At 42.4% G+C, this 288,358-nt stretch overlaps 1 protein-coding gene and 1 long non-coding RNA gene across 5 annotated transcripts; both read left to right on the top strand.

Annotated features, from left to right (window-relative positions):
• Window positions 1-146,782: 146,782 nt before the first annotated feature.
• IL18R1 (interleukin 18 receptor 1) lies at window positions 146,783-251,893 on the top strand. 4 transcript variants are annotated; one of them, XR_012688689.1, is made up of 11 exons: window positions 202,263-202,648; window positions 212,577-212,793; window positions 213,714-213,879; window positions 225,712-225,859; window positions 228,050-228,118; window positions 233,687-233,846; window positions 236,744-236,877; window positions 238,680-238,841; window positions 245,137-245,292; window positions 248,896-248,972; window positions 251,083-251,137. XR_012688689.1 is itself a non-coding variant. In XM_075200205.1 (10 exons), exons 1-10 carry the CDS (start codon window positions 146,872-146,874, stop codon window positions 251,430-251,432), a joined length of 1,596 nt encoding a protein of 531 aa, XP_075056306.1. In that variant the 5' UTR covers window positions 146,783-146,871; the 3' UTR covers window positions 251,433-251,893. The 4 variants fall into 4 exon arrangements, 3 of the variants coding, with proteins under 3 accessions (XP_075056306.1, XP_075056307.1, XP_075056305.1); XM_075200205.1 differs by lacking the exons at window positions 202,263-202,648; window positions 248,896-248,972 and adding an exon at window positions 146,783-146,905 and having other exon boundaries at window positions 251,083-251,893; XM_075200206.1 differs by lacking the exon at window positions 251,083-251,137 and having other exon boundaries at window positions 248,896-249,857.
• A 3,437-nt stretch (window positions 251,894-255,330) lies between these two features.
• On the top strand, window positions 255,331-256,218 carry LOC142140230 (uncharacterized). Its single transcript, XR_012688346.1, has 3 exons — window positions 255,331-255,489; window positions 255,744-255,839; window positions 256,163-256,218. It is a non-coding gene; the product is annotated as an uncharacterized LOC142140230 (long non-coding RNA).
• The last annotated feature ends 32,140 nt before the right edge of the window (window positions 256,219-288,358 follow it).

Below are 288,358 nucleotides of genomic sequence, written 5' to 3'. Positions count from 1 at the left end.
TCGGCCTGTCTGGGGCCTCCCAAACATGTGTGAGATTTCATTGACTTGCAAGAGATCTCCTCAAAGGCATTCACATTTGCCATCCTGCCATAAATGGTATAAGGTGCTATCCTTATCTACCAGCCCCCCTGGGTGGTTTAACATCCACAAAACCCATTGATCTAACAGCTTCTAAGAGCACCAGGTCACACTATTTCTAGGAAGTAATACACAAACATATATTTGCAGATTTATGCCTAAACATTAGCTTGCACATGACACCTCCCCGTTCTAGAGGGTGGCAGGGAAATTGTTACCTACAAGACGATTTTCCCTGCTCACCTGACACAAGGCTTTCGTTCTGACGGGATAATCCATCTGCATTACCATGGTGGCTCCCTTTTCGGTGCTGAACAGTGAAAGTGTATTGCTGGAGGGTCAAACTCCACCGGAGCAACTTCCCATTGTCCCCAGCCACCCTGTGCAACCAGCTGAGAGGGTTGTGATCTGTGATTACCGTAAAGTCCCGTCCATACAGGTAGGACTGCAACTTTTGCAAGGCCCACACTATAGCTAAACACTCTTTTTCCACAACTGCGTAGGCCACCTCCCTGGGAAGCAGCTTCCGACTAAGGTATAGGATGGGGTGCTCTTCCCCTTGTTGATTCACTTGGCTGAGTACAGCTCCCAGCCCATAGTTGGAGGCATCCGTTTGCACTGTAAACCTCCGGTCAAAATCAGGAGCCTGCAATACTGGGGATTGGGTAAGTGCAGACTTCAATGCAGTGAATGCCTCTTCACAGTCTGGGGTCCAAGTCACCACTTGGGGCAACCTCTTTTTTGTAAGGTCAGTTAGGGGCTTAGCTAAGGAGCTATATTGGGGCACGAATTTTCGGTAATATCCAGCGGTCCCCAAAAAGGACATAACCTGTTTCTTGGTCTTAGGGGTGGGCCATGCAGCAATAGCATCTACCTTAGTTGGCTCAGGACGCAGGGTACCTCCTCCTACTCGGTGCCCCAAGTACTGCACCTCATTCATACCAATCTGACATTTCTCAGGTTTTATTGTTAAACCCGCCCCCGCTATTTTAGCTAGCACACTGCTCAAGTGGATCAAATGTTCTTCCCAGGTCTGGCTAAACACAGCAATGTCATCTAGGTAGGCTACAGCATACCTCTCTTGGCCCTCTAGCAGGCTATCAACAAGTCGCTGGAAGGAGGCAGGGGCATTTTTCATCCCAAAGGGCATGACCAGGAACTCATACAGACCAAACGGGGTGATAAATGCGGACCGCTCCTGAGCCTCAGGCGTCAGAGGGATCTGCCAATAACCCCTACTCAGATCCATAATGGTTATATAGCGAGCATGGGCTAACCGTTCTAGCAATTCATCTATCCTGGGCATGGGATAGGCATCAAACACAGTAGCCTCATTTAACCTTCTATAATCCACACAGAACCGGGTTCCACCACATTTTTTGGGGATCAGCACTACTGGTGCAGCCCAGGAGCTGTGGGACTTTCTAATTACCCCTAACTCCAACATTTCTTCAATCTCCCTTTTCATATCTGTCTGCACTTCCAGGGAAACTCGATAAGCTGTCTGTCTGAGGGGAGGCTGATCGCCTGTGTTTACATGATGAACAACTAGATGTGTTTGTCCTGGCTTCCCTGTAAAATGATTCTGATAGGGCTTCAATGTCACAAACAGCTGATCTATCTGTACTTCTGTCAAGCTCTCACTATGCTGGGTGGTCTCTAATGATCTCCCACTCTTGGCAGAGGCTACTAAGTCTAACAAGGGGTCTGGCTCCTGGTCCTCTTCGGGTAAGCTACATACAGCTAATACAGAGACCCCCCTTTCGTGGTAGGCCTTGATCATGTTCACATGATATACCTTGTGCCTCTTCCGTCCCTCATCCCTGGCTACCACATAATTGACATCATTGATGCGTTGAACTATCAAGAAGGGGCCCTCCCAAGCAGCCTGTAACTTATTCTGCCGCATAGGAACCAATACCAGAACTTTCTGACCCACTTCAAAGATACGCTCCCTAGCACTGCGGTCATACCATTGCTTCTGCTTAGTCTGGGCAGCCTTCAGATTACTATGCACCATCCCCATTAGGGATTGCATCCTCTCCCTGAACTGCACCACATAGTGGACCACGGAGGTTTCGGGGGTGATTAATTTCCCTTCCCAATCCTCTTTGATCAGATCTAAGGGACCGCGCACCCTGCGCCCATACAGGAGTTCAAAGGGGGAGAAGCCAGTGGATTCCTGCGGCACCTCCCTGTATGCAAACAGGAGGTGCGGCAGAAACCTCTCCCAGTCTCTCCCCTGGGACTCCACAAAGGTTCTGAGCATCTGTTTGAGAGTACCATTAAAACGCTCACACAGGCCATTAGTTTGTGGGTGGTAGGGGCTGGCTATGAGGTGTTCCACGTGCATCTTTTTGCAAAGGCTTTGCATTAAATTAGACATAAACTGTGTGCCCTGATCAGTTAACATTTCCTTGGGGAATCCTACCCTGGAGAAAATGGATATGAGGGCATCGGCCACCTTGTCAGCCCGTATGGAGGAGAGGGCCACCGCTTCGGGGTACCGTGTGGCATAGTCCACCACAGTGAGAATAAATTGTTTTCCAGAGCTGCTGGGAATGGCAAGGGGTCCTATAATGTCCACAGCTACCCGCTCAAAGGGTTCTGCTATTATTGGCAGGGGCACTAGAGGGGCGTGTCCCACATCACCAGGCTTCCCCACCATCTGACAGGCATGACAAGATCGACAATAATTGGCAATATCTTTGCCCATTTCTGGCCAGTAAAACTTTTGCTTTAAGCGAGACTTAGTTTTCTTTATGCCTAAATGCCCTGCCAGCGGGACCTCATGAGCTACCCTGAGTAACCCTTCCCGATACATAAGGGGTACCACTAGCCGTTTCTCCATCACCCCCGCCTCAGGTACATCTCTGGCTACACTTTCCTTATACAACTTTCCCTGTTCCCAAAACACTCTTTCTTTATCAGACTCAGTGGGAGGACTGCCTGCTAGGCACCTCAGTGTTTCCAGTGTAGTGTCAGTCTGCTGTGCTTGTTGAAAAGCCTGGCTTCTTACTTGCTGCTCAGTGTCTGGTGATAAAGGTAAGGCGTCTGTAACTGCAGGTGCTGGAGGGAGGGGGGTTAGAGGGGGAGTTTCTGGGTCAGAGGGACTTTCTACCTCTCTCTCAGGAGTTAATTGTGAGGACCTATCCTTCTCTGCTTGCCTACGTGTGACCACTGACACTGAGGAAATAGTTACATCCCCTACCTCCTTGGATACAATTGAGCAATCATTTTCCTTCTCACATCCTAGTTTACAGACTTCAGATACAACTGAACAAACATTTTCCCTGTCACATCCTGATACCTGGGAAAAAACATGGTTAGGTTCAGAGTCCACAACATCACTACTAGCAACATAACGAGATAACATCCTGCCTAAATCAGTTCCAAGCAAAACATTTGTAGGAATATTGTCCGATACCCCGACTTCCCTTAGACCTCTTCCAGCACCCCAGTCCAGATAGACCCGGGCCATAGGCACAGCAGGGTGTATTCCTCCCACCCCGCGCACAGCAATAGTTTTCCCTGGAATTATATCCGATGACCCCACCAACTCTGAACGCACCAGGGTAACATCAGCACCCGTGTCTCTTAACCCCACAGTTACCTTGTCACCGACAGTGACTGTTTGCAGATTGTCATTCCGGCTCACTTGGGATCCCGCAACACACAGGACAGCTGGAGCAGACCGGGGAGGAGGTGGCCCCACAGTGGAGGCTGTAGATGTCTTTCGGTCTGGACAGGCGGCACTGAGGTGCCCTGTCCTGTTGCAAATAAAACAACGGCGGGTATCTCCCTGAACAGGCTTGGCCCCCACCCTCCCAAAAGATGAAGAAACAACAGCAGGTGAAGGTGCTCCTCCGGGCCGCTCCCCTTTCCAGGCAGACTGTCCTGGCACAAAAGTTCCTCTTTTAGCTGCAGGGGCCCGGGTGACAGTGTACTTGTCAGCCAGTCTAGCTGCATCCGCAGATGATGCAGGGTCACGATCCACTACCCATTCCTTCACTTCAGCTGGGCACAAAGTCAGAAACTGCTCCTGGATCATCAAATCTTGCAGAGCATCAAAGGTGGTGATCTGTAGCCCTCCAACCCACTGTTTGAATGAAGCACACAGCTGGGCCACAAGTCCTGAATATGTGTCAGAGGCACTGCGTTTTAAATCTCTGAATTTCTGCCTATGCGCCTCTGGGGTGATGTTAAAGCGTTGCAACAGGGCACTTTTGATTGCCTCATAATTTCCGTCCATCTCAGGTGGAAGATCTGCAAAGGCTTCTAATGCTTTACCTCGCAAACCAGGGGTTAAATATTGTGCCCACTGATCTTTGGCCAGTCCATACTGTCTGCATGTCTTTTCAAAACCTCGCAAAAAAGTATCCAAATCCCCATCTTTTTCCAATACAGGGAAATTCTCAGGACGGGGTCTGCTAATACCAGCATCTCTGGTCTCTGGCTGGCGTTTGAGCTTCGCAAGCTCCAGCTCATATCTCCTCTCTGCCTCTCGCTCGGCAGATTCTCTTTCTGCCTGTCGCTCTGCTTGGCGCTCCGCTGCCTCCATAGCAGCGCGCCTCTCTGCTGCCTCCATAGCAGCGTGCCTCTCTGCTGCCTCCATAGCAGCATGCCTCTCTGCTGCCTCCATAGCAGCACGCCTCTCCTGACGGTCAGCAGCTTCCTTCTCCTGGAACTGCTGTATGAGTTGCATTTTAGTTGTAATGTCCGCTGGGCCCAAATATTTTAGGGCAGTTTGCAAATAAACATCCATAGCAGTGTCCACACATGAACCATTAGAATCATCCGAAAATAACAGTCCCTGGTTTTGAGGAATACCCACAGTCAGGTCCACTTCTGAGTTCTGGCTATTCTCTTCCTCGGACACAGCTGTGAGTTGCTGATCCCTCTGCACAAGAGCTTCAATCAATTGCTCCTTGCTTTTGCCACTGGTGGGAATTCCTCCATCCTCACAGTCTGAAATCAGCGCCTCCTTTGTCAAGCGTTTATATGCAGCCGCCATCTCCTCCGCTTAATGCCAAATAAAAAAAGATAAGAAAAAAAAGAGAAGGGGAGGGAAAGAAACAATTGCTGTATATCTTATAATGTTTTAAGCATTGAGTTCAGTCTCTGGTGAATTAGTCGGTATTTCCTCTCTCAGGGCTCACACAACCCTAATTCACTTAAGTTCTTAAAAAAAAATAAAAAAATATATCCCACAAGCTTGCCACCAATTTGTCACGAACAGCACTCACCTGAGTCTGTGTGACGCTTACGTGACACAGGGTTAACCACACAACAACCACTTGGTCTGTCTAAAATGATTAAATACTTCCCTATCTATGCCACACACTAGCTTTGCGATACTAATTACCACCACCAAGGTTTTTTCGGATAAGAGCTGACACTCTTATTTAGGAAGCCTTCGGTTCTCCCTAGCATTAATCCAACACAATTTACTTTAATCAGAGTTCACTTAAATCACAAGGTTTGCACAGTTTCAATTAGGTAGCGTCTGGACCAAACTGTCGCGTGAATTCATAAGAACACAGAGACTAGAACTTATTAAGTGTAATTTAATATGGAAAATACATCCACAATGCTTAAGATAAAAAGATAATAAAATGACATACAAATAGAGTGCAATTGTTTCTTATAAAATAAAAAGGATAAAACACAGAATTGATACCTCACTTAGAATCAAGTTTGTGGTGCCGGGAGGAGCAGGAAAAAATGGAACCTCTTCAATTAAACTCCCTCAGAAGAAGAACCCAGGGTTACATTTTCAATACAGTTTTAAAGTCAAGCTACAGGGCCCCCCAGCCCCCTTCCCTGTGAGGTCAGAACCAACAGGATGGGAGAATGCAAATTAGGGTCTTATGACTTTGCTGTTTGAATACCTCTAAGTCAAGTTTTCTTTACACCGTCCTAACTTTTCAACAGTATGGTTTACGAACATGATTTTACCTTCACACAACAGGTCCTAAGTTTCCCTTCATCTGCATACCACACATGCCTCTGGTATGTATGATATTGGAGAAAATGATATGATCTTTTCCTGTGCCCTTATTCAGCTTGAATCTGTCATTAACATACAACCCAGTCTCTGCAGTCGGCCTGTCTGGGGCCTCCCAAACATGTGTGAGATTTCATTGTCTTGCAAGAGATCTCCTCAAAGGCATTCACATTTGCCATCCTGCCATAAATGGTATAAGGTGCTATCCTTATCTACCAGCCCCCCTGGGTGGTTTAACATCCACAAAACCCATTGATCTAACAGCTTCTAAGAGCACCAGGTCACACTATTTCTAGGAAGTAATACACAAACATATATTTGCAGATTTATGCCTAAACATTAGCTTGCACATGACAGTTCTGATTTAGGGTTTTGGGTTCTGATTTTTTTTTTAAAAAAAGCATAAAAAGTGCTAAAAACCAGTTTTCTTGTTTTTTTTTCACTCCTACGCTATTATTAACCTCAATAACATTCAATAACAATCATTTCCACTAATTTCCAGTCTATTCTGAACACCTCACACCTCACAATATTGTTTTTAGGCCAAAAGGTTGCACCAAGGTAGCTGGATGTCTAAGCTAAGCGACAAAAGTGGGCGGCACAAACACGTGGCCCTTCTAGGAGTGGCACTGCAGTGGCAGACAGGATGGCAGTTTGAAAAACTAGGCCCCAAAGAGCAAAGAGCACATAATGCCAAAAAAAGAGGTGCAAGATGGAATTGTCCTTGGGCCCTCCCACCCACCCTTATGTTGTTGAAATAGGACATGCGCACTTTAACAAACCAATCATTTCAGCGACAGGGCCTACAAAACTGTGGCTGAAATGATTGGTTTGTTTGGTCCCCCACAAAACGAGCTGGCAAAGAAAAAAAAGAGGTGCAAGATGGAATTGTCCTTGGGCCCTCCCACCCACCCTTATGTTGTTGAAAAAGGACATGCACACTTTAACAAACCAATCATTTCAGCGACAGGGCCTACCAAACTACTGTGGCTGAAATGATTGGTTTGTTTGGGCCCCCACACAAAAAAAGCTATTCATCTCTTCCTGTACAAACTAAACTGGCTCTACTGAGGCAAGATGTCGTCCTCATCCTCTTATTCCTCGCCTCCTTCAGTGTGTACTTCCTCATCCTCACACATTATCAATTCGTCCCCGCTGGACTCCACAATCACAGGTCCCTCTGTAGTCTCTGGAGGCCATTGCTGGTCTTGATTGAAGAATTGATAATTCATTTTTATGAACATCATCTTCTCAACATTTTGCGGAAGCAACCTCCTTCGCCGCTCACTGACCAGGTTCCCCGCTGCACTAAAAACTTTTTCGGAGTACACACTGGAGGGGGGACAACTCAGGTAAAATAGAGCCAGTTTGTACAGGGGCTTCCAAACTGCCTTTTTTCCTGCCAGTAAGAATAAGGACTGTCTGACATGTCTACTTGGATGTCTACTTGGATCTTTGCCTACTTTATCCTCCAATTTTTTGTACTCCATTATATGCAGCACAAGAGAGTGTACCCCTAAACCACACACACCCGGCAAAGGCTTTAAAAATTATATGCGGCACAGGACAGTACCACTGGACTGGAGTTATACAGCAGTACAAATTCCTTTATACTGCAAGAACAGTGAACGTAGTTTAATCTCTGGTACCAATATTTCTGGACTGCAGGAACAGTGAACCTAGTTTAATCTCTGGTACTAATATTTCTGGACTGCAGGAACAGTGAACGTAGTTTAATCTTTGGTACTAATATTTCTGGACTGCAGGAACAGTGAACGTGTTTATATATTGCAGTACTAATATTTCTGGGCTGCAGGAACAGTGAACGTATTTATATATTGCAGTACTAATATTTCTGGACTGCAGGAACAGTGAATGTATTTATATATTGCAGTACTAATATTTCTGGACTGCAGGAACAGTGAACGTATTTATATATTGCAGTACTAATATTTCTGGACTGCAGGAACAGTGAACGTATTTATATATTGCAGTACTAATATTTCTGGACTGCAGGAACAGTGAACGTATTTATATATTGCAGTACTAATATTTCTGGACTGCAGGAACAGTGAACGTATTTATATATTGCAGTACTAATATTTCTGGACTGCAGGAACAGTGAACGTATTTATATATTCCAGTACTAATATTTCTGGACTGCAGGAACAGTGAACGTATTTATATATTGCAGTACTAATATTTCTGGACTGCAGGAACAGTGAACGTATTTATTTATATATTGCAGTACTAATATTTCTGGACTGCAGGAACAGTGAACGTATTTATATATTGCAGTACTAATATTTCTGGACTGCAGGAACAGTGAACGTATTTATATATTGCAGTAGAAATTTTTTTAGAGTTTTTTTGTAATTTTTTTTAAAGTTTTTTTAAAATTATTTTTGTATAATTTTTTAATAATTTTTTTATACATTTTTAATAACAATGGACTTGGCAGGACAAAGCACAGGACACAGCACCACTGGACTCAGCAGGACAGAGCACTGGACAAAGCACCACTGGACTCAGCAGGACAGAGCACAGGACAAAGCACCACTGGACTCAGCAGGACAGAGCACAGGACAAGGCACCACTGGACTCAGCAGGACAGAGTGACAGGACACAGCAGCAGTAAAAATACCAACCTCCCTCTTCCCTGAACTTAGCCCGACTGAGGATGGCGGCGGCAAGCGAGGAATTTATAGAATCCGAGTCTCGTGAGATCCGACGGCGGGATTGGAGTCAGAGCCTCGCTTTCAGGGTTTCTCCCCGCCGGAAATACCCGCACAGTGCACAGATCACCGTCGGATCCGCACTGTTCGGGTGGGCTCGGATTATCGCAATCCGAGCCCGCTCATCTCTAGTCCTATAAGGTGCTTTTTCTGTTTGTGTATGAGCATGTCTATTCTATGTGCCAGAGGCCTCTTGGTACTGTATTTTTTTATTTTTCTGAGTATGTCATTGCACAACTTCTATTGTTCTGTAGGCTAAAGGTAATACTCATTACCTGTTCTTATTTTGTATGAATACTACTTTATTGCATTGGATGTCATTTCTTTCAGGGCTGGCTACTATAATAATTGTGGTGAGAAAGAAAAACAACACTATTCGAGAGTGATTTTATAGGAGTCATCCTGAAAACATTACATACCATTTGTTTATATATTGTAGATTTTTATAAACATTAAAACTGATTATGTAAGAAAAGTTCCCTGTACTTGTAGATAATAATCACTGTCAAAATACTGGTAAAATCAAAGATTCTATTGAATGCAAATCAGCCTTTAAATCACCAGTGTAGAATAGTAGGATATGGAAAATTGATTTAGTAAATTACCAAAAATATCTAGACACTCAAGATCAGTTACAAAAACATTAATAAGAAAAAAACACATACATCTTTTGTGCATGTTACAAACACTGAAATAAATGGGCCATCATTCATTTCAATGATGTTTCCATTGGTGCACTCTTAACCACACTGAAATTAAAGAAATGTTTTGAAATCCATGGGAAAAGCTAATTTTTCATTACTGCCCCAAAACACTTATTTAATTATATTGTGCAATGATGCATATCTACATGTAAGGAAATGGGTGATAGGTTTATGAACCAGAAAAAATGCCTGTCTGCAGCCAGAAGTGGGCCTGTAATGAGGATACCATGCGTTACTGTCTCAGGCACCAATTTCTGTTTGGGGGGAAATGAATGAAATCCATTAAAATTGTTGATGTACCTGATTCCAAACTCTAGTGATAAATACCATATTGATAGATCAAATAATGCCTAAAAATTATAATAGTTGTCTTTTGATGTGCACCATATTAATGGCATCTTGCATAAGTGTAACCCCTAGGATTTACAAGTTCCCGGGTTGGAGATTTATGTTTGTGAATGAAGTCTCACCTGGATCTCTGGCTCAAGGCTTCCACCTAAATCTTGCTCGGAGTCCTCAGTGTTGTAGTATTATCAGATTCTACCAGGGATTAACTTGGGAATCCTCTACCCAAACATATCCATTAATGCATTCATTAAAACATGCCAAAAATTAAAGAAAAAAGTATGGCTCTGAAAAGGGATACCTTTTTCTTGCTATGGAGACTGGTAGCTGTATTGCTTTAGCAGACCAATAAGTAGATTGCTAAGCAGCACACAATATGTATCAACAATGAATTAGATTACAGAAATTAATGATTTTTCCAGTAGTAACAATCATTACAAATAAACCATTTCAAGCAGTATATTGCAGATTTTCAACGAAGAAATTAAATTGAGTTCGGCTAAACTCCACAAATTTGAACACAAGGCTCACTACACTCATCAAGTCTATCCTCACACTCGCGCCATGCAGACTCTTACTGGCATTCCTCCCCCTAAATTTTTTAAGCAAGCAGGAGTAAAGTAACATATGTAACATCTGGTCACAGTGGAAACAGTAATAAGCTCAGACAATATGGTGCTGTTTGCGTGCTTGATGACTGTGAACTGGGCCACTTGTTAAGGAATGATGGAGTACAATGTCCGCTTTAAATATGATAAAAGTGTCGATAAAGGAAGACACCTAGTCAAGGCAGTCTCTATCAGCAACCCAGTGTTTAGTAATAGTAGTTCATAGGGTTATTTACAGTGGAGATCTGACAATTCCAGACTCCTGGGATGTTCCTGGCTGAGCTTAGTGACTCGGGTAATAGTCTCCAATTCCCTGAGTTGATGGACACTCCTTCTAGACCTTGGGTGCTCTGGACTTTAGACCACCTGGATGCCCTCCAGACACACACAGAACAACTTCCTTTCACTTTTTCTCCTCATTCTTCTGCTCCCAGACACAGCTTGGGGGCAGGTTTCCCTTCCTCCTATTAGTGGACAGGTAAATGCTCCCAATTAAGACATGGTCACAGATATAATATATAAAATATTTATATATATTAGAGCTGTTTACTGAACCCCGTGTTTTGGTTTTGGATCTGGATTACCTTCGTGTTTTGGTTTTGGCATTGGCAAAACCACCCTTGTGTGTTTTGCTTTTGGTTTTAGATCCCTATTTTTTTCTAAAATCCCCATTTTGTTTGTAAAATCACATAATTTGGCTCTTTTTTTTTTGTTCGTATATTGTTATTAACCTCAATAACATTAATTTCCAGTCATTTCCAGTCAATTTTTGTCAAGTGACAAGAACACTGCTACCCTTCCTGTTTCTGTATGAGCAATGGCACTGGAGACTGGAGAGTGACAAGAACACTGCTATCCATGTTTCTGTGTGAGCAATGGCACTGAGCAATGTCACTGAAGAATGGAGAGTGACAAGAACACTGCTACCCCTGTTTCTGTGTGAGCAATGGCGCTGGATCTCCTGGGGAGGGAGGTACTTATGGAATCCAAAACCTGCGAGATTCGACAATGCAACAATGACGTTTTGCCTCGATTCAGATCCGAGGATGCACAAAAGTACCGAGCCGGCTCGCGAGTCTACTTGAATCCCTTAAAGTAGGGTGGGCTCGGTTTTCAGAAATACGAGTTTGAGCATCTCTACTATATATATATATATATGTATGTGTATATATATGTATATGTATAAATATATATATATATATATATATATATGTGTATATATATGTATATGTATAAATATATATATATATATATATATATATATATATATATATATATATGTGTATATATATGTGTATATACATATATACCAATGCATTAATGAGGACAAAAAAGGCATGTTGGTGTCAGTAGCTGAGGGGGAGTGCTGACATTGGATTGCTATTTGGAGGCTTCTGGGGTACCTCATTGATGCATTGGTAAAGAAAGCATCTTCCGAGCCAATTCGAAGTGGTGCTATTATTCTGGGAGAAGACCCTGTTGGAGTCAGGACGTTACATTACAGCGGTCCGTTACAGACCATATTCATGTGAAGGTCTATGAGCACTTATTCAAGGCTATTTGAATTTGAATTTCTGGTACGGGAATTGCACATTTGTGGACTATCCCAAAGATGTTATACATTTAATGCAACTATGTTGGCGCCCCTTTCTCTTTTTGTATATATATATATATGTGTATATATATATATGTGTATATATATATATATATATATATGTATGTATATGTATGTATATATGTGTTTTGAACTTACCTTATCCCAGCTCCGCTGCGCTGTCAGCGTTGTCTGGCAGCTGTATCCGCTCTGCTGTTCGGCGCTTCTCCCGATGGCGCCCCCGCACTTCCGGGTTCTCCCTGCATCTAGTCATGTGACTCCTGGGCAGGGAATTCAAATCTCTATATCTACTCTGCTCTGACACGCTGCCTGTGTCAGAGCAATGTGTTTCCTGTTCCTGGCTACCTGTTCCTGTGTACCTGACTCCTGTGATCCTGCTCCCTGTGTACTCCAATTTTCCTTCTACTCCTGTGTACCAACCTGGCTGTGACCTGACTATTCTTTGGCTTAATCCCTGGCACCGTGAATTGGACTGACCATCCCGTGTACCGACCCGGCTGTGTTATCGACTACTCTCTGGATTTCCCTCTGGCACCGTATACTTGATACCTCCTATGTACTGACCCGGCTGTGTCTCGACTCCTCTCACTCCATCTCCTGCTACACACTCAACCGACTCAGTGCATTTACCGGTGACTGCTCCAGACCTCCAAACCCTGGATTTCACGGTTAGTGCCTGTATTTGCATCACTTTGTCATATTGCCTGTTTGACTACCCATCACTTAGAGCCTTCTCCCTTACGTCAGTAGGCTAACCTGGGGGCCGCGACCTGCGGTTCTTCGGCAGCAAAGTCCACCCTACCTTGCGGTGGTTCTTGGTGAAGACCGGAAGGCCATTAGACTCCGCGCCCTAGGTAAGCCTGTGCAAATACTGACTAAGGCATTAGAACCGTAACAGTTTGCTCTGACCCACTTATCTAACTGATGGAAGCGTCAGGAAATCCCTCCGCTAGGGAATTACTGGATCACTTAGCGGTTCGGGTTGAAGACCAGGGGAAGAATCAATAACAGTTATTACAGATTCTGCAGACTCTGTCTAACAGGTTGGACACACTCCAAGGTACGGTCTCAGCTCAAGCAGCTCAGATGGCAGCTCCTACTCCTCCGCCTGTTCCGGCTCCACCACCTGCTCCCTCTCAGAGCAGCCCTGCCGTTATTGCTCCAGCCATCTCTCAACTCCGCATACCTAACCCACCTAAGTTCAATGGGGATCCTAAGGAATGCCGAGGGTTCTTGAACCAGTGTGCTATTCAATTTGAACTACAGCCTGGAAACTTTCCTACAGAGAAAACTAAAGTCGCTTATATAATCTCATTATTATCTGGTCAAGCGCTTGCCTGGGCTTCTCCTCTTTGGGAACATGATGACCCTATCCTTCATAATTGTGCCACTTTTCTGGAAACCTTCAGACGCATCTTTGATGAACCCGGACGGGTCTCCAGTGCTGCTTCAGGACTCCTCCGTCTACGCCAAGGTACCCTTACTTTGGGCCAGTACGCTCTCCAATTTCGCACTATGGCGGCTGAGCTACGTTGGAACAATGAAGCTTTGGTGTCCACGTTCTGGCAAGGCTTGTCAGATCGTATTAAGGATGAGTTAGCGGCCCGAGAGTTACCCACTACTCTGGACGAATTTATTTCTCTCTGTAACCAGTTTGATATCCGGTTCCGTGAACGCACTCAAGAGAGAGAAAGTTCCCGTCGATCCACATTCCGCTTGGCACCTCGATTTCAGAGTCCAGTTACTCCTGAGGAAGAGCCTATGCAGTTGGGAAGGGCACGTTTATCCCAGGAGGAAAGAGAGAGGCGATTCAAGAACCGTTTGTGCCTCTATTGCGGGGAACCCGGTCATGTTTTGAGCCAGTGTGGGAGGCGTCCAGGAAACGACTGGAACTAACTGACGTTGGAGAGGCTAAGTTAGGTAGGTCTATTCCCTCTCCTGTGGATTCTAGTTTTTCTATCCAAGTCCTTCTGCGATATATATTGATAAACAACTGTCTTTTCCAGCACTTATTGACTCCGGAGCAGCGGGGAATTTTCTACGAGCTGACATCGTAGAGAGGTTGTCCTTACCCATGCAACCATTGGATCCACCTGTCGCTATCACAGCTATAGACGGCAGCCGTATTATTGGAGGATCCATTAAGAACAGAACTGTCAACCTTTCTCTACGCATCGGAGCCTTACACACTGAGGAAATCTCCTTTTTAGTCATCCCAGAGGCTATCAACCCTGTGATTTTAGGCCTACCTTGGCTCAGACTTCACTCCCCCACTCTAGATTGGCAGAAGCCTGAAGTTCTTGCATGGGGTCCAGGATGTCATTCCAGATGTCTTCCCAGGATTCATAGGCCCGCTATAGCCGGTCCTCCCACACCCTCCGGTATTCCTCCTCAATATCATTCATTTTCTGACGTCTTTTGTGAAAAAGAGGCTTCCAAGTTACCCCCACACAGACCTTGGGATTGCGCCATTGAATTGTTGCCGGACAAGATACCACCCAGAGGATGTGTATTTCCATTATCTTTACCCGAATCAGATGCTATGTCCCTATATATCAAGGAGAATTTGAACAGAGGTTTTATCCGGAAATCTTCGTCACCAGCAGGAGCCGGTTTCTTTTTTGTAAAAAAGAAGGACGGCGGACTGCGCCCTTGTATCGACTATCGTGGTCTCAATGCCATGACTAAGAAGAACAGGTACCCCTTGCCATTGATTTCTGAACTCTTTGATAGGGTCAAAGGAGCTTCTAGATTTTCTAAACTTGATTTGAAAGGGGCCTACAACCTAATCCGTATCAAACAGGGGGATGAATGGAAAACAGCGTTCAATACGCACAATGGGCAATTCGAATACCTAGTTATGCCATTTGGACTTTGTAACGCCCCTGCTGTTTTCCAAAATTTCATTAATGAGATTTTTCAAGACTTCCTGTATCGAATTGTTGTGATTTATCTGGATGATATCCTGATTTTTTCTCCTGATATGGTTACTCACCGCCATCATGTCTCCTTAGTTCTTCAACGCCTTCGCTCACATCATCTATATTGTAATTTGGACAAGTGTGTCTTTGAAAAAGCGCATCTTCCTTTTCTTGGTCATGTGGTTTCTGGCTTCGGATTACGTATGGACCCCGAGAAGTTAAAGGCAATTTCTGATTGGCCCCAACCAGTAGGCCTCAAGGCCATCCAGCGTTTCGTTGGATTTTCTAATTATTACCGCCACTTTATCAAAGGGTTTTCTTCCGTGATTGCACCCATCACCTCCTTGACCAAGAAGTCCGCCAACACTAAAACTTGGCCACCAGAGGCCGTGGAAGCCTTCAAGTACCTTAAAGAAGCCTTCATCTCGGCTCCTATTCTTCAGCAACCTGATCCTTCTTTTCCTTTTTTCCTTGAGGTAGATGCATCCTCTACTGGAGTGGGAGCTATCTTGTCTCAGAAGAATTCTACTGGAAAATTTTCTCCCTGTGGCTTCTTTTTTCGCAAATTTTCGTCTACTGAAAAAAACTATGGCATTGGAGATAGAGAACTCCTCGCTATCAAATTGGCCTTGGAAGCTTGGAGACACCATTTGGAAGGAGCCAGATTTCCTGTTACTATTTTTACAGATCACAAAAACTTGCTGTATTTACAAACTGCATCTTGCCTCAATCCTCGTCAGGCCAGATGGTCCCTATTTTTCTCCCGCTTCGATATGATCATTACCTTCAGACCAGGCTCCAAGAACAAGAAGGCTGACACTCTCTCTCGTTCCTTCGACTCCATGGATACAGAAGAAGAGGGTTCTAGACCCATCCTAGATCCAGAATGTATTCTGGCTACCACTCCCACTCACTTTATTACTCCTCACGGGAAAACTTTGGTTCCTCCACATCTCCAATCAAAACTCCTTAAATGGGCTCATGCCTCCCGTTTTTCTGGTCATGCTGGTATAAAATAAAACTTTGGAATTTATCTCCCGTGGTTATTGGTGGCCGTCTATCCACTCAGACGTTCGACAGTTTGTGACGGCATGTTCCACTTGTGCTCAGAACAAAGTCCCTCGTCAAGCTCCATACGGTCTGCTGCAACCTCTACCAATTCCAGATCGACCTTGGAGTCATCTTTCCATGGATTTTATCACAGATTTACCCTCCTCCAGAGGTTTCTCAGTAGTATGGGTGGTCACTGATCGCCTTTCCCGGGCTGCTCATTTTGTGCCATTAAAAGGTCTCCCTTCTGCTCCTGTTCTGGCTCAACTCTTCATCAAAGAGATTTTTCGCCTACATGGCTGTCCAGATGTTATCGTTTCTGATCGGGGAACTCAGTTCGTGGCAAGATTTTGGAGGCCTTTTTCTCGTCTCTGTGGAATTAAGTTGAATTTCTCTTCTGCATATCATCCTCAAAGTAATGGTCTCACTGAAAGGACGAATCAAGAATTGGAGAAATTTCTCAGATGTTTCATTTCAGCTAAACATGATGATTGGGTCGATTTATTACCTTGGGCAGAATTCGCTCACAATAATAATTCGCATGATTCCACCTCCACTTCTCCCTTTTTTGCTCTTCAGGGATTTCATCCTAAAGTTCCACCCTTCAAGGATCTACCCGCTTCTGGAGTTCCTGCAGTTGATTCCCTTCTATCGGACTTCTCAGCTAGGTGGGATCTTATTAAACGCAAATTGCTTCACACCTTTGCCATCAGTAAAAGAGCATTTGACAAAAGAAGAAGACCATCTCCATTACTTGCTCCTGGTGACAAAGTATGGTTGTCTACGAAGAATCTTCGCTTGCTGGTTCCCTCTAGGAAATTCGCTCCCCGATTTATTGGCCCCTTCAAGATCATAGAGGTCGTTAATCCGGTGGCCTTTAGATTAAAGTTACCTCCTACCTTTAGGATTCCCAATGTGTTCCACATTTCCCTTCTCAAGCCACTTGTTATTAACAAATTTTTCTCTTCTAAAAAACCTCCTGCTGCTATTTCTGCGCTAGATCAGGAATTTGAGGTTAAGGAGATTCTAGATTCTTGGATTTCCAGAGGTTCCTTGCAGTTCCTGGTTGATTGGAAAGGCTACGGTCTTGAAGAGTGTTCTTGGATTCCTGCACGAGATCTTCATGTTCCTTGTTTGTTGAAGAGTTTCCATACCAAGTTCCCTCAAAAGCCTTAAAGGTTGTCCGGAGGCAGCTCCTGAAGTGGGGGTACTGTTATGAACTTACCTTATCCCCGCTCCGCTGCGCTGTCAGCGTTGTCTGGCAGCTGTATCCGCTCTGCTGTTCGGCGTTTCTCCCAATGGCGCCCCCGCACTTCCGGGTTCTCCCTGCATCTAGTCATGTGACTCCTGGGCGGAGAATTCAAATCTCTATATCTACTCTGCTCTGACACGCTGCCTGTGTCAGAGCAATGTGTTTCCTGTTCCTGGCTACCTGTTCCTGTGTACCTGACTCCTGTGATCCTGCTCCCTGTGTACTCCCATTTTCCTTCTACTCCTGTGTACCAACCTGGCTGTGACCTGACTATTCTTTGGCTTAATCCCTGGCACCGGGAATTGGACTGACCATCCCGTGTACCGACCCGGCTGTGTTATCGACTACTCTCTGGATTTCCCTCTGGCACCGTATATTTGATACCTCCTGTGTACCGACCCGGCTGTGTCTCGACTCCTCTGGCTCCATCTCCTGCTACGCACTCAACCGACTCAGTGCATCTACCGGTGACTGCTCCAGACCTCCAAACCCTGGATTTCACGGTTAGTGCTTGTATTTGCATCACTTTGTCATATTACCTGTTTGACTACCCATCACTTAGAGCCTTCTCCCTTACGTCAGTAGGCTAACCTGGGGGCCGAGAGCTGCAGTTCTTCGGCAGCAAAGTCCACCCTACCTTGCGGTGGTTCTTGGTGAAGACCGGAAGGCCGTTAGACTCCGCGCCCTAGGTAAGCCTGTGCAAATACTGACTAAGGCATTAGAACCGTAACAGTTTGCTCTGACCCACTTATCTAACTGATGGAAGCGTCAGGAAATCCCTCCGCTAGGGAATTACTGGATCACTTAGCGGTTCGGGTTGAAGACCAGGGGAAGAATCAATAACAGTTATTACAGATTCTGCAGACTCTGTCTAACAGGTTGGACACGCTCCAAGGTACGGTCTCAGCTCAAGCAGCTCAGATGGCAGCTCCTACTCCTCCGCCTGTTCCGGCTCCACCACCTGCTTCCTCTCAGAGCAGCCCTGCCGTTATTGCTCCAGCCATCTCTCAACTCCGTTAAAACCGTAACAATATGTATGTATATGTATGTATGTATATATATATATATATATATATATATATATATATATATGTATGTATATGTATATATATATATGTATGTATATGTATATATATATATATATATATATATGTATATATATATATATATATATATATATATATATGTATGTATATATATATATATATATATATGTATGTATATATATATATATATGTATGTATGTATATATATATATATGTATGTATATATATATATATGTATGTATGTATATATATATGTATGTATATATATATATGTATGTATGTATATATATATATATATGTATGTATATATATATATATGTATGTATATATATATATATATATATATATGTATGTATGTATATATATATATATATGTATGTATATATATATATATATGCATGTATATATATATATATATATATGTATGTATATGTATATATATATGTGTGTGTATATATATGTATGTATATGTATATATATATATATACATGTATGTATATATATGTATGTATGTATATATATATGTATATATATGTATATATATAAATATATATGTATGTATGTGTGTATATGTATGTGTATATATGTATGTATGTGTGTATATGTATGTGTATATATGTATGTATGCGTGTATATGTATGTGTATATATATGTATGTATATTATTATTATTATTAATTTTTATTTATAGGGCGCCACAAGGTGTCCGTAGCGCCGTACAGGGACAAATGAGTTACAGTACAAGGTGAGACAGTACAGTACAGTAAACAGTAAGCACAGTAACTCAGTAAGCTCAATGCACAGCTAGAGAGGGCGGGGGAAGGGCGAGGGAGGATCCGCAAACAACGGAGCCCAAGAAGGAGGGCAAGGAAGACATGGAGACCCCCAGAGGGGACGGGGGATGGAGGGTCCTCGAGGAGGAGAACTAAGTAGCTGGAGAGCAGAGTTAGGAGTGGTGGAAACAGGAGGAGAGATGGCCCTGCTCAGAGGAGCGTACAATCTAAGGGATTGTATATGTATATATATATGTATGTATATATGTATGTATATATGTATGTATATATGTATATATATATTAGAGATGGGCGGGCTCGGTTCCTCGAGCTCCGAATCCTACCGGATTTAGGGTATCCGAGTACCGAGCCGAACACTCTCGGTACTCTCCCGCCCGTTCGGTTTTGAAATCGAGGCAAAACGTCATTGTGACATATTCGTTTTTCCGAGCTCGGATCTCGCGTGATTTGAAAAGCATAAATACCAGCCTCCACAGCAATCCATCACCATTTGACAGAGGGAGAAAGCAGGGTTAGGTCACACTGGCTATATCAGCGCAGGGACAGTGATTGATTGTATTCAATACCATTGAAAGTTTAATACCAGTTGCTACAGCAGTAAGAGGAGACGAGAGGAGGGTATTTGTTCAGTTTCTGGCACTCCAAGTGCTGTTGGGGTGTCCCCTATTCTTTTGCAGAAATGTATCTGGCTGTGAAAAAAGTACTATTTTGCAGCAGTGTCAAAAACAATTTGTAGCACTACAAGTGCTTTGAGCTCAGAATGGATTCAAAGCAGTCCACATATGAGCAAAAGGAGCAACCAGGTTCTGTCACCAGTCCTGATGGTAGTGTTCCCAGTACGTCATCTGGGAAAGGCGATTTCAAACTACACCGTCTTTTGAAATCGGCCAAAAAAACACACACAACAAAAAGAAATTTACTGTGTTGAAGCGAAAAAGAAGTGTAACTGAGGAAAAGTTAAGTGCCGATGAAAAAAAATTGCCAAGATGCCATTCTACACACGCAGTGGCAAAGAGAGAATGAGGCCTTAGCCTTTCTCTATTAGTTGCATTTCCAAAAATGTTACGGAGCCTACAAGTGGTGCACAACTACTGTTACGCTTCAAAGCCGAGCTGCAAGATAACAGTAAGGCATTAGAGGATAATGTTTGCTCTGAATCAGAAATGACACCAATCCCTGTGGAGAGTCCATCCAACAGTGGGATGTCTAATCGTGAGCATACTGTTAGTGTACCCATAAAGAGGGTCCCTTTCAGCAGTTCTGCTGATGTGTGCCTGAACAGCCCGAGTGTAGCCGGTGATACACAAATTGAGGATGCCACTTTGGAAATAGAAGAGGATGAGGGGGAGATTTGTGTAGGTGATGAGGGCGCTAATGAGGATGTTAATGAGGATGAGGTTGTTTGTGTAAGTCCTGCACCAGTGGCAGCAGTTCTGGCACGTGACAAGAAAAAGGGCATTGTCATGCCTTGCCATAAGACAAAAAAATCCACTTCTTATGTGTGGAATTATTTCTATCCAAATCCAGACAACAATTGTATAGCCATTTGTAGTGTATGTCAAGCCAGAGTCAGTCGAGGAAGGGACCTTAACCATCATGGAACCTCGTCTATGTTACGCCATTTAACTAGAGTTCATGGCAAAGTGTTGGGAAAAGCTGAAAGTTCTTCCAGAAAAAATACCAGCACTCCATCATCAGCTAAGACCCTCCGGTCACCGACATCCTGACGGCTACAAAATACACTCACCACACCATCCTCATCAATATCCTCAGTAGCGCTCGGAGTTTGCCCTGCATCCCACTTATTAAGGCTGGATGACTCCTGCACTCTAATTGATTCCTCTGAAGAAAGCTTTAGTCCCACTGCTGCTGCTGTTGCTGCTGCTAGGGGTGAATCGTCAGCCCAGAGGCAGGTCAAGAAAATGAGCAGTCCTACATTTCAGCAAATTAACTGTGAAACAATCATTTGCTAGGGGAAGCAAATATGACAGCAGTCACCCAGTCGCCAAGCGAATCACAGACGCAATGGCTGCCATGTTAGTGCTAGATATGCGTCCAATCTCCACAATAAACGCAGCTGGTTTATCACAGTTAATTGAGGTTTTGTGTCCGCGTTACAGAATTCCATCGCGACACCATTTTTCCTGTAAAGCAATTCCACAACTATACCAAAAAGTGTGTAAAAATGTAGAGATTGCGCTGAAAAATGCCATTCTGCCCACTGTCCACAGATATGTGGACAAGTGGAAGTGGCCAAACCAAAGACTATATGACTGTGACAGCCCACTGGGTTGGTCATTCACCTTCACCAGCAGCAGCAGCATGTACACCACTACGTAACATTTGTCACAGGCAGGCCACTCTTTGTATCACCGGCTTCACTAACAGGCATACAGCTGACAATTTGTTACACAAACTAAGAGATGTGATTGATACATGGCTTCTATCACTTGGACTCCCCAGGATATGTCATTTCTGATAACGCCAACAATATAGTGCGAGCATTACAGCTGGGTGATTTCCAGCACATTCCCTGTTTTGCTCACACCATCAACTTGGTGGTCCAGAGCTTCCTACAAAATAACCGAGAGGTGCATGAGATGCTTTTGGTGGCCCGTAAAATTTCAGGCCATTTCAGGCATTCATATTGCTTTTCGCCACGCCTACTTCCGCTGTGCACTCGCTGCTCTGCCACGTGTTGCCTTCCATTTGCCACAATTTTAAACAGTCATTATGTTTATTTCTCACTTTTGTTAACTTAATCAACCACACTTTATCTTTTACGTTATTTAGTACCTCTGCATTAAAACTCCCTATTGTTGGGAAAGGCCTAACACACTCTTTGGTCATCTTGACCCACGTGTCACAATACGCAGTTGCGTAAGCACCATATTTCTTGCACATAAGAAACCGTGCTGGACCAATAGGCCCTTCCTTAGGCAGTACACTGGCCATCTCTAGCGTATGCTTAGCACCCATGTTGAACAGTACCAGTCTATGCAGACCACACTTCCAAAAACACTTTCAACCCTTTGCTACAAACACTCTACCGCTAGAGATCTCTTACTGGCCGTGGACATATTTGCTCAAGCCGCGTCCACTCGCTTCCTCTCGTACCAAACGTGGACCCCTAACACAGAAAATATTACTGTGGGACCCAAGGGCTATCAGCTCCTCGATACCCTGGCTAAACCACAAAAATCTGTTGAGTTTATTACCACTGGTAGCACAAAGTCGATGCAATCAACCAGCCTTTCCAATGTAATTCCTCCCCGCTGCCTTCCCAAGTTACAATCACGGCTTTCCTTGCCATGCGGTCCGATTGCAACGCTTACAAATACTAACTATGAATAAACATTGCGATTACTCTTGGGAGCGTGCGTGAAAACTTCCTTTGTTTTCGCTCCCGGTATACCTGCCCCGTATACTGTCCTTCAGTTGGGCAACCTGCCTCGCCAGACAGCAACTGAGCACCTCAACAATAAACAGTGTATCTACGTTACAAAATCACACACTATACACCTTTTCTGTGCAGAAAATCAAAAGTTACCAACAATAATAATAATGTCTCAGAGGCTTTCACAAGTAATTATACTATGCACATATAATAACTATCAAAACGATTGTTTAACCACGTGGCAAATCTACCAGAAGTTCACATACGCTAAGCAGGAAGTACACATACGCTATGCAATACAATGTATCAAAACGCAATATGACAGAAAAAGAAACAGTTTTCTCTTTTGTCCCTTGATTCTAGTTAGCGCACCTTCAGATTATGCAAAACAGACATTCGGTTTCACAACACAGAGTAAAATTCAGGTTTTGAACACATTGCGTTCTTACCCGTATATGACGCGTCTCCAACCTTTGTTGAGGAACCGAAATCCGTTGGTCTTGCGTATCGTCCGGCAATGAAACCTCCAAACTCACGAGCCCCCAAATTGTTATGAGCGTTTTGTCGCTATCCATTGTTTTTCATCAATTTTTATATTATTTTATATGTTGGATCTGTTTTTATTACCTACCTTATTGTACTTTACTGCATATATTTGCACACCACTGTGGATAGCCTATGGTCCCATATGGTCTTTTATCATTATATAATCTGTTTATATGCCTTATGTACCCCATAGATATATGTACATTTTATGTGTTCTATCAGGGTAGTTATTACATATGTCTATATTTTATTTCACTGATATAATTCATTGTTTAACCATAGAGGTTCACCATTACCTAATTGATCACTATGATATACCTACTATGGACCATTATTTATTTGTCTACAAAACGTTTTTGCACTAGCACTCCCTCATTGTTATTATTCTCACTGTTAAATAACTATATCCTGCACCAAGATGGCCGATATGGAAGCCTTATTACTGAATGTTCCTACACCAAGATGGCCACAGCCAACATCACGTGACCTATTATAAATTTGGTGCTTAGTGATAATGCAATACCAATCTTACTAATCCACCCCTCACTTAACTCATGTTCACTATATCATAATCCACCAAATACTGCCTGCTTTTACTAGAAATCGCGGCAGTATAGTAGTCGCGCAAGCCCCCTTATTCTCACTGTTAAATAACTATATCCTGCACAAAGATGGCCGATATTGAATCCTTATTACTGAGTGTTCGTACACCAAGATGGCCACCGCCAACATCACGTGACCTATTATAAATTTGGTGCTTTGTGATAATGCCATACCAATCTTACTGTTCTACCCCTCACTTAACTCATGTTCACTAGATCATAATCCACCAAATACTGCCTGCTTTTACAAGAAATCGCGGCAGTACAGTAGCCGCGCATGCGCAGTAAGTCCGTTGGGACGCGCATGCGCAGTAGGTTCTATGCTATGCGCATGCGCGAAATGGCGATGCGCATCGCTATAAAAGACCCCTTTAGCTAAGACCACTTATACTACCTCCTGAGGAAGACCTTCTGAGGACGAAACGCGTAGAGGCTAAATCTATTCACTCCTGGGTTATATTTTACTACCATACCATTAGTAATTCCTGTGCGGAGACTGTGGGAGGTTCCTGTTGTACCCGAGGATATGGTAAATCTGTTACCTGAATTACAGATAAGCCTATGTTTTAATTACTCAATGTGAGTGTGCATTTTATATGTTACTTCTTATTAAATGCTGGTTTCTTTGAAATACTACACCATATAGTGCATTATCCTTTTTTCCCTATCCACTGTGTAGAGGAGAGTTTTGGTGTTTACAGTATGCTGCTGATGTATGGCTGGAGAGCAGGCATGCAGTTTTGCTGATTTACTACCTCCTTGGAGAGAATGCTGATTGTATCTCATTGAGAGAACAGCCGTTAATTAGCTGTGTTCCAGTCTCTGGACAAGATATATGCAGATAAGCAACCTTTAATCCTTGTGGTGTGTATTCATTAGGGTGATGGGCTATCACTAACACACTGATCTCATACCTGTTTTTCTGTCTTTTAATGCTTACATACTGGACTAATACCTATGGTCCTTAAGGATCGTCCAGAATATCGAAGTATTTGAACTATTTTGAACTTTACTACTTTCCACTGAACTTAGGTTAATACCCCCTGTAACGCACCATATTGCGCCATATCCTGAACCTATTTACTCTATTATCTTGGACTTACCAACCATTTCTAAGGAAGGCTGCCTCCATATGTGGAAGAGGTGTTTATGTGGACTTTTTATATATACTCATACAATACTGTTGTGAGCGCCATTGTTTATTACTTCTTTTGTACACTATTATCCTCCTGGTTTTGTTTTAACAAGGCTGCACTATCAGATTGTAAATCTTCACGTAAATATGTGGAGAAACACAGACAGAATCTCTCAGAGAACTAATCGATGTCAGAGAATATTTAATGAAAATGTTGACCCATTTCACTGTACATCTGATCTAGATAGTCTATTTTGGGATGTAGAAAAACTTCTAGTGAGAGAAACACGTATTTGGTGGGATGTGAAGGGTCTAGAACACTATATAGCAGTAGACCGCATCCCTAGGGGCTTACGCATTAATAAATCCCCTACAGAAAGCCCTGTAGAAAGCTACAGGGCTCATGTACATTTAACATCCTCTACCTTGTGGCCCCCTGCACTAGTTTCCTTGGTACACACAGGCCCTCTCTTTCCCCTGCCACTCCTTGTGCCGCTGCCTTATCATACTGACTCACCCTGACTCCTGACCCCCTGGTCCCTCCACCTTGTCCCACCGAACTCACCTGGACTCCGGACCCACTAGGCCCACCTGCTCTCGCCGGGTCTGAACTGAACTGTTTGGCTTGACCCTCTGGATCTCTGATCCCTCTGGATTGCTCGACCCCTTGGACCATTCCAGCTCCTGCACCTACCTCCGGATCGCCAGACCCCTTATTCTACTCCGGCTCCGGTGACCACCTACCTCGGCCTCAGTAACTACCTAATTCCTCCGTTCTCCTCCCACATCTCCTGGTAAGGGCTCTCCGTAGCCCCATCACTGCCTTTGTGTTTTAAATTTTTAAATTTATTTGCTTAGTTATTTATTTATTTTATTGAACCACACTTATTCATCCCACCTTTATGTTATTGTTCCCCACCACACATTGTTTTCATTGTTTGGATTGTTGTTTTATTTATTGTTATTTTATTCTCCTCTACTCTTCATTGTCTACAGTGCTTTGTCTACAGTGCTTTGCCCCTGCTCCTCCCCACTTTGCATCGTCCATACTGTTTTGCCTCTCACTCCTGTCCCCGTCTCTCACTATGCCACCCAGTTCCTTTCCTATACCTACTCTCTGCGCCCCCCGTCACCAGTCCTTCTCTCACAGTCCCATCTCTCCCCCTCGCCCCATCAACCTCTCACCCAGCCCCCTTCACTGGTCCAACTGTAGCTCCACCACTCGCTCCATTAACCCTAACAATCTTATCCACATCTCTCCTCATCCTTCCCTCCCTTTCTCCTGCGCCCTCTGGAACTCAAGATCCATCCGTAACAAAATTACCTCCATCCACGACCTCTTCATCTCCAACTCTCTTAACCTTCTTGCCATCACTGAAACCTGGCTCACTCCTTCTAATACCACCTCACCTGCCGCTCTCTCCTATGGTGGCCTCTCCTTCACCCACTCCACCAGACCAGATGATCATCCAGGAGGTGGAGTGGGCCTCCTCTTGTCCCCCTGCTGTACATTTCGGGTCATCCCCACCCTACCTTCTCTCTCGTTCTCCTCCTTTGAAGTTCACTCCATCCGTCTCTTCTCTCCCATCCACGTCCGTGTCTCTGTCATCTATCGTCCCCCTGGCCCCACCTCCCTCTTCCTTGATAACTTCGCTGCCTGGCTCCCTCACTACCTTTCCTCTGACCATCCCTCCATCATACTTGGCGACTTCAACATCCCCATCGATAATTGCTCCGACCCTGCCACCATCAAACTTCTCTCCCTCACCTCCTCCTTAGGCCTCTCCCAGTGGACCTCCACCCCCACCCACCGTCTCGGTCACTCACTTGACCTTGTCTTCTCTCATCTCTGCGACCTCTCTGATTTCTCCAACTCTCCCTTCCCACTCTCTGACCATCATCTGCTCTCTTTCACTCTGTCCTCCTCCCCTGCTCCTCCCCTTGAAGCGATCGACCCCATCTCCTTCTCCTCCTCTCTTGATTCTCTCCTTTCCCCCATTCCCTCCCTGGCCTGCCCTGACCAAGCGTCCTGTCTCTACAACCACTCCCTAACTACTGCCCTGGATGCTGTCGCCCCAGCCTCTCCCATTCGCCGATGCCGCCTCATTCCCCAAGCTTGGCACTCCAAACTCACCCGCTTCCTCCAAAAATGCTCTCGCACTGCAGAACGCCTCTGGAGGAAATCTCGCTCGCTGGCCGACTTCCTCCACTTTAAATTTATTCTCTCCTCATTCTGCTCCGCCCTCTCCCTCGCCAAACAAACCTTCTTCAAGTCCCTCATCTCCTCTCAGTCCTCTAATCCCCGTCGCCTTTTTGCCACCTTCAACTCCCTCCTCTCTCCCCCTCCCCCTCCGGTCCCTCTGTCCCTCTCTGCTGCTGACTTCGCCACTTTTTTCTCTTCTAAAATTGAAGCCATCTGACTTAACATCTCCGCTTCTAAACCCTCACCAGCTGTCCTCATCGCTCCACCCCCATCCAACAATCAACTCTGGTGCTCCTTCTGCCCCACATCAGGCGAAGAAGTCCGCTCCCTTATTCTTTCCTCTCCACCCTCCACCTGTCCTTTCGACCCCATCCCCTCCAACCTCCTTCGCTCTCTCTCTCCCACTGCCTGCTCCTACCTTAGCTCACCTTTTTAACCTATCACTCTCCTCCGGTGTAGTACCCTCTTCATTTAAACACGCTCTTATCTCTCCGATCCTCAAAAAACCCAATCTTGACCCCACCTCTGTCGCCAACTACCGCCCCATCTCACTTCTCCCCAACGCCTCCAAACTTCTTGAGCGGATAGTCTGCTGTCGCCTCACCAGATATCTCTCGGACGATTCCCTCCTTGACCCTCTCCAATCTGGATACCGTTCCCTCCACTCCACTGAAACTGCCCTGGCCAAAGTTACCAACGACCTCCTTTCAGCCAAATCTAAGGGTCACTTCTCCTTACTCATCCTCCTTGACCTCTCCGCGGCCTTTGACACTGTGGACCATCCCCTCCTTCTGCAAATTCTTCTCTCTCTCGGCCTCTCCGGTTCCGTCCATGCCTGGTTCTGCTCTTACCTCGCTAACCGCACCTTCTCTGTCTCCATGTCTGGCTCTTCCTCCACCCCCTTCCCACTCCCAGTAGGCCCCCAGGGCTCTGTCCTCGGCCCTTTAATCTTTTCGCTATACACTTCCTCCCTTGGTGCGCTCATCTCCTCCTTTGGTCTTCAGTATCACCTGTATGCTGACGACATTTAACTCTACATCTCTTCTCCTGATCTCTCTTCCTCCCTTATCTCTCGCGTATCTGACTGCCTCTCTGCCATCTCCTCCTGGATGTCCTCCCGCTTTCTCAAAATTAACATCTCCAAAACTGAATTCATTGTCTTTCCTCCCCCCAAACTCCCCTCCCACCACAACCTCTCTACCGTTGTTAACAACACCACCATCTCCTCTGTTACCCAACTCCGTTGCCTGGGTGTCATCCTTGACTCCTCTCTCTCTTTTGTCCCCCATGTCCAATCCCTTGCCCAAGCCTGTAAACTCCAACTTCGCAACCTAGCCTGTATCCGACCCTTCCTCTCACAAGACGCCACCAAAACCATCATCCATGCACTCATCATCTCCCGCCTCGACTACTGCAACCTTCTCCTCACTGGCCTCCCCCTCTCTCATCTCGCCCCCCTCCGCTCTGTACTCAATGCGGCTGCGCGACTCATCTTTCTCTCACGCCGCTCCTCCTCTGCTTCCCCTCTCTGCCTTGCCCTACACTGGCTCCCCATCCCCTACAGAATCCTCTTCAAACTCCTTACCACCACTTACAAAGCTCTCTCCCAGTCTACTGCCCCCTACATCTCCGACCTCCTCACCATTCACACTCCTGCCCGATCCCTGCGCTCTGCCACTGACCGTCGCCTCTCTTCCACTCTCATTGCCACTTCCCACTCCAGAATCCAAGACTTCTCCCGAGCTGCCCCTACACTGGAATGACCTCCCTCGCTCCATCCGTCTCGCTCCCAAGCTGTGCTCCTTCAAACGAGCACTTAAAACTCACCTGTTCCTTAAAGCCTACCAATCATCCACCTAACCCCTCACCTACTCTGCTCGCTCTTCCCTCTCTCCCCTGGTTTCACCGCTCCCTCTTGTGTCTGTTTCGTCCACCCTCCCTTAGGATGTAAGCTCGTTTGAGCAGGGCACGTCTTCCCTCGTGTCTCCACACCTGTTCTTCTGCTCCGTCCTTACTCCATTTGTCTGTCCCGGAATTTCTGAAGCACTGGTACTTTGTGTTTACTGTTCTGTACTGTTTAACCCTGTATGGTTTACTGCTTGTACTATGTACGGTGCTGCGGACACCTTGTGGCGCCTAACAAATAAATAATAATAATAATAATAATAATAATAATAATAATAATAATACCTTTGGTACTGACAATACTGAATTTATGAAAGAATGGGATCAAGCCCTACATAATTGTTCAGTCAATTTAATGAAACTCATTATCCATGAAAAAAGAAAGTTGTTTCATCAGGTAGAGGAAGAAATCAAAATTAAAGACTCCCTGTTAGAACCATTCAAAGAAAAAAAGGATTATCGTATTAACGAACAGGTACTTAACAAAAAACTAGAAAGAGTGGAGACAGAAGTGATCAGAACAAAAGAGAAAAAATTTATGAGGGATAAACACGACTACGATAATAAAAACATTAAACAATGGAAAAGACACACCATACAACACAATAACAAGAACACCCCCTTTCCCGACAGTGCCCCCAAAACAGATACTAATTGGCAAACAGTTCAACATGGAAGAAAAAGATCATGTCACGGGCACTAGGAGTCTTTACCCAGTATTACCAGCTGATGGTCTTATCAGAGCAGTAGAGTTGGTATATGATACTCTGATGGCAGGGTGATAATGGAACTGGAAACAGCAGATGGTTAGAGAATGTTCAGAAAGTCTATGACTAGCAGCACTGGTAAACAATAGGTAACTGAACACGAGGATCTGGATGGACAAGGACACGTGAGGGTAGTCAGTGGTCTGCGCACGGCAAGTTGTACCACTGCTATAGTGAGAAGAATGTCCAGGAGTAATAAGGAGGTGGAAGTCAGCGGTCTGCGTATAGCAAGTTGTACCGCTGTCTGTAGTGAAGGAATGGAATCCAGGTGAAGGTAACGGGGAAGTCAGTGGTCTGCGTGTAGCAAGTTGTACCACTGCTATGTGAGAGGATATATGCAACTGGTGACACAGGGAAACAGGAATCAGTGGTTTGCCTCTAGCAAGTTGTACAACTGAATATATATGTGAGGAAGGACACGAGGAGATAAATGCAATGCAGAATCTACATGGGTACACTGAACTTGATCCCACGTTGAACTGCACACAATAATAATAATGAATGAACAGCACTGCACAGATAAACAAAGTCACTAGAATAGTCCAGCAAAAGGAAACACAGTCAATAATAGCAATAGTCTCAGAGGATGGAAACTCCGGAGGAGAACAACTCAGTCCAGATGGATATGCAATACACCAGCACAGTCAATGAGAAGTATGCATACCGTGGTTCAGATGAGCAGGCTGTTAGAGATAGCTGCAGGGATACCTGAGCGGCAGAGAACAGACGAGATGAGAAGTCCTTGCAGAATGGAAGCGGCAGGTAGGTGCAGCGCACTGTAGGTAGGCCAGCAGGGACGACAAATACTCAGGAAGCAGTAGTATATCGAATAGAACAGCAGGAGACCACGGGAGAGTTGAAGCGATGTAGCACAGCTGGAAGCCGAGGAGCGTAGACTCGATGCTAACAGGCAAGTTGACACAAATGGACACACTGTAGAAGCAGTAGGCAGCGGGTCAGCTGACGGCAGGTGGAATGCAGACTGGAGCGCTGAGACGAGCAGGACTCTGTAGACACGCTGAAGTAGCTAACAAGAATCAGCTGGAACAGTAGCGATGTAACACAGGGGAGTTGGAGAGATCTGTAACTTGTTAGACACACGGAGGCAGCGGATAGGAATCAGCTGCCGGAGTCACGATGAAACACAGGAGAGTTTGCAGTAATCTGTAACTGTAGATATACGGAGGCAGCGGATAGGAATCAGCTGCTGGAGTCACGATGAAACACAGGAGAGTTTGCAGTAATCTGTAACTGTAGATATACGGAGGCAGCGGATAGGAATCAGCTGCTGAAGTCACTAGGAACACAAGGAGTAGAAGTGGTCTGGAAACCACAAACGGCAAACAGGAATCAGCATAAGCTGAACACACGAGGAGGCACTGGAACACCTTCAGAGACTCATGAGGAATGAGACTCCAAGATCAGGCCACGTGGTATTGACCACAGGTGCTTAATATAGGGAGTGTTGCCTGATCAGCCAATTAAGTTAAAGGAACAGAACTGAAGGTTAAAAGGGACTGCACATGCGCAGTACCTCATTATAATGGACGGACACGGTTCCTAGCTACCTTAGAAGTAGCACTCACAGTCCGGTGAGTGACAGATCACGATCTAGTCCACAGTACAATAAACGTCGGCCCACAGAATATCTGCCCCTTAGGAACAGATTTGTCACATTAGATAGGGTGGATGCAAGTGACAGTGAAGATTTTTTGTGCTCCTGTCCGAATGCTACACGAGAGAGGGGGAAACAGGAGACATGTAAGAGAGAGTATAAATGTAGCCTCGCCACCAAAACGCAGGCACACGGAAGAAGGGGAAAACGAGGGGGCATCCAGAAAGACAAAGAGAAAGTACAATACATCGATAATGGAATGCTAAAAAACAATGGTATCTTTAATCTGTCCAAACAACAATTGAGTACATCAGAATTTTCATTACTCAGCAAAGGTCTCTCCTTTGCCCCCACCACGAAACCTAACAAGTTCCAAATGTTTATAGATATCAATAAATTCACAAGGAAACTCACGTTGAAAAGATATTTCGCTAGGAAAGAATCTGCTCTAATCTCAAACTATGAAAATACGTCCAAATCAGGCATGAAACCTGTCTCAAAATTTTATCCACTTGAGTCCAGAAGCAGCCATATTGATCTGTTTCAAGAACTTGTAGTGAAAGATCTATGCCAGACAAATTATAAGAACCCGTATAATCCCAATCTATCTAAACAAGAAACCATAGTCATTGAAACCCTTATGAATAACAAATAACTAATTATTAAACAAGCAGATAAAGGGGGCGGAGTGGTGCTGCTAGATAGATCAGCTTATATTGAGGAAGCCGAGAGACTCCTGAATGACGAAATATCATATATGAGATTACAAAAAGACCCAACGGCCGATTTTGTATCTACTTTGAGAGAAACCCTCCTGAAAGGATTACGGCAACACATTCTAACCAAAGAAGAATATCAGTATCTCCTGGTTCAGAACCCTATTATTCCTATATTTTATTATCTCCCAAAAATACACAAAACTCTCAACAAACACCCAGGAAGACCTATAGTCGCTGGTATAGACTCCTTAACATCCCATTCGTCTGAATACGTGAATATCTTCCTTAGCAAATACGTAAACAAATTAGAATCCTACCTGAAAGACACAACTAGCGTACTCAATATTTTTGAAAACTTTAAATGGTGCTCTGGATACACATGGCTTACTATAGATGTACAATCTCTCTATACAGCGATAGAACATAACAAGGGCATAAGCGCATGCAGGGAGTTCTTAAACCCTGACCCCGATCTATCGGAAGAACATAAAGATTTTATATGTGAGCTAATTCGTTTCATTTTAACTCTTTAATTATTCATAATTATTTTAAATTTTTAGAGACCTTTTACCTTCAGGTGTGCGGAACCGCAATGGGGACGATTTTTGCCCCGAGTTTTGCTAATCTTTTAATGGGGAGTTGGGAACAGACATATATCTACAATCCAAACCCCTTTTCTAAGAATATCAAAATCTATAAGAGATATATAGATGATATGATGAATCCATTGATTCTTTTTTAACATACATTGGAAATAATGATTACAACCTTAGATTTACTGCAAACCGTAACAAACATCATATCGAGTTTTTAGACCTGGTCCTGACGGGTACGGACAATAAAGTCGAATCCCGAAATTTTATAAAAACAGTTGATACGAACAGCTATCTACATTTCAAAAGCGGCCACGTCAATAAATGGAAAACAAACAATCCCCTTTCACAGTTTTCTAGAATTAAGCGCAATTGCAGCAACAATTCTGAATGTAAAACTCAAGTTTCCCTTTATGCACAACGCTTCCAAGATAGAGGATACCCAGATAAACTATTATCAGAAGCCCTGATGAAAATAGAAGAGTCAACTAGGTCTGACCTAATGCAATATAAAAACAAAGAAACAAGAATAGGTTATGTCCCGTTCATCACAAACTATAACATGTGTGAACGCAGAATAAGATCAACATTGAATAAACACTGGGAGGTTCTGAGAATGGACTTTATTCTAGCCAACATTCTACCTCTCAGACCTGATATTGTCTTCCATAAGAGCAGAAACCTTAAAGATTCCCTAGCCCCCAGTATGATACCTGAATACAACCCCAGTACCAGGAAAACATTCCTTGAAACAAATGGATTCAATAAATGCAACCATTGTAACGTGTGCAAATACACAAACTTGAATAAGAAAGTGTTTTACAACTATGATAATAGCATGAAATATAATATTAAACAATTTATGAACTGCCAGACACCATCTGTCATCTACTTGTTAGAGTGCTCATGTGGTCTGAAATACGTGGGCAAGACTAAAAGACCATTAAAACTACGAATACAAGAACACATCTGAAATATAAAGAACAGGATAGAGTCGCATTCAGTGTCCAAACATTTTATTAGCACACACAATTCAGACCCGAGTTTCCTTACATTCAAAGGTATTGAAAATGTCCGTCTAGGGAGTAGAGGGGGAGATATCCAGACCAAGCTATCTAGACGAGAAATGTTCTGGATGTCCAACTTGGCACTCTGGCCCCCGATGGTTTTAATGAGGGTTATGAGATTGCACCGTTTTTATGAATTTATTGTTTTTCATCATTGTTTTTCATCATTTTTTATATTATTTTATATGTTGTATCTGTTTTTATTACCTACCTTATTGTACTTTATTGCATATATGTCACGGGCACTAGGAGTCTTTACCCAGGGATCACCAGGTGGTAGGCTTACCAGAGCAATGTAGGTGGTAATAGGGTACTCTGGTAGCAGGGTGATCACGGAACAGTAAATAGCAGATGACGAGATGCTCAGGAAAGTCTATGACTAGCAACACTGGTAATATGGAGGTAATAGTACACGAGGAACTGTATGGACAAGGACACGTGAAGGTAGTCAGTGGTCTGCGATAGCAAGTTGTACCACTGCTATAGTGAGGAGGAATGTCCAACAGAAACGAGGAGGTGATGAGAGTCAGCGGTCTGCGGATAGCAAGTTGTACCGCTGTCTGAGTGAAGGAATGGAATCCAAGTGGAGGTATCCGGGGAGTCAGTGGTCTGCGATAGCAAGTTGTACCACTGCTATGTGAGAGGATACTGGAACAGGTGAAACTGGAAACAGGGATCAGTGGTCTGCTACTAGCAAGTTGTACCACTGAATATATATGTGAGGAGGTGCACGGGGAGAGACTGCAACACAGGGTAAACACGGCACCTTAACACAATCCACAGTAATATGCACAATATAGATATATGAATGACTGAACAACACCGCAAATATGGAAAGTCTCTTGAAGTAATCCGGAACAAGATAGTACAGTCAATGATGGCAACAGACTCAGCGGATAGCAGACTCCAGAGGAGAACCAACACAGTCCAGCAAGATATGCAATACACCAGCACAGTCAATGAGAAGTATGCATACCGTGGTTCAGAAGCAGGCAGTCAGACAGGAGTGCAGCGATACCTGAGCGGCAGGAGGCCGGCAGGATGAGAAGTCCCTGGATGGATGAAGCAGAGGTCTAGTAGGTGCAGCGCACAGGTAAGTAAACCAACAGGGACACGAATCCACAGGAATCGGTAGAACGCGGAACTGGACTCTTGGAGGACCCAGAGGAATGGTGATGATCTAGCAGCAGGATAGCGGATGAGACACGAATCCAATGTGGACAGGCGGGTAGAGACCAGCGGAACACAGGAAGGCGTGGAGAGCGGATCAGCAGTAGATGGACGACTAGCGCTGGCAGCAGCAGCAGGACTCTGCGGACACACGGAGGTAACCAGTAGCAACCAGCAGGTGCAAATAGCGATGGAACACGCGTGAGCAGAGTAGACCAGGGACTGTTGATCACGGAGAGTAGCGGATGGCAATAATAGCAGCAGTCTCGAGGAAACACGGGAGAGATGAGATGAAGACTGCAGTGCACAGAGGCAGCGGATAGGAATCAGCTAACAGTCACGATGATGAAACACAGACGAGTTGCAAGCTGGAGTCTGTAGTGCACGGAGGCAGCGGATAGGAATCAGCTAACAGTCACGATGAGGAAACACAGACGAGTTGCAAGCTGGAGACTGTAGTGCACGGAGGCAGCGGATAGGAATCAGCTCACAGTCTTGATGATGAACAGGTGAGTAGATGTGGAGAGTGGCTGAAGTGCACGGAGGCAGCGGATAGGAATCAGCTCACAGTCTTGATGATGAACAGGTGAGTAGATGTGGAGAGTGGCTGAAGTGCACGGAGGCAGCGGATAGGAATCAGCAAACAGTCACAATGATATGAGATAGAGTTGAAGTGGCTTAGAAGACTGTAGTGCACGGAGGCAGCGGATAGGAATCAGCTAACAGTCACGATGATACACTTGATGGTAGAAGTGGTATGGGAACCACAGGAGTAGAAGTGGTTTGGAAACCACAGAGGTAGAAGTGGTTTGGAAACCACAGGAATCAGCAGCGCTGAATACACGAGGAAACACAGGAACACCTTCAGAGACTCATGGGGAATGAGACTCCAAGATCAGGCAACGTGGTGTTGACCACAGGTGCTTAATATAGGGAGTGTTGCCTGATCTGCCAATTAAGTTAAAGGGACATACACTGAAGGGTAGAAAAGGGCTGCGCATGCGCAGACCCTCAGGATGGAGGACAGCCACGGTTCCTAAATGTCCGGGAAGAGGCACTCACGGTCCGGTGAGTGACAGTACCCCCCCTTTTAAAGGTGGGCACAGAACGCCTGGAACCGGGCTTGTCCGGATTTTTGGAATAAAACTTCTTCAAAAGGGCAGGAGCATTAAGATCTTCAGCTTTGATCCAAGAGCGCTCCTCAGGACCAAAGCCCTTCCAATGAACGAGGAAACGGAGGACTCCTCGCGAAATTTTTGCATCCAATACCTCAGTAATCTCGAAATCCTCCTCCTGGTGAACTTGAACTGGCTGCGGAGCTGAGGGAGGAGTTGAGAAACGGTTGATGATAAGAGGTTTGAGTAAAGACACATGAAAGGCATTGGAAATCTGAAGATTCTTAGGAAGAAGAAGTTTAACACATACTGGATTGATTATTTGAATGATCCTATATGGACCAATAAAACGAGGGGCGAATTTCATAGATGGGACCTTCAAACGAATATTTTTGGTAGATAACCAGACACGATCTCCAATTTTTAGTGGTGGAATAGCCCGCCTCTTCTTATCTGCAAAAGACTTATATTTGTTAGATGTCTTCTTTAAACAGGTTTTGACCTGAGACCAGATATTTTTGAAGGTCTGACAAACAGTCACCACAGCAGGAACTTGGGTGGGCGGGAGGGCAGGAAATTCCGGAAAAGACGGATGGTGACCGTAGACCACAAAAAATGGAGTTTTGGATGATGACTCATGGTACATGTTGTTATGGGCGAATTCAGCCCAGGGAAGCAATTCTACCCAGTTGTCTTGATTGGCTGAAGAGAACATCCTTATAAAAGTCTCAAGATCTTGATTGACTCGTTCCGTTTGTCCGTTAGATTGCGGATGGTAAGAAGAAGAGAGTGCTAATCGTATGCCCAAGGTTTTACAAAGGGCTCGCCAGAATCGGGAAACGAATTGTACTCCTCTATCAGACACAATCTCCGACGGACATCCATGGATACGGAAGATCTCTTTAATGAAATGTTCAGCCAGAATAGACGAGGAAGGCAAACCAGACAGAGGGACGAAATGAGCCATCTTCGAAAATCTGTCCACCACCACCCAAATAGTATTATGATTCTTACTAGGTGGTAAATCAGTAACGAAATCCATACTAATATGGGTCCATGGTTTGGACGGAATGGGTAGTGGTCGCAGCAACCCTGCTGGAGTTCTGCGGGAGGATTTGAACTGGGAACATAACTCACAGGAAGCAATGAACTCTTTGACGTCTCTCCTCATTGAAGGCCACCAGTAATTTCGAGAGAGAATCTCAAAGGTCTTGTGTTCACCGGCGTGTCCAGAAAAACGGGAGGCATGGAACCACGAAAGGATTTTCCTCCTTAGAGTAGGAGGCACAAGGGTCTTCCCAAATGGTAGCATTTTGGTGGAGGAGGCAGCCAGTGAGATACATTTGGGGTCTAGAATAGTATGGTTGGAACCCTCTTCTACATCAGAGGACGTCACAAAAGCTCTAGATAGAGCGTCAGCTTTTTTGTTCTTGGCAGCTGGTTTGAAGGTTATAATTAATTCAAAACGGGAAAAGAAAAGAGACCATCTTGCTTGACGAGGGTTCAAGCATTGGGCAGACTGGAGATATGACAAGTTCTTATGATCCGTGAAGATCGTCACCGGATGGCGAGCTCCTTCCAATAAGTATCTCCATTCCTCTAATGCAGCTTTGATAGCCAGTAACTCCTTGTCCCCGATAGTATAATTCCTCTCTGCGGGCAGAAGACCCCGAGAATAGAAGGCACAAGGATGGAATTTTTGCTGTTCCGAGCGTTGGGAGAGGATGGCTCCCAAGCCCACATTAGAGGCATCTACTTCTAGGAAGAAGGGAAGTGTCACATCAGGCTGTCGAAGAATTGGAGCAGAGGAGAAGGACTCTTTGAGAATTTGAAAGGCTTGGAGAGCCTCAGATGACCATTGCTTAGGATTAGCCCCTTTCCGAGTCAGGGCCACAATAGGGGATGCAATGGAAGAAAAGTCTTGAATGAAGCGTCTATAGTAATTGGCAAAACCTAAAAAACGCTGGATAGCACGAAGAGTAGTTGGCTGGGGCCAATGTAGTACAGCATTCACCTTGTCTGGATCCATCTTCAGGCCAACTCCGGAAACTATATACCCCAAGAATGGAATCTGGGGCAATTCGAATGAACATTTTTCTAATTTACAGAACAATGAGTTTTTCCGTAGCCTGGAGAGGACTTCTGCCACATGTTGGTGATGAGAAGGCAGGTCCTGTGAAAAGATCAATATGTCGTCCAGGTAGACGACGACACATACGTATAATAAGTCCCGAAAGATCTCATTGATGAAGCCTTGGAAAACAGCGGGGGCATTACACAGCCCGAAAGGCATTACCAGATATTCGTAATGCCCGTCTCTGGTGTTGAACGCTGTCTTCCATTCGTCACCGGAACGAATTCTAATTAAATTGTAGGCACCACGAAGATCCAACTTAGTAAAGATACGGGCTCCCTTGATGCGATCGAACAACTCAGTGATCAGCAGAATGGGATACCGATTCTTGACAGTAATGGCATTGAGTCCACGAAAATCTATGCAAGGGCGTAATGATCCATCCTTCTTTTTGACGAAGAAGAACCCAGCTCCAGCGGGAGAGGTGGAAGGTCGAATAAACCCACGCTGGAGGTTCTCCTGTATGTACTCAGATGTGGCTTGAGTTTCAGGTAACGAGAGTGGATAGACCCGGCCCCTGGGAGGAGTCTTGCCAGGTAGAAGGTCGATCGGACAATCCCAAGAACGATGAGGAGGAAGACGTTCAGACTGAGCTTTATCAAACACATCAGTAAATGAAGCATACTGAGGAGGAAGTCCCGGTGAGGAAGATGAGATGGAAGATTGCTGTACTTTGAGAGGAATAACTTGGGAAAGGCACCGATGGTAACATTCAGACCCCCAAGACGTAACTTGAGGAGTGCGCCAGTCAATCTGGGGAGAGTGACACTGAAGCCATGGAAGGCCTAAGACAATCGGACTTGTCGTAACTGGAAGGATTAAAAACGATATTTCTTCATGGTGCAGGGCACCAATCTGAAGTGTTACTGGAGACGTACTCTGGGTGATGAGACCGTTGATGAGACGTGATCCATCTATAGCCGTCACAGTAATGGGTGTTCTTAACGTAATTACTGGTAGAGACCATTGATGCACTAATGATTTGGAAATAAAATTTCCTGCTGCTCCGGAATCAATCAATGCCTGTGACTCAAAGGTTTTGGTAGCAAAGGAAATCGTAACATCAAAAGCGCAGACTTTAGATTTCATAGAAGATGGAGAGGACTCCAGGGACCCTAACTTCACCTCTCCAGAACTAGTTAGGGCCTGGCATTTCCCGATCTCTTAGGGCAAGAGCTGAGCATATAAGTGGAATCAGCACAATAGATACAGAGTCTATTCTTGACTCTTCGTTTCCTCTCCTCTGAAGATAATTTGGAACGTCCTATCTCCATGGGAATCACAGAGGGTGAAACTGGACGAAATTGAGGGTTTGAACGAAGAGGTGCTTTAGCAGAAGTTGTTTTTTCAGCCTCTCTTTCACGAAATCTCATATCAACACGATGGCAAAGAGAGATCAGATCTTCAAGTGACGAAGGAAGCTCCTGGGTAGTCAGTGCATCTTTAATTTTATCGGAGAGCCCCTGCCAGAAGGCGGCAACTAGGGCTTCAGTGTTCCACTGAAGTTCAGAGGCTAAGATCCTAAATTGAATGACGTACTGGCCTACTGTATGAGATCCTTGTCGCAAACGGAGGATGCTGGAAGCAGCGGAGGTCACACGACCTGGTTCATCGAACACACTTCGGAATGTAGAAATGAATTTGGCACTATCTTGCAATATTGGGTCGTTTCTCTCCCACAGAGGGGAGGCCCAAGCCAGGGCTTGTCCAGAAAACAAAGAGATAAGATAGGCCACTCTGGAACGATGGGTAGAAAAATTTTGAGGTTGGAGCTCAAAATGGACTGAACATTGGTTAAGGAAACCCCTACAAGTTTTGGGGTCCCCATCGTACTTTGACGGAGTAGGCAGGTGAAGCGTGGAAGCTGTAGACACCTGGGATGGCACTGGGGAAACGGAGGAAAGCACAGGAGCCTCAGTAGTGGCTGTCACAGTCTGTCCGGATGTTCCTTGGGAGGTTAATGATTGATAACACTGAAGTAACAGCTGTTGGCGGGCATCCTGTTGCTCCACACGGCTGACCAGATGCTGCAGCATCTCTCTGGCGGTAGGTTCCGTATCTGGGTCTGTCATGGCCTGATCTTACTGTCACGGGCACTAGGAGTCTTTACCCAGGGATCACCAGGTGGTAGGCTTACCAGAGCAATGTAGGTGGTAATAGGGTACTCTGGTAGCAGGGTGATCACGGAACAGTAAATAGCAGATGACGAGATGCTCAGGAAAGTCTATGACTAGCAACATTGGTAATATGGAGGTAATAGTACACGAGGAACTGTATGGACAAGGACACGTGAAGGTAGTCAGTGGTCTGCGATAGCAAGTTGTACCACTGCTATAGTGAGGAGGAATGTCCAACAGAAACGAGGAGGTGATGAGAGTCAGCGGTCTGCGGATAGCAAGTTGTACCGCTGTCTGAGTGAAGGAATGGAATCCAAGTGGAGGTATCCGGGGAGTCAGTGGTCTGCGATAGCAAGTTGTACCACTGCTATGTGAGAGGATACTGGAACAGGTGAAACTGGAAACAGGGATCAGTGGTCTGCTACTAGCAAGTTGTACCACTGAATATATATGTGAGGAGGTGCACGGGGAGTGACTGCAACACAGGGTAAACACGGCACCTTAACACGATCCACAGTAATATGCACAATATAGATATATGAATGACTGAACAACACTGCAAATATGGAAAGTCTCTTGAAGTAATCCGGAACAAGATAGTACAGTCAATGATGGCAACAGACTCAGCGGATAGCAGACTCCAGAGGAGAACCAACACAGTCCAGCAAGATATGCAATACACCAGCACAGTCAATGAGAAGTATGCATACCGTGGTTCAGAAGCAGGCAGTCAGACAGGAGTGCAGCGATACCTGAGCGGCAGGAGGCCGGCAGGATGAGAAGTCCCTGGATGGATGAAGCAGAGGTCTAGTAGGTGCAGCGCACAGGTAAGTAAACCAACAGGGACACGAATCCACAGGAATCGGTAGAATGCGGAACTGGACTCTTGGAGGACCCAGAGGAATGGTGATGATCTAGCAGCAGGATAGCGGATGAGACACGAATCCAATGTGGACAGGCGGGTAGAGACCAGCGGAACACAGGAAGGCGTGGAGAGCGGATCAGCAGTAGATGGACGACTAGCGCTGGCAGCAGCAGCAGGACTCTGCGGACACACGGAGGTAACCAGTAGCAACCAGCAGGTGCAAATAGCGATGGAACACGGGTGAGCAGAGTAGACCAGGGACTGTTGATCACGGAGAGTAGCGGATGGCAATAATAGCAGCAGTCTCGAGGAAACACGGGAGAGATGAGATGAAGACTGCAGTGCACAGAGGCAGCGGATAGGAATCAGCTAACAGTCACGATGATGAAACACAGACGAGTTGCAAGCTGGAGTCTGTAGTGCACGGAGGCAGCGGATAGGAATCAGCTAACAGTCACGATGAGGAAACACAGACGAGTTGCAAGCTGGAGACTGTAGTGCACGGAGGCAGCGGATAGGAATCAGCTCACAGTCTTGATGATGAACAGGTGAGTAGATGTGGAGAGTGGCTGAAGTGCACGGAGGCAGCGGATAGGAATCAGCTCACAGTCTTGATGATGAACAGGTGAGTAGATGTGGAGAGTGGCTGAAGTGCACGGAGGCAGCGGATAGGAATCAGCAAACAGTCACAATGATATGAGATAGAGTTGAAGTGGCTTAGAAGACTGTAGTGCACGGAGGCAGCGGATAGGAATCAGCTAACAGTCACGATGATACACTTGATGGTAGAAGTGGTATGGGAACCACAGGAGTAGAAGTGGTTTGGAAACCACAGAGGTAGAAGTGGTTTGGAAACCACAGGAATCAGCAGCGCTGAATACACGAGGAAACACAGGAACACCTTCAGAGACTCATGGGGAATGAGACTCCAAGATCAGGCAACGTGGTGTTGACCACAGGTGCTTAATATAGGGAGTGTTGCCTGATCTGCCAATTAAGTTAAAGGGACATACACTGAAGGGTAGAAAAGGGCTGCGCATACGCAGACCCTCAGGATGGAGGACGGCCACGGTTCCTAAATTTCCGGGAAGAGGCACTCACGGTCCGGTGAGTGACAATATATTTGCACACCACTGTGGATAGCCTATGGTCCCATATGGTCTTTTATCTATATATAATCTGTTTATATGCCTTATGTACCCCATAGATATATGTACATTTTATGTACATAACATTTTTGCACTAGCACCCCCTCATTGTTATTATTCTTACGGTTAAATAACTATATCCTGCACCAAAATGGCCGATATTGAAGCCTTATTACTGAATGTTCCTACACCAAGATGGCCACCACTAACATCACGTGACCTATTATAAATTTGGTGCTTAGTGATAATGCATTACCAATCTTACTAATCCACCCCTCACTTACATAGTTACATAGTTACATAGTTGATGAGGTTGAAAAAAGACACCAGTCCATCAAGTTCAACCTATTTTGGATCTCCTGCGATCCTGCACTTATATTTGTAATTAATCCAGAGTAGGCAACCGCCCATCTGTTTCAATTTTGAAAATCCCCCCCAGACTCAATATTGCAATCCAATTTTTACCCTATATCCACTACTATCCTTTATTTTAAATTAACGGTCGTATCCCTGGATACACCTTTCCGCTAAAAATTTGTAAAACATATCTATTGAATCTGCCATCACATCCTTCCCTGGCAATGAATTCCATATCTTGACTGCCCTTACTTTAAAGAACCCCTTCCTTTGCTGGTTGTGAAATTTCCTCTCCTCTAACCTTAGGGGATGACCACGTGTCCTGTGTATGGTCCTTGGGGTAAAAAGTTCCCATGAAAGCTCTCTGTATTGACCCCTAATGTATTTGTACATAGTAATCATATCTCCCCTTAGACGCCTCTTTTCTAAAGTAAACATGCCTAAACTGGCTAACCTTTCCTCATAACTTAATGACTCCATACCCTTTATCAATTTTGTCGCCCTTCTCTGAACCCTTTCTAGTTCCAAATTATCTTTTTTATAGAGTGGTGCCCAGAACTGTACTGCATATTCAAGATGAGGTCTTACCAATGATTTATACAGTGGCAAAATTACACTATCTTCCCTTGCATCTATGCCCCTTTTTATGCATGCCAATACTTTGTTTGCCCTTGCAGCTGCTGCTTGACATTGAGCACTATTGCTAAGTCTACTGTCTACGAGCACTCCCAAATCCTTTTCCATTATAGATTCTCCCAAATTAATTCCATTTAATTTATAGATTGCGTTCTTGTTTTTGATCCCTGAATGCATAACCTTACATTTATCTGTGTTAAACCTCATATTCCATTTAGCCGCCCAATCCTCCAGTTTATTTAAGTCTCTCTGTAGAGAAGCTACATCTTGCTCTGATTTTATTACCTTACAGAGTTTAGTGTCATCTGCAAAAATAGAAACTTTACTCTCTAAACCATCACCAAGGTCATTAATAAATATATTAAAAAGGAGTGGTCCCAGCACGGAACCTTGAGGAACTCCACTTAAGACCTTTGACCAATTAGAAAATGTTCCATTTATCACAACTCTCTGTTCCCTATTCTCTAACCAGTTTTCGATCCAAGTACAAATTTTGATTTCTAGACCCAGTTCCCTTATTTTGTAAACCAACCTCTTGTGTGGCACTGTATCAAAGGCCTTTGCAAAATCTAAGTAGACCACATCTACTGTCCTGCCCTGGTCTAAGTTCCCACTAACTTCCTCGTAGAAACTAATTAGATTAGTTTGACATGACCTATCCCTCACAAATCCATGTTGATTCCCACTAATAATTTTATTGCGTACCAAGTAATCCTGAATACTGTCCCTTAAAATACCTTCCAGTAGTTTCCCCACTATTGATGTCAGGCTTACAGGTCTATAATTCTCTGGTTGTGATCTCGTCCCCTTTTTAAACAACGGCACCACATCTGCTATTCGCCAATCCCTTGGTACTGAGCCTGATGAGATTGAATCTCTGAAAATTAAGAATAGCGGTCTAGCTATTTCCGAGTTTAATTCCATAAGGACCCTTGGGTGTATGCCATCTGGACCTGGAGCTTTATTTATCTTAATATTCTTCAGTCGCCTTTGGACTTCTTCCTCTGACAACCAAGTATTAATTAATGGCATGGTTTCATTTCCATTTTTATGTATTACTCCTGCCATTTGTTCCTCTCTGGTAAATACTGAAGAAAAGAACGTGTTTAATATCTCTGCTTTTTCCTTAGTATCATTTATCAATTCACCCATCTCACTTCTTAGTGGTCCTATATTATCTTTTTTAATCCTTTTGCCATTTATATACTTAAAAAACTTTTTGGGGTTTGTCTTACTTTCTTTTGCAACGTGCCTTTCATTTTCTAATTTAGCCAATCTAATTTCCTTTTTGCATGTTTTATTACATTCCTTGTACCTATGGAAGGACTCCTCTGACCCTTCAGACTTAAACAATTTAAATGCACGCTTCTTCCTTTGCATTTCTTCCCTTACCTTTTTATTTAGCCACATTGGTTTAGACTTAATTCTTTTACATTTATTTCCTATAGGAATGAACTTATACGTGTATGTTTCCAACAACATTTTAAAGACAGCCCACATTTCTTCCGTATTTTTTCCTTCAAAGGCTTTGTCCCAGTCTATGCTCTTTATAGACTCCTTTAGCATATTAAAATTTGCCTTTTTAAAGTTTAAAGTCCTAGTTGATCCCTTATACTGTTGTTTCTGGAAACTAATTTCAAATGAGACCATATTATGATCACTGTTTCCCAAGTGCTCCTTTACTTGAATATTTGATATTACGTCTACATTGTTTGTTATTACTAGGTCCAGTATAGTCCGGTTCCTAGTTGGTTCCTCAACTAATTGGGACATGTAATGGTCTTTTAGCGTGCTCAGAAACCTATTTCCCCTAGCTGTACCGCAGGTCTCAGTACTCCAATCAATGTCCGGATAATTAAAATCCCCCATAATTAAAATTTGACCTAGTTGTGTAGCCTTTTCAATTTGCTGTAGAAGTTGGGCTTCCTCAATCGTACTAATATCTGGCGGTTTATAGCATATCCCTATCAGAAACTTCTCTGAACTTTTTCCTCCGCTGGATATTTCCACCCACAATGCCTCTATATTATCACCAATATTCTCGTATATAACTTCCTGAATACTTGGTTTTAATTCTGGCTTAATATAAAGACATACTCCTCCTCCCCTTTTATTTACCCTATCCCTCCTGAAGAGAGAATAGCCTTCCAAGTTGACTGCCCAGTCATATGTATCATCCCACCAGGTCTCAGTAATACCTATAATTTCATACTGCTCATTCATTGCTACTAGTTCTAACTCCCCCATTTTACCTGTCAGGCTTCTTGCATGTTCACTATATCATAATCCACCAAATACTGCCTGCTTTTACTAGAAATCGCGGCAGTACAGTAGCCACGCAAGCCCCCTCATTCTCACTGTTTAATAACTATATCCTGCACAAAGATGGCCGATATTGAAGCCTTATTACTGAGTGTTCGTACACCAAGATGGCCACCGCCAACATCACGTGACCTATTATAAATTTGGTGCTTTGTGAAAATGCCATACCAATCTTACTGTTCTACCCCTCACTTAACTCATGTTCACTAGATCATAATCCACCAAATACTGCCTGCTTTTACAAGAAATCGCGGCAGTACAGTAGCCGCGCATGCACAGTAAGTCCGTTGGGACGCGCATGCGCAGTAGGTTCTATGCTATGCGCATGCGCAAAATGGCAATGTGCATCGCTATAAAAGACCCCTTTAGCTAAGACCACATATACTACCTCCTGAGGAAGTCCTTCTGAGGACGAAACGCGTAGAGGCTAAATCTATTCACTCCTGGGTTATATATTTGGACTACCATACCATTAGTAATTCCTGTGCGGAGACTGTGGGAGGTTCCTGTTGTACCCGAGGATATGGTAAATCTGTTACCTGAATTACAGATAAGCTTATGTTTTAATTACTCAATGTGAGTGTGCATTTTATATGTTACTTCTTATTAAATGCTGGTTTCTTTGAAATACTACACCATATAGTGCATTATCCTTTTTTCCCTATCCACTGTGTGGAGGAGAGTTTTGGTGTTTACAGTATGCTGCTGATGTATGGCTGGAGAGCAGGCATGCAGTTTTGCTGATTTACTACCTCCTTGGAGAGAATGTTAATTATATCTCATTGAAAGAACAGCCGTTAATAAGCTGTGTTCCAGTCTCTGGACAAGATATATGCAGATAAGCAACCTTTAATCCTTGTGGTGTGTATTCATTAGGGTGATGGGCTATCACTAACACACTGATCTCATACCTGTTTTTCTGTCTTTTAATGCTTACATACTGGACTAATACCTATGGTCCTTAAGGATTGTCCAGAATATAGAAGTATTTGAACTATTTTGAACTTTACTACTTTCCACTGAACTTGGGTTAATACCCCCTGTAACGCACCATATTGCGCCGTATCCTGAACCTATTTACTCTATAATCTTGGACCTACCAACCATTTCTAAGGAAGGCTGCCTCCATATGTGGAAGAGGTGTTTATGTGGACTTTTTATATATACTCATACAATACTGTTGTGAGCGCCATTGTTTATTACTTCTATTGTACAATATATACATATATATATATATATATATATATATATATTTTTATTGCTGATAATTGTCCACTTACTTTTCTATGCAATGTGATGATACTTATGTAAATCACAGAACATTTTTATTTTCCCAGCTAGCTTGCACTGCAGACTGCCAGTCTGAGTCAGGCAAACAAATGTGTAACATTACTGTAGAAGGCAAATGGGTTGAGCAGACTGCTGGATTCTGGTTGTATGATTTCTTTTGTTAGGACCGAGTTGGTCAACCCCTAAAATGTAAGGGGAAAACAGTTGGGATAGCCTATGTATACATGGGGATACTCGATATTATGTTACCGCTGAGGTGAACAGAGAAAAACAGTGTTGTCATGTGGTAGTCACTATTTCTTTTTTGGAAGCTATGGGACACCCAGTTGATTGTAAAAATAAATAACCCAGAACCTCTTGATAATGTTACTAATACAGAGGCAGTGGGAGTGTTCTTCTAGTTTGAAGGGTTAATTTTTTTCAAGCACGATTGGAGAGTCAGAAAATGACAAGGGCAGCAGTGGAGTGCTTAATAATGTACCTCCTTGTCACGGATCCTATGGATATTTAGTGGATCCCTTGTAGCTGCCAGGTGATATTGCTCATTCAGGGGCGTGGAGTCTAATGGGTAGGTGGTGTTCGCCAGTGACCCCCGCAAGGGGGTATGGACTTTGCTGCCCCTATTCTGCAGGTCGCGGTCCTCTGGATGAGTGTTAGCAGAGAAGTAGGCGGAGCCCGACACGGAGGAGAGATGACGGCAACTTAGAGGAGTACTGTAGTAGTAGCACTGAAGCTGGCCCAATAGTAGTGCAGAGCAGCAGCAGGAGAGTGTCTGGGACAGCGGCAAATTAATGATAGAATGGTGGCTGAGGCGATGATAGCCAGTACACAGCAATTGCGGGAGACTTATTGGTACTGTGGTGGTAGTATCATAAAGGCAATAGAGGAGAGGCACTATAGTGATCAATAACTCAGCGCAACAGCAGATGAGTCAGTGATACAACGGCAGTTCAACAGAGGCAATAGTGGGGCAGAACTAGCTGATCCAAGGATGTTAACTCAGAGCAACAGCAGGTGAGTCACTGGTACAGTGACAGTTCAAATGGAGACAGAAGTGGAGTAGAACTTAGCTGATCTGGAGATGGTAACTCAGAGCAACTGCAAGTGAGTCACTGGTGCAGTGGCAGTTCAAATAGAGACAGAAGTGGAGTAGAACTTAGCTGATCCGAAGATGGTAACTCAGAGCAATAGAAGGTGAGTGACTGGTACAGCGGCAGTTCAAATAGAAGCAGTAGTGGCTTAGAAGTTAGCTGATCCGAAGATAACTGTTAAGAGCCGCGGCGGGGCTCAGCCGCCGTGACTCTCTCACCTGCGTCCTGGCCGTCGCTATGGCAACCGGGACGTCACTTCCGGGTATTGTCCCGGCCGTTGCCGAGGTAACGGCCGAGACGCTGTTGTAGTTAGCACCGCGTCCCGGCATTAGGGTCAGCCGGGCGTGTGCGCAAATCAGGCCAGGGGACATTAATTAACAGCCTCCTGTGGCTGATCCCCACTGCCTCTCTTCATTGGCCTGCACCAGTATATAAGGCAGGGAGGGCTTAGCCTCCCTGCCGGTTATAGTTCAGTCTTTCTGTGCCTAGCCTGCTCCTGAGCTATTGTGTGTGTTAACCTTGGATTTGACTACCTGTGTATTTCCTATTGCCTGTCCCTGGATTCTGAGTCTTTGCCTGTGCCCTTAACCTATTGCCTGTCTCCTGATTCTGATCCATGGCCTGTGACCTTGACATATTGCCTGTACCCGGACTCTGACCATTGCCTGTGATCCTGATCCATTCCCTGTCCTTGGATTCTGAACAGTTGCCTGTGACCCTGACCGTGCTGATACCTGACATCCCCTCCGGTGCTCCGTCCAGTCTGCAGATCGCTGGCCCGCCTCTGTTCTGTGTGTCACCTCCTGTACCTGTGCGCAGCTATGTGAGTATAAACTTATACTACTTTGAGTTTAAGACCTGGGGGCATCTGAGTACCTGTGGGCATAACCAGTCTCTACGGAAAGGCGGCTGCTAAACTTCTACCAGTTCTATAAGTTTATGCCGCACTGGTTGTCGTAACAGTAACTCAGAGCACAGCAAGTGAGTCACTGGTACAGTGGAAGTTCAGCAGAGGCAGTAGCGGAGTAGAACTAGCTGGTCTGTGGATGGTAACTCAAAGCACGGCAGGAGAGTCACTGGTACAGCGGAAGTTCAACAGAGGCAGTAGCGGAGTAGAACTAGCTGGTCCATAGAAGGTAACTTGAAGCACGGCAGGAGAGTCAGACCGAAGGGAGCCAGGTCCTTACAGAGAGTGAATGAACTCGAAGAACAGGCATCGGAGGAAGTGGGAGATTTAAATAGTGCTCCAAAATGCCAGGACCAATGGGGAACAAATAGATGTTTATGAGAGAGGGGAGTAGACTTGCGCATGTGCAAAACAGATGGTAGTTGCATTCAAAGGTGTGATCAGGATACCGGAATCACTGCTTACAGGAGGAAGGTAACAGCACTGGTGCCCATCCGCGGGGCCGGCGTGTGACACTCCTACTGAAATAGGATATGTTGTTGAACCTGCTGACTGGGTATCCGTGCTTGGGGCACCTAGTAAGAAAAGATAATTTTGCCTCAGTGAAGTTAAAAGACCCAACTCTAGTGAAGACTATGAAGAGATTTTAAAAGTGGTTAATGGAAACCCAATAGAGTTTAATAGTAATTTGCCGTACCCTTACATGGCAATAAGTTAAAAGTAGTTATATCAAATGTACAAAAAAGGAAAAGATATTTTGGAATGGTTGATAGTTCTTAAACTGTGTAGAAGTGTTAGACCTGGCTCATGGTTACATAATGGCAAAGCATCTAGGGGTAGAAAAACCTCAGAATGAATCTTGCAGTTGTTTTTCTGGCCAGGGGTGTGTCCAACTCAGAATCAGGTACCTAGACGGAAAGACACACCTCTGCAAATTAGAAGTGCACATAGGTGTGCAGGAAGATGGAAAAATTAGAGGTGCGCTGTGCATTGGTCAGTTCAACCTAATTTACGGCTTAAATGAAAAAGAACCACACATTTGTGTGTTTGAGGGTTTCTTTTCTAACATTGCTGGAAGTGCACCTAGAAATTTGTTTCTCTACTGAAGTGGAGAAACAAACTATCAGATGACACTCTGGGGTCTATTTATCAAGCCTAAAACTTATGCATGGTTTACCGAGTTGATGCAACATACAAATGTTTTGAGGCGTACCCACTATCTTATTTCAATGATCTTGCTCTGCAACATGAAATCACATTTTTGCACTGTTCAGCAAAACTAGACTCACCCCTGTCCTTACTCTGAGATCTACAATAATCACTCCTACTATTGGCAAGAGCAAACTTGTGTTCCTCTATAAATGCCACCATCTAGTGTGATTTGATAATGGTAGGACTCGTTTGTAGGTGTAATAGCAATCACTGGACAGAAAGTTCAGGGTCACGGCTGTATTAGACTACCACTGGGCATTCCCCAGAAGTCAAATGTGAGTGTACTTCCATTTCCCAGTGATGTAGAGCCATAGTAACATACAATACTATTATTTATTAACGACTGTCTCTACCACACTTGCACAATAAGGTTAATTTAGTCAGAACAGTATATCTTTGTAGTGTGGGAGTAAAGTGGAGCACCTGGGGGAAACCCATGCAAAAACGGCTGCTTTGCATATAGTTATGACACAAAGAGAAAAGCAAGTTGGATATATGAACTTCATTTCATACAGAGGTGCACTTGACACCCTACTATAATCTTTCTGCATGACTGGAGCCTAACCACTACTCTATGCTATTGCTAAATGGGTTTCTTTCACTGTTTAATTCTCTGTGGCTTCCTGCTAGCCCCCGTTCACCTGCTGACTTGATGACACTGAACCTTGCACTTGCAGCTGTCATTATTATTAACTGATATTTATAATGCTTCAGTGTACTCTGCAATTGGATACAAACACAATGATAAAACAAAACTGGGTATTTAAAGACAAAAAGCTTGCAATCCATAGGTAAATTTCTACATAAGGTTAAGTGCCACATCGTTCATATTGGCCCAGAAGTAATTCGGTTGAACAGGTTTAGATAGGGGTTGGAAATTTGATGATCTTGCACAAAGACAGGAGTTTATAGCAGGGCCACATGAGCATGGAGCTGAAAATTATTAAGGGCGTATTGTGAGCAGCAATGTGCCAGTGGGTGGGGGTGTGGCCAGCATCATTGAGGACATTAGTAGCGTTTCCCTCCAACCACCTCCATCTCCCTCTCCTCTTCCCTTACATAATGATCTCACTACTAAATGGATAGTGGTGAGTGCAAATAAATCATATACGTCAATATAGGCAGGAGATTACATTTTAAAATAGTATCAATCAATATAAACAGCAGACTACATATAATAATGTATCAATTGAAAAAGTGAGGAGAATATTATGCTAATATAGACAGGAGACTGCACATCTTCAAGGAGTAAGAAAAGGGATGCAGTTGTGACAGATTCGGATTAACACCCCATGGGGCTCTAAGCAATATGTAGTACCCCTTTCTAGTCACTCTAGGAAAGGATGGTAATAACACTGAATATTTGTGGGGTCTCACCCCTTGTCTTCGACACACTGCCTTTACCTGAGTTTTTGTTACACTAGGATGGAATGTGGAATACTAGTTGTTCCTCTAGGGATCGACTCTGGAAGCCCCTTGTTCCCGACCACAAAATCTCTGGCAATAATTTGGCACACAACAGGAATATACATATAGATTAGGGATTTTTATTACAAGGGAAAGTAAGTAGATGTGATCAAAGAGTTTTAAATCAGCAATGGGTACATAGGATATGGTGAGGTAAATTCAACATGAACAATACAATGACAGGTCACTCACTCCCACTTTTGACACACACTCTGGCTAACAAATGATTGTAAATTAGTTAAATGTTTGTATATGCATATATATATATATTGTGACAAAGCGATTGGTTTTCCACAGGCCTCTGAGAGGAGTTAGGTATTCAGTTGACAGTCTGTAGGGCAAGACTGCAAACAGGGTTATACATTTGTACAGCAGTACACCGAGTTTAAAGATATAAAGGTGGAGGACATATGTGTGACAAAATAATAGTATAGAGTGTAATTTATCGTAAAAATGTTGAAGTGGTTAGGGGTATCTTTTTCCATAGCTAACAGTTTACAGAGTGTGTTTACAGTGAGACTAATGAAGCAGAAAACCTGAAGAGAACTCCTCTATAAAGTCCAGGTAGGAGTGTCACCTGTCCATCCAGCTAGGGCTGTGGGAGAAGTGTAAACTATCTAAGCCTGAGTTGTTCATTATGTAGTGTAACCAATGCTGAACAAGTTGGCCGGTGACTAGGGAGTTGGTCTCTGTTTAACTTAGTATCAGGGTTACAAGAAAGGGTGTAGAATTTTGGGTATTAGCTACTTTACCATACTGACAATAAAAGCAGAGTACAAGCAAGATATTTTCGTGTATATCATCAGAAGGGTGCTCATATCACAAAGGGTTTCAGAAGTACGCATGTTTAGGGAGCAAATTTCCGCTTCCCAACTCAAGTAGACATCAACATGGAAGAAGTTTAGAAGCAGTGGTGAATGTGACCACTGCACAGCAAGGACAGCAGGCTCAGTTGCTATGAGTTGCAGAGCCACAGGAGGAAAACACCAGGCTCTTACAGTAAGAGTTAGCCCAGGTGAGCTGTTACAGAAATGTACCACCTGGTCCGGCTCTGCAGAAAATGTCACCAGTTGATGACATTTCTGTTGTCTTTTGAGAGAGTTGTATAAAGGGCAAATTGGCCTCCTAAAGTTTAGGCTGAGAGGCTGGCACCATATTTAACTGGTCAATGTGTCCCTGAGGACCGAGCCTCTGACAAGGCATGCAAAACAATCACCTGTAACACTTTCTTCCACAGAAGCAGAATATGTTGCAGTAGTGAGTGCAAGTCAAGAGATGATATGGTTGAGACAATTGTTAGTTGATTTGGGAAAGCAACAGGTAGAGCCTACAGAAATCTTTGAGGATAAACAAGGATGTCTGGCATTGGCACAAACAGAACCTGTCAACACAAAAACACATCAATGTGAATGTCACAAATCCCGTGGATATTTAGTGGATCCCTTGTAACTGCCAGGTGATATTGCTCATTCAGGGGCACAGAATCAAACGGGTAGGTGGTGTTCGCCAGTGACCCTCGCAAGGTGGTATGGACTTTGCTGCCCCTATTACGCAGGTCGCGGTCCCCTGGTTGAGTGTTGGCAGAGTAGTAGGCGGAGCTTGACACAGAGGAAAGATGACGGCAACTAAGAGGAGTACTGGAGAAGTAGCACTGGAGCTTGCCCAATAGTAATGCCGAGCAGAAGCCAGAGAGTGTCTGGGACAGATGCAATGCAATAATAGAATGATGCCTGAGGCAATGATAGCGAGTCCAGAGCAATGGCAGGAGAGTAATAGGTACTGCGGTTGTAGTTCAATGAAGGCAAAAGAGGAGTGGAACTATAGCGATTTGGAGATGGTAACTCAGCGCAATAGCAGGTGAGTCAGTGGTACAGCGGCAGTTCAAATAGAGGCAGTAGTGGAGTAGAGCTTAGCTGATCTGAAGATGGCAACTCAGAGCAACAGCAGGTGAGTCACTGGTACAGCGGCAGATCAAATAGAGGTAGTAGCGGAGTAGAAGTAGCTGATCTGTAGATGGTAACTCAGAGCACAGCAGGAGAGTCAGACTGAAAGGAGCCGGGTCCTTACAGAGAGTGAATAAAACTCGAAGAATAGGCATCAGAGAGGAGGAATTGGGAGGTTTAAATAGTGCTCCAAAATGCCAGGACCAATGGGGAACAATCAGACAGTTATGAAAGAGGGGAGTAGGCTTGCACATGCGCAGAGCAGATGGTAGATGCCTCCAAAGGTGTCATCAAGATACCGGAATCACCGATTACAGGATAAAGCTAACAACACCGGTGCCTGTCCGCGGGGCCGGCATGTGACTGTACCCCCCTTTTTAGAAGTGGCCACTGGACACTTAGCGGTGATCTTACATGGAGATCTGGCGTGGAGTTTCCATAGCAGCGCAGGTGAGTTGATATCGGAAGCATTAACCCAGGAGCGCTCCTCAGGACTGAAACCTCTTCAATCCACTAAATATTTCATTTCTCCTCTGGAGACTTTGGAGTCCAAAATTTGAGTCATCTCAAACTCTTCTTGTTGAGACCATTTGGGTTCTACAGAGGATGGGGCAGGTGAAGAGAACCTATTGATGATCAGAGGTTTCAGGAGGGATATGTGGAACGAGTTAGAGATGTGGAGCGAGGAAAGAACTTCAATTTGAAGGAGACTGGGTTGATAACCCGTAGGATCTTATATAAGCCAATGAACCGAGGAGCAAACTTCATAGAAGGCACTTTAAGGCGGATGTTCCTGGTGGATAACCACACTTTGTCTTCTTCCTTGAGAACAGGTACGGCCCGACTTTTTTTGTCTGCTGCGGTCTTGTAACGAATGGATGTCTTTTTGAGCTGGGAAACAACCCGAGCCCAGGTAGAGGAGAAAATCCGTAGAAGTTCGGCAGCAGCAGGAACATGGGTGGGCGGGAGGTCTGAAAACCTGGGAAGGATGGGATGTAGACTGTAGACAATAAAGAATGGAGTCTAGACGGTAGACTTGTGGAACAAATTGTTATGAGCAAATTCCGCCTATGATAAGAGGTCAATCCAGTTGTCTTGATTGGAGGAAGAAAATAAAGGTCTCAAGGTCTGGTATTATGCCCTTTGCTGGTAGGAAGGTCGGTAACAATGTCCATGCTGATGTGAGTCCAGGGTTTGGATGGCACAGAAAGTGGCATCAAAGAACCCATGAGAGCAAAGTGGGAAGACTTGTGCTGAGCACAGTTATTACATGCAGCAACCAAGTATTTAATATTAGTACGGAGAGAAGGCCACCAGTAGGAACGTGATACCAATTCGTAAGTTTTGAGGAACGCAGCATGGCCGGAGAATCTGGAGGCGTGGTGCCAGCGCAGTAACTTCTTACGAAGCGCCTTGGGAACAAACGTTTTTACAGGAGATGGAGAAGTAGAGGTAGCCATGAGACATTTGGGATCCAGAATGGGATGAGCAGATGGTGGCTCAGAATCCAAGGTGCAATCAAAAGTTCGGGGGAGTGCATCTGCCCTCTTGTTGAAATGACCTGGTTTGAAAGTCACACAGAGATTAAAACGAGAGAAAAAGAGCAACCACCGGGCCTGCCGAGGATTGAGACATTGTGCAGTATGTAGATACAAAAGTTTTTTATGGTCCGTACATATGGTGACCACATGTTGAGCTCCCTCCAGGAGATAAAGCCATTCAGACAGTGCCAGTCTCATAGTCAATAATTCTTTGTTGCCTTTGGTGTAATTCTGCTCGGCAGGTAAGAATTTCCGAGAGAAAAAGCCACAAGGCAGCAATCGGCTGGACGAGGACCATTGAGAGAGGACAGCTCCAACGCCAATTGCTGAGGCGTCTACTTCTAAGAAGAAGGGTTGGGAGAGATCCAGCTGCCGGCGAATGGGAGCTGAGGAGAAGGCTTTTTTGAGAAACAAGAATGCCTCCAAGGCCCCTGCTGTCCAGGTTCTAGGATTGGCACCCTTCTTGGTGAGTGCAGTGATGGGAATGACAATGCTGGAATAATTTAATATAAATTGTAGGTAGTAATTAGGAAATCATAAAAAACGCTGGACAGCCTTGAGTGTAGACGGAAGTGGTCAATTTAGGCTAGCCTGGACCTTTTCTGGGTCCATTCAGAGTCCAGATCCCAAGATGATGTATCCTAAGAAGAGCATGGAAGCGACTTCGAAGAAGCATTTCTCCAGTTTGCAATAAAAGCGATTCTTGCGGAACCTGGAAAGTACCTCAGCCACATGTCTCCTATGAGTGTCAACAGTTTGGGAAAAGATGAGAATATTGTCAAGATAAACGACCAAGTAGAAGAGGTCCCTAAAAATCTCATTGATGAAGCTTTGAAATACTGCCGGGACATTACAGAGGCCGAAGGATATTGTCACTCACTGGACTTCTAGATCTAGAGCTGGGCCAGTTGTCCCTCTGCCGGCACCTGTGTTGCGCCGCAGTCGTCCACCATCTTGACTAGGCTTCATGCGCATGTGCAGATCAGGAGGTCTCTTTATAACCTTTCCTTTATTGGTATTGGCTATCCATTAGCCTTGTCTCTATTTAGGCACTCCTGACCCCTCCTTAATTGTCTGATCTTGACTCTCACCTCCTCGTGTCACCTGTGTACCTTGTTTCTGTGGCTGCTGGTAAACCTGCCTCCTGTTGTGTGCTGTAGTGACCGCTGCTTCTCACCTGTTGGCCAGATACACTTAGCCACATCCGTGGTAAACCTGCCTCCTCTTGTATGCTGTAGTGACCGCTGCTTCTCACCTGTTGGCCGGATACTCTTAGCCACATCCGTGGTAAATCTGCCTCCTGTTGTATGCTGTAGTGACCGCTGCTTCTCACCTGTTGGCCGGATACTCTTAACCACATCCGTGGTAAACCTGCATCCTGCTGTATGCTGTAGTGATCGCTGCTTCTCATCTGTTCGCCGGATACTCTTAGCCACATACGTGGTAATCCTGCCTCTTGTTGTATGCTGTAGTGACTGCTGCTTCTCACCTGTTGGCCGGATACTCTTAGCCACATCCGTGGTAAACCTGCCTCCTGTTGTATGCTGTAGTGACCACTGCTTCTCACCTGTTGGCTGGATACTCTTAGCCACATCCGTGGTAAACCTGCCTCCTGTTGTATGCTGTAGTGACCGCTGCTTCTCACCTGTTGGCCGGATACTTTTAGCCACATCCGTGGTAAACCTGCCTCCTGTTGTATGCTGCAGTGACCGCTGCTTCCCACCTGTTGGCTGGATACTTCTTAGCCACAACTGTGGTCAACTAGCCTCCTGCTGTAGGCTGAAGTGACTATTACTTATTACCTGTTGGCCACACTTTATTCTATCAGCATTCATCATTTCTAGCCAATTGTCACTATCGTGTTATATCTTTCTCATTGGACTTATTTGCTTTAGTGTTATTGGGATAACATTACCTCTGTTTGTTTATCCTATAGTTTGTTTCATGATCTCTCCTGCCAGACAAGTGTTGTTACCATCATCGTATATATCTATGTTCACCTGAGTACCTTCACATGGTTTCTATTTATCAACGTTATAGTTAGATGTACTCCGTTGCTCTGCTGCACTCTCTTGAGGACCGCGACCTGCGCTGTGATGCCGCAAAACCCAAAGCCTCTTGCGGGGTACCCTGGAGAAGAGCAGTCACTGTGTTAGACTCCGCGCCTCGAGAGTAGTGATAACAACTAGCAGAGCATTGGGTCAAGAACTCTAGTGACCGTGACAGATAGATACTCATAATGTCCATCGCGGGTATTAAAGGTGGTTTTCCACTCATCTCCGGACCGGATGCGAATTAGGTTATATGCACCTCGAAGATCTAACTTAGTGAAGATCTTGGCTCCATTGATACAGTCGAACAATTCCGTGATGAGGGGAATAGGATAAAGTTTTTTGATGGTGACCGTATTAAGCCTGCGATAGTCAATACAGTCCTGTAATGAACCATCCTTCTTCTTCATGAAAAAGAAGCCTGCCCCGGCAGGAGAGACTGAGGGTCTAATAAAGCCCTTTGGAGATTTTCCTTTACATAGTCTGACATCGCCTGGGTTTCAGACTGAGAGAGAGGATAGACCTCTAGGTGGAGTCTTCCCCGGGAGTAGTTCTATCGGACAATCCCATGGGCAGTGTGGTGAAAGCACTTCAGGCCAGCCTTTGTCGAAGACATCATCGAATGCCCGGTAATGAGAAGGCAGTGTAGAAGGGCTGAAAGGTGTTGAGATGGATAATGAGTGAAGTGGTCTCACTTTCGTTAGACAACTAGAGCGGCAGTTGGAACCCCAGGCTAGAATCTCGGAGGTGTTCCAGTCTAGTTGAAGGGAATGCAACTGGAGCCATGGGAGACCTAGAATGATCGGGGTAGTGGTGCAGGGTAACACTAGGAATGAAATACGTTTGGAATGTAGTGCTCCAATGCGGAGAGTAAGTGGTTTAGTTTGATGATGAATCACGCCCCTTGGGAGTTGGGAACCATCAATGGCTGTGATGATGACTAGAAACTATAAGGAAAGTGTAGGAATAGACCAGCGAGTAATTAGAGTTTGTGATATAAAATTCCCAGCGGCACCAGAGTCTAGTAGGGTTTGAGACTGATATACAGAGGAGTTATATTGCAAGGAGACAGAAATGATGCAAACGGTAGAAGAGGAGGTTTTGCTGGACCCCACCCTGACTTCCCAGTAACATATCAGGGTTTGGTGTTTCCCAGTCTCTTGTGGCAAGAGCTCAGAAAGTGACCGGAATCGCCACAATAAATGCACAGCTTGTCTCGTCATCTCCTGTCAGGCTCCTCAGAAGTCCAACGGGTCTTTCCAATTTCCATAGGCTCATCAGCAACAGAGGGATGCAGCACAGGGCGCGGGGCTGGTCTAAGGGTAGAGCATCAGGACTGATCCTTTTCTGCTGACCTTTCCCGGAACCGCAGATCTACTCTGTTACAGAGGGAGATAAGGGCATCCAAGGTGGTGGGTAGCTCATGCGATCCCAACACATCCTTAATGCAATTTCACAAGCCTTGCCAGAAGGCGGCTACTAAGGCGTCATTGTTCCAAAATAGCTCAGAAGATAATGTGCGAAACTCAATAACATATTGTGCTACAGAGTGGTTCCCTTGGCGAAGTCTGAGGATGCCAGTGGAAGCAGAGGAGACTCGACCGGGCTAATCGAAAATCCGGTGAAAGGTTACCAGGAAGGAGGCATAGTTGCTAAGAAGAGGATCATCCCTCTCCCAGAGTGGGGAAGCCCAAGCCAGTGCTTAACCTGTTAACAAAGAGACAATATATGCCAATTTTTCCTGTCAGTGGGATAATTTTGGGATTGCAGCTCAAATTGAATTGAACACTGATTTAGAAAGCCACAACAAACTTTTGGGTCACCGTCGAATTTAGCTGGAGTAGGTAGCCTGAGCGTGGAGGTAGTTGCAGGGGAAGCCAGGTGACCAAGAGGTTGCTCAGATGGAGGAACAGTGACAACAGATTGGGTTGCTTGAAGCGTATCCAGACAACCACTCAGGGTTTGGAAATACTGTAGGAGCTGACGTTGACTATTGTCTTGCTGTTCGACCCGTGCTATAAGCTGTTGTAACATATCTTTAGCAGAAGGCTCCACCGGGGGATCAGACATTCAGGCTTGTTCTTACTGTCACGAATCCCATGGATATTTAGTGGATCCCTTGTAACTGCCAGGTGATATTGCTCATTCAGGGGTGCGGAATCTAACGGGTAGGTGGTGTTCGCCAGTGACCCCCGCAAGGGTGTATGGACTTTGCTGCCCCTATTCCACAGGTCACGGTCCCCTGGATGAGTGTTGGGCAGAGTAGTAGGCGGAGCCTGACACAGAGAGAAGATGACGGCAACTAAGAGGAGTACTGGAGAAGTAGCACTGGAGCTTGCCCAATAGTAATGCCGAGCAGAAACCGGAGAGTGTCTGGGACAGCGGCAATACAATAATAGAATGGTGGCTGAGGTGATGATAGCGAGTCCAGAGCAACGGCAGGAGAGTAATAGGTACTGCAGTGGTAGTTCAATGAAGGCAATAGAGGAGTAGAACTATAACGATCTGGAGATGGTAACCCAGCACAATAGCAGGTGAGTCAGTGGTACAGCGGCAGTTCAAAAGAGACAGTAGTGGAGTAGAACTTAGCTGATCCAAAGATGGTAACTCAGAGCAACAGCAGGTGAATCACTGGTTCAGCGGCAGTTCAACAGAGACAGTAGTGGAGTAGAACTTAGTTGATCCGGAGATGGTAATTCAGAGCAACAGCAGGTGAGTCACTGGTACAGCGGCAGTTCAAATAGAGGCAGAAGTGGAGTAGAACTTAGCTGATCCGAAGATAGCAACTCAGAGCAACAGTAAGTGAGTACAGCGGCAGTTCAACAGAGGCGGTAGTGGGGTAGAACTTAGCTTATCCGAAGATGGTAACTCAGCGCAACTGCAGGTGAGTCACTGGTACAGCGGCAGTTCAGCAGAGACAGTAGTGGAGTAGACCTAGCAGATCCGTAGATGGCAACTCAGAGCACGGCAGGTGAGTCACTGGTACAGTGGAAGTTCAACAGAGGTAGTAGCGGAGTAGAACTAGCTGATCCGTAGATGGTAACTCAGAGCACAGCAGGAGAGTTAGACCGAAAGGAGCCGGGTCCTTACAGAGAGTGAATAAAACTTGAAGAACAGGCATCAGAGAGGAGGAAGTGGGAGGTTAAAATAGTGCTCCAAAATTCCAGGACCAATTGGGAACAAGTAGACGGTTATCAGATAGGAGAGTAGGCTTGCACATGCGCAGAGCAGATGGTAGATGCATCCAAAGGTGTGATCAGGATACCAGAATCACTGCTTACAGGAGGAAGGTAACAACAAAGAACAAACACAAACTTTCACCTCAAACCTCTCCACCCTAATACTGCCAGCAGGCTCGTAAATAAATAAATACATTTAAAAAATAGCGTGGACCCCCCTCCTTCCCAAACAGATTAACCCTAGTGCTACCAGCTTAGGCTGGTATTAGCAAAATCAGGGGGGCAAAAGCGTGGGGTCTCCATGATTTTACTAGAACGAGAGGCTGGTGGCACTATAGCAGGGGAACCCACAGCTTGGGATTCTCCTGCCACAGCGACAACCAGCCCCAGGCTGGTCAGCATGGGGCTGAATTCCCTGGGCAGATGGGGTCTGCAAAAAAACAGTGAAACCCCCCCCCTTAGTGGCATCCAGCCCTGGCCTCTTCCCACACCCCAGGGCCCGATGTGACCTGTAGTACACCAAGACAAAATTTAAATAAACCACACACCTCATTTCCCAAGTAATTTTATTGAATCCCCCCTTCAGTAATACTCCTAGTTATTCATCTGCAATTATTGATTGTTGTCCCAATAAATTCAGTTCTTCAAGTTTGGTAATCCAAAATAATCTACTGGAACATGCTTGGCAAAATAAAAAACCATTGCAAATAATACACATTAGCTCCCATTGCAGAATGAAAATATGACAGCCACTTGCTCTATTTATAACTTGGGACTTTCCCATGCAGTCAGAGCTGAAAGCCCCAGGTATAAATAAATCTAGTGGCTATCATTTTTTCATTATGCGACGGGAGCTTCTGAAGTCAGGAGCTAGTGTGCATCATTTGTAATGTTTTTTTATTGTAACTGTCGACATCACTACCTTCAGACCAGGTTCAGGTAGTTTTATTCACTAGCTTGGAAACAAAACAAAACATAAACAAAATAGTTGCAGTCTGGCTACTAACTAATACAGAGATATTTCCTCTCTAGAGTGAGGGACTTAGTATCCCTCACTTAAACCAAACAGTGGAATTTACAGATCAAAATTGCAGTCTTCTTACCTCCCCCAGACAATGAGAGACTCATTGAACTGCCCAGCAGCCTTTTAACAGCACTTTGCAGGTACAACTTCTGATTAGTCTGCTGTGAGACAGAAGACCCGGACTGGGCCTTATGTATGGAGCCCAAACTTCTCTGTCCATATGTAACACTAGGGACCCCTACCATATTTTCTTACAACTGAGAAACACTTTGAGAAGCTTTTCCTTAGGCACAAACAATCTCCCTGGTGTTTTAAAATACAAATGATTTATATACCTGCCATTCACTTCGTTCCCAATGCTTCTGTCATAGTATGTATAATTTATATTTACAGGCTATATAGATATGTCATTCCAAAACATTTTTGTGTGCATGTGCAGTACGGAAATGAGCATATTGTGCTACAAATAAAACTAGAGATGAGCGCACTCGGATTTATGAAATCCGAGCCCACCCGAACGTTGCCGATCCGAGTCGGATCCGAGACAGATCCGGGTATTGGCGCCAAATTCAAATCTGAAACTGAGGCTCTGACTCATAATTCCGTTGTCGGATCTCGCGATACTCGGATCCTATAAATTCCCCGCTAGTCGCCGCCATCTTCACTCGGGCATTGATCAGGGTAGAGGGAGGGTGTGTTAGGTGGTCCTCTGTCCTGCTATATCTCGTGCTGTTCAGTTAAGTTCTGTGCTGTTCAGTTAAGTTCTGTGCTGTGCTGTGCTCAGTCCAGTGGTGCTGTGTCCTGTGCTTTGTCCTTCTGAGGTCAGTGGTGCTGCTGGGTCCTGTGCTGTGTCCTGTTCAGTCCAGTGGTGCTGTGTCCTGTGCTCTGTGCTTCTAAGGGCATAGTTATTTCCCCAATATTCCCAAGTTTTTAAAAAATAAAAAAAAAGTTATAAAAAATATTAAAATAAAAAATTTAAAAAAAAAAGTAATTATAACCAAATTTGCAAAACCAATCCAGCAGTATAAGTCCTTTGGTACTGCAATATTACCAAGTTCACACATTCTGCAGTATCTTGTGCTACATATAATGGAGACCAAAAATTTGGAGGATAAAGTAGGGAAAGATCAAGACCCACTTCCTCCTAATGCTGAAGCTGCTGCCACTAGTCATGACATAGACGATGAAATGCCATCAACGTCGTCTTCCAAGCCCGATGCCCAATCTCGTAGTACCGGGCATGTAAAATCCAAAAAGCCAAAATTAAGAAAAAGTAGTAAAAAGAGAAACTTAAAATCATCTGAGGAGAAACGTAAAGTTGCCAATATGCCATTTACGACACGGAGTGGCAAGGAACGGCTTAGGCCCTGGCCCGTGTTCATGACTAGTGGTTCAGCTGCACCCACGGATCTTATCCCTCCTCCTCCTCCCCCCCTACAAAAAATTGAAGAGAGTTATGCTGTCAGCAACAAAACAGCAAACAACTCTGCCTTCTAAAGAGAAATTATCACAAATCCTCAAGGTGAGTCCAAGGGTGTTGGTGATTGTCAAGCCTGACCTTCCCATCACTGTACAGGAAGAGGTGGCTCGGGAGGAGCCTATTGATGATGTAGCTGGCGCTGTGGAGGAACTTGATGATGAGGATGGTGATGTGGTTATTGTAAATGAGGCACCAGGGGGGGAAACAGCTGATGTCCATGGGATGAAAAAGCCCATCGTCATGCCTGGTCAGAAGACCAAAAAATGCACCTCTTCGGTCTGGAGTTATTTTTATCCAAATCCAGACAACCAATGTATGGCCATATGTAGCTTATGTAAAGCTCAAATAAGCAGGGGTAAGGATCTTGCCCACCTAGGAACATCCTCCCTTAAACGTCACCTGAATAACCTTCATAGTTCAGTGGTTAGTTCAGGAACTGGGGCTAGGACCCTCATCGGTACAGGGACACCTAAATCCCGTGGTCCAGTTGGATACACACCAGCAACACCCTCCTCGTCAACTTCCTCCACAATCTCCATCAGATTCAGTCCTGCAGCCCAAGTCAGCAGCCAGACTGAGTCCTCCTCAATACGGGATTCATCCGAGGAATCTTGCAGCGGTACGCCTACTACTGCCACTGCTGCTGTTGCTGCTGTTAGTAGGTCATCTTCCCAGAGGGGAAGTCGTAAGACCGCTAAGTCTTTCACAAAACAATTGACCGTCCAACAGTCGTTTGCCATGACCACAAAATACGATAGTAGTCACCCTATTGCAAAGCGTATAACTGCGGCTGTAACTGCAATGTTGGTGTTAGACGTGCGCCCGGTGTCCGCCATCAGTGGAGTGGGATTTAGAGGGTTGATGGAGGTATTGTGTCCCCGGTACCAAATCCCGTTGAGATTCCACTTCACTAGGCAGGCGATACCAAAAATGTACAGAGAAGTACGATCAAGTGTCCTCAGTGCTCTAAAAAATGCGGTTGTACCCACTGTCCACTTAACCACGGACATGTGCACAAGTGGTTCTGGGCAAACGAAGGACTATATGACTGTGACAGCCCACTGGGTAGATGCATCCCCTTCCGCAGCAACAACAACAGCTGCATCAGTAGCAGCATCTACAAAATGGCTGCTCGTGCAAAGGCAGGCAACATTGTGTATTACAGGCTTTAATAAGAGGCACAACGCTGACAACATATTAGAGAAACTGAGGGAAATTATCTCCCAGTGGCTTACCCCACTTAGACTCTCATGGGGATTTGTGGTGTCAGACAATGCCAGTAACATTGTGCGGGCATTAAATATGGGCAATTTCCAGCACGTCCCATGTTTTGCCCACACCATTAATTTGGTGGTGCAGCATTACCTCAAGAGTGACAGGGGTGTGCAGGAGATGCTTGCGGTGGCGCGCAAAATTGCTGGACACTTTCGGCATTCAGCCAGTGCCTACCGCAGACTAGAGGCACATCAAAAAAGCATGAACCTGCCCTGCCATCACCTCAAACAAGAGGTTGTGACGCGCTGGAACTCCACCCTCTATATGCGGCAGAGGATGGATGAGCAGCAAAAGGCCATTCAGGCCTACACAGCCACCTACGACATAGGCAAAGGAGTGGGGATGCGCCTCAGTCAAGCGCAGTGGAGACTGATTTCCGTGTTGTGCAAGGTTCTGCAGCCATTTGAACTTGCAACACGAGAAGTCAGTTCCAACACTGCCAGCTTGAGTCAGGTCATTCCCCTGATCAGGCTGTTGCAGAAGCAGCTGGAGAAAGTGAGGGAGGAGCTGGTAAGCCATTGCGATTACACCAAACATGTAGCTCTTGTGGATGTAGCCCTTCGTACGCTTTGCCAGGATCCAAGGGTGGTCACTCTTTTAAAGTCAGAGGAATACATTCTGGCCACCGTGCTCGATCCTCGGTTTAAAGCGTATGTTGTGTCTCTGTTTCCGGCGGACACAAGTCTACAGCGGTGCAAAGACCTGCTGGTCAGGAGATTGTCCTCTGAAGAGGACCGTGACATGCCAACAGCTCCACCCTCATTTTCTTCCACATCTATGGCTGCGAGGAAAAAGCTCAGTTTTCCCAAAAGAGGCGCTGGCGGGGATGCTGATAACATCTGCTCCGGACTGAAGGACCTGCCAACCATTGCAGACATGTCTACTCTCGCTGCATTGGATGCTGTCACAATAGAAAAAATTGTGGATGATTACTTTGCTGACACCATCCAAGTAGACATGTCAGACAGTCCATATTGTTACTGGCAGGAAAAAAAGGCAGTTTGGAAGCCCCTGTACAAACTGGCTATATTTTACCTGAGTTGTTCCCCCTCCAGTGTGTACTCGGAAAGAGTTTTTAGTGCAGAGGGGAACCTGGTCAGTGAGCGGCGAAGGAGGTTGCTTCCTCAGAACGTTGAAAAAATGATGTTTATAAAAATTAATAATAAATTCCTCAATGAAGTACAGCACTGCCCTCCAGATAGTACAGAGGGACCTGTGGTTGTGGAGTCCAGCGGGGACGAATTGATAATGTGTGATGAGGAGGAAGTACACACTGTAGGGGGAGAGGAATCAGAGGTTGAGGATGAGGACGACATCTTGCCTCAGTAGAGCCTGTTTAGTCTGTACAGGGAAAGATGAATAGCTTTTTTGGTGTGGGGGCCCGAACAAACCAATCATTTCAGCCAAAGTTGTTTGGTAGGCCCTGTCGCTGAAATGATTGGTTTGTTAAAGTGTGCATGTCCTATTTCAACAACATAAGGGTGGGTGTGAGGGCCCAAGGACATTTCCATCTTGGAACTTTTTTTTTTGCATTATATGACCAATCAACAGTCGTTTGCCATGTTCAAAAAGTAAAACCAAATTTAAACAAATTCAAGAAATTAAACCAAAAGTAAAATGCCCTGTCATAATTTAAAACACGAGGTATTGACGTGCTCTAAAACTACTGTATTGTTGTTTATATTTTATAAACACTACACTTGAAAGCTTGAGTCTTTCAATTAAAAAGTAACTGTCCATTGCACGAATATTTGCAACAGGGACAATTTTAGGGTTAAGAAAGTCAACTAATAACACTTCGACACTGTCTGTCTTTATAAACACTACACTTGGAAGTTGGAGGAGGTATTGTGGCCCCGGCACCAAATTTACTACCGGGGCCACTCCACTGTGCAGTCCATATTTAGGTGTATCAGATATTAAACAACGGTGACAGTTGATGCCCAATTTTTTAATTATATTGTTGGCACTGTAAAAAATTGTGTTCCGGGCACACCACACTACGCAGTCCATACCCTTTATTGGTGGAATTCTGACCCGTGGAGGGTTTTTTAATTATATTGTGGCCTCTGTACCAAATTGTGTACCGGGGCCACCACACTACGCAGTCAAGATAGATAGATGCGTATCATAGATAAAGTACATTCAGTGGTGTGGGGCAAATTGAAAAATATTCAAAATGCACTGACATTATCAAAAACAAGAGGTTTTCACACGCTGAAACTCCAACATGTATATGATGGAGAGGATGGAGGAGCAGCCGTATGTGCAGTGTAATGCAGACCTGTTGAAGGTTTTTTATATATTTTATTGTGGTGCCCAGTGCCCACTACTCTACGCAGTCCAGATACTATTTTTGGGTGTAATTCAGACCTGTTGAAAGTTTTCTATATATTTTATTGTGGTGCCCAGTGCCCACTACTCTACGCAGTCCAGATACTATTTTTGGGTGTAATGCAGACCTGTTGAAGGTTTTCTATATATTATATTGTGGTGGCCAGTGGCCAGTCCTCTATGCAGTCCAGATACTATTTTTGGGTGTAATGCAGACCTGTTGAAGGTTTTCTATATATTTTTTATTGTGGTGCCCAGTGCCCACTACTCTACGCAGTCCAGATACTATTTTTGGGTGTAATTCTGACCTGTTGAAGGTTTTCTATATATTATATTGTGGTGGCCAGTGGCCAGTCCTCTATGCAGTCCAGATACTATTTTTGGGTGTAATGCAGACCTGTTGAAGGTTTTCTATATATTATATTGTGGTGGCCAGTGGCCAGTCCTCTACGCAGTCCAGATACTATTTTTGGGTGTAATTCTGACCTGTTGAAGGTTTTCTATATATTATATTGTGGTGGCCAGTGGCCAGTCCTCTATGCAGTCCAGATACTATTTTTGGGTGTAATGCAGACCTGTTGAAGGTTTTCTATATATTTTTTTTTGCGGTGCCCAGTGCCCACTACTCTACGCAGTCCAGATACTATTTTTTGGTGTAATTCTGACCTGTTGAAGGTTTTCTATATATTATATTTTGGTGGCCAGTGGCCAGTCCTCTATGCAGTCCAGATACTATTTTTGGGTGTAATGCAGACCTGTTGAAGGTTTTCTATATATTTTTTATTGTGGTGCCCAGTGCCCACTACTCTACGCAGTCCAGATACTATTTTTGGGTGTAATTCTGACCTGTTGAAGGTTTTCTATATATTATATTGTGGTGGCCAGTGGCCAGTCCTCTATGCAGTCCAGATACTATTTTTGGGTGTAATGCAGACCTGTTGAAGGTTTTCTATATATTTTTTATTGTGGTGCCCAGTGCCCACTACTCTACGCAGTCCAGATACTATTTTTTGGTGTAATTCTGACCTGTTGAAGGTTTTCTATATATTATATTTTGGTGGCCAGTGGCCAGTCCTCTACGCAGTCCAGATACTATTTTTGGGTGTAATTCAGACCTGTTGAAGGTTTTCTATATATTTTTTTTTGTGGTGCCCAGTGCCCACTACTCTACGCAGTCCAGATACTATTTTTGGGTGTAATTCTGACCTGTTGAAGGTTTTCTATATATTATATTGTGGTGCCCAGTGCCCACTACTCTACGCAGTCCAGATACTATTTTTGGGTGTAATTCTGACCTGTTGAAGGTTTTCTATATATTATATTGTGGTGGCCAGTGGCCAGTCCTCTATGCAGTCCAGATACTATTTTTGGGTGTAATGCAGACCTGTTAAAGGTTTTCTATATATTTTTTATTGTGGTGCCCAGTGCCCACTACTCTACGCAGTCCAGATACTATTTTTTGGTGTAATTCTGACCTGTTGAAGGTTTTCTATATATTATATTGTGGTGCCCAGTGCCCACTACTCTACGCAGTCCAGATACTATTTTTGGGTGTAATTCTGACCTGTTGAAGGTTTTCTATATATTATATTGTGGTGGCCAGTGGCCAGTCTTCTACGCAGTCCAGATACTATTTTTGGGTGTAATGCAGACCTGTTGAAGGTTTTCTATATATTTTTTATTGTGGTGCCCAGTGCCCACTACTCTACGCAGTCCAGATACTATTTTTGGGTGTAATTCTGACCTGTTGAATGTTTTCTATATATTATATTGTGGTGGCCAGTGGCCAGTCCTCTATGCAGTCCAGATACTATTTTTGGGTGTAATGCAGACCTGTTGAAGGTTTTCTATATATTTTTTATTGTGGTGCCCAGTGCCCACTACTCTACGCAGTCCAGATACTATTTTTGGGTGTAATTCTGACCTGTTGAAGGTTTTCTATATATTATATTGTGGTGCCCAGTGCCCACTACTCTACGCAGTCCAGATACTATTTTTGGGTGTAATTCTGACCTGTTGAAGGTTTTCTATATATTATATTGTGGTAGTCAGTGGCCAGTCCTCTACGCAGTCCAGATACTATTTTTGGGTGTAATTCAGACCTGTTGAAGGTTTTCTATATATTTTTTTTTGTGGTGCCCAGTGCCCACTACTCTACGCAGTCCAGATACTATTTTTGGGTGTAATGCAGACCTGTTGAATGTTTTCTATATATTATATTGTGGTGGCTAGTGGCCAGTCCTCTACGCAGTCCAGATACTATTTTTGGGTGTAATGCAGACCTGTTGAAGGTTTTCTATATATTATATTGTGGTGGCCAGTGGCCAGTCCTCTATGCAGTCCAGATACTATTTTTGGGTGTAATGCAGACCTGTTGAAGGTTTTCTATATATTTTTTATTGTGGTGCCCAGTGCCCACTACTCTACGCAGTCCAGATACTATTTTTGGGTGTAATTCTGACCTGTTGAAGGTTTTCTATATATTATATTGTGGTGGCCAGTGGCCAGTCCTCTATGCAGTCCAGATACTATTTTTGGGTGTAATGCAGACCTGTTGAAGGTTTTCTATATATTTTTTATTGTGGTGCCCAGTGCCCACTACTCTACGCAGTCCAGATACTATTTTTGGGTGTAATTCTGACCTGTTAAAGGTTTTCTATATATTATATTGTGGTGCCCAGTGCCCACTACTCTACGCAGTCCAGATACTATTTTTGGGTGTAATTCTGACCTGTTGAAGGTTTTCTATATATTATATTGTGGTGGCCAGTGGCCAGTCCTCTACGCAGTCCAGATACTATTTTTGGGTGTAATTCAGACCTGTTGAAGGTTTTCTATATATTTTTTTTTGTGGTGCCCAGTGCCCACTACTCTACGCAGTCCAGATACTATTTTTGGGTGTAATGCAGACCTGTTGAATGTTTTCTATATATTATATTGTGGTGGCTAGTGGCCAGTCCTCTACGCAGTCCAGATACTATTTTTGGGTGTAATGCAGACCTGTTGAAGGTTTTCTATATATTATATTGTGGTGGCCAGTGGCCAGTCCTCTATGCAGTCCAGATACTATTTTTGGGTGTAATTCTGACCTGTTAAAGGTTTTCTATATATTATATTGTGGTGCCCAGTGCCCACTACTCTACGCAGTCCAGATACTATTTTTGGGTGTAATTCTGACCTGTTGAAGGTTTTCTATATATTATATTGTGGTGGCCAGTGGCCAGTCCTCTACGCAGTCCAGATACTATTTTTGGGTGTAATTCAGACCTGTTGAAGGTTTTCTATATATTTTTTTTTGTGGTGCCCAGTGCCCACTACTCTACGCAGTCCAGATACTATTTTTGGGTGTAATGCAGACCTGTTGAATGTTTTCTATATATTATATTGTGGTGGCTAGTGGCCAGTCCTCTACGCAGTCCAGATACTATTTTTGGGTGTAATGCAGACCTGTTGAAGGTTTTCTATATATTATATTGTGGTGGCCAGTGGCCAGTCCTCTATGCAGTCCAGATACTATTTTTGGGTGTAATGCAGACCTGTTGAAGGTTTTCTATATATTTTTTATTGTGGTGCCCAGTGCCCACTACTCTACGCAGTCCAGATACTATTTTTGGGTGTAATTCTGACCTGTTGAAGGTTTTCTTTATATTATATTGTGGTGGCCAGTGGCCAGTCCTCTATGCAGTCCAGATACTATTTTTGGGTGTAATGCAGACCTGTTGAAGGTTTTCTATATATTTTTTATTGTGGTGCCCAGTGCCCACTACTCTACGCAGTCCAGATACTATTTTTGGGTGTAATTCTGACCTGTTGAAGGTTTTCTATATATTATATTGTGGTGCCCAGTGCCCACTACTCTACGCAGTCCAGATACTATTTTTGGGTGTAATTCTGACCTGTTGAAGGTTTTCTATATATTATATTGTGGTGGCCAGTGGCCAGTCCTCTACGCAGTCCAGATACTATTTTTGGGTGTAATTCAGACCTGTTGAAGGTTTTCTATATATTTTTTTTTGTGGTGCCCAGTGCCCACTACTCTACGCAGTCCAGATACTATTTTTGGGTGTAATGCAGACCTGTTGAATGTTTTCTATATATTATATTGTGGTGGCTAGTGGCCAGTCCTCTACGCAGTCCAGATACTATTTTTGGGTGTAATTCAGACCTGTTGAAGGTTTTCTATATATTATATTGTGGTGGCCAGTGGCCAGTCCTCTATGCAGTCCAGATACTATTTTTGGGTGTAATGCAGACCTGTTGAAGGTTTTCTATATATTTTTTATTGCGGTGCCCAGTGCCCACTACTCTACGCAGTCCAGATACTATTTTTTGGTGTAATTCTGACCTGTTGAAGGTTTTCTATATATTATATTGTGGTGCCCAGTGCCCACTACTCTACGCAGTCCAGATACTATTTTTGGGTGTAATTCTGACCTGTTGAAGGTTTACTATATATTATATTGTGGTGGCCAGTGGCCAGTCCTCTACGCAGTCCAGATACTATTTTTGGGTGTAATTCAGACCTGTTGAAGGTTTTCTATATATTTTTTTTTGTGGTGCCCAGTGCCCACTACTCTACGCAGTCCAGATACTATTTTTGGGTGTAATGCAGACCTGTTGAATGTTTTCTATATATTATATTGTGGTGGCTAGTGGCCAGTCCTCTACGCAGTCCAGATACTATTTTTGGGTGTAATGCAGACCTGTTGAAGGTTTTCTATATATTATATTGTGGTGGCCAGTGGCCAGTCCTCTATGCAGTCCAGATACTATTTTTGGGTGTAATGCAGACCTGTTGAAGGTTTTCTATATATTTTTTATTGTGGTGCCCAGTGCCCACTACTCTACGCAGTCCAGATACTATTTTTGGGTGTAATTCTGACCTGTTGAAGGTTTTCTATATATTATATTGTGGTGGCCAGTGGCCAGTCCTCTATGCAGTCCAGATACTATTTTTGGGTGTAATGCAGACCTGTTGAAGGTTTTCTATATATTTTTTATTGTGGTGCCCAGTGCCCACTACTCTACGCAGTCCAGATACTATTTTTGGGTGTAATTCTGACCTGTTGAAGGTTTTCTATATATTATATTGTGGTGCCCAGTGCCCACTACTCTACGCAGTCCAGATACTATTTTTGGGTGTAATTCTGACCTGTTGAAGGTTTTCTATATATTATATTGTGGTGGCCAGTGGCCAGTCCTCTACGCAGTCCAGATACTATTTTTGGGTGTAATTCAGACCTGTTGAAGGTTTTCTATATATTTTTTTTTGTGGTGCCCAGTGCCCACTACTCTACGCAGTCCAGATACTATTTTTGGGTGTAATGCAGACCTGTTGAATGTTTTCTATATATTATATTGTGGTGGCTAGTGGCCAGTCCTCTACGCAGTCCAGATACTATTTTTGGGTGTAATTCAGACCTGTTGAAGGTTTTCTATATATTATATTGTGGTGGCCAGTGGCCAGTCCTCTATGCAGTCCAGATACTATTTTTGGGTGTAATGCAGACCTGTTGAAGGTTTTCTATATATTTTTTATTGCGGTGCCCAGTGCCCACTACTCTACGCAGTCCAGATACTATTTTTTGGTGTAATTCTGACCTGTTGAAGGTTTTCTATATATTATATTGTGGTGCCCAGTGCCCACTACTCTACGCAGTCCAGATACTATTTTTGGGTGTAATTCTGACCTGTTGAAGGTTTTCTATATATTATATTGTGGTGGCCAGTGGCCAGTCCTCTACGCAGTCCAGATACTATTTTCGGGTGTAATTCAGACCTGTTGAAGGTTTTCTATATATTTTTTATTGTGGTGCCCAGTGCCCACTACTCTACGCAGTCCAGATACTATTTTGGGGTGTAATTCTGACCTGTTGAAGGTTTTCTATATATTATATTGTGGTGGCCAGTGGCCAGTCCTCTACGCAGTCCAGATACTATTTTTGGGTGTAATTCAGACCTGTTGAAGGTTTTCTATATATTTTTTTTTGTGGTGCCCAGTGCCCACTACTCTACGCAGTCCAGATACTATTTTTGGGTGTAATGCAGACCTGTTGAATGTTTTCTATATATTATATTGTGGTGGCTAGTGGCCAGTCCTCTACGCAGTCCAGATACTATTTTTGGGTGTAATTCAGACCTGTTGAAGGTTTTCTATATATTATATTGTGGTGGCCAGTGGCCAGTCCTCTATGCAGTCCAGATACTATTTTTGGGTGTAATGCAGACCTGTTGAAGGTTTTCTATATATTTTTTATTGCGGTGCCCAGTGCCCACTACTCTACGCAGTCCAGATACTATTTTTTGGTGTAATTCTGACCTGTTGAAGGTTTTCTATATATTATATTGTGGTGCCCAGTGCCCACTACTCTACGCAGTCCAGATACTATTTTTGGGTGTAATTCTGACCTGTTGAAGGTTTACTATATATTATATTGTGGTGGCCAGTGGCCAGTCCTCTACGCAGTCCAGATACTATTTTTGGGTGTAATTCAGACCTGTTGAAGGTTTTCTATATATTTTTTTTTGTGGTGCCCAGTGCCCACTACTCTACGCAGTCCAGATACTATTTTTGGGTGTAATGCAGACCTGTTGAATGTTTTCTATATATTATATTGTGGTGGCTAGTGGCCAGTCCTCTACGCAGTCCAGATACTATTTTTGGGTGTAATGCAGACCTGTTGAAGGTTTTCTATATATTATATTGTGGTGGCCAGTGGCCAGTCCTCTATGCAGTCCAGATACTATTTTTGGGTGTAATGCAGACCTGTTGAAGGTTTTCTATATATTTTTTATTGTGGTGCCCAGTGCCCACTACTCTACGCAGTCCAGATACTATTTTTGGGTGTAATTCTGACCTGTTGAAGGTTTTCTATATATTATATTGTGGTGGCCAGTGGCCAGTCCTCTATGCAGTCCAGATACTATTTTTGGGTGTAATGCAGACCTGTTGAAGGTTTTCTATATATTTTTTATTGTGGTGCCCAGTGCCCACTACTCTACGCAGTCCAGATACTATTTTTGGGTGTAATTCTGACCTGTTGAAGGTTTTCTATATATTATATTGTGGTGCCCAGTGCCCACTACTCTACGCAGTCCAGATACTATTTTTGGGTGTAATTCTGACCTGTTGAAGGTTTTCTATATATTATATTGTGGTGGCCAGTGGCCAGTCCTCTACGCAGTCCAGATACTATTTTTGGGTGTAATTCAGACCTGTTGAAGGTTTTCTATATATTTTTTTTTGTGGTGCCCAGTGCCCACTACTCTACGCAGTCCAGATACTATTTTTGGGTGTAATGCAGACCTGTTGAATGTTTTCTATATATTATATTGTGGTGGCTAGTGGCCAGTCCTCTACGCAGTCCAGATACTATTTTTGGGTGTAATTCAGACCTGTTGAAGGTTTTCTATATATTATATTGTGGTGGCCAGTGGCCAGTCCTCTATGCAGTCCAGATACTATTTTTGGGTGTAATGCAGACCTGTTGAAGGTTTTCTATATATTTTTTATTGCGGTGCCCAGTGCCCACTACTCTACGCAGTCCAGATACTATTTTTTGGTGTAATTCTGACCTGTTGAAGGTTTTCTATATATTATATTGTGGTGCCCAGTGCCCACTACTCTACGCAGTCCAGATACTATTTTTGGGTGTAATTCTGACCTGTTGAAGGTTTTCTATATATTATATTGTGGTGGCCAGTGGCCAGTCCTCTACGCAGTCCAGATACTATTTTTGGGTGTAATTCAGACCTGTTGAAGGTTTTCTATATATTTTTTTTTGTGGTGCCCAGTGCCCACTACTCTACGCAGTCCAGATACCATTTTTGGGTGTAATGCAGACCTGTTGAATGTTTTCTATATATTATATTGTGGTGGCTAGTGGCCAGTCCTCTACGCAGTCCAGATACTATTTTTGGGTGTAATGCAGACCTGTTGAAGGTTTTCTATATATTATATTGTGGTGGCCAGTGGCCAGTCCTCTATGCAGTCCAGATACTATTTTTGGGTGTAATGCAGACCTGTTGAAGGTTTTCTATATATTTTTTATTGTGGTGCCCAGTGCCCACTACTCTACGCAGTCCAGATACTATTTTTGGGTGTAATTCTGACCTGTTGAAGGTTTTCTATATATTATATTGTGGTGGCCAGTGGCCAGTCCTCTATGCAGTCCAGATACTATTTTTGGGTGTAATGCAGACCTGTTGAAGGTTTTCTATATATTTTTTATTGTGGTGCCCAGTGCCCACTACTCTACGCAGTCCAGATACTATTTTTGGGTGTAATTCTGACCTGTTGAAGGTTTTCTATATATTATATTGTGGTGCCCAGTGCCCACTACTCTACGCAGTCCAGATACTATTTTTGGGTGTAATTCTGACCTGTTGAAGGTTTTCTATATATTATATTGTGGTGGCCAGTGGCCAGTCCTCTACGCAGTCCAGATACTATTTTTGGGTGTAATTCAGACCTGTTGAAGGTTTTCTATATATTTTTTTTTGTGGTGCCCAGTGCCCACTACTCTACGCAGTCCAGATACTATTTTTGGGTGTAATGCAGACCTGTTGAATGTTTTCTATATATTATATTGTGGTGGCTAGTGGCCAGTCCTCTACGCAGTCCAGATACTATTTTTGGGTGTAATTCAGACCTGTTGAAGGTTTTCTATATATTATATTGTGGTGGCCAGTGGCCAGTCCTCTATGCAGTCCAGATACTATTTTTGGGTGTAATGCAGACCTGTTGAAGGTTTTCTATATATTTTTTATTGCGGTGCCCAGTGCCCACTACTCTACGCAGTCCAGATACTATTTTTTGGTGTAATTCTGACCTGTTGAAGGTTTTCTATATATTATATTGTGGTGCCCAGTGCCCACTACTCTACGCAGTCCAGATACTATTTTTGGGTGTAATTCTGACCTGTTGAAGGTTTTCTATATATTATATTGTGGTGGCCAGTGGCCAGTCCTCTACGCAGTCCAGATACTATTTTCGGGTGTAATTCAGACCTGTTGAAGGTTTTCTATATATTTTTTATTGTGGTGCCCAGTGCCCACTACTCTACGCAGTCCAGATACTATTTTGGGGTGTAATTCTGACCTGTTGAAGGTTTTCTATATATTATATTGTGGTGGCCAGTGGCCAGTCCTCTATGCAGTCCAGATACTATTTTTGGGTGTAATGCAGACCTGTTGAAGGTTTTCTATATATTTTTTATTGTGGTGCCCAGTGCCCACTACTCTACGCAGTCCAGATACTATTTTTGGGTGTAATTCTGACCTGTTGAAGGTTTTCTATATATTATATTGTGGTGGCCAGTGGCCAGTCCTCTATGCAGTCCAGATACTATTTTTGGGTGTAATGCAGACCTGTTGAAGGTTTTCTATATATTTTTTATTGTGGTGCCCAGTGCCCACTACTCTACGCAGTCCAGATACTATTTTTGGGTGTAATGCAGACCTGTTGAATGTTTTCTATATATTATATTGTGGTGGCTAGTGGCCAGTCCTCTACGCAGTCCAGATACTATTTTTGGGTGTAATTCAGACCTGTTGAAGGTTTTCTATATATTATATTGTGGTGGCCAGTGGCCAGTCTTCTACGCAGTCCAGATACTATTTTTGGGTGTAATTCAGACCTGTTGAAAGTTTTCTATATATTTTATTGTGGTGCCCACTACTCTACGCAATCCAGATACTATTTTTGGGTGTAATTCTGACCTGTTGAAGGTTTTCTATATATTATATTGTGGTGGCCAGTGGCCAGTCCTCTACACAGTCCAGATACTATTTTTGGGTGTAATTCAGACCAGTTGATGGGTTTTTAATTGTATTGTGGGGAACACTCCTCTACGCAGTCCACAAAGATACCTCGTTGCAAGGTTTTGTACTAAAAAAAAAAAAATATTGTGAGGTGTTAGGTGTTCAGAATAGTCTTTAGATTAGTGGAAATTATTGTTATTGGATGTTATTGAGGTTAATAATAGCGTAGGAGTGAAAATAAGCCCAAAAACTTGATTTTTTAACTTTTTATGCTTTTTTCAAAAAAAATCCGAATCCAAAACCTTAAATCCGAACCAAAACCTTTCGGCAGGTGTTTTGCGAAACAAATCCGAACCCAAAACATCGAGAAAATCCGGATCCAAAACACAAAACACGAGACCTCAAAAGTCGCCGGTGCACATCCCTAAATAAAACATATGTACATCCATGTCTCCATGATCCCCATTGTGTACTTCTTGAACTCTTATGAACAAGCATGCACACAGAATGTAACCAGTCTGGACATATGGCCTGATTTAGAGTAGGCTGCAATTTTGCAGCCCAAATGTAGGTACACAATTACGGTTGCAAAATTGCATGCATCTTAAGCAATAAATAAGTTGTAACAAAATTGCACACAGAACACACACCCAGTACACTTCCATTACCTTTTGACATGCTCTCTGGACATACATAATAATTTACACTTAGGACTCAGTCATACAACATGTATACAGGTGTGCTCACACACTTACAAAAGTTATAGTCCGCCTTTGCACCTACACACCCTTACTATACTCTGCCTAAGACAGAATGTAAGTGGCAGAATCAAGCAAAACTGCATGGGTGCATATACTGTCTTAGTCAGCCAATTAGTCCTGACCACAACTGTCTAACAGACCCACACAGAGGGGCATATTCCTACCTGCCTCCCAGGTCTGGCCTGCATCTGAATAGAAGATACCTTGACGATTGTCCAGATGCTCGTACAGCCCCTGTTACCGGTGACAATAAACCAATTCACATCTCAAGCGTTGTCTATTACAGAAGTGGATGTGTCAGGGGCTGCAAATACTTCCCATGCAGTAACATCCGACAGACAGCTTAGGCAGTGCTAGTCTGATTGTAGGTGTTCCATTAGCTGTAGCACCCAGTCGCTGTAAACACATTGCAGCATCACATTTATTCTTTTGTCTCCTTCCAAGTATTTTTTTAGTCCCAGGCAAACATCAAATGTACAGGCTCCAATACTTGAGGTTAGTTATGTAAGTAGTCCAGGGCCCTGCCCACAGTTTTCTGTGTCTTGATAGTATTTCATAAACTTGTAAAAAATTGTATAGTTTCAGAAACGACTTAAAATTCAAATCTCATTTTATAAATGTAATGTCTCTGTTAAAGAAAACAGTTCATATGTCTTTCTATGTACCCATAAAGTTATAGCTTTGAAATTCATAAATCCACAGTAAATATATATATATATATATATATATATATATATATATTTACTGTGTATATATATATATATATATATATATATATATATATATATATATATATATATATAAATATAAAAACAGATGGCTCCTCACACAGGTTTTCTGAAACACTTTGACGTTTATTTTACTTGCCGGGATGGATAAACAGTCTTGGCAGTGTCTCCAGCAAGCAAAATTAAACTTTCACAGCAACAATAAACATAATCCAATAGCCCTAAACACTGGCTGCAACAATTAGGTCCCTAACTAGTCACTGGCCATTTTTTTGCATCAGTCTCCCACCTGTGTGTGTGTGTGAGTGCGCGCAGATTTAACTCTCTCTGCACCTTTAGGCTGTGGTTTCCCAGGGAAACCACCACTATTTCCTTTATTAGAAGGTGGCAATGTGTCCCAATTTCCACATGTCCCTCCCCTTAGCTTCATCCAGCTACACGAAGCGGACTCCGCGAGGAGCGCAAAACTGCTCTCTTTGTCATACACCCGTCCCTTTGGCTTCATCAACCCCAGTCCCAGTGAAGTAGATACTATGGTAGGTTCATTTTTATGGAAGTGAGCATCTGCAGTTTTTAAGTTTAGGTCCTAGTCTATGCCCTCTCAGTGGGGTCTCCTCATGCCAGGTTTTCAGAATAGCAACATGTTTAACTTGTCGTTCTTGCCTTTTATTCAACTGGCGGATTCTATCTCTCTTCTTCTTATACAAGAATGGGGCCCTGTAGTCAGGTATTTTTACAATTTGGGCAGGATAAGCAATAGCTTTTACAGCCCTATGTATTCCTGGCCAATAACAGCGTAGTAAAACTTTTTCCCGAGACTTATCGTCTCCTAAATGACCCCCACAAAGATGTGTGTGTGTTTTTTCTAATATTAAAGGCACGTGTACCTGCGGTATTAGCAGATTATTCAATTTTCCTTCCCTGAACAACGCCTGCCCCATACATTAAATCCCCTTTAATAAAGAAATACGGTACTCATTCTGCCAGCCTGGTAGCTTTCACCACATCATTTATTTTTACTACAGATCTAAATGCAGTTTCTAGGTTAGCATCATTATGTTGATCCCTAGCAAAGTCCTGCAATGAAATAAGTCTTGGAACTGGGAACCAGTTGTCAGCTTCCTCTGCTGACCCCAAAGTCTCCATGACAGTGTCACTGGTAAATGATTCGCTCAAGTTCCCCTTTTGTTTCCTTGGGTAAGACTAGGGACGAGTATTGGTCATGGACCTGTATTCAGCATCCATAGGCGACAGTTCTGTTATCTCTTTTCCCGGGCCTACTAAGAGTTGGACAGGTTCCTTTAAGATTGGACTTTCGGCCGGTGTGTCAGTTGCCGATATGTCCAACCGAATCTGGTCACTAAGAACCTCTTGGAGCATGGAAAGGTCTCGCCCCTGGATAAGGGGGTAATGTAGTTTTGGGGATATAGTAGCCACAACCTCAACTGTTTGGCCTTTTAGGGTAATTGGTAGTAGAGTCTGCTTGTACTTCGCAGTAGCTCCATGAATGCACATCACCTTCACTGTAGGCAACCTTGTAGACACCTCTTTTGGATCCAAAGAACTGGAGACTAATGTCAACTCACTTCCCAAATCCACCAGGGCCGAAACAGCACGCCTATTCACCAGGACAGGCACTCAGAATGATGAAAGACTCCCCATGGAGGAAGACATAGCACAGCAACTAGGAAAGGCTGACCTCCGCCGAGCCATAGTACAGTCCATTGGTTCCTTTTGCTTTGGACATTCGGAAGTGCCCAGGTTCATACATCCAAAACAAACAGGTGGAGAAACTTTTCTGACTGGCTATGTCAGACGCGGTGTCCACTTTGGCTTGAGCAATAGCTTTGAACACTCCTTCTGGAGCCTTAGACATGCGTTGCAGTGCTGAGTAATGGTCTATCGCCATTGCAAATTCCTCATAAGACTGTGGATCCGCTTGTAGCACCCATCTCTGTAAGCTCCTTTCCAGCCCACACAATGGTCAATTGCCAGTATCCACCATGCATCCAGGTGTATTGGTATTTGGTTGCAACCTACTCTTTATCACTTTAGATAGATCAGCCACCTGCCAGGGAACCAATTTTCCTGGGAGATAACGCCAGTCATGGTAATGCTGAGCTCTCCCCGCTCCAGTTACATCTATCTGGGCCAAGATTTCAGCTTTTACTTCCTGATAGTCAGCAGCCTGCTCATCAGATAAATCAACATAAGCGCGCTGAGCTTCAACGCTCAAATATGGTACCAGTTTCTCCGCTCAGGTTCCTGGTGGCCATTTTAGTCTTGTGTGGACATTCTCAAAGGCTAAGAGATATGCCTCCACATCATCTGAGGTGGTCATTTTATGCAAGGCAGGCACCACAGACACATCATGCACCTGCCTCACTTGTGCTAGCTCTTTGCTCAAGAGCTTGGTATTCTCTATCTGGGCCTCTGCAACCTGTTGCATTTGATCTGGCTGTGCTTGTTGTGTAGCAGCTACAGCTAGTAATGCCTCCTGCTGTTCCTGCTGCCTAGTGGTCACATTCACCAGAGCCCTCAAAAGTTCCTCCATATTGTTATTTTGGTGTGAAGGAAAATGAATCTTTGCTTCCCTAAGCATAGATTAAATAGACTTGTTTGTGGGAAAGGCAATGTCACTTGTAGTTCACAACAAACAACCATCAATCAATGTTATATACCTGCTTTGTGTTTAAGGGTTTTAGGTCCCCAACTAGTCACTGGCCACTTATTAGCACCAGTCTCCCAACCACAACACAAGATATCTATTTATGCCTCCTCCCCAGCACTACTCTAGCTGATTCCTTGATTGTTTAGACCCAGTTGCTCCACCTGGTCTCCGTGTGGAATTGGGTGGCTTTTCATTCTTGTGTCATTCCCTCCAATATAGAATCATTTGCCTTGGTGTTTATATAGTTTCTATCTCCCTTTGGTGACTGTGTTTGGTGAATTTTATTGTCAATCATTTGCATGAGGCTGTTGTGAAGACACTGATGCATTTCATGTGAATGACAGAAGAGTTTGTGTAAGTGCTTACTGGCAATGCAAAAACAAATTCTCTAGCTGATGTAATAAAAAAATTTTTTTAAAAAAAATCCCCAATTATATACTTATAGTTTGGATTAAACATAGTTGCAATAAAATAATCATCAGTAATTCAGTTTGAATTCATGTCAGCATATGGTATACCATGACTGCTTATTCTTGACCTACTATGTAATCATCTATCTGTGTTTTATCCTCATCAATCAACAATTATTGACTCCCATCAATACTTGTCAGATCAGCACCACTTTCATCAGTTTGCCAGTTCACTATATCTTGTTTGTTAGATTGTAGCAATGGTAGATGTACACTTAAAATGTTAATTTGTACTTTTGCAAATGCCATTTTGTTTGTCAAGTGTTATGTGTTTCTTTTAAAGGGGACAATCATGCATTTCCATATGTTGGACCAACATTCCAAATGCAAACTGACTTTATGGCTAGCAATAATAATGACTGTTCTTTTTCATTTTCTTTCTTGGGGCTTGATTGTAATATTGTAAATGATTGAGAACTAGCATCTAAATAAATACCAGTGGTGCTAGGATTGCTTCTTTTCTTGTGGAATGTACTTAGCAATGTGGGGTTGTCTGACAACATTTTTTTTACCATTCAAGATTTAGGCTTATTGCTTGGTGGTACTGTTTCATCCTTATCGTAGCACCTTTGAACATGTACTGAGAGTAAATCCACAAATTGCTGTGAATTATAACTGGTACTTTATTGTAATTTCAATTCCTCATCTCTCACTCCTTGGGCATGGTTAAATTTCCAAGGCAGTGTTGGAAGGTCCCGATCTACCAGTGTCTTCTCCTCCCCTTTCTCGCTTCTACCAAGTCAAAGCCTCGCTATAGGTCCAAGGGTTGCACAAGCATGTATATTCTAAATATGCAATATGTAGGAATGAACACAAATGAACTCATATACAATGATGACCTGGGTCACTAGAGGAGGAAATAACAATTAATGATGAAGAATAAAATCACTGGCCTTCAAGCCTTTGGATCACTGGACCAGAATCGCTCTGGACCAGACACCCTCAGACCCTCTATACCAGACTCCCCCTGGGGACGTGGACCAGATTTGGAATCCTCTCTGGACACCTGGACACTACTGGATCTCTGCAATGGTAAGTAGTCCCCTACTTGAAAGCACTGCCACTTCTCCATCTCTTTGCACCACCACTCTTTTCCCTGTTCCTGAGCTGCTTCTTCTTTTTCGCACCATTCCACACGGGGTGGGCACTGACATTACTTCCCTTCTCCAGCATCAGATATGCTGGGAGATGTAAGCTCCAGTGCCTGTTCTTCTCCTGTCTCACTCAGCCCCCAAGTCTGACCTCATAACTCAGGTGAGTGGCAGGAGTGGGTGTTTAAATTTAATTTTCCACATCCTTAAATGTGGTAGAGATCAATTCAGTTTGAATTCATGTCAGCATATTGTATACCATGACTGCTTATTCTTGACCTACTATGTAATCATCTATCTGTGTTTCATCCTCATCAATCAACAATTATTGACTCCCATCATCAATACTTGTCAGATCAGCACCACTTTCATCAGTTTGCCAGTTCACTATATCTTGTTTGTTAGATTGTAGAGCTCAGCATTTTGTTGCTGTGATCATACTCATTATGCTGCATGCAGCTTAACAACTGCTTTAACAAAAATGTCACTAATGCTACAATCATCCCTGTTAACAAATAGGTTAAGCACATGAGCAAAACAAGGGATGTGTGATATTTGTCCTGGTCACAAACAATGATATTCAAGCCACTGTCAGGCATAACATTTACAAGCTTTAGTTGTTTGGAGGACAACCAGTGCTCAGTATTGCTATTTATGCAAGCAAGAATTTTGATAGCAGTATTTAATTATCATAAGACATGAAAAACTTCTCTTGTTCTTTATTTAAAAGCATTGAAGACAATAGTGATGAGGCTAAAGACAACAACAATGGTGACAATGATGATGATGGTGTTGGTGATGATGCAGAATCTGTGGCTTTGAGTGTCCAAAAAAAATTTGGACACTCAAAAATCACAAAGTAGGCCGTGAAACGTAATTTGACCCTGGCCATACTGGCTCAGCATATTTTCTGTGGTTGAAAGCTTAGTAGAAACAGGTATAGAGAGTTCTAGTAAAAATATTGGCATATAAAGCTGGAACATCTTAACTTGAAAATTAAAAGTAACTAGGCATTAACCATATTGGTTCTGCACAAGCTATCAATTCCCGAAATGATGCAGATGTAACAAACTTGAAAGGCATAATATGTAAAACTATTATTTTTGCCAAGTGCATGTTCTGTGAGAGTGTTCTAGGATGTGTCTTGCTGTACTTTTTCCATTTGTATAATACTTCCAGCAGTGATGGTTTGTGTCTGAGGCAGATATGGAGTTTCCATGTGAAATTTATTGCAAACATTAATCGACCTTGATTTTCAAAGTGCAATGGTGAATTAAATTTTTGCATAATGCCTGACTTTTATGTCTTGACTTTCAGAACTTTCTTGGAGCTTGTTCGTAATAGCGTAGAACTAGCAGCCATGGCACTCTCTAATATTAAGTTATCACTTAGCCTATTATAACTTGCACTTTTATTCACAGTATAATGTTTTTACTGGTGACAGGATGAGGTTAGCTGTGCTCATCAGAAGTGGTTGGTTGGAGATTTTTATTTTCTGCATATCCTGTGTTTGTGGAATGAGAGCTGCATTTAGTTGCAAGACTGTTTCCTCTTCATCATCATTGCTTGAACCAATTTCTCAAGCAGTTTATGAAATAGGATGTCTAATATAATTTATTAGGCTAATATTAACACACCCGCTGCAAATTGCAAAATACGTTGATTTTGCAATGGTATGCATCAATGGTCCATTCAGTGTGCAAAAAACAAATGACACATCAAAACCCAACCTTCTACAACTTTAGTACCAAAATTTTAATTGAATACAATTTCCCTTTTTACTCCTATAACAATGTTCAGCTAAGCCTTTATGATGCAAGGAAACATCACGACTTTAACAGGAAGACTACCACCGCTGACGGGGACTACAGTGGCAGCATGTCCGTCTCCGATCGGGACAGGGCAAGCCTCTTCCTATGGCTTGCTCGCCGCTACCAATATTCAGCCTTCGCCTGTCTTGCCCAGGCTCTCCTGCGTCGGAAGTCAAGTCCTGTTTCCTGTAAATAATTGACAGCAGTGCTGCGCATGTATAGAATTTTCCTTTCATTCATTCATTCCTTCAATTATTCTTAAAGTTACCTGCTGAGGTCATCAAGAAGCGCCTACAAGTACTATAAAAAGGATCCTCTGTCATGCAGGCATTGCTAGGTAATTGAGATAATATCCTGCTAATGTATCTGATACTTATATGTAACACCCCCTTGTGTATTAAGCGTTGTGAGGGTATATATATATATATATATTGAACCCCGCAGATGCTTCTCACCTTGGTACTTGGTTTTCAGTGCCTCCACCCGAATCTCTGCTTTCTCTTCTGGGGGGTGTTCAAAAGATACACCAGGGGGAGATTCGGGAAACCCCCTGCCCAGTATTAACACTCTGTGACAAAATGTGTGCTGCAAAAGCCAGCCAGGCACATTTATTTAAATGGAAATCCTAAATGCAGCTTTGTAATTTTATAGAAAAATATACTTTGGTATAATTTGAAATAATAGTGCAAACAATACAATACAGTAATAAAACAAGTGTGGATGAAAGTGGCGCACCACTTCTTACTATGCACACCAAGTTAACACAAAAACTCGCAATAAATCAATAACAGCATACAATATAATATAATATATAACAATATAACCATTAACTGTCACAGCTTTATACACATGAAAAAATATATCAGATATCTTACTTGCTCCTGATACTGTGAATATCTTGCAGGGTGAATTTATATATTTTCCCTTATAGCCCTACAATGTACTGCCAAACACACACAGCAGTATTCAAACACACCACACAAATAGAGCAGTGCACTGCAAGTTGGGGCCCTTCTGTATGTATGCAGCATGGCATGGAAACATCATGTGTCCAGTTTGCAGATTTTGGAGATCTTTAAATCACTTGCAGTGAGGTACAGCAGTCACAGTATGCAGACCCTCCTCTAGCAACAACTGTAAAATCCTTTCTAATTTGTATCCTGGGACTTGTAGTTCCACAAGTGCTGATTAGACACACACTTGGTGCATATTTACCTGCCCACCCATCTATCCCTAACTCTTCAGCCCTTGTGGCCAGATATAGTCCAAACCCCACTTGAACAACAACAGATAGATAAAAATAACCAGTAACTTATCTGCACCAGTGTGTCACAGGTCTGAACTTGATTATCTCCAAAATGGCTGACTTGTAAAATGTCCTTCTTCAGAGATGCATGCAAACCTCCTCCTACAGCTTCAAACTGTGGCTTCCAGCAGGTTCTGTTCAGAACTGCACCGAGCTTTGATATCTCTGCAGACTGCTCTCTCTGCTCAGATCACTCATCCAGTGCCCTTCTGCCTAGGGTCACCTATCTGAACTGGTCACACAGCTCAGTCTCTCCCAGGATGCTCCTCTCTCCCTCTCTCTCTCCGCCCTCTGGTTTCTCAGTCTTCTTAGGCTCCGCCCCCTCTTCATAACAGCTTTCTGGGAGATGTAGTTCCTTCTCCTTGACTGGTAAATAGCTATATGCATCTCTTTTCTTACTGATGCAATTGTGATTATTAGCCCCTGGGTGCTCAAGTCCAACTGCAGCATCCCCAGGGGTTACATATATATTATGGACCTTGTTTTTGGCTTTCTTGGACCGGCTATTGTTTAACCCCTTTGAACCTTGTTTACTGACTTTGCAATACCATGTACCGACCTGGCTCTGAACAATTGGACTCGCTACAGCTTAACGCCTGGAAGTCTGCTGACTGACCTTCGACTATATTATGTTCAGACTGCACAGACACTTGGGAGGTATGTCCCTCTTCATGCTTTTTACCTCATGAAGTGAAAAATGCGTGCACACAAGATTGGTGCATGCAGTATTCCCAGCATATTTGCAGCAGGAGAAAAATGGTTGGAAGTTGACTTAGCACTTTCTAACATGATAACCATGCCCACTCCAGTGGTGGTGGCGCATATATTGCCCTGCCTCCTAACAATTTGTCCCCTGCCTACAACTTGAAAGCCATCATTTGTAAAGCTATAGCTTTTGTTAAGTGATGTGTGCAGGAACACTTATAAATAACTTATGCTATAAATTTAATAAAGGATATAGCGCAGGGCACTTATTTATATCATTGCAATGTACTGATTTTGCTATATCATGTGGCATTTTGTATAGGAAATTTGTTTCTGAAGTATATGTCTGATGCAGTAAACATTTGTTTGAGGAGTCTGTTGTGTAACTTCAAGAGGAAGTCCTTATTAAAGCTAATTAAGTCTATTCATGTGAGTGACCAACATGTCCTTTTTAGTCTAAATGCACCAGAGGAGGTCGTCACTGGTGTTCCTGAGTGGCCTTTTGTCCAGAGTGTTAGAACTTGTCTGAACATTGTAAACAGCACGTGATGTAGGATATCCCAGATAAGTGTACATTTTGTTAAGTATAAATTGCATTTAAATCCATGTTTGGAGAAACATATTGCATCCTGATACTAAAAATAACTCATACATCCAGGCCCGGCGCTCCCATTAGGCAACCTTAGGCAGTTGCCTAGGGCGCCGGGACCTGCAGGGCGCCGCTGACTAGATTTTCTAATCTAGTCAGCGGTTCAGCGGCACGAGAGAGATGCACAGCAGCGGCGGCGGGGCGGCCGCCGCTGTTTTTTAATGTCCGCATGATCACTGACGTCAGTCAGTGATCATGTGATAGTCTGTCCGGCGCCTCTGAGGTATCACACTGTCTGTCACTGACAGACAGTGTGAATAAAGTTATTCCCCCCTCCTCTTCCCTCTCAGCATGCATCGCGAGGAGCAGCTAGAGGAAGAAAAGGTAAGTGAAATCTAATTTTTTTTTTATTTAGTGTGTTCGGGGGGCGCGGGCGGGGGCGGCTTGCCTAGGGCGCCGAGAACCCTTGCACCGCCCCTGCATACATCTTCGGGCCAGCAAAGCGTACAGGGGGCTGGCTTTCCCCCTGCTAGGCTGTGCCCAAAACTGTATAAAATAGCACTGGTTTGTACTGAAATGTATCATTATTGTTCCATCTGACTTTCTGATCACTGGTACCTTCAACAAGTGTGAACTGTCCTTATCAGGACACTGAAGCTAATAAACATCACTTTCTTCAAGATCCTGCTTTGACAACTTCTTCCCTGCTGTATTTCTTGTGACCTACAGATTAGACCCAAATCTAATCCGTTTCCGACTGTTTTGAGGTTTGGACCCAGCTTTCCAGTACTAACTCTTTGCCGCTACCAGCAGCTCTGGCCAGTGTGATAGGCCAGGGGGGATCCATCCACAGCAACCTGAAGGCAAGAGCTCAGGAGTTCCAGCCCAGGTATACCAGCAAGGGGGTACACTAGCAGTGACAGTTACCCAAAAGGATGGGGTTCTGGATGCCATTAAGGAGTCCAGTGGTGGCAGCATTGTAAGCTCCTCCTACTACGGCGAGGGCACAAATAGGATAAAGAAAGGGAACGGTGGCAAAGTAAATCCAGCCGGTTACCAGCAGCAACAGACAAGGTGGCATAGGCGATCCATCCTGTCACATGCTGGTTCAAGGAGAATGCTCTAGGATGTTTCTTACTGTGCTTTCTATATCTGTCTTTCCAGCAGTGATAGTTGGCGGCCTTTGCTGTGGCTTGTCTGGAATTTTCCCTGTGGAATTATTACAAGCATTAAATGACAATGGCAAAGAACTTAAAGTTTGCTTTTCACAGTTGTCTTTAGATGCAGCTTTAGTTGCACAACGATCAACATATATATCATACTCACCCTCCTCACCATCAGCAAGGACAACAATGGTAGATGTACAATTAAAATGTTAATTTGTACTTTTGCAAATGCCATTTTCTTTGTCAAGTGTTATGTGTTTCTTTCAAAGGGGACAATCATGCATTTCCATATGTTGGACCAACATTCCAAATGCAAACTGACTTTATGGCTAGCAATAATAATGACTATTCTTTTTCATTTTCTTTCCTGGGGCTTGATTGTAATATTATAAGTTATTGAGAACTAGCATCTAGCGCATCTGCCGTTGCATTAGTTTCACTCAGCTTCTAATAAATTACACTATCATTAAAAGTATAAGAGTACATGCTAATGGGATGGGAGAGTAGTCGGAGGGACAATTATTGCACTTATCATGTGCTGTCTAAATGGCAGCAGCATCTAGTTGCACGGCTGTTTCCTCTTCATCCGTATTACTTGAAACAACTTTGCGAGCAATTCCTGAAATTAGGTTGTCTAATGTAATTTCTCTTTATGAGGCCATGTCTACAGATTCTACATACAGACTGCTTTGCCTAAATCAGAGGTTTGCCACCCATTGCAATTTTTTTAATTCTCAAAAAGTTGGATAAGTATACTAGATTTTTTTTTTTTTTTTAAATACCGGTGGTGCTAGGATTGCTTCTTTTCTTGTATAATGTATTTAGCAATGTGGGGTTGTCTGACAACATTTTTTTACCATTCCAGATTTAGGCTTATTGCTTTGTGGTACTGTTTCATCCTTATCTTAGCACCTTTGAACATGTACTAAGAGTAAATCCAAAAATTGCTGTGAATTGTAACCGGTACTTTATTGTAATTTCAATTCCTCATCTCTCACTCCTTGGGCATGGTGTAATTTCCAATTTCCAAGGCAGTGTTGTTCATATTTCTACTTTGTGACACATATGTCTCAGACCTATATATCTCAATACCCAGGTACCATCACCCTCATTAATTTATATAGGTACACTGCTATATCTGAATGTAACTTAGTCTGCAGCTTTTTACTTGCAGACTGTCAGCCGTGTAGCTGATTCCTCTCTTAGAGGCCTGTAGCAAACGCTTCCCTTTGTTATACATCCCTCCCCTTAGTGTAGGGGGAGAGATATGTAGGGTGATGCATACCTCCTGAGGAGAGCATCTCTGTGAAAGACAGCCATCTAATTTTTTAGGGCTTGAGATGAGGAGGGTTCTATTGCCTTTTAAAATGTTCTCACAATAAAACCTACTAGGCACTAATGGGACCTTATCTTAATGGCACCTGAGAATCATGTTCTCAGACTGTCCAGTCTCTCTTCCCACTCATAGCCCCTTATTTTTGCATAAGGACATGGATGAGCCCTTTCTAACTGTGGAAGTACTGAGACATTGGAGTAGGCTTTCAGACACACCACACAAGCCCTACAAAACCTTTTTACGCTATGTACAGTACGGGGCAGTAAAAACTGTGTAGAACTTTTTTCCATATTTTACCTTCCCCCAAGTGTCTGCCACCCACCTGAATGTGTGTAGCTTCTAGCACTAAGGGTACATGGACTTGTGGAACCACCAATTGTTCTTCGTTCCTTCACTTCACAGTAGTCACTCGAAATAGCACATTATTTTTGACCGCATAAGATGGCATACAGCCTGCCAATTTGCCAGTTCTCGCAATATCTCCAATATTACGAGACAACTTGTAGACATGTTGTAAAGTCACATCCTGTCTCTGGTCATGTGCAAATAATGGCACACTCAACAGTTATGGATAATTAGACCAGTCTATACCCTCATTAACAGGTGAGGCGGACACCTATGCAACGTCACCAGACATGATTTGACTGTCTAAACTTCCGTAACCCTGAGTTTAGTATTCCGGTAGGGCAGCTCACAAAGATAGAGATCCAGATGTTGTGGTGTTTTTGGCAGATCCTTTAGGACCGGGCTTCCGACTGTTGAATCAGTTGCCGGCATATCCAAGTGCACTGCTATACCTGTTTGTAATTTGGTCTGCAGCCTTTTACTTGCAGACTGTTAGCTGAATAGCTGATTCCTCTTTTAGAGGCCTGTGGAAACCCCTTCCCTTTGTCACAATATATAAAACATAAATAGCACTGCCAATTCTTTCTGGTGTCTTTTAGCCAGTTTCTTTAACAAAAGAACTGAGCTCCTGCAGCATTATTCTGTTCATCGGGGAATTTCACTCTCTCAGTTCCTTCAGTCTCTTACGCCTGCGTCCTCTCTCTCAGGAACCAATAGTTGGCACATTCATACATTGAAGGCCTAAGTCTTTAAGGAGAGCAAGACAAAAAAAGAACTAAGTTTGATCCTGGACAAACTATGCTACAATGCAAGGGGTGCAAATTAGTTTATTATTTTACACATAAGTTAATTACTGGCAGTTTTTTCATGTAGCACACAAATACATGATAACTTTACGTTTACATTGAAATTTAAAATTGATATAGGACATGCCCTACTCCAACTATAAATCTGTCCCCACATTTTAAATTTACCTCTCCCTACAATGCAGCATGGTTTTACTAACGTGCAAAGTTACTCCTTTTTTTCTGCTTTGCTCTCCTTAATGACTCAGACCCCCAGTCTTTAGGGAAGAAGACAAAGCAATGTGTGGGGCAATTATCTCCACATTACACTGCAAACAGCATGCATTGTCTATTATTTAGTAAAAAGGGCACTAAAGTCCCTGCATTTCCTTTTATGAAAAATGAAGACATGCATAGAAATGAATACACTTAAATGCCAGGCTTGGAGGCTTTCATTGCACTTACCTTCAGGGGTTAAAGTTTTAACTAGTTTGTTTTGTATTATATCCAATGAGCTGCAACTGGGATTGGCAAACAAACCTATATGGCATCCAAGAACAGGAAGTACTCCTTTGCTCTTGGAACCTGTGCTGCCAAACCCCCCATGTTTCTAGCCTGCTTTTATTACCTGTTGCCCAATCAGGCCCTGTTTCCTCCCTTTCTAAAGGTGCCATCCCATCCTTGATGGTATTTACCCCCCACTGTCTCTAGACACTCCTCGGCTGGCTCCTATGTCGCACATGGGTCACCCACCCACGCATCACAATACCTGTGACCCTGGTCCATGGGACCTTCGACTGTCTCTCCTCTAGTCCCCTGCCCCCCATCCCATTTTGTCCAATGCCAGCCCCTTCCACCATCCCAAGCTTCCTTCTACCTAGTCGCTCGTTCCCTATATGCTGTATACCCAGTCTCTGACCTCTTCTTCTGCCAGACAATTCCGTTTTCTTCCCTTTGCCTTTCTCCCCAACCCAGTACCCAACTCCGTGTATAATTCTTGATTTTTCCCTCATTGGAGCCAACCGTTTTCTCCTCTTTTGCGTACCAATTTCAACGTGCAGAGTTTTTGGGTTCATTCCCACCAATCCTTATGCCCCAGAACCCCTGTGCTCAACAGTTTTATCCCACTGGTGTATTTCATGGTCAGCAGTCACCCATTGCACCAATCCTGCACAAGTCGCCTCCTACCACATTGCAGCACGACCTTCTTTTCCCGGTGTTCCTCCTTAGTGTTCAGCATTTCCGTGGCGAGACCCTCTTCCTACTGGCTTTCTCCCTCATGACCCACTTTCTTGCCGAGAGGCCCCGGTAACGCCCTCCTGGTCACTCTCCTTGGATTTAAAATCAGGACCCGGCTCTATCTAATCCGTCTCCTATTTCAAAGCTCCAACTTTCAGGTGCGGGAATGGACCCGCAACCGCCTTGACCTGATTGGTCTGGGCAGCTGTAACAGAGAGTGGACATCTGCCCAGCCCAGGCAGGTCAAGGCGAATCGGGGATTTCCGAGGGTGTATTCAACCTGCTTGTTCCTGATGAGTATGAGAGACATGCAGGGGACTGGCGATTGGGCATGCGATCAGATATTGTAAGTACAGGGGAAGATTCCTCAGACTCTGGGGAGAGCCACAATAAATGCATGCATCTGGTCAGAGGTGGATTGGCCATAGACTTTACCGGGACATTTCCGTGTAGGCTGATGGCTTCCTGAGGCCGCCTGGAGGCAGTAAGCCAGTGACAGACTGTGTACACATCGAGAGCAGCAGCAGACCCTGCTCGGCATACCTGCAGGTCTTGTAATCAATTACAGAGCCTGCAGCCTTTATTTAGTGGTTATGTGCTTGAGGCTGGCTGACTGCTTGGTCTGCTTCTTTGGGTTTGGCTATGCCTTGCCAGCCCCTGCCGAGTGAGACATGGGTTGGGTTCAAAGATGAGAGGGACACAGGCTGAGAGGTAAAAGAGACAGGCTGCGAGAGACTAATTGAGAGCTTAGGCAGAGACAGGCTGAGAGAGAGAGAGGCAGAGGGAGGTTGAGCAGCTATGAGATAGACAGGCTATGAGGTATAAGAGAGTCAGGATGAGAGTTCATAGACACAGGCTGAGTGACACACAGCTGAGAGATGAGAAGGACAGAGGCTGAAGGATAAAAGAGAGCGACACAGGCTAAGTGAGACATGGGCTGGGAGATGAGAGGGACACAGGCTGAGGGGTAAAAAAGAGAGAGACAAGCTGAGTGAGACAGGGAATGAGAGCATAGGCAGAGCCAGAAAGAGAGATAGAGGGAGGCTGATAGGCAGCTATGAAAAAGACAGGCTGTGAGGTATAAGAGAGTCAGGCTCAGAAAGAAACTTAGTGAGAGCTTAGAGAGACACATATGTGTGAGAGAGGCTGAGAGAGAGACAGGCTGAGAGAAAGAAGCAGCTATTAGACAGGCTGTAAAAGAGAAACTGGCTGAGAGAGAGAGAAGGGTTGAGAGTTTAGAAAGAGACAGCTGTGAAAGACAGTCTGAGAGAAAGGGGCATCTATTAGAGAAACAGGCCGAGAGGTAAAAGAGACAGCTGAAAGAGGCAGCTATGAGAAAGACTGGCTAAGAGACAGGCTGGGAGGTAAAAGAGAGAGAGATTGAAAGCTTAGACAGACAGCTGTGAGAAACAGGTTGTTAGAGAGAGATGAGAGAAACAGCTATGACAGAGACAAGCTGAAAGGTAAAAGAGGCAGGCTGAAAGAGAGAGATTGAGAGCTTAGAGAGAGACAGCTATGAGAAAAGCAGGCTGAGTGAGACAGGTTGAGAGCTTAGAGAGACAGCTGTGAGCAGGGCCGGACTGGCCATCTGGCACTTCTGGCAAATGCCAGAAGGGCCGATGGCCAGATGGGCCGTTTGCTAGCTGGCCGGCCCCATTGCTCAGCGCACAGACTGTCATGCCGGAATTCGGCATGACAGTCTGTGCGCTGAGCAATGGGGCCAGCACTACACTTACTGATTGCCGCGCGTCCCCTCCTCCCCTCCGATGAAATGAATGGATCTGCCGAAGACTGTCACATGGGACGTGCACCATGTGATAAGTGCCGTCCCATGTGATAGAAGACACTACAGAGCGCGCCGCGGAGCGCACAAGGTAAGGGGGGGTAGTTTGTGTACAGGGGATCTATGACAGATTTTCTGAGTGTGACAGGGGATCTATGAAAGGTTTTGTGAGTGTGACAGGGGATCTATGACAGATTTTGTGAGTGTGACAGGGGATCTATGACAGATTTTGTGAGTGTGACAGGGGATCTATGACAGGTTTTGTGAGTGTGACAGGGGATCTATGACAGGTTTTGTGAGTGTGACAGGGGATCTATGGTAGGTTTTGTGAGTGTGACAGGGGATCTATGACAGGTTTTGTGAGTGTGACAGGGGATCTATGACAGATTTTGTGAGTGTGACAGGGGATCTATGACAGATTTTGTGAGTGTGACAGGGGATCTATGACAGGTTTTGTGAGTGTGACAGGGGATCTATGACAGGTTTTGTGAGTGTGACAGGGGATCTGTGACAGGTTTTGTGAGTGTGACAGGGGATCTATGACAGGTTTTGTGAGTGTGACAGGGAATCTATGACAGGTTTTGTGAGTGTGACAGGGGATCTATGACAGGTTTTGTGAGTGTGACAGGGGATCTATGACAGGTTTTGTGAGTGTGACAGGGGAACTATGACAGGTTTTGTGAGTGTGACAGGGGATCTATGAAAGGTTTTGTGAGTGTGACAGGGGATCTATGACAGATTTTGTGAGTGTGACAGGGGATCTATGACAGATTTTGTGAGTGTGACAGGGGATCTATGACAGGTTTTGTGAGTGTGACAGGGGATCTATGACAGGTTTTGTGAGTGTGACAGGGGATCTATGGTAGGTTTTGTGAGTGTGACAGGGGATCTATGACAGGTTTTGTGAGTGTGACAGGGGATCTATGACAGGTTTTGTGAGTGTGACAGGGGATCTATGACAGGTTTTGTGAGTGTGACAGGGGATCTATGACAGGTTTTGTGAGTGTGACAGGGAATCTATGACAGGTTTTGTGAGTGTGACAGGGGATCTATGACAGGTTTTGTGAGTGTGACAGGGGATCTATGACAGGTTTTGTGAGTGTGACAGGGGAACTATGACAGGTTTTGTGAGTGTGACAGGGGATCTATGACAGGTTTTGTGAGTGTGACAGGGGATCTATGACAGGTTTTATGAGTGTGACAGGGGATCTATGACAGGTTTTGTGAGTGTGACAGGGGATCTATGACAGGTTTTGTGTGTGTGACAGGGGATCTATGGTAGGTTTTGTGTGCGACAGGGGATCTATAGTATGTGTGCAACAGGGGATCTATAGTATGTGTGCGACAGGGGATCTATAGTATGTGTGTGTTTGGGCCAGTGTATGACTAAAGTGTGTGTGTGGGCCAGTGTATGACTAGAATGTGTGTGTTACAGTGTAACTATAGTATGTTTTGTGTGTGACAGGGTATGACTATAGAGTGTGTATGTGTGTGACAGGGTATGACTACTGTATGTGTGTGAGGGCCGGTGTATGACTATAATGTATGAGGGGGGAGGGTCTTAATATAATGGTGAATTGCAGGTAGGGGCTAATTATTGGGTGCTATTTTTTTTGTGAGGTGATGGTGGGGCTATATAATAATGGGGCCTAACAATTTAAGATGGAGTGATTGGATTTTTAATTTAATGCTGGGGTGGTTTGGGAGCTATTAATTGAATGTGGGGCTGTTTGGGGAAAATGAGGTCTATTTATTAAATGTGATTATGAGTTAATGCCTGGGGGGTTGTGGGAAATGGATATATTTATTAAACGTAAATGCTATTTAATTTCTTGCTGGAGTTGTTTGGAGAGAGGTAAATAGTTTTATTTATTAAATTGGAATACTATTTAATGTCAGGGCTAGTTGGAGAGAAATTGATGTATTTATCAAATGTGAATACTAGTATTCTAATGTTGGGGCAGGAGTGAGGCCTAATTTTAAAACGTGGATGCTATATTGATTAAACACCGGGGCTAAATTTCATGTACTCAATTTTTTTTTAAAATAGGGCATCCAACATTCCAAGATCCAGACAAGCAGCAACTGATCTAAAGACACCAGCAGCCACAGGTGGTGACAATGACAAGACAAGTAGGAGAGACCAGGACAGTCTGCCAACTGTTCTGAATTTGGTGGGTGACTGTCCCGCTTAGTCAGGATTTGGTCTGACTACAAGAACAGTTGGGAGATATGTCCTACTTCACACTGTACTGCTTGTTAAGGCAGAACTGCGTGCACCTAACAGTAGTGCACACAGTATTGCCTGTGTATTTGTCAAAAATGTGTCTAATAGCCAAATTACATCATAGGAGCCCCCCTGACTTAAGTACCCGGGCCCCCCGAGCCTTAATCCAGTTCTGGTCAGCAGGAGGAATCTGTGCTCCCAGTCCAGGGCAGGACACAGCCTGCAGAGCAAGCCGAGGAGCTCTAAGTTGCATGAGCTTTATTAATCTCGTGAGACTAAGAGCTTCCCTGCTCACTCTACAGGAATGTCAGCAGCATTAGAAGCATAGATAAGTACAGTGGGCTAGGGGTGTCAAAATGTGTCTGGGGGGGTGACGTAATGTGGATGGGGAGGGCCTGATAAATGTAATGTTTTATTATAATGTATGTATCAATGCACCATTTTGACCACGCCCTCAACATAATGTAGCCACGCCATTGGCGGCGCACCAAATGCGCTGTGGCACGTGTTTTTTTTCCTGCTCATCAACAGAGGTGGGCCCGTGTGCTTTAAATGCCAGGGCTGATTTTTAGTCCCAGTCCGGCCCTGGCTGTGAGAAAGACATGTTGAGAGACACTGAGAGCTGAGGAAGGCTGAGAGAGAGGGATACCCCTGTGAAAGAAACAGGCTGAGAGACAGAAAAACTGAGACAGAGAGATGTGCTCAGAGCTGTTAGAAAGAGAGGCAGCTGTGAGATGCAGTATGAGTGTTGAGAGACAGGCTGAGAACTGAGAGAGAGATCCCTACTTTGCTCTGTTGAAGATCTTCCAAGGAGCATAGAAACATCTTTCCAACCCCAACCCTTTCTACGCCAGTCACTCCCTCATTTCCACTTTCTCCACCAGAGAAGCATCCCCTCTCCCAGAGAAAAAGCTCAAAGCTGCAGATTACCATCTTCCTTCTTCTGCCTGGCAGTCAACAGGGGAAATTCTCTAGAGGAGAATTAGCTCACTCCAACAGGTTGCTTAGTTAAAGTATGACCCTCAGCAATAACGGGGCCTCCGCCATCGCCACTGTGCAAGTAGGCCTCAAGACAAAGAGGCTGGGACAGGCCGAGATGGATGTCAGCATCTGAACGGCCTCAAGTAAGTATTTAAGTTGAGGGTGATGTCTTCCTACAACACCCTGATCAGTATGCTCTGAGTCACTGACACTAATAGACATCTCAATCACCAAGACCCTACACATTGTATACATGAAAATGCTGACATCTTAGTCACTGACCCTTTATCTGGTGTATATGTAAAGTGTATTTTTTGGAGGTCTCTTGGATGGTCTCTGTATGGTATATCAGTAATTGCTCTTTGCAATGTATTTTTTTATGCTCTCTGTATTGTACGCTGGTGACTGGGATACACATCGTATTGTATATCGGTCTCTGGGATGATCTCTGTATTGTATATTGGTAATTGGGATGCACTCTGTATTGTATATTAGTCAATGAAAAGCTTCCTGTATTATATATAGGTTCCTAAAATGCCTGCCGCTGTGAATCTGCCTACTATTGCGTGTTGCATTGACCATGTCTACCACCAATATGGCTAGGGATAATGGTTTGCTAACCGTGCCTAATTTTGTATTGGCCCTGTGTACCCTTTATTTGGTCCCGCCTACATGAGACCATTTTCAGATTTTTTTCAGAGCCATTTTAAGTACTCAATCCTGCATCTAGTGCAATCACTCATGAACTGGAGTAACAGCAAGGCTAGTTGACGGCTAGGTTATACAGTTGAGATGCAACAGCAAGGGTGCGACATAGTGCCTGCGCAAATACGGTTATTATCTGGGGTCTGTGGGATAGTTTTCAGCAAAAGATTGACTGGGGTTTCTATGTGGATTTGTATACAATTACTGGTGTAGGGAAGAAGTTAGCGCAGCACAGGGTGAAGGATGGAATTGAAAAGGAAGCTTGCAGGTGCTACACTAACTGTATTTCGGGCTTCATGGTTTTTGTGTTGGCATATCTGGAGTCTAGGCCCAGTGAACCCTAAGTTATGTTGAAGTATTTGCACATGATCCATGACATGTTAGCTAAGGGTGACAATATGACTTAGAGGGCTAATAATATGGTGTCATGGTTGCCTAGAATACTTTAATCCTGATCTGCCAAGTTTGATGCTACACATTTATGAGGCGCAGATTCTAACGTAGCGGATGGTCTTCTCCAGGGACCCTCGCAAGAAGGTTCAGTTTTAGCTGCCTCCTCTACGCAGGTTGCGGGCCTCTTCGGGAGTAATTGGCGAGACTGGCAGGGAAAAGGCAACTGGAAAATCAGAGAAGAAATAGTTTTCTGCAGATGACAGAAGGATTACCACTGGAATGGTGGAAGATAAGTCTGCGGTCTACGGGGTTGATACCACTGGAGTGGTGAGAGGAAGAATAGTCTGCTCTCTGGAGAGTGGTCACTACTGGAATGGTGGAAGATGTAGTAGTCTGCGGTCAAAGCTGGAGACATAGAAATGCTGCCAAGTGCAATAGTCTGCGGACTGCTATGGCTAGCATTCTGCTTGGGTACAAGGACATTGAGATCTGGATGGCATTGCAGCAAGCTAACAAGTCAGGGCATGTAGCAGCTTCGTATAGAAAGCCTCCTACGCATGGCCGACTGGGCTCGTCCTTTCTGTGCAGAAACAAGTGTTTTGCCTTTAACAATTCCCAATGTGGTAAGGGTGCACTGTGCAAATGCAAACACACTTGCTTGTGCTGTAGTGGTCAACACACTGACAAGGAAAGCACACCAAGTTCAGGCCTTTCTGCCACTCTGGTTAAAAACTAGTGTTTTTTCCTGTTGCAGGGTTTAAATGAGGGATTCAAGATGCCCCCAGCTTTAAATTGGCTGATTGTTTTGCCCATTGATGTACCCAAAAAGATCCCATGTAAATTTAGTCTATCCAGCACTTATCCTTTCTGGAAGGCAATTTCGTAAAAAAACACCATTGACCCACAGCTCACCAGAGTAGTTTACCAGACCTTTGAGTTTGCCCTGGGTTTAGTGAGGAAATTCGGCAATGGGGCATTACTGGCAAAGGTCAATATAGAATCGACCTTCCGCCTCATCCCATTGCACCCTAAATCTTTCCGATTCATGGGCGTTTTTAAAACCTCAGAAGGGTTTTTCATAGTTAGGTTCCTTTCCATGGGGTGTTCTATATTGTGTGACTACTTTTAACGTTTCAGTACATTTTTACACTGGTGCATAGAAGTAGGCACAGGTCATTAAGGAGTGGTCGATTTCCTGGACGGTTTCCTTATCATTGGCCCTCGTGACTCCCTGCAATGTGACAAGGTTTTAGCTGATACCCAGTTGTAGATGCTTGGAGAGGGCTAGCCAAAACAAAACCCACTTAAGAAGACACCAGACAGCCTATAGACACTCCTTTGTTCAGACCTGATAAATTGTAGTAACCATGCTCCCAGTTTTGGAAACCAAGGACTTGTCCGCTTGTCACCTTTGGAGGTGAGGTCATGAAGGGATTTACCTAATTTTTCCTCAGATGAAGGGCCTCATAACACTGAGCAAATCAATGATGTCACAGTCTGCTTATATTCATTAAAGTTTATGCCAAGAAAAGCATTTGGGACACTGACAGATAATGGATTGCTTTCTGGTATGCTTGTAGCTCTTTAGCCCCAATGTCCAATATTCCCTAACCCACTTTACCCTCATTACATATGCTCCCCCCACCATTCTCCATTTGTCATGTATAAAGGGGGATACAACCACTTCTCTTGCACACAAGGCCACTAAATTCATAAAATAAGTATTTATCAGCTCTAAAATCTGCTTAAATGCAATGTTTTTACTTTAAAAGCTAACAGAAAATTGTTACTTCAAAGAGCGAAGAATAGCATTTTTGCTGCAGAATTTGTTAGTCATGCAGTATCAAAATCTTTTATCAAAATCTGTTATCATAAACATGTACTTTCAAGGTAATCTAATATCTTTGAAAGACTATCACATGGTATATATTATTTATTGCTAACATAAAAACACAGTTCAGAGCCCTTCAGATTAGTAAACCTGCTCCACTCTTCTCTATGCAAGATCTGACAGCAAGGTAAGCATTTTTATGTATAATAATTGCATTTACTACAGCAGGACTTCAGGGGTACTTCAGTATGTTAATCTTAAAATAACAGTTTACTGTATATTCCCAGAATAATGCACATGCAAAAAGTATTAATAATACAGGATATCTATGGAAACATTTAGAGGCATTACAAGGTAATTGGTTAACATATACAGACATAAAGCGTTATAGGCATGTGATAAGAATTAAGTTAAGAAAACCTGTTCTACACTATGCATATGCCAATATTGTCTATTCTAATAAAATAGATTATCATGGATATCATTGCTATTAATTTTCTTAAAAGATATTTCTGTCATTGTCCATAAGGAGTGGGATTTTAAGAATTTTCAGGGAAAAAGAATCCCTGTAAATATTCACAACTGCAACTATTTTTACTTGACATGGGATCATATTGAATGATCACTCTATAATTCAGCCTCCATTGCAAAATAGCTAACAAGTAACTGTAATGATACCGTAAGATTACAAATACGTGAATAAATTTCACGTCAAACAAAATGGCTAAAGTCATAACAATTACGTGTATGATTGACTTAGGAAACAAAGTAAAGCACACTTATAATGATCCCACATGTACAATCAGTATAGCAATAGAAGTCAAACAAAAACCTTAACATGCTGTTCAAAGTAAAGTTCTGTGTTCAGACCTTACAGGAAAGAGGAGGTAATTTATGTCGCACAAGTGCTCCTACTAAGTGCATAGGTTTTTTACAGCAAGATGACAACATTTATGGAGCAGAAGCAGTCGACAGGCCAAGTGGAGGATTTGGGCAGAATGAGGGGTTTCCTTGCTAAAAATAGAGTGAGCCTATCGGTGCAGAGCACTGCAAAAACAATATTTATTTTGCGGACCAAGAGTATTGAAACCAAGTAAAGGGATGGAGAGAGCACAGTTTTAGGGGTGTTATTTGCTGTGTGGATTTCCAGTATCACTCCGCAAAATTATTTCAATTTTGGAAAAGATCAGAACTGTCAGTCTTCCTGTCTCATTACATACTTTTGATGGGACATGTTAGGCTCTTGTGTTGCACTTTGTATTTCTAGGCGTACTCGAACCAATGTAATAAGACACTTCACAGACACAAAAAAAACCATACTGTGGGTGGATCACTTATAAAAAACTTATTTGTGGCTGGATCATGTAGAAATAATTTATTGTAGAAACTTATTTCAATTAGTGGTGCAGGTACCAATGTATATAATTTCAAATGCACTTATCGTGTTACATTGGGATGTGTTTTGTATGGAAATGTCTTGTTTGGGGTTTTGTAACTTTTCTATTGAAGTCCCAAGTTAGCATATTCGTGGAGGGGATGTGTTTTTGAAGCTGTCTAGAGACAGGTAAACTCATGCTATTTAGACCTATTCATCGATCAGTGCCCCAAATGTCTGTTTAGCCTGCATACGCAACAGAGGGAAGTTTGCCTTCCTGTCTGGTGTGGCTGCATCAAAGATAATGCAAGCAGCAAGCTTCAGCATATAACAGAGTAGTGTAAATATCGTTAACTTTGCATTGCATGTAAATCCATGTTTGGGAAAATGTATTGTATCCTGATACTAAAAATAACTCAGACGTGTTGGGGTCGGGGAAGATCAGGGGTTGGCGATACCCCCAGCCAGGAGTTATGTCAGAACTGTATAATATGTGGGATATAATAAGTGGGATGTTTGAGCATGTAATATTCATACCATCTGTACCTTTCTGGATGTCACTAGAACCTTCAACTACTGACTGTGAACTGTCCTTGTTAGAACTACATGAGCTAATAAATCATACTGCTTCAAGAACCTGCTTTGACGACTACTTACCCTGTTGTACCTACAGATTAGACCCAAATCTAATCCATTCTCTAGGTTGTTCTGAGGTGGACCCAGCATTCCAATACCAACGTTTTGCCCGCTACCTGCAGCACTGACCAGGGTGAATGATCACTCTATAATTCAGCCACCATTGCAAAATAGCTAACAACCACCCACAGCAACCCTGGTCTGAAGGCAAGAGGTCAGGTATACCAGCCCAGGTGTACCAGCAAGGGGGAACCCTAGCAGCAAGAGTTATCCAGAAGGAAGCGGTTCTAGGTACCGCTGTAGGAGCCTAGTGGTGGCAGCAGGTTCCTCCTATTGCAACAAGAGGGGTGGATTTGGGATAAAGGAAGGGGACGGTGGCAAAGTAAGCCCAGTCGTTCCCTAGCGACAATTTTGCTTCATTTATATTTTAAATGAATCATGTGGTAGGGGACAGTATGTCTAGATTACATGTGTTATCTATATGTGCTTTTATTACATTAATTGAAGTCTGCTTAGAAATGTGCTTTCCGCTAAAGTGGAACTGGATTTAAAAATCTTGTCCATTGGCAAGTGCAAAATTTTTACCCTCACAGACGGCAACATTTAAATCTGTATATCCATGTTGAGTCCCATAAATTGAGTGCATGTGTGCAGATGGACAAATGTGACACCACAAAAGCATTCCTCCCAACTTTTCAAATCGGGATATAGAGTGCTTGCATGAAAGGGGTAGTGGCCCCAGCCCTGAGGGCATGCCTGGTGTTTCTGAAACTCTAAGGGGTATATTTAAGAAAGCACTTAGGCCAGGATGTGCTCTCCGCAAATTTATTAAAGGTGCATCGCAGCAGATATCATTGATATCTGCTGCTTTGCACTCCTGATCGTTTTTGCGAGCAGTCACCATTCAACAGAAGGGTGACTGCTCTTGGCTGCAATCTAACAAGTCCCGAAAAAATATTTTTTTCGGGAACTTGTTGAAGCTTGCGTACATCATAGGAATTACTTGTAAAAGTTGTGCTTTTCGGTATGTCCAACTCTGCTCCGGAAAGCAGAGCTGGACAGCGCATGCGCAGGGAGTGATCTTGTGATCCCTCCCTGTCACAGCCTCAAGTTCTCCGGTCGGCACATGCGCAGTAGCATGAAGAAAATAAAGTAAGCCGAAGAGGAGGAGATCCGGAGCCAGCGCGACCGAAGAGGCAGTGGTGAGTATGGTTTTTTTTATCACAGAAACAGCAGTTTTTCGGAACTGCTGTTTCTGTGTTCCATTTTTAATAAATTTGAGAAATACATCAATCCTTATCCATGCGATAAGGATTGATAAGTATTTCTCGTTTTGTCCGATAAATGATAAATGTGCCCCTAAGCCTCTCTTAAACCATCTCTTCTCCCCTAAACACTCACATGCATTGCTGCACACATCTGTTACTGGCACTTGTTCTTCATTGTTCAGCTCGGTCTAATCTCCCAACACTGATGTTAGGATTGGGACTATCCCGCCTAAAATTGTTAGAGTTGGGCTGCCGTTGTAAATAAGCCTTAATAACTCACTTGGTTTCAGATTTTTTCTTTGACCTTGTTTTATTTTTAATTTTAAATGGAACTATACAATTTAATTGAAAAGCATACTTAATTTGTTCTGATGCTCTGTGTGTGTTAAGTATCTTCTCTCAGATGGAGGGTATATTTATAAATGGGCAAAGAGCTGTAGTTCACAGATGTTTTTGATGAAGATAGTGCTTGTTATCACCCAATATATTACAAGGCTTATTGGCAGCAGTAGCATTGTTATCACCAGCATAACCTTGCTGGTGGTAAGATTTGCATGGGGAAGCGTATTTAGCAAGTATTATGGCAGTCATTGTACCTGTTCTGTTATCGCCATCTCAGGGTGGCTCACAACCAACTCACACAAGCGCACATCTGCAAAGACTTACCACTCTTAACTCAGGGTTCCGCTCAGCTTCCTTGGCAATTGTTTTTTCTGTGGCAATATGTCTGATTATTTATCAAAGTGGTTCTTAATAATAAATAGGCCCCTTATTGCCAGGAGATCATAACAATTCATGTATAAAATAAAGATTACCTATACTTTCCAACATGATCTATTGCATCCAATACACATTTTACTGTTTCCTGATGGACAAGTGACAATATGTCACTCATTCAGTGTGTTAGGAACCCCGTTACCATTGGCAACCTAAGCGACTGCCTCGGTTTGCCTAATGATTGCGTCAGTCATTTATGTGTAAGTTACTGAAAAAAAATATTTTTTTTGTGACATAATATTTAATTTAACTGGCAAAGACTGTGTATATAAAAAGGCTTGATTTTGTGAACTTTTAATTGCCACTTGCTTCATGCAGTTCCATGTAGACTGCAAATGAGGGACAATGCTCAAATGTATATTGGGGAGTATTTTAGGAAAAAAAAATTTTTTTGCCCCTTTACTATCAGGAAATACAGTATGTGGGAGATAAATGTAAATGTTTAATATTAAGGAGGGACAAATTTGGTTGATATAAACCAGGCTAAGTTTTGACCTTTTTGCCAGATGTGCTGTGGAGTCCCATCTACTTAATAACAATGGGCATACATGGGTGCTACATGAAATAAACAGTCAGTATTTAACGTATGTGCAAAACAGAATGCTAATTTGCACCCCCTGCATTGTAACATGGTTTTGTCTAGGAGACTGAAATAAGAAGTTCCTTCAGTTAAGATCCTTAATGAATCAGGCACAATAATTCTGCAAATTGAGTGGACAGATGAACCTCCATTGCTCTCAGTTTAGGAATGCACATACACAAATCAGTCACAACATTAAAACCACCTGCCTAATATTGTGTAGGTCCCTCTCATGCCATCATAACAGTTCTGACCCGTCATGGACTTTTGAAGGTGTCCTGTGGTATCTGGCATCAAGACGCTAACAGCAGTTCCTAGTCCTGTAAGTTGAGAGGTGGAGCCGACATGGCTCTGACTTGTTTTTCCAGCAAATCCCACAGATGCTCGATCGGATTGAGATCTGAGGAATTTGGAGGCCAATCAATACCTTGAACTTTTGTTATGCTCCTCAAACCATTCCTGAACAATTTTTGCAGTGTGGCAGGGTGCATTACCATGCTGACACAGGCCACTGCCATCAAGGAATACTATTGCCATGATAAAGTGTACTTGGAATGCGTCAATGTAGAGATGCTCAGGCTCGGTTCCCTGAGAACCGACCACACCTGAACTTTGCAGAAACCGAGTACCGTGCTGGCTCGGTACTTTCGCACGCCAGTGGAATTGAAAACGAGGCAAAACTGTACTGTGTTATATAAGTAACATACAAAGAGGAGAGCTCCATTGCTCCATTGCTAATTGTCATTGCTGAAATAGAAATAATAGGGCTGGCAGGCTTTGTCTTCCAAATCTGCAGTCACATTGTACTGTGTTATATAGGTAAAACACAAAGAGGAGAGCTCCATTGCTAATTGTCATTGCTGGAATAGAAATAATAGGGCTGGCAGGCTTTGTCTTCTAAATCTGCAGTCACATTGTACTGTGTTAAATAGGTAAAACACAAAGAGGAGAGCTCCGTTTCTCAATTGCTAATTGTCATTGCTGAAATAGAAATAATAGGGCTGCTGTGTTGTTCTTAATCTGCCGTCACATTGTACTGTGTAATTAAAATGCTGGCACCAGTCATGATGATAATAATCCCTCTACGCCATCTGCTAAAGCCTATGTTACAGTGCATAGTGTTTTTAAATCAGGGAAACAAAAATGTAAAAAAACCACCTTTTACCTTGGTCAAGAAAAAAAGACCTGTAATCCAGGCAAAGTTATCTGCAGAAAAAAATAAAATTGGCAACATGCCATTCCACACGCAGTGGCAAGCAAAGAATGAGGCCTTCGCCTTTCTCTATGAGTGCTAGTTCTGCAACTGTCACTGAGGGAATTTCTTGTAAGGTCAGTCGTGACCAAGCAAGACCTTGTCATTCGGACTCCAAAAGTGTCCAAACACTTTTACGTGTAAAAGCCGAGCTTGAAGAAAACACTAAGGCATTAGAGGAAAATGTATATTGTGGTTCAGAAATTACACAAATCCCTGAGGAGAGTCTATCCACAAGTGCTATGTGTAATCCTGACCTGTCTGATAGTGTACCCATAAAGAAGGCCCCTTTTAGCATTTCTGCAGATGTGTGCATGAACAGCCCAAGTGTAGCCGGTGATACACAAATTGAGGATGCCACTTGGAATTGCAACAGGATGAAGGGGATAACTGTGTAGCTGATGAGGGCGCTAATGAGGATGTTGATGAGGATGATGTTATTTGTGTAAATCCTGCACCAGTGGAAGTAGTTCTTGCACGTGATAAGAAGAAGGCTATTGTCATGCCCGGGCATAAGACCAAAAAATCCACCTCTTAAGTGTGGAATTATTTTCACCTAAATCCTGACAACAGTTGTCTAGCCATTTTGTAGCGTCTGTAAAGCCACAGTCAATAGAGGTAGGGACCTTGACCATCTAGGATCCTCATCCATGTTACGCCATTTGAAGTGAGTTTATGGCAAGCTGTTGGGAAAATCAGAAGTTTATGCTAAAAAATAACAACAAGCAGTCCATCATCAGCTAGGACCCTTCTCTCAGTTAGATCCCTTCTCACAGTTAGATCCCGACGCCTGCAATCTATACCCACAACACTGTCCTTATCCATATCCTCAGTAGAGATCGGAGTTAGTCCTGCATCCAAGTTGGTAAGGCTAGATGACTCCTCCACTATCCTGGATTCCTCAGAAGAATTCTTGAACGTTAGTCCCACTGCTGTTGTTGCTGCTGCTGGTAAATCTTCATCCCAGAAGCAGCCCAAGAAGAAGACTACTAGTAGTTTACAACAATTGACTGATAAACAATCCTTTGCAAGAGGAAGCAAGTATGAAAGCTGTCACCGTCGCAAAGTGGATCACAGACACCATGGCGACTATGCAAGTATTAGTTCTATGTCCAATATCCACTATTAATGCAGCTGGTTTTGTGTCCTTGTTACCAAATTTCACCACAACACCATTTTACTAGAAAAGCTATTCCTCACCTCTACCAGAAGGTTTGTAAAAATGTAATTATTGGGCAACAAAATGCCATTCTACCCACTGTACTCTTAACCACAGATATGTGGACAAGCGGATCTGGGCAAACTAAAGATTATATGACTGTGACAGCCCACTGGGTTGATGATTCGCCTTCACCAGCAGGAACAGCAGCAGCATGTACCCAAGTACGTCACATTGTTCAGAGGAAGGCTACTCTGTGTATCACCGGCTTCAGTACGAGGCATACAGCTGACAATCTGTTACAAAAACTAAGGGATGTCATTGCAACATGTCTTATCCCGCTTGGACTCTCCACAGGATATGTCATTTCTGATTACGCCTCCAATATTGTAAGAGCATTACAGCTGAGTGAATTCCATCACATTCCCTGTTTTGCTCACACAATAAACTTGGTGGTGCAGAGTTTTTTTAAAAAAATGACAAGGACGTGCAGGAGATGCTGTCTGTGGCCCGTAAAATATCTGGACATTTCCGGCATTCGGCAACAGCATGTAGGAGATTGCAACAGCTACAAGAGCAATTTTATTTGCCCTGCCACCAACTGAAGCAAGGGGTGGTGACAAGGTGGAATTCCACCCTGTATATGCTTCTGCGGATGGAGGAACAGCGAAAAGCCATCCACGCTTACTCCACAAGCCATGATATTGGGAAAGGAGGGAAAATGTATTTTACTCAAGCGCAGTAGAGAATACTTTCCGTGTTGAGCAAGGTGCTGAAACCATTCGAAGTAGTCACCTGTGAAGTGAGTTCAGACACTGCTAGCTTGAGTCAAGTGATTCCCTTAATTAGACTTTTGGAAAAGCAGCTTGAGAAACTGAAGGAGGAGATTAAACGAAGCAATTATGCTAAGTATGTCGGACTTGAAGATCAAGTACTTTATTCGCTTCGCCAGGATCCAAGAGTTATCAACATTTTGAAATCGGATCACATTTTGGCGACTGTGCTTGATCCTCGGTTTAAGAGCTATGTCTTCTCTTTGTTTCCAACTGAATCAGATCTGAAGAGATGCAAGGAGCTTATGGTGAGCAAGATGACAGCTCAAGTCTTACGTGACAGGACGGCGTCTCCTCCTTCAGTTTCTAACTCAACTGCTGCTAGGAAAAAACTTAGCTTTCCCAAGAGACCCAGGGATGATGCAGATGACTCAACACAACATTTTGACATCTGGTCTGGTCTAAAAGAATTGACCAAAAAATGTGACACCTCTGCCGTAACTCCATCTGATCCTACTATCAACATCTAAAGGATGGTGGAGGATTATTTTCACGACAGCATAGAAATAGACATATCAGACAGTCCCTTTACATACTGGGAAGAAAAAAAGGGAATTTGGAGATCCATGTACCAACTTGCTTTGCACTGACTAAGTTGCCCATCCTCCAGTGTGTACTCGGAAAGAGTTTTCAGCACAGTCGGGAACCTTGTCAGAGATCAGTGTAGGAGGCTTCTTTTTCAAAATGTTCAAAAGATGATGCTCATAAAAATGAACTTCAATTTCCACGAAGAAGGCCTTTCCCGCCAATTACATCAAAATACTGAGACTTCTGTAATGGTGGATTCCAGCGGTGATGAATTAATAATATGTGATGTACAAATTGATGAGGGTGAGGATGAGGCTGAGGATGATGACAACAACATCTTGCCACAGTAGAGTTCATTAACAGCACTAGTATCTTACGTGCCTTAAGCCCATGGTTAGCTTATTTTGGGAGGGCCCAAACAAACCAAGCACATCAGTCTCAAAAGTGGCAGTCCTTGTCGCTGAAGTGCTTGGTTTGTTAAAGTGTGCATGTCATTTTTAAGATCCAACATAAGGGTTGGTGAGAGGGCCCAAGGACAATTCCATCTTGCAGCACTTTTTCTTTCAGCTACCGCTGTGTGCCAATGTTATCCACATGTGCTATATACTGTTGTGTGCTTTGCAAAAATCTTAGACATTCATTGATGATGCAGATGACCCAGCACAACATTTTGACATCTGGTCTTGTCTATTGTAAAATAATTGACCAGAATTAGTGACACCTCTGCTGGATTAAAAGTAGGGATGAGCGCGCTCGGATTTCTGAAATCCGAGCCCACCCGAACGTTGCGGATCCGAGTCGGATCCGAGACAGATCCGGGTATTGGCGCCAAATTCAAAAGTGAAACTGAGGCTCTGACTCATAATCCCGTTGTCGGATCTCGCGATACTCGGATCCTATAAATTCCCCGCTAGTCGCCGCCATCTTCACTCGGGCATTGATCAGGGTAGAGGGAGGGTGTGTTAGGTGGTCCTCTGTGCTGTTTAGTTCTGTGCTGTTTAGTTCTGTGCTGTTTAGTTCTGTGCTGTTTAGTGCTGTGCTGTGCTGTGCTGTGCTGTTTAGTGCTGTTTAGTGCTGTGCTGTGCTGTGCTGTGCTGTGCTGTGTTCTGCAGTATCAGTCCAGTGGTGCTGTGTGCTGTGCTCTGTCCTTCTGAGGTCAGTGGTGCTGCTGGGTCCTGTGCTGTGTCCTGTTCAGTCCAGTGGTGCTGTGTCCTGTGCTCTGTGCTTCTAAGGGCATAGTTATTTCCCCAATATTCCCCTGTGTTTAAAAAAATAAAAAAAAGTTTTTTTTATAAAATACCAAAAACTACTTTAATATTTTTTAATTACCACAAAATTTTCACAACCAATCCTGCAGTATAAGCCCATTGGTACTGCAATATTACCAAGTTCACACATTCAGCAGTAAAAGTCCAGTGGTACTGCAATATTACAAAGTTTACACATTCTGCAGTATCAGTCCAGTGGTGCTGTGTCCTGTGCTCTGTCCTGCTGAGTTCCGTAGTGCTGCTGGGTCCTGTGCCGTGTCCTGTTCAGTCCAGTGGTGCTGTGTCCTGTGCTCTGTGCTTCTAAGGGCATAGTTATTTCCCCATTATTCCCAAGTTTGTAAAAAATAAAAAAAAAGTAAAAAAAAATAAAAAATTTAAAAAAAAAAAAAATATATAATAATTATAACCAAATTTGCAAAACCAATCCAGCATTATAAGTCCATTGGTACTGCAATATTACCAAGTTCACACATTCAGCAGTAAAAGTCCAGTGGTACTGCAATATTACAAAGTTTACACATTCTGCAGTATCAGTCCAGTGGTGCTGTGTCCTGTGCTCTGTCCTGCTGAGTTCCGTAGTGCTGCTGGGTCCTGTGCCGTGTCCTGTTCAGTCCAGTGGTGCTGTGTCCTGTGCTCTGTGCTTCTAAGGGCATAGTTATTTCCCCATTATTCCCAAGTTTGTAAAAAATAAAAAAAAAGTAAAAAAAAATAAAAAATTAAAAAAAAAAAAATATATATAATAATTATAACCAAATTTGCAAAACCAATCCAGCATTATAAGTCCATTGGTACTGCAATATTACCAAGTTCACACATTCTGCAGTATCTTGTGCTACATATAATGGAGAACAAAACTTTGGAGGATAAAGTAGGGAAAGATCAAGACCCACTTCCTCCTAATGCTGAAGCTGCTGCCACTAGTCATGACATAGACGATGAAATGCCATCAACGTCGTCTTCCAAGCCCGATGCCCAATCTCGTAGTACCGGGCATGTAAAATCCAAAAAGCCCAAGTTAAGAAAAAGTAGCAAAAAGAGAAACTTAAAATCATCTGAGGAGAAACGTAAAGTTGCCAATATGCCATTTACGACACGGAGTGGCAAGGAACGGCTTAGGCCCTGGCCCGTGTTCATGACTAGTGGTTCAGCTTCACCCACGGATCTTAGCCCTCCTCCTCCTCCCCCCCCCTACAAAAAATTGAAGAGAGTTATGCTGTCAGCAACAAAACAGCAAACAACTCTGCCTTCTAAAGAGAAATTATCACAAATCCCCAAGGCGAGTCCAAGGGTGTTGGTGGTTGTCAAGCCTGACCTTCCCATCACTGTACGGGAAGAGGTGGCTCGGGAGGAGGCTATTGATGATGTAGCTGGCGCTGTGGAGGAACTTGATGATGAGGATGGTGATGTGGTTATTGTAAATGAGGCACCAGGGGGGGAAACAGCTGATGTCCATGGGATGAAAAAGCCCATCGTCATGCCTGGTCAGAAGACCAAAAAATGCACCTCTTCGGTCTGGAGTTATTTTTATCCAAATCCAGACAACCAATGTATGGCAATATGTAGCTTATGTAAAGCTCAAATAAGCAGGGGTAAGGATCTTGCCCACCTAGGAACATCCTCCCTTATACGTCACCTGAATAACCTTCATAGTTCAGTGGTTAGTTCAGGAACTGGGGCTAGGACCCTCATCGGTACAGGGACACCTAAATCCCGTGGTCCAGTTGGATACACACCAGCAACACCCTCCTCGTCAACTTCCTCCACAATCTCCATCAGATTCAGTCCTGCAGCCCAAGTCAGCAGCCAGACTGAGTCCTCCTCAATACGGGATTCATCCGAGGAATCTTGCAGCGGTACGCCTACTACTGCCACTGCTGCTGTTGCTGCTGTTAGTCGGTCATCTTCCCAGAGGGGAAGTCGTAAGACCGCTAAGTCTTTCACCAAACAATTGACCGTCCAACAGTCGTTTGCCATGACCACCAAATACGATAGTAGTCACCCTATTGCAAAGCGTATAACTGCGGCTGTAACTGCAATGTTGGTGTTAGACGTGCGCCCGGTGTCCGCCATCAGTGGAGTGGGATTTAGAGGGTTGATGGAGGTATTGTGTCCCCGGTACCAAATCCCCTCGAGATTCCACTTCACTAGGCAGGCGATACCAAAAATGTACAGAGAAGTACGATCAAGTGTCCTCAGTGCTCTTAAAAATGCGGTTGTACCCACTGTCCACTTAACCACGGACATGTGGACAAGTGGTTCTGGGCAAACGAAGGACTATATGACTGTGACAGCCCACTGGGTAGATGCATCCCCTTCCGCAGCAACAGCAACAGCTGCATCAGTAGCAGCATCTACAAAATGGCTGCTCATGCAAAGGCAGGCAACATTGTGCATTACAGGCTTTAATAAGAGGCACAACGCTGCCAACATATTAGAGAAAATGAGGGAAATTATCTCCCAGTGGCTTACCCCACTTAGACTCTCATGGGGATTTGTGGTGTCAGACAATGCCAGTAACATTGTGCGGGCATTAAATATGGGCAATTTCCAGCACGTCCCATGTTTTGCCCACACCATTAATTTGGTGGTGCAGCATTACCTGAAGAGTGACAGGGGTGTGCAGGAGATGCTTGCGGTGGCGCGCAAAATTGCTGGACACTTTCGGCATTCAGCCAGTGCCTACCGCAGACTAGAGGCACATCAAAAAAGCTTGAACCTGCCCTGCCATCACCTCAAACAAGAGGTTGTGACGCGCTGGAACTCCACCCTCTATATGCTGCAGAGGATGGAGGAGCAGCAAAAGGCCATTCAGGCCTACACAGCCACCTACGACATAGGCAAAGGAGTGGGGATGCGCCTGAGTCAAGCGCAGTGGAGACTGATTTCCGTGTTGTGCAAGGTTCTGCAGCCATTTGAACTTGCCACACGAGAAGTCAGTTCCGACACTGCCAGCTTGAGTCAGGTCATTCCCCTGATCAGGCTGTTGCAGAAGCAGCTGGAGAAAGTGAGGGAGGAGCTGGTAAGCCATTGCGATTACAGCAAGCATGTAGCTCTTGTGGATGTAGCCCTTCGTACGCTTTGCCAGGATCCGAGGGTGGTCACTCTTTTAAAGTCAGAGGAATACATTCTGGCCACCGTGCTCGATCCTCGGTTTAAAGCGTATGTTGTGTCTCTGTTTCCGGCGGACACAAATCTACAGCGGTGCAAAGACCTGCTGGTCAGGAGATTGTCCTCTGAAGAGGACCGTGACATGCCAACAGCTCCACCCTCATTTTCTTCCACATCTATGGCTGCGAGGAAAAAGCTCAGTTTTCCCAAAAGAGGCACTGGCGGGGATGCTGATAACATCTGGTCCGGACTGAAGGACCTGCCAACCATTGCAGACATGTCTACTCTCGCTGCATTGGATGCTGTCACAATAGAAAAAATTGTGGATGATTACTTTGCTGACACCATCCAAGTAGACATGTCAGACAGTCCATATTGTTACTGGCAGGAAAAAAAGGCAGTTTGGAAGCCCCTGTACAAACTGGCTCTATTTTACCTGAGTTGTCCCCCCTCCAGTGTGTACTCGGAAAGAGTTTTTAGTGCAGCGGGGAACCTGGTCAGTGAGCGGCGAAGGAGGTTGCTTCCTCACAACGTTGAAAAAATGATGTTTATAAAAATGAATAATCAATTCCTCAATGAAGTACAGCACTGCCCTCCAGATACTACAGAGGGACCTGTGGTTGTGGAGTCCAGCGGGGACGAATTGATAATGTGTGATGAGGAGGAAGTACACACTGTAGGGGGAGAGGAATCAGAGGTTGAGGATGAGGACGACATCTTGCCTCAGTAGAGCCTGTTTAGTCTGTACAGGGAGAGATGAATAGCTTTTTTGGTGTGGGGGCCCAAACAAACCAATCATTTCAGTCAAAGTTGTTTGGTAGGCCCTGTCGCTGAAATGATTGGTTTGTTAAAGTGTGCATGTCCTATTTCAACAGCAGACCTCTCAACTGCAGCTCATCCCTCCTCTGCGGGGATAATGTCTCCTGTGCTCTGACACGTCACTCTGTGTACTCTCAGCCTCAGGATCTGACACTACAGCTACCATGCCTCTTGTAGCAGCCCTCACTCCAGGGCCTCTTCCATGTGCAGTGTCCCCCTCTCTCTTGGGTTCACTATAGTGGCATGGAGTTCTCCCCCTCATCCAGGGCACACATTCCTTGCCCTGGCTCAGTCACCACGCTCAGTCTTCCAGGCAATGCTGGGGGAGCCTGGGAGCTTCCACCCCAGGTCCCCAGCTACAACTCTCCTCTCCTGTGTCTTCTCTCTCTTTCTGACACTTTAAAGATCGTGCCTTTAAATGAAAAAGTCAGTCTTCATTGCACGACTATGTGCAAGTGCAACAGGGACATTTTTTTGGGTTTACAAATTCAAACAATAACACTACGACCCTGTCTGTCTGGGGTCTGTCAATGACGAATTGTCTGGAGCATGTTTTGAGGAGGTATTGTGGCCCCGGTATCAAATTGGGTACCAGGGCCACCCCACTATGCAGTCCAGATACTTGTTTGGTGGAATTCCGACACGTGGAGGGTTTTTTAATTATATTGTGGCCTCGGTACCAAATTGTGTACCGGGGCCACCACACTACGCAGTCAAGATACTTGTTTGGTGGAATTCAGACCAGTTGAGGGTTTTATTATTATATTGTGTGGACCACTCTATCTATACCACACTACAACTCTATACCACTCTATTTCCTACTTTAATTCTATTTAATTCTATTTCCTACTTTAATTCTATTACTAATTAATTAACATAAAGAGGAACAAAAATAACCAATTTTACCAAAAGTATAATATGACTTAGACTTACAAACACTACACTTGAAAGATCGTGCCTTTAAATGAAAAAGTAAGTCTTCATTGCACGACTATGTGCAACAGGGACAGTTTTTTTCTTTACAAAGTCAACTAATAACACTTGGACCCTGTCTGTCTTTAACATACTTAATGGGATCTCAATGACGAATTGTCTGTAGCATGTTTGGAGGAGGTATTGTGGCCCCGGTATCAAGTTGGGTACCGGGGCCACCCCACTACGCAGTCCAGATACTTGTTTGGTGGAATTCTGACACGTGGAGGGTGTATTTATTTTATTGTGGCCCCGGTATCAAGTTGGGTACCGGGGTCACCCCACTACGCAGTCCAGATACTTGTTTGGTGGAATTCTGACACGTGGAGGGTTTTTTAATTATATTGTGGCCTCGGTACCAAATTGTGTACCGGGGCCACCACACTACGCAGTCAAGATAGATAGATGCGTATCATAGATAAAGTACATTCAGTGGTGTGGGGCAAATTGAAAAATATTCAAAATGCACTGACATTATCAAAAACAAGAGGTTGTCACACGCTAAAACTCCAACATGTATATGATGGAGAGGATGGAGGAGCAGCCGTATGTGTAGTGTAATGCAGACCTGTTGAAGGTTTTTTATATATTTTATTGTGGTGCCCAGTGCCCACTCCTCTACGCAGTCCAGGTACATTTATTGGTGCGATTCATAAAAGTTCAGGGTTTTTAAGATATTGTGGTGACCCACTCCTCTACGCAGTCCAGGTACATTTATTGGTGCGATTCATAAAAGTTCAGGGTTTTTAATATATTGTGGTGACCCACTCCTCTACGCAGTCCAGGTACATTTATTGGTGCGATTCATAAAAGTTCAGGGTTTTTAATATATTGTGGTGACCCACTCCTCTACGCAGTCCAGGTACATTTATTGGTGCGAATCATAAAAGTTCAGGGTTTTTAAGATATTGTGGTGACCCACTCCTCTACGCAGTCCAGGTACATTTATTGGTGCGATTCATAAAAGTTCAGGGTTTTTAATATATTGTGGTGACCCACTCCTCTACGCAGTCCAGGTACATTTATTGGTGCGATTCATAAAAGTTCAGGGTTTTTAATATATTGTGGTGACCCACTCCTCTACGCAGTCCAGGTACATTTATTGGTGCGATTCATAAAAGTTCAGGGTTTTTAATATATTGTGGTGACCCACTCCTCTACGCAGTCCAGGTACATTTATTGGTGCGAATCAAACAAGTTGATGGTTTTCTTATTATATATATTGTGGTGACCCACTCCTCTACGCAGTCCAGGTACATTTATTGGTGCGATTCATAAAAGTTCAGGGTTTTTAATATATTGTGGTGACCCACTCCTCTACGCAGTCCAGGTACATTTATTGGTGCGATTCATAAAAGTTCAGGGTTTTTAATATATTGTGGTGACCCACTCCTCTACGCAGTCCAGGTACATTTATTGGTGCGATTCATAAAAGTTCAGGGTTTTTAATATATTGTGGTGACCCACTCCTCTACGCAGTCCAGGTACATTTATTGGTGCGAATCAAACAAGTTGATGGTTTTCTTATTATATATATTGTGGTGACCCACTCCTCTACGCAGTCCAGGTACATTTATTGGTGCGAATCATAAAAGTTCAGGGTTTTTAATATATTGTGGTGACCCACTCCTCTACGCAGTCCAGGTACATTTATTGGTGCGATTCATAAAAGTTCAGGGTTTTTAATATATTGTGGTGACCCACTCCTCTACGCAGTCCAGGTACATTTATTGGTGCGATTCATAAAAGTTCAGGGTTTTTAATATATTGTGGTGACCCACTCCTCTACGCAGTCCAGGTACATTTATTGGTGCGAATCAAACAAGTTGATGGTTTTCTTATTATATATATTGTGGTGACCCACTCCTCTACGCAGTCCAGGTACATTTATTGGTGCGAATCATAAAAGTTCAGGGTTTTTAAGATATTGTGGTGACCCACTCCTCTACGCAGTCCAGGTACATTTATTGGTGCGATTCATAAAAGTTCAGGGTTTTTAATATATTGTGGTGACCCACTCCTCTACGCAGTCCAGGTACATTTATTGGTGCGATTCATAAAAGTTCAGGGTTTTTAATATATTGTGGTGACCCACTCCTCTACGCAGTCCAGGTACATTTATTGGTGCGATTCATAAAAGTTCAGGGTTTTTAATATATTGTGGTGACCCACTCCTCTACGCAGTCCAGGTACATTTATTGGTGCGAATCAAACAAGTTGATGGTTTTCTTATTATATATATTGTGGTGACCCACTCCTCTATGCAGTCCAGGTACATTTATTGGTGCGATTCATAAAAGTTCAGGGTTTTTAATATATTGTGGTGACCCACTCCTCTACGCAGTCCAGGTACATTTATTGGTGCGAATCAAACAAGTTGATGGTTTTCTTATTATATATATTGTGGTGACCCACTCCTCTACGCAGTCCAGGTACATTTATTGGTGCGATTCATAAAAGTTCAGGGTTTTTAAGATATTGTGGTGACCCACTCCTCTACGCAGTCCAGGTACAATTATTGGTGCGATTCATAAAAGTTCAGGGTTTTTAATATATTGTGGTGACCCACTCCTCTACGCAGTCCAGGTACAATTATTGGTGCGAATCATAAAAGTTCAGGGTTTTTAAGATATTGTGGTGACCCACTCCTCTACGCAGTCCAGAAAGATACCTTTTTGCAACGTTTTGGACTAATAACTATATTGTGAGGTGTTCAGAATACACTGTAAATTAGTGGAAATGCTTGTTATTGAATGTTATTGAGGTTAATAATAGCCTAGGAGTGAAAATAAGCCCAAAAACTTGATTTTTAAACTTTTTATGTTTTTTTCAAAAAAAATCCGAATCCAATACCTTAAATCCGAACCGAGACCTTTCGTCAAGTGTTTTGCGAGACAAATCCGAACCTCAAAAATAACGAAAATCTGGATCCAAAACACAAAACACGAGACCTCAAAAGTCGCCGGTGCACATCCCTAATTAAAAGATAACAGTTTTATTAACAAAGAACAAAGTTGCTTGCAGAAGTAATGTAAGCATGGATATCTAAATAGATGTGTATATGTATTTCCTTCCACTCTGTTTGTAATCTGCACTTTACATCAAAGGTACCTAACTATATTATAATTTTTTGTAATTTGGGACTGAGTCAAAGCTCAGTAATGAACTTGTTTTTTGCTGTGAATTACAATGGCTCTTTTTAGTGCATTGTCTGGCAACCTGGATTGGTCTGGGTTCTGATTAAAACATGCATCCAAGGGGGATGGTCAGTGCTAGGAACTGCCGTGTGTTTGAGTGTTCACTCACCGGACTGTTAGTGCCTCTAGTTTGGGACATTGGTCTCTCTCCTGCCGGCGCCTCTCCTGAGCCGTGGCCGTCCGCCATCTTGACTAAAATTGCGCATGTGCAGAAACCCTGAACTGTTAAAACCTCGCCTCTAGTCTCATTGGTTAATTAATCACCTCTCAGTACTTAAGGCACCTGTTGCCCTATTACCTTTGCCTGTTCTTGGTTCTCATTCCCTTGAGACTCTGAGGTGTTTCCTGTTTCTACTCGTGTTATCTGTTTGCTGTGGACAAGTCTCCTCTTCACATCAGTAGTAGAACCCACCCGCTACAGACTACTCTCGCTACTCCATTTACATGCCTGCACCTGGACAAGTCTCCTCTTCACATCAGTAGTAGAACTTACCCGCTGCAGACTACTCTCACTACTCCGTTATATGCCTGCACCTGCACAAGTCTCCTCTATACATCAGTGGTAAAACTTGCCAATTGCAGACCACTCACGTTACTCCGTTACATGCCTGCACCTGGACAAGTCCTCTCTTCACATCAGTGGTACAACTTGCCAATTGCAGACCACTCACATTATCCGGTTACATGCCTGCGCTAGGACAAGGCTTCTCTACACATCAGGGGTAAAACTTGCCAATCGCAGACCACTTACGCTACCCCGTTATATGCCTTCACATCAGTAGTAGAACCCACCCGCTACAGACTACTCTCGCTACTCCATTTACATGCCTGCACCTGGACAAGTCTCCTCTTCACATCAGTAGTAGAACTTACCCACTGCAGACTACTCTCACTACTCCGTTATATGCCTGCACCTGCACAAGTCTCCGCTATACATCAGTGGTAAAACTTGCCAATTGCAGACCACTCACGGTACTCCGTTATATGCCTGCACCTGGACACGTCTTCTCTTCTCATTAGTGATGTAAACTGCCAATTGCGGACCACTCACGCTATTCCGTTACATACCTGCGCTGGACAAGTCTCCTCTACACATCTGTGATGAAACCTACCAGCTGTAGACCACTCATGTCTCCTTGTGATATAGCTACTACTCAGTATGGTACCTATGAGCTGGACTAAAGTCTACAAGTGCCTCTGTATTATAGCTGCAAGTCGCTGACTCTTCTACTGCATTGTTGATTGGTCTTTGCCTAACGCTATCCAGTTATCAAGTACTGGCCTGCTATATGCTACCTGCGTGCTAAGGCACTTGGACTCTTTCCTCATTGTATACTGCTTACTAATCTGCTGTACCATCACAGTTCCTTGGTGCCAAGACTCAGCATTTATACTATTGACATTCCTTTCCTCTATTCTATTTTATGGTTCCACTGATTCACCACACTACCCAGAGGTCCGCACCTCTGGTAAGGGTAGCTACACCTGGTGAATTCTGGGTAAAACTCCTAGTGCCCGTGACAGTTTGAGTCATTGCTCTGTCGCTTAGCATCCAGGCAGGTCGCTGCAGTCTTTGTTTAAAAGTTTATGAAAATAATATTGTGACCTGTGAGGTGGTCAAAATTGACTTCAAATGACTTGAAATTAGTGTTATTGAGGTTAATAATAATGTAGGGGAAATAAAAAGCAAAAATATGTGATTTTAGCAAAAAAAAATAGGGATTTTAGAAAAAAAATCAGGTTCCAAAACCAAAACACACAATTGCGGTTTTGCCAAAACCAAAACCAAAACACAAAGTTAATCCAGATCCAAAACCAGAACACAGGGGTCAGTGAACATCTCTACTTTAATGTTTAGGTAGGTGGTACATGCAGGGCTGTCTTATGCATGGGCACACTTGGCAGTTGCCTGGGGGCCCCACAAGTTTACGGGCCCCAAAGGCTTGCCAACTTTTCAGTGTATTATTCCGGGAGATTTCAGAACCTTCAAACATTCTTTTTTAAAATGATTAGGTGGACTAATCACCTCAGTATCAGCTGTTATCTGTACATTTCATTTGGCTGTTGCAAATGCATATCTTGACCTGGATGAAAACATGTACATGCACTAATTCTAAATAAGTGGGTGAGTGGTTATGTAGATAGAGCCCCAGTTCACTGCTTCACCCGGTGGCCTTTAATGCTGTTAAGACGACCCTGGGTACGTGTCGAAGTAACTTTCACATGCATGCCAGGACCCAAGGTTTCCAAGCAGAACATTGCCCAGAGCATCCCACAGCCCCAACCACCTTGCCTTATTCCCATAGTGCAGCCTAGTTCCATTTCTTCCCCAGATAAATGACACACATGGACCCGTCCGTCCACATGATGTAAAAGAAAATGTGATACATCAGACCAGGCCACCTTCTTACATTGTGCCCTGGACCATTTCTGGCTCTCACATGCCCATTTCAGCGGTGGACAGCGCTCAGCATGGGCATTCTGATCGGTTTGAAGCTACACCACTCCATATGCAACAAGCTGCGATGCACTGTGCGTTCTGACACTTTTCTATCATAGCTAGCATTATCTTTTTAAGAAATTTGTGCTGCAGTAGCTCTTCTGTGGGATTAGACCAGACGGGTTAGCCTTCGCTACCCACTCAATGAGCTTGGGCACCCATGACCCTGTCGCCGGTTCACTGGTTGTCCATCCTTGGAACACTTTTAGTAAGTACTAAGCACTACATTCCTGAAAAACACCACAAGACGTTGCTTTTTGGAGATGCTCTGACCCAGTCCTATCTCCATCACAATTTGGCCCTTGTCAGAGTCGCTCAGTTCTTTACGCTTGCCCATATTTCCTGCTTCCAACACATCAACTTCAAGAACTGGCTGTTCACTTACTGTCTAATATATCCCAGCCCTTGACAGGCGCAAATGTAATGAGATAATCAATGCTATTCACTCTACTTGTCAGTGGATTTAATGTTGTGGCTAATCGGTGTATGTACATAATATGCTGACCAGTTAAGTTTGATGCCATTTCAATTATTTAAATGCACTTTCTCTGTTCAAATATTGCCAATTTTATGAATATACAGATATCATATACATCAATTTAGGAAAACTGAAAACTCTACTGACTTTCTTCATAGTTTGTTAAGTACACCTGTCCTTCCCATGTATATGTCTGGACAGTCAGTGACATCACATCAAATGTGCAGACAGTACTACTGAAAGCAGGTTGCACATATTGTTTGTCTTGTCTGTACTGTCTCTAAAATGCACAAATATTTAAGTGACTGTAAACATGGCATGGAAGTGGCTGCAATTGCAATACTCTGACTATTTCAGGAATTACAGCACCCCTTTACTTTTCATATATGACCATGTCCACTAGTGCAACTCGTCGTGTCCCATACAAAATTTGGTGGTAGGCCTTGTGATATCTTTCCAGCCTTCCGGCCCTATAACTGTTCTCAATGTTTTATCTGTCATAGACACTTTTTTTACAGATTGCATGCTTCAGCTTTTAGAATAGAGAACATTGAAGCAATTAACACATTATCAGGGTGTTCTTTAGCCACCTATCATGACACAGGTGATTCCATTAAGTAGCAATATTATCTACCTAATGTTACATATGTAAATGATGAGTCTGCAGACTGGTTCTTGCAATGTGGATTGATGGCCAATTAAGGTCAGGTGAAGGTGTTTTAATTAATTGTATCAGGTTTATATAAAATACTCGAGAGTTAATGAGGACACTATCTCTGAGGAAGTTGTAGATTACAACGAAACGCGTAAGTTAAGCTGTCTTCGCTACATGGTTATCAATACTCGTAAGCTGTGTTACACTTGGAGCACACTAAACCGTCAGAGCTGAAACTACCTGCATGAGCCTTTGGAATAGGTCTCATACCAGAGACCAGGATACATCAGCAATACTGCAGGAGCTCCCTCCAGCAGACCATAAAAGTTATCACGTTGGTTATTAACAGGACTTGAAGACAATCGCGGCATACCTACTGATGTAGGAACTAAGATCCCGGTACATATTGCAGGAGGAGGACTCTAGCGATTACACTTATCCTCAGCACGCATGCTATGGACAGAAAAATACTCACCGGGTGATACATCGTAGAGTCCTGCACCGGGTAAGCAAACGCTATATACTGTGGATGTCTGTTCCTCTATATTTGATACCCACACTAAATCCAAGACTTTTTCCGTGCAGCCATCCCTTCTCTGGAACTACCTCCCTCGTTCCATCCGTCTCTCTTCTACTCTGTGCTCCTTCAAACGTGCACTCAAAACTCACCTCTTCCTCAAAGCCTACCAACCATCTACTTAACCCCCATCTCCTCCCTTTGCTCATCCTCTCTTCTCTCCTCTTGCCTCAACTGGCTCCTCTTGTGCCTGGTCTGTTTACCCTCCCTTAGGATGTAAGCTCGTATGAGCAGGGCCCCCTCCCCTCCTGTCTCCAAACCTGTTCTTCCGCTCCATCTTTACTGCATATGACTAGCCGGAGTTTCTGAAGTATTGGTACTGTTTGTTCATTGTTCTGTATAGTTTCATCCTGTATAGTCTACTGTTAGTACTGTGTGCGGCGCTGCGGATACCTTGTGGCGCCTAACAAATAAATGATAATAATAATAATAATAAAGTATGCTATCGATTGAATATATTTCACCATTATTGGAGGAGTTTGTTTGATCAGACTTAAGATTCAATATAGGTGCACCTATTATCATTATTCCTCCTCCAGAGATGGGAATTTATATCTATATATTTATGCATGCATATTGAGTGTTATTCATGTTTACATATGTTATTTGTTTTGATAAACTAATTTTAAACATCCACATTGAAATAACAGTTTTTTGGAAGGATCTGTAGTACTACTGCATTCTGGTTGTTTATGTATTGTTTATTTACTGGGACACAGACCATGTGCAGTAGTTACTCAGTCCTTCTCCATAATTTGCCCCAAAAATATTCTGCTGTTTTTAGAGTTCCTCCTCTTTTCTTGCAGGTCCCAGTGGCAGCGGGCAAGTGAGCCAGTCAGGGCTCACTTCCCCCTGCTGGCCAATCAGTGGGCAGACAGGCGAGCCAATTTTGGTTCGCCCCCGGCCATTTGAACTTTTTGCTCTGTCGCGAGCCAATCAGGGCTTGCGGCGATGGCAAATGACGTTGGCGCGCCTGAGGCTTTATAAGCCGCCGGACACCACCATCTTGGCAGTTTGCTGGTGGAGGAGAAAGAAGAGGACGCCGTGGGACGTCCAACACCGGAGAAGTCAGAGAGAAGTGGAGGGAGCCCTTGTGAGGGCTGTGAGCTACCCTGCCACGCGAAGATGCCGCGGAAAGCAAAGGAGCTGGCGAGGCAAGCATCATCAGGGAGCCCTTATAAGAGAGCCCCCACCACGAAGACCACGGGAAGCAGAGCGCCAAACCGGAGAAGAGGTGCCGGCGACTGGAGGGTCTAGAAGACCCAGAGACGGTGCGGCAAGTGAAGTTTCCTGCACGGAGCAAGTGAGTATAAAAATACTAATTTAGGTCGGGCATAAGGCCCATGGGCAAGTGCCGGGCACTAGCCTCATGGAGCAGTTAGGGGTGGCCACTGTAAGCATGTATTAGTCACCAGGCCCCATTGTTAGTTGGGGGCACAAGGCCCATATTAGTCAGGGGGGGCACAAGGCCCCATACTAGACAGGGTGGCATAAGGCCCCATAGTCCGTTAGGGCACAAGGCCCTGGAGTTGTAGTAGGGCACAAAGCCCTGGAGGTTTAGTAAGGCACAAGGCCCTGGAGGTTTAGTGGGGGACAAGGCCCTGGAGGTTTAGTGGGGCACAAGCGCTGGAGGTTTAGTGGGGCACAAGGCCCTTGAGGTTTAGGAGGTCACAAGGCCCTTGAGGTTTAGGAGGGCGCCAGGCCCTTGAGGTTTAGTAGGTGTAGAGAGGCACAGGCCTCTAAATGAGGGGATCGTTAGGCTCCTGCCAGAGTAGTAGGGCGGCTGCCCTGTAGTGCAACTAGGACACTGGGTCCTTGCGGCTAGAAGGACAGAAGGTTCCGATGGTTAGCGGGGCAGTAGGCCTTTATAGTTGGCAGTGGCCGGTGGCCCAAGTCAAGCAGGACACTAGGTCCCAGAATAGCATAGGGGACACTGGGTCCCTTGATAGTTCAGTGATAAAGTTACTGGAGTGGCTTACAGAGCCCCTCCATTCATCCGGAAGGGCACCTAAAGTCCTCAGCCCCAGAACAAGGTGGGCTTAACAGCTGGGGCTCGGGCCGTGGGCGGAGGCCTGCGTAGCGACAGAGTGCCAGTGGATTCGGGTGACCGCGGACGGGTAAATTGAGAGAACCCCGGTCACGAAGGAGAAAGGTACGGTCCGTCCCGTAGCGGTCCCTCAGAATTGGGTGAGTACCTGTGGTGTTGGGGAAGGGATTGTTGTGTGCCGCTTGGTCTCCCTTGTTTTTCAGGCATTAAACCCCTGGAGCAACCGGAATAGAGGGAGTCGCCGTCGTAGACTAGCGTCCCTGAGTATAACCCGGCGACGGCTGTTCCCATGGTTCACTCACCTTGTGGAGCTGCCCCTCCTGTCTTTTCCCTTTCCCCTTACAGCAAAATGAGAGAACAGGGGCCCTTTTCCCTTGTTGGTGTTTTCGGCATTCGGACATCTCCTTCCCCCCCCAATGGACCCCTTACATTTGTATGCAGCTGAAATTAACAATTCACCCCTGAGTTTGGAGACAGTAGTACGTTTCCTTTCCTTTCCAATATTTCCAATATTTTTTAAAGTGTCTATTGTCCTTTTACTGTTGAAAGCCCTTTATGTAGTATCTGTAAAGCCCCAATAAAGTCACACACAGGAGGAGTGACAGTGAAGGGTCACATGTTACTGCATGCTTCGAGACCCACTGGCAGTTATTTAGAGTGCAGCTGCTTTATTCTACTTTGCTTCCAGTCTGTCTCTTATTTATTACTGTATCAGACTACCTTGGGGCATGCCTGCACTATGTTTTATTGCCCAGGGACATTACCTTGTTGAGGACTAATCATTTAAACTGGGCAGTGTCCTCAGAAATCTGGGATGTCTTGTCATCTTTACATCAAGCTTCAACATATATGTCCAAATATACCAATACATATGTGATATGGCAGCAGGTTATTCACATATACAATATTCTATTTCAGTCTAATATATATAATTTCTTACAAATAACTAAAACTTTTTTTTACGCATTGTTTAATTTAATTAAATTACATGACGCTAACTGAAACAACTACCTGCAAAGTAGGCTACAGTTGCATCACTTCAACGCCTATAATACAGTGGCATGGATAAGAAAAACAGAAAAAAATTGTAAAACAAAAAAAGATTACTACAGCTGAATTTTTGGGGCTGCAGACCATAACATAAATAATCTCAATGACACAATTCTCTTCTTTTGATGATGTAATGTTCACCACTTGCCACTAGGCCACGTCCCTGAGCTATTGTTTTGTGAGCGAAATATCACTCATAATGACGATGGGAGAAGATAAAGGGATATGGCTCAGAAAAACAAAATGGCACTTGAGTTAATGCTGAGCTCTGAGTGCAGACTTAGAAATACCTAATTGACTATAAGCATTACCAAGTTAACTGTGTATTATTTGTTAATTTAGTCTGGTCTTTGTATTATTTTATTTTTATGTAATGTGTTATCGATTGTTCCTGTCTGTTTATTGTATACTACTGTAAGGGGCCGATTCAATTCTGCAACGAATAACGCGGCGTTAACAGTATTATCGTTAATACAGTAATTTTAACTTGGATTTCATCTCGCGGCTTAGGGAGTAAAAATCCAGCATTGAAATGACTGTATTAAGGGTAATTATGCGCAGTCTTACCGTAATAACGTTAATACTGCTAATGTCGCTTTATTCGTGGCAGAATTGAATCGGCCCCTAAATGTTATGTACGGCGCTGCAGGCCTTTTCTGGCACCTTAAAAATAAAATAAATAATAATAATAATCATTATGAAAAGTTTATTTTTTAATTTTTCCATTTGAAAAATTCTAGTATTAGGTGCATATTCAATTGTCCGCTGTCTCCGCCGCGGAAAAACTATTACTGGTATTACGATACTAGTAAGCCGGATTTCAGCTCGCAGCTCCCTGAGCCGCGAGCTGATATCCAGAGAGAAAAGTACCGTAATACCGGTATTTTTGCATAGTGCGCGGGGCACATTACTTTTGGCTGTAACGCCAACAATTGAATATGCCCCTTAAAGTGTAATCAATTTTAGTATCCACAGCTATTCTAGTGAGATATCTATCACAGCATGGCATTGATACTCTACTTAATCCTTAAGCTGGTTACACACTACAGAAATTTCAACCAACTTTTTATGCTGAGCGATTTTACATGTGATCGATGTTCCGATCGCTCGGTCCATGGACTGCATACACACTAGCCTTGTTTAGGACGATAAAAGGAAGAGCGGACGTCCCTTTAGTGACTTTTTACAGCCATGTTGTCGTGAGCAATGACTGTAATTTCGTACTCACTGTTGTGGATCGGTCGGAAGTTTATACACACTACACAACGGAAACGAGATTGGAACGAAAATATTAAACGGTAAGACCAACCAAATGAGGCGACAATCGTCCATTTGGGCAGACTTTCGACCATTGTGTCACTGCACACACTGACCCGACTTTTAGCCATTGTGTACGAAACTCTACTCCATCTTTATTAAAACAATACAAGCAATTAAAAGGAGCAAGTTAAATGCTTAGTGTTAAGAATATGAACATAGAGTCCAAAGACTTATGTAAATCTTGCCTTTTATTTATTTTCATTCTTACAGTTTCTCCTGGCACTGATAAAAAAAAGTGCAAATGAAGGTGAGACGTATGCTCTCATATGTTTAACAGATCCTGACGAAAACATCATATGGTACAGGCTGCCATATTATGAACATATTTCATCAGATGAAAGGCAACATGTACATACTATTGGGAACAAACTGTGGTTTCTGCCAACATCTGTTAATGACACTGGGATATATACTTGCATTTCACAGTACGTTTCCTTATTACCTTTAGACTTAGTGTTTATATATAAAAATGTGATGTAGATGTTGTATTCTCTAACAATAGTATAGTACATTTGAATACTTCTAATCAGCTTGTGTGGTGGTACTAATGGTATCAAATGGTGGCAGAGACTAGGTGTAAAAAAAAAGTCCTAGGGGTATTTTTGAACCGCCAATTCCTAGTGCTTTAAAGTAATTTTCATCAAACCGCAATTTTATTAAAGACAAAGCCCAGTCAGCCAGGAATCGGCGATTCTACGGAACAAAAAAGTCCTGATCAGCATGCTGATTCCTGTGTTCACACTGTTGAAGGTTTACATGATTTACCGTCAGATCTGCAAAATTCAGCTGCAAGCAGCAGACACCAAAAAGGAGTGGTGCCATACCTCTTGGTCATTATTCAGTCACAGTGCCTCTGCCACTGTCAAGATATCCCACATCTCCAACTTCTGTAATGAAAGGGTCAAAGAGAACCAGCTGGCCACATGTGCAGTAGCTACCCATCCTCTGATGATGAAGAAAAGCAAGCTAAAGAAGCAGTCATCGTCATCACAATTTATTTATATAGCACCACTGATTCCTCAGCGCTGTACAGAGAACTCATTCACATCAGTCCCTGCCCCATTGTAGCTTACAGTTTAAATTCCCTAACATACACAAAGAGAGACTAAGGTCAATTTTCATAGCAGCCAATTAACCTACTCGTATGTGAGGAAACTGGAGTACCCGGAGGAAACCCACGCAAACACAGGGAGAACATGCAAACTGCACACAGATAAGGCCATGGGCAGGAATTGAACTCATGACCCCAGTGTTGTGAGGCAGAAGTGCTAACCACTTAGCCACTGTGCTGCCCCAAACTCCCTCCCACCACTCCAAAAACAAACTGGTAGGTCAATTGGCTGCTAACAAAATTGACCCTAGTCTGTGTGTGTGTATGTGTGTGTTAGGGAATTTAGACTGTAAGCCCCAATGGGGCAGGGACTGATGTGAGTGAGTTCTCTGTACAGCGCTGCGGAATCAGAGGCGCTTTATAAATAAATGGCGATGATGATGAAAAGTGAAACTTTTGCAGCACCCATAGCAACAAGTAAGACACTTGCTTTTATCATTTAACCAGACTGCTGTAGATAGATCAAAGCTAATTGCTGCTTGGTTGCTATTTGTAAATGCGCATTTTCATATTTGCACTTTGTAAGTAATGACTATACACTAATGACATGGAGGTAGAGATTACAGAAGTTTTCTGCAAAACCAGTTTTGCGGTAGAGAACATTATTTTGAAGAGGTGCAAAGTTCTGGCGATACAATCTTATATAATTAGTATACCAAGATGCAAAAAAATTACATGAAATCATATTTAAACATCTCACTCATCAATTGCTATAGCAGGGCTCAGTAGCATGGACACAGTTCAGTTACTGGTCACCTTTCCAGTTACTCAGGGCAGTGCTGTGTTCCAAGCCTCTCTCTCAATAGTCAAGCAGCCCAGTCTCCATACACCACTTCTGTGTCTTTCCTATGCATTTCGTGATGTCCTGTGACAGGAAGCACACATTAGTGTCATGTTAATCACACATAAATCTATAGCACTAATATTATAGCCAAGGATCGAAGTGAACATTTAGAAGTGGCGGTATGGAAATTTCCAAGTGGCGGTATAAAAAATGTAATGTGAAAATTATACTTGCCTACTCTCCCGGAATTTCCAGGAGGCTCCCGAAATTCGGGGAGCCCACCCGGACTCCCAGAAGAGTAGGCATCCTCTCAGACGTGATGGTGGCGGGGATAATGATGCAAATTCGCATCATTAAGCCCCACCCCCTACTATGAAATGCATTTCCTAGCAGGGGTCAGGGATACGGTGACACAATAGCGGTGTCACAGGACCTCTCTTCCGGGATCTCCCGGAGGAGAGTTTTGAAAAGTCGGCAAGTATGATGTAATGAATGGAATTTGATAGTGTTACAATGAAGGCAGTAGGAGAAGTGGCGTACCACCATATACACCCACACTTCGACCATTGATTATCACACTAGTATTATAGCACTAATATTTTCTGTTGTGTCATAGAAAAATGTATCACTAACAAGGACTGAGTAGAGGATATTGGTCTTTAGAGCTAGTATTCAAAAGGGAAAGAGGGGGAATTAACAAGGCAGTGAAGTGGGACAGTCATTCATTCATTCAAATCTCTAGCTTTATGCTAAGATAAAATTTTATGCATTACTAACTCTGATTTTATTTTTAGAACAACCAGATGGGCCAAGAATAAAAGTTTAACAATATATCCAACACAAATGTGCTCTCAGCAACCAGCGTATATGGGAATTCATTTGTCAACTCCAAGTATATTTGTTGTTTGTCCGGATATTGATTTTTATAACAACACTTATGACCTCATTTGGCAGAATGTAAAAGAAACAGTAAACTTATTTGAATCTGTCCATTGTTTTAAGCTGTACATTAACACCACCTATACTTATATGTATAGGTAAAGGAGCCCACATGGGAATTCTAAATCCATACCAGGCCTAAAAAAATTCCAATTATATAAGGATTGCTTAAATTTGGTTAATAAGTTTATGTTTGAATAAAGTTATATTCTTAGTATCTTTATGTAATCAAATCATATAAGCCTTAAAACCTGCCAACATTTTAGACCATGACCCTATATCACCCAAAACACATCCATTTTGGGTAATATTTCAACAGTTTTGCCACCGTGAAATCAGGACTATCCTTTGAAAATTGTGACTCTTTGTAGGTATGAGCCTATCCAACCTATTGCAGACTACATAAAATGCTCCTAGTAAATGCAAAGTTGTAACACGAGAATTTGGGACCCTGAACTCGCATCGTGACTGGAGTGATAGCAGGCGCACAGGAGGTGGGTTTTGACAGCTAGTATTATGCCTATGCGTGAAAAATGCGGATCCCTGTGTCCATATTAAGCTATTTGTGTATATCTGACTTGCGCATCTTTACGTGTGAAGAGGTGGAATGGGGGAGGGGTGTTTCAACATAGGATAAGTACAATAAAGATGTTTTCACTTTTTGATGAGGAATGTTGTCTTTCTGTTAAAAACATTTTTTTTTTATAGAGTATAGCCTTATGCTGAAAGGGCTAGGGCTGCCTGTCTTTATGGCAGGGGTACTCTACACTGCGGGTTTTCCTGTCATAGTGTCACCAGCCCACCATAGAGCTGGTAAGGGATTTTTTGGGAAGACCCCATGCTGTTTATCCACCCGAAATCTGTTTTTTTATTCATTTGATACCTTGCAAGTGCAATTCAAAATGTAAAAGTAAATTTGCTTTAATGCAAATACATTCAACTCTAAATGAGCCTCATAATGTCTAGTAACTGGAAATATTGTTATATGTGCGTTCCAGGGGTCGAGCAATTAGGAACGACATGCCTGTCAGGCGTATCTGCATCTGTCTTGACCTCCAAATAAACAGTACATCAACACACCCCTATAAAAGCAATGCCACTATGCACCTATAAAATCAAGCTTTGCCAAATTAGTCATTGCCATCCATCACCACAAATAAGATTCCACCCCCCTTTATTCTGGCTTCTTACAGGACCCCCCATAAGGGTGGCATCGAGCATATCGACCGCTCTTTCTAAGAGGGGTATCCCCCTGGCCAACACTTGCGCCCCCCCTGGCCACTGATTGCAGTGCTTTTCCCGTCATGCTGTGCCTCGTCTGCAATTGAAGATCATGTTAGCATACAATACGGTTTATAACCCTCTTTGGCGCAGGTGGGTGAGATTTCTGCAACAAATTCTCCTGCATACCCTTGTGCTCCGTAATTTAAACCTCTTTGTTCCAACGTCAAACCCTACCACCCGTCCTTCCTTTTCCCCATTTGCTTCCTTTGTCTCAGCTCTACTTCCGTTTCACACTTGCCATGAACCATTCCCCCTACCTCCCCACCCCCCTTTTCCTCTCCAAATTTCCAAATTCGAGCAGAGCTGGCACAGCCTCGGCCTTTATCCTCCTTTCGGTCTTAGATAGACCTCTGTTCTCTTAAACTGCCTAACGGCTGATGCCTCCCTTCCTTAATACCCTCCCCCCATTCCCTCGAAATAAAGACATGAGAATTGTTTTATGGACAAAAAAGAGGTCACAGCTTTATTTCAACAACAATCTTTTGCAAAGGTGACCAGAAAAGCAGTGCATCCATCAGCTTCCAGCCATCACCAATAATGCACTACCAATTAACAGGGGGGCCTCAATGCCCCCTGGTGCTTCCAGGCCCTGGGGATCCCACCCCTCTTTATTCTGGCTTTTTACAGGACCCCCCATAAGGGTGGTATCGAGCATATCCGCCGCTCTTTCTAAGAGGGGTATCCCCCTTGCCGACACTTGTGCCCCCATGGCCGCTGATTGCAGTGCTTTTACCGCCACTGCCAGGTTCCCCACCACAGATGCCCCGCTGTGACCCTTATAACTCTGTTAATGCTCTAAATATGTCCTCAATAAAAATGCTCAAAACTTGGTCAGATAAATGCACCCCATCCTGCCTGCGCAAATGCGTCATTTGAAATTGAATCATGTTGTGCTTGACTATACAGCGATCTACCTGTTTCACGACTTTATCCACTGCGGCATTCACCTTCCTGCGTGCATCATCCATAGCTGGGCCCTCCGCTGGCTTGCGCCACCTGATGCTAGGGATTATGTCTGACCAAATTATATGGGTGCTAGGCCATTTACCTTTATTTGTGCGATATCCCTCTTTATATTCAAAATCAGATCCAAGGACCTTCTGTTACCGAAGTCATTTTCCCCAAGTAAATGACCAATGCCGCAGGTGTCCCGAGCCACCCTTCCATTTCCTTCAGTGTTTCTATAAAATGCCCCACTTCATTCTTCTTTTACCTAGCCATATAATTCTCTTTGCCCCAGGATAGATGGCTGTATTTTCTGCACTTGGGTTCTAGCGGCTCAATGAATTAAAGAATGCCCCACTATCCAAACTTGTTGTGTAGACCTCCTGCCCATACCTGTAAAAGAAAAAAACTCCCAATGCTTAATATCTTGCCTGTACATTTTTGCAGCATTGTGACTAAACAAAGCAGGCCTACTGCTGCCAGTAAGAAAAGGGTAGAGTTGATCCAGATGAAGGTACAAACCCTAAAAACCCCCATGGGCCAATTTGCCAATCTAGGCCCATCTGAGGAAAATGTAGGTAAAATCCCTTCATGCCCCCACAATCAATGGTGGCGAGAAGCTTTCAACCTGGCTCAGCCCCGCAGGGAGCGCAAAACTTTTATTAAACTGTTTTACACTTTCTGATGTACCTCTTGTATGCATTGAACTTCCAACAGCCCAATCTCTTTATGTCTCCTTCTGAGCAACCAGCCTGCACAGCTGCTGTTGCCACACTAATCCTAAAGGAGTGAGTCCCGTACTCTTCCTCTTGTAGCCCTGCTGCCTTATACACCTTTTAAAAATTGTTTTAAACTGCTACTTTGTCAAAGGAGTTGTGTTTGCTTGTGTTAAAAAGGCCTGCCCCCCTTTCATTCTATATGCAAAGAAATCCTTTATCAATGCATCTGGGCACATCAAGAAGCTATTGTTTATTTTTATTGTCACCCATCTGCCCTTGCCCAATTGATCTGTTTTAGATATGTGTATCTTACACATCACCATCTGTTCTCCCACCACAACATTCTCGTAAAGCAAACAGGTTCCTTTCACCTTTTTGGATGCAATACTAACTCACTGACTCTGAGAGCATTAAAGAGAGCCATGGAAAAGGCTGCCTTAAACAATGCCGCTTCGAACATGCCATTAACTATGTCCCCCACCTTTCCCAATAACATACCTAAAACTTCCTCACTCACTGGCCTCCTCGCATCCTCTTTACTGGGACTCATTCTACGCCAACCCTTCATGACCCTACTTACAATAAAACTCTTGCTCACGTCTTCCCTGCTTTTTAGTCTGCTAAAATGGTATATCCCTGCTAACTCTACCCTCATCGCTGCCTTAGATTTTCCTTCTTTGTATTTATCCCACATGTATGACAGCAAACAATGCTCCTGACCCTTATCCGCATTGCTTACCAGGATCTTTTGGAGAGAGAACAGCGTCCGCACCAATGTCACAGGCATCGACCTCCAGAATGAACGGCAGCTCAGGATTAGGATGTCTCAAAACAGGGGTGGAGATAAAAACTTTTTTTAGAGCCTCAAAGGAATTGATAGCTTCTGAGGACCAACTACCAGAATCTGCCCCCTTTTGGGTGAGTGCAACAATGGGAGCCACCAAATCAGAAAAACCTTGAATAAATCTTCGGTAGTAATTAGTGAACCCCAGAAACCTTTCTACAGCTTTTAGATTAACGGGCCGCACCCAATCTAGAATAACTTGAAATTTACTTGGGTCCATAGAGAAACCAGTAGAGGATATTATATATCCTAGGAATCAAATACTTCGAACTTCAAACTTGCATTTCTCAAGCTTGGCAAACAGATGATGGTCCTTGCTGAACATGGAGCCAGTGCTGACACAGAGAGTGGGAATATATTAATATGTCATCCAAGTACACAACCACAAACTGATCAAGAAATTCCCGGAGACCTTCATTAATGAGATCTTTGAAGACAGCTGGTGCGTTACAAAGACTGAATGGCATAACCAAATACTTGTAGTGGCCGGAATGGGTATCGAAAGCCTTTTTCATCTCCTTCTCTGATGCGGATGAGATTGTATGCCCCGCAAAGATCAAATTTGATAAAGATGGTAGCAGATCTGAGTTGATCAAACAGGTCCGAAATGAGAGGAAGTGGGTAGGTGTTTTTAATAGTGATTTTTGTTAAGACCTCTGAAATAAATACAGGGCTGTAGTCCACCATCCTTCTTGGAGACAAAGAAACAGCCAGCTCCCACCGGAGAATTTTAAGGACTAATAAACCCTTTTTGTAAATTTTCCTCGACGTATTCCTGCATGGCCTTGGTTTCAGGACCGGAGAGTGTGTACAGTCTTCCTTTTGGTAATTTAGTACCTGGAATTAATTCAATGGCACAATCAAAATCCCGGTGTGGAGGCAGTGTCAGACGCTTTTTTAGAGAATACATCCCAGAATTCACGGTACTGAGGAGGAAGTAACTCGGAAGCAGGCTGCAGAATCCGAAGAGGCAAGCTCAAACAAGTCTGAGAATTGAGGAACTCCACTGGGTAATCTCCCCTTGTGCCCAATCAATTACAGGGTTGTGAAGGTGTAGCCAGGGATGCCCCAAAATTACCGGTATAGACAGGCAATTGATAAGGTAGAAGGACAGAGTTTATGAATGAAGGGTTCCCACAGTCAAGTGTAATAAGGTGTTTCATACAAGACCTTGCCGCCTGGGAGTGATCCTCTATCTAGACCACATACAGTAATAACCATACTAATACTCTTCAAAGGAATTCCAGCAGATTTGGCGAATCCAATGTCCAGAAAATTTCCAGCAGCACCACTGTCAATGAAGGCTGAGATATCAACAGAATGAGCACCATAGGCTATGTGCGCGGGAAACAAAACTGCATTTTTAGAGGAGATGATCTGCAGACCTAGGTGGACCTCCTCTTTATCTCCTAGGCAAACTCTTTTCCTGACTTGTTAGGGCAGGAACGAGAAAAATGTCCTTTCATGCCACAGTAAAGACACAGACCTTGGATTCGTCTTCTGGTCTTTTCCTCAGCAGAAAGACGGTAGGCTTCCAATTACATAGGCTCTTCAGTGTCCAATAATGCAGAAACAAACGCAGATGATGAACAGGAAGGTGCATCTGTAATGAAGGACTTGCAGTAGCCAGACTGAACGCCCAGGACTGGGGGTCACCTTGGAGTAGGGATATAATAATACCGACCCTTTGCTGCTCTGAACCTGAAGAACGGGGTTTTAGCCGGAAATATAGCTTACAACTTTCTTTAAAATTGTGGAATAAAGCTCTCTTCCCAGAGAAACGGTCTGGCAGATTCAACTTAGGTTCTAGAGCAGGTACCAGGGGAACTTGCTGGGCTTGCAAAGTCCTGGAGGCTTCCTCTTGTGCGGATAAATGGTGGGATAGTCCTTGAACCATCTGGGACAGAGTTTGGATCGGTCCTGCTAAGACTTGGGCTGGAATAATCCTCTCCAGTAAATTCACTGGCCGGTTATAATGTTAGGGCCCACGACCACAAAGATGAGCTTTTAGAACAGATAGCAGCCACCTTTCCCGTAGAGCTTTATATGCTCACAGGTACTCAGATGCCCCCAGGTCTTAGGCTCAGAATAGTAAAAGCTCATCAAATATGGCCGTAGCGCAGAGGGAACCGGGGGCGCTAGCCCAGACTGTAGCGAGTAGTCACTAGCAGGCCGAGGTCAGGGGTCCGAAGCAAACAGGTAAATCGATATCCAAGCAGAGGTCAGGGTCACTAGCGAAACAGCGAAGTTTTTTTTACCATTAATTGTAACGTATAACGTGGGACATTTTCCGATGAACTGGTGCCTCCAGTTTTCTGGATCCAGATCTATTCCCGGGGCTCAGCCCGAGATTCGGCTCTCAATCTTGGGGTGTCGGAGTTTAAATGTTCGTTTTGGTCGCAGTTTCGTTCTATGTGTCCTATCCCATGGCACCGGTGGCATATCGGGCGCCCTTGACTATCGAGATGGTTAGGCCGTACATACTCGCGAGGTGGTTCCCACCTGCCTCGGGCTGGTTTTTGTCTTTCGGGCCTCCACTCTGGTTCCCCGTAGATGGGTGCCGGTGGCCTCGCCATTTGGCGCATCTCTCGCTGAATTTCTGCCATTCCGACAGCCAGCTCCTCCATTTGCTCTTTGAGCGTTTGCATTGGGTCTCCGGTGGGATACTGACCGCTCTGTATTACCGATTCTTGGGCCCGTGTTGATTTTTCTGTGCTGCTTGTTATGGCTCCCCTCGAGCTTGCGCTTTCTCTGAAGCCTACCAATTCTGGGTATTCTTCCTCACTTCTCCGTTGGTTACCGACAATGGCGATAGCGGTCTCTTTAAACTCTCGGAAGGTTTTGCCTGGCATCTGTGCCTTCATCAGTCGTAGCTGAATCTTAACGCTTTCTTGGGCGACTCCTACGAACTGTACGGTCAGGGCTTCGTCCGCGTTTCGTACTTCCTCTTTGTCCACTGCCTGAATGACTCTTAGCATCTCTTGTAGGCTCAGGGCATAGTCCCGCAGTGTCTCATTCGGTTGTTGCTTGCGAGCATATAGTTTCATCTTCAGCTCCGGAAGAGTTCTTGTCTCAAACTATTTTTTTTTTAAAACTTGTGCCGCTTCTTTTTTTGCTCGCCCCTCGGCCATGAGATTACTTCTCTGAGCGCCGACCCTGTAAGTTGCCCTATTAAGATCTCCACTTTCTGCTGTTCATTCAACGGGTATAGCCAGAACATGGATTCCAGTTTGTTCTTGAATTCTGTGAATGAAGTCGTCTGTAGCTTGTCGTCGTCTCCGCTGTACTTCGGGAGCCATGGGGCCCCGAAATAGTACGGTAGGGTTATGGGCAGATTTGGTGTTGCTGCTGGGGCGGCCTGTTCTGGGTTTTGTGGCCCTGCCGGTTGCTGATCCATTTTTCACTGAGGGTATTACTCTCCTGATGCACTCGGATCCTGTTCGGGATGACGCCAAAGTTTATGTGGTGGTCGTGTACTGATGGGAAATCCTTTCCTTACCTTGTCTCCCAGATACGAGTCAGGTTCTTTTCTCTTTTGGATATCCGGTGGTCAGGAGATAAATACTTCAATGAAAGGGACAAGGATTGGTCAAACAACTTGATTTTATTGAGAATGCGGTAAGGATAGTTTTGGTAAGCCACCGCGCCACTGACCCCTTCAGCTCAATAGTAATGACAAAATAATGCATCTGATCAGCATAGAGCACAATAGCATTTAACATATAACATACACCTGGTGAGTATAAGGCAGAATAACAAGAACTTATAGAGTAGAAATGAACAAATAAGAGACTCCTTACTCCAGGTTTCTTAAGCAAATGCTCTTTTATTTCAGCATAAAACAGCATAACACACGTTATAGGTTTCACGGCTTACTGACACACTAACTACATCCACAATCCTCTACTGCCAGGCTGCTTATCAGCAACGGAAGCCCTGCCCACCAGATCCCACAATCCTCCTATTCACAAACACACACCACAGCAATCACACCCATTTTGTGCACCTGTGTGTAAACTCCTTTCTCAAGCAGGTTCATTAACCCTGTCTGTACCTTTCCCTATATGAGAGAAAAGTCATATTCTACTGCAGTCAGTTGTACTAAAGTGAAAGTGCTCAGTTTATAGTGTGGCCTTGTGACAAGGTCCAATTAATGACTTAGGACTTTTCTGATTGGCCATGTGAGATCATCCACACCTCCTACTTATAAGGGAACCTGCACTTCAGTATTCCCCAGGTATAGATAAAATAAAACCAATATAGTGTACTATAGTGTGAATGAAGTACTGCAAGCATATTGAATATATTTAAAAACAGCTTATGTTATGACAATTTGTTGCATCTTCTCCGTAACCTGGGTCATTACTAATGCCCTGAGAGCAAACTTCCCGCCCTTTCCATTTGGGAACTTTTGTTCTTACAGTGAAACTGGAATCTCAAACAGATCTTCCAGTTCCATGCCTGTGCCTGGCCCCTGCGCAGCCTTATTTTCTCCATGAAAACTGAGTATTGGTCAGCTGACATGGTGATAAAATAATGTTAACTTGTGATAAATTTGCTGATTCTTTCTTTATTAAACAGGCCCCTTAATCTGTTTTTGGGTTCTTCAGTGTATTTTGCCTGCTTGAGTGTGCTACATTTAGTTGTTTTAGATGTTTCTTGTCTTGTAGGTTGCTACCTGTGCAGAATATCTGCTTTTTCTGGATGGTCATGCTGTCAGTTATTATTTTTAATTTGATATATTGCAAACATTACAAAACGGTTGTATGATATTCCCTGTTTACCATTAAAATACTTAATTAACTGTTCAATACAGGACTGCAAAGCACTTAAAGGCGAAAAATACATAATGGTTGAAAAGAGGTTTAGTATCAATAATGTCAGTATGGCAGATGCAGGAAACTACACTTGCAGATTTATATACATGCATAACGGCAAGGCATACAATGTTACTCGGACCAAACCAGTTAAAATCACAGGTAAACATGTATTTCTTATTGATGTAACATATCTTTTTATTTCATTACATATATTTTTTATGTATGTAAATAATAACACAATTTTAAAAAATATTGCTTTTGCATTGATTAGAAACTGAATTGTATATATGCTGATGTATACTTGAGTAAATTATACTCTATGTCAGTATTAATGAATGAAGCCTAAATAAATTGAATGAATAACTACTGTTTTATTTAGTGGAATATTGCAAACATCAACTAATTATATAATAAATGTATAAAAAAATATTTGCTATGAATGAAGTCATTTCTGTTTTTTTTAACTTAATTTTTAGTATGATTTATGCAATTATTGCTTTTTACTGATGTAAGAAATGGAAACATGATGCCCCACACCCCTTACAAACGCTCTAAACAGCCTTCAAACTAGCTGTCTTAGCTAGCATGCATGATTTTTGTGAAACTTCCCTCTAATCATGGTAGTCAATGTTTTATAGGTGCATCTATTGAAGGGCGGGTGCAAAGATCCATGTGGCTTTATCACTTTACTAACCACAACCAGTCCCAGTGCTGAAAAAGTATGAATGAGGATATTTAATACACCCCTCTTAATATCACATTCTAGTGTCCCCCTTAAAACCAGACCCTGTTACTATATCGAGTCCACCTTAATCATATTAATCAGACCATATGTTGCTCAGATTGAATCTAGTTTCTTTAGTAGAGGGGTAAGAGAAACAATCCCCACCCCCCAAATAACAGAATGGCTATGGTGCCAGTGGTGGAGGGTATTTAATACTCATACACAGTTATGTGGCAATTGTGCCATATCTCTGTAGTGTCTCTGTGTAATGGGCAAGGAGTTTATAACACTACTGCCCATTACACATAAAAAAAGACACCTTTATCAAAAAATAAGTAAATGAATACTTTTATCGTCCCTTGTTTAATAATGTCTTTTTGTTATTGCTCCAATCAAGTTTCTATCTCCTTCCACCCCATATTTTTATCTTCTTTCACTGCTCTTTTCCTCATCTTCTTTCATTCTTGTGCTTTCATCTCGACCACTTGGTAACTCGGTGCATAATCTGCACCCATGCTCTTATAGTTTTACAACATGGCATTACAAACCACACATATTTAAGAGAAATTGAGGGAAACCAATTTAAATAATCTCAATAGTTGATTAGGCCAACTATTCAGAGCTGGGTGCAAGATCTATTTCTCTCTCTATCTATCTATCTACAAAAATAGACAGAGGTGGATGCAATCAATCTTCTACCAAAAAAGTACTGTGCATAGTCCATATAGTAAATTGCATATCCTCAATTGTTCAAATAAAATGACCAGACCAACACCAGCAAATCAGAGTACAAAAATACAAAACATTTTTAATAGAGCAATGCAAAAATAAAAAAACAGTCCAGAAAAGACATTGACCACTATCGTTGTCATACCAAAACCAGATAAAGATTCCACCTCCTGTTCTAATTACAGACCGATATCATTACTAAACATGGACCTTAATATATATGCAAAAATTTTAGTTAATCATTTGAACACTCTCATCCCCTCCCTGATCCACCCGGATCAGGGGGTAAATGTATCAAGTTGAGAGTTTTCTGGCGTGTCTGACAAGTCAATCAGATTCTAGCTATCATTTATTTAGTACATTCTGCAAAATGATAGCTAGAATTTGATTGGTTGCTATAGGCAACATCTCCACTTTTCAAACCCGCGGGAAAACTCTCAGCTTGATACATTTACCCTTAGGTCGGGTTTATACCAGGACGCCAAGCCATAGATAACACCAAGCATGCTATTGACCTCATGCGTTCTATTCATTCTGATAAACTATTGTCACTGATCATGGCGCTCGACGATGAAAAAACATTCAGTCGTATTTCATGGACATTTATGCAAAGAGTTTTGGGGTCAATGGGCTTCACCAGTAAATTTTTAGATGCTCTGTTAGCTCTATACTCAATTACCCAGGGCAATAATGGTGGCTAATGGAGACACATCCCCCCCTTTTCAATTTCCAATGAAACACGGCAAGGTTGCCCCCTCTCACCTCTAATCTTTGCCCTTTTGATTGAACCATTAGCAGCTAAAATACGATCTAATGAGGCTATTCAAAAAATTAAAGTAGGGAAATCCGAACATAAAATATCATTGTATGCTGAAAATGTCCTCCTTACTCTCTCGGATCCCGTAGTCTCTCTACCTCCCCTCCTTGCAGATATCAAAATCTACAGTTCCATCTCAGGATGCAAAATAAATGCTCATAAAACAAATATTCTTGATTTCTATTTTACAGATGAAATTAGATCATCTTTCACTCAATAATTCCCCTTCAAATGGCATCAAAAACAGATTAAATATTTAGGCATCCATATCACTAAACAATACAGTCAGCTTTTTCAGGCTAACTACCCAACACTACTCTCCCAGATCAAAACTGACCTAGAAACTTGGAGTCCACATCTCATTTCTCGGATAGGTCACATTAATTCAATTAAAATGAACATCTTAGCCAGATTATTATATCTTTTCCAAGCCCTATCCATACGCATCCACTACGCAACATTACACCTCACAATTCATATGGGGCAGAAAGTGCCCAAGAGTCCGGCTCCTTGTCCTACAGAAATCGACACGGGGCGGTGGCTTAGGGGTCTCCAATTTTAAATATTATTTTTTAGTGGCACAATTTTCCCAATGTGTTTTATGGAGCTCTCCTAGTTCTTCCAGAGTTTGGCTCTCGATCGAAGCCGAGAGTTTGGGTATTTCCTTCACCTTCTCTCTCCTGTGGCTCCCTCGTACTAAACATCCACAGTCCGCTTCTCATCATCCAATTATAGCTCACTCGCTATCTCTCTGGGACAGAGCAAACACAAAATTTAAGCTTGCTCCTGCTCCTAGCCCAATCATTCCACTCTTTGATAACCCTAAATTTCCACCAGGTTGTATAATACCATCCTTCGAGCCTTGAAAGCGGAAAGATGTTTGTTACCTCAATGACATTACCAAAGACATTTCTTTTCCCTCATTCGATGACTTAAAAACAAACCTTAACATTCCGAACACACACTTTTTCCAATACCTACAACTAAGAAATTTTCATTCTACCACTATATTAACTCTAGATAGCAGATCGTTGACCTTTTTTTCAGTCGCTTACCTTTGACGGTCCTCTACCAAAGGTCTCATCTCTACTATACTGGGAACTCAGGGTCCCTGACACGTGAGCGGGCTTGGGAGGAAGATCTGGGAGGACCTCTAGATAATGAGGACTGGGAAGAAATAAGAGCTAACACAGCCTCTAGCTCCATCTGTGTAAAACTGAAAGAAAACGCATATAAACTTCTTTATCAATGGTACTTGGTCCCAACCAAACTACTAAAAAAAATTCCGGACTCGTTCAGCATATGATGGAGGGGATGCAGGATGGAAGTATCCTTTCTCCATATTCGGTGGAAATATCCCAAACTTGCCCTGTTCTGGATGGAACTTCGGAACTTTGCATCACAAGTTCAACTACTGCAAATTAACATCCCCTACTCTCCCAGGTTTTCCTCCTCCATCTTGGGATTCCATCCGCCACCAAACATCAAATGAAGATGTTCCCTCGCATAGTTTCTGTTGCCCTATGCCAAATAGCCACTGATTGGAAGCAGCCCCTTGCGCAAACACTGCAGACAATTAGCGGCAGAATATGATACATGTATAAAATGGAATATATTACATGTATTATCCGCAACACCTCTAAAACATTTAGTAAAGTATGAGCACCGTGGACCTCATACTTCCAAATTCAAATTCCTTTCGCCACCTGACTCTCTAACATCATTCCACCTGGATCCTTCCCATCTCCCTCTACCTCACCCTTCCCATCTCTCCTTTCCTCTTTTAATTATTCTACCCCACTGCTTCTTTCCTTTCACCTTCAGGCAACCTGCCACACCTCCCACCTTTTTATTCTCTTATGTCTAACTTCTTTCTTTGTAGTTTCTCCTTTCTCTTCTTATTATAAAATTGGGTCAGTATCTGCATCTTTTATTTCTTCTAATGGATGCTGTTTGTTTTATTACCTCTATATTTATATGCTGTTTGTAACACACTGCGTCATTTATTGATACATACTATTGACCTTTGCAAAAATAAAATCTTAAAAACAAAAACTGGGAGAAATGGACATCTCTCTAAATTCCCATATACCTGAAAAAACCTTATACGAATAGCGGGGTACACATGGACACAAGCTGTAATATAATATAATCAAAATATTTAGTAAACAAAATAAAATTTAACATCTGGACAGGGCCTGATTAAGGGTCACAGCCGCGCTAGGCTAATACACCACTTGCCTCTCTCTTTCTCTCTCTCTCTCTCTCTCTCGAACAAAGTTGTGGAATATTAATTAATACATAAAACACACTTCATTCTGCACTTCATCTCTTACCTGATCTTGCAGCGTGGGCTACCTGATGTTCTCTCTTGCTTGTTCTTAGAGCGTTGTTGTCAGTTGGCTGGCTTCTGGAAACTTGGAATCCTGTATTTAAAATGTGCAAAAATTGTATTATAGTGCAAAATTTTAGCAAACCCTGAATGATTCAAACACTCCATTATGACCATATAACCCAACCCCCTAGTACAGACATAGACAATAAAATATATGAAAATTATTTACAATTACATACTAAGATCTACCAGCCCTGACTGTCTAGCATTTAGTATTCTAGTCACCACCACACAATACAGAGATCATGCCTCCCACAAGCTATTTCATCAGCTCCCCCCACCAGCCACTACATCCCCCCAGCCATTTTTATCAATCCCCACCAGAAGGTTTGACACTCACCATCCATTTCATCACCCACTCAATCACTCATTTGGTCACCCCCCTAGTCAGTTCATTAACCTTCCCTAGCCAATTCGTCACCCCCATAGTCTATTCATTAACCCCCCCAGCCAAATCATTAAACCCCCCAGTCAATTCATTAACCCTTCCCCCAGCCAATTTATCAGGCCCCATAGTCAATTCTTAAACCCCCAGTTAATTCATGAACCCCCCCAGTCACTTAGTTTTATCCCCAGCACGGTGGCGTAGTGGTTAGCACATCTGCCTTACAGCACTGGGGTCATGAGTTCAATTCCCGACCATGGCCTTATCTGTGAGGAGTTTGTATGTTCTCCCCGTGTTTGCGTGGGTTTCCTCCGGGTGCTCCGGTTTCCTCCCACACTCCAAAAACATACTGGTAGGTTAATTGGCTGATAACAAATTGACCCTAGTCTGTGTGTCTGTCTGTGTGTGTGTGTGTGTGTGTGTTAGGGAATTTAGACTGTAAGCCCCAATGGGGCAGGGACTGATGTGAGTGAGTTCTCTGTACAGCGCTGCGGAATTAGTGGCGCTATATAAATAAATGATGATGATGATGATGATCCCCCCAACCAACAAGCAGTTTCCAGCTAATCTCCCCCCTCCCCTTCATCTCCCTCCTCCTCCCCCCTTATATTTTAACAAATAGAACTTACCTTGAAGTCTTCTGCTTTTACTAAAGGTTAAACCGTACATCAAATTGTATTTTTTTAAACTACAAGGTTTAAAACTGCAATCCTGATTTTGATACATGGAAGGTATACAAAAACCAATCTATGTATTAAACAGCAGTTTGCCACAACACAATCCAATGCTGATTAGTTAAAAAGAAATAGACGTGGTGCAGATAGACGAGATAGCTCAAACTGCATGCTATTTGTGCTATCTTGCCTGTCAAAATCTAAAATAGATAAATAAAAGTAACGTAAAAAAACAACCTTCTTGGTATTTTATAAAAGCCCAGACTACTCATCAAAGGGGGGCAAAAAATGATCTGCCTGGCACCTAAAGAGTACTGACCCAATGCTGAGTAGCACTTGGTGCCTCCTGGTAGCAGGGTTATACTCTCAAAATACATACCTCCTAACATGTCTGTCCCAGCAGCAGGACAATAACATTGCCACATAGAAAAATTGGTTTGACATGGCGCGACAGGGGCATGGCCTTGTCCCCAGATGGCTGCCTAGCATTGTAAAACGCTAGGCTGTCCATTACATACCTCACTCCCCCAATATTCCCATCTCTGGGACAAACATGTCCTGTGCAGGACAGTGGGACAGATTCCTAAAATCAGGATTGTCCTGCTGAAATCGGGATAGTTGGATGGTATGAAGATATAGATCATGCTTTTGTGACACTATACGTGCTAGCATGCACATGCACACATGTGCATACTTGCACTTGTATGCCACAAGAGCATGCACTATAAGAGTTGCCCTCTTCCTAAAGTAACTAGTAGTGCCTCCAGAAGTATTTAAAATAAATACTTGCAATTCCACAAGAAAGTGCACTATATTTTGAGAGTATTACCTTGGTACCCACAGGCCAGAGGTACCAGGTGAGACCCAGTGCTACTCAGACATAGGCCAGTGCTCTCTATGTGTGAGGGGGCGATCATTTTTTCAGTCCTCCACCTCAGAGGACAGGGCCCAATGTTGAGTAGCCTGTAGAAGATGGAAGGTTTAAAGCCTTATATTTTACATCCAGTTCTACCCTGCAGTTTGGCCTGAACCACATACAGTTTAGGGGTTTGTAAACAGCAACATATCAGATGCAGTTTTAGTTTTCAGCCTCCAAACGGCAAGATGGTAAATCTTGATATCCTATGACCCCTTAGTAAATTCCCCTCTTTGTGTTGATTATATCTAGTATCTATAGTCTCTTGTACCTGTACATATTTTTATTCAGAATTATTTACAGTACTTTTATTTAATTGATCTACAGAAGATGGTTTTGTCCCATTGCTACGTTTCCAGATTCCTTTACATGACATCATAGAGGCAGAGTTAGTATAGAAGTATCTTTATTGTTAAAACAGTTGTCTCCGCAGTTTTATCTATGATAAAAACCTTGTCAAAATATATTTCACCACAGGATATATGTGGTACCCCCAAAGCCCTGTTGAACAGCACAGAGGAGTGCATTAACGCTTTTAAAATGCAGGGCTACAAGGGGTTAATTGTGCTCCTGAAAACTTGTGGCCAGGAGTGATTGACAGGAGCAGTATGAAGGCCCTGATTGGCTGGGGAGTAACAGGAAGAGGATGTGCAGGAAGGAGGAGAGAGAGAGAGCAGCATGGTAGAAGGAACAAGGGGGAGGATGTGCAGCCGAGCAGAGAGAAGATAAGCTGCTGCCAGAACTGTGACATTGCCAGCAAAGAGGACGGAGAACAGCTGGGGACACGCAGCGGGGCGCCAAAGACAGTCTCCACTAACTACAGAATCTCTCAAGGTAAAAACCTTAGCCTGCAGTGTATTGCACACACCCCAGTGTCAGAGGGAAGAGTGATGAGAGAATCTATCCAAAACTGACATTGCATTCTTGTACAAGGAAGGATTGTGAGAGCTTTTCCCCCAGATCATACCTATACACAGGCTGCAGGGAACAATTAAGACGGTCGTTTCAGCTATATCCTGTGTGTGTGTGTGTGTGTGTGTGTGTGTGTGTGTGCGTGTGTGCGTGTGTGCGTGTGTGCGTGTGTGCGTGTGTGCGTGTGTGCGTGTGTGTGTGTGTGTGCGTGTGTGTGTGCTGATATCTGGACATTATACCCTGCTGCAGAGTACATGTGCTGATAGAGATTCATTGACTGTTGAGAGAACAGCGCCATCTTGTGGCTGAAATGAGCAACAGCTCTGCTTTCTATGGAAACCTCTGCAGGACATTGGAACACTACTCAAATTCCTGTGCACAGGTCAGCCCAGGACTGAGTGGAAATATGGTAACGTTACCGGGGATAATATTGGTGCACCAAATGTTTTAGATGATGTTAATGTTATGTGATTTACCTAAGAATTGATTTATTAATATTGAAGGTGTGACATTCAGTGTTAGTGGTACCGCTGCAATTCAAGTTAACTCAGCAGTAGATGCTAAAAGTGGGGCGCCTGACCCATAGGGAATAGCACGGTACCCCAAACACCTGAATAAGAAGGAGCCCTCTAGTGGGCGCGGTAGTGACCGTAAGAGTCTTGATGGGTTATTATTGATGGTATTTGCATCATCACCAGTCAGATATTGTTAACGTGAAAGTAGTAACTGTGATTACCAGTGGGCCTTATTAGACAATGTGTATTGAAGATGTGATCGTTATTCTGCCTTATACTCACCAGGTGTATGTTATATGTTAAATGCTATTGTGCTCTATGCTGATCAGACAAATTATTTTGTCATTACTATTGAGCTGAAGGGGTCAGTGGCGCGGTGGCTTACCAAAACTATCCTTACCGCATTCTCAATAAAATCAAGTTGTTTGACCAATCTTTGTCCCTTTCATTGAAGTATTTATCTCCTGACCACCGGATATCCAAAAGAGAAAAGAACCTGACTCGTATCTGGGAGACAAGGTAAGGGAAGGATTTCCCATCAGTACACGACCACCACATATATATGCATTTTCTGGTACATTAACAATGCACTTGCAATATATACACGCTGATGATGACGACCTACAGCACTAGCTATCCGCTTCTGATTGGCTGCTAACAATTTACCTGTGAAGCTGCTTTCTTCATTGATGATGCCTATAACCTTAAACTTGGATTTTAAATGCAGTTTATACTTAACAAAATTTACAGTAAACTGTGATATCCTCAATCACCTATTTCCTTGTGTGCTCATTCTACTATTCCATCACACTCTGTACCGCTTGGTCTGCTTCGCTAGCCCTGTTTTCCCTGTTTTCCTAAGCTTCAGCCTACTTCTCGCTGATTTCTCGCTGATTTCTATAGTTAAAGATAATAATAAAAAGCTGATGGGTACAGTACCGTATATTAATGTTTATAAACCAACTGGAATTGATTGCCTCCAGTGCAGAGTCAGATGCACGGCTCTTATCTTGAGAATGAACATACAAATATGGAAAACAGATTGAGCTATTAGAAACAAAGGTCCTAACTCATTAAGGCCGCAACACATACATTGTGTGTGGTTTTTTTTTAAAAAACACACATACTTCAGGCATACACACATCCTAGAAGTGGACCTGAATAAACGTCTCCTGTTGAATAAGGGTCTAGGTACGGTCTGGTCTGACAGACAATACACTGCTGGATACGTACAATACAAATGTGGAATATAAAGTCCTAGCAGATCGCACAGAAAAAAAAGTATTCAATTATTGTCACCTGTTAATAATATAGTCATTAATGAAATTAATGCATTTTTACAGTTGTTCTTGATTGCAAACACAGATCCTATCATGCATAGGTGACCGTCATCATTATCACAAGTGTACTTTGCGCTCGAAGATTAAATACATTTGTGTTCTCTGGCAAATAGTTTGTTTCTGTGCATACACAGAGCAATTATCGCAAAATACGGCACATATCGGGATTAACGCTACGTAATGAATAATGCCTAAAGTGCCTGCATCCTTGACTGTACTTCTAATACCAATAAAGATGGATTTTCCATGTAGTGTCTGTCTGGAGCCAGCGTGAGTGCACTCAATCAGCTTTCTATGTTTGGATGAAAGCTGCATATCGGCATAGGAGCTAAGTGGATAAGTAGTGAAGAGTTTAATGTACAAGCATACAATAACATTTTTAGGATTCTGATGGCAGAACTCTCCAGCTATTAGTTATTTTACACTGAAATGTACAGTATATTATGTATATTATACTATATTATCAATATTTTTCAGGTGCATCAAAAAGTATGTTCTGTTCTGCCTTGGTTTGCTTCAACTGTAAAAGTCATTATAATATCCATTGGAGCGTAAATGATAAATACATAAGTAATGCACCATCCTCAAGATTCAGAGAAGTTAAAAGGTAAACTTTCATTTGTTTGTCCTTTTTGGGTTTATGCACTAACTTTGGATTAAAATTCTTCCACAAAACCTCAGTTCAGGTGGTTTTAGGATAACATTTAAATGGGGTAAGCTGTATCCCAATGTTCGTCCTTTCCATAACATTTATTACAAATTGATTAAGGCAAGCAGGGCTTGTAAAAGTGTAATACGCTGTGAGATTCTGTGCGGTGTAAGGTGATGAATTTGCACTTTACCAGGCCAAGGTAATTCTCTTCATGGGTTTGATTCTTTGAATTCTCTTAAACCAGAGAGGTAAACAGGGTTAGCCACAAAAATAAAGGTGACATCAGTATCTTCCAAGATAGCTTCACTTTATTTAGGAGGAGGGACTCTGATATGAGTTTGAAAATAACATAATTTCTTAACAAGTTAATGTCAATTTCAAACCATTCACATATAACAAAAATTCACGTTCACAATCCAGGTAACACTTTCATTCTACTGAAGTCATTCTACTGGGTCCCCGGACGTTTCTGTCAAAATAAATCATCAACTCTGGCATAAATAATGGCATAACATTAACTGATGCATTAATCACAATTATCTATACACATCAATAGCATTCAGATTCAATAACCCAACATGGTATATATACAGATTTGGCAAGATAACCATAAGACCCTGTTTATATGAAAATTACTGTGCAGTAAATATCAACCTAAACATTTATTCTCCATTATATAGTTTAGTACTTTTCTGTAGAAGAGTTGTCTCTAATTTTTTAGCTACCTACCTAGCTTTGCCACTGATTATGGGCAAGTAAAACTCTGCAGCTTGAGGTGAGTTTAATTTCTCTACACTTTAAAACTGACTCCTGGGGTAAATGTATCAAGCTAAAATAGCAGCAAATCGCAGGAGATAATGGGTGATTTGAAGTTCAAAATCGTCATATGTATGAAATAGGAAACTTTCTATTTTTAAGTCAATGAGATACGTGCAATTTAATCTTTACAGGCTTGGAGAGGAGACCTCTTTGTTGCAGGTGCAAGTGACCCTAGAGATTCTTGGTGCAATAGCTGTAATTCCTCAATTCTGACACTTTTCATCCGACTGCATACAGGGGAGGACTGGCAAACTTTAGCCCGGGGGGCAAGACTTGACTCAGAAACCTATTTTAAAGGAAAAAAAATGCAGATGGTGGACCACTATGGGACTGGCCCGGGGAGCAGATGTCCCCCTGGCCCCCTGCCCAGCCTGCCCGTGACTGCATAGAAGTTCTAAACAGTTCAGTCCTTTCTTAGCATGAATTATCTATAGTGGTTAACAGTTTTATTTGTCTGCCTGGATTTCTCTTTTCCTAAAAAGTTTGTAATGAGTTAGGGTCAGGCCTCTAACTGATTAAATTAAAAGAATGGTGTTTTAAACAAAGCTGCACTTAATATTATGGAATGTCTGGCTCTTTATGTCGCCGTTTACAGTATTAGGGGCATACATTTTTTTAATATATGCCCCTACTACTGTATATTAATCCTTGTCACTGGAATCAATCTGCACATTTCCGTCAGTGAATCAGTGGTACACTAAAGTTGTCAGCTGGGAGGGTAAAGAATAGCTGAAATTTGTGAAGAGAGTGCTTTTTTTTTTAGAGCCCCCTCTGGATGACCTTCCGCTGAAGCTTCTTATGAGGGCATCTTCAGCGGGGAATCTTCTATTCTCACTAACAACCGTTTAGTTTAGCCTGTGTCAGAGACTCTGCTGCAGAAAAATGGAATTTCACTAAAATGCATAGTGTTGATTACCCTTCAAATGCATTCCCCTCTTTGTTTAAAACATCCCCACATATACAACCATAAAATAAAGACACGGACACCGACTTAAGTTTGGAATAAAAAAGGTCCTTTTATTACATTATTATTATTTAAATTATATGTTTATTTTATTTTATTTTATTTATCTTTATTTTATTTTACTATCAATACTATCAAAAGCTATAAGCAATTTGGACCTTTTTCTTTATAGAGGTGGCGAAGAGCAAGGGCAGCCAACTAAAACCAACATGAACCAATACGGTGGAAGATCGCCTCCTTTCCACCAACCCAGGTTAACACCTTAACTATTGGCCGGTACTATACACTATAAATTAACTCAATACCCTCTGAACTCAAACTGGTCAAGCCCTTTCTAGGCAAAAACCTGATACTCCTTACAAGAGTACCAACGAGTCTAATAACATTGAGGGAACCAAGGCTATATTGCCAACACATTAAGTACCGTATGTTTAACAACCTTATGACTGCCATGCTCTCCTGCCACAGCCGAGTGCCCTACGGACCACGCGGCCCGCCACCTAAAGAAAGAACTAAACCCTTGAGCTCTGAAAAAATCCTCTCTATGAACAAAACCGTTCCTACTGGCGACAAATGAACCCCATCTGCTCTAAAAAGATGCCTCTTGTCTACCGTTAACCCAGGATGACTAATGACAACCCCCTGCGTGCCCCTAATGTTCTGCCTTGCGTATCCATTTATCTTTTTAACCACCTTTATCAATGTGGCCGGGGGGATAGATGATCTCCAGGACAATGGAGGTATTATGTTGGACCAACAAACCTTCATTGAAGGCCATCGGGCATGTATTTGTGCGAGATCTTCACGAATATTAATGATTAAATCAAGGGATTTGCCCTTTCCTACATCATTACCTCCCAAATGAATGACCACTATATCCGGGGTACCGTGTACTTCTATTTCTTCCCCTAACGTGGGAATCAAAGCCGCCCATACCATGCCCCTTTTACCCAACCAGCGGATGTCAACTGGGTGTGTGAAACCGGACCACCTCTCCGCTATACTGTGTTTCGCCGACCAAAAGATAAATGAATGACCCACGACCCATATCCTTGTTTTCTTCACCGAAAAACCTAAAACAAAATGAATAGTCCCATCAATCATAACCATGTTTGAGAAACGTGCACCAAACAGCCGTGTTAACACACAGAACTATATTTGTATTTTATTTTTATTTTTATGTCAATTTTAACAAATCGCTGAGGTATCCCCTCCCTACCAGAGGGGCCACCCCAACTAAATTTGAATCTTGGAAAGGAAGAAGAACCTATTTTTAGCTCTAAAAGCAATTAATTTTATCTATTTTGTCTTGTTTATTGACTGATTTATTTTTCATTTTCATTTTATTTTTATTTAAACTGAATTATCTTTATTCTTTAATTCTTAACAAAGTGAAATGGAAAATTGGTAACCCATATAAAGGTAAAAACCCCTTGTTAACCCCGGGAGGCATACACACTAATCAGGCCTTGCCAAGGAAAACAAGAGGAAAAATCCCTCCATGCCCCCGTTTAACACAGCGAGCAGCATAACCCTGAGTCACCAAGTGATAGATGAGAAAAGCAGAGATGAAAGCGATAAAGAACCATGAGGGACATAAGGGGAGAACATGACCATATATATACACAAGAGCCCTTACAAGGCTCATTTATCCGGCCGGATATATTTCTTATAGGCCTGTGACTTCCATCTCCCTAACGCCTGAATCTCATTGACAGATGCCCCTCTGGCCGCAGCGGCGGTGGCCGCCCCTATCCTAAAAGAATGCGTGCCATATTCAACAGGGTTAAGGCCAACCTCCCCAAGGGCCCGTTTTAACAAAGCGCTGAACTGAAATTTAGTTACTGGTGTATTTTCCAAATGACTTAACCACAAACCTTCCCTTGGGGGGCGAATTTTAGCGAATTGATTGGCCAGCTTGACCGGGCATATGAATGTTTCCTGCTGCTCCGTAATCGCTAACCAATGACCTCTGCCTAACTGGTCCGTTTTGGATTTGACTATCTTACAACGTATCACATTAGTTTGTAAAATAACATTTCTAAACAACAAAGCTCCCCCCATGTCGTTCTTAGATCTGGCTACCAACTCACTAACCCTAAAGGCTCCGTGATACGCCATTGAAAAAGCCAGCCCAAATAGCAAAGCCTCGTAGTTATCTGTAGCTAAATTACGCAACACCTCAATCAATCTGGCTAAAATTTGCCCGTCAATCGGCCGGCGAGTGTCATTATTTGTAGGCTGAGTCCTGGACCAACCCTTCAGTGCTTTAGTTATGAGAAATGATTTTGTGGGATCCTGCGCGCTGTTCAACCTAGCCGTGAATGAAATACCAGCCAAAAGGGACCCCATCTTTGCTCTAGAAACCCCTTCGTTGTAACACTTCCACATAAAACCCGTAATAGAGGGAATCTGACCTGAAGCGAAGCTGTCGCAAGATGCGCAGTAATTCAACCAACGTTCCCATGCCCCTTGATAACATTTCCTAGTTGCCGGAGCCAAGGACGCTTCTGCTAGCCACCTTATCCCTAAAGGACCATCTGCCAAACATAAGGAGGACACTGTAAGCCGGTTAAACTTGCCTGTGGAGCCAGAGATCTGAAGCGCTGCCATTCAAAACGAGAAAGAGCATCGGCTATTTGGTTATCCACGCCAGGAACATGACGTGCCCGAAAGGTAATGTCAGACTCTAAACACCTCAACACCAGGACACGGAGCAAATTAATCGCCGTGCGTGAGGAGGCGCTTTGCTTGTTAATAGCCTGCACTACACCTAAGTTGTCGCACCAAAAAACCAAGCTCCTGCCGCGCAACCGGACAGCCCACAGCTCCAAAGCCACAACAATGGGAAACAATTCTAACGTTAACAGATTTCGCACCAAGCCTTCGGATCTCCATGACTGAGGCCAGGGTGCCGCGCACCATTCCCCTTGGAAAAAGGCGCCAAAACCTTTCGAGCCTGATGCGTCCGTATGCAAATCCAAAGATGTACTAGCTACTGCGGGTGCTGGCCATACTCTTACACCGTTAAAAACCACTAGAAAACGACTCCATATACCTAGATCCTCCCTAATCTCTGCGGACAATCGCACCTGGGAATGGGGACTACGCAAGCCTGACGTTGCTAGCTGAAGCTTCCTACAAAATACTTGGCCCATGGGTATTACTCGGCAGGCAAAATTGAAAGAACCTAGCAACGATTGAACTTTACGCAACGTGCAAGATGGGACCGTCAAGACCTCTCGTATCAGGGATTGTAACTTAGCCACTTTATCAGATGGTAAACGACAACAGCCTTCCAATGTGTCAATTTCGATACCTAAAAACATCAGGCATGTGGCCAGGCCCTCTGTTTTGTCTGCAGCTACTGGCACCCCCATCACTCGAAATAGCGCTTGTGCAGCATACAATGTTTCCTTACAACAAGGGGAATTAGCCGGACCTATAAACAGGAAGTCATCCAGATAATGCGCAATGCCGCGATGTCCCGTCCCTGCCCCGATACACCAATGGAGGAAGGAACTAAAAGCCTCAAAATATGCGCATGATACTGAACAGCCCATTAGCAGACACCGATCCACATAGTAATCTTTCTGAATTCTAAAACCCATAAATTTAAAGGACTCTGGATGCAACGGGAGGAGGCAAAAAGCCGATTCTATGTCCAGCTTAGCCATCAGCGCTCCATTGCCAAATTCTCTTACTAGTGCTAACGCATCATCGAAGGACTGGTACACCACTGAGCTGATTTGTGGGTCAATTGCATCATTAACTGACTTACCCGCTGGGTGAGACAAATGCTGAATTAGTCTAAATTTCCCTGGAGTCTTTTTAGGTACTATTCCCACCGGGGAAATGACTAAATCCCGAATAGGAGGGGATGAAAATGGACCCACCATGCGCCCAAGGCCTATCTCTTTTCCTACTTTTTCCGCCAGTATGTCGGGGTGCACGTATGCGGAGCGAAGGTTTCTAGCGGCAGTACCCGCCACCCCACTATTTATGGGGAGACGAAAACCAAGGCGAAAACCCTCTCTAAGGAAAGAGGCCTGCGCCGCATCTGGGTAAAGAGCCAGCCATCTACAGAGGATTGGGAAAATAATGGGGGAGTCCGCTTTAGACATTACCCCCCGCCCCTCCCCGTCCCCTACCGACTCCACTGGCACCTCTGGGGCATTCTTTGATGGGATGACTACCTCGACAGTTGGTGCAGACGTGCCTATACCGGCACGCATCTCCCCTTCCGCATGAGGAATTGTTAAAGGCAAAGCAGCGATTTTTGGAAGACTGGGGAGCACCTCGTCTCCCCCCATACGGAAACCTGGCTACCTGAGGGGGACCGTATCCTATGCTCACCTCCCATACCTGGGCTCTATTTAACCTTAACCAAATCTCCACGTCCTTAAAAGCCAGGGGCATATAAAGCTGACCGTGCACCTTCTCGCGGAACAGCTTATCGTACAACCTCCAGGTACCTGGGCGTTCGCAACTATGCATCTCATTAATAAGGTGAAGATATTTCCATACGTCTATGATTGCATCAGGTCTGGTTTCCAAATAGCAGGCTGAGAAAACGCAATACCCTGTCAGCCAGTTGGCAAAGTTTCTGTAGGTATCCTCCCCTACTCCCCCTCGCGCGCACGCAGCTGCCAACTCTTTTTGTGCGACCTTCGTCAGCTCGAATATATCCACATAATGACCTTTCTTAATCTTGTGCCTCATGCTGCGCCTAACTCCTATCAACAATGCTGTGTTTTCACATCTAACCAGGGGACCTCCAGCCGGAGTGGAAGACACTGCCCGATCTACGCTCTTCCTTTTAGTTCCCCCGAAGTGGGTGTTAAGGATTTTAATAAGCTTGCGCTGACCCTGCCTAGGGGAAGAAGGGGCTGACTCATCGCTGGTGGTATCTATGCTTGAACTGGACATGTATGTGTTGCTTATAGTAGAACCGTCATACTCACCGGCCGCTCCCTGCGCCTCCTGAAGATCCAATCTCGATCCACTTTTGCCTTCCGAAGCGACTGGCTGCGACCCCTGTTGCCCTGCCGAACTCCCTGCCGCCACCTCCTGGTGCACCTGCGACTCCACTCCGTCCATGCCCGTCCGCCCCGCCACTGAAAGTGGCTGCATCTGTGAAACTGGATAAGAAGAGACGTTAGCACATGGAGTAGGCAAGTTGCGCAACTGCTGAGCAGGAACCCCATCCGGGGTAGACGCTGGGGGGTTGACCATGAGATGACTGAGGAAACCCGCTTGAGGGGGAACCCCTTGATCCCTAACTCCCGGCTGACTAACCGGAGGAAACGAATCCATACCAGAAACGGAAGAACTATTAACCAAGGAGGGTTGAGGGTAAGAATGTAAATACTGGCCAGCTAAGGCTGGATAAGGGGCCGACCACAGGTTACCTGCTTCAATTACAGACCCATAACCCCTAGGGGGGTGTGGCAGAGACCAAGAGGGGGGGGGTCCCTCTGTCCTGGGTAAATTGCTTAAATAGTTTTGAGACGGCCCTACCGCGGCAGGGTCAGGAACTAGAGATCTGTTAGAGGCCAAACCAAGAGAAAGGGACAGCTGGTGTGATGTAACACCACCCCCCGGAGGGAAAACAACAGGGGCTGGGCCCAGCAAGCCAGGGGCCCTATTGGAAGATACCCCGGACAAAACTTGGGACCCGATATCAGCAGAAAAAAGGAGAGGAGAAGACACCGGAGGGGGGGGAGGGTCCCAGACCAGGGGGAGGGGCAGGGAAAGGAGGGGGTTAAGGGGAGAGGCACTGCGGAAAGGGGGCAGGAGGGGGAGGGGAACCTGATGAGACCCACAGGGGGAACTGAGAGTTTGCTGCCGGAAAACCTGGGGCCCAGAAGGAGAAAGGGACTGAAGCCCACTGACAACAGCTCCCCGACCAAGAGACCCCGAGGGAAGTAGAGGGTCAAAAATAACTGGTCCCAGGCCTCTATAAGGAGAACCATGCAACTGCCCACCGGACTGACCCATGTCCCTGAAGGGGGAGGAACCTGCTACTTGTGCCCCAGATGAAACCTGCTCGACGATGGCGGCAGGGGAGGAGGACAAAGATGGCTGACGGCAGCTGGGGATAACCCCGGGGGCGGGGGAAGGTGATCCCCTGCCCCGGGCACTGGCGTGGCGCCTAATGCGCTGAACTGCTCCGGACGCAAGCGGCCTAGCCACCCGCTCCGGAGCCCTGGCTCTGCGTAGCCAACTCGGCCCCGCCCCGCGAGAACTTCTCGCGGCGGCCGAGTCACGTGGCCTGCGGTCGGGAGCGCTGCCTCCCGCTATGAAGTCCCCGGAGGGGACTAGAGCCTCCGCTTGTCCCTGGGCAGAGCGAGGGAGGGGGATATCGGTGGGGGCAGACAGGGAAACTGGGGAACACATTGCTAACAGGGAGGAGGGAGGAGGAGGGGACCCCGCGAACCTGGCGGGAATGGACCTGGATCTCCTAGGGCGGGATGAAGACATACTGAAGGGGGGGGAATAAAAGTTGGGGGGAAGGAAAAGAAAGAAGGGAAAAAGCAGCGAAGGGGGAGACAAGAGAAAGAAAGAAAGGAGAAAGAGAGAGGCAAGAACAAACCACAGGGAGATACACAGAGAATAAACCAAAGGGGAGCCAGACACTACGCCTGATGCTGCAGCTTCTCCGGATCCAGGAAACAGGAAGCTCTCTCCTTCTCACACTGCTTGATATATTCTTTCCACGACACTCCCACTTCCTTCCTAATTGGCTGATTACACTACAGCCTTAAAACCCCCCAGTGGTGAGTAACATTATCAGCTCACAACACATGATTTTAAACTCCTTCGGCTAATGGCCTCTCTCATAATTCTTTCTTCTCAAGACTTCACACAAGTCTCAATGCTCTTGTTCTCACTGCTGGGGAAGCTCAGCAGCGTATCACTATACTCTCAGCCTCACTTCTCAGGCATAAAAACAACAACAGTTTAGCCCCTCAGTTTTGAAACCTGGAACTTTCCCGCCTAACCTAGCAGCTCTCCAGTCAGCCTCAGGGTTCACAAGTCTAGTCAGAGCCCCTTCCCCTTCTCTGCAGATTTCTAAAACAAATGTTTTAACTGAGTTTTTAAGCAAAAAACACATCTACAATAAAACACAATTACTATAAAATTATTTGTTATTGACACAACATGCAATATTAAACTCAAAATCCACTTGTATTTTAAAGCAATACAAGTCACTTAATAGTGTATGTAGGCAATGGCATAGATACCTGCACACACAATCAGTTTCCATAAGCAATTACAACAGATAATATAGGTAATTACAGCAAATTATGCAGTGAGATAAATATAGCTAAGTGTACATACATATATATCTATATTTTTCCATATATGTATAGCATGAGGTACTCAGGGTTTGGTTGGGGTATCACAAAAGTAGATGATGTATTGTCGTCTTTGCAGCACATAGTATAGTTCTTGAAATCTGTGAGTGGATTTCATCTAGTAACTTGCAATATTTACTATGAATACAGAAACTACAGCACATCTTCAAATGAAATGTCACATGAGTCTATTCTGACTATTCTGAAAGTGGAGGAAGAAGACTATACATCTAATTTTAGTTGCATAGCCTACAATCATACTTACCTACTTTCTTAAGCTCCCTTCTGGGAGCCAGCCAGTGGAAGGGAGGCGTGAGAGTGGCGGGGCGGCCAAAATTGCGTCATTTCGGCCACCCTCCCTGTGACGCCATGACGCAAATTGCGTCATTTGACAGCGGGGGGCGGGGCTAAACGCCGCAATTCATCGGGAATTGCGGCGTTTGGGATCTAATTCTGCCCACTTCACTAGGAAGTGGGCACTTCCTAGTGAAGTGGGCAGAATTCGGGAGATTGCCACACTTGCCCGGGAGTCCGGGAGACTCTCGCAAAATGCGGAAGTCTCCCAGGCATTCCGGGAGAGTTGGCAAGTATGCCTACAATATGAAAGGAGTAATTAAAGCATCAAGAGTCCTCAAATCTCCAGGTAAGCCTCATGCTAAACTAAACATAGAGTTAAAATATTTAATGTATTAATAACAATCAGCATTGTGTTTGCACACAGATGTGGGATGTGTTAATTTTTCCCTGACACCTTTCACTTATTTATCCCCCGACCTCTTTGATGAGAAAATTAAAGCAAAATCCAAGGGAGGTGCTAGGGAATTTGAACCATGCCAGTGGTGCAATGTTACTGCCCCAGTAGTGGTTTGTAATACGTCACAAAGGTGAAATGAATATACAATTAGAATATAGCATCATCTTTTATGCTGCTGTAAAAAGTTTTTCTTAAATAGGCCCCTTAACCTGGCAGTGGCAGCTTTGACATTATTGTTCCTTGTTCTCCAGCACTGTTTCATCCAACTAATTCTCCTCTACTCTCACCACAAGGGCACTTTGCCATAAGTCATTCCTAATACGATCCACATATTACCAAAATGGGAAAATCGGCCAAGTATAAAACAAATTTGCATACAGAGAGGTTATGTTATTCAGATATAAGTTATTGCAACTCACTTTTTTTATTTTACAGAAACTGATGGAACAAAGATTATTATTGTTGGTATTCTTGTCATTGGACTTACAAGTGGCTTATTGTACTTCATATATGCACATTTCAGAATTGATCTAGTACTGCTGTGTCGATACATTTTCAAAAATTGCTATTCACAAAATGGTGAGTTCTAAATAATTTTTATATAATTATATATTAACTAAAAATGATTCATATCTAATGAAATCAGAATGAGTATTCATAACTATAGGAAAAGCTGGCTAATAGGCCACTGTTGTCTGTGATTTGTAATGTTCTGTCAGATTTGGTCATCATTCTGAACCTATCGGTATATATATTTTACTTTACTGCTGTAACAGCAAAACTGTATATAAAATATGCATTTACAGAATCTCTGAACATAACCACCTGTAGAGGGTTTATATGCAATCCTCTGCATATGTATCACCCCCACCACCACATTATCGGCATTGGTTTGTCTGTTATAACCTTTGTTAACAGTTATTCAGTCTACTGATTTTAAACTGGTTGACAGTGGGCAGATGACAGTTTGGTACTGCATATGATTCTGCGCACTGGAGAGATGGATAATCTGCCGCTGAAAAAATTAGATTAATATAGTGATGGTGCTACCACAAGGCAAATCAAGAGGTGCACAAATCACTGAATCAGTGACATAATGTCACACATTCTGTGTCTTGATAGTCACCGTGAAACGTACATACTGAGTATTAGTCGCTGACATGGAGTGGCATCTTCTTGCCTATGAAGTTGCCAACTTCTGATGCTCCATGTTTATATTGGAATGCAGTTGTGCAACTGGGCTAATATGTCACAGTCCAGAGCCACATCGTTAAGAATAGAAGCTGCTGCCCCCCACTCCACACTAGTTATCTCACACCAGGGAAGCAATAATTTCTTCAGTCACTCATTTCTGCTGGCATGTCATGGAAAGACAGTGATTATAGTAAATACTATTTATGCTTCATCCACTATGTAGCTAATTATTTCTGTCTTGTCCTACTGTAAGTGGTCATCCTCTTTCATGCATTTAGCAGTCTATATACAGTATATATATAGTAACACAGTGAAGTTTTCAGCTGGCAATCTGCAGAGGAAGGATACAAACAGTGTTACACATTTGTGCAGCAGTGCACCTAGTTTAAAGATAAACAGTTGGAAAACACATGTGTGACAAAATAAAAGTATAGAGTCTGATTAACTTACATGCTTTGGAAGTGTCTGTTTCCCACAAATGCAACAAGCTAGAAGGGTGTGTCTACAGTAAGGGCAATCAAATAAGAGCAGCTGAGAGAACTCCTTTTTAAAGGGAATGTGGGAGTGTCACTTGCCCATCAAGCTAGGGATGTGGGAGGAGTATCAAGTATAAAAACCTGCATGTTTTCTTTGTTCAGTGTGACTGATGCTGAATAAGTTGGATGGTGTCTAGAGTTCTTTACATTACTGCTCTGCACATCAATACTATCATTCCCGTAGCTCTATTGCCCTATTCCTTGAACACACCTACCTACTCCTTTCATAACCCAACAGCACTAGCTCTAATTACAGCACTGTTTATTGCTATTACATTTTAATAAGAATATAAAAAAATGTGATATATACTATACATCGTCAATATATAAATATGCAAAATATGCCTTGCGCAGAGAGACTGCTTGCAAATGTTATGTTTGCCTTTGTTTATCAGATGGAAAAGATTATGATGCATATGTGATCTATCCCAGAGGTTGCCATGAAAATCCTATGGCTAATTCCATAGAATATTTTGTTAACTACATTTTACTTGAAGTTTTGGAAAATAAATGTGGATTTACTTTATTTGTGCCAGGGAGAAATACAGTGCCTGGAGAAGGTAAGATATTTTAACCGTATATATTGTTCAAAATTCATGCACAGAGAGCAAACTATTTAAAAACAATGCTTCTGTGTTCCTGGTATTCTCTGGGACCTAAAGATTTTGGTACCAACTATCATACACAAGAAACTAAGTAGGATGGTGACTACCTCATTAATTCCTTGCTTCGGCATGAGGTCCATACAGTGCTCGCTCTGTATATTTATGGCAGACTTAAATATGGACACTACTCCTAAATGTTTTTATTTGCATATCTTCAAAAAGCATATTCACCTTTGTAAAGTTGACAGTCACCATGTCGACATTCAAAAGGCAATGCAACCGCCAGCAGCTGCCTGCCTGCAATATAGCCGCTGGCATAATACATTAAAAAAATTAAAATAAAACATCAGTACATACATGTAAAAATCAGTGTGCACCCCCCACCCTCATGCAGTTTAACCATAGTGCTGCCAGCCTAGGCTGGTACTAGCAAAATGGTGGGGGTGATGGTGGAAAAATGTGCAGCCCCCCCGCCCAATTTTACTATTACCAGCACTAGGCTTTGCCAGACGGGGCTGGTTGCCATGGGTATGCTGGTGCTTGTAGTACTACATGAACCAGCATACCCAAACTGTTAATGGCAGCCTGGGCTTGCTGCAACCTGTAATGCACAGGACCAAAGTGGTGTTTTCACTACAGAATATTTTTATTATCCCACACCCATAGCTCAGGGGTGTGGAAAGAGCCCTAGTGTTTTGGACACAGGCCTGGGTACCACTAAGGGGTAGGGGGAGCAGGTGTTTTTATTTTTGTTAGAGATGAGTGGTTCATATTTGGTGAAGTCCGACAAAATCCAACATTGGGAACCGAGTTTTAACGAGTCATGGCTCGGTTTCGCACGCCAATTTTGGATCTCAAAATGAGGCAAAACGTCATTACCGGAATAACTTACATGTAAAACTTGTGATATATATATATATATATATATATATATATATATATATATATATGTAGAGAAAAGATGGAGGATGAGGCGCACAATAGTGTAGTACAATAATATAAATAGAATCATACACGAATCCACAGTGGGACTTTAACACCGGTGAGGAGGAAACCAAAGACCACAATGCATCACCTAAGTGAACCAAACATGTGGATAATTCACAGCATAAAACAAGGGTATAGCAGATGTCAGGACCCTCAGCATAAATTACAGGTCACCCAATCCAAATTTATACGGGTGTATGCGTACCAGAAATAAAAACTTTTGCGCTTATCTGTAATATTATCCCATAGAGCAGCACGATCAGGTCACAATCTCTTCACTGTCAATTCATAAGGCAAAGGTCCTCCCAGGTATAGGGGTTTACATCTATATATATATATATATATATATATATATATATATATATATATATATATAGCTCAACCTTGTTTTCTCAAGTGCCATTTTAGAACAGACAGAGTGTAGGGAGGAGATTAGCTGCAGTGTTCTGCTCTGAAAATAGCATTCAGAGTGAAAGAGGGATAGAAGAGGGATATAGAAGAAAGTAATAGAATTGTGTGATTATTATAAAGCGGTTCTGTAGAGATCAGTCAGCTAAAATAGTTTACTGATCAATTGCTTTTAATTTCAATCTTTCAGAGAGTTTGGATGGGCCATGGTTGTTATAAATGCATATATAATAGTACTAGTATATCGAATGAGTTAGATATCATTCTGAACTATGTAATATATTTAGTAGAGGAAAACAATGTGCCTTTGCTGTATGACTATTAGCAGCAGAATCCATAAAACAAATATATTTATTTATTTTAAAATGTTAAGTTTTTGAAGCGAAAGTAGTCTTGTGTGGGGTAGTGACATCTGAATTCATTTTGAATAAACTTGGTGTTTGCGTGTGATTGTCAATGCAGCTGCACACCCCAATAAAACACTGTATATTCTAACCTTTTTTCTATTTTTCAATATTTGTCAATTTTCATTCAGTGACTTCTATAGTAAAATAAAGGGTGCTTGGGTGTGTCAGCGCAGCTGCACACCCCAAAAAAAGACTAAAAAATGTAGTGTAAGGTACAAGAAATAAAAATGTTGAAACACTATGCAGGCACTACATTTGGACTGTTAGACAGCATGCATCATGAAGAGTGAAGAGCCAATAAAAATTTGATTTCATTAGATGAACAGAGGCATCAGTAGATATTTAGACAAGTAGATACCCAATTGTAAAGCGCTACGTAATTTGTTGTATATAAATAAATGATGATGGTGATAGACGAAGTTGGTCTTCACCCATATCCAAAACTTCAAAGACTAGTACTATGCACTTCTCGATTGGCAGAGAGAGTATTCGTCTGTATCGAAGAGCAGAGCTTTCATAACCTTGCTGCTATATAAATAAAAAAGGATGATGATTGATGAAGGTGGCCTGTACCCATATTACAAAGATTCAAAGACTACAAACACAATACATTTTGAATGTTACAGGATATGCATCATAGACAGTGAAGCTACAGTAACATGCAGAGGTCATTGGATGGACAGTGGTATGAATGAATAGAGTTAGACATTTATAATACTAAATAGACTACAAAACTTCAAAGACTAGTACTATGCACTTCTTGACGGGCAGAACATTCATCTGTAGCCAAGAGCAGAGCTTTCATACCTTGTTTCACTTATATGCTCTGTGCCGTAATGCTGCCCTTCTGAATCAGTCTCCCCAGGGAAGCTTCTTCCAACCCCTGGGTGAAGGGTACTACCCGAGACTTGCAGTGGAGGTGGTCCTCAAGACCCATTTATATAAATATGAAATGTATATAAATAATATTTATATGTTCTTTTAGTGAAGTGTAAGAAATAAGTAAAATAGACAGTTCAAATAAGCCAATAGTTGCCCTTCTCATACATGTAAGTATGTATAATACTAAAATGGATGCAGAATTGGTTGCTCAAAACATATCTTGAAAATGCAATTGAAAGTCCAAATTCTGAGACATTAAAAGGACATATTTTGGCCCTGGCACAGAACATATGTAAAGAATGATGGCTGACAATTTTCGCTAAGTGATATAGTTAGAGAACCATATAGACTAATTATTTTTGGAATTGAATGAGAGAAAGCAAATGCAATGATGGCAAATTTACAAAGTCTGTTATTAAGACAGCTCGCTGCAGAGTGCAGACTTTGGCCAAAATTGATGACATTTGAAACAAATGTGAAGGGATCATTAGAAAATAGACTGGAAATTACTGAAAAAGAATGTTATTGCTATAAATAGTAAGATAGGAGCAACAAGAGCTCAAAATGACGTTATTTTACCTGTTTTTCCACAATTTTTAATGAAATCCAGATCCAAAACCAAATTCTTTTTTCCTTTTTTTTATTGCAAAACCTGTCACAAAACCAAAACATGAACATGTTTTAGAAGAAAACCACATTCAAAATTAAAACATGCGGGTCAATGCAAAACTCTCATTTTTGCAAACCCCGTGCCCCTAGGGAATCAAGTCTGACCTGCCTAGTGTTTGTACTTCTAAAATCGGGGGACCCCACACTTATGGTACCCCAAGTTTGCTATTACCAGCCTAGCATGGCATCCCTAGGATTAAGCTGTTTGGGTTAGAGGGGGGGGACGCTGTTTTTTTTTTAAAATTTATGCACTGACTTTTTATTTACTTTTTCTTACTTTATTATTTACTGTATTGTGCCAGCGGGTAAGGCAGCTGTATTGCTGGCAGGTCTGGCGGCTGTATTGCTGGCTTGTCCGGTGGATGGCGATGGCATTGCCGTTTGAATTCTTTCCAAACTGTCAACAGTCACAATCTCGACATTTTAACCACGAAGACAGACTAAACCTGTCGACATTCTTACTGTCCACATTATGGTGTTGACAGTCTGACTATCTACAGGTTCGGTGTCAACAGATTGCCTGCATCCCGTAAGATGGTACAATTGCAATATTTAGATATTTACAGTTTTACTTTTAACTCTTTAGTACTCATGGTTTTACGTACTGTTGTCACAATATTTTTATAAATACTGCTTAGTATTCTAATAAATTATTATAATTGTATTTAATACATTTTTTTAAGTGGTGTTTCCCTGGGCGCTAATGGAAAATGGAACTGCAACATGAAACATGTAATAAGCACATTTAATTGTAAAAATGAGTTGCAACTCAATTGACAGTAATCAGTGACATGTCGGCATGGCTTACAATTTGAAGCACAGCATCCAAAATATAACACAACTTAGTTATGCTAATCGGATGGATATTAAACAAAAAAACCAAAAAGCACAAAACAAAACCAAAACAGAAACACAATAAAACAGAAAAGCAAAGTAAAGTCCAAATACAAAATATAGTCCAAAAAACCAAGTCCTGTGAGAAATAAATTCCCACTGCCAATACTTGTATGGCTAAAATTAGAGAATTACAATGAATCAGTCCGTGGACAGTAGCTGGTTAATAGATAAATTCCTTATTCAAGACCTAGGCAGTAGTGTCCAACGGATGAAGACCAGAGATTGAGGCTGGTAATCGGACTTACCCTTGAAGTTTTCAGGGCTACAGCTTAGCTGCAAAAGCTTCCGTATACCTAATCCACTTCTGTGTTACCTCTAGCTGGTTACCGTGGGGACGCAGAAAGCGTCCTGCTGCCAGGCGGATAGCTTGATGTTTCCAGAGTGTGGTGCACATGCGCATGCGACGATTCAATCCCGTTTATGGAGCGATGTTCAGAAAGGGTTCATGATAAATGTGGTGACAGCCTTGGCTGATGTGTTGAGTATGGGGGTATACATCCAACGCGTTTCGCCCTGCTGGCTTTCTCAGGGATCGTAATTGAAGTGATAAGCAGTGTTGGGACTTTAAATAGGCGCCATTTCCGGAAGGTTGCAACTGATAGGTTGTTCGTTCTCGTCCTCCCATTGGTCGCTTTTTTGACGGACATGTGTCCCGCCCCATGGGCGATCCCAGACTGGAACTGCTTACACAGCATGCAGCTGATAAGGGTAAATGAATGGATACTTTTTTCTTCTTTCTGATGGGCAGGTGTCCCGCCCTATGATAATGATATGTTTCATGTGACTCAACATGCTTTTCTAATTTGCACATATTAATTTGTTGTAATAAGAGCACGATTGCAGAGTAGGGTAAAATTATATCTGCAATAATACTAAATCAGATAAATAGATTATTCCACCAGTCTATGATTAAGAAGATCCTTAACACTACATCTCATACACTTATATTCATACACCAAAACTGTGGCATCTAATTACTTCTTTCTTCTTCTCTCCAAACATGCAATGTGTGTGTTATATCTTGTGCTTCTTTCTAATCCAAATACATTCCTGATAGGGCTCATACCAGGGCTGGCGCTACCACTAAATGAACCTAGTTGGTTGACTAGAGCACTAATGGTTAGAGGGCACCTAAAACACTGAATAATGCTCAAGTGATGCCCCCATATGGTTCACCGGCTGCCAGGCGCGGGCTGGGAGAGTGATGGCCGGGGGGCACACAGACGGCCGCATCGCATAAAATGGGATGCGGCCCGTCATTGATGAAGCGGCCGCATCCCCTGTCATGTGATGCGGCCGCCTGTGTGCTGACGCGGCCGCATCTGATGTAATCAGATGTGGCCGCCGGTGAAAATTTTCTATATTGCACCCGGGGGGCGGCCGGCCGGCCTACCCCCCGGCCCTAATAGCGGTCTGACCCGCCCCTTCCGGCTGCTAACATTAAGGAGAAGCAATCTGCAGCTTCTAACATGTGGAGCTGCTGGCTGTTGCTCCTCATCCATGTCAGTGTTATGCTGGGAGTGTGGCGCTTGGTTATTATGTGAGTGAGCTCCCCTAGAGCTTGCACTGGCCCTGGCTTATACAGTAGTGTTAAAATAAAGCACCCAAAATCAATTTACTTTACTCTAGGGACTAGATTTACTAAGCTGCGGGTTTGAAAAAGTGGGGATGTTGCCTATAGCAACCAATCAGATTCTAGCTTTCATTTATTTAGTACATTCTACAAAATGACAGCTAGAATCTGATTGGTTGCTATAGGCAACATCCCCACTTTTTCAAACCCGCAGCTTAGTAAATCTAGCCCTAGGTCTTTAAAAAATAATATAAGCAAATGGACCTCTATGCACATAATTCTGACAAGCATTTGCTTTGCTTTGCAGCATATGGTGTCATTTTCTAGCAGGGGCTTGCTGCCGGCAGCTGCACACTATGTGCAGGTCCGTTCAGCAGAGACAGGCAGGGAGAGTGTGCTGCCCGGTTGCTCTGATTGTGTTTTAAAAACAGGCAGCACACTCTCCCAGGCCTGTCTCTGCCGAATGGACCTGTACATAATGTGCAGCCGTAGGCAGCCTTAGCTGTCAAAAAGGGGGTGGAGACTAAATTGCCCCCCCCCCTTCCTAAATAGCCCCTTGTAAATTTATTTTCTAGATCCGCCCCTGGCAGAAGATCATTTGCCCCCCGGGCAAGTCCCATAGAGGGCTACCTTACCCTGGGTCACTGGACCACCTACTTTTTTTTCCCTTTAAAATAGGCTGCTGAGTAGAATTTTGCCCGATCCCCCCTGGCTAAGATTTTCCAGCCTGCCCCTGATTACTCATTTAGCACTTAAGAATGCACTATTATACACTATGCTACAGTGCAACTTTAAAACACATCAAATTACTGAAGTTTCCACCTGTTGCACAGAAATTAAAATGCAGTTGTCACTAAATAATTGCTTTGCATTAAACCATTTGCCATTTCAGTGCAGAATGTGGGATGTTGACATTGTCACTTGCCTCACCTGCAATGCCTCATTGTGACTCGGTAGATTGAAAAGCCACCTGAGGACTAATGCTCCCCTGGCAAATTTGTGCAGGTTGCACCCAAATGTGCTATTGAGTATGGATACAGGACTCAGCCCTCTCAACTCTGCATTGTTAGAGTATACCCCAGGTCCAAGTTTCAGAATCAGCATATCTCGTGCTGCACATCAAAAGAGGGTGAGCTCCTTATCTGACCAATTTTGCAGTAAATGCAGGCATCTGTTCCCAACCTGGTCCTTCATTACCACTCTTCATCTCCCACAGGCAACACCACCAACATACTGGTATTAAGGTTGCAATTAGCACATGCCATTTCAGGATTTTTTTCCATTTGGGAAAATGGTGTCATACACACCATTATGTTATAATGTTTTGTGAAATTACACAATCCCTTTATTTTAAATCACCATATCCTCATTGTGTCAGCTGTTTCTTTCCCATAAACTTTTCTAGATTAGGTTGTAAGCTCTTATGAGCAGGGCCCTCTTCCCTCCTGTTTCTATACCTATTCTTCTGCTCCAACTTCACTGTTCTAGCTATGCTTGGAGTTTTTGGAGTCCTGGTATTATTTGTTTATTGTTCTGTACTGTTTTACCCTGTATGCTTCACTGTTTGTATTCTGTACACCGCTTCAGAAATCTTGTGGCGCCCTATAAATAAACTATTATAATAATAATAATAATAATAATAATAGTTTCATTTTGCCACTGCATTTGCTCTTCTCTTTTGTCTTCTGTTAGGTAATCTGGTGGGATGTCAAAGTCCTTATTCAAGCTAAATCCTCATATTTTCCAAATTCTTGTCTTTTTAGTTTATTTAAACTATGCATCATAGATAAAGAGATGTTGCATTACATTTCTATCATTTGAACCTCAAAATGGACACCTATAGCTAGGAATGTAAAAGGTAACTAATAGTTATGTCATTAATTTTAAAAATGCCGTATTTTTTAAAATTACCAGTTAGTAACCTGCATAAACCAATTTAAATCCTTTAGCTTTCGGTTAGGGCCTTGGCTTTGGTTACATTCAAATTTAAAATCTGTGGATTTATTTTACCTGAGCGGAGTGCTTGAGTCTGGCAATCTCTATTTATTTGGTATGGGGATGGCCTTGATAGCTACAGTCAAGCTACATTACATTCTTCATTAATTGCACCCGACAAGTTTGGGAGCAGCATTTCATTGAAGAGCACAAGAAGCCAACGTAGGTTCCTAGTATATAGTTTTTGCTTATTTGAACTGTCAGTAGGCCTCATCCAGCAGCCTGGAATGTTCTATGGTCAGGGTCAGGGCCATAACATACTTCCTGGTTACTTATTTTGCTTATGAATTCACATAATGGCATAAGCATATTGGAAGTAGAGATGTTCACTTACCCCCGTGTTTTGGTTTTGGTTTTGGATCTGTATTTTTTAGAAAAATAGCTAAAATATGCTAAAATCACATACTTTTGCTCTTTTTTGTTCTTACATTACTATTAACCAACTCAATAACACTAATATTTCCAGTAAGTTTTTACAACTTCCCAGGTCACAATATTATTTTCATCCACTTTCGGACAAAGACTGCAGTGACCTGGCTGGATGCTAAGCGACAGAGCAATGACACAAACACACGGTAGTTCATGGCACATCTAGAAAACATTGCCACACAGCAGTGATAGAAAAGAAAAGTGGTGATGGAATTGTCCTTGGGCCCTCCCAAACACCCTTATGTAAGATATTGAAAAGGACATGTACGTTTTAACAAAGCAAGCACTCTAGCAACAAGGAGAGCCACTTTTGTGACTGAAGTGCTTGGTCTGTTTGGGCCTCCACAAAACAAGCTACCAATAGCTTAGCTGCCTTAAGTCCAACAGTGCTGTCAATGAACTCTACATTATTAAACCATGTCTGCTCATGCTGCATCTTTAATCTCCTTCTCCTCTCTGGATACCTCTCTCTCATCCCTGAAGAACTGCCAAACTTATATAGACACAGGAATGGATATTACAAGAGGAGAGGCATTACATCTGCTTGAGACAGACTGTGACACGGAACATGTGGGCAGCATGGAAACCGTCATCTTGGAATACGCTGCATTGAACAGAGATTTAAACCAATATTTAGATAAAGTTGAGGAGACCATACTTCAATTAAAAGATGACCCACTGGATGAGATCACAGATTTAAGAGAGCTTGTACACGAGAGATACACTGCTCTTCAGAAGAATAATACAGAGGAGGCCCTGAGGCAGAATGATAAATATGTCCAATTTAAAGAACAACTAAGAGACCTGAGAAAACAAATGGGTGTGTCACCGGCCCCTGCAAACAAAAGATTTGGAAGATGAAGACGAGGAGATCACTATCACCCAGAGCACTCCTATAACACAGTTGGAGATGGTGAACCCAGTGAAAAGTATGTGGTCACACGTATGAGAGAGAAGCAATTGAAACAAACTTCAGCACTTATAGCACATGTAGGGAACATTGGCACACAGCGGTAGCTGAAAGGAAAAGTGGTGCAAGATGGAATTGTCCTTGGGACATTTCCATCCACCCTTATACTGGATCTTAAAAAGGACACGCACACTTTAACAAACAAAGCACTTCAGAGACAAGGAGTGCCACTTTTGAAGTTTGTTTGGCCCCCCCCACGAAACAAGGTAACAATGGACTTAAGCCAGCTAAGGTAACTGTGCTGTCAATGAACTCTACAGTGGCAAGATGTTTTTGTTATCATCATCTTCAGTCTCATCCTCACCTTCATCAGTATGTATATCGTCCTAACACAATATTAAATCAACCCCGCAGGAAACCACCATTACAGAAGTCTCTGTAACATAAATGTCAAAAACAAAAATATAAAAAAAAGCTTTTACCTTTTTAAAGAAAAAAAACACATATTTAATGAAGGTGTAACCTTACTGTAGAAAAACATAAAATTGCCAACATGTAATTTTACCCAAATATTAATAAGCATTCCAGCATCAGCTAGCTTCCGTCTCTGTAGATCCCAGCACCTGCAATCTACATTGTCATCATCCTGATCAGTGTGTATATCATCATCACTCAATACTAATTAATCCCGACTGGAATCCACCATTACAGAAGTATCTGTACTTTGATCTAAAGCTAGTAAAGGACTTCCTCGTGGAATTTGTAGTTCATTTTACGACACAGCTGTCACCATTTTTGGGCAATTCTTTTAGACCAGACCAAATATCAAAATGTTCTACTGAATCATCTGCATCATCCTTGGGTCCCTTAGAAAAGCTTAGTCTTTTCCTAGCAGCAGTAACCTGAGAAACTGAAGGAGGGGACACCGTCGTGTCAGGTACCACTTCAGCTGTCAACTTGCTCACCAGGAGCTCATTGCATCTCTTGTGATCTGGGACAATGGGGAAATAAAGAGAAGACATAGCTCTTAAACCTAGGATCAAGCATAGTCGCCAAAATGTAGTGATATGATTTCCAGAAGTTGATAACTCTTCGATCCTAGTGAACCAATTAAAGTACTTCATCTATAAGTTCAACATATTTAACGTAATTAAGAGTAGTTTCTTTGTTTCATCTCCTCCTTCAATTTTTCAAGGTGCCTTTCCAAAAGTCTAATTAAGTGAATCACTTTGCTCAAGCTATCAGTATCTGAACTCAGTTCACAGGTGACTACTTTGAATTGTTTCACCACCTTGCACAACATGGAAAGTATTCTCCAGTGCGCTGGACTAAAATATATTCTCCATCCTTTCCCAATGTCATGGCTTGTGGAGTAAGCGTGAATGGCTTTTCACTGTTCATCCATCCATACAAGCATATAAAGTGTAGAATTCCACCTTGTTACCACCTCTTGCTTCAGTTGGTGGCAGAGCAAAATAAATTGTTCTTGCAGCTGCTGCAATTTCCTACATGCTGTTGCAGAATGCCGAAAATGTCCCGAAATTTTTCGGGCCACAGACAAGATACCATTGACAACCTGTTTGAAAAACTAAGGGATGCCATTATAACATGGCTTATCCCACTTGGACTCTACTGAGGATATGTCATTTGTGATAACGCCACCAATATTGTGAAAGCATTACAGCACATTCCCTGTTTTGCTCACACAATCAACTTGTTGGTACTAAGCTTTTAAAAAAAATGACAAGGACATGCAGGAGATGCCAGATATAATTTGGGTAATTTTCTGCATTCTGCAACAGCATGTAGGAGATTGCAACTGCTGCAAGAAGAATCAAATTTGAGGTGGCATGTACTTTAGTCTAGCGCAGTTGAGAATACTTTCCATGTTGTGCAAGGTGCAGAAACCACTCTAAGTAGTCGCCTGTAAAGTGAGTTCGGACACTGTTAGCTTGAGTCAAATGATTACCCTAATTAGACTTTTGTAAAAGCAGCTAGAGAAATTGAAGGAGGAGATGAAACTAAGCAATTCCGCTAACTATGTAGGACTTGTAGATCAAGTACTTTATTTGTTTTGCCAGGAACCAGATCTCAAGAGATGCAATGAGTTCCTGGTCAGCAAGCTGACAGCTCAAGTGGTACATAACATGACGACCCATCCTCCCTCAGTTTCTTTGGCAACTGCTGCTAGGAAAAAGCGTAGCTTTCCCAAGATACCCAGTGGTGATGCAGATGATTACTTAGGAAAATGATAGGGTGCTCCTTCCTCTGCGCTGTCACCTGGCTAAGGACAGCTCCTCATCCGTAGTAGATGCGTCGGTCTGTACTATAAATCTCCATTTGAAATCTGGGGCCTGTAGCACAGGGGACTGGGCAAGAGCAGATTTTTCAGCATTCTCACAATGTGGTAATTTCTTTTTTATTTAGTCAGGCAGAGGTTTGGCTAGGGTGCTATAATGGGGCACGAACTTTCAATAATACCCAGCTGTACCTAAGAAAGACATGACCTGTTTTTTCGTGGTAGGGGTCGGCCACACCGTGATAACCTCTACGTTGTCTGGCTCTGGGTGGAGTGTACCACCCAGAGCCAGGCAACACGGTGCCCCAAGTACTGCACTTTATGCATGCCAAGCTGGCACTTCTCTGGCTTGATAGTCATTGATAGTCCCACCCGCCTCAGTATTTCGGCCTAACACACTATTCAGATGGATCAGGTGCACCTCTTCGGTCTGGCTGAACACCGCAATGTCATCCAGGTAGGCAACAGCATGTCCCTCCTGGCCCTGTAGCAGATCATTGGCCAGGCGCTGGAAGGACAGAGGGGAATTTTTCATTCCAAAGGGCATGACCAAAAACTCAAACAGCCCAAATGGGCTGATAAATGTGGAGCGCTCGCGTGCCTTCGGTGACAATTGGATCTCCCAGTACGGTCTACTGAGATCCATGATAGTGATGTAGCATGCCTGGGCATGCTGATCTAGTAGTTCATCTATCCTAGGCATAGGATAAGCATCAAACACTGTGGCAGATTCAACCTCCTATAGTCTACACAGAACCGGGCGTACCCACATTTCTTTGGGACCAGTACCACTGGGGCAGCCCAAGAATTGTGAGACTTTGAATTACCCCTAGCTGCAACATCTTGTCTATTTCTATTTTCATTGCTTCTAGCACTTCTAGGGAAGTACAATATGCTGGCTGTCTGAGGGGGTCTGGTTGCCTGTGTTTACATGATGTGTGAACAAGTGTGTTTTTCCAGGTTTCCCTGTAAAATGGGACTGACAGGGCCATAGCATGTCAGCTAGTTGCTCTAGCTGAGAGTCAGACAGCTCTTTAATGCAGTGGGCATCTGCTAGGGATCCCTCCTCGTTAGCAACAGCTACTAAATCCCCCAAGGGGTCAGATTCCTGATGGCTCTCAGGCAAACTACACACAGCTAATACACAAGCTTCGCTTATCTCAAGACAGGGAGTCTGCAAAGAGGGGTTAGATTGCAAAACAACACAATTTACCATTTTGTCATCAGACACATCTATCAGTGCAGTAGCTGGAGGAAGGGGGGATAGAGAGACTGATTCAGTGTCAGTGTTACCTTCTGGCATCCCCCTTCCCTCCCCCTCAAGGGTTAATTCTAAGGACTTGGCTTGCACTGCTTGCTGGCATGTGAACACTGCCCTCACTGACATCAGAAATGACATCACTTTCATTTATATAAGCAGCGTGCATCCTTCCCAAATCAGTCCCCAACAGTACCGCGACAGGCAGATTTTCTAGTACCCCAACATCTCGTATTCCTCTGCCAGATCCCCAATCTAGGTACACACCGGCTAGGGGGTACTGCAGAATGTAGACCCCCCCAACTCCTCGCACAGCAAAAGCCTTTCTGGGAATAATGTTCTCTGGGCTCACTGGGTGTACTAGAGTCAGGTCTGCACCAGAGTCTAACAACCCAAGTGTGACTTGGTGTCCTACTTTAAACGCATGCAGATTGTCTCTGGGGCGTTCTTGGAGTCCTCCTGCACACAGGACGGCAGGCTCTGGCTTTCCTGCTGGCCCCCCACAGGGGAAGGAATTGTTTTCTCCTTTCTGGGGCAATTGACACTGATGTGCCCCACTTCATCCCATGTAAAACACCTGTGGCCAGTTGGCAAAGCAGGTTTTCCCCACCCCCTAAAAGCTTCATCAACAGCTGGCTTAGTACTCAGGGGTGATCCTCCAGGTTGCTTCTCTTTCTACGTAGTTTGCCCTGGCGCTCCCCAACTCTTTTTTGTTACAGGAGCCCTGGTAACTGTGTACATGTCGGCCAGGCTAGCTGCAGCTTACGGTGTCTTAGGGTCACAAGCCACAACCCATTCCCTCACCTCAGCTGGGCACAGTGTGAGGACCTGCTCCTGGAGAATAGGATCCTTTAGCTTATCATAGTCCAGTCTAATTATAACAGAAAAAACCGTCAGCGCTCAATGATCCAAAATAGCTGCCGAATATCGTGGATAAACAGGGTACACAGACCTATTGATTAACAATGCAAATATATAAATTTCCAGATTTAATCATAAACAATAAAAATAATAAGAAGAAATAAAAAAGAAGAAATGTGTTTCCAAATAACATAAAACAACCATCTATATTAAATTATTATGTAAAGTCTCTTCAATGCTGGATATGCAACAGATGTTCACTCATGGGACAGAAATATTCATGACTTCCACCATCACCTCCATGTATAAAGTAAGAAATCAATTCCTACCAGAAGGTAGTAAGTAATGAGCATGTAGCAGGTTCTTTATTTCTTTCTCCGTCCCCTCTTAGACAATCATAAAATATCTTGCCAGTAATTATTTCTTTCTTTGTGGTATCTCTCAACACATAGAAACAACACAAAAAATAGATCTAGCGTGATATTGTTTAAAAAAGGGGCGGTTTTATTATGTCCCATAGACAATAACAAAAAATGGCATAAAATTTCAACAGTGACAATGTTTATGTAGAAATACTCCTACCATATAGCCAGTGTTTGAGCGCATATATTATATCCATCAAAAGGATTCAATCTCATTCACCGGCAAAAAATCGAGGATATTTCCTAAATCAGTCTGGGTTCCGACGCGTTTCAACCGTCAATACGGTCTTCATCAAGGAAGTCAGACTGATTGATAGACACAGAAACCCATTTATACCGGATGTAACCAATCGGAAGTCCGGCAGAAATGGGTCAATACAGATGGTTGTAAACTTTTTTTAGTGTAATTATACATATCTAAATATAAAACCTAAAACATACTTGCATAAATTCACATAGCGAGATCTCAACTCCAGATATAACCTCTTGCTGTTCCCCATATTAAAAATAAATAAACTGAAGAACCGGATATGACGTATCGTCATCCTTCATATTTATTGGTTGCTAAGATACCAATACGTCTGGAAATATGGTATAATAGGTGCATAAATCATACCATTCTATAGCGAAAAATAAACTAATCACACAGAATGGATACTATGAATAACATGGCATTTAATCTCCACATATAATGCATAGCGAGATCTCAACTAGGAATATGACATCTCGCCATTCTCCATAATGAGAATGAAAAACCGGATATGACATATCGTTATCACTCGAGATCAGCACCTTTCTTGTTTATTAGTTGCTAAGATACCGATATGTCCGGAAATGTCATGTAATATTCAGTTGTTGATACATGAATCATAACCATTCTTATAACAGAAAATAAAATAAAATTACCCAAAATGTACAAATATTGTAAATAATCCATAAAGATATAATCGAGATTCAGAGCAACTCTCAGGTAAGTAGTGTCTAATCTGTTTTTAAATAACAGGTCAAAGGTACGGCGATGGGGACCAGGTTCGCCCCGAGTTTTGCGAACCTCTGTATGGGATTGTTCGAGGAGCGGTACATATGGGGTTCCGATTTTGGGGCGGGCCTGGTCCTCTTCGGCCGCTATATTGATGATTTATTTTTTATTTGGGACGGGGATTCTGATTCTGTTTCCACTTTTATGTCACATCTTAACACTAATGATTTTGGTTTAAGTTTTACCAGTACTCATCATCCAACAAAGATTAATTATTTAGATGTTACACTACGAATAGAAGATTCTTCTATTGTAACTGAAAGCTATTCTAAACCTGTTGACTCACACAGATATGTACAATATAATAGTAGTCATCTTCATTCTTGGAAAAATAGTAAACCCAAAAGCTAGTTCTTCCGTATGCGAAGAAATTGTACAGATTTGAAAGATTTCAATAAACACTCTGAAAAACTTTTTGAAACCTTTATTGAACAGGGTTATCCAGAAATGATTGTACAAAAGGCATATACTGAAGCCCTAGGTACTGATAGGGACTGTCTTTTAACCACACATCCTGATAAGGTTGCTTCTGACAAATCTATGGTATTTATTACCAAATATAACAGCTATGCAAAAGAGATCAGACGTATTATAACTAAGAATTCTGCTTTGTTAGAAATTGATGATTGCATAGGGCAATATGTCAATAGAGGTAGCAATATAGTCTTTAGGAAATCGAATAATCTTAAAAATAAATTATCACCTAGTTTTTTTAAAAATAATATAAACAATGTACCTGTTTCATTGAAAAGGCCCTCCGAGTGTTGGCTGACGACCAGATCCAATGGTTTTTATAAATGCGGCAAAAGTAGGTATATTACCTGCTTATTCGCCGATTATAGATCGCACGTCCTTTATTTCCTTTTCAACAGGAGAGAGTTTTGAGATTGAGAAAATCTTGGACTGTCGTTCCTCTTACGTGATATACCTTATTAACTGCAAGTGTGGAATGCAGTACGTGGGTCATACATTAAATGTGCGGTTTTTAGAACATCGCCGTAACATCATCAAGGGTATTAGGTCACACAGTTTATCGTCACATATCAATGTTTGTCAAAAAAGCAAAATAGAAGGTTTAAAGGTACGAGCAATTGAACAGATTAATCCAACTAATAGGGGGGGGGGATCGTTTCAACTGTCTCTGTAAGCGTGAAGCATTTTGGATCTTCAGACTAAAAACTTTAATACCATTTTGCCTCAATGATACCATTGAACTCAACAATATTTAACTGTTTAGTTTCAGGTGTATCTTTGTGTACATAGGCATGCCATCTATTTTGATTTATTTTGCCATTCTGATTTACATTTTTTTAGGTAGGGTATTTACTTTATCCAATCTTTGTGTCACGGGCACTAGGAGTCTTTACCCAGGGATCACCAGGTGATAGGCTTACCAGAGCAGTATAGGTGGTAATATGGTACTCTGGTAGCAGGGTGATCACGGAACAGGAAATAGCAGATGATGAGATGCTCAGGAAAGTCTATGACTAGCAGCACTGGCAATATGGAGGTAGTAATACACGAGGAACTGTATGGACAAAGGACACGTGAAGGTAGTCAGTGGTCTGCGGTAGCAAGTTGTACCACTGCTATAGTGAGGAGGAATGTCCAACAGAAACGAGGAGGTGATGAGAGTCAGCGGTCTGCGGATAGCAAGTTGTACCGCTGTCTGAGTGAAGGAATGGAATCCAAGTGGAGGTATCCGGGGAGTCAGTGGTCTGCGTTAGCAAGTTGTACCACTGCTATGTGAGAGGATACTGGAGAAGATGAAACTGGAAACAGGGGTCAGTGGTCTACCACTAGCAAGTTGTACCACTGAATATATATGTGAGGAGGTGCACGGGGAGAGACTGCAACACAATATATACACGGGCACCTTGACTTTGATCCACAGTAATATGCACAATATAAATGTATAAATGACTGAACAACACTGCCAATATAGAAAGTCTCTTGAAGTAATCCAGCATGAGATAACACAGTCAATGATGGCAATAGACTCAGCGGATAGTACACTCCAGAGGAGAACCAACACAGTCCAGCAAGGTATGCAATACACAGCACAGTCAATGGGAAGTATGCATACCGTGGTTCAGGAGAAGGCAGTCAGACAGAAGTGCAGAGATACCTGAACGGCAGGAGGCCGGCAGGATGCAAAGTCCCTGGATAGGTGAAGCGGTGGTCTAGCAGGTGCAGCGCACAGGTAGGTAGACCAGCAGGGAACCCAGGAAGGCGTGGAGAGCGGATCAGCAGTAGATGGATGCGTAGCGCTGAGAAGTAACAGCAGCGGGTCTCTGCGGGAACACGGAGGTAGCCAATAGCAACCAGCAGGTGCAGTAACGATGGGACACCGGAGCAGAGATGAACTGGAACAGTTGATCACGGAGAGTAGCGGGTAGCAATAGTGGCAGCAGACTCAAGGAAACAGGGAGAGTTGACAAGGACTGAAGACTGAAGCGCACAGAGGCAGCGGATAGGAATCAGCCAAACAGTCACGATGAAACACAGACGGGATGCAGGTTGAAGACTGTAGTGCACGGAGGCAGCGGATAGGAATCAGCGAGCAGTCACGATGATGAAACACAGACGAGTTGCAGGTTGAAGACTGTAGTGCACGGAGGCAGCGGATAGGAATCAGCCAAACAGTCACGATGATGAAACACAGACGAGTTGCAGGTTGAAGCCTGTAGTGCACGGAGGCAGCGGATAGGAATCAGCTGGCAGTCACAATCATGAACAGGTGAGTGGATGTGAATGAAAGACTGTAGTGCACGGAGGCAGCGGATAGGCATCAGCTAACAGTCCCAATGATACAAGGTAGAGTTGAAGTGGTTAGAAGACTGTAGTGCACGGAGGCAGCGGATAGGAATCAGCTCACAGTCACGATGATACAGTAGATGGTAGAAGTGGTATGGGAACCACAGAAGTAGAAGTGGTTTGGAAACCACAGAGGTAGAAGTGGTTTGGAAACCACAGGAATCAGCTGGGCTGAATAAACGAGGAAACACAGGAACACCTTCAGAGACTCATGGGGAATGAGACTCCAAGATCAGGCAACGTGGTGTTGACCACAGGTGCTTAATATAGGGAGGTTGCCTGATCTGCCAATTAAGTTAAAGGAACATACACTGGAGGTATAGAAAGGGCTGCGCATGCGCAGTCCCTCAGGATGGAGGACGGCCACGGTTCCTAAATGTCCGGGAAGAAGCACTCACAGTCCGGTGAGTGACAGTACCCCCCCTTTTAAAGGTGGGCACAGAACGCCTGGAACCGGGCTTGTCCGGATTTTTGGAATAAAACCTCTTCAGAAGGGCAGGAGCATTAAGATCTTCAGCTTTGATCCATGAACGCTCTTCAGGACCAAAGCCCTTCCAATGAACGAGGAAACGGAGGACTCCTCGCGAAATTTTTGCATCCAATACCTCAGTAATCTCGAAATCCTCCTCCTGATGAACTTGAACTGGCTGCGGTGCTGAGGGAGGAGTCGAGAAACGGTTGATGATGAGAGGTTTGAGCAAGGACACATGGAAGGCATTGGAAATCCGAAGATTCTTAGGAAGAAGAAGTTTAACACATACTGGATTGATAACTTGAATGATCCTATATGGACCAATAAAACGAGGGGCGAATTTCATAGATGGAACCTTCAAACGAATATTTTTGGTAGATAACCAGACACGATCTCCAATTTTTAGTGGTGGAATAGCCCGCCTCTTCTTATCTGCGAAAGACTTATATTTGTTAGATGTCTTCTTTAAACAGGTTTTGACCTGAGACCAGATATTTTTGAAGGTCTGACAAGCAGTCTCCACAGCAGGAACTTGGGTGGGCGGGAGGGCAGGAAATTCCGGAAAAGACGGATGGTGACCGTAGACCACAAAGAATTGAGTTTTGGATGATGACTCATGGTACATGTTGTTATGGGCGAATTCAGCCCAAGGGAGCAATTCTACCCAGTTGTCTTGGTTGGCTGAAGAGAACATCCTAATAAAAGTTTCAAGATCTTGATTGACTCGTTCCGTTTGTCCGTTAGATTGCGGATGGTAAGACGATGAGAGTGCTAATCGTATGCCCAAGGTTTTACAAAGGGCCCGCCAGAATCTGGAAACGAATTGTACTCCTCTATCCGACACAATCTCAGACGGACATCCATGGATGCGGAAGATTTCTTTAATGAAATGTTCAGCCAGAGTAGACGAGGAAGGTAAACCGGACAGAGGGACGAAATGGGCCATCTTCGAAAATCTGTCTACCACTACCCAAATAGTATTGTGATTCTTACTTGGTGGCAAATCAGTAACAAAATCCATACTAATATGGGTCCAAGGCTTGAACGGAATGGGTAGTGGTCGCAGCAACCCTGCTGGAGTTCTGCGGGAGGATTTGAACTGAGAACATAAATCACAGGAAGCAATAAACTCTTTGACGTCTCTCCTCATTGAAGGCCACCAGTAACTACGAGAGAGAATCTCAAAGGTCTTGTGTTCACCGGCGTGTCCAGAAAAACGAGAGGCATGGAACCACGAAAGGATTTTCCTCCTCAGAGTAGGAGGCACAAGGGTCTTCCCAAATGGTAGCATTTTGGTGGATGAAGCAGCCAGAGAAATACATTTGGGGTCTAGAATAGCATGGTTGGGAACCTCTTCTACATCAGAGGACGTCACAAAAGCTCGAGATAGAGCGTCAGCTTTCTTGTTCTTAGCGGCTGGTTTGAAGGTTATAATTAATTCAAAACGGGAAAAGAAAAGAGACCATCTTGCTTGACGAGGGTTCAAGCATTGAGCAGATTGCAAATATGACAAGTTCTTATGATCCGTGAAGATCGTCACCGGATGGCGAGCTCCTTCCAACAAGTATCTCCATTCCTCTAATGCAGCTTTGATGGCCAGCAACTCCTTGTCCCCGATAGTATAATTTTTCTCTGCGGGCAGAAGACCCCGAGAGTAGAAGGCACAAGGATGTAATTTTTGTTGCTCCGAGCGTTGGGAGAGAATAGCTCCTAAGCCCACATTAGAGGCATCTACTTCTAGGAAGAAGGGGAGTGTCACATCAGGCTGTCGCAGAATGGGAGCAGACGAGAAGGCCTCTTTGAGGATTTGAAAGGCTTGGAGAGCCTCAGATGACCATTGCTTAGTATTAGCCCCTTTCCGAGTTAGGGCCACAATGGGAGATGCAATGGATGAAAAGTCTTGAATGAAGCGTCTATAGTAATTGGCAAAACCTAAAAAACGCTGGATGGCACGAAGAGTAGTTGGCTGAGGCCAATGTAGTACAGCATTTACTTTGTCTGGATCCATCTTCAGGCCAACTCCGGAAACTATATACCCCAAGAATGGAATCTGGGGTAACTCGAATGAACATTTTTCCAATTTACAGAACAACGAGTTTTTCCGTAGTCTGGAGAGGACCTCTGCCACATGTTGGTGATGAGAAGGCAGGTCCTGTGAGAAGATCAATATGTCGTCCAGGTAGACAACGACACATACATATAATAAGTCCCGAAAGATCTCATTGATGAAACCCTGGAAAACAGCGGGGGCATTACACAGCCCGAAGGGCATTACTAAATATTCGTAATGCCCATCTCTGGTGTTAAACGCGGTCTTCCATTCGTCACCGGAACGGATTCTAATTAAATTGTAGGCACCACGAAGATCCAACTTAGTAAATATCCGAGCTCCCTTGATGCGATCAAATAGCTCAGTGATCAGCGGAATGGGATACCGATTCTTGATAGTAATGGCGTTGAGTCCACGAAAATCTATACAAGGGCGTAATGATCCATCCTTCTTTTTGACGAAGAAGAACCCAGCTCCAGCGGGAGAGGTGGAAGGTCGAATGAACCCACGCTGGAGATTCTCCTGTATGTACTCAGATGTGGCTTGAGTTTCAGGTAACGAGAGAGGATAGACCCGACCCCTGGGAGGAGTCTTGCCAGGTAAAAGGTCGATCGGACAATCCCAAGAACGATGAGGAGGAAGACGTTCAGACTGAGCTTTATCAAACACATCGGCAAATGAAGCATACTGAGGAGGGAGTCCCGGGGAGGAAGATGAGATGGAAGATCGCTGTACTTTAAGAGGAATAACTTGAGAGAGACAACGATGGTGACATTCAGACCCCCAAGACGTAACTTGAGGGGTGCGCCAGTCAATCTGGGGAGAGTGACACTGAAGCCATGGAAGGCCTAAGACAATCGGACTTGTCGTAACTGGAAGAATTAAAAACGAAATTTCTTCATGGTGTAGTACACCAATCTGAAGGGTTACTGAAGACGTACTCTGGGTGATGAGACCATTGATGAGGCGTGATCCATCTATAGCCGTCACAGTAATGGGTGTTTTTAAAGTGATCACTGGTAGGGACCATTGATTCACTAGTGATTTAGAAATGAAATTTCCTGCTGCTCCGGAATCAATCAATGCCTGTGACTCAAAGGATTTGGTAGCAAAGGAAATCGTAACATCAAAAGCGCAGACTTTAGATTTCATAGACAATGGAGAGGACTCCAGGGACCCTAACTTCACCTCTCCAGAACTAGTTAGGGCCTGGCATTTCCCGATCTCTTAGGGCAAGAGCTGAGCATATGCGTGGAATCAGCACAATAGATACAGAGTCTATTCTTTACTCTTCGTTTCCTTTCCTCTGAAGATAATTTGGAACGTCCTATCTCCATGGGAATCACAGAGGATGGAGCTGGACGAAATTGAGGGTTTAAACGAAGAGGTGCTTTGACAGCCGTTGTTTTCTCAGACTCTCTTTCACGAAATCTCATATCTACACGATGGCAAAGAGAGATCAAATCTTCTAGTGACGAAGGAAGCTCTTGGGTAGTCAGTGCATCTTTAATTTTATCGGAGAGCCCCTGCCAGAAGGCGGCAACTAATGCTTCAGTGTTCCACTGAAGTTCAGAGGCTAAGATCCTAAATTGAATGACATACTGTCCTACTGTATGGGAGCCTTGTCGCAAACGAAGGATGCTGGAAGCAGCGGAGGTCACACGACCTGGTTCATCGAACACACTTCGGAACGTGGAAATGAATTTGGCACTATCTTGTAGAATTGGATCGTTTCTCTCCCACAGAGGGGAGGCCCAAGCCAGGGCTTGTCCAGAAAACAATGAGATAAGATAGGCCACTCTGGAACGATGGGTAGAAAAATTTTGAGGTTGGAGTTCAAAATGGACTGAACATTGGTTAAGGAAACCTCTACAAGTTTTGGGGTCCCCGTCGTATTTTGACGGAGTAGGCAGGTGAAGCGTAGGAACTGTAGACACCTGGGATGGCACTGGGGAAACGGAGGAAAGCACAGGAGCTTCAATATTAGCTGTAACAGTCTGTCCAGATGTTCCTTGGGAGGTTAACGATTGGTAACATTGAAGTAACAGCTGTTGACGAGCATCCTGTTGCTCCACACGGCTGACCAGATGCTGCAGCATCTCTTTAGCGGTAGGTTCCGTATCTGGGTCTGTCATGGCCTGATCTTACTGTCACGGGCACTAGGAGTCTTTACCCAGGGATCACCAGGTGATAGGCTTACCAGAGCAGTATAGGTGGTAATATGGTACTCTGGTAGCAGGGTAATCACGGAACAGGAAATAGCAGATGATGAGATGCTCAGGAAAGTCTATGACTAGCAGCACTGGCAATATGGAGGTAGTAATACACGAGGAACTGTATGGACAAAGGACACGTGAAGGTAGTCAGTGGTCTGCGGTAGCAAGTTGTACCACTGCTATAGTGAGGAGGAATGTCCAACAGAAACGAGGAGGTGATGAGAGTCAGCGGTCTGCGGATAGCAAGTTGTACCGCTGTCTGAGTGAAGGAATGGAATCCAAGTGGAGGTATCCGGGGAGTCAGTGGTCTGCGTTAGCAAGTTGTACCACTGCTATGTGAGAGGATACTGGAGAAGATGAAACTGGAAACAGGGGTCAGTGGTCTACCACTAGCAAGTTGTACCACTGAATATATATGTGAGGAGGTGCACGGGGAGAGACTGCAACACAATATATACACGGGCACCTTGACTTTGATCCACAGTAATATGCACAATATAAATGTATAAATGACTGAACAACACTGCCAATATAGAAAGTCTCTTGAAGTAATCCAGCATGAGATAACACAGTCAATGATGGCAATAGACTCAGCGGATAGTACACTCCAGAGGAGAACCAACACAGTCCAGCAAGGTATGCAATACACAGCACAGTCAATGGGAAGTATGCATACCGTGGTTCAGGAGAAGGCAGTCAGACAGAAGTGCAGAGATACCTGAACGGCAGGAGGCCGGCAGGATGCAAAGTCCCTGGATAGGTGAAGCGGTGGTCTAGCAGGTGCAGCGCACAGGTAGGTAGACCAGCAGGGAACCCAGGAAGGCGTGGAGAGCGGATCAGCAGTAGATGGATGCGTAGCGCTGAGAAGTAACAGCAGCGGGTCTCTGCGGGAACACGGAGGTAGCCAATAGCAACCAGCAGGTGCAGTAACGATGGGACACCGGAGCAGAGATGAACTGGAACAGTTGATCACGGAGAGTAGCGGGTAGCAATAGTGGCAGCAGACTCAAGGAAACAGGGAGAGTTGACAAGGACTGAAGACTGAAGCGCACAGAGGCAGCGGATAGGAATCAGCCAAACAGTCACGATGAAACACAGACGGGATGCAGGTTGAAGACTGTAGTGCACGGAGGCAGCGGATAGGAATCAGCGAGCAGTCACGATGATGAAACACAGACGAGTTGCAGGTTGAAGACTGTAGTGCACGGAGGCAGCGGATAGGAATCAGCCAAACAGTCACGATGATGAAACACAGACGAGTTGCAGGTTGAAGCCTGTAGTGCACGGAGGCAGCGGATAGGAATCAGCTGGCAGTCACAATCATGAACAGGTGAGTGGATGTGAATGAAAGACTGTAGTGCACGGAGGCAGCGGATAGGCATCAGCTAACAGTCCCAATGATACAAGGTAGAGTTGAAGTGGTTAGAAGACTGTAGTGCACGGAGGCAGCGGATAGGAATCAGCTCACAGTCACGATGATACAGTAGATGGTAGAAGTGGTATGGGAACCACAGAAGTAGAAGTGGTTTGGAAACCACAGAGGTAGAAGTGGTTTGGAAACCACAGGAATCAGCTGGGCTGAATAAACGAGGAAACACAGGAACACCTTCAGAGACTCATGGGGAATGAGACTCCAAGATCAGGCAACGTGGTGTTGACCACAGGTGCTTAATATAGGGAGGTTGCCTGATCTGCCAATTAAGTTAAAGGAACATACACTGGAGGTATAGAAAGGGCTGCGCATGCGCAGTCCCTCAGGATGGAGGACGGCCACGGTTCCTAAATGTCCGGGAAGAAGCACTCACAGTCCGGTGAGTGACACTTTGTAATACGTGTGTTCTTTCAGGCTTATTATTCATGTCCATGATATTAGGATTTGTTCATCATCAGGGCTGGTAGTTTATTACTATTGCAACATCTTTGGTAGACCATCTTACAACCTGATAAAACCTATTTGGTTACTCTTTCTTTATCCAGTTCCAATATGGGATTTATGCGATTGTTGGTTATTTTATATTTTTATTTCATTTCTATTTTTACTCTCTAGTTTATCTAATGTTTTATTGTTTTCAATTTTATTTTATTTTAGGATGCTAGTTATGTGGATCATGCTAGGTTTGACATACATAGTCATTGATTATGAAAATCTGTTTAGTTCTAAACTCTTATAATTTCTAGGAAAATTGTATACCTGAGTTTATATGCAAAAGGATAAGCGTTACACGTAAATCACCTTTTTCCGGTCATGTGATTTGTTATATAGGAGTTCGGACATCTCCACATTGAATGTCAGACTCTCGGATACTTCCGGATGATCAGCTGACGATCATATGACCAAGTTCCATGTGATGAGACTTACATATATAAGGAAGTGCTGTTGAGTCTCTCTATTATATTTGCCTCTGATGAAGCGGCGGTACGCCGGGAAACGCGTCAGGACTGTTATCTGAGACCACTTACTGGGTACTGGCCCGTTTACAACCCCGGGGTTGACTTATACTACTGCCGATATAGCTCACTGCGGATTGCCATTTTTATCGGATTGAAGACATATGGCTGTAACTACTCATAGTGGATAAAGTCCACGGGCTTATGGAGCAAAGTTAAGTACCTGTTTGAACTTTTTGGTGCTAAATTGCACCTATCGGTGCTTGTTATCTGGACACTGTTACAGGGAATATAACCATTTGCCACAGATTGAGTCACAAAAGGATATAATCTTCGGCATAAGTGCCATTCCGTGATCGGTTTCTGCAACGGCAGTATATTTTTTCCACATATGGTACCATATATCTATATATTTTTTTCTGTCCTTGGATCCAGGTATACCTTTGGACTTATTGAAGTCAGCTTACTTACAGCTGTATATTAGCTAATTACTGCCTATATCAGTTTATTAGCTTTATATCTTATCCTAATTACATGTTGAACGAGTATATATGCTCATAATAAATTATTTATTTTTATTCATTTTTTATGCTTGTGGCTTTGCGCTTTTCCTATTTGTATGTATCTATTGCCTTTTGACAAAATCAGACTGCAGCACAAGCTAAATAAAGATATTAAAGAAAACATTTAATTTCAAAATCTTTGTTTAAACCCCTTGGAATTAAACAATCCAAAGAGTGAATCCATCGCATTTCCATTTGTGATAATCTTTTATCAATATTTTTGTATTTCCATGTTGGTTTAACAGAATGAATTCCCAAGAAATTAACGATATCCTTTTCATTACATGAATCGTGGGATTTAAAATGGGCTGATACTGAGTGTGTTTCCAAACCTCTTCTGATATTGCCCAAATGTTCACTTATCCTTTTCTTTAATGTTCTAGTAGTTTTACCTTTATAGTGTAATCCACAATTGCATTCTAAAATGTAAATAACATTCACAGAATTATTTGTAATGAAACTATTTATGGTGTACTTTTGGCCATTTACCATGAATTCTGTAATCCTATTCTTGGGATTATTTTTGGCAGTGTTCTTATATACCAAACAGATACCACATGTGAAAAAACCTTTGTTTTTATTATTACTTATGTTTTTTTCTGGAAGAACGCCTCTCACTAGATGATCTTTCAAATTAGATGATCTTTTGTATAAAAATTTTGGTTTTTCAGGCAGACTCTCCGCCAAAATATGATCCTTCAATAGAATACCCTAATGTTTACGAATCACTTTCTCAATTTGTTTATAATTTTGATTATACTTGGTGATGAAAAATGTATCATTTCCTTTGCTCGATGTTTTCAATTTATTGTCCGGATATATCAATTCATCCCTAGTAATTCTAGATACCTTTTCTTGGGCATTATCTAGAGTTTTAATATCATATCCTCTAACAGAGAAATTGTGTTTCATTTTTTCTAGTTGTTCTGAAAAAACTTTTTGTTCAGTACAATTTCTCCTCAGTCTCAAAAATTGGTTCTTCTTCTCATATATATAGATTTCCAAATCCAAAAAGTGAACTGAGGAGTTGCTAATTTCAAATGTGTATTTGATATTCCAGTCATTGTTGTTTAATTTTGAGCAGAAATGATTGAGTGAATCCAGATTACCCTTCTATAAGAAAAAAAACATCATCTATATATCTCTGCCAGGATACCAGGTCTGCCCCCAAGCTAATAAATAAATGTTCCCAATAGGCCTTAAATAGATTGGCATAGCTTGGTGCAAACCTGGTACCCATGGCAGTCCCTTTCTTCTGGAGGTAATAATTGCCCAAAAAATAGAAATAGTTATTCTTCAATATAAAAGAGATCCCTTCCAATATAAAGGTCCTAAGATTCTCTGAATAGTCTGACTTATCGAGGAAATATTTAATAGCCTCTAATCCCCTATCATGTTCTATAATGGTGTACAGAGATGTTATATCTGCAGTCACCATGAACCATCCCTCTTGCCAATTTACATTCTCTAAATATTTCAAGACATCTTTGGTATCTTTAGGAAATGATGGAGTTTTCTTTACTAAAGGCTGTAAAAAGAAATCAATTAAGGCCGAAAGATTTGATGTAATACTGTTAACCCCGGAAATAATAGGTCTTCCCGGAGGTTTTGAAACATTCTTATGAATTTTTGGCAATATATATATATAAGGGGTAGTAGGATCCTCTACTCTCAGGAATTTTAGCTGATCATCATCCAGTGTATTATCAGAGAATTTTTCAATGAATCTTTGAAACTCATCTCTAATTCTAAAAGTTGGATCATTATTTAGTTTGGTAAAGGTGTCCTTATCATTCAACTGTCTCAAAATCTCAGATGTATAATATTGATAGTCCATGATTACTAGACCTCCGCCTTTGTCGGCGGGTTTGATAACAATATTGAGATCTTTCTGTAAATCCTTTAAGGATTTTCTTTCTTTTGAAGTTATGTTTTGTGGAACATATTTGGTTTTGTTCTTATTTGAAATTTTTTTAAAATCATCCAAAACCAATTTTCCAAATGTGTCCATATATGGACCCTTTATATAAGTAGGATAAACATAGGATTTCTTTCTATATATATATGTTTATCTTTTTGTTCTTCCAAGTTTTCAATAGGGATGGAATTATCTCTTTCTTTAATTTTAAAAAACTTTTTCAGAGAAAGCCTTCTCATAAATTTATGGGTATCCACAAATATCTCAAAATTATCTACCAGAGAAGTAGGGGAGAATTTCAAACCTTTTTTAAGTATAGAAATTTCATCTTCAGTCAAGACTTTGGAGCTTATATTGAAAATTTCTATTTGTTCATTTTTCAATGGATCTTTAAGATTATTCATCATAAGATTATTTTTCATAATCTTTTTCTCCTTAGTCTTGATTTTTAATTAAGATTTGTTCTTTATTTCCCTCCCCCTTTCTTTCCCCTTCTGGTTTTATGAAATCTAATTTTATGTGGTATATTGGGTACCTCACCACAGGAGTCAGGTTGGACTTTAGGTGATATTAGAACATCCTGTTTTTCCTCCTCTTCCAATATGGTATATTTTTCTTGTTTTTCCTTACTGAGGAAAAAGGAGTCTCTTCCAAATCCCTAAGTATATCATATCTCTTCTTACCATAAAAGGGATATGGCTCCCGATCATAGTAAGTTGATGAAGTTTTTCTCTTTTGATGATAATGTTCTTTTTGGGAAGAGGTAGAAGCATATTCATCCTTACGTTCTACTTTAGACCGTGATGGTAAATAAGTCTTAGATCTAATTTTGGATGAGGGTTGGTAATATTCTTTATTTCTGGGACTCCGATTAGTTTTGTCTCTATTTTTCATATGATGTTCTTTTGGAGGAGATAGATGATTGTTAATCTGACCTCTATCTCTCCTAAACTTTTTTTGCTTTTTAATAATTAGACTTTTTTTGTTCCTTTTTAGTTTTTCATCCAATTCCCTAATATTTTCTTGTACATCATCCAGATCTTTAAGAGGGTTGATCAAACTTTTTAAGCAAAAAATTTCCTCATCTAACTTTCTAAGATCCGTTCTTCTCTCCTCCAAAATGAGCTCAATGAGTGAAAAGGAACCTGCTACATGCTCATTACTTACTACCTTCTGGTAGGAATTGATTTCTTACTTTATACATGGAGGTGATGGTGAGGTGGAAGTCACGAATATTTCTGTCCCACGAGTGAACATCTGTTGCATATCCAGCATTGAAGAGACTTTACATAATAATTTAATATAGATGGTTGTTTTATGTTATTTGGAAACACATTTCTTATTATTATTTTTATTATTTTTATTGTTTATGATTTTATGCCCATTTTTATGCATTCAAAGAGAGACCTTTGGCGCTGATAAATCTGGAAATTTATATATTTATCATAGTCCAGTACCTGCGATCCCTCAATCCATTGATGGATCCATACATGCATGGATGATAATTGCACTAACAGTCCGGCATAAGAATCAGAGGGACTGTGGCTTGAATCTCGGAATTTCCGCCGGTAAGCCTCAGGAGTTATGTTGAAGCGAAGTAACAAAGCTTTCTTAATTGTGAGGATAGAAGCAGCAACAAGGATGAAGCTGAATTCACATGAAGGGTTGAGATCTGTGTACAGCAGGCAGCAAAACAGACAGTAACTGTGGAGATCAGGAACTAGTTAAGTGTTGCACTAGCAATTTGCTGAGTGTAGGAGGAGACTCTTACAGTCTGCAGATGAAGCCAATTGGTGAATGAGATCAGGTGTTCAGACTCAGCAGGATGTTTAGCTAATGTCTCACCCAAGATGGCAGTCTCCAGTACTGCAGACAGAAGTCACATTTGTCCCAGGATAGTATGCTGCATTGGACCAGGAGGGAGATGTAAGACCCCAATTCGTGACAGTGCCCCCCCCCCCTCGAAAGGTGGCCACAGGACACCTAACATGGGGCTTAATAGGAAATATCTGATAGAAATTTTTGACTAAGGCGGGAGCATGAACATCAGAGGCTTTGATCCAAGAACTCTCCTCAGGGCCATAGCCCTTCCAATCAACCAGATATTGCAGATGATTATGTTGAAAGCGAGAGTCCATGATGGTCTATATCTCATATTCCTCTCCTTGTTCAGTCAGAATGGGGGGTGAACCATGTTTAGGAGAATAGAATCTGTTTAACACCAGTGGTTTTAGAAGGGAAATGTAAAAGGTGCTTGGTACCTTGAGATACTCTGGCAACTGAAGTTTGTAGGAAACAGGGTTGATTACTTTGGAAATTTTGAATGGACCGATGAAGCGAGGAGCGAACTTCATGGAAGGTACTCTGAGGCGGAGATTGTGGGTAGATAGCAAAACTTTGTCTCCAATTTTCAGTTAAGGAATGGCTCTACGTTTTTTATCCGCTCAAATCTTATAGTTGAGAGAGGCTTTGAGTAAGGACTCACGGACCTGCCGCCAGTTGTCTGCAAATTTTCTCAGGGCTGATTCAGAGGCTGGAACAGAAATTGCAGGTAACGGGGAAAATACTAGCACTCGAGGATGAAGTCCATAAACTGTGAAAAATGGAGTAGAAGAGGATGATTCATGATAGTGAGAGTTGTGAGCAAACTCTGCCCAAGGAAGCAGAGTTGACCAAGAGAGGAGGAGGACACATAGAGTCTGGTAAAGGTTTCTAGATCCTGATTGACTCTTTCAGTCTGACCATTGGACTGTGGATGGTATGAGGAAGAGAAGTTCAGTTTAACTTGAAGGGCCTTACACAGAAAACATCAGAATTTAGCTACAAACTGAACTCCTCATTCAGACACGATCTCCTCAGGGCATGTAAGCGGAAGATCTCTTTGATGAAAAGCTGGGCAAGAGTAGGAGCAGCTGGAAGACCTTGGAGTGGGATGAAGTGTGCCATTTTTGAAAATCTGTCAGCCACTACCCATATAGTGTTAAAGTTGTTAGAACTCGGCAGATCAGAATTAAAATCCATGGATATGTGGGTCCATGGCTTAGAAGGCAGGGGTAGTAGTAAACCAGCTAGAGCTTGCCTGGAACTCTTATGTTGGGCACACTTAGAACATGCTGCACCAAACAGTTCAACATCTTTAAGAAGAGTAGGCCACCAATAACTCCTTTGTATAAGAGCATGAGTTTTCCGCACACCAGCATGTCCTGCAAATTTACAACAATGAGCCCAGGGGAGAAGTTTCTTACATAGAGGTTCTGCCACATTAGTTTTGCCATGAGGAGGAATTGGCTCAGGTTTGGTGGCAGCGATACACGTAGGACTGATGATAGGTTGTGGTTCAGAAGGATTGGGATCCTCATTCTCTACTATTGACCGTGACAGGGCATCTGCCTTACAGTTCTTAGAGCCCGGACAGTAGGTAACATGAATGTTGAATTGAGAGAAGAACAGCGCCCAGCGAGACTGACGGGGGTTCATACACTGTGCAGTCTTCAGGTACAACAAGTTGTTATGATCTGTATAAACTGTCTCTGGATAACGAGCCCCTTCCAGCAAATATCGCCATTCTAGAGCCAACTTAATAGTGAGCAACTCTTTGTCTCCAATGGCATAATTCCGCTTAGCTGGGAGAAATTTCTTAGAGAAGAATCCACATGGATGCCATTGTTCATCGGGAGACTTCTGGGAAAGTACGGCCCCCACACCAACCGAGGAAGTATCAACCTCCAGATATAATGGGCTGTTTATGTCAGGTTGCGAAAGGATAGGAGCCGAAAACAAATGCTTGTTTCAATTGCTGAAAAGTTGTCTGTGGTTCAAGAGACCACTTAGTAGGGTTGGAACCTTTTCGGGTTAAAGCGGTAATAGGCGCTACTACCGTAGAGTAGCCTCAAATAATCTTTCAGTAATAATTAACGAACCCAAGGAAATGTATTGCTCTCTAGGTGGTAGGATGAGGCCAATTTATAATGGCTTGTATCTTGTCTGGATCCATGCGAAGACCGATTCCTGAGATATTATAACCCAAGAAAGGAATGGAGTTAACCTCAAAGGTGCATTTTTCCAGCTTACAGTACAGCTTGTTCTTACGGAGATGTTGAAGAACCTCCTTGACATGGGCTCTATAAGACCTGATATCTGTAGAGAAAATAAGAATATCATCCAGGTAAACTTCTAGGGTGTTGTTGTTCATGAAGCCTTGAAAGACCGCAGAGGCATTTCTGAGGCCGAAGGGCATAACGAGATACTCATAATGTCCATCTCTGGTGTTAAATGCTATCTTCCACTCATCACCTTGTCTAATCCGGATCAAATTATAGGCACCACAGAGATCAAGTTTGGTAAAGATTGTAGCTCCCTTGATCCGATCAAAGAGTTCTGTGATGAAAGGCAGCGGGTATCTGTTTTTTACAGTGATGTCATTAAGTCTCCGATAGTCTATACAGGGGCGAAGACTGCCATCCTTCTTTTTAACAAGAAAAAATCCGGCCCCAGCAGGTGAAGAAGATGGGCGAATGAAGCCCCTTTCTAAATTCTCCTTGATATATTCAGACATAGCCTGTGCCTCAGGAACAGAGAGAGGGTAAACCCGACCATGGGGTGGAATCTTTCCTGGTATTAAGTCTATGGGGCAGTCCCAGATCCGGTGAGATGGCAAAGTCTCTGCAGCCCGTTTACTGAAGACATCTATGAAGTCTCGGTATAGCACAGGAATAACAGGAGTCTCTTTGTTGGAGGTATTGCGATGAGGCAATATTTTCTGAAGAGAGGTTTTAGTGCATTCCAGGCCCCAGGAGAGCACTTGGGAGAAGACCAGTTGATACAGGGGTTGTGGCATTGGAGAGACGGGAGACCAAGAACAATGGAATTGGTGGCCTCGGGAATCACTAGGAATTGAATGATCTCGGAGTGCAGGACCCCTACCTGCAAGGTTACTGGAAATGTTTGGCAGGACATGGTGCCACCATGGGTACGACTCCCATCTACAGCTGTTAGAAAGATGGGTGGAGGCATCTGGACCAGAGGAATGGCTAACTGAGCTGACATGAAGTTGCCTGCAGTTCCTGAGTCCAAGAGAGCAGAGATATACACAGAATTTTGAGACAGTTTCAACGTCACAGGGAGAACACAGTCTCTAGTTTGAGGAGGACGAACAGTAACTTCTAACCTAATCTCCTCATTGTTAGTTAGGAGGTGGCGTTTCCTGACCCCTGGGAACAAGATTTCAGATAGTGACTGGAAGCACCACAGTAGATACAGAGTTTCTGCTTGACCCTCCGCTCACGCTCAGTGGGCGAGAACCGGGCCTTCCCAATTGCATGGGCTCTTCTTGAGGGGGAGAAGGAGACCGGATTCGAGGTGTCTGATGTGGCTTGATATACTCTAAACCCCTTTTCTATAAAATGCTTTCTCTGAACCTCAGATCAATCCGATTGCAGAATGTGATCAGTTAATAAAGGTTGGTGGTCAAGTCTCGTGTGACTAACAATGAGTTAGTCACATGAGACTTGCCAAAACTTGTCACTAGTGCATCATTGTTCCATTTGAGTTCCGAAGAAAGGGTTCTGAATTGGACCACGTATTGTCCTACAGATTATTGGCCTTGTCGCAACCGCAGGATGTCGGCAGCGGCAGATGATGATGTCCCAGGCTCGTCAAAAATTCTCCAGAATAGGGTTAGGAACCCATTGATGTTGGACAGAATGGGATCAGACATCTCCCAGAAGGGAGATGCCCAGGCTAAGGTTTGCCCTGATAGAAGGGCGATAATATAGACAGTCTTAGTTCGATCTGTAGGAAAATTAGCCGGCTTTAGCTCAAAGTGAATACTGCATTAGATCAGGAACCCCCTCTACATTTCCTTGGGTCTCCATCGTATTTGGCTGGCGTAGGGATAACCAACCGAGACGGTGGACCTGGTACAACATTGGCACTGGTACTCTCAGAAGATACTTGTGTAGGTGTCTGTGTCAATGCGGTCTGTAGGTTTTCCATACAAGCAAATAGCTCTTGCAAATATCTCATCACTTGAGTAGTTTCCTGTTTTTCCATGTGTTCAACGAGGCTTCGGACTAAGGCCGCCCTTGGGGTATGTCCCCCTGCTGGATCCATTGGGCCAGTGCAAACTGTCACAGCAATAGGGTTTCTGGAATCCGTTTCACGACCCCTGGGACTAGCTGTGGCAGGAGTGTAGTGGAAACTGGGAGGAGGAACCACACAGAAGATAGTAGCTGGAATTTGTAGACAGGCAGTTGGAATGTAGGTGAATCCACACGAGGAAAAAAAACCAAAGTATTTATTTCAGCAGGCAGAACCAAGCTGAATTCACACAAGGGTTAATGGTTTGCAGTTCACATAACAGCAACATGATGAAGCAGCTGAATTCACAAGAAGGGTTAACGGTTTGCAGTACATATAATAGCTACTAGATGAAGCAGCTGAATTCTCACAGAAGGTTATTGGTTTTCAGTTCATATAACAAGATGAAGAAGCTGAATTCACACGAAGGGTTACTGGTTTGCAGCTCATATAACAGCAATTAGATGAACAGCTGAATTCACACAAAGGGTTATTGGTTTGCAGTTCATGTAACAGTAAATAGATGAAGCAGCTGAATTCTTACAGAGGGTTATTGGTTTGTAGTTCATATAACAGTAGCCAGATGAAGCACCTGAATTCCCACAGAGGGTTATTGGTTTGCAGTTCATTTAACAGTATCCAGATGAAGATGAACTCACACAGAGAAGTCCATAACACAGCTTCAGGGCGTGGCTGAATTCCCTCAGAGGACAAATGGTTGAGATCTATATATAGCAGGAGGATAGAAGCAGCAACCAGGATAAAGCTGAATTCACATGAAGGGTTGAGATCTGTTTACATCAGGCAGCAAAACAGACAGCAACTGTAGAGATCAGGAACCAGGAACTAGGAAAGTGTTTCATTGGAAATTTTCTGAGTGTAAGAGGAGACTCTTATAGACTGCAGACGAACCCAATTGGTGAATGAGATCAGTGGCCTTATTCATTAAGGATCTTAAATATCAACACACATATCAACTTTCAATTTCAGTGTACAAATAAGCTATCAAGTATTTGTGTGCTACATGAAAAAACAGTCAGTATTTAACTTATGTGCAAAACAGAAAACTAATTTGCACCCCTTGCATTGTAACATGGTTTTGTCCAGGAGACTTAAATAAGAAACTTCTTAATTTAAGATCCTTAATGAATCAGGCCCCAGGTGTTCAGAATCAGCAGGAAGTTTAGCAAATGTCTCACCCAAGATACGGTGATATGGTACTGCCGAGTGGTGTAAACAGGACTAAGACCCCGATGTGTGACATGTGGATGGAGGAAGAGAGCGACAATGGAACACAAAGGGAATTGACTTCAACGCTGGAGGATGTGGCGGGTAAGACTGTATCCAGTGTCTGATCTGCAGATACTTCTAGAAATCTTGGGCTGGAATTTCATATTTGGCTTGTAGTTGAAAAAAGGGAGGAAGTGAATCACATTCCAGAACATCCTGCATTCTACTGGCTGCCTGTCTATGCCAAAAGTCAATGCGGAGGCCTGGGATTAGTTGTGACAAGACAGTAATAGAGAGATTAGAGGAAGGGAGGTGATAGTCTGGCACCAGGAGCATCATCTTATCCCAAACAATGAGAGAGTCTCTGACACTACCAAGGGTAGCTACGGAAATCAGTCTGCTAGGCTTATCCAGCCACAGGAGGCCCGCTAATGCAAATGTGGAGGAACTGTGACATTCAATGGTCACCCAGGGTTTGAGTGGGGATAGGTCTTGCCAATTTCTAAGTAAGTCTAACAAGGCAGCATGTTGATAAGTTTCTAATTTAGCAGTGGCTAGGTCACCTCTCAATTTAGACCAGTACATTTGCTCTCTGGCGTGCCTTGTGCGATTATTACGCCAAATAAACCTAAATGCGATAGTATGAACTTTATTAAGAAGAGTCCCTGGAAAGAGATAGGGGATGAAGCAGAATACATACAGGATCTTCGGAAGCAACATAATTTCAGGGCCGCCACCCTTCCCACCAAAGAAATCTCAAAATTTGCCCAATATTTGGTGAGCATGTCAAACTGTCACATCAGCAGTTATTGGTTACACTCAATAGCTGATGAGTCATTGTATCCCGCCTAGTCATAGATACGTCATAGATAAAGGACACCATTGTAATTTGTATATTGACTTTAAGGACTTTAGGCAGTCCTGTGAGAAGGCCTCCCCCAATGTCTCCAATTTGGAGGTGTTGAGTTTATAACATGAGACCTCTAAATATTCCTGCAGAATTCAGCGTCTTGTGATAGTAATAGCCGAGCTAGCGGTATGTGTCTCAATAATGTTTAATACCCCCATTTGGTGCCTGTCTATCTATCTAACTCAGTCTGTATATATCGTTTAGTACTATTATATATACGAATTGCAATGCATTAACAAGAACCAGTAGCCACTAGTAAAGTCTATTTAAGATTGAAATTAAAAGCAATTGATCAGCAATCTATTGTAGCTGACTATTCGCTACCTAACTACTTTACAATAATGACAGGATTCTATTGCTTTCCTATGTCCCTGGTTCACCGTGAGCGCTATTTTATGAGCAGAGCACTGCAGCTAACCTCCTCCCTACACGCTGTCTGTTCTAAAATTGCACTTGAGAGAATGAGGGAAGACTATATGTACAAACAATGGCGATCCAATACTCACAAGAGTTTTGCAAAAAAAAATCACGGAAATGGCATTTCACCTCGTTTTGAGATCTGCATTTGTCGGAGAAAAACAAGTCACGACCGGTTTGACTCAGATACCCAACTTCGGATTTCATCGGATTTCAGTAAACCGAACCGCTCATCCCCTAATATTTACTAAAGTGTGGTTTTGCAAAGCCCCACACTTTTTGCCAATTTTCTGTGTGGTCGGGAAAACTTGAAATGTAGTAAAGGCCAAACTGTACTTAAGATGGCATGTTTTTAAACAGCACATTGTGAAACCACCATCCTGGCTTTTTAATTGGCAGGTATTCAAACCGTGTGATTTATGAATGTGCTGTTCAGACATCCACTCTTGCACCAGTGTATACTTTCACTTGTAGGGCACTACAAGTGTTGGTCCCCTTGTTAAATTAATACAATTTCCCTCAGTACATACTTAATAAATATATAGTGCTACCTTGTAGAAGAAGATCTTATATAGTCCCCCTTTATATAAGGTATACTGGTAGGTTAATTGGCTGCTATCTAAATTGACCCTAGTCTCTCTCTCTCTCTCTCTCTCTCTGTCTGCGTGTGTATTTTAGGGAATTTAGACTGTAAGCTCCAATAGGGCAGGGACTGATGTGAATGAGTTCTCTGTACAGCACTGCGGAATCAGTGGCGCTATATAAATAAATGGTGATGATGATAAGGTGCTGGTGGGCCAGTAAATTAGTGGTGGGCTGGCTCTGACTTCACTTCCCCTCCAGCATGTCAGGCATACTGGGTGATGTTGTCTTCAGTCTCCGGGGCTATACTGTACCAACCAAAGCAAGGGGCTCCTCCTCTCCTCTCTCTCATTTCCTGGGCCTGTGAACGCCATACAAGTGAACGCCATTAAATTTACATTACGTTAAAAATGAGATTAAGATGAACAGTATTTTAGGTGAAAAAACCTAAAAGTTCTATTTAATGAAAAGGGCGGTTCTAAAGTGGGAGGAGACTGGACTTTTGCATTCCTCCTTTGTGGAGAAGTCTCCCAAGAGTAGAGAGTACTGTAAGTATGCACCTTTATATGTGCAAGGCTGACTATCTATATTCACCAGTGCAAAACCAAGATTTTTCAGTGAGCATCAGGTATGCTTTCTAAATTACCTCCATTGCTCTTGTAATATAAATGCAAGCTACAATACATTAAGCCGGCAGTTCCCAAAGTGTGCGCCGCGGCTCCCAGGGGTGCCGCGGTGCTGTCACAGGGGTGCCGCAGCCAGGGGAAGAGAAAAAAAACAAACCCACAAACGTTTTTTTTTTCTTCTTCCTGGACCACGGGATGCAGAGGGGGCACAGAGTCAGCGGAGATGCAGAGGGGGCACAGAGTCAGCAGAGATGCAGAGGGGGCACAGAGTCAGCGGAGATGCAGAGAGGGCACAGAGTCAGCGGAGATGCAGAGGGGGCACAGTCAGTGGAGATGGAGGGGGCACAGCGAGCAGAGATGCACAGGGGGCACAGAGTCAGTGGAGATGGAGTGAGCACAGTCAGCGGAGATGCAGAGGGGGCACAGAGTCAGCGGAGATGTAGAGGGGGCACAGTCAGCAGAGATGCAGAGTCTGCACAGTCAGCAGAGATGTAGAGGGGGCACAGAGTGAGGGGAGATGGAGGGGGCACAGTCAGCGGAGATGGAGGGGGCACAGTCAGCGGAGATGCAGAGGGGGCACAGAGTCAGCGGAGATGCAGAGGGGGCACAGTCAGCAGAGATGCAGAGGGGGCACAGTCACCAGAGATGCAGAGGGGGCACAGTCACCAGAGATGCAGAGGGGGCACAGTCAGCAGAGATGCAGAGGGGGCACAGTCAGCAGAGATGCAGAGGGGGCACAGAGTGAGGGGAGATGCAGAGGGGGCACAGAGTGAGGGGAGATGCAGAGGGGGCACAGTCAGCAGAGATGCAGAGGGGGCACAGTCAGCAGAGATGCAGAGGGGGCACAGTCAGGGGAGATGGAGGGGGCACAGTCAGCGGAGATGCAGAGGAGGCACAGAGTCAGTGGAGATGCAGAGGGGGCACAGTCAGCAGAGATGCAGAGGGGGCACAGTCAGCAGAGATGCAGGGGGGGCACAGTCAGCAGAGATGCAGAGGGGGCACAGTCAGCAGAGATGCAGAGGGGGCACAGAGTGAGGGGAGATGCAGAGGGGGCACAGAGTGAGGGGAGATACAGAGGGGGCACAGAGTCAGCAGAGATGGAGGGGGCACAGAGTCAGCAGAGATGGAGGGGGCACAGAGTCAGCGGAGATGGAGGGGTCACAGAGTCAGCGGAGATGCAGAGGGGGCACAGTCAGCGGAGATGCAGAGGGGGCACAGTCAGCGGAGATGCGGAGGGGGCACAGTCAGCGGAGATGGAGGAAGCACAGTCAGCGGAGATGGAGGGGGCACAGTCAGCAGAGATGCAGAGGGGGCACAGAGTCAGCGAAGATGCAGAGGGGGTACAGTCAGCGGAGATGTAGAGGGGGCACAGAGTGAGGGGAGATGCAGAGGGGGCACAGAGTGAGGGGAGATGCAGAGGGGGCACAATGTGAGGGGAGATGCAGAGGGGGCACAATGTGAGGGGAGATGCAGAGAGGGCACAATGTGAGGGGAGATGCAGAGAGGGCACAATGTGAGGGGAGATGCAGAGGGGGCACAATGTGAGCAGAGATGCAGAGGGGGCACAATGTCAAGGGAGATGCAGAGGAGGCACAATGTGTGGGGAGATGCAGAGGGGGCACAATGTGAGGGGAGATGCAGAGGGGGCACAATGAGAGGAGAGATGCAGAGGGGGCACAGTGTGAGTTAGCTGTAAATTATTCTTTGACAGAAATATAATTGAAAAAAATATAAAAAAAGATTATTTTCCCTTGGATTTATGTGTATTATTTTTGCATACAACTAAATAAGTATTTCTGTCCTGCACTAAATACTTATTACGCTTTTTTGCCCCAACTGCTTATAAAACGGGACTGGTCAGTTATTATTTTGGAGGGGTGCCTTGAAAAAATTATGGAGACTCTAAGGGTGCCGCGAACTGCAAAAGTTTGGGAACCACTGCATTAAGCAATGAGTCTCGGGTTAAAGATGATTAGGAAATGACTTAATCAACATAAATGAGCAACATTTAACCACAGGATCGACCTCTTCATAAGAAATAGCAAACTCAGTGACATATGCAGGGCCTGATTAAGGGTTCTGGCCGCCCTAGGCTAATACGGCCGCAGCGCCCCCCCCCCCCTCCTCCGAATATATAGGTGTATAGGAACACTCCTGAATATGAATGTTCAGGTGTATTCTCCAGCATTCAAATTTAGACAGATTGTGCCTCTTACCTGTTCTTGCTCTTCTCTCTTGCAACTTTGTTATCCTCTCGCTGGCTTCTGGAAAGTTGGCGTCCTGTTTTGAAAATGCAAAAATGTATTATAATGCAAACCCTGTATGATTAGGCCCTTTAGTTAAAACAAAACACTCCATTATGGCCAGCTAAAAGTACCCCAATTGGACAGGCATATATAAGCAATATCTGAATATTTGTTGTCAATCAAATACAAACCTCTACCAGCCCCATCTCACTAATATTTAGTATTCTAGTGATTGCTGAGACCACCCATGTGACCACCACACAATCATGAGATTCTGCCCCCCAAAGCTGCTCTATTTTTTAAATACCCCCTGCAGCCATTTTCCTTAACCACAACCCCCCCCACAGCCATTTTCCTTAACCCCTGCTGCAGCCATTTTCTTTACCTCCCACACTGCATCCATCCCCCTTGCAGCTATTTTCCTTACCTCCACTCTGTAGCTATCCCCCCCCGTCACATCAAAACTCCCCACTCCCCCAGTCACATATATCAGCCCCCCTCCTCTGCCCTCCTTCATACATAGCAACTTCTCTCCCTCCCTATAGATTTTCATGGCAGCCCCCCCCTCCCACCCTATAGATTTGTATGACAGTCTCCCCCTCTCCCTCCCTATACATATGCAGGGTAGTCCCCCCCCCCTCCCTATAGATATGCAGGGTAGTTCCCCCCCTCCCTATAGATATGCAGGGTAGTTCCCCCCCTCCCTATAGATATGCAGGGTAGTCCCCCCCTCCCTATAGATGTGCAGGGTAGTTCCCCCCCTCCCTATAGATATGCAGGGTAGTCCCCCCCCTTCCTATAGATATGCAGGGCAGTCCCCCCCCTTCCTATAGATATGCAGGGCAGTTCCCCCCCTTCCTATAGATATTCAGGGCAGTTCCCCCCCCTTCCTATAGATATGCAGGGCAGTTCCCCCCTTCGCTTACCTGTAGTTGTGCCAGCGTCGCTCCTCTCCTCAGATCAGCAGATAGGAAGTGAAGACGTCCTGCTTCCTGTCTGCTGCACAGCAACAGGCAGCCCGGCGATTGGCTGTGTGTTGCTAACCACTGACCACCAATGCTTTTGATCGTCGAGCCATCCACCCCCCCGCGGCAACCCCCCCCCCCCCCCGAAAAAAAATGAATGAAGAAAAAAAAAAAAGAGAATGAAAAAAATAAATACCCGCAGCGCCGCGCCCCCCGGGACCCAGCGCCCCAGGCTGCAGCCTGGTCAGCCTAGTGGTTGATCAGGCCCTGGACATATGCAAGCGGTAGAATGGAATCCAAAACAGTATTTTACAAGTTTATTGATAACGTTTCAATGATGGTGCCTTTGTTTAATCAGTGTGAACAGCTCTTGAACATAGGATCCTCAATACATCTTAATATTAAGTGTTGCTAAAAACAGGGTAAATGCTTAATGATGACTGATTGAGGGGTGAGGATGGTCTGTACAGAGTGTGGAGTAGATACACCGGCACACCTCGATTTGCAGATCACCACAAGAATGAGTATGAATTTTGAAATTACATAAGGGGTGGAGAGGGTCATAATTTGGGGTGCTCCTTGCTGTGCAGAGGGGAGCACAAATATTTAAATTCTGCAAAGATACGTACAACTCTGAGCTCACTGGGATCGGCTTCATTCTATACTTTTAATGCGAGGTATTTTGCATTTTTCCAATTGTACTTTGGCATAGAAACGTATTTCAAGCACCACTTTGCCCGATGTAAAACAAAGCTTGCAACTCATAAAAGTGCCATGTGTAATAAAGTCCCATGAAATACAGTCCCAACAGTAGACTTTGCACAGTGTGGCTCTTGAGACTTACTAACTCTCAGCACTTCATGTTTGTGGAGGTATCTCTTTAGGGTGGAAAGAAGGTATGCAATTTGTCCTACACAGGGCAAACCCACCAGACATACGATTAGCAAACCTAGACCTTTTGTGTTGTGAATGAAGTGTGCATCATACAAGTGGTGCACTAAGAGTAATCTACAGTACAATGCTGTATAGCAAAATGTATTACAAAGGGATAAAAACTCAAGACATAAAAGGTTATTGGATATTGTTATGTGTCGCTCAGGGTTTTTTCTTGTATAAACCATACTAATGTGTTTTTACAAGACCAATCTGTGTTTCAGGATGGTGGTGTCTGCAGTGGGTAAAAAGTGTGGCTGGTATTGTGACCACATGCAAAAAAAGATTTCATTTCACATGGTGAGATGGGAAACATTGGTGAGAAGGTTGATGTTCACTGGTTTACAAGGGTTCGCAGAGCATTTTTCTCCCCACAAAAAGACTTGAGACTTACGTGTCCTCTGAAGTGATAGAGGTCGTGCTTTGGCTTCTGTGTTCAATGGGAAAATTTTTGGAACCTAAGGGCCTTATTCATCAAGGAATGCAAATTGAACGGAAATTGCATGCACATATGCCCGTATTCAAGTACAAGCGCATTTCAAGAAATGTTTCTATTTGAATACAGCTATAAGTATGTTCTGGCTATACGGTACTTGCCGTATGAAATAGACATAACAGACTGCAGGATACGCACAATACATATGTGCAATACAAAGTCCCATCGGAAAAAAAGGAAAATTAAATACATTAATACAAGTCAATACTATAATCATTAATAAAATTTTATTTTTTTACAAATTTTTTAACATGAAATACATCTATCAGGATGTTATTAATGCTTACTGTACTTAAAATTTATTCTTAGAGTTGCTTTTATTTCAAACACATGTTTTGGCTTGAATACGAGACCGTCATCAATGTCAATCGGCACTTACACCTGCCCTGTAGCTTGTGCAAATGATACAGCTAAAAATCATGAGAGGTGCCCAGAGTTTGAATTGGATGAATGTGCATACACTCAACATTGGCACACCCTTCCCCCGTTCCACCCTTGAAATCGGAAATGTCATTTGCATTCGACCTTAAATTGCATGCACTTGTGTTAATTGGCGTAAAGTCCGTTTCTGAGCATGCGCAGAGCAATTTCATGGAAAATATGGCACGCAACAGGACTTGCGCTCCTTAATTAATCAGGCCCTTAGTGAGCACTTTTTATGGAAAGTTGCATCTTTATACATTTTTTTAAGCAATGTAATAAAAACATTGAACTGCTTAATAGTGACACATTAAACCAAGCCAGTTCTGATGTCCCCTCACTCTTATGATTAATTGCAGGAATAAACAATGCAAGAAGAAGATGAAATAGCAATATTTTCGCAGAAAATGTAAAAATGTAAATGAATGAAGGAGACCGTAGTAGGAAGTACTTTGCTTTAATGTTCTTTCTCTTTTCACCATGTGCAATTTCAGTAGGGCAAGTAATCCCTCAAAAAATGGGATTTGGGATTACACCTACTGTATGCTTGTAAAAAGTGCCTAATAAAAATAAATGCTTCTCTGGGTCACTTTTTAGCTTTTATCTGCCTAGCGCTAGTTAAACAGTAAAAGCAAATAGGTGTTTGGCTGCTTTGGTTAGTACAGATGTGAGACTTTTTTATGAGTCATTCGTTATCTCAACAATTTTAAAAGCTGTATTAAGTTTTTATGTTGTTCAGTAACTTCCTATTGCAATATGAATTAGAGCATGTTGTACCTGCACCCTACAATCGGTGTTCCCGTTCCCCACAACAGCATTTTTTGTAAATACAAAAATAAGTATTACCCCACAGTATAGGCTTCAGCAGAAATAATTGCATAATTACTTCCTTACATATAACTGAAGGCATTGCATGTGAGTTCTCACTTTGTTAGCTGGACTCTGTACAGGAAACCAATGTAACTGCTGAGGGGAATGTTAAGTGCCACTGTATTTTGATAGCTATGTAAAGGTAAAGTCAATTGAACCTGTGAAGGTAATACAATGTTTAAAGGAAGGATGGCCTCCTTTTTTTTTGTGCTTGCATGTCTGCTGAAATTAGGTAAGTACTTTATTTTCTACATAAGACACAATTCTGTGACTGTTCAATTTGTTTTAGATAGAACAATGAATTTCATGTTAAAATCGTAGGTATCTAATATTACTGCCTTCTGTGAGCTATATATATATATATATATATATATATATATATATATATATATATATATATATATATTCTGTGGAATTGTTTCTAAGGAGAAATTACAATTACCGATTGCCAGCTCCTTTGTTTTAGTAACCTTCAGCCAGAACATTAAAGGCCCTATTAATTTCTTCACTAAGGGGCATGGCAAATCTACTTACTGTGCAGCAGGGTTTCACATTTTTGTAATTATAACTGAGTCTTTTAAGTCAATTTATTAATAACCAGTTGTTATATGTTGTAATGTGTACAGATGAGCAAAAGGTATGTGCTAATATTAAGTTTCTATGGACTTAAGTGTTTTCTGTTTTGTGGTCAGTTCACAAAGGTGTCACTGAAAAAAAAATCAGAATTTGAAGCAAAACAATCTTTATAAAAACTAATTTTTGGACAAAATATTCTATAGAAAATACTAAATAAATTGAACACATGTACATGTTAAACACATCTTTACAAATAAAAATCATTCTTTGGTTTTAAGTGAATCAGTAGTAAAATATTTATGAATTAGTTTGCCAAACTAATGAACTATTGAAGCAATATCATGAATTATTTGATTGCCATTTCAAAACCTCCAGAAAACTGCAGTTTAACAAAGAACCACATAACAAATAGCCATCTCAATTTTTAACATGCTGCAAACACAAAGTGTATATCTATACAAGTGTTTGATCTATCTTGCCATTCACAACACAAGAGGAGGCACCATTGACTTAAGAATTGTGGGCGCAAAAACTATTTATTGATTATTGTGACAAAATTAATTTATAATTAACATTTGGGTAAATGTAGGTGTTTTTTTTATATTATATTGTATTATTATGTTGACAATATGAATTTATAACTCTATTAAGGGGGAAATAATATTTGATTGTTAATGGGGGCACAAACATATTATTTCATGATGGAGGCACCATTTATATTGCACACATACGCTACTTCAAGTTTCAGCATGGGCGCAGGTGCCAGCATGCAGTAAACTTATGTTTTGAATGGTAAGATACCTTAAACAGCATGTTTGCCCTTTTTCTGGCAGTTTTCCTCCGTTTAGATGTTTTAAAACCACAACACCTCATAGGCGATTTTACATTCAAGTCTCAAACTGCACCGCTGCAGTTTGGATCACTAAACCATTGGAAATTTGTGGTGGGGTGTGGTTGTTTCAAGCTACCACCAAACATCATCATCAGTATCCTCATTTATTTATATAGCGCCAGCAAATTCCATAGCACTTTACAATTGGGAACAAACATTAATAAGACAATACTAGGTAATGCATACAGACAGAGAGGTAAGAGAACCCTGCTCGCAAGTTTACAATCTATAGGACAATGGGAGTTTGAAACACAAGGGCATGTGCTACATCATATTGCACAATGGACTAGCTAGAATGCAAAGGTAAAAGTATTGAGTGGGCTGTGTGTGTGGCAATGTTGGTCAGAGGGTTGTTGTCTTGTGTTAGCTGTGTAGAGGGTGGTAATAGCGTAATCTAGGGAAATTAAGATGGTGGTTGAGGAATATCATAAGCTTGTCTGAAGAGGTGGGTTTTCAGAGAACGCTTAAATGTTTGAAGACTAGAGGAAAGTCTTACTGTGTGAGAGAGGGAATTCCGCAAAGTGGGTGCAGCCCCAAAAAATCCTGTAACCGAGAATGGAAGGATGTGAGGAGAGTGGAAGAGAGACGTAGATCTTTTGCAGAATGGAGGTGTCAAGTTGGGAGATATTTTGAGACAAGTGAGGAGCACTCACTCATTAGGGTACTTTTTGCAAATTGTTATTGTGCACACACTTGGAAATAAAGGAACATTTATCATATATTAATTATAGGCGTGTTAAAGCCCCCCCCTTACACCCATTATAGCTCTTTTATTATTGGCCACATAATTAACCTTAGTTAATATGGCCACCTGATCAATGAGAGATATGACTGCCCACACTAAAAATGTCAACTTGATTTCCAAAACACGGATATACAAATTGTTTTAAAAACATCCTTCTCCTCTAATCTTAGAGGTCCTGGGCTCTGGCTATTATGTTACCATCCCCAACACCAATATGTCGCTTACTTAAAATTAGAGATGGGCGGGTCCGGTTCTCCGAGAACCGAACCCACCCGAACTTTGGGTATCCGAGTACCGAGCTGAGCAGCTCGGTACTCTCCCGCCAATTCCGAATCCAAATCGAGGCCGAACGTCATTGTGACGTCGTCGGATCTCGGGACTCGGTTCTCGCGATACTTCAACTTTATAAATACACGCCTCCACAGCAATCCATCGCCATTTGACAGAGGGAGAGAGCAGGGTGTAGTCATAGGCTAATTAGAGCAGGGACAGAGAAAGAATACAATATTGTTCTTGCAATTGCTCTAACCAAAATCGCTAGTGCAGAGAGGAGGATAGAGGTTTATTATTTTTTCTTCATATTTGGCACTCCCCAGCGCTTTTGGGTTGTCCCCCATAATTGTGCATTAATATTTCTGGCTGTCAAAAGTCATATCTGTCAGCAGTATCTACTCAATAAATGTTAGCACTCCTCAGTGTTTTTGGGGTGTCCTCTCTAATTGTGCATTAATATTTCTGGCTGTCAAAAGTCATATCTGTCAGCAGTATCTACTCAATAATTTTAAGCACTCCTCAGTGTTTTTGGGGTGTCCTCTCTAATTGTGCATTAATATTTCTGGCTGTCAAAAGTCATATCTGTCAGCAGTATCTACTCAATAATTTTAAGCACTCCTCAGTGTTTTTGGGGTGTCCTCTCTAATTGTGCATTAATATTTCTGGCTGTCAAAAGTCATATCTGTCAGCAGTATCTACTCAATAAATTTTAGCACTCCTCAGTGTTTTTGGGGTGTCCTCCCTAATTGTGCATTAATATTTCTGGCTGTCAAAAGTCATATCTGTCAGCAGTATCTACTCAATAAATGTTAGCACTCCTCAGTGTTTTTGGGGTGTCCTCTCTAATTGTGCATTAATATTTCTGGCTGTCAAAAGTCATATCTGTCAGCAGTATCTACTCAATAAATTTTAGCACTCCTCAGTGTTTTTGGGGTGTCCTCCCTAATTGTGCATTAATATTTCTGGCTGTCAAAAGTCATATCTGTCAGCAGTATCTACTCAATAAATTTTAGCACTCCTCAGTGTTTTTGGGGTGTCCTCCCTAATTGTGCATTAATATTTCTGGCTGTCAAAAGTCATATCTGTCAGCAGTATCTACTCAATAAATGTTAGCACTCCTCAGTGTTTTTGGGGTGTCCTCTCTAATTGTGCATTAATATTTCTGGCTGTCAAAAGTCATATCTGTCAGCAGTATCTACTCAATAATTTTAAGCACTCCTCAGTGTTTTTGGGGTGTCCTCTCTAATTGTGCATTAATATTTCTGGCTGTCAAAAGTCATATCTGTCAGCAGTATCTACTCAATAATTTTAAGCACTCCTCAGTGTTTTTGGGGTGTCCTCTCTAATTGTGCATTAATATTTCTGGCTGTCAAAAGTCATATCTGTCAGCAGTATCTACTCAATAATTTTAAGCACTCCTCAGTGTTTTTGGGGTGTCCTCTCTAATTGTGCATTAATATTTCTGGCTGTCAAAAGTCATATCTGTCAGCAGTATCTACTCAATAAATTTTAGCACTCCTCAGTGTTTTTGGGGTGTCCTCCCTAATTGTGCATTAATATTTCTGGCTGTCAAAAGTCATATCTGTCAGCAGTATCTACTCAATAAATGTTAGCACTCCTCAGTGTTTTTGGGGTGTCCTCTCTAATTGTGCATTAATATTTCTGGCTGTCAAAAGTCATATCTGTCAGCAGTATCTACTCAATAATTTTAAGCACTCCTCAGTGTTTTTGGGGTGTCCTCTCTAATTGTGCATTAATATTTCTGGCTGTCAAAAGTCATATCTGTCAGCAGTATCTACTCAATAAATGTTAGCACTCCTCAGTGTTTTTGGGGTGTCCTCTCTAATTGTGCATTAATATTTCTGGCTGTCAAAAGTCATATCTGTCAGCAGTATCTACGCAATGGATTCAAAGCAGTCCACATATGATCTAAATGAGCAACCAGGTTCTGTCACCAGTCCTGATGTTAGTGTTCCCAGTACGTCATCTGGCCAAGGCGATGTCAAACAACAGAGTGTTTTCAAATTAGTGCAAAAAACAAAAACCAAAAAAAAATTTACTGTATTGAAGCGAAAAAGAAGTGTAACTGAGCAAAAGTTAAGTGACGATAAAAAAAAAATTGCAAGCATGCCATTCTACACACGCAGTGGCAAAGAGAGAATGAGGCCTTCACCTTTGGCTATTAGTGGCAGATCCCAAAAAGTTACCCAGCCTACAATTGGTGCACAACTACTGTTACGCGTCAAAGCCGAGCTGCAAGATAACAGTGAGGCATTACAGGAGAATATTTGCTCTGATTCACAAATGACAACAATCCCTGTGGAGAGTCCATCCAACAGTGGGATGTCTAATCGTGACCATTCTGTTAGTCTACCCATAAAGAAGGGCCCTTTCAGCAGTTCTGCTGATATGTGCCTGAACAGCCCGAGTGTAGCCGGTGATACACCAAGTGAGGATGACACTTTGTCTTTAGAAGAGGATGTGGGGGAGATTTGGGTATCCGACGATGAGGATGCGGTTGATTGTGTAAGTCCTGCAGCAGTGTGGCACCAGTGGGAGCAGTTCTGGCATGTGAGGTTCTGGCACCAATATGCACTTTCCAAACACAAGCAGGGATGACGCAGGGGGCAGACCACAACAGTTTGACATCTGGGCTGGTTTGAAGGATTTGTCAAAAAAATGTGTGACCTTGACCATAATTCCAACCAATCCTACTATTAACATGCAAAGGATGGTGGAGGGCCTATCAGGGATTAAACTGTATTTTTCATAATTTTCACTAATAATGTTTGGGTGTAATATACACCCAAAGACGAGTGCTCAATTGCTAAGAGTCATTGATGGAGAGGAAGACAAGCAGGCTTGTCTGTAGAATTTGCAGGCAAATTGTGCTGCGTTATATAGGTAACACCCAAAGAGAAGAGCTCCATTGCTCCATTGCTAATTGTAATTGCTGAAATAGAAATAATAGGGCTGACAGTCTTGGTCTAAATCTGCAGTTACATTTTATTGTACCATAGCTCACTGCGAAACTGGAGAGGTGGCAGGGTTTAGTGATAATCTTCCTCCAACAATACTAATTCATCCCAATATCCCAATATCATAGAAGTCTGTGTAGTATGATGTAATTGCTGATAATGGCCTTCCAAAGGGAATGACTAGTTGATTTTAGGGCAGAGCTGTCACGGTTTTTGGGCAATTCTTTTACAGCACAGCAAATATCAAAATGTTTAGCGGACTCATCTGCATCACCACTGGGTGTCTTGGGAAAGCAATTTCTTTTACTACAAGCAGTTGCCAGAGAAACTGAAGGAGAAGACGTCCCAACAAGATGTTGATAAGTCTGGGATCCTTGCAAAGAAAATTAAGTATTTCATCTACAATTAAAATATAGTTAGCACATTTACTTTGTTTTATTGCACACTATAATTTTATGTAGCACCTTTTCAAAATCTATTATTAAGGCAATCACTTGACTCAAGCTAACCGTGTCTGCACTTTCTTCACAGGTAACTACTTCGCTGGACTAAAGTATATTCCCCTCAAATGCTAATCTTCTTGCAGCTGCTGTATTCTCCTACATGCTGTTGCAGAAACCACAAATTGACCCTAAATGTTTATGGACACAAACAGCATCTCCTGCATGTCATTTTTCAAAAGTTCTGTAACACCAAGTTGATAGTGTGTGCAAAACAGGAAATGTGATGGAATTCAGCCCCGCTGTAATGCTGGACCAATATTGGGGTCGTAATCAGAAATGACATATCCTCAGGAGACTCCAAGCAGGATTAGCCATCTTTCAATGACATCCCTTAGTTTTTGGAACAGTTTGTCAGCTGTATGCCTCTTAGTGAAGCTGCTGATACACAGAGTAGCCTACTTCTCAAAAATGTGATGTACCTGGGTACATGCTGCTGCTGTCCATGCTGGGGAAGGCGAATGACCAACCCAGTGGGCTTTCACAATCATATAATATTTTGTTTGCCCAGTTACGCTTGTACACATATCTGTGGTTAAGTGTACAGTGGGTAGAATACCATTTTGTCACCCAATAATGACATTTTTAGTAAACTTTCGGTACAGGAGAGAATTAGCTTTTCTAGTAAAATGGTATAGTGATGACATTTGCTAACAGGGACATAACACCTCAATTAAATGTCTTAAACCAACTGTATTAATAGTGAACATTGGACGCAGATCTAACACTAGCATAGTACCCAGGGCGTCTGTGATCCGCTTTGCGACTGGGTGACAGGTTTCATTCTTGCTTCCTCTTGCAGAGGATTGTTTAACTGCCAATTGTTGGGGGGGAAGACTGCAGGTGCTGGGATGTAGATGAGAGAAGGGAGGTAGATTATGCTGGAATGCTTGTTGTTATTTTTTTTTTAACCGAAGTTTCTGATTTTCCCAACAGTTTTCCAATAACTCGCTGAAAAATGACGAAACATGGATGAGGATCCCAGATGGTTAAGGTCCCTACCTCTACTGAGTGTGGCTTTCAAAATGCTACAAATGGATAGACAACTCTTGCCAGGATTCGTGTAAAAATAATTCCACACTTAAGAGTGGATTTTTGGTCTTATGCCCAGGCATGACAATGGCCTTTTTGTTATCACTGGCAAGAACTGCAGCAATTTTTCTTTTCAAGTGTATGAAAATCATATTGTGACATAGGAGGTGTTCAAAATTGAATAAAAAATGACTGGAAATTAGTGTTACTGAGGTTAATAATAATGTAGCTACAAAATAATACCTAAATTATGTTATTTTAGCACCAATAAATGTAATTTTTATAACAAATTGCAAAACAAAACCAAACAAAACCAAAACCAAAACCAAAACACGCAATGGCGGTTTTGCAAAACCAAAACCAAAACCAAAACACAACGGTAATCCAGATCCAAAACCGAATCCAAAACCAAAACACGGGGGTCAGTGACCATCTCTACTTAAAATACGCCACGGTCCCTGACGGCACCAGGGCACATGCGCATGATGACGTTACTTAGTTTCTATGACGCAGGCGCAAGATGGCGGCGTGCACGGTATGTAACAAGAGCACTATCAGTACATCTCCTATTTTCCTCCTGATGAAGTACCGGTAATGGAATGAAACGCGTTGAGTCTCTATTCACACTGTTTGCAACAAGGTTCTACTGCCCACCTTTGGGGCTATATAGAGATATTATCCTACATTGAGCTTTTGTGCGGAGACTTTGGGGAAACATCTTTATGTACCTACTGGGGACTTAACATCTGACCAGTGAACCTACATTCATGCAATACAGATAAGCTTATATATATTTTGTCTATTGTGAGTTTCTAATTTATATTTTATGTTGATTAAATCATTGTTCGAAATATACTAAACCATATAGTATTTTCATATTTATTTCCCTATCTGGTGAGCGGATAAGGTACTGTAAGAACGGTGAAGCAGTCATAATAATGATTAAGGAACATATTTACAGTTAAGCGGCTTATTATTTTGTTTCTGTGAATGAAGAAGACATTGTCAGAAACAGCGGAGTGGCTATTTGAATGACCAAGGAGCAGATATACAAATAAGCTGTTTATTTCCATATTTCTGGTACGCATGTTATCTTGGAGTTTTTGGGCTATAGACTTGTCACGTTTACTACACTGCTCGTTTTTCATTGTTTGTCTACATTGATGCACGCTAGGACTTGTGCTGTTATAAATGGACTTCACTACTATCTGACTAACTGATATACGAACTGCACGTCGGGTGACCTGTGGTGGCATCATTAAGAATCACACCTTCTGGGTTGTTTGTTTTAACTGATTGACCCATTAATACTGTATTCATCTATCTTCTGTCATTATCTACACCCGAAGGCGCCGTCCTTCTCTTCTTATTATCCAATCTATTGTATCCGGGTTTACCGTCCGGTTTTCGAAGTTTGGGTGCCACATGTAATTGTGGCGGTGTCTTATTATTATAAGTTTTTAAGGTTATAGAGATCCAAATATCAGTTTAAGCACCATTTAGATATCTTGATATATATATACATATATGTGCACAACCTTGAACCCTTGTAGAAATCTGTGTGCCTCTCTCCTTTCAGCTGCGTATACATGCTCAATTAGTGTTGGATATATGCCAATTTTTCTTGCTGAAGATACGCATTTCTATACTGTGCATTCACACCAAAAATGTGTTTCTGTATGTAGAGTTTTGCATATCGGAGACTTGTCCTCCCTTACGCCTGGAGGGGCGCAACAGGGGGCAGGCAGGAGCGGTTAATCTCAATCTGGGTACAGTAAGGTTGTGTTCATGTAACTGCAACATAATTAGACATGAACGCATCCCAAGATATGCCTCTCAGAAGGCGCATCTCTTATAGGTACTGCAAGGTTATTGCAAAGATATGCAATAAAGATCATGATCATCAGCAGCACTATATAGCAGCTTGTGATTGGCTACTTGTATATTAACTTCTTCAGCTGATAGCTCTTAATTCATTAGCATCACAGCTATATTATATAAAGTCTGTGTGCATTTCTTATTTGTCATTTCCACTTGGTCTACTGCAGGAAAAATTATTGCCATTGGATTTTTAAAGGGATAAATAACGGTCGTGAAGATGTTTGTATTTGATTACATTTTATATTGAAAATGTAACTTTCACATTTATTAATGGGAAAGTTACACTATACCCTCTTGTGTCTATGACACTTGATTACATTATTATATTGTGTACAGTGGTCGAAGTGGAAATTTATAAGTGGTGGAATGGAAATTTGAAGCAAATGGCCGGGGGCCTGGGGGATTTTGTTAATATAAAAATAATTAGGCCTAGTATGACAGACAGTCTCACCACAATCAAAACAGTCTCTTTCCTACTGTTTCTGCAATTTACACTACCTGCTGGTTTCTTAAGCTCAACTGCTGCTTGGCCAGATCCTAGAATGTTGGGCCCTGTTTGGAAATTGCATAGTTACTATTCATTTCCTTTAAAGCCAAGTAAATATTATACACTGAAAACCAGCTCCAACATTAAATCTACACAGCATTCATATTTAAAAAATGGGCCTATTTCTCTTAACTAGCAGGGGGGTATCTATCCGCCGGGCCGGTCCCATAGAGGGCTATCTTGGGCTGGGTCACTGGGCCACCAGTATTTTTTGTCCTTAGGCTGCTGAGTTGAGTCTTGCTCCCGGGCTGAACTTTTCCAGCCCTCACCTGGGGGAAGTGGCGGATCAACCCTAGTGATCTGTGCGGCTCATGTATTAAGGTGGCTGGTCCCTAGGGAGGGGCCAGCCACCAGGAAGTAGCCCAAAGTGCATATTTGCTTTCTGGGTGAAAAATATGATGATGATGATGATGATTATGAAAAATAATTTATTTAAAAAAAATCATCAAAAAATATTTTTAAAAAGAGCATGAAACAAGCTTTGGATTGAGGAGAAGAAGTGCTGGTATGACATACCGGCACCTACCATCCCACTTCGAGCACTGATTGTGTACAGATAGGGTAATGTGACTTTTACTACTGAATTATCACTATCAAGCAGCATGCACTATAATCCATATATGAGAAGTACAAATCAAACTACACAAATATTTTTACATGCATGCACACTTTTATGATTTTTTTATAGAAAAAATATTGACAACCTTTTATTTTTTGTTTTATTTTTGTTTTCAAGCATTCGTATTAAATGTCTTTGAGGATGAGTACTGCATCTTGAAATGTGAAGAGGCACAGAAGACAAATACTTCAAAATTCACTTGGTACAAATGTTACTCAAATGTTACAGTAAACATTTCTAAATTCATGAACAGACGGCTTATTATAAACAGAGATCCACTTGAATTTTGGCCCTTATTGTCAAATGATTCTGGGAAATATTTCTGTACTCTGCAGTAAGTAAACCATTGTATGTATTTATTTATTTAATCAAATAATTGCAGAGAGACCCCCAGCTTCTGTTAAGTATTTATTTAAGATGTTTATTTGCTGGGAACCACATATACTGTATCTGTAGGTCCATTAAACATACACTAAAATATAAATGGGGAAAAGTATTGCCCAAATGACAAGTAAAGAGTGCAGGCACAGGAATGTAAGAGGGTTGCCCAAAGGCCTTACCTGTCTCTGGCAGCTTTCATATGCAGCAGTCTTTTAGCTTGATCCCAACATTCACTGGTTCTCTACTGCCTTCTACGTCTACTGGTTTTTTTTCAAACGCAGCTCTTCTAACTTGCTCTGCCGTGTACCCACTTGATCTCAGCGCTGCTGCTTCTCTACTCTTCTTACTTGAACTCTACAGCCTGTCTCCAAAGCTCCTCTTGGGTCTATCTCCGCTGTCAGACTGAGCTTGGTGCTCACAACAGTTAAGTATAAGTGGAGAATGGGTAAAATTTTAAGATACCGAACAACATATTAATTTATGTTTAAGTTCTGAAAGATGCATACACTTAAATTGCTCGTCTGCACGCAGTTGAGGCAGCCATATTGTGGACTCATTTAATACTCATGAGATTGTAGCCAATGAATTCACTATGGTGACATAATAAAAGCACTTCATGAGCAAACATTTATGAAGCTCTAAATTTCAAGTGAATTGGTATGCTACATAAATGTTGGTTCAGCCCACAAAATGGCTGCTTACACTGTCTGTAGGCATATAATCCAAAAGGAGAGAAAAAGAAATGACCTACATAAGCACTCCAGGTACATGCAAATATTGATTAAAACATATAGTTTTTATTGGTAGGCATCAAGTGGACTTTAACATACTGAAATTTTCGAAAGTCTAACAAATCTTCATTTTACTTTTAAGAGACCCAAAATATGGAGAAAAGAATTTGTCAGTGAAAATGAATACTTGGAACGATTGTAATGATTCCTCTTCTGTAAATTATTTAAAAAAGAATCAAGGAGCATCTGCAATTATCAAACTACCTAATGAATATAACAGCTCAAACCACTCAATTGTGTGGTATAAGGTATGTAAATTACAGTTTTATAAAATATTTATAAGAAGATTAAAGGCAAATGAGATTTATCTAATGAAGATATGTTAAGTGCGTATTGTCGCTAACCAATAACGATTGTCAAACCTCGATTTGTGTTTCCAACGCACAAAGATTTATTCACAAAAAAGTAGTATAATGTATTCAAGCGAAGTGATAATAAGTACAGCCGTTACTTATCGCAGGCGCTCTGGATCCAGTGTACAGTCATTCAATCCTGAAGTCTGGGGACAAGATGTCTGAACACTAGATGAGGAGCTGCTGCTTATATGCAAACATAGATACAGTAAAACAATGCAAAGGTGTGGCTTGCTTCTATTGGTCCAGGCATCAGGAGGGTCCAGGGAGTTGTCCATCATTGGCTAGTTCAATCTAAAGAATCCAAAGGAGGGGGTCATCTCTCCAGGGGGTTGGCTTCGATCTTCCCGCCAAGATTCCTTAGTCTTAATAGTCCATAATTCCTTATCATTCATAACTTGTGTATGCACTCTGAAATTCCTTTGCAGAGTGAACAGAACAGTAGCAAATGTTAAGGGGATTGTTATGATACCACACATGATATGCTTCCTTCAACCTGTACCATATGTTTTACTGATATGCATATAACTTATGATATTATACTTAAATACTACTATATTTCGACATAAATAACTATGTGTTGCAACTACCATTAATGTGTACTATTTTACAAGTATACATGTTTGTGCGAATGTATGTAAAAGACTAAATACTGTTGTTGCCACGTGTTGCAGCTGCGTACGCCCTTCCACGCCGTAGCGTGCCCTTGTACGTCGTAGCATGCTGTACGCATCTTTTCAGACAAAGACAACCAAGTTTGCTCGATTTTAATTGAAATGACTTTAGCCAATTTGCTAACTTCGATAGATACCATGACTGGGAAATATTAGGGGAAAGTTTAATTCTACAAGTGCCAACAAGCATTAACAGTCATTGGCTGTCAGTGCATGCTGTCACTTGTAGTGCCACATCCCTTTAGAGGACCAAGTCCAATGCTGAACAGGCATGTCTCATCGTCTCCGTTAATAATGTTAAAACAGTCGAACCTGTGTAAGTTATTTCCATTTGCCATTGCCAGGGGGACCTCGAAAATGTTATCCCCCTGTTTATAGCGCTAGTAAACACTTAACAACGGCCAAACTATCATGAACTTGAAAACAATACTTTTATAATACAACAAGGCATTAGGATGTTTCTTAAACTGCTTAGCGGTTGCTCCCAAGTCCACTTTGCAGTGTGCCCCTTGACAACCGTTCAATCCATATCAAAGAAATAACAACAAGCAAGACTAAATTTATTTACTGAATTAAATCAATTTAGCGGTGGCAAAGAAAGCATAGGCCATAAAATACCAACCATTACTAACACCAAAAGGGGGGCAAATGAACGTTCCTGGTGCCTCTAGGCCATGAAGACCCACCCCTCTCCTTTGGATTAATAGCTGGGGCCCACACACACAGACATTGCCCCCATAACCCCGCCAGAGGGAAAGTGTTGCTAACAATGAGCCTCCCGTTTTGAGGGAGAGTGCTCCAACACCACACAATGCGTCATCTATGGCTGCTGATTTGCATGCTTCCCTGCCATGACTTGGTTCCACACCCAAGAACCTCAGACCTCCAACCACCACAGCCCAATAACACAGCTGATCGATATACAAGTACCAATTTTTGATGTGTACTCCATCCGACCTGTATAAATGCTCCTATCTAAATAACTCAGGGCTTCCTTTTTCCTACATGAATTTCCTAATGACTGAATTTACATTATTACTGGCAATGTCAATAAGAAAGCCATTACTGGTGCCTCTGCACACCCTCCTGAGAATAATGTCTGACCAGATTAGCCAGGTGCTAGGCCAGCATGCCATAATTGTGTTAATCTTTTCTGTGATCATCTTTAATCTCCAAAATAAAATCCATGCCCTTCAGCTTTACTAGATCATTACCTCCTAGATGGATAATTAGGACATTAGGAACCACAAACTTAGGTTCAGTGCTGAGCAAAGTTCTAATTAGAGAACACCATTGATTGCCCCTAAAACCCAACAATCTGACATTTATAGCTCCCGGGAAAATGGCAGGATTTTTAACTGAATGGCTATAGCTTGCCCAATAAATGATGATAAATAATGACCAACTGTAACATGGAGGTATCACACAGTCCCACTAAACACAGCAGGCCTAGTGGAGGAAAAGGAAGGAGATGATCCATATGTTGGTAAAACCCTATAAAACCTCAAAGGAGCCAACAGCCAATCAGGTCCCTTTATCCTGAGGAAAAATTAGGCAAATCCCTCCTTGCCTCCACAACAGCAGCGAGCAACTTACATCATGGGTCAGCCTTGCAAAGAGAGGTGCCAGTTTGTTTTCCTTATGTGTTTTCTATAAGAATAGAGGGCATCTTGGTTTCTATCATGTCCGAGCTACTGTGTAGGTGTGCCTCCCTCTGATGAACTGTTCCCTGCATCCTTGCTTTCAATTAGTTTTGAGCTGTAGTGCAGTTTTGCCTGACCTGAATAGTTGATTGATGAGTTGCACTATTTAAAGACCTCTCCTGCCTTCATGCCTTGCTAGTGATAGAATTGGATATCATTGTATATGCGTTTCCTGACTACTGGATCTTGTCCAGTTTATCTTGCTCAAGTTTGTTTCTGATCTTGCACCAGATACTGGTTGTGCATTATTTATATTCTGATGTCTGGATTTAATCATACAAATCTGTTGGGTTCTGACTCTGTTCATATTGGACTCCTGATGTCTGGTTGCATCATTCAGGTCTGTTTCTGTTTGCCTCCTGGCTTCTGCTTACTGTTCTGCATTTGCAAACGATTCACATATAACTCAATTCAGAATCTCCAGACATGGATTGTTGTAATTATTCTTTGCTCTCTATAGGGACTTTGCAGTGATTACTGGACTCTGTGTTAATTTTCAACAGCTTTGTTTCAATAGACATTGTGAATTATCTTGCCTAGCCAAAGACTGTATAATCTGCTCCAGTATAACTTCAAGGAATATTGTTTATTTCAGTATTACACAAAGAGGGGCTTTGCAGTTACTGGACTTTGTGTTAATCTGTGCCAGCATTGCTTCAAGAGACATTGTGCATTATCTTGCCTTGCCTAAATACTGTTTCCAATATACACAATTAGGAAAGGGAATTGACTGCACCAGGTATATCATTAAACCTCCTCCAATTGCGTTTTTCACCTATATAGTATTAATAACTAGTGAGGAGGGGTGCACCCGGTCATAGAGTTTAAGTAACCTTTATTATCATCAAGAAGAAAAAAGAAATGACCAAATGGGGCACCCATTAATGAATGTACATATTATATAATCATTATATTGATAGGTAAGGTGTAAATACAATAAATCTTTATTAATGTCAAGTTAAAACAATTGTCTAATAGCGAAATATTAAAAGATGATGATTGAAACGTACATTGATGTAAACAAAATTACTGTTAAAATGGACAACAATAAGTTGTCTAGCCGCGGGGCTACTCTTATATCTTGAAATATGTTTGGATACGCTCTATAATAGATCCACCTTATTTGATAATTCTAAACTCCAGACCCTATTCTTTACATATTGTAATGCCTCTGTTATTAGAATGAAATGACCCCTTTGCAGTGTGATCTCATAGATAAGATCCAGCAGTAGATTCTATAGATTCCAATTAGCCCTCAAGCATATTAAGGATGGCAAAAATTGCAGCAGCCTTATAATAATGTGATTGTGGGATTAAAGGGATAAATTCTCAGTAGTATAGATATTAAATAACTATCCACTGTCACGTTCGTCTGTATTTCTTGATCCGATTCGGGACCCTTGGGACTAGCTGGAGCAGGAGTGAAACAGAACTTAGCAGCCTGGATGATCTTCTTGCTCATGTTCTTGCTGATTGTAGAATATAGCAGGGGAATGAGCAGTCTGGAAATGTAGACAGGAACAGTGCACTAGTAATGCAGACAGGAACACAGCACTTGTAATGCAGTCAGGAACACTACACTTGTAATGCAGTCAGGAACACTGCACTTAGGAATGCAGACAGGAACACTGGAGCCAAGAACTATCCTCTGGAGAGAAGTGTGTTGTTCTGGCAATGAACAGATCACAGCAGCAGGTTTAAATAGGGTGTCCCAAACAACTATTGGCTGATCAGTTCATGTGATCACAGCTGCAGAATCTGGTTGGTCTGGAATGATCACCTGACTGCATCCAAGATGGCCGCGCCCATGCAGCAGAACAAACAGTATGTGTTTGTTTACAAACGGAGGTGTGGAGGATGGGAATGCTGCAGATGACCAGAAGGGACCCAGGTAGCCATGATATGACAGCGGCGGATGAGGTAAGTGCGGCTAAGATCCCGATTTGTGACATCCACACATGGATGTATCCTATCATAACACAACTCTCTTTAATGATGCCATAGATAAAGATACCAAAGGAGTGAGATAGGATTGCCTTTATGCTATATGATAATTGATTCTCAGGATTAATCTATATAGGGCATATAAAGTTCTGATTTGCCCCTAAATTATTCAGATGCCGTTTTTGGTTCAACGCTAAAACCCCAAAAGAGATAGACACCGTTACTGCTGACTACTGCTTATGAATTCTATCTGACTACTCAGGGGTAAAGCTAATTGATTAGGTTCTGGAGTTTTAAGTGAGTAGCAAGCGCGGCGTCCGCCGATGCGCATTTCGCTAGTAGCTTTGACAAGCTACAGTCAGAAAGAGAAAGAAATTTTAATTGTATCCATCAAGCTCCAGTGGGTGTGCTCCCCCATCGTGTTCCAGTGGGGGAGTCATTCCCCCATCAAGCTCCAGAGGTGGTGATATTCTTCCATTGTGCTCCAGATTCTTCCTTAACCCCCACAACAGATAGCCCAAATTGTTCTATTTCTGCACCCATGCTGCCCATGGCGTTTCCAACCTGTAGATGGGACTTTGAATGTGCCCCAGAAATTGTTATAGTGCCAAAGAGCATATTTTGAGGTTCCTGATTCTATTTCAGCCAACTGTGATATGGCTGAGGCTTCAGCTAAGCAGAACACCAGACATATAGGAGGACCACATTCTTGTTTGTCAGAGGAAGAACACAGTTGCAGATGATTATAGCATTTATGTCTCTACTGTGCCATATCATTAGGATTATCATCTGCAATGCCCTCTGCAAAAGGCTATAGCTCTTCAAAACATTCTGTTCAGTCTGAGCTACCAGTCATGATCACCCATCATGTTCCAGAGGAGGTCAGTGGCGCACGCAGGGGGGGTTTCTGAGTCTCTAGAAACCCCCCCTGCGCTAACTAAGTGGCCACTGTCCTATACAGCAGCCGCGGCGCTGTCAAAGAAGCGTCCGCGGCGGTGCTGTATTGTATACAGCACCGCCGAAGACGCTTCTTAGACAGCGCCCCGGCTGCTGTATAGGACAGCGCTGGCGAAACGGAGCTGCTGCGCATGCGCAGCAGCTCTCTCTCTGTTTTTTTTTTTTGGGTCGGCGGGGGGAACCCCTTCCCCCCCCCGACAATCCTCCGTGCGCCGCTGGAGGTGTAATCCCTCCATGGAACTCCAGGGCAAGGCATTCCCTTCATTAAGCTCCAGAGGATATGCTGTCCCTCCATCGTCTTCCAGAGAGGATGTTGCCCCCCATCATGTTTCAGATGGGGTGTCATTCTCCCATTGTGCTCTAGAATGGCTGTTGTTATCCCATAGTGTTCCAGAGTGAGTGTCTTTCCCCCATCATGTTCCAGACAGCATTGTTGTTCCCACATTGTGTTCCAGAGGGGGTGTTGTTCCCCATCAAGTTCCAGAGGCTGTGGTTTTCCCCATCAAACTTCAGAAGGATTGGTGTCCCCCATTGTGTTCCAGAGAAGTTGTCATTCCTCAACATGCTCCAGAGGGAGTGCTGCTCTCCCATCAAGCTCCAGAGGGGGTATCATCCTTCCATCATGTTTCAGAGGAGATATTTTTCTCCCATCATACTTCAAGTTAGGTCATGCCTTCTACTCGGGAATCCAAGGGTACAGTCATTGCCTCCCATGTAGAGTTGACTGACTGCCCAGTCTGGATCCTTAGAGGTGACTACCCAGTCTGGGTCATTAGAGGTGACTGCCAAGTCTGGCCTTCTAGACATGACTGCTCAGGCCGGGTTCATAGAGGGGACTACCCAGTCTGGATCCTTAGAAGTCAATTCTACCTTGACCTCAGGGCCCGAAAGTAAAACTGCCCTGGCTTCTCAGCATAAGGACAATTTTGCTCTGGTTTCCAGGCCTGAGGACAATCCTGGCCTCTGGGCCAGAAGACAATTCTGCTCTTTACTTCGGGCCTGCGGACAATTCTGACCTGTTCCCTGAGCCTGAGGACAATTCTGCCCTGGTTATGGTTCCTAAGTTCACTCTGCATGAGGTGCCACAGATGACTGCTCTGCATGAGGTGCCACAGATGACAGCTCAGCAGGGATTGCCACAGATGACTGCCCTACACTTTTGGAGCCTCTAGAAGTTGTTCCTTAATGTGGGAACAATCAACCTGAAGATAGGTCACAGAACCATTCTTAAGACCTTACAAGTGGATAAAGGCATCTTTTCATCAGCAGTTTCCAAGTAAACCTCATTTAAGGTCCCTTGATCCATCCTGATGGGATGGGTGGCTATTAGGATTCAGTTGGTTGTCTTCTATCAAGACTGAGCTGCTGGTTGGTGACTTTTACTATTGAAAGCCTTCCTGCCTTCATGTCTTGCCAATGATAGAGTTGGAAAGCATTGGATACGCCTGCCTTTTGACTCCAGTATATTGTCCATTTTATCTTCTCCAAGTTTGTTACTGACCTTGCACCAGTTCCTGATTCTGCATTATTTGTATTCTAATGATTGTATTTCATCGTACAAATCTGCTGGGTTCTGGCCCTGTACATTTTGGACTCATGATATTGGGTTGCATCATTCATGTCTGTTTCTGATTGTCTCCTGATTTCTGTTTACTGGTCTGCAGCTAAAAAAATTCACATATAACTCAATTTAGAATGCCCAGGCCAAGTAACTATTCTTTGCTCTTTGTTGGAGCTTTGCAGAGATTATTAATTTGCACCAGCACTGTTTCAAGAGACATTGTGCATTATTTTGTCTTGCCAAAGACTATATAATCTGCTCCAGTACAGTGTTTTTTTTAGTATTGCACAAAGAGGAGCGTTACAGTGATTACTGGACTTTGTGTTAATCTGTTGAAGCATTGCTTCAAAAGACATTGTGCATTACTTTGCTTTGCTCAAATACTGTATAATCTGCTGCATAACTTCAAAAAATACTGTTTATTATTTTGCCTTGTCTAGACTGAACTATCTGCTTCAGCATTACTTCAAGAGATATTGCTTATTTCAGTGATGCAACCAAAGAGAGTTTAACTCCTGCATTTCATTGTGGCAATTACTCATTCCTGCATTACTTCAGTGTTTATGCTTTTCCTTTTGCTCTTGATTCTGCAATAAATTCCATAACGATTTTCACTACAACACAGCCTTTTTATACCTGTGCATACCTAACAACCAATTCCTTAATAGCAACAATTGAAGCGTTTTTCTGTAAACGTTCCTCTTGCCAACTAGGTAGTCAACATTCGGCACACCAATAACCTTCAAGGTAAGCCCTGAAACCTACAACTCAGTCGCATCAGTAAAAAGCTGTAGGGCACAATTTGACATTGGGGGAGGGACCCACAAATGAACCCCATTATAATGCTGGACAAAAACCCGCCATTCATATTCTCCTTTATTTCCCCAAATAACTTCACAAAATGATGCGCCTTCAACACCCCTGCAGTAGCCAGCTTGTGCTTTCTACAGAAGATCTCGCCCATTAGTATAACCCATTTATAACAAGCGAAATTAAGCTGACCCAAGAGTGACTGTACTTGCTTCAAAGTAGCCCTACTTTAACCCTCAAACATATGCAAAAGATACTTAAATTAAAGAACCTTGTCTGCTGGCAACCTGCAGCACCCATCTCTGGAATTAATTTCAATCCCTAAGTTGGATCATTTATTCATCGGACCTTCAGTTTTATCCACTACTATGGGTACCCCCAGTACTCTAAACAAAGCCTGTGCTGCGAACATGATCTCCGACCCTCCACTGCCTACTAGCAAAAATTCATCCAAGTGGTGCAGAGGAGACTGAAGGCTGATTCCATGTAAATTTTTGCCATCAAAGCACAATCCCCATAGCTCTTAATGATCTGCAAAACCACTTCAAATTATTGGTATACAACATGGCATTCACAGACGCTAATTATTTGAACGTCCAGCCAGGTAGGACAGGTGCTGAATTCAACAAAACTTACCCGGCTCTATCTTCGGCACTATCCCCCTTGTATGGGGGGGTAGTGCCCAAGGGCTTGTGAGGGACACACATTCACCCCAACTGAATTTCCTGCAAGATTTTAGCTTTCATTACATCAGGGATTTCCTGAGCTGACTTTAGAATCCGTGGAGAGCCAGTTCATAACTCTCCTCCAAAATTATGCATCATCCCTTACTATCCCAGACACTTTACAACCTCCCAAAATACAATGGGTGAACAATCTTTATCGAGGGGACTACAGGACACAGTGCACTCAGCTGAAGCCTGTCCTTTCCTTCTGCTGCATTCTTTCCTAGGGTGTCCCCCTCTGTATCCTGCACAAGTATGTCTGAATTTACAGGCTGACCCTCTATTGCCACTACTAAAGGCAAAACATTTTACTCTGGAAATATAGGGCATGTTAGGCCAACCTTGCCCTGCCCCACAAAGTTCAACCTTCTGGAAACACAGACCTGGATAACCTCCAGTAACTTCTAGTCATACTTCTATGTCATTGCTCCAAAAAGCAATGACACTCTGTCTTGCTTTTTATGAAAAGCCTCATCATACCCCCTCAATATCATCCCCTTGGACTTCATGTACATGTTCTGAATCATGTGTATATATTTAATAATGCTCATGTGCTCCTGTGGTCTGCTCTCTAAGTAAAAGACTGCAAACACCAGCATTCTATTCAACCAATTGTCATAACTCCAATAGGCTTCCTTGTCTATTTCTCCTCGCCCTTTTGCCTCCTGTAATGCCTCTTTGGATTTACCCATAATGGTGAACGTGTCAACAAATCTTCATTTATAAATCCTGGGAAGCTACCTGTGCACATGTGGATGGAAAACCAGCAGGAAAGGTGGGGGCAACTGGGGCACCCCAGGAGGAGTTATGGGGTGAAAGGACCACCTGGGCAGTGGTTGTGGGGAATGGGTGGAGAGGGGAAAACATGAATGATGTGGGAAGTAAAAGATGAGGCTGAAACTGAGGTAGTGGGGAGGGCAAAACCATGCATGGTTGGGTCAGACAAACTGGTTTGCAAGGGTATGGCCTGGGGACGGGCTGCCAGGGAAGGGTGACATAGGGAGGGCTGTGACTGTCGGGCGTGACGTCATCATGTCCCGACAGTCAGAATTGAGCAGAGAGCAGCTAAGAGCCAGAAGAGCCGCTGGATGCAGCACAAGCATGGAAGGCAGGGGGAGTGCCTCTCAGGCATGGCGCTCCCCCTCCTTGCCTGTCCCGCTTACTGCCAACTAAAGAAGTGGGGCAGAGAAGTCCCGGTACATCATACCAGCACATACCACCCCACTTCGAGCACTGATTTATACTCTGTATACAGTGCAGAGTACATTGCTCTATGTATCCATATTTAATGCACATTATAATTAAAACTAAGACAAATGTCAGTGGCGCAGGATTCTGAACCATATTGCTGCTGGATGCTTTACTGTTGGCATGACACAGGACTGATGGTAGTACTCACCTTTCCTTCTCCGTACAAGCATTTCCAGGTGCCTCAAAAATTCTGAGAGGGGACTCAACAGAAAAAATGACTTTACCCCAGTCCTCAGCAGTGCAATCCCTGTACCTTTTGCAGAATATCAGTTTTTCCTGGAGAGAAGTGGCTTCTTTGCTTGCTTGTGACACCAGGCCATCCTCCAAAAGTCTTCTCCTTACTGTGCGTGCAGATGCACTCACACCTGCCTGTTGCCATTCCTGAGCAAGCTCTGAACAGGTGGTGCTCTGATCCCGCAGCTGAATCAACTTTAGGAGACGGTCTTCGGGCTTGCTGGACATTCTTGGGTACCCTGACACCTTCTTAATAACTATTGAACCTCTCTCCTTGAAGTTCTTAATGATCCAATAAATGGTTGATTTAGGTACAATCTTACTAGCAGCAATATCCTTGCCTGTGAAGCCCTTTTTTTTGCAAAGCAATGATGACTGCACGTGTTTCCTTGCAGGTAACCATGGTTAACAGAGGAAGAACAATGATTTCAAGCACCACCTTCTTTAAAGCTTCCAGTCTGTTATTTTAACTCAATCAGCATGACAGAGTGATCTCCAGCCTTGTCCCCGTCAACAATCTGAACTGTGTTATTGAGGGAATCACTGACCTGATGTCAGCTGGTCCTTTTGGGGCAGGGCTGAAATGCAGTGGAAATGTTATTTTTGGGATAAAGTTCATTGTCATGGCAAAGAATGAATTTGAAATTAATTGCAATTCATCTGATCACTCTTCATGATATTCTAAAGTATATGTAAATTGCCATCATAAAAACTGAGGCAGCAGACTTTGTGAAAAATAATATTTGTGTCATTCTCAAAACTTTTGGCCATGACTGTATATGCAGTCCAGTCCAACAGAGTTGCTGCTATACAAGTAACATGGTCACATATGTTGCCTGGCTGGAATAATAATATGGGTACTCTGATGGGCAAGCTGGTAGGCAAAATAATAATATGAACACCTCTGCTGGACTCTATGACTGTAACAAATTAACAGCAAGCCAGTCTGCAAAAAGTGTCCATATAACGTTTAAATGAGCTAGGCAGCCTTGGTGTTCCAAATAAGTATTAGTATATCAAATCAGTCCAGCATATGACCCTTAGTATTTTTATACTAGTCAGGCCAGCAGGTGTGCACGGTGGCTAAGTGGTTAGCCCTTTTGCCTCACAGCGCTGGGGTCATGAGTTTAATTCCCAACCATGGCCTTATCTGTGAGGAGTTTGTATGTTCTTCCCGTGTTTGTGTGGGTTTCCTCTGGGTGCTCTGGTTTCCTCCCACACTCCAAAAACATACTGGTAGGTTAATTGGCTGCTATCAAAAATTGACCCTAGTCTGTGTGTCTGTCTGTCTGTGTGTGTGTGTGTGTGTGTGTGTATGTTAGGGAATTTAGACTGTAAGCCCCAATGGGGCAGGGACTGATGTGAGTGAGTTCTCTGTACAGCGCTGTGGAATCAGTGGCGCTATATAAATAAATGGTGATGATGATTGCTACCGTATTAATATTAGCTATATTAGTAGTATTTAAACCTCTATGAGACTGTCTGGTACATAAGCATATGAGAATATCTGCTGTGTTGTCTGGTATAATAATAACGGGGACACCTTTTATTTGCTGACTGGTTAATAATATATCAACATGTCTGGATGTATATTAATATAGTCACCATTTATGGATGTATAACAATAATGTGTGTGGATTGGGCTGAACATTAGATTACCAGGTCCAAACCCGTTGCCATGCTTAAATGCCCCATTTGGACTTAATCAGGATTAGATTTTTGTCCATAAAAAAAATAATAATACAACTAGTACAACTGCATTATGGAAACATTTTTCTGTGGTGACTTTTTGTTTCAACACTGAAGCTTTCTCAATGATTCATAGTCAATTGTACAGCTGAAATGATTACTATTGCTTTATTTTCCAGAACTGTGAATGTTATGCTGAGAACGTCAGTGAAATTTCATTTAATTCTGTAAATCATTCAGATGCATCTCTATATACGAACGCTATTACTCGTAGGGACAATGGGCAATACTACAATGTTTCCACAACAACAAAGCTAAAAGTAGAAGGTAATGGAAGTGTACTTGAAGACTAAGTAAAGTTTAGATAATAGTCAATATTTCATAAATGTATTGCATAGATCTACATTTTAGGTTCATTTGATTTGTATCAGAACAGGTAATTTGTTCATTCTTTAAAGTTGGTTACATGTACATAAGCATGAGATGAAGCTGATGGTGAAAAAACAACACGTAGCCAATAAAAGCAATAGAATAGTAAAAGCAGAAAAAAAGTATTTAGCTTAGCTAACTCATGCATTTTTACGAGTAGACAAATTTGAAATGGAAAAATCAATGCAAACAAACAACCAATTTGAGCATCTGACCATTAAAAGCATTATAGATTAGTGATGTGAGGGTTTGGTCAATCTGTTGTGGGAAAATTGTGGTGTCAATCCCACCTCTATATGAAGCAAAGATCATAAATTGAACTTGCTTCATATTGGTTTATTTAATCAATTCAAGTTATAATAATCAATTTCAATTCAAAATATTGAGAACAAAAAAAGAATTTGTTCCATTATAAGTTAAAAAAAAAATAGATCTTACATTAATTTCCAGGCAAACTCTTTTTTTTCTACTCTTACATATTTACTATAAACTATGTGGGTCTAGATTTATCATGTTACTTGTAAAGTGCGGTTCAATTTTATGTGCGGTTATTAGTTCTGCACATAGGAGTTTTCATTCTAGTGTAATGCAACGGACTAGATTTATATAGGTGTAATGGGTGTTATAGTGAGAAATAGTGTCTACATCATTAACTTGTGCTAAACTCTGACCCGTGCATGTCACTTCTTTCCATGTGGGCGGCATAGGCACGGCAGCATAGAGATCAATGGATAACTATATCATAAGGAGGTTTCTCACTTTCCATTTGGGACCCAACAAGAGAATACTCTTGTGTGGACAAGCATGAAGCTGAAAAACCACACCATTATTCTGTTTGTTTGCAATAAATGGAGGCTGTACACTAGCAAACCAGAGGTAGGAAAAAGTATGGGTAGAAAGATAAACTATAGTAATCAACAAAAAGTAGGTGATTTCCAAATACAGGATGGTAGAATAATTACAAAAGAGAATATTTCAGCCAACACTAGATAAAAAAGATATAGAAAATATATAAATCCAAAAGTTAAAACATTGTGCTGGGTATGTTTTTATATTCGGGAATATAAACTAACATTAGCAGCTGCGGTATACAATGATTATATCAATAGACAATGAGCTTTACTCACACAAGCATCTTGAAAAATAATGCAATGGTTAAAGCTTGATCAGTTGCTAAATTATTATGGTGATAGGACATTTAGAGTAAGGAACAAGTCCATTTTCAATTGGACAAACCATGTTGCACATGCAATGCAGGGGGTGCAAATGCACTTTATTTCTTTTTGTTTAAGGGAAAACTACTTTGCATGTAGCACAAAAATTTAGAGTTAAGCTTTGACACAAACCCACCCAACTCTAAATCTACCCCATGTTGTGCAAAATGGTCTTGCCAGGGTGCAAAATATCACATTCTGGACTTGATGCATCAAGGAATGCAAAGTGAGTGCAATGTGCGGTTTTTAAAATTGAAAGTAAATTGCAGGCACATAGGCCCGTATTTAATCACAAGAGAATCTCAAGAAACATTTCTAGTTGAACACAGGTAAGTACTCTCTGCCTATATAAAATATGCAGACAGAATTGCAGGATATGTACAATGCATCTCTATATGTAGAACACACAGATAAAAAAAAATATTAAATACATTCACACATTTACACTTAATATAATCATTCTTAAAGTACATTTAAAAAAATGTTTTTTATTTTTTGTATGACTTCTCCCCACCCCTTTCTGCCCTTGAAATTGTAGGCTTTTGTTAGGTTCCCTTGAGCTCAAAGATTAGTTGCATGTGCTTGCATTCACTGACCGTTTGTGAGTATCTGCAGAACAATTATATGCAAATACGGCACATATCAAGATTTATGTTCCTTAATAATTCAGGCCCTCTATGTGGATTTAAACCTTTTTAAGAGCAATTACATTAATTAATGATTTATTGCACCTTTGGTTCCCAATTACTATCAAAATGTGTGGTAATATATTTAACACTACTTTGATTTCATTCTAAATATTATTTCAGCTGACTAATGTGGTTACAGTATAATAATAACTTGAAATTAATATGTTGATTTTCCTTTAACATAGGTAAAAAAGAAAGTGTAAGGCCTAAGATACATGGGGTTGAGAAGGTTGAAACAAGAGAAGTAGAGTTGGGTATGTACCATTTGTCGTCATTTATTAACTGTTGTCAGTCATTAGGAGAAACGTAGGTATATTTTATTATGGTCCTGTCAGCCTTCCTTCAATGGTTCTGGTCTTTACAAAGAGCAAGTAAAGCCACTTTTGACAATGATACATTGTCTATGAAATGACATATATTAGTAAGCTATATATAGTACCTGAAATAACTGATATGTTTATGTTTAGCCAAATCAATCCAGTATACTGTCTGTTGTACTTAGTTGAAAGCAGACACGGTTTAGGAATATGGTGGTCCTCTATGTAGCAGCACATGAAAGCTAGAGCTTCTGTGATTGGCTAGCACTTCTCCAAAGTAACAAATTGTACAGGCTTCTAAATGATGGATTCATATACAATGGCATTTGACAATCAATGTCACAGCAAGCATAACTTATATGATATGTGTTATTAGATATTGTTTTTATCATATATTTGATCACATTAGGACAATATGCAAAATATGGTAGGTACTACAGTAAGACTGTACAGTGAATGTTTTATTTCAAGCTTTGATGTAATCAGGTCACTTAGAATAAGTCAGGAACTTTTCCTTAATAGCAGCCAGTAAGAGAGATGGACTCTGAAATAAGTCATATTAAAGGATAGATGAATCCCTACTTCTCTAAACCTAGCAATAAACTTACAAACACGCACTAAAACCCAACCCACTGTACTTTTATATTGCATGCCAATTACATGTATTTAAAATAACTTGTGTTGTGACTAGTTCAAACATTTTAATTTACCAAACCATTTCTCCAGTAAAGCGCTATTTAAATGTTAATTACAGCTGAACTAAATGTAGTAATATAAGATGCTTTTAACTTGGAAAATACTCAAATTTTCACTTGTTCTCACATGCGCATATCCCCCCAGACTGGCCAGGCAAGGAGGTAACTTAAGCCGTCGCCGAGGCAGCTGAGTATTGATTCAACCGCCTCCATCTCCAAGATTTTAATCATTAATCATGGTGATAGGTGGTTATTGCTGAGGTAGAAAACCAGCCCTATTGCTATGTATTAGTAAATAGACCCCTAAGTGAGATGCTGCTGATACTCAAGTGAGCCTGAGTTTTGTGAGGGAGACTCTGAAATACAGAGAGAGAGGCCGGTGATAAAGTACAGAATCAGGGGTGTTAAGATTGAGTCTCAGTCAGGGCAGGATGCTGCTAACCTGTAACATGTGAACTAAGGAGTGTTTGCATGGGAGCTCTCTCTGAGAGGCATTCAGGAGGCTCTAGACCAATGATGGGCAACCTGATACACTGCAGAGGCTGCACAAAAAACCCTCTAACCTTCGAAAGGGCCACACATTACCTTTAATCTCGGTAATAAGTTAAATGAATGCATTTAATCAAAGAAATATACAGTGATTTGTAATAACATATCAGCAGGCATTTTAAACAAGTGTTACAAGCTATAACAAACAAATGTAATAATAAAGCAGGAAAGAGCTGGGGGCCACAGGTAAAGGCTCGGAGAGCTCCATTTTGCCCATCACTGCTCTAGACTGCATTATAGTACCCCAAATGTAGCCAAGAGCAGAGTGAAGTGTAGCTGATAATGGGAGGTGTATGAGTACACTGGCATAAAAAAATAAGAAGTGAGAATGCGGGACAATTCTATTATTTGAGAGTTTCAGCTCTTATCCAAAGTGAAACTACTGTTCATTTCAGGGGCAAACTCAAGATTTCTAGAGGGGGATTCCAAATGCTTTGGAGGGGGCCAGTCCATGGCATGAATAGCACTTTACAAGTGCTAGTCAGTTTATGCAATTTTATAAACATATATTAATGGCAGATGGATTGGCAGATGCCTATTAGATTATAAGAGATGTCAGCAGATGTGAATAAGGAGGAAAACACGAGTATTAAACAATGAAACATAGAATTTGGCAGCAGATAATTTGACAGCAGATAAGAACCGCTTGGCCCATCTGGTCTGCCCATTTTTTTATTAACCTATGGTACCTTAAACCTTACTTGATCCCTTATTGTTTATAAGGATATTCTTATGTCTAACCCAAGCATGTTTAAGCTGCTCTACTGTATTAGCCTCTACCACCTCTGATGGGAGGCTATTCCACTTATTCACTACCTTTTCTGTGGAGTAGTTTTTCCTAAAATTTCCTCTGAACCTACTTCCCTAAAATTTCAGTGCATGTCCTCGTGTTCTATTACTTCTCTTCCTTTGAAGAATGTTTCCCTCCTGTACCTTGTTCAAACCCTTGATATATTTGAAAGTTTCTATCATGTCCCCCCTTCCTCTTCTCTGCATCAAACTGTACATATTAATATCTTTGAGTCTTTCAGGGTAAGTTTTGTACTGTAGGCCATGTACCATTTTAGTTGCCATTCTTTGTATAGTCTCTAATGTATTTATATCCTTCTGGAGATATGGCCTCCAGAATTGAACAGAGTATTCTAGATGAGGGCGTACCAATGACCTATTCAGTGGCATTATTACTTCTTTCTGTCTGCTACACTACAGAATGCAGTTCTGTGCACGTCTAAGTAGGATGAGTGCAAAGCATCACGATGACAAGGATGATGATTATTATTATTATTAGGATTTTTCAATTACTCTTCAGTATTGATAGCATACTGTCAACATCTTCAACAACACTGCCACATATCACTTCTTCACTGAAGTTGTCATTTAGAGGTTACAGTAATTTTACATTGTCAGTTTTAATCATACTTGCCAACTCTCCCGGAATGTCCGGGAGACTCCCGCATTTCTCGAGAGTCTCCCGGACTCCCGGGAGAGTGTGGCAACCTCCCTGATCTGCCAATTTCACTTCCTAGTGAAGTGGGCAGAATTAGGTCCAAATCATCGCGATTCACCGGGAATCGCGGCGTTTGGCCAAAATGACGCGATTTTCGGAGCCCCGCCCCCTACACGCCCACCTTCCCCTGCAGGCTCCCGGATCATACTTGCCATAAGTTGGCAAGTATGGTTTTAATTTTAAATTGTTATATATTATTGTTAGACAATTAATAGTTATCTTTGTCAGTTATCTGCTTTCACATGAAAAGACCTCTAGTCTGACACTAAAGGTGGCCCCACAGGTTGGTCCTACCCTTGCATGACAGGATGACTGTCCAGTATGGCACACACATTGGAAGTACATTTACGGTTGGAAGTTAAGTACGATCATAATGCCTTTCATGCTATAATGGAGATGCCATGTTTCCACGTTTATGGGGCAATAAATCTAGATTTTTTTTAAGCAATTTACATGTTGGATATTTTTTTTGCTGCATTATGTACACTACATTTTTTATTTTTTGCTGTAGGCTCATGGAGTGCTACATATTTATTTTTTTCTTTAACAGCATGCTAATTTAAAATGTAAGTGTGCATCTCTCATGCCACACTTCTTTAGCAAGCTGCACAGGAGAAACGGTTGAATTTAGGTAAGCGATTCCATTTGAATAAATGTAGATATTAGCTGCATCTAACTTGGACAAACGTGAACTTTACAGAGCTAAACTCTCTCTTCAGAGTGAGAAGTAACTTTGTTTTAGCAATACCCCTTTGTAGTATATGTGTGTCAGGAACCAATGTCTGCAGGTGCACAATCTAATCTGTCCATGAGCGATTCACATTGTCTTCACAATTTAATAATCTCCTGATGATTGTTGCTATCATTTAGAATATTTATTGATAATTACTATTTTTAGAAATATAGAACAAATAAAATCTTTTCAAAATTGTAATTTATTTTAAAAAAATATATAGTTTAATTATTAAACACTAGCGCCATTTACTGTACATGTCTCACAATTACCAGGGAAATCACAGCTGTGTCCCTCTGTCTGTTGGATACTCACAGTCCACCCTCTATATTGAGAGCACAGCCAATGGACCACCTCTCCCACGTCATAACCAGGCCAATTTTGATAATGTACGCACATTAAGAAAATCTAGTGAAGAATGTGGTGTTAAAGGAAGCTATGCACCACAATTGGGTAGAAGTGGGGAACATTGTGAAGCGGATGGTTTGTGGGTGCCATGACTGTCCTATGCGAGTGGGGCACCTAGTATCCTGTTGAATATAGAATTACTGTGGACCGTGGATGCATGGTGGACACCAGCTGCAGTTACTGCAGTGTCCCAGCATGCCATATTGTTGTTATAGTATGCTGGGACATATGAGTCAAGGTTTATTATAGCATAGATATTTTTATTAGACTTTATTATGTTTCTGATTTATATATGCTGGATATAGAAATACAGTAGTGGAAACATGCATCAACATTTCACAATAATTTTATACTCACGCCTCCTCCACAGGCTGACCATGCTCCTTCAGCATCGTGCATGGTGTTATGTGGGTCCCTACCATTGGTTTCCTTGGTGGACCCGTCATTCTTCAGTCCAACACCATTTAATGTATAGGTAGTACTTGTTTCTTCATTGAACCACATGTGCCATTTATTTTCTGTAGTGAATTAGGGCCTGATTCATTAAGGCGTGCAAACCAAATGTATTGTGCTTTATTTTTTTAAATGCACGGAATTCGGGCATATGCACATCCATATTCAACTACAAGCAGATCTGCAGAAAATGTCTCTTATTGAATACAGATCTATGTACACTCTACTCTGACAGACATTACAAGATATGTCCAATACACATGTGGAATATAAAGTCTCAGCAGAACACACAGAAAAAAGTACTCAGTTATTGGTATTTGTTAATAATGTAGTCAAATATATAAATAAGTGTGTTATGACAATCCTAACAGCCCAGGTAAGTAAGTGAGGGGAACTATCTCATAGTTAAGCTACTACACTTGGGGCTACTCTTGATTTTTAGCTATATATAGAGATATAGGAACCAATCTTTTGTAATTTGGTCTGCTCTATTATTTCATGTATCACTATTATATGATACTTTTCATGCCGTTTGTCTGGGAACTTTGTTTTAATACACAACACACACTTTCAATCATTTTTATATATTTTGCTGCTTTTTAATACAAATTCATTAAAAGTTATATTTTATTATTTGTCACGTCATTTGGTATGGTTCCTCTAATAACATATAACTCATTAGGGACTGGAGTGCCTCTTTTGTTCTTTTCTCTGGCTTTACTTCCTATTAACATATAAGAGTGCTCCCTACCTATTTTGTGAGAATGATATTAAATCATTAACAATAGAGTACAAGTCCTGTAGCTGTGTGTGACCATTCTCCTTTGTGTTTGTACACTATTTATAACAACATATCCCTTTACCATAGCCAGCTATCTACCTATGTACTACATTTTCCTACAACTACCACTACTTTTATCTGTTATCTGGCACTGTATCAAATTAAAAGTACTGCATAAAGATGTCTGCTGGTGAGTAAAGTGCTTGGAAAGCGAAATGAAGGGAAGCTTAAAGACTAATGCTAAATATCTGTACTTATTTATGTTTGGATGTTTTGTACCTTCCACATTCTCTATATTCTTTGAATTGTTTATGATTTCCTTTTTATCAAAAGGCATGGTACAATTTTGAACTGATTGCATGTTTAATTTAATACTTAGGGCAAAATCTGAATATTACATGTGAATCTACAGTTGGTAATCCAGATTCTGCAAGTTTCTACTGGATAAAAACGGCCAAGAATAAAGAGGGCAATCTAGGTGACATCTTCAATGACTGTTCTGATCAGGTTATCAATACAACATGCATCACGAAGCAGATGTAAGTGTTATAAGTTCGATAATTACTAGCTCTGTGTCTATTAGTTAATGCATTTAATGGAGGCTTAGAAAAATACAAGGATATTTGACATGTAAAATTACTTGACTATAATGCATTCTGACTGTTTAGTATTAGTACATTAAGTTGACTATTTTTATTTTCTATTATTATCATTATTATTATTATTATTGTAGATTTGTAAGGCACTACTGTGCTCCACAGCATTGTGCAGTAGGGGAAACAGAACATAAATAAAACAGGGGCATACTAGTTAGACAAAATAAATGCAGACTTGAAAACAAAGGGTATGGAGGGCCCTGCTCATGAGAGAGCTTACATTCTAAGTGGAAGAGGGCACAGCTGAAACAAGAGGAACAAGTGTGGTTTAGAGCGGAGACTAAGACAGTTGAGAGGGTGCATTAATGTGGGTAGTATCATTAGGGATAAGGTGAGCTCTAATAAAAAATGGGTTTTCAGAGAGCGTCTAAAGATTTGAAGGCTGATTGGGCATGGTTACGCATTCCATAAGTGGTTAGCAGCACGGGAGAAGTCATGTAGGTGCAAATGAGAGGTGGTTACCAAAGACAAGACACAGTGTAGGTCAGAGGTAGATCTAAGAGAGAGGAAGATCAGTCTTGCAGCAGCATTTAGAATGGATTGAAGGTGGGATACATAGGTGAAGGGAAAAGCAAATAGCAGGAGGTTGCAGAAGTTAAGACAGGAGATGAGAGCATGGATATGGGTTTTGATAGCATGTTGGGTAAGAAAAAGATGTATTCTGGCAGTGTTTTGAAGGTGGAGTCGACATGACTGGAAAAGAGTCTGGATGTGAGCAATAATGCAGAGGGCTGAGTCAAGTGTGACACCAAGGCAGCAGGCTTGGGAGACTAAGAAAATTGTGAAGTTATTGGCAGTGAAGTGGTGTATCTGGGAGGAGGGGAGATGATAAGTTCTGTTTTAGACATGTTGAGCTTTAGGTAGCTTTGGGACATCCATCTGAAGAAGAGATTCCCCAGTTTTCCCCTAGAACCGCCACAAGTTGGGATGGATTTAGCTGCCGAGAACCCGCAGGTCCCGTCCCCCTGACCTGCCACTAGGTGTAACACATGACACTGAACACAGTATGAGAGGAAAAAAGCAACTGGCAGCAATCAGACAAACTGAGTCTGCATAGGTACACAAATGGTTTATAATAGGTTCTGGTGGCAGGTAGTGTATCAGAACAAGCCAGAGTCTGGTACACAGGCGGACTATGAGGTACAGAGTCAGGAGGCAGATGGATAGTCAGAATGGAGTCAGACTCTGGTACACAGGAGGGCAATGTGGTAGCAGAATCAGGAGGCAGATAGATTGTCAGTTCGGAGACAGGGTCTGGTACACAAGCGGTCAATAAACAGGATAGCAACATGGGGAGACGGGCACAGAATCCAAATAAGGACTGGGAGTCAGACAAGCTGAGACACTTGCTGCTCTGACACTGCTACAGTCTCAGAGTGAGGTTTATATACTCTGTAGAAAGAGTATGCCGCCTCTCAGCCACAATCACGTGACTGCCCAAACCAAGAAGTGCTGAGTTCTACACAGAGGGAGAGGAAATCAGCAACCCAGGGATGTGGAGCAGGCAAGTTTGTGACAGTCACACAAGATAGTACAGAAGGGAAGAGGTCAGGGAGAGAGATCTAGATTTGGGTGGTGTCCGAGGTAGTACTGGAGGTTGAATGTGCAAATTAGTTCCCTGAGAGAAGAAGTGTGTAGTGAAAAAATTAAAGGGTCAAGAACAGAGCCTTGTGGGATCCCAACAGATAAAGGGGATATATAGTGTTTATTGTAAAACAATTATGTAGCTCAGTTAGAGTAGGACACAGTTGTACACATTTGTCATACACAGAAAAAAAACTAATACAAAAAATTACATATTGTGTCAGACTTCTCAAGATGCGTCCAGCTCAAAAATAGTAGTCAGACGTATGTGAGGCATACCAGTGTGTATAACTACCTCAAAGATTAGTCCAGAGATGTGGCTCTACATTATTAGTAGTAAATGCATTACCCTATTTGCACACAATATACTAATGTAATGAAGTGACTTATACACAAGACAGAATTTTTTGTTGATTGTCATTAATAAATGTCAATGTTGCATTGTTATAAAATTTTATGAAATACAAACACCTCCACATCTGTTGTTTACTCTTTTGACAATCAGATAGGAATCTTCCACCCTATGTCCTAATGGAAATGTAATGTAGGTATTGTGAATAGATGGACACAATTGAAATAATATAGCTGCAAAGTTCATGATATATTTAATCATCTATCTATTTCCGCAGCGCTGTACAGAGAACTCATTCACATCAGTCCCTGCCCCATTTGATCTCACAATCTAAATCCCTAACATACAAACACACAGACCGAGAGAGTCTAAGGGCAATTTAATAGCAGCCAATTAACCTATCAGTAAGTTAATGATTTATGTAGGGGTCAATAATCAGACAGTCAGAAGTGGCTAGATAGTGATGCTGAGAGTCAACATCATTGAATATCATTGCACCACCCTTCAATACCCACAATAGATATGCCTCCAAAAAGGGATGTGTCCACATCAAATCATTTGACAATTACGAAAATATTGCCCTTAGTGTACAAAACTGACTGTCCCTGATATGGACTTATTTTGGTGAGCATAGACAGTACAGGAATGCGCATCTTAAACAAAAAAAAAAATGTGTATGTCCAACTACAAATGACCCCCTATATGCCCAAAGGTAGAGGAATACAAACAAACATTTCTGAATATCACAAAATTGAAATAAGTAAATAACTTGAATATGTAACACCACAATTTGATGAATTGGTGATACATGAAAATTAAACATATTTCATATTACAAATTATAGGAACGAAAAAAATATTACGTGCACTCACTTACACTTAATAAATATAAATATGGATGATATCTACTACCAATATAAATGTAAACTGGATAGCCCATATGGTGGGGATGAAAAAACCTTTGTTCTTAAATTAAAAGGTAAGTCATTATATTTCTTCATGTTTATGTTATCAATATAGTTTGCAATTTAATAGTGACTGTTCATCAGGGTTTTAGTCCTCACTATATACATTATCTCATAACCAGGCTGGGGACTGGTATGATACACTGGTCTTGCTGTTCATTCTCCATTTTTCTTTACATCTTTAAAGGCATGGCAATGTTTCCATTATCAATGGAAGTTATTTAGTGCAAGTAATAAAACACAGAGTTGAGGTGAAGGCAATACATCTGATGGTTTAAGGATCAATTAAAATAAGTGCATCATAATTTGAGCCCTTAAAGCAGCAATCCCACATAAAGCCTTTTTTTTTTTCTTTAAATAGAACTTTAAATACCCTAATCGGCATTGTTCTAAGCTGTCCTCCTACAAATCATTGTTTCCTTTCTCTCTTGGGGGTTAGCAAAAATGGCTGCCACAGGCTCACAGCTCTCAGCATGTTATTTAATGGCACATGGTGAAGAAAGGGGGGGTGTCACAGTGAAAACGTAGCTCAGGGGGGGGGGAATCAAAGCCTCTCTACTCACTACATGGTGTGACATGTGATTGTTGTTGCCCTGATAGTCACATAACAATGTAGAAATCTGCAGAAATATCAGAGTTAATAGCTGAAGAAACAAACCAAAGGGAAAAGGTAGTTACCAAGCTGCTTCTTACAGCCTGACACAGTGATTTACATAAAAAAAAAACAGCTACACTTCATATTATTTTCAAAATTAAGTACCCTATACAGTACATTGGGACAAATTCATTTCGGCGCAAGGTGCTGCAATATTTTTTTGGAACAGTCTATGGAGACACATTGTTTCATTATTTTTACCCAAATCTCTGCTCATTTTGCTTTGTGTCCTATAGAGATGCGAGAAGAAAATGAGCATAGATTTGCTACTGTACTGGCCGGCAATGCGCACAGTGAGATATCGAGGCAATGTCCGGTGGCACCTCACAGACAATTGAAGTTTTAGTTTTCTGTGGATTTATTCAGTTTCCCATTAACAAAGTGCAAAACTAAAATGTTATATTTCTAGTTGATAACAATTGTTACCAACAATTATAAAGTGTTTTTTTCTAAAAATATAGACAGTATTTACATCAATGCTTTTGCATAAGGCAGGTTAATAAAGACCTATTGTAATATATTCCCTGATACATTGCAGGTTGCATAGTTTATGGTTGTCATCCAGAGGGAAATAAAGAACTTTCATTGTTGAAATCTAGTGTTCCTTTTTGACAAAACAAAAATGATCATATTATATATTTCATACACAGTTTATACAGTCAAAATGCACAAACTCATAAATATCACAATGATGTATAAATCTGGACTTTAAATAGCTTACAAGCTAATCTTGGAATGTACAATACATACAGCTTTTTGTGTTTTAAACTGTGGCACTGAATGTTTTTTTGCATATGTATAATTATTTTAACTTTAGTAGGAAATCATATATTTTATTTCATAATTATTGTACTAATGGAATAACATTTCAGTAGGGTATCTTACAGAACGTGTGAAATATCTTCCTTTAATACATATGTTTAGATTACCTGCAAAGAACTGAACAGGTACTAATATCAGGGACTAGGAAATACAGCATCCAACTGCATCTTATGCTATTATACACTGCTCTATATGTCCAGAATCACTGTAAATAGCTTTGTGATATCATATGCTGATTTGCTTTGTCTTACTCGACTTAATGCCATGTGTGACACCATGCATCAGTGGAGATCAAATAAAACTTTTGACAATAAAATATATGTCTGTTTTTTTCAACAGAGAAGAATCGTGACATTTCTAAGAGAGTCTTCGCAACTTCAATAATTGCATCTGTCACTTGCTCTGTCATTATTGTATTTCTAGTTATTTTGTGCATTATGTTTAGGATACAAATTGTTTTATTATATCGTGGTATAACAAGACTGGATGAGACCATTGGAGGTGAGTGCCACAGCTTTTAGTTTTAAGACTTGACTTAACATTGTAATAATGAATTAATAGTATTTAGTTTCCATTGCAAACAATAGCTAGAAAAAGTAAGTAGCTTTTGAGGCAGAAAGTAATATTAGATTATCTCAAAATCTTACTGTCACTTTACAATTCTTGAAGGGGTTATGTAGAGTTGGACACAAAGTGCAGTATACAGCTTATAATTCGCTTTTTACTTCTGTGCATGCACAAACAGCACTAGCTACATTTGCACCCATATGAAGACTAAGTTGCATCTTGCACTTACGACCGCTTGTAGCTACTTACTATTGAAGAGGTGAATAGGGGGTTGAGGGAGTGTATAAGCATAGCCAAAATACATTATGGGGATGTTGGAGCAAATGCGATTTATGTAGACTGAAACTCAGACACACATGCTCTGTCAGGAGACGGTAAACTTGTGGGTGCTTGACCATTAGTGTAAGTTACAAACTGATATTAATGATGATCCAGCTCCACATTCCGGTGTAAACTCTGTCTTTTTTTCGGATGCAATTTACATCTGCGATTTTAGACCGAAATTGCTTCAAATACAACATGAGGCCCTTTCTGAGGAAAAAAAGAGTGTGTTCAATCCACCACATTAAATAGAGCATACTTGCCAATTTTCCTCGTTGGCTTTAGGGAGATCCCGGGGGAGATGGGCGTGCGGAGGGCATCATTTTGGCCCCCTAAATGATTGTCACAATTTTGGCCAATTACAGCAGGGGGCGGGGCTAAGATGGTGCAATATTTGCATCATTAAATCCCACCCCCGTCACTTATCTATTGCAGAGGACGAGAACCGGGAGGTTGTCCTGCTCTTCCGGGAGCCCGGGAGGTCTCCCAGAAATATGGGAGGCAACTATGCATTAAAGAAAAGCAGCTAATGAATCTATAGAGACTGAAGTGTATTTTACATTTCTGTCTCCATTATTGACGTCATGTTGTCTCTCCTGTCAGTTTTTGATTAAATGTTGGTCTCCATGAAAATGGGCACCTCCATAGGCATCAATACATGGACATAGGACACAATTTCTGAACTGTGTCATCATGCCGCAGATGGCAAAGCCAATCACGTCTTGTACTGGCTCAGCATCAGGGAGAATGCCAGACTCTTCAGGCAGTGAGGGAGATCACCCCTATTTCAGGGAGTCTCCCTGACATTCAGGGAGAGTTGCCAAGTATGAAATAGAGTATCTCTGCAATCATGGCACAATATAAAAAAAAATTTTAGGCAGCAAATTTCATCTAACAGTAACAAATCTTTATCTTTATTAGAGATCTTATACTTTTGGAACTTTGAAAAGTGGCAATAACTTTGTAATTAATATCAGATACTTCTATCCCACCACAAAAAGTACAAGATCTCCTATGCCAATACATCACTGTAGGTAGTAAAAGTTTTATTTAGGTATATACACATTAAAATGGTGACATAGCTTTGTTAATACTATAGGTTGTCTGAGACTTGAAGCCACTTTCATTGTAACCACTTTATACAAGGCTGCTAGTTTCTAAACAAGGCCAAAAAACGAGACATCACAAATGTGTTAATACAGTTGTAGTATAAACACTCTCACATCTGTTAGACCTGTTAGTCATCAATGGTATTGCTTATAATATCAATGTGTACTGCAGTTTTGTACTTTTGTTGCTGCTCCATTTTCTCTGCTTGAATATTTATAAAACTCCTGCCATAGAGTCAGCTGGGAAGCCTAATCTCTCCTATTGCACAGCAGATGGGGAATCAATCGCTTAGAAAAAGTGAGCAGTAGGGAGCTTAAGTAGGCATTAAATCTCTTGCACTGACTACATAAAGAGTGGAGAGTCCCTAATATTAGCTTTAGCCAATATATGAGAGTATACAATAAAGCGTGAATTAAAGAAAGTTGTGTTTCTTTATACTATGTTGCACAATAAGATAATAATTATGTGAAAAGAGGAACAACAAGATTTCACATATCATCCATAATGGCAATCATGTCACTTACCTATTTGGTAAAAGTTAAATATCTAGTCATCTATAACTGCTAATGCAACAAGGATTTATATGGAAAGAAATAAACCTTTGGTCCTTGTATAATAACTAATATAAAAATCCATGCTTGCCAACTTCTTGCAACCGGCGTCCGGGAGCTGCTGGGGGGAGGTGGGTGTGCGGGCGACGGAGCTCAAAAAATTGCATCATTTTGGCCCCACCCACGTGACGAAATGACGCAAACGTCTTTTTACAGTCGGGGGCAGAACCAAATGCTGCGATTCTCAACGCATTGCGGCATTTTGGATCTAATTCTCCCCACTTCACTAAGAAATGGGCAGATGCGGGAGGCTGCCATACTCTCCCGGGAGTCCGGGAGACCCAGCCGGAATCCGTGAGTCTCCCAGACATTCCGGGAGAGTTGGAAAGTATGATAAAAACACTGCTGTTTTACCCACTGTGAAAACAAGCTGACGACTGACTAAATGTGCTTTGTTTTGCTTCATCTCAATCAACACAGCTAGAATGCATAATCAGTCATTTTTTTTTCAACCTTTATAACTGTATGAAACTTTATTCTACTAATAATTTCCTGTGCTCTAGAGTGTTTCTGAGTTTCAGGTAACTCTAATAATAGCATCTTAGAAGGTAGAAACCTTCCTGCAGTTGTTGAAAAACGTTCATTACTGAGTAGATGCAAATATAATAGGTGTGAACCTTCTAACAATGAATACTGTACACTTGTTAATTTAGTGAGCTCCAAATATTCTGGATAATGCCACAGGCATGTGATTACATTGCATTTATTAAGCATACTTTTTGAATCAGTGCTCTAAGCATTAATATATGATATTATTTATTTTGTAAACTGATGATGACAAAATATTACTAGCCATTAATATTAACTCGTCCAATTTGTCATCACTGCAAGATATCTAATGTATTTGGATAAGAAGAAAAAAAATATGAGTTGGTGATGCTAAACCCCAAATCTTACTAGTTTTTTTTTTTATAATTTTTTATTTTCAGTGGTCAATCAAGAAACTACAGACAGCAAAACGATAACACTGTGTAGCATGCACAGTAAAATCACAACAGTTATTGTGGTGTATCGCATATTAGGAAACCTTTAGACAAAAATGACCGGTTTTTACATTTTTAAAGAGTAATATAAAATGGGTGTAGGAACAAAAGGGATTGTGGGGGAGGGGTGAGGGGGGTAGGACCACAGAGATAAGCACTGTAAGTATTTAGAGGATAACTAGGGTGTGTTGAGCCTATAGCAGAGGGGGAGATATGTGTCGGGAAGAGTTAGGGTCATCGCACATGGGTCAGGTCGGAGGACGTGGAGCGTTGAGGGGGGAAGGTGTGTTCCACGGCTAGCCATGGAGCCCAGACTTGACTGAAGACGTGGCCTCTATCGTGGAGGTAGTACGTAATCTCCTCCATAGCGGCCACGTGCCAAATCTGCTTCTTGAGAGCCAAAAGGGATGGAGGTGAGGTCTTTTTCCAATTAAGGGCTATGAGTGATTTGGCTGCTGTCAGGATGTGGGCAGTTAATTTCTTGGAGAATTTGTCCAGGTCTTGGGGAGTGTAACATAAAAGAAATATCCAGGGATCTTTCGGGATAGGAGCTTCAAAAAGGGTATTTAGGAAACTATGGACTGAGTCCCAGAAGGTGGTGATAATCGGGCAAGACCACCAAATATGAAACATCGTACCCCTTTGGCCACAGTCCCGCCAACAGCAGGGCGAGGAAGAGGGAAACATTCTATGGAGTCTTGTGGGAGTGTAATACCAACGGTAATAAATTTTGTAAGAGGTTTCCTTGAGTTTAGTTGATATGGAGCATTTAGCTATCCCCAGTCTCATGTCCTCCCAAGCCTCTTCATCCGGGGGAGGACCAAGGTCCTTTTCCCACTCGTCTTCATGAGGGTTTGGAGAGGGAAGGGCAGAAGTGAGAAGAATGCTATATATTTGAGAAATCATGCCCTTGTCCAAGGGATGTTTTCTACAAAGAGATTCAAATGGAGTAAGGTCCCTAAGAACATAGGTTGGTGGCAGGGATCGCAAGAAATGATTAATTTGGAAGAATTCAAAGGGGCTGAGGATTTGGGACGGGGATTGGGGTTGGAGATCCGCTAGCGAAAGCCAGCGGCCCTGTTTGGAAAAATCTACTGGAAATTTAAGCCCTGCACGAGACCAGTTACGGTGGGTTGTAGAGGCAGATCCAGGAGGGAACACCGGGTTATGCCAGATGGGGGTTAAAGGAGATATTGCAGTTGAAAGTTTTAGTTTGAAGGAGTTGGAGTCCCAGAGCATAGCATCAAATTTGATAGAAGGCAGTGCTCTAACAGCAGGGGGGCGACGGGCGGGAGATACGCCCCAGAGAGAGGAGAGATCGGGCAGGGTTAGATGGGCCGATTCTATATCAAGCCATGCAGTGGAGCCAGAGGGAGCGTAGGAGGCAACGATTTGTGAAAGGTGGGATGCCAAGTAGTATAATTTGATGTCGGGAAGGCCTCTTCCTCCTCCAGGGATTGGTCGTTTTAAGATATTGGATGAGACTCTAGGAGGTCTATGGTTCCAAATAAAGCGGGTGAGGGCCTTCTGGATGTTGGCAAGGAAAGAGGCAGGGACAGCTACCGGAAGGGTTTGGAAGAGGTACAGCCATTTGGGGAGTATGTTCATTTTGACAGCTATGATCCTGCCCAGCCACGAAATAATAAGGCGGTTCCAGGAGGTCAGGTCTGATTGCGTCTTGGAGAAAAGGGGTAGGAAATTCTCACGAAAGAGGAGGTCATAGCGAGAAGTGAGGAAAACCCCCAGGTATTTGATCTTCCTGTTCTGCCATTTGAAATTAAAGTTAGCCCGGAGGAGCTCGGTATCCCGAGGAGAAACGTGAAGCAGCATGGCCTCTGACTTGGTGTAGTTTATCTTATAGCCCGAAACATCGCTGTAGTTCTGAAGGATGGCATATAGGTTGGGCAAGGAGATCCCCGGTTGGGTAAGTGATAGGAGGATATCGTCTGCAAAGAGTGAGATCTTGGAGTTCGTATTACCCACCTTGACCCCCTGTATGCTAGGATTAGACCTAACTTGGGAAGCCAGAGGTTCAATTATCAGAGCAAATATCAGAGGGGAAAGGGGGCAACCCTGTCGTGTTCCATTTCGAATGGAGAATGATTCTGAGGGAGTGCCATTAACCAGGACTTTAGCAGTAGGGGTGGTGTATAATGCTAGGACGCCAGTGAGGAAGTCGCCAGCGAAGCCGAACGACTCAAGAGCCGCTTTCATAAAGTCCCAAGAGATCCTGTCAAATGCTTTTTCAGCATCCAGAGAGAGCATAATAGTTGGGGATCTCCTGGAATTTGTAATATGGATGATGTCAATGGCACGTCTGGTATTGTCCCTCGCCTGGCGTCCCGGGATAAACCCTACTTGGTCATACTGGATCAGAGAAGGGAGGAAGGCATTCAGACGGTTTGCTAGGATTTTGGCATAAATTTTCAAATCGAGATTGAGGAGAGAGATTGGCCTGTAGCTAGCACAGTGGAGCGGGTCTTTACCGTCTTTAGGGATAACTACAATTTTGGCCTCCAGCATCTCTGATGGGAGAGGGTCACCTTGGAGAGTGTTGTTATAAAGGGATTTGAGATGAGGGGCCAACAAATCAGAAAATTTCTTGTAGTATGCGGCCGTGAAGCCGTCAGGGCCTGGGGATTTACCACTTTTTTGTCCCTTGATGGCTTGATGGATCTCGTCTGTCGAGATCTCTTCATTGAGAAGTGAAAGGGCTTGGTGGGATAATTTAGGTAGCTTGGCTTTGGCAAGAAAGTCAGTGATCAGGGCGGAGGGGGTTTTCAGTGTTGGGGTGGAAGCGGGAGCCAAATCTTACTAGTTTTAGACCATTTAAATAACTCATCTTCTTGGATATTTACCGCTCTATCGAGGATGGAAGAGGAGAGTATGTAAATAAGTTGTGTCAAAATCACTTACTTGCTGATTGGGATACATACCACTGTAATCAAAAGCTGTTCGTATTGACGGAAACGTAGCTTTCTCAATGCAAAATTAGCTCTAAAGAAAATATTGGCTGCAAGTTCAATACAATAAACAGTAACTTTTAAACTATAAGTGCACTACAGAAAATTGTACCGATGTTTTAACAACATAAAGATAACCCTACTATAGCATTGTTTTTTTATTTTTTAATATTTTAGGTGATTATACTCTTTTTATGGTATAAGGCAAGCTATATAACGTAATACTGTTTTATTTATCCAGATGGAAAAGAGTACGATGCTTATCTGTCCTTTGAAGGTCTTTCTAGTCCTGAAGCAGAAGAAAGAGATTTTGCCTTCCAGACCCTTGCTCCAATTTTGGAAAACTGTTTTGGTTTTAAACTGTGCATTTTTGAGAGAGATGGTGTCCCAGGAGAAGGTGATAATGAGTTTCTCCTATTGTTATTTTCTTAATTGATTTGTACATAACACTATGCAAATAATGTGCAATAAGTGTAATTTGCAAACAATGTGAAAGTACAGCATATATGTGAATGCTTGGTGCATTTTCATCTTATTTAATGCTTAGATACATGGGTTCTCCTGTGAAGATGACGAATATTGTTCGGAAACAAATATTGTTACTTCTCATAGGAAGAATTCAGTGGAAATGGACAGATTGGTAATTTTGCAAACAAATGGTTGAGACGACACAGTTTGTGAAGTCTTGCTGGTTTAGTGGGTGTTTCCTGAAAATGAAGTTACTTAATTTCTGCATGTCTCCCAAGGTGGCAGTTGTGGATCACTGGCCATTTCTTTCATTATATGTTTTGCACCATCTAGGTACACCACTAGTACAATTAAAACAAGTAATGGAACAAATACCACAAGCTCTGATGTCTGCTTACTCTCATGAGTAATTTATGACATACTGTAGCTGAAGTACCAATAAGCAGTGTTTTAAAGCTTCAACCCCATGAAAAAATTGTGAATGTTAATATAAATCTGTATGAAGGCACATAGAGGGGTATTTAGAATCGCATGTATTTGCAAGCATGCAAAGTTGTGTGCATGCAAATATGCATGGACTCAAATAAATACACTGCCCAGAGTTGGAGCTGCATTGCCCTTAGACACAGCTGAACTCTAAATATTGATATAACCAATGACAATAAAATGTTAAAGGTAGCACTCTCTCCAATAGCACTGCAGCTCCTATATTAGATGGCAAAGATAAAGGCAGAAAAAGGAGCGCAAATAGCTGCGGATATAATGACAAACAAAGAAGAGAAAAAAACATAGATCAAAAATGGCAATGTTTACACTCCTTTCCAATTGTGAGCAGCACTTCCAGTAAACCTTTCCCTCAACCTCACTACCGCTTACCCTACCTCTTGATGTCTCCGTAAGGTGATGTGTCCAGGTTGTTCCTCCGGAGCTTAAAAGCACACACGTCTCCTCTATGTTTGCAGCAATGTCTGTACAGCTTCTCTCTGCGGTGGTTCCTGTTACTATGATATGCTGGATAGGTCAAAAAGATGCAGTCAGTTCAATGCGTTTCATCCACTGGGGACTTTGTCAAGAATACTGCTGCATTGTTCATTCTTCTTAATTGTTTAATTGCTTGATTAAAATAACTATTAAACATGTGGAGATAAAACTCAAATGGTAATGTTGTCATATATCTGACACAAACAACTGAAAAATGAAATATATAGTTATAAAAAGAGGGGAAAAAAGGCAAAAAAAGAGAAAAAAAAAGAGAAATATAAAAAGAGAAATATAAAAAAAGAGAAATATATTTAAAAACAAAACAAAAAATTCCAAAAACCACCACTTCTTTGAATGAAATATAAACTTATTCAGTATATCAATCTAAAAGGGTTGCAATACTAAACCCATAAAATCTTATAGAAATTGGCTAAGCTCAAAATCCAGATTTAGTCCATGTGAAGCGCAGGTTTTCATATAAAATATCCATCTGGATTCAGACCTAGAAATTTTTTTTATGTAATCCCCTCCTCTCCAATCTGGTCTAATATGTTCCACTCCCCTGAATTTAAGACCTTTAGGATCTTGGTTATGCACTCTGCAAAAATGGTCTGATATGCTGTGGGTTTTGAGTCCTCTTTTAATATTATAAATATGCTCGGATATTCTTTGTTTCAGTTTCCTTTTAGTCATCCCTACGTGTTGGAGGCCACAGGGGGACTCCAATACATAGATTACCCCTTCAGTGTTGCATGTTATATGTGTTTTGACTTGAAAACAATGTGAATTACTATTGGATTTCACCTCTTTTATATATTTTGTGGTCTTAATGCCAAGATGTTTACAGGCATTACAATTCAAACAAAAGAAAAATCCTTTGGAGGAATGAGTGTCATTATTTCCCAAGATGGGTGGAATACAACTGGCAGTAAGGATGGATTTTAAATTGCTCGCTTTTTTATAGACTATTCTTGGTCTGTCTGAGATGATTTTATTGCAGTCCTCATCCATCTTCAACACATGCCAGTGTTTTTGAATGATGGATTTGAAAACACCTATGTTGCTATTGCATTGAGTAATCATCCTAACTAACTTCCTCAACATCAATATCAATATCTTTGTATTCCAATAAAGTTTGCCTATCAAAGGTTTTGACTTCATCCAGAGCTCTTGTGACTTTGCTGGCATCATAATTTTGTTCAAGAAATTTCATCTTAAGTGCCTCGCTCTGTTGGTTAAAAACCTCCATATCAGAACAATTCCATTTAATGCATCTAAATTGACTACCTGGAATGTTGTAAATCCATCTTCCCAAATGGTTACTCGATGGAGGTACAAATTTGTCACAATCCACCTCCTTATGGAAGGTCTTGGTTTTAATTTCCTCATTCTCTATATAAATAGTCAAGTCCAAGAAAGACACCTGTTGTTGGCTTTTTTCCACCGTAAACTCCATATTAAGTTGGTTCCTATTGATGTATTGAATAAATTCTTCCAAAATAGATACTTCTCCCTCCCAAATAAAGAAAAGATTGTCTATGATTCTTTTCCAAACAATGAAAAGATACATAGATTTGTTCTCCCAGATACAATCATCCTCCTATTTGGCTACGAATAAGTTTGCGTAGCTGGGGGCAAAATGTGTGCCCATAGCGGTGCCTGTTACTTGATTATAAAAGGATCCATTGTACCAAAAATAATTGTGTTCTAGTATGAATTCTATGCCACTCATAATGAAATTCACCTGAGCTGTTTCTAATGCTGATTGAGAACACAAATAGTGATAGGTATGTTCACATCCCTCTGCATGCCTAATGCAGGTGTAAAGCGATTTAACATCGCATGTAACAAGGTGGTAGGAACTTTTCCATTCGATGTTATCCAAAATCCGCAAAATTGATGTCGTATCATTAAGGTAACTAAGCTGATTTTTGACCAAATCCTGTAAATAGTGATCAATGTAGCCTGATAGATTGGCAGTTATACTATTGATGCCGGAAACAATAGGACAGCCTGGGGGGTTGGTCTTGTCTTTGTGTACTTTGGGAAGAAAATAGAAAACAGGTATTCTCGGATGTTCAATATAAATATAGGAATGTTCCTTTTTGTTCAATATTCTCAAATATAACCCTTCATCCAATAATTCCTTCAAGTCTGTTAGGTATTGCAGGGTAGGGTCTCCATCAAGTTTTTTGTATGTGCCCTCAATGACAAGTTAGTACTTTCATGACAAGTGTAAAACTTACACCTACTTTGTGTATGCGCAAAAAAAATTTGCCTACAAAACACACACAGCGTAGCTCTAATCCTATATAAATATGTAGCTCATAGAGCCATGGTTATTGTGCTTCTCCATGCCTTTACTGTCCCGCACTTGCACATGAGTGCCACTGATCTTTCTCTTGAAACACAAATGCCACACTTGCCCTATGTGCATCTCACAGTACTGGTGCAACTTGTTTGCATGTGCAGTGCTATACATTCTACATGAAGTTGTTATTTTATTCTTACTTGTATCTTCAAGCTGCTATTAATGATTTACAGTATCTAGGTGTCGTTTGACTACCATGGCATCCACAGTCACATGACATATGATGTAATGAGCAGAGAGGCTGACACAGAGATCAGGTAATGGAAATGAGCTTGAGTGCTGTGCAAATGTGTTCCAGCTGAGAGACTTTGCCTTGGAGTTGCTTACCCATTTTCAAACGGAGGACATTCTAGAAGATTTTCAGATTCATATTAAAAAGGTACACCAAGCTTGTTGTTTAAAAAAACAAGCAAAAGTAAAACATCTATGGGGGCTTGCACAGACCTGTGTGCATACACAGTAGACAAATAGTCTCAACAATGTTAAATATCGAGCTAAGTGGCCTCATTGCTTCTGACTGGTAAATGACGCCCAGAGAGGTTCGACTGAGAAACAAGTTTGAAATTAAAGTGCAAGAAACTAAAACACTTCTTTTAAAATGCATATATACAAAGAAACAGGGCATGTAAAAGCTGTTATTGGGTATTTTATACTCAGTTACACTGCCACATGAACCACTCCAGATACTTGGACTGAGCTCTGAGCGTCAGGATTACTGTTAAGTTTTCCCCACATGTGGATTACACTAGGGTTTGTGAGGTCCATCGGATCATCATATGGCACGTGCTGAAACATGGGGCCAATTTCCTGAAATTGCTCCTCAAATTGCGACATCTGTGGCCAGCGTTACATCTTGCAATCTCAGTTCTGGTTGACACGGAACTGCCATGATAGAATCATATTGGCAATGCCATTCGATTAAAGACAAACAACCCACAGACACAAATTTAAAACAATAAACATTAGCATATCCCCCACCCGCCCTCAGGGACACCGGGCATCTCCATATCAATTTCTAAAAATTACTGTTGGTTCAAATAAAAATGCAATGCTCTTTCTCTTATCCATGGCTCCCATTTCAAGATAAATTGGAGTAGTGTATCTTTCAGAATGTGATTCAGTCATTTTATTACTATGATCAGTGGTTGAAGTGGGAATTTAGAAGTGGGTGTATGGAAAATATTAGTGAATGAAGTGTGCTAGCATGATTTTCTTTTTTTTTTTAAAACACTTGCCCCGTCTGTGCCCAAATAATTCCCCCCTCAAAAAAATCTGTGTCTGTGCATTTACATCCTTGATTACTACTTGTGTTTTATGGTGGATGCATCCCTGATGTTCCCATTCCTAAGCTGTCTCTGCCTTCACACTTTAGCTTTTACCTATACCCCTGCACCATCTTTTGCATTGTTCCTATTACCTAACCTCCTTTACTATCTTCTCCCCTGTTTCTGTCACACATCCCTCTATACCATCTTCTCCCCTGTTTCTCTCACACATCCCCCTGTATGATCTTCTCCCCTGTTTCTCTCACACATCCCCCTATACCATCTTCTCCACTGTCTCTCTCACACATCCCCCAGTACCATATTCTCCCTTTTCTCTCTCACATGTCTCCCTGTACCATCTTCTCCCCTGTGTCTCTCACATGTCTCCTTGTACCATCTTCTCCCCTGTCCTTCTCACATGTCTCCCTGCACCTTCTCCCATTTCACTTACCTATGCTCTTGAAGCTTTCTTCTCTCTCTCATTTATTATCCTTCTTTTGCTTCACAACTTTTCTTTCTTCTGCTGATGTTTCTGTTCACTCGGTGAGAGTGAATGGAATGTAGGTGGAACGCATACTTTCACTTTCCTCTGCTGCTGAGTACGGGAGCAACAGAGGAAAACAAAAAGGTTAATATATCAAAAGATGCATACGGTGAATATGCAGCCTGTCACATCTATGTAATGTGCAGACGCACTGCTGGGAGAGAAGGAGAGAGAGCATCTGCCCAGTGGCAGAAGTGGCGGTATGGTATACGGGCACTCTTCGACCACTGACTATGATGTCTTCTATTTTGATAATAGCCATAAGTAGAGGTGAGGTTTGAGCCAACATGAGGCTATTGTCCATTATGCATTAAACAAAGTCTGAATAATATTTTTGGGGGGCTATGGAGGGAATGCATTTGAGTAGGCAAATTCATAGTGCAGATAAATGATAAATATATTTAGTCTGACAGTGAGACCCAGGACTGTGATAACAGTTTATCTGTATACTTCCAAAATTGCACCACAAATTTGATGTCATATATATGTACAATTATACATATTGAAAAGTATACTCTACACAACAGCTATGTAACTCTTTATGTTCCTATTTTACAGCTTTGGTTGATGACATGCACTCACTTCTTGAAAAAAGCAGAAGATTAATCATTGTCTTGAGCAAAAACTACACTTCTGGCAAAGCAATGTATGAACTTGAAAGTGGGTTACACAAAGCAATGGTGGAACGGAAGATCAAAGTTATTTTGATTGAATTCACACCTTTAAATGAGATAAGTGTGCTACCGGAATCTCTGCAACTTCTTAAGATGAGAAACAGAGTTAAGTGGGAAGAAGATAGGTCTCGTCCTCTGAATTCTAAATTTTGGAAAAAAATCCAGTATTTAATGCCCGCGAAGCCGGTCAAATCAAACAGTAATTTTCAAAAACTCAAAAGAATGCAGTCTTGAATAAGAAAGATCCTACAATTTGGTCAATTCAGCACTGTCCTGGTATTTACAAATACTTATGCCAGCCCATAAATGACAGCATGTTTCTGGCGCTGTCTTTGCTGTGATTACTTGATCAGTGTAGGATCTCTCCTCCCTTCTTGTGGTGTAAAATATATGATATATTGTAATGTTCACAAGTGCATCTTTATATGTTACCAAACCTGACATTGTGTGCCCTCTGATATTCAAAACCTTATTGTATCTCAAATACTTTCATTCCTAAAGGAATTTTATGTAAATGTATGAAAGTTATTAGAAAATCTTTTTGTGCTTTTATTTGATGTAATTATGACCTTGTATATTTAAAGGAAATGAGCAACATAGCTGCAAAGGTATCTAAAAGGAACACTGTTAAAAAAATGTTCTGTACTTTGTTTTTAATGTATGTAAGTATCGTATAATAAAAATTCCAAAAATAACATTTATTAGCAATGGTTTTCTATTTGATTGATCTTGTGTGCACGGTGGCTCACTGGTTAGCACTTCTGCCTCACATCGCTGAGGTCATGAGTTTGATAAAAAATAAAGAAAATGCATAATAAATAAAAAATATAAGTATGCCAAAAATGTTTAAATGGCAATTAAAATATTGAAATGTTCAATTTTGTCAAAAATTACAGTTTAAGTATTTTAAGGTGTAATATACATTCTCCTGTGCAATATAGAGATGCTCTGTTCATCGAATTGGTACAAACTTTCAAAAATTCACCAGAATTTATTGAATTTCTTTATTATTTTAAAAAAACAACAGCCTGAATTCGAGAAAGGGGGACAGGTTTAACCATATTTAAGCCGGTTCAACCATATGTGTGGAAGTAGATTTTTTATTTAAATACGAACACAAAATCCTATAAAATATGCACAAGAATGAAGAAAGGACTTGGCAGCTTCAGAGGTGAATTTGCAATCAGTCAATCAGAAGCATATTTGCACCAGATCCTAGGCAGCGGCAAATAAACTGTAAAAAATATTTCTGCATCTGCGTTCAGCTCTGCAATGGTTAACAATTCTACGAACACACCTTTACTGTAATATGTATTTTCTCTCCCCCATCATGCCTCTTCAGTCGAAAACAGGTGCAAGCATGGAAGCGTGCATCTCTACATAGGGGTAGGCATTTGCATGTTTTTTGGATTGTGCAGAGCAAATTCATGCAATTTACTCTATGCAAAGGGCGTGCGTTCAACTCTGTATCAGACCCATTATTTTTAGAGAATTGTAGTTTACAGAGTGGTGGAACTACCATTGGTGCAGCAGGTGTGGTGCACTGGGGCCCATGGAGATAATGGGGCCCGATGCATGGAGAACTAGTGAGCTGTTGGCCCCTGTTCCCTCCTCTCTGCTTCCCTGCACCAGGGCCCACAGCCCGCTAATTCCGTCTCTGAGTTTTTTACATACAACATAATTAATTAGAATAGTAGTGTCACTTATATAAATAGCAAGTGTGTCTATAAAAATGATATATAATATGCTGAAAGCTTTGATATTGTACATAATTTAAATGTTTTTATGCGTTTATTTCTTCGCTTATTTTCCAATGTTATTAAAGCAGGACTAAACACAAAAATACAACATTTATTTATGCCTCTGAAAGTGATACATTATTTTCTGACTTCCAGCAGTTCTACAAACCTTTCTCAGAAAGATAAAAATCATTAGATTTTTGTGTTTAGGAGGAAATGCAGAGGAAATGTTGAGTAGGATTCCTACAGAGTTGACATCCTGGCGCTATTTTTTGTCAAAGACTTATTGGTAAATTAGCTGAGAAATCACCCTGCACCATTAATTTTTTTTTTTTTTTTTTTTTTATAGAAATTCTGACACACTGAATACTTCTGCCTATGTTACCAACTGCCTCTGTTATGTGTAATGTTATCCAATAGATCCAGAATTTGCCTAGCCTATCAAAGAAGACCCAGTCTCAAAAGAACACTCGGGAACATTTCAGTACATGTTGGCAGAGTCGGATTTAAACCTCATGAGGCCCTAGGCAACATAATAGTTTGGGCCCCCTCTCCCTGAAACAATCCATAGCACTATATTTTTTTAGCATAGCATATACACCTATAGTTAAGTAGAAGGGTAAGCTATGTGCCGCCGCACATCACGCTGCTCCCCCTGCATCACACTTCATCCACTGCATCAAACTGCAGCCCCTCATTACTGTCCCTCTCATCACACTGTGCCCTCATTTACCATTACACTGTAATACACTGCAGCCCCTGCATCGCACTGTGGTCCCGGCAGTTAAAGAATAATGACCATGGACACCATATTTTGCCAAACCAAAATAATTGGTTTCCCTTAGAATGTACTGTATATCTGGCATATCCGACAGTTAGGGGACCCTTAAAATAGATTCTGTGCTACAAAATTTACATGCCACACAAAATTCTGAATGCACTTGCTCCTGTGAGTAAATTTAATGGCGGTTGACAACTCTGACTTTTACTGTTTACTTGACACACATGGCTATTCTCCTGTTCTGTGATTTCTCATTCACACATAATGAATTATGCAGCACTAAGAACCCCTAAGCAAACCTACTGGTATATAAAGAGTTTAATATTGTTCATCTTTTTCATGAAGTGTTATGGATATGTACTACAATTATACACAAGCCAAGTCTATTTAAGATTAGTTAGCATGTTGTATGTGACATCCAGTCTATGGACAACCTGAACAAAATCAAGTGACAGTTAAGTAACCCTTATAAACTAATAATTTCATAAAACTAATCTATATACAATTTTGTTGGAAATAGGAATAGCAAACATGTGCTTGCTATAAATCACCCCATATCAGCACATTTCCAATTTGTAAGACAGGTTGAAATAAATATTACTCAATGGGGGTAAATGTATTAAGCTGCGAGTTAGCACTTTCCTTGCTTTTCTCAGAAGAGTTTAAACTCACTGATGTATGAAAGTGCGAGAAAATCGCCAGTATAGTGATTTTTTTATAAATTACCAAAATCGCTGCACATTGCAGTGCCAAAGTTTTTGCCACTCTAGCAATACAAGTCGAGATATGCAGAGCTGTAACGAGGGGTGTGCGGCCGGTGCGACTGCCCAGGGCGCAAAGCCAAGGGAGCGCCACGGCCACACTTACTGTGATGCTAGATATGTCTCCTAGCAAAATCGCCCCCACCCCCCCTCTCCCCGTATCGCTATACATTTGGCCGCATGCTGCCTGTCCCAGTATAGAGGCAGCATGCGACCACTCTGATTATATAGGGGGCGTGGCCTCTTCATGTGCACACTGCACAGGCTCACCCCCTGACCTCTCTGCTCCTGGTCACATGATACCAGCAACGATTCCCCTGCTGTCTGCTGTTGGTAAGTATCCACCCCTCCCCCCTCACTTCCCACAGTGTTTCTGTCTGCCTGTCTCTATCTTTCACCCCCTGTCTCTTCCTGCTATTTTGTATGTGTGGCTCTGCTTTCCTCCTTTCTGTGTCTGTGTATCTTTGTATCTGTCTCTTTCTTACCCCACTTTGTGACTGTCTTTAACTTTGTTGAACTCTGTGTGTCCCCCAGCCCTGTCTCTTCTCCCCTGTTGTGTTTTCCTCTATCTGCTATTATGTGTTGCTCTGCTCCCCCCTTGTATGTCTGTGCATCTCTGTCTTCTGTGACTGTCTTTTTCTTTCTTACCCCACTTTGTAACTGTCTTTAATTTTGTTGAACTCTGTGTCCCATGTTGTGTTTTCCTCTCTGTCTGCAGTTTTGTATGTGTGTCTGTGCATCTCTCTTATCTGTCTGTGCATCTCTTATCCCCACTTTTTGTCTGTGTTTAATTTTGTGCAACTCTGTCTCCCCTTGTGTTTCTTTGCCCACCCTTTGTTTTATCCATCTCCTCACCTTCTACCATTTACCCCAACACCCACTTTTTCTCTGTGCCCCTCACAGCTACCCCTTCTTCTCCCCTCTTACCTTCTTCCTCCTCTTCTGCTGATGTTGATGGAGTCCTGGTGGCTGCCGATTGGAAGAGCTGCGGACAAACTTGAGTATGGCAGGTAGGCACAATCTTCTTATTATAATCATTTTTTTGTACATTATGTGGCAGATTCAATTACTTGCTATGTTCTGAGGAACATCGCGGCTGTGCATTTTTACCGTTACTACGGTAATTTCTCAGCTGACTTTTCCTTACACCTCAATGGGGGCGTGAGAAAAATCAGCAGATATTTCTTGTAAAAATTCTGCAGCCGCAATGTTCTGAACAACATGGTGGCTAAATGAATTTACATAGCATATTTACTTTGTATAGCGATAAAAGCATCCCACATGAATGGACTACACTCCCCTGCACTGCTCCGGAGAAGCTACAGAGGAGAAGCAGACAGGACAGAATACCAGCTTCAAGGTAAGTAGGCTTTCAGTCAATTACTTTTATCGGTGCCTCTGGCTCTTCAGTGTTGTGGAACTACAAAGCACTACATGCCCTACCAGAGGGCAAGCTGGAATCTGTCGTTCGACAAAAGCTGGAGAACCATAGTTAACACTGTATCCAGCCAGCCACATAATACACTTGTGGAACTGTCATCACAGAGATGAGCCGCTGGTTGTGCAGGCTTGTTTTGTGATTGCTAACATTATTTGTTGTTAGAAAGTTGTTTGTGTTTTTATTGTTTTGTTTTTATTTATTATACAAATTGGGTTTGTAACTAGAGCACTGTGACATCCCAGGGCGCAATGCTGAGCTTTCGTCACGGCTGGGAGAGACCACCTACAACTACCAAGGTAAGTGTGTGTGTGTGTGGGGGGGGGGCGCCAGTGCTCTTCCTCGCCCAGGGCACTAAAATTCCTAGTTACGGCTCTGGAGATATGTATGAAGCTGCGATTTTGCAAACTCACTCGAGATTGCTGGGAAAATCCCCAGAATCGACCCGCTGCTTTGGACAGATGGGATTAGCAAGCTCATCAACTTTCCAGTGCTGGCCCATATTAACATAACAGGAGGCACAATACATGTTTCAATTATGAGGGTAATCATGATTTCTTGTTTAGAGGTGCAAAAATTATTATTAATTGTCTTATTGGAGTCAAATTATTTTTGGAATAAATGAGTGGGCAAAATTACATTACTAATATGTAAGGGAATTTTTATTTTATTTTATTATATTGTATAGTGACATACTATTTCATTACCAGTGGGGCAATAATTTATTCCTTCTGATGTGGCAACACTTAATATTTCCAGATGGGGAAACCAGTTAAAGTACATACTTGTTGCATTTAAAGAATTGACGCTATGTCATTTTGTGTTAGGCAGTTGTGTCATTTTTGGATTCAATTATGCATCCGTACACCAATTAAGCAATGAAGGTGACATTTTGTGTTGTGCAGTTGTGTAATTCTTGTGACGAAATTATCATCATCATCATTTATTTATATAGCGCCACTAATTCCGCAGCGCTGTACAGAGAATTCACTAAAATCAGGGAGAACATACAAACTCCACACAGATAAGGCCGTGGTTGGGAATCGAACTCATGACCCCAGTGCTGTGAGGCAGAAGTGCTATCCACTAAGCTACTGTGCTGCCCATACACCAATTAAGATATCTGAAACTAACACTAAATGACGACAAACTCTGTCATTCATGAACATTAATTTAGGTAAAAAAAAATATCTTACAAATGAATGTTGTAAGTGAGGCATTTGTTGCCTAAATATAAAACCAAAGAGCAGTGGAACACATTTTAAAAATATTTGAAAAATCCATATGTGTTTACCAATCAAGTAAGGTTGGATGGATGGAGAGAGGATAGAATGGAGGCCTTATTTTGAATTGACAACTGTGTATGACACATTTGTCTCCAGGAGGGGCAATTTAAAAGTTACAAGGTATGGGGAGATGATGTGAGAATTAACTAATTAAATTAATTAATTAATGAAAAGCAAGGCGATAAGCCGAGCGCCCTTAAACACAGGTGTTAGGGCTAACATCAAGCAATTATCCATTCTGGGTTAAGTCCACTGCAGGTTCCAGCCAATGGGAATCCTATGGGAGTGTACACTCAGCTCTGGTATATAGTCTCCTTTCAAGAATTGTGGGTCCTCTTTCAGTGCAGAAAACCCCTCTCTCTGTCAAATTTGAATGTCTAATAATTTTTTCTACATTCATACAGAGCATGCACAGTTAGGTGGGAAGGCATTGACCTATTGAGGGCTGGCAAATTTTAGCACGGGGGGCAAGACTCGACTCAGCAGCCTATTAGGAACATTTTAAAGGAAAAAAAAATGCAGGTGGTCACTGTGACCCAGCACAACGTAGCCCACTATGGGACCAGCCCGGAGAGTAGATGCTCCCCTGATTCACAGCCCAGCCTGCCCCTGTCAGTGACTAATGCATACCGTGTGATCGCTGAATGGCTGCAGGTCACTGCCCTCTTGAAAGTACTTTCGTTCTTGATACCTTTGTGAGTCGGATTCCTTGACCTGTTTCATGTGGGCATATCATTGTGAATCCAGAGGAGGTGTAGTCACGCTGATGCCAGATTTAGTACCGGCCAATCTTAAAGGATTATAACCTCGGTCCAGCGGTTAGTGCCGGATGGTCATACACTATTAGTTGTAGCTGACTCCCAACTTGCCTTCTTTGCCACCATGCCTTGTTTAAAATAAACTGTTACCTATTCTTTTGCCAACAAATCTGGTGTCCATGTCTTTATTTTAGCATAAGTTTAGTTCAGGCTTAATGTGTGAGTGGGGTTTGGTGCAGTGAAAGTGAAGCATCTACAATCTGTAGTTTATAATACAATTTAGACTACAAATGCTTATTCTTAAATACATAAGATATGAGATATTTGGTTGTTTGTGGTATAATTCTAAAAAACTACCTGGGACTCATCATCAGCTATTTATATAGCACCACTGATTCCACAGCGCTGTACAGAGAACTCAATCACATCAGTCCCTGCTCCATTGGAGCTTACAGTCTAAATTCCCTAACACACACACACACACACACACACACAAAGCCTAGGATCAAATTTGATAGCAAAGGAAACCGAAACACCCGGAGGAAACCCACAGAAACACGAGAGAACATACAAACTCCACACAGATAAGGCCATGGTCGGGAATTGAACTCATGGCCCCAGTGCTGTAAGGCAGAAGTGCTAAGCATTAGGTTCATCCTCCAGTGGTTGGGGATCCTCCTCCAGGCGGATGTGATGTATGACTGGTGTGGGGCAGGTGGGGTGGTGTCCTCAGCTTGAGGGACAGGTGGGATGGTGGCCTCATCCTCTGTCATGGGTGAAATAGTTGGCTCAGCTTGAGGGAGGGATGCTCCCTCTTCCTCCTCATTCCCATGGGGATGTCAGGTTGGAAGACCGGAGCACTGAAGACACCAAACGGTATTAGTGCCACTAAACTAGGAGGTGCGGAATCTAACATACCCCTGGTGTTCACTAGGGACCCCCGCAAGGAAGTGTGGGCTTCACTGCAAGCAGGTCGTGTTCTACTTAGATAGCTACCACTGTGGTGAAGGAAAGGTCAAAACGATCTGGATCAAACCAATAAAGACAGGCGGTACAACGGAGAAATTCAAAGAGAAGTCAAACAGTCAAAGGTCATGAGAAATCCAGAGAACAGTCAGCAAGTCGGGGTCAATACCAAGGTAGAAAACAGGAGCCAGGAGAGGAGTCAATGGAATCCGGGCCAGAACTAAATGTGTAAAGGAACAAAGAAAGCTGGAGAACAGGGGGAACTGATACTGTGGCACCTTAATGGTGCAGCAGGCTGATAGGAGGAGAAGATGGGTGGGCAGAAGCGCTGAGCAGGAAACATCCCATTGCCTAGCAACGGGACGAGACAACGCGCATGCGCCCTATACAGCCAGGACGGCCTGGGACGCTGCGTGCCTTTTGCCTAGCAACAGGACACCCTGGCCAGATCAGTCAGGTGAGCACAAGGCGCTTTGTGGAGGAACAGCGGGGACGGCGCCTGACAGGGGCAAGGTGATGGGTGCCAGTGTCGTTGCCATATTTCTGTAAAACAAGAACCTGTCACATTTCCATGTCATATGTGTTGTTTTCTTAAATATTTAAATATTACAACACCCAGATAGTCTTTAAACCCAGAGCACTTATTTAAATAATGTGATAATTAGATTGAAATGAAAAAATAATACTTAAATGTAATAGGCAGCTCCCCGATCGTTCAACACCTGTCTGCAAGTGTCAGACCTAGTACATGGAATACAAAAAGACAGGGGGCGCCCACATAGTGCATTACAACAAATTAAACAATGCATAAAAACTCTCCAAAGGTAGGTATTTTCCGTATTAGATTTTGGTAGACTTAAAGCCAATAGGATAAATTCTCATTAGAAGTACTGGAACTTGTACCAAGCCTGGATAGCAGATGGATCCTTCCAATATAGGCAGAGTAGTATCCGAATAAACCTATAGGGGCATATTCAATTGTTAGCGAGACGGGTGAAAATCCCGCGCCCGAAAAAAAAAAAATCCTGCGCTCATTTTTTCCTGTTCCAGCGCTCGTTTTTTTAAAAAAAACGCTCAATTCAATTGTTAACATTGCATCCACCCCCTCGCGCTCTATTATTGGTTCTAGCGAGTTTGAAATGAGTGGTTAAGGCAGTCATTTTAGTATAAAAAATGAATGCAAATTAATGCAATCAAGAAGGGCCCCAGCACTGCAAATGAGATTGGGCCCCTACACTGCAATCAAGAAGGGCCCCAGCACTGCAAAGGAGATTGGGCCCCAGCACTGCAAATGACATTGGGCCCCTACACTGCAATCAAGAAGGGCCCCAGCACTGCACAAGAGAATGGGCCCCCACACTGCAATCAAGTAGGGCCCCAGCACTGCAAGCAACAATGCGCCCCCCCCCCCCCCCCGGACAGCAGATTTAAAGATTTTGCAAGCAGGAAATATTTTTTTGCCATATACAAACATTTCTTGAACACTGGCCAAGCATGGACGTTTGAAAGGTACAAATATTTGTGGGACAGTGGGCAAGCCGGACATTTCTTCGAAGGTACAAATATTTGTTGTGACTTTGCGTAAATGAGTGTGGTGAGTATTTTGTTTTTTTTGTTTTTAATAAAAATCTATGGTGTACATGAGGGTGTTTACTGTATTTCTTGGGGTTTTAGTACAACCACCCCCCCCTACCCCCCTGTATTACACTGTTATTTTTTTAAAAAAAATAGTACTTTTCAGTTTTCAGGTTATTTTAATAAACTTTTACACCTATTTTTTGCAGTTTAATTTATATTTTTCTTAACTTAAAAAATTTTTTTTTACTTTGAGCAGACCAAGGAGGTGCGAGATGAAACAGCAGATTTGCCTGTTTCACCCACAGCGTTAAAAAACAATTGAATAGCTTTTTCCGCTGAGGGTTCGCATCCAGCCTATACTTCAACATTGACAAACATTAGGAGCGCGATAAGACCGTTTCAGTAAAAAAAAAAAAAAAGATTAGAATTGCAGGAGAAGTTTCCACACTCGAAAATAAGAAAAAAAAAAAAAGACTTTACTCGCTCAAAATTACAAACTCGCTAACAATTGAATGCCCCCCTTATTCTGCAATACAAGTCCAGAAGATATTTGGGATAGTTGTGATGTAGGTGTGACGAAATGAGTATAATAACACTATAACCATCCTGTTCCTCATTTCTCACATAATGTAGATTATAGCAAGTACTTTTTATAGCTTTTGCTTTTGTTCCCCAGCTCAACAGAGTATAACTGCAGTATCTAATTACATGTGGGTAAGGGGACATTGTAGCTAAATGTAAATATGTATATTGTTTATGGTATATTGGTGATATGGCAGTGAGGTTGTTATTCATTCTCCTTAAAGTGAAGCTAGGGGGCTATGGGTAGGGATCAGGTTGCAAGATACTGGAGGGGGAAAAATAATTAGTGTTCATTGTTCTCCCGAGACTAGTCCAACAGGGGAGGTTCTGCGAGCCCTCCTAGTCTAGCACTGACCAATGTTTAACAAGGAGAGGACCATGGGTTTGGCCAGAGAGGGGAAAGCTCTGTAAAAATTAGACCATAGATAAGGAGCCACTCCAGGGAGGGGGGGGGGAATATTCATTCTGAGGATTAATGCAGTGTAGCTGCACCTTCCATGAATTTTGAGTTTTCGTTCTCTACCAATGAACTACAGCTCCAGCTAAGAAAAGAACTCTATGGGCCTTTAATTCAGGACATGCAGGTGACTGTAGCTCCTTAAGCTAGTTGGGTAAGGGGCAGTGGTGAGTTCCAATAGCTCATGGTAATCATCTCTCGGTTGGAAATTCTCCAAATGAGCAACTGCAAACTTAATGATGTCATCTTTCCAGGGAGGAACCACAACTGATGTCTTTTCATCTTCAATTGCTGTGCTGAATGAAGCTTGATCGATTCTAGGCCAAAAGTCTTGGAAGTGGACGAAAAAGCTCCATGTTTGGAGATTTAGAAACATCATGGATACTGAAGACCTTTTCCAGCATTATTTCAGAGATGTGATGTCGACAAGCTAAATTTTGTAATGGTCGGCCAAGCTCAGACTCCAGCAGGACACATACTCCGCCTTGCACTCCAGTGTTAGATGATGTGGTATCAAAACATAGCCCTTGGATGTTGTCCTGCAATCTCCACTCATCTATGCTTTCCCCAATTGCTTTAGCCATAGATTTTGCGGTTCCATCCTGAAGTTTTGGAACTGAGAGCAGCTTTATTACATTCTGTCCTGAAACCAGAATAGGGAGCTTGTCAACCAGTTTTCAGGGAAACACAGTAATAACAATGAATATCTCCAATATTATCACTAATTGACATGACTGCAGTGCATTAGGTTATTAATGTTCACTTCTATTTGTTCCTGCAATTATATATCACTGATAGAAATATTTATAATGCATATTCTTAACATAAATGGTGTATTGGGAAAGTCACTACGCCTGATATTGTAGAAAATCGTATAACATCAAACTTTGACCATCTTGTGCAAGTCGAAAATATGCACTGAATAAAAAAATATTTATGATTCAATGTCAGTATACCAAGTGGAAATGAATGATGGGTTGGAGAAGTATGAAAAAAAAAAATTGGCCATTGGAATCACCCTACTGGGTAGGCTTCCCTGGCTTAGGAAGGCACCCGTGGGTGGCCTGCCAGAGTACCCGGTATCATCACTGTAGGGGGGAATGCTTTTCATAGACAAATTTCCTGTCAATTTTCTGACTGGAGGACTCTGCAGTCATCCTCTTTTTCTCTTAAATGGCTGATAACAAATAACAATAGCTTGCTCTGTGCTGCATAGAAAATGTTAACACAATGTGAAATATTTCAAGTTCTGTCAAGGTTTGATCTTTTTACTAATATATATTATTAGCTCTCTTATATAAAGAACTTATATTGTTAGGGTTTGTGATCTCTTTCAGTTAGATTCCTCTGGAAATCAGCTACCTGACGTGACTACCTCATTCTGACTGGAGTGGAAACATGCAGAATTTTATTTTATTGATGTCCTCAACTAGTTCACATGGTCTTCACCTTTTAATTTCCTTGCTTTGTCTAATGCGCATTTTCAGCAAGATTTTCTTGCCTGTTTCAAGTGTATACAGAAAACCAAAACATGTGTAATATAATGTTTTCAATATACCACTGTTTAATATTCCCTTTCACAATATTTGAGAGTTTATAGAATGTGACATTTAATCAGTTCCCAATTGTTCATTGCGTTTCTACATTGTCACTGTGCAGCTATTGCGCTAAGATAATCAGGGCCTGATTATGCAATAAGCTGACTAGGAGGTGCAAACATTTTGGGGGTGGAAAATTGTGAGGTATAAACTGAAATTCATTTTAAAGACCTAATACAAGATTTTATATCCAGTAAGTGAGAAGATGGTCAACTAATCTGTAAAATAAATCCTAAACATTTTTCTCTTTCATCCTATTAAGAACACTGGATATGCTGCAGCATGAGTTGACAGGAGTTTGGACATTTTTACATTTTCCACCAAAAACTAAGCTATCCACCGGGGTGGGGGTCAGCAGGAGAGTGGGTGGTGAGGGGTGAGTTGGTGATAGGGAGGGGGAGCCCTGCCTGTTTCATTTGTATTAGGCCCCTCAATTTCTGATGGCAGCCCTGCGTGTAAGTACTCCTGCTGTACACCTAGCCCATATGCTACAGATGCAGAACTGGAAGCATCTTGAGGTGTGTCCGACTCAGCATATGGGCTGAAATATGTTTTTTTTTGTGTGTGCATTTTTGACCCATAAATTATATCCATATTGCGTTTGGCATTTTCCATTAGTAAACTGATTCATGGGGTTAGATTTTGAATACAAATCAAGCGCTGACCTGTGTATGAACCTGCTCTCTTAGCAGCAGCTCGCTATTTGACAGCGGCACATTGTATTCTCAAGAAGTGGGTTCAGCACAGGGGAAATGGTCAAAAGGTAGCCCTACAAATTCCTGTAAGTAGGAGCCTCTAGAAATTATATCTATAAAGATGTACTTAACCGAAGAAATAATGTATAGTGCAAAATCCTTCAGTTTGCAATAGAGCAAAGAAGGAAACTGATCTACTGATAAAAGTACTTGTAACTATTTATGCAGACCTATGATTTAAGTCATATACTATGATCTAGGTCAAAGCTTTGCAAGTCTTTCCTATGGTAACCACAAGATCTAGTTATGTGATAGCTACTTGAAGCTGTGATAACAGCTATTCCTCAATCAGCCTAAACACAAACACTGAATAAATGCAATGTTTGTTTAGTAGATTACATCTGCTGTAGGCACCCAGAGTTTACTACAATATTAATTCAGCAATGAACATTCATATAATGTGAACCATTTAGGACGCTTGCTTTGTAGGGGTTGGGTACGATTTTACGGCTGTCATTATGGCGTCAAAGAGTATATGTACAAAATAAGATTTCCACAATGCCTACAGAAATAAAAAGCAGACTTACCATAAAAATGACAATGTATATGGCCGACATCCTTCTGTTATATACCGATTGATGGAAATCACGCCACTATTTACGTTAGTTAAATACAGAATCCTTTTCAAACTCCTCACCCCCACTTACAAGGCTCTCTCCAACTCTACTGCCCCTTATATCTCTAGCCTCCTCTCCATTCACACTCCTGCCCGCTCCCTGCGCTCGACCAATGATCGATGCCTCTCCTCAACTCTTATCACCTCTTCCCACTCCAGAATCCAAGACTTTTCCCGCGCTGCCCCCCTTCACTGGAATGAACTCCCTCGTTCCATCCGCCTCTCTCCTACTCTGTGCTCCTTCAAATGTGCGCTGAAAACCCACCTCTTCCTCAAAGCATACCAACCATCCACATAACCCCGCCATTCGCTCTCAACTCGCCCTCCCCCTTGCCTCATCTGGCTCCCCCTGTGCCTGTTCTGTTTTCCCTCCCTTAGGATGTAAGCTCACTTGAGCAGGGCCCTCTTCCCTCATGTCTCCCTACCTGTTCTTCTGCTCCGTTTTTTGTATCAGCCAGCCTGGAGTTCCTGAAGTATTGGTATTTTTGTTTATTGTTTTGTACTGTTTCACCCTGTATAGTCGACTGTTTTGTACTCTGTACGGTGCCGCGGAAACCTTGTGGCGCCTAACAAATAAAGGATAATAATAATAATAGTTATGAGATTACCTAATTTAAAGGTTAGGGTTAGTTTTAGGCATAGGGTTAGAGTTAGGATTAGGGTTGGGGTTAAAATTACAAACACCATCATCACTTTTGTATTCCACACTGGGCTGGAAATCGCATTTATTTTGTAGATATATTTGTTGACGGCATAATGACAGCCTTAAACGTGACTACCACCGCTTTGTAGACTACTAAAAACTGCATACAGAAGTAAAGTCCCTCAGGAATATGTTTATTCTGGAACTTTTACAAGCATAGTTTCAGACTCTGTACTGAGTAAAGTTTACTAATATTTTAATATTCTAATATTTTGCTTCTCAATGCCTAGCTCTAAGGGGTTCGTCTGATAAGCTCTTCCAAAAAAATAATGGAAACTTTTTGAAACTAATAGAACTCTTTGGCAAATGTGCTCAAAGACATACAAAATGAAATAATTGACTTATTTGGCAAGGCAATCACAGAAAAAAATGTGTCTTCAATAAAGAAGCCAAATATTTTTCTATAATACTGGACTGTACTCCAGACGTCAGTCACACCGAACAAATGACTGTTATTATTCGTTATGTTACATGCAAAGGAAATGCTGTGCTCAATGAAGATCACTTTTTAGGCTACTTAGAAGTGGATGACACAAGTGGAGAGGGGCTGTGCAATACAATTATCAACAAATTGCACAACTGGAATCTGAACATTGGTGATATAAGAGGTCAAGGCTATCACAATAGTGCCAACATGCGAAGTAATAAGATTGGCTTTCAGAAGTTAATATTAAACAAAAACCCACGTGCACTTTATGTACCATGCACTGCCCACAGTCTTAATTTGGTTAATGATGCTGCCAAAGTTAATCTTGAGACAATTAGTTTTTTTGGAACAGTTCAAAAAATATTAAAAAAAAAAATCAGAGTCAGTAAAGAGATTGGGCATTCTTAAATAACAAATTTCTTCCCTTACATTAAAACCTGTCTCAGAAACTCAGAAACTGGAGGAATTTTTGGACGCTTTATCTGATACTTTTAGCAATGAAAATTTCGATAAAGAAACAAGATATGAGGGCCAAATTTTCTGTACCAAACGTAAAGATTTTCCATTTTTATGCTCCCTCGTACTGTGGCATGACTTGCTGAATCATATCAATCCTGTCAGCAAGATGCTTCACAATACAGAAGAAAATATTTGCCTTGCTTTGATAGCCATAAACAATTTAAGAACATTTGTATCAAAATAACGAACAGTATTATGGCTATAAGTCCTTAATTCAAACCTCCAAGCAACTTTGTGAAGATACTGATGGAGAGCCAGAATTCAAAGAGATAACTAAAATTTGTGGAAGGAAAAAATGTACGCAGTTCCAATATGAGCACAAAGATGAATCCCCTAAAACATCTGACGATACGTTGAGTGAATTTTTTCTACACTATTTTGGAAGTTGTGATGTCATCTCTTGATGAACATTTTGAGCTGCTACAAAAACAATTTATTTGCATTTTTGTATAATATCAATACAATTGATGAACTAGCCCAGGATACGTTGATACAGCAATGCAATCATTTGCAAATCCATTTCTCTGACAGTGATAGCAGAGATATTAAAGAGAATTATCTGATGAACTATGTGTCTTCAAAGATCTATTAGAGTTAGGATTAGGGTCGGGGTTAAAATTACAAACACCATCATCACTTTTGTATTGCACACGGGGCTGGAAATCGCATTTATTTTGTAGATATATTTGTTGACGGCATAATGACAGCCTTAAACGTGACTACCACCGCTTTGTAGACTACCAAAAACTGCATACAGAAGTGAAGTCCCTCAGGATTATATGTTTATTCTGGAACTTTTACAAGCATAGTTTCAGACTCTGTACACTGAGTAAAGTTTACTGGGTACATCTACGTAATAGCAAATTGCTCCTCATTTTGTACTCCGTATCGGGGAAGAGGGATGCTGGCTCACATTGACTACAGTTTTGCATATCCCATATTTGTTGCAAATAAGTGAATCTCTATTTACACTTTGCCTATATTTGGCTTAGATAAAAAGCATTGACACATCATTAACACCTTTTGACCACTTTTTCACTGGACACTTTCGCTTGCTTAGACCAAGTGCAAAACATTACTTTCATAGAAACTAAATGAAGACTTTACTTTCTGGTGACATTTTAAAAGGACATTACCTTTCTACAAAAGAACTTCATTTCTACACCACCTCTGAGGATCCTACATTTTAATGGGACATAATTCCATACTTTCCCTTTGTTCCTCTGGCCATTTTTGGGCACACTTCAAACAATATAATGAAAACTTTTAAAAACAGAAAATGACAAATGTAATAAAGAGAATATAAAGCCCCCCTCACTCTCTAGTTTATTTTAAAACATAAGCAAAGCTAATCCAAGCAGCCTTTTAGGAAATAAATGGAAAGGTTTAAATGAATCAAAGGGTGATCCTGATCCTAAAGTGTTAAGAGGCTAGGAAAAAAGTATGTATCTTTGTTCAAATAAAGAAGCAATACAAGAGCTCATTTTTCGTGGTTTGTAAATAACGCTTGCTGACTCACAAATGGCTACACTGCTATCAGGGCGAAATGCGTTAAGTGAGTAAGCAAGGCAGGGGCGCCAAGCCTGATAGGCACTTCCCTCGGATGCCATCACCCACTACTAAGCCAGCCCAAAATATAAAATAAAATAAATACTTATCTGATGGGCCAGCGCCCTCCTCCCCTCACCTCCTCCCTACTCTGTTCACACTGAATGTCGGAAGTAACGTCATTATGCCCGACATTTGCAGTGAGGAGCGCGCAGAGAGGAACCACAATGGACAAGACACAAGAGAACTTGAAGAAAACAAAAAAAAAAGAAAACAGAAGATAAGAAAGAAGGCAATAAAAAGGTAAGAAAAGGGGAGAAAAAAACAGCATGGTGGTCACAGTATGAAAGAGGGGAGAAAAAAATAGCATGATGGGCACAGTATGAAAGAGGGGAGACATAAAGGGGAGAAAAAACACCATGATGAGCACAGTATGAAAGAGGGGAGAAAAAAATAGCATGATGGGCACAATATGAAAGAGGGGAGACATAAAGGGAAGAAAAAAACAACATGATGGGCACAGTATGAAAGGGGAGAAAAACAGCATGATGGGCACATTATGAAAGAGGGGAGAAAAAAGAGCATGCTGGGCACAAAGAGGGGAGACATAAAGGGGAGAAAAACAGCATGGTGGGCACAGTATGAAAAAGGGGAGAAAACACAGCATGATGGGCACATTATTAAAGAGGGGAGACATAAACAGAAGACTTATAGAAATAATAAAATATTTTGCTTCTCAATGCCTACCTCTAAGGGGTTCGTCTGATAAGCTCTTCCAAAAAAATAATGGAAACTTTTTGAAACTAATAGAACTCTTTGGCAAATGTGCTCCTGTTTTCTCGGCTCACATTCATTATCTGAGCAAAGACATACAAAATGAAATAATTGACTTATTGGGCAAGGCAATCACAGAAAAAAATATGTCTTCAATAAAGAAGCCAAATATTTTTCTATAACACTGGACTGTACTCCAGATGCCAGTCACACCGAACAAATGACTGTTATTATTCGTTATGTTACATGCAAAGGAAATGCTGTGCTCAATGAAGATCACTTTTTAGGCTACTTAGAAGTGGATAACACAAGTGGAGAGGGGCTGTGCAATACAATTATCAACAAATTGCACAACTGGAATCTGAACATTGGTGATATAAGAGGTCAAGGCTATCACAATAGTGCCAACATGAGAAGTAATAAGATTGGCTTTCAGAAGTTAATATTAAACAAAAACTCACGTGCACTCTATGTACCATGCACTGCCCACAGTCTTAATTTGGTTAATGATGCTGCCAAAGTTAATCTTGAGACAATTAGTTTTTTTGGAACAGTTCAAAAAATATTAAAAAAAAAATCAGAGTCAGTGAAGAGATTGGGCATTCTTAAATAACAAATTTCTTCCCTTACATTGAAACCTGTCTCAGAAACTCAGTGGGAAAGTCGAACATCAAACTGGAGGAATTTTGGGATGCTTTATCTGATACTTTTAGCAATGAAAATTTCGATAAAGTAACAAGATATGAGGCCCAAATTTTCTGCACCAAACTTAAAGATTTTCAATTTTTATGCTCCCTCGTACTGTGGCATGACTTGCTGAATCATATCAATCCTGTCAGCAAGATGCTTCACAATACAGAAGAAAATATTTGCCTTGCTTTGATAGCCATAAACAATTTAAGAACATTTGTATCAAAATAACGTACAGTATTATGGCTATAAGTCCTTAATTCAAACCTCCAAGCAACTTTGTGAAGATACTGATGGAGAGCCAGAATTCAAAGAGATAACTAAAATTTGTGGAAGGAAAAAATGTACGCAGTTCCAATATGAGCACAAAGATGAATCCCCTAAAACATCTGACGATACGTTGAGTGAATTTTTTCTACACTATTTTGGAAGTTGTGATGTCATCTCTTGATGAACATTTTGAGCTGCTACAAAAACAATTTATTTGCATTTTTGTATAATATCAATACAATTGATGAACCAGCCCAGGACACGTTGATACAGCAATGCAATCATTTGCAAATCCATTTCTCTGACAGTGATAGCAGAGATATTAAAGAGAATTATCTGATGAACTATGTGTCTTCGAAGATCTATTAGAGTTAGGATTAGGGTTGGGGTTAAAATTACAAACACCATCATCACTTTTGTATTGCACACGGGGCTGACAATCGCATTTATTTTTTAGATATATTTGTTGACGACATAATGACAGCCTTAAACGTGACTACCACCGCTTTGTAGACTACCAAAAACTGCATACAGAAGTGAAGTCCCTCAGGAATATGTTTATTCTGGAACTTTTACAAGCATAGTTTCAGACTCTGTACACTGAGTAAAGTTTACTGGGTACATCTACGTAATAGCAAGTTGCTCCTCATTTTGTACTCCGTATCGGGGAAGAGGGATGCTGGCTCACATTGACTACAGTTTTGCATATCCCATATTTGTTGCAAATAAGTGAATCTCTATTTACACTTTGCCTATATTTGGCTTAGATAAAAAGCATTGACACATCATTAACACCTTTTGACCACTTTTTCACTGGACACTTTCGCTTGCTTAGACCAAGTGCAAAACATTACTTTCATAGAAACTAAATGAAGACTTTACTTTCTGGTGACATTTTAAAAGGACATTACCTTTCTACAAAAGAACTTCATTTCTACACCACCTCTGAGGATCCTACATTTTAATGGGACATAATTCCATACTTTCCCTTTGCTCCTCTGGCCATTTTTGGGCACACTTCAAACAATATAATGAAAACTTTTAAAAACAGAAAATGACAAATGTAATAAAGAGAATATAAAGCCCCCCTCACTCTCTAGTTTATTTTAAAACATAAGCAAAGCTAATCCAAGCAGCCTTTTAGGAAATAAATGGAAAGGTTTAAATGAATCAAAGGGTGATCCTGATCCTAAAGTGTTAAGAGGCTAGGAAAAAAGTATGTATCTTTGTTCAAATAAAGAAGCAATACAAGAGCTCATTTTTCGTGGTTTGTAAATAACGCTTGCTGACTCACAAATGGCTACACTGCTATCAGGGCGAAATGCGTTAAGTGAGTAAGCAAGGCAGGGGCGCCAAGCCTGATAGGCACTTCCCTCGGATGCCATCACCCACTACTAAGCCAGCCCAAAATATAAAATAAAATAAATACTTATCTGATGGGCCAGCGCCCTCCTCCCCTCACCTCCTCCCTACTCTGTTCACACTGAATGTCGGAAGTAACGTCATTATGCCCGACATTTGCAGTGAGGAGCGCGCAGAGAGGAACCACAATGGACAAGACACAAGAGAACTTGAAGAAAACAAAAAAAAAAGAAAACAGAAGATAAGAAAGAAGGCAATAAAAAGGTAAGAAAAGGGGAGAAAAAAACAGCATGGTGGTCACAGTATGAAAGAGGGGAGAAAAAAATAGCATGATGGGCACAGTATGAAAGAGGGGAGACATAAGGGAAGAAAAAAACAGCATGATGAGCACAGTATGAAAGAGGGGAGAAAAAAATAGCATGATGGGCACAGTATGAAAGAGGGGAGACATAAAGGGAAGAAAAAAACAACATGATAGGCACAGTATGAAAGAGGAGAAAAACAGCATGATGGGCACAGTATGAAAGAGGGGAGAAAAAAGAGCATGCTGGGCACAAAGAGGGGAAACATAAAGGGGAGAAAAACAGCATGGTGGGCACAGTATGAAAAAGGGGAGAAAAAACAGCATGATGGGCACATTATTAAAGAGGGGAGACATAAACAGAAGACTTATAGAAATAATAAAATATTTTGCTTCTCAATGCCTACCTCTAAGGCAGGGGTGGGCAAACCTGTCCTCAAGGGCCATATCCAGTTCATGTTTTTAGGATTTCTTTAATCATGTACAGCTGAGTTAATCTATTTGGCTGGGTCAGTAATTATCCCACCTGTTTCTACAGACAGAAATCCTAAAAACATGAACTGGATATGGCCCTTGAGGACAGGTTTGCCCACCCCTGCTCTAAGGGGTTCGTCTGATAAGCTCTTCCAAAAAAATAATGGAAACTTTTTGAAACTAATAGAACTCTTTGGCAAATGTGCTCCTGTTTTCTCGGCTCACATTCATTATCTGAGCAAAGACATACAAAATGAAATAATTGACTTATTGGGCAAGGCAATCACAGAAAAAAATATGTCTTCAATAAAGAAGCCAAATATTTTTCTATAACACTGGACTGTACTCCAGACGCCAGTCACACCGAACAAATGACTGTTATTATTCGTTATGTTACATGCAAAGGAAATGCTGTGCTCAATGAAGATCACTTTTTAGGCTACTTAGAAGTGGATAACACAAGTGGAGAGGGGCTGTGCAATACAATTATCAACAAATTGCACAACTGGAATCTGAACATTGGTGATATAAGAGGTCAAGGCTATCACAATAGTGCCAACATGAGAAGTAATAAGATTGGCTTTCAGAAGTTAATATTAAACAAAAACCCACGTGCACTCTATGTACCATGCACTGCCCACAGTCTTAATTTGGTTAATGATGCTGCCAAAGTTAATCTTGAGACAATTAGTTTTTTTGGAACAGTTCAAAAAATATTAAAAAAAAAATCAGAGTCAGTGAAGAGATTGGGCATTCTTAAATAACAAATTTCTTCCCTTACATTAAAACCTGTCTCAGAAACTCAGTGGGAAAGTCGAACATCAAACTGGAGGAATTTTGGGATGCTTTATCTGATACTTTTAGCAATGAAAATTTCGATAAAGTAACAAGATATTAGGCCCAAATTTTCTGCACCAAACTTAAAGATTTTCAATTTTTATGCTCCCTCGTACTGTGGCATGACTTGCTGAATCATATCAATCCTGTCAGCAAGATGCTTCACAATACAGAAGAAAATATTTGCCTTGCTTTGATAGCCATAAACAATTTAAGAACATTTGTATCAAAATAATGTACAGTATTATGGCTATAAGACCTTAATTCAAACCTCCAAGCAACTTTGTGAAGATACTGATGGAGAGCCAGAATTCAAAGAGATAACTAGATAACTAAAATTTGTGGAAGGAAAAAATGTACGCAGTTCCAATATGAGCACAAAGATGAATCCCCTAAAACATCTGACGATACGTTGAGTGAATTTTTTCTACACTATTTTGGAAGTTGTGATGTCATCTCTTGATGAACATTTTGAGCTGCTACAAAAACAATTTATTTGCATTTTTGTATAATATCAAAACAATTGATGAACCAGCCCAGGACACGTTGATACAGCAATGCAATCATTTGCAAATCCATTTCTCTGACAGTGATAGCAGAGATATTAAAGAGAATTATCTGATGAACTATGTGTCTTCAAAGATCTATTTAAATAAGAATGACCAAAATTAAGTAATCCTTATGAATGATTTGTCATTCCCGAATTTTAGCATTGCCCTAAGAATATAACTGACATTTCCGGATAGCGTAGCAAGTGGCGAACAATCCTTTTTAAGTTTAAAATTAATAAAAAATTATTTATGATCCAGCATTTTCCAAAAAAGCTTATAAACCAAGCAATTAATTTCTAGGTTTGCAAGTATGAAGTAGGGATGTGCACCGGCGACTTTTGAGGTCTCGTGTTTTGTGTTTTGGATCCGGATTTTCGTTATTTTTGAGGTTCGGATTTGTCTCGCAAAACACTTGACGAAAGGTCTCGGTTCGGATTTAAGGTATTGGATTCGGATTTTTTTTGAAAAAAACATAAAAAGTTTAAAAATCAAGTTTTTGGGCTTATTTTCACTCCTAGGCTATTATTAACCTCAATAACATTCAATAACAAGCATTTCCACTAATTTACAGTGTATTGTGAACACCTCACAATATAGTTATTAGTCCAAAACGTTGCAACAAGGTATCTTTCTGGACTGCGTAGAGGAGTGGGTCACCACAATATATATTAAAAACCCTGAACTTTTATGAATCGCACCAATAAATGTACCTGGACTGCGTAGAGGAGTGGGTCACCACAATATCTTAAAAACCCTGAACTTTTATGATTCGCACCAATAAATGTACCTGGACTGCGTAGAGGAGTGGGTCACCACAATATCTTAAAAACCCTGAACTTTTATGATTCGCACCAATAATTGTACCTGGACTGCGTAGAGGAGTGGGTCACCACAATATCTTAAAAACCCTGAACTTTTATGATTCGCACCAATAATTGTACCTGGACTGCGTAGAGGAGTGGGTCACCACAATATCTTAAAAACCCTGAACTTTTATGATTCGCACCAATAATTGTACCTGGACTGCGTAGAGGAGTGGGTCACCACAATATCTTAAAAACCCTGAACTTTTATGATTCGCACCAATAATTGTACCTGGACTGCGTAGAGGAGTGGGTCACCACAATATCTTAAAAACCCTGAACTTTTATGATTCGCACCAATAATTGTACCTGGACTGCGTAGAGGAGTGGGTCACCACAATATCTTAAAAACACTGAACTTTTATGATTCGCACCAATAATTGTACCTGGACTGCGTAGAGGAGTGGGTCACCACAATATCTTAAAAACCCTGAACTTTTATGATTCGCACCAATAATTGTACCTGGACTGCGTAGATGAGTGGGTCACCACAATATATTAAAAACCCTGAACTTTTATGATTCGCACCAATAATTGTACCTGGACTGCGTAGAGGAGTGGGTCACCACAATATCTTAAAAACCCTGAACTTTTATGATTCGCACCAATAATTGTACCTGGACTGCGTAGAGGAGTGGGTCACCACAATATATTAAAAACCCTGAACTTTTATGATTCGCACCAATAATTGTACCTGGACTGCGTAGAGGAGTGGGTCACCACAATATCTTAAAAACCCTGAACTTTTATGATTCGCACCAATAATTGTACCTGGACTGCGTAGAGGAGTGGGTCACCACAATATCTTAAAAACCCTGAACTTTTATGATTCGCACCAATAATTGTACCTGGACTGCGTAGAGGAGTGGGTCACCACAATATCTTAAAAACCCTGAACTTTTATGATTCGCACCAATAATTGTACCTGGACTGCGTAGAGGAGTGGGTCACCACAATATCTTAAAAACCCTGAACTTTTATGATTCGCACCAATAAATGTACCTGGACTGCGTAGAGGAGTGGGTCACCACAAGATATATTAAAAACCCTGAACTTTTATGATTCGCACCAATAAATGTACCTGGACTGCGTAGAGGAGTGGGTCACCACAATATCTATTAAAAACCCTGAATTTTTATGAATCGCACCAATAAATGTACCTGGACTGCGTATAGGAGTGGGTCACCACAAGATATCTTAAAAACCCTGAACTTTTATGAATCGCACCAATAAATGTACCTGGACTGCGTAGAGGAGTGGGTCACCACAATATATATTAAAAACCCTGAACTTTTATGATTCGCACCAATAAATGTATCTGGACTGCGTAGAGGAGTGGGCACTGGGCACCACAATAAAATATATAAAAAACCTTCAACAGATCTGCATTACACTACACATACGGCTGCTCCTCCATCCTCTCCATCATATACATGTTGGAGTTTTAGCGTGTGACAACCTCTTGTTTTTGATAATGTCAGTGCATTTGGAATATTTTTCAATTTGCCCCACACCACTGAATGTACTTTATCTATGATACGCAATACGCATCTATCTATCTTGACTGCGTAGTGTGGTGGCCCCGGTACACAATTTGGTACCGAGGCCACAATATAATTAAAAAACCCTCCACGTGTCGGAATTCCACCAAACAAGTATCTGGACTGCATAGTGGGGTGGCCCCGGTACCCAATTTGATACCGGGGCCACAATACCTCCTCCAAACATGCTACAGACAATTCGTCATTGAGAGACCCCAGACAGACAGGGTCGAAGTGTTATTGTTTGACTTTGTAAACCCAAAAAAATGTCCCTGTTGCACATAGTCGTGCAATGAAGACTGACTTTTTCATTTAAAGGCACGATCTTTAAAGTGTAGTGTTTGTAAGTCTAAGTCATATTATACTTTTGGTAAAATTGGTTTTTTTTGTTCCTCTTTATGGTAATTAATTAGTAATAGAATTAAAGTAGGAAATAGAATTAAATAGAATTAAAGTAGGAAATAGAGTGGTATAGAGTTTTAGTGTGGTATAGATAGAGTGGTCCACACAATATAATAATAAAACCCTCAACTGGTCTGAATTCCACCAAACAAGTATCTTGACTGCGTAGTGTGGTGGCCCCGGTACACAATTTGGTACCGAGGCCACAATATAATTAAAAAACCCTCCACGTGTCGGAATTCCACCAAACAAGTATCTGGACTGCATAGTGGGGTGGCCCCGGTACCCAATTTGATACCGGGGCCACAATACCTCCTCCAAACATGCTACAGACAATTCGTCATTGAGAGACCCCAGACAGACAGGGTCGAAGTGTTATTGTTTGACTTTGTAAACCCAAAAAAATGTCCCTGTTGCACATAGTCGTGCAATGAAGACTGACTTTTTCATTTAAAGGCACGATCTTTAAAGTGTAGTGTTTGTAAGTCTAAGTCATATTATACTTTTGGTAAAATTGGTTTTTTTTGTTCCTCTTTATGGTAATTAATTAGTAATAGAATTAAAGTAGGAAATAGAATTAAATAGAATTAAAGTAGGAAATAGAGTGGTATAGAGTTGTAGTGTGGTATAGATAGAGTGGTCCACACAATATAATAATAAAACCCTCAACTGGTCTGAATTCCACCAAACAAGTATCTTGACTGCGTAGTGTGGTGGCCCCGGTACACAATTTGGTACCGAGGCCACAATATAATTAAAAAACCCTCCACGTGTCGGAATTCCACCAAACAAGTATCTGGACTGCATAGTGGGGTGGCCCCGGTACCCAATTTGATACCGGGGCCACAATACCTCCTCCAAACATGCTACAGACAATTCGTCATTGAGAGACCCCAGACAGACAGGGTCGAAGTGTTATTGTTTGACTTTGTAAACCCAAAAAAATGTCCCTGTTGCACTTGCACATAGTCGTGCAATGAAGACTGACTTTTTCATTTAAAGGCACGATCTTTAAAGTGTCAGAAAGAGAGAGAAGACACAGGAGAGGAGAGTTGTAGCTGGTGACCTGGGGTGGAAGCTTCCAGGCTCCCCCAGCATTGCCTGGAAGTCTGAGCGTGGTGACTGAGCCAGGGCAAGGAATGTGTGCCCTGGATGAGGGGGAGAACTCCATGCCACTATAGTGAACCCAAGAGAGAGGGGGACACTGCACATGGAAGAGGCCCTGGAGTGAGGGCTGCTACAAGAGGCATGGTAGCTGTAGTGTCAGATCCTGAGGCTGAGAGTACACAGAGTGACGTGTCAGAGCACAGGAGACATTATCCCCGCAGAGGAGGGATGAGCTGCAGTTGAGAGGTATGTAGTTGAAATAGGACATGCACACTTTAACAAACCAATCATTTCAGCGACAGGGCCTACCAAACAACTTTGACTGAAATGATTGGTTTGTTTGGGCCCCCACACCAAAAAAGCTATTCATCTCTCCCTGTACAGACTAAACAGGCTCTACTGAGGCAAGATGTCGTCCTCATCCTCAACCTCTGATTCCTCTCCCCCTACAGTGTCTACTTCCTCCTCATCACACATTATCAATTCGTCCCCGCTGGACTCCACAACCACAGGTCCCTCTGTAGTATCTGGAGGGCAGTGCTGTACTTCATTGAGGAATTGATTATTCATTTTTATAAACATCATTTTTTCAACGTTGTGAGGAAGCAACCTCCTTCGCCGCTCACTGACCAGGTTCCCCGCTGCACTAAAAACTCTTTCCGAGTACACACTGGAGGGGGGACAACTCAGGTAAAATAGAGCCAGTTTGTACAGGGGCTTCCAAACTGCCTTTTTTTCCTGCCAGTAACAATATGGACTGTCTGACATGTCTACTTGGATGGTGTCAGCAAAGTAATCATCCACAATTTTTTCTATTGTCACAGCATCCAATGCAGCGAGAGTAGACATGTCTGCAATGGTTGGCAGGTCCTTCAGTCCGGACCAGATGTTATCAGCATCCCCGCCAGTGCCTCTTTTGGGAAAACTGAGCTTTTTCCTCGCAGCCATAGATGTGGAAGAAAATGAGGGTGGAGCTGTTGGCATGTCACGGTCCTCTTCAGAGGACAATCTCCTGACCAGCAGGTCTTTGCACCGCTGTAGACTTGTGTCCGCCGGAAACAGAGACACAACATACGCTTTAAACCGAGGATCGAGCACGGTGGCCAGAATGTATTCCTCTGACTTTAAAAGAGTGACCACCCTCGGATCCTGGCAAAGCGTACGAAGGGCTACATCCACAAGAGCTACATGCTTGCTGTAATCGCAATGGCTTACCAGCTCCTCCCTCACTTTCTCCAGCTGCTTCTGCAACAGCCTGATCAGGGGAATGACCTGACTCAAGCTGGCAGTGTCGGAACTGACTTCTCGTGTGGCAAGTTCAAATGGCTGCAGAACCTTGCACAACACGGAAATCAGTCTCCACTGCGCTTGACTCAGGCGCATCCCCACTCCTTTGCCTATGTCGTAGGTGGCTGTGTAGGCCTGAATGGCCTTTTGCTGCTCCTCCATCCTCTGCAGCATATAGAGGGTGGAGTTCCAGCGCGTCACAACCTCTTGTTTGAGGTGATGGCAGGGCAGGTTCATGCTTTTTTGATGTGCCTCTAGTCTGCGGTAGGCACTGGCTGAATGCCGAAAGTGTCCAGCAATTTTGCGCGCCACCGCAAGCATCTCCTGCACACCCCTGTCACTCTTGAGGTAATGCTGCACCACCAAATTAATGGTGTGGGCAAAACATGGGACGTGCTGGAAATTGCCCATATTTAATGCCCGCACAATGTTACTGGCATTGTCTGACACCACAAATCCCCATGAGAGTCTAAGTGGGGTAAGCCACTGGGAGATAATTTCCCTCATTTTCTCTAATATGTTGTCAGCGTTGTGCCTCTTATTAAAGCCTGTAATGCACAATGTTGCCTGCCTTTGCATGAGCAGCCATTTTGTAGATGCTGCTACTGATGCAGCTGTTGCTGTTGCTGCGGAAGGGGATGCATCTACCCAGTGGGCTGTCACAGTCATATAGTCCTTCGTTTGCCCAGAACCACTTGTCCACATGTCCGTGGTTAAGTGGACAGTGGGTACAACCGCATTTTTAAGAGCACTGAGGACACTTGATCGTACTTCTCTGTACATTTTTGGTATCGCCTGCCTAGTGAAGTGGAATCTCGAGGGGATTTGGTACCGGGGACACAATACCTCCATCAACCCTCTAAATCCCACTCCACTGATGGCGGACACCGGGCGCACGTCTAACACCAACATTGCAGTTACAGCCGCAGTTATACGCTTTGCAATAGGGTGACTACTATCGTATTTGGTGGTCATGGCAAACGACTGTTGGACGGTCAATTGTTTGGTGAAAGACTTAGCGGTCTTACGACTTCCCCTCTGGGAAGATGACCGACTAACAGCAGCAACAGCAGCAGTGGCAGTAGTAGGCGTACCGCTGCAGGATTCCTCGGATGAATCCCGTATTGAGGAGGACTCAGTCTGGCTGCTGACTTGGGCTGCAGGACTGAATCTGATGGAGATTGTGGAGGAAGTTGACGAGGAGGGTGTTGCTGGTGTGTATCCAACTGGACCACGGGATTTAGGTGTCCCTGTACCGATGAGGGTCCTAGCCCCAGTTCCTGAACTAACCACTGAACTATGAAGGTTATTCAGGTGACGTATAAGGGAGGATGTTCCTAGGTGGGCAAGATCCTTACCCCTGCTTATTTGAGCTTTACATAAGCTACATATTGCCATACATTGGTTGTCTGGATTTGGATAAAAATAACTCCAGACCGAAGAGGTGCATTTTTTGGTCTTCTGACCAGGCATGACGATGGGCTTTTTCATCCCATGGACATCAGCTGTTTCCCCCCCTGGTGCCTCATTTACAATAACCACATCACCATCCTCATCATCAAGTTCCTCCACAGCGCCAGCTACATCATCAATAGCCTCCTCCCGAGCCACCTCTTCCCGTACAGTGATGGGAAGGTCAGGCTTGACAACCACCAACACCCTTGGACTCGCCTTGGGGATTTGTGATAATTTCTCTTTAGAAGGCAGAGTTGTTTGCTGTTTTGTTGCTGACAGCATAACTCTCTTCAATTTTTTGTAGGGGGGGGGAGGAGGAGGAGGGCTAAGATCCGTGGGTGAAGCTGAACCACTAGTCATGAACACGGGCCAGGGCCTAAGCCGTTCCTTGCCACTCCGTGTCGTAAATGGCATATTGGCAACTTTACGTTTCTCCTCAGATGATTTTAAGTTTCTCTTTTTGCTACTTTTTCTTAACTTGGGCTTTTTGGATTTTACATGCCCGGTACTACGAGATTGGGCATCGGGCTTGGAAGACGACGTTGATGGCATTTCATCGTCTATGTCATGACTAGTGGCAGCAGCTTCAGCATTAGGAGGAAGTGGGTCTTGATCTTTCCCTACTTTATCCTCCAAATTTTTGGTCTCCATTATATGTAGCACAAGATACTGCAGAATGTGTGAACTTGGTAATATTGCAGTACCAATGGACTTATACTGCTGGATTGGTTTTGCAAATTTGGTTATAATTATTATTTTTTATTTTTTTTTTAAATTTTTTATTTTTTTTTACTTTTTTCTTATTTTTAAAAAACTTGGGAATAGTGGGGAAATAACTATGCCCTTAGAAGCACAGAGCACAGGACACAGCACCACTGGACTGAACAGGACACGGCACAGGACCCAGCAGCACTACGGAACTCAGCAGGACAGAGCACAGGACACAGCACCACTGGACTGATACTGCAGAATGTGTGAACTTGGTAATATTGCAGTACCAATGGACTTATAATGCTGGATTGGTTTTGCAAATTTGGTTATAATTATTATATATTTTTTTTTTTTTTTAAATTTTTTATTTTTTTTTACTTTTTTTTTATTTTTTAAAAACTTGGGAATAATGGGGAAATAACTATGCCCTTAGAAGCACAGAGCACAGGACACAGCACCACTGGACTGAACAGGACACGGCACAGGACCCAGCAGCACTACGGAACTCAGCAGGACAGAGCACAGGACACAGCACCACTGGACTGATACTGCAGAATGTGTAAACTTTGTAATATTGCAGTACCACTGGACTTTTACTGCTGAATGTGTGAACTTGGTAATATTGCAGTACCAATGGGCTTATACTGCAGGATTGGTTGTGAAAATTTTGTGGTAATTAAAAAATATTAAAGTAGTTTTTGGTATTTTTTAAAAAAACTTTTTTTTATTTTTTTAAACACAGGGGAATATTGGGGAAATAACTATGCCCTTAGAAGCACAGAGCACAGGACACAGCACCACTGGACTGAACAGGACACAGCACAGGACCCAGCAGCACCACTGACCTCAGAAGGACAGAGCACAGCACACAGCACCACTGGACTGATACTGCAGAACACAGCACAGCACAGCACAGCACTAAACAGCACTAAACAGCACAGCACTAAACAGCACAGAACTAAACAGCACAGAACTAAACAGCACAGAACTAAACAGCACAGAACTAAACAGCACAGAGGACCACCTAACACACCCTCCCTCTACCCTGATCAATGCCCGAGTGAAGATGGCGGCGACTAGCGGGGAATTTATAGGATCCGAGTATCGCGAGATCCGACAACGGGATTATGAGTCAGAGCCTCAGTTTCACTTTTGAATTTGGCGCCAATACCCGGATCTGTCTCGGATCCGACTCGGATCCGCAACGTTCGGGTGGGCTCGGATTTCAGAAATCCGAGTGCGCTCATCCCTAGTATGAAGGCACGCAAAGTTAAATGATTGTAACTAATTTTTTGGGAATTTAAATGTCTCCATCACCCTTTTCAGCAGCATCATCTGCAAGATGCAAATATCCCTCATCAGAATGATTTAATGACTGATTTGTTAGAGTGGAAGATTTAACTCACTGTTGTGTGGATACTTTAAAAGAGTTATTTGCTCGTTGCATGTTAGTATTGTTCACATTTTTGTCTCCTATACGTCTCACCAAACTAATTTGCCAAGAATGTAAAATATTATTCCAAAGAATACATAGTCTTCATTTATATTATTCATATATCAGTAAATGTTTGCTGTTTGATGTATTTATTTGTATTATTCTCTTTAGTAAAGTTTGTTATATGATTTGTATTAAAAGAAGCAAAGCAATATTGAATAAACAAATAATTTACACAAAAGGAGGGCGCAAATTTATTTTCTCCTTCATCCTATCTGGGGGACACTGCTACCATGGGGTTGTAGTTGGGGAGTGTGGAGTTGGCACTTAACTAGTTAATTTGTGACTGCTGACAAACTCCTCCCTCCTGCAACCCCCTATAGCTAGTCAGTGTAGTCTAAGTGCTCAAGGAGTTGGGCTGACTTTTGTTTGCTGCTATTTATTTATTTTTATAGTCCGTTTTTAGTGTAAAGAAGATAGGAAGGCTGGGATAGCAAGGCTGCACTACATAAAGGTTAGCTGCAGTGCTGTCAGGTAGTGAGAGCAGCGGTTCTCACAAATAGCACCTATCTTCTTTTTCTGATGCTGGCGTGCGGCGGGAGAAGCCACAGTCACATAATTTCCTGGGGACCGGCACTGCTCTGTGGTGCATAGAGCACCAGAAACCAGAAGCGATGGCGGCTGCCATCTTGGAAGCTGCCAAGTCCCTTCCTTAGAGAGGGGGCGGAGATACATTGGATAATGCATTTAATGTATTTAAAGAGAGACAGTCTGTGGGCTCAATAAGAGAAGTGCTGCAAACTCTAACAAGCAGTCAGGAGGCGCGCTTGACGCTGCAGACAGGGAGGTGTTGTTATAGAGCTCCCCCTGTCCTAATCAGCAGGTTGGTTTCTACCACACTACATTTCCGGTTCCGGGCATCGCCAGTCTTCAGTAGTCACTGATCGTAAGGTGGAAGGATTTTTAAAGTCCATTTATGGAGCAATGGGAGCTTCCTTTCGACCCATGCTGTCTTCTGCATGGGTTGCTAGGGCTACGGAAACTTGGGCTGGTCGACTGACGGAAGGATTGCAGGATTTGGACCTTCTTCCCCTGGTTTTACACCTGAAGGAGGCCTCAGGGTATCTGTATGAGCAACACAGAATGTAGCATCTTTGTCATCTTTAATGTCAGCTGCTGCTGTGACAGCTAGAAGAACTCTCTGGCTTCAGTCCTGGGAAGCGGATGGGGAATCCAAGAGAGCCTTTGAGGATCTTTCTTATTCGGGCTTGGTACTTTGGACCAGAGCTAGATAATATTATCTGCCAGGCTACAGGGGGTAAGAGGACTTTCCTTCCTGTTAATGTACTACAGCCTCGTACTCCAAGGTTTAGTTCTTTTCATCAGCCCTTTTGAGGAGGCTCAGCTTTTAGAGGTCAGACAAGTCAGGCATGCCAGACTCCCGGGTAAAGCGCCAGTCTGACTCACATCCTCCTATCCTCACGGCCACAGGAGTAGGTGCGTGTCTGCTTCTGTTCACAGAACAGTGGATAAAATCCTCTACAGATCCCTGGATTCTGGGGGTCTTGGCAAGGGGATATATCATCAATTTTTTAAGTCACGCCCCTCATCATTTTTTGCAACTTCCTTGCCCCACAACCAGAACAGAAGGCAAGAATTGTGTAGATTCCCTTCTTTCAGTGAGAGTAATCTGCCCGGTCCTAGAGAATCAGAGATGCCAGGGATTCTATTCAAATCGTTTTCTGGTCTCCAAGTCGGACGTTTATTTCCCGTCCAATTTTGAACTTAAAGGGCCTGAGTCATTAAGGAGAGCAAAGCATAAAAAAGTTGTAACATTTGCACCTGGGCAAAACCATGTTGCATTGGAGGGGGAGGTAAATTTAAAATGTGGGGACAGATTTATAGTTGGGGTAGGGCATGTCCTAGATCAACTTTAAATTTCAGTGTAGTAATAAAGCTATTAAGTATTTGTGTGCTAGATGAAAAAACAGCCAGTATTTAACTTATGTGCAAAATAATAAACTACTTTGCACCCCTTGTATTGTAACATGGTTTGTCTCAGAGAACATTTACCCATTTTTTGCCTTACTGACTCGGGCCCAAAGTCTCTAAATCTACACCTGAGAGTAGACAGATTTTGAATGGAGTCTCTTTATTCAGTGATAAATTGATTGAAGGGGAAAGAATTCCTGGTGTCCATAGATATTCAGGACGCATATCTTCATGTACCTATCTGGGAGGGCCACCAACCATTGCTCCACTTTACTGTAGGAGCGGCCCATTACCAAATCACAGCGCTTCCTTTTGGCCTTTCCACAGCGGCCAGAGTATTTACAAAGATCATGGCAGTAATGGCAACCCGTCTCCAATCTATGAGGGTGAGCATAGTGCCCTATGTGGACTACTTGCTGATCAAAGCCCCCGAAGATCAGCTTCTGCCTCAACACTTACACCTCACCATAGAGATCATGCAGCTTCACGGCTGGATGATAAATGTGCAGAAATCTAAGTTAATACCAGTCCAGAGGATGATTTTCTTAGTTCTCATAATGGATAGACAGGAAATATTCCTTCAACAGAACACTATTCGCTCGGTACAAGGTCTAGTGACCAAGGTCCTAGGTAGTCACAGGCCATCCATGCTCCTTTGCATGAAGTAACTGGGCAAGATGGTCTCGACCTTCGAGACAATCCCCTATGGAGGGTTTCACTTGAGATGCTTTCAGGGGGATCTCCTAAAGAAGTGGTCAGGTTCAACTCTCCACTTGCAGCACCAGAGAATACTGTTGTCCCCAGAGGCTCATCTATTTCTGAGGTGGTGGAAGATACAAGAGTACTTAAGCATGGGCAGATCCTTTGCCCCATGCTCCTGCATCATTTTACCAATGGATGCCAGTCTAGAGGGCTGGGGTGCAGTGGCTCAATAGTTGCGCCTTCAGGGTCTTTGGTCAGCACAGGAAAGTTCCCTTTCCCTTCCAATAAATATCCTGGAGTTGAAGACCATGTTGATGGCTCTCAAAGGGGCTCAGTCCCTCTTTCAGGGATTACCCTTACGTCTACAATCAGACAATGCCACGGCAGTGGCATGTCAAAAAACAGGGTGGGACAAAGAGTCCAGGGGCAATGTGCATAGCAACCCAGATATTTGCTCGGGCAGAACAGTTCATCCCATCTCTGTCAGCCGTATTCATTCCAGGCATTCAAAATTGAGAAGTTGACTGCCTAAGTCATCACATAGCATTACTAGGGGAATGGTCACTCCATCCGGAGGTATTTCAGATGCTGGTCCGGAAGTGGGGCCTTCCGAATCTGGAACTTATGGCGTCCAGACACAACCGGCAGGCTCCCAGGTTTTGCTCAAGAGTATAGGACCCGCTGGGGGTGGAGGTGGATATAAGGAGTATATCTGTAATTTTTGGTTGGGGCATCTCTTTCCTCCCATTCCAATGCTTTCCCAAGTACTCCGGCGGGTCAAGCAGGGAGGGCTCCCAGTCATACTGGTAGCTCCCGATTGGCGACGCAGGGTATGGTATGCGGACATCCTTTTCATGGCAGAAGAACAGGGACTTCATCTGCCTCTTTGCAACGACCTCCTTCTGCAGGGTCCTTTTAAGTATCAGGACCTGCCTCAGCTGACTTTAATGGCAAGCCTGTTGAAGCCAGCCTCTTACCTTTACAATAATACTAGGCCTACCCACATTTCGGCACACTCCACCAGGTCTGTGGGGGCTTCCTGAGCTGCGCGCAATGGGGTCTTGGCTGATTAGCACCTGCTGGGCGGCCACATTGTCCTCGATCCACACATTCACCAAATTCAGTGGGTTCATGTCCTCAGATGCTAGCTTTGGCAGTAGAGTGCTACAGGCTGGGCTTCCAGGACGGTTCCTCCATTAAGGGAGCTGCTTTTGTACGTCCCCATGGTAGTAGTGTCCAGGTAGGATGAAGGAGCAAAGAGGATTTTTATACTTACGATAAATCCCTTTCTCTGATTCCATCTGGGGGACACTGCGTTCCCTCCCTTCTTCTGCTGTTTGCTTTTTGGTTGTTCGACTCCCTTTGCTTGAGGGCTTTAGAATTACACTGACTAGATTCAGGGGTTGCAGGAGGGAGGAATCTGTCAGCAGCCACAAATTAACTAGTTAAGTGCCAACATGGGGAAAACCCGTCCAGGCTATTTTTCCAGTAGTGAGCATAACACTAAAGAAAAACACTAGGCTACGCAAAGTTACTCCAAACTGACAGATAACCAGAAGTGTGTCTGTGCAGTATTAAAACAAAAGCCTCCTCTAGAAACAGCAGAGCAAGGATGTTTATTTACGATAAATGGTGAATGGCAGCTTACCGTGTTTTTGCAGTGACTGCTTGAAATTTCATGTCTCTGCCTTCTGCTGTCTCTTCTTATTCCATCTTTGCCAAACCACCGATAGTTGCACAGACATGTCGATGGGTGCTTTAATATTTATTATTGAAGCTGATGATGATGCTGCTAACATCAGCCAAGCGCACTTTCCCCACCAATTGTTATCCCACTACATTCTGTATCATGTCTTCCCCACACCTCTTAGGCTAGGTACATACTCAGGGCCGACGCTACCATTAGGCAGCTGCCTAGGGCGCCGGCCTCTGTGGGGCGGCACTGAGGCCGGGGACCCAATAATGAATGTTAAAAGAATGCGGGCGGTGCGATGGCCCAGGGCAGATCGTCTGCCCGCAATAATGCGGTAAAAGGGGTAAGAATGGATGCTACAGAAAGGGGGAGAATGGAAGCTGCAGAAAGGGGGAAAAATGGAGGCTATACAAAGGAGGGAGAATGGATGCTACAGAAAGGGGGGAGAATGGAGGTTATAGAAAGGGGGGGGAATGGATGCTATAGAAAGGGGGAGAGAGAGAGGATGCTACAGAAAAGTTAGAGTCTATGAGGTCTATGTACTATAATAGTGCGGTGACAAATTGCAGCGATGCATAATGAAGCACCACTGTTATTCACCAAGCTACTCTAGGATAGTTGAGGAACCATTTATGTTTTTTGCTATTTGCCCTCTATTTGGCTCTCTTTTGTTGCCTTCTATTAGTATATTTAATTTTACATCTACAGAATACATTAAAAAATGCAAATAATTATAGTTCAGTCTAGATTATCTATATAATTTACATTACCTTTCTTTTTTTATTTGCACGTGTTAGTATATTTAATATTACATTTACAGAATACATTAATACATAGCAACAGAGGAGAACCAAGAAGTGGGCAAATACTAAAAAAAAAAAAAAATGGTTTCTCAACCATTAAGCATTAAAATGTTTATTAAATGTTTGTAGACAAGAGGGTTTGTGGAAAAAATCTGGTTTGCAAGGGGGTATGTGAGAGGAAAGCAGTTTGGCAAAGGAACATGTTTGGGAAAAGCAGGTGGACAAGGAGGGCATTTTAAAAAAAAAGCTGGTGGGCAAAAAGCTGGCTAAGGCGCTTAGGACAGCGGTGTATGTGAGGGGTAAACTAGTGGGCAGGGGGGCATGTGAGTGCAGCTGGTGTTATGTGGGTAGTGACAAAAGCTGATGGGCAACGGGTGGCATATGTGAAAATAGCTAGTGGGCAGATGGGCATGTGTGAAAAAAGTTGTGGGGCAGCTGGGGACATGTCAGTGTGTAACAGGTGAGTGATGTCAAGTTTTTTCTTGTTTTGCTCTGAAATATGACATTTGGAGCCTCTCCTCTAGATATCCTGCGTTTGCTCTTGGGCAGTAGTGAAGTCTGGACAGCATTCTGCGTCAGACATCAGTTCATCTAGACATCAGTGCATCTGAACATCAGTGCATCTGAACATCAGTGCATCTGGACTCCAGCCAGGAGGAGGTAACAGTTATTAATTGTATTTTAGAAATGTCAAGTGTGTTAGGGGCTGGGAAGTGAGATTTTTGGGGAGGAGAAGGGGCGTAAAGTTTAAGTTTTGCCTAGGGCGCCAAGCAACCTTGCACTGGCCCTGTACACACTGGAGGTTTTTCAGCCAAATATCAGGTCAATGACCCGATAAACGACCGCACATGTTTTCTTTCCTGCTGGAACTGGGGTGGGCCTGTATACCTTAAATGCCAGGGCTGATTTTTAGTCCCAGTCCTGCCCTGGTCATTGCTCAGGACAACATGGTTGTAAAAAGTCACTAAAGGGACGTCCCTCTTCCCTTTATTGTCCTAAACAAGGCTAGTGTGTATGCAGTCCATGGACCGAGCGATCGGAACATCGATCGCATGTAAAATCGCTCGGTATAAAAAGTTGGTTGAAATTTCTGTAGGTGTTACAACAATAGCACTCACGTTTTATAATTAGGCCTCCCTCCAGTCCCCAAAATAATAATATTCACATTTAATAAGTAGACCTAGTTCCCTCCAACCAGCCCCAACATTAAATTAACAGTATACCCATTTACTCAAAACATATTTCCCTCCCTCCAAACAGTCCCAGCAATAAATTAAATAGCATTAAAGTTTAATAAATATAGCCATTTTCCACAACCATCCCCGACAATAAATAATTCATATTCACATTTAATAAAAAGCCCTCCTCCCCAAAATCAGCCCCTTATTTAACTGATAG

The sequence above is a fragment of the Mixophyes fleayi genome, chromosome 2 (assembly GCF_038048845.1).
Source record: "Mixophyes fleayi isolate aMixFle1 chromosome 2, aMixFle1.hap1, whole genome shotgun sequence".
Lineage (NCBI taxonomy): Eukaryota > Metazoa > Chordata > Amphibia > Anura > Limnodynastidae > Mixophyes > Mixophyes fleayi.
Note: the sequence above shows the minus strand (reverse complement) of the source record. Positions and strands in the feature narration are given on the sequence as shown.

What these genes read in the sequence shown, in the direction of transcription:
- IL18R1 (XM_075200204.1), top strand. Translation starts at nt 202,591, where the DNA reads ATGTTTAAAGGAAGGATGGCCTCCTTTTTTTTTGTGCTTGCATGTCTG. An exon ending in TGCATGTCTGCTGAAATTAG is followed by an intron (nt 202,649 to 212,576) that starts GTAAGTACTTTA and finishes TTTGTTTTCAAG; the next exon opens with CATTCGTATTAAATGTCTTT. An exon ending in ACTCAATTGTGTGGTATAAG is followed by an intron (nt 213,880 to 225,711) that starts GTATGTAAATTA and finishes TTTATTTTCCAG; the next exon opens with AACTGTGAATGTTATGCTGA.